The following is a 268,684-nucleotide window of genomic DNA, read 5'->3' on the forward strand; positions in this document are numbered from 1 at the left end:
TTGTAGCGAATGTTACTACAAGTCAACCGACATCAGCGAAAGCGGGAAGGTTTAAAGGCAATCAATCACCTCAATAAAATTTATTATGCTTCAGAGCGCATGCTCTCAAGCTATCACTTTCAACATTTTATTACAAAAATTCTGAAATTATCACATAATAAACCGTAGGCATTGTTGCATTGTGTTATGATTTATTCGCATCATATAACTTCCCGCCATGCAACCACCATTCCAATTTAGTCGATGAAATTTCATTGCAACAATCTGAATAACTATGTAACCAACCATCTCTATTCAGATAATTATGGAAAGGGGAAGCATTTCCATTCATAAACTCGTAAAAATCAAATCTGTGACTCTGCTTTGTTTGACCATTTAATTTATATTGGTTTAAAGTGTCTGAGCTGGAATGAAGCCATACCAGGTCAAATTTATTTCTGTACAAATTGAATGTTGATAAAAATTTTTAAAACCAACAAGTAACGCGTGCTAAGTTCGGCCAAGACGAATCTTGGAACTCTCCACCCATTCTGCTAAAAATGCCATACTTCTGTCACACCAGCAAAAATTAAAGCTTCTAGGAATCGAACAAGTATAATCGGTAGATCGGTTTATATGGGAGCTATATCGGGAAATATTCCGATTTCGACCGAATAGTTGTTGGAAATCATAACAGAACGCCGCCAAATCGGAGAAACATTGCGGCTTGCAAGGGCTCAAGAAGTCAAATCGGTAGATCGGTTTATATGGGAGCTATATCCAAATCCAAACGCTTGCAAATTATTGAATTTTATTATCAAAATGCGTGCTCTATGAAGAAAGTTCATTGCGCGCTTCATTGTGTTCAGAGACGAAGCTCATTTTTGAAGCTACCAATGCATCCAGTCACAGTTTGGTGCGGTTTATGGGCTGGTGGCATCATTGGACCGTACTTCTTCAAAGATAATGCGAATCGTAATGTTACTGTGGATGGTGAGCGCTATAGAAGAAAGTTCACCGCGCGCTAGATAATATCCAACAAGATGGTGCCACATGCCAGAAGCATTGCGAGAGCTCCCAATGCGTACTTCTTTTCTTCAAAGATGATGCGAATCGTAAGGAATCCAACTTTTTTTTCGCCCAAAATGTAATGTGGTTTCAACAAGTCGGTGCCACATGCCACACAACAGGCGTAACAATGGACTTATTGAGAGGCGAGTTGGGTAAACATTTTATTTCACGTTCGGGACCGGTCGATTGGCTCATGTCTATACAGTGTCTATAAAGCTCATGTCAGACAGGCCCGCTTCAATTGACTCATTGGAAGACAACATTGAAGCATTTATTTGTGAGATACCGGCCGAAATGTTGGAAAGAGTATGCCAAAATTGGACTAAGCGGATGGCCCATTTGAGGCGCAGTCACGCAGTCAATTATCAATTATATGGACCGTACTATTGAGTCAAATAAAGATTTCATACATTTTGTTGATTTTTATGTGTTTTGTTTTTTTGAAAAACTTTCCTATAGCTCTTAAAAAATCATGAATGACTAGATTAGTGCACCTCCATCCTATGGTGGTGGGGAGAAAAAATCATTTTTATAGAAAAATTAAAATGGGACAACTCTAAAAAAGATTTTTAATAATTTTGATTTTTACGAATCTTTTGAAAACAAATTTTAAGGATCTTATATCCACCAAAGGGAAGATAAAGAGTATATTCATTTTGTCATTCTGTTTGCAATGCATCGAAATATCCATTTCCGACCCTACAAAGTGTAAATATTCTTGATCGTCGTAAAATTCCTAGACGATTTAACGATGATCGTTTGTTTGTCCGTCCGTCTGTCTTTTGTAATCACGCTACAGACTTCAAAAATTGAGGTATTGAGCTGAAATTTGGCACAGATCCGTATATTTTCTACACGCAGGTTAAGTCCTTGAAAAGGCCTACTTGGACCATATTTGAATATAGCTACCATATCGACCGATCTGTCGATTTAGGGTCTTAGGCCCATTTTTGTTATTTATTATCCCATTTCGCTAGAATTTAAAACAGTGAGCTGTTTAAGACTACTAACATCTGACCCAAATATGGTCCATATCGGGCTATATTTAGCTGCCATATACACCGATCTGCCGATTAAGGGTCTTAAGCTCATAGCAGCTGCATTTTTTACCCCATTTCGCTGAAACTTGAAATAGTGAGTTATTATAAGCCTCCCAGACGGCAATCCCATGGCAGCCGGTTGTACGCACCGGATTGACCCGATGGAATCCTTAATCAGCAAGGGCTGATGCCCTTGTGCACATGTTCGTCCTTTTTTCGTCATGGCAGAGGCACGTCTCATGGTGCCTTCTGCGCACGCTTCTGGTCCGTGCCGGGATTGAAAAGAACGCCAGATCCTTGTTCTGTTCGGTTTGCCAGAACCGTCTTCATCAACGGTCGGTGTCGGTGAAGTGTAACCGGTGCATGTAGTGGGTACACTCCAGATATTGCTCTGGCCTCACGTCACTACGGGAGTTTAGTCGCACTGAATATGTTGCAAGGTGTAGGGCGAACATTGACAGCAGTGGGTCACAAGCGTCGCCGTTGTCGCCTTCGGCGTCCTCGTCGTTGGGCCATGTGAGCCCCCGACCTCTCCCGTGCGGCAATATACGCAACAGCAGCATCCCAGCCCTAATATTGCCAGGCCAGTGCCGGGAAGAGTATCATGTTGGCAAATGCATTGCAACGATCACCGTGGGAAGATCGACGAGATTGTGGATTGTATGAGTCGGTAGAACATATTGGTTGCGGCGATCCAGGATACAAAGCTGACCAACACCTGCAGCTTGTACAGTTGTCACGGATACAATGTGCTACTCAAGGATCGCTTAAGGAATGTAGGTGGGGGATTGGCCTTCGTGATACACCATCCCGTGCAGTATAGACCCATCTCGCCTGCGGTCAGTCCGGTACTGCCATGATGAATCTATACAACGCGTAAATACCGCCCGTTGGTAGCTGTCACTCAGTTAATGGCCAAGCCTACAAGCCCGACATAAGTGGGCTACTGTCTGGCCATAATCGTCTGTTTCTAGGGGACTTTAATGCGCATCACACTTCATGGCATTCGCCCCTAGGTAACGACCAGCGTGGCATAGCTTTGGCAGAGCAGATTAAAAGCTCCACGTTTTGCACGGTCAATGAGGATGCTCCCACTAGGATTACGAGGAGATGCAGCAGATCGCCAGACTTTTCCATTGCATCCTCTGATCTCCTGAGTGACGTATCCTGGCAAGCCGTCATCTCTTTGGGGTCAGACCACCTCCCCATAATTATCACCATCGACTGACCACCCGATTTTATAACCTCTGAGCGCCGAACATTTATCAATCAGAAGAAGGCCGATTGGACTGGCTTCAGAGAGTACACCAATCGCCGCTTCAGTGTACTGACACCCCCCTCGAATCTGGTCGTTGTCGCAAGGAAATTCCGAGACATCATTAACGCAGCAGCCGCTGGCTTTATACCAGCCGGTCAATTAACCCAAATGCGGCCCCATTTCCCGGCGCAGGCAGTGGTACTCGCAGACGAGCGTGATGGGATTCGTTGCACGGACCCCACTTACCCCAGAATCAGCGAGCTGAATCTGGAAATAAACAGGGTAGTCAACGAACATAAGCGGAATTTGTGGCTGGAACACTTGGAGCAATGTAACTTAGGTACCGGTTTAGGCAAGCTGAGGTCTACTGTTAAGTCACTCTCGAACCCCGGTAAACGGGATGACAGGACCTCAGTCACTTTTGGCGACGTAACTGTGACTGATACGAAGAGATGCGCCAGGTTGTTCAACAGTCAATTTATTGTGCTTCCCGAGAGTGACAGGTTTAAGAGGAGAGCCATTCACCGTATCCGTGGTCTCCGAGCCCATGGACAGCCATCACAATTTACCGTGGACAAAGTTACGAATGTCATCTGTGGCGCAAAATCATCTAAGGCGTTGGGCCTCGACGGAATCTCTACACTGATGCTGAAGAATCTGGATCTGCATGGAGTCGAGTGGCCGCCTCAATTCCTACAGAGCAAGAATTGATGCCAACGTGCGGTATGTATGCCCCGATTATGACCCGGGACCACACGACACACGTCACCTGTTTAACTGCCCAGCCAGACCCACCCGTCCCGGGCCCATATCCCTCTGGACGCACCCCATTTAATAACAGAATCAAGCATAAGATAGGATTTTGGGCCAAATTTCAGCCAAATCGGGCGAAAATTTAGGCTTCTAAGAGCTGAAGAATTCACATCAGGGGATCGGTTTATATGGGGACTATATCTGTTTAAAGACCGATTTGAATCATACTTGGCATGGATGTTGGAAGTCACAACTTATGTCTTTGTCCCAAATGTCAGCCAAATGAGATTAAAATTGAGCCTTCTAAGGCCTCAAGAAGTCAAATCCGGGGATCGGTTGTATCTGTTTATAGACCGATTCGGATCATACTTGGCATGGATGTTGGAAGTCATAATACAAGCCTTTGTTCCATATTTTAGCCAAATCGGATGAATATTGAGGCTTCTAAGGGCTGGAGAAGTCAAATCGGGGCATCGGTTTATATGGGAGCTATATCTGTTTATAGACCGATTCGGATCATACTGGACAACGGTTTTGGAAGTCATAATACAAGTCTTTGTTCCAAATTTCAGCAAAATGGGATTAAAATTGAGTCTACTAAGGCCTCAAGAAGTCAAATCGGGGCATCGGTTTATATGGGGCCTATATACAAATCTGAACCGATATGACCCATTTGCAATCCTCAGCGACCTACATCAGAAAGAAGTATCTGTGCAAAATTTCATGCTGCTAGCTTTACGCGTTCTACTGCTATCGTGATTTCGACAGAAGGACGGACGGACGGACATGGCTAGTTCAGAATGTCGGGGCTATCCAGAATATATATACTTTATGGGGTCGCAGATAAATATTTCGAGGTGTTACGAACGGAATGACTAGATTAGTATACTCCCATCCTATGGTGGTGGATAAAAAAATGTATTGTTTGATGTGTTCCAAATGGAGTTCCAAGTGGCCAACTCTTCGGCTTGTAGAACATTTGGTAGGTTTTTGTTGGGTTTCGTAGGATTTTTCTTAAATTTTGGTAGGAAATAATTTTCTTGAGGGGCAACAGTGGTTATAAACCTCCCGTCACCTGACCAGAATACGATATGTATCCACATTTCGAATGGGGTACCTAGGGGGGCTGCCCCACCCTTAAACCTACCAAACATAGACCAATCACGACAATATAGGACTCAAATGAAAGGTATTTAGGATACGAAAGCGTATCTGATATTCAATTGTCGGACCAAGTGCTAGGGGGACCACCCCAAGCCCCAAAACACCCTTAAATCGTACAAATTTACCGACCATGGCAATATGGGACTCAAATGAAAGGTATTTGCGAGTAGAATACGAATCTGATATCCAAATGTGGGACCCCACGTTTCTGGGGATACACCCCTTCCCCAAAACACTCCCCAAACTGGACTTATTTACTGACCATGGGAATATGGGGCTTAAATAAAAGGTATTTGAATGTAGAATACGAATCTCATATCCAAATATGGGACCAAGTGTTTGGGAGGCCGCCTCTTCCCAAAAACATCCCCAAAGGGGACAAATTTACGACCATAGCAATATGGGGCTCAAATGAAAGGTCTTTGGGAGTAATGCACGAATTTGATATCAATATTCGGGAAAAGTGTCTATGGGGCCACGCCACCCCCACAACACCTCCCAAATAGTAAGTATTTTCTGACTATTGCAATAAGAGGCTCAAATAAGAGGGTTTTTAAAGTGGAGCACGAATCCGATATATATTTTCAAGGCCAACACACTGAGTCTATCCCCCAAAACCCCCCCAAGCCGATCATGTTTGCCGACTATGGAAATATGGGGCTCAAATTAAAGGTATTTAGGAGTAAACCACGTATCTGATATCAACATTTAGGGGCCAACTGTCTAGCGGACGTCCCACCACCGTAACAACCCCCACATATTTGCTCACCAAGACAATTTGGGTCTTAAAGAGAGGGGAACTACATATTCATAGTTTCGAGGGCCAAAACTCAAACCGTACATATTTGCTGACTTTTGCAATAAAGAGTTTAAATGAGATTAGAAAACGAATTTGATATCCAATTTTGAGGCCAATGGCAATAAGGGGTTCAAATAAATGCTATATAGATATATGAGAATAGAGCACGTTGCTGATATATTTCCGGGTTTAGTGTTTGGGGGACCACCCCAATTCCCAAAACACCCCTAAATTGGGCATATTTACCGATCATGTCAATGTGGAGGTTTAATGAAAGGTTTTGAGGGGTAGAGCAAGAATTGATACTCATTTTCGGGACCAATTTTCTGAGGGTCTACCCCCCGAATTTGATTGCCTATTTTGGGGCCATGTGTTTGGGGAACGCCGCATCCTGTAAACTCCTCTTAAACCAATGGCAATATGGGGTTTACATAAATGGTACTTGAGAGAAGAGCACGATGCTGATATTTTTTCAGGACCAAGTATCAAGGGGACCACCTCTCCCACGAAAACACCACTAAATCAGACATTATGAGAATATCGGACTGAAATGAATTATTTTAAGGATGGAGTACACCTTACATCCAAACTTAAATTCGTAGACCAATAAAGATCATAACTCTTAGTCAAGTTAGCATTGTATTTAATGGTATGTGGGATCTTTAATTGTCGAAAATAAATATTCCAAGTAAACTTTTGTTCCATATAAAGTAAAAGAAGGCGCAGCGGAGCGGGCCCGGGTCAGCTAGTATGGATATAACTATGGATATGGTGTTGAAGTTATAATAAAACAGGATGATGAATATATCCTTGATAGTGGATCTTCACGGCCAAATATAATGTGTTTTTACTTGTTTTAATTGAATTATATAATAAATAGTTTTACTAGATTTTTTTTTTTGTGTATAGATTTCGTTTCTGTATCACATTTACTTTGAGTATCGTATTATCATTATTATTTTCAAAACTTAAAATCATAATTTTTATGACTATAAAAATTGTGTTAACAAAACGCACCAAAAATATTTCCCCAAAGCCAAATATGCTCTCTATCAAAATACACCCAATTTGATTATGTTTTTTAGGATTACTTAATATTGGCAATAAATTTTCGTTGCTGTTCAGGCATTCGTGAGACTTTCTTTGTGGGAAAGTGTTATACGACTTTAGTTTATTGTTTATTTCAAAATAGACCACTCCATCTGAATGAATGAAAGAATGCATGAATGAAAAAGTGGAACAGGTAACAGATGGTGTCATGGGATTAAATAATGCCCTCAAGGGAAATCCAACATCATGCATAGATCAGACACGCCAACATGCATTTGATTTTCATATAAAACATCGTCAACATTTTAATCTCATAATAGGTAATTTTCAAAAATCTTTTGAGAAATAAAACCTCACATTTTCATGGAATAATTTGTCAAAATTTCAATTTTAATAAAAAGAAGTAAAAATTAACAAGTAAGAGCGTGCTAAGTTCGGCCTGGCCGAATCTTATATATTCTCCACCATGGATCGCATCTGTCGAGTTCTTTGCGCAGTATCTCTTTTTAGGCAAACAAAGAATAATGAATATTGACGGAGGAGGAGCTATATCAAGTTATAGTCCGATTCGGGGCTCAAGAACCAAAATCGGGAGATCGGTTTATATGGGAGCTGTGTCAAGCTATAGATCGATTCAGACCATGTTGCACACGTATGTTGAAGGCCATAGGAGAAGCCGTTGTACAAAATCTGTGCCAAATCGGATAAGAATTGCGCTCTCCAGAGGCTCAAGAACTCTAGATCCCAGATCGGTTTATATGGCAGATATATCAGAGTATGGACCGATTTGGACCATACTTCACACAGTTGTTGGAAGTGATATCAAAACACTATGTGCAAAATTTCAGCCAAATCGGATAGGAATTGCGCCTTCTAAAAGCTCAAGAGATCAAGACCCAAGATCGGTTTATATAGCAGCTATATCAGGTTATGGACCGATTGGAACCATACTTTACACAGTTGTTGGAAGTGATATCAAAACACTATGTGCAGAATTTCAGTCAAATTGGATGAGAATTGCGCCCTCTAGAGGCTCAAGAAGTCAAGACCCAAGTTCGGTTTATATGGCAGCTATATCAGGTTATGGACCGATTTGGACCGATTTGATATCAAAACACTATGTGCAGAATTTCAGTTAAATCGGATGAGAATTGCGCCCTCTAGAGGCCCAAGAAGTCAAGACCCTAGATCAGTTTATATGGCAGCTATATCAAAACATGGACCGAGTTGGTTCATATACAATCCCAACCGACCTACACTAATAAGAAGTATTTTTGCAAAATTTCAAGCGGCTAGCTCTACTCCTTCAAAAGTTAGCGTGCTTTCGACGGACGGACGGACATGGCTAATTCGACTTAAAATGTCACGACGATCAAGAATATATATACTTTATGGGGTCCTAGACGCATATTTCGAGGTGTTACAAACAAAGAAAACAAAAAAGAAAGTTCATCGCGCGCTTCTTCCATTTTATGAACGAAGCTCATTTTTGGCTCAATGGGTAGGTGAATAAGCAGAATTGTTGATTTTGGAGTGAAGATCAGCCAGAAGCATTGCGAGATCTACCATTTCAATGCATCCAGAAAAAGTCACAGTTTGGTGCGGTTTATAGGCTGGTGGCATCATTGGAACGTTCTTCTTCAAAGATAATACGAATCGTAATGTTACTGTGGATGGTGAGCGCTATAGAAGAACGTTCAAAGCGCGCTAGATGATATCCAACAAGATGGTGCCACATGCCAGAAGCATTACGAGAGCTCCCAATGCATCCAGAATAAGTCACAGATTGGTGCGGTTTACAGGCTGGTGGCATCATTGGAACGTACTTCTTCAAAGATGATGCGAATCGTAATGAAACCAAGTTTTTTTTGCCCAAAATGTGGGAGCTTGACATGTATGACATGTGGTTTTAACAAGTCGATGTCACATGTCACACATCACGCGTAACAATGGACTTAATGAGAGACGAGTTCGGTGAACATTTTATTTCACGTTCGGCACCGGTCAATTGGCCGCCTAGATCGTGCGATTTAACGACTGTAGACTATTTCTTGTGGGGCTATGTTAAAGCTCATGTCTATACAGACAAGCCCGCTTCAATTAACGCATTGGAAGACAACATTGAAGCATTTTTTCGTGGGATTCCCGCTATGAGCACTCCAAGACTGCTCCTGACCAGTGTTGCCACTCAAGAATATTATTTCCTACCAAAATTTAAGAAAAATCCTAGCAAATCCGACCAAAGCCAAAAATGCGGTACATGTTTCTATACACACCACCGAAGTGTTGGCTATTTAGCTATTCCATTGCAGCACATCAAATTATACATTTCCAACCATACAATATATACATACTAGATCGTCGTTTGTTGAAATCACTCTATTGCCTAAAGTTCAAAGATGGCCCATATCTTTATATAGCACCACTGATACCGATCTTCCGATAAGAAATCTCGAGTTCATGAATGTCGTATATTTTTGATCCAATTTCAATGAACAACTGTGCCGAGTTTGGATAAACCCATCTCTCGATTTAAGAGTTGGTTCCCAGAAATTCCACCCATTTTCGCCTTTACCGTACGTTGCATAAACCTCTCAACATCTGAGTATGAACCAGATCTGAATATATTTGTATGCAATTGTCAGTAGCACTATTTTCCGATTGAAGGCATTGAACAGGTGAATTTTGAACGCACAAAGACATTAACACCAAGACATTAACACCATTTACTGTCAATATCAGAACTTACGCTTTTTTTTCTAAAATTTAAAACAGTGAGACGGCATGTACTAAAATCCATGGTTATATTCTGCACTCTTAACGATTTTGAAAAACAACAACTTTTGCCGAAAAAACGACGCCGAAATTTTGTTAATTTTCCTACAATAATTTGTTATGAATTTCAACGTACAAATTTGTTGTTGAAAGGCACTCTTTGCAAGCCAACATATAACAACAACAATATGTATATAAGGAAGACAAAAGACCATTTAATCAACCACCACATGTGCTTTGCTGCACAGCTTCGGAGTGGTGGTGTTTTTATTTTCTTTCGCGCTGCTTGTCTTGCTTCTCTCTCACTCTTTCTCTCTACTAAACCAATTTGTTACTTTTGCCACCGTGTGATATAAACTCATGATTTCATGTTCGGTAGTCTTGCACGCATCTTCTAGCCTACCAACATCACGATATTTATAGTGAAATAACTCAATAAGCATTATTTTTTCAGTAATTAACTTGGTATTTATGTGTTGGAAAAACCCACCAAAAAATGAGGCCAGCCTACCAACCTACCGAGAGAATAAAAACCTACCAATTTTGGTAGGAACCTACCAAAAACGGCAACACTGCTCATGACCGTACCTTCCTGGTTGTTATTGCCCTGATGGCCATTTTACTCGACGCGTTAGCACCACACCACCTCACGCATTCCGTGATCGCCCGGATCTCCGCCTGCAGGTCCGTTTTATGGTTAGGCAGTCTAAATAGATCTGAGTTCTTGGGTTCTTAATGTAGACCCCCAGGCCCACTCTGTCTCTCTAGCTTTGATCCATCTGTGTAGCATGATCTTCAAGATGGCAATACCAGAGTATCGTCAATCCAAAACTGTGCCGCTGGCAGCAATGCCTCGCACTCTACATCAAGTGTAGTCTCAGGTATCCGATCGGAAAGCTCTTCCATTCCTTCCAGATTTCCTATCGTCGCCGTGATTATACCGTGATGGTATGAACTGGTCCTATCCTCTATCTATTCTCCCATCGCTTAAGTCTCATAGCCGCAGTGGCTGCCTCACACTTAATCTGTATGGCAATGGGTCGGTATTTAAAATAGTCTCCAGTGCTCTAGTGGGCGTGGTCTTCATAGCTCTACCTTTGCCAAGGCAACATGTTCTCTGAATCACTTGTATTATTCAAACGTTGCACTTTTCCCGCATCGCAGTAAGTAAGTATTGGTCTAATCACGCTCCTGTAGAGCCAGTGGACTGTCCTTGGATTCTGGCTTCATTATGCATCTACGCTCCGTCTACATGGTGCCCAACATCTGTGAGCCTTCTCGGTACGCTCCTGAATGTTACATTTCCAAATCAGTTTCCTTTCCAAAATTACTCCTAAGTATTTTAAATTTACCCGTTGAGTGGAGGGGACGTGTTTTTATTTCGCTCCTCAAAGGAAAAAAACATATCCGTATCTCGGAATAGGTACTGCCTATTACGAAAAAAATTTTAAAGCCCTTTGGAGTAGACTAGAAATGGACTCCAACGACTCAATATCTGCGGTGGTGGCGTCAGACCGTAGCATGTTGTCCTCCCCTCCTATAGGTGTAGTCGAGAGAAATGCTTCAAGCGCACAACTAGTCGTCAGACTAATTAATGAGGAAGAAACCGATAAACCAGAGGGATGCACAGTTCTTGTTTTTGACTCGGATTCAGACAGCGACGGTGTCAATGAAACAGTCATCGCAGCCGAATCGAGAGATGAGGGCATCAGGATGACGGCAGAGGTGAGCGATGGCTTTGCTAAGCTCACAAGCAGACCGAGAAAGCGATCCGGTGCACGACGAAGGAGACAGAGGAGTATGTGTGCAGGATGCTGGAAGGGATAGAACTGACATTCCAAGCACTTCTACGGAAGCTGGAAAAAGAATCAGATCTCCGGAAGAGCCTTAACACTGATAAAATGCTGAAAAAGAAAAAGAGCTCCCCGCTTTCAAGTACTCTGGGAAAACCAAGCCAGCTATCTCGCAATGGAGACTCCAGACAGTGTCCTGCGGAGGTAGACAAAGTCGGAACAGGAACGAAGGAAGCGCGCACGGCCCCTGAGTCTTAATGGAGGGCTGTGACTTCCAAACTGAGACCACAGCCATCACAAAAGGGGAACATGGTCGCTGAGAACGGTAATGAGCCGCTCTCTTACGCCAGAGTGGCAAGGAAGCACAACAGAGATGAGCTGACTTATGCAGTTATCAATATCGGCTGTGCATCCGGTAGGATTCCATCGATCCCAATTGGAGGATCTGGTTAACGATGGGATTTTCGAACATGTGTGCAACTCTGTAGAGGGTCCACCCACACAAATGATGAGCTGGGAGTATAGAGGGGACATCTTTACGCTGCCTTTTGCGTCGGCCGAATGTATTGATACCGTCAAACAGCTCGTCAGAGGACGCTGGGAATGCGCAAAGCTCGACCAGGTGAGAGAGATGGATATCTCCCAGCTCACAAAGGCGATGGTCTTCATCAAGGGACGGGGCAGTAAATTTGCGACGGAACGCATGTTGGGATTCTTTGGCAAGCAAAACCAAGGTTTGGTCGCAGAGAAGTGGGAGGTCTTCCACAGGAAGGAGAAGGAGGAAGGAACTCTCCTAATGGTTGGCATTGACCAAGTCTCCGTGACGAATTTGGCTAAGACTAAAGGCATGGCCCATAACGAGAGCAAGGCCGTCTTTTTCAAGATTGGGAAGACTGGGATAGGCAGAAATTCTCATTTGAGACATCATTATGTAGATCTACCTTAAGGTAGATCTACATGATCTAGAGCATGAGGATCAGCGCTACATGAGAGAACCTCTAGATCAAGCGGCATATCGAGCAGATCTAAACAAAATGCATGCAGACACGGTATCAGATGTGGTAAATGGCTACCGGGTGAATGTAGTCCTTGGAGAACTACCGCCTCCCATTGCACCCGAAGAAATTGACGTCCCCCGGCAAACCAGATTAGTTCTGGCGCAATTATTGTACGTTCCGGCAGATGCAGCCTCCTCAACTCCTACAGAGCAAGGATTGATGCCGACGTGCAAGATGTATGTCCCGATTGTAACCAGGGACCGCACGATACACGTCACCTGTTTAACTGCCCAGCCAGACCCATTTGACTCAGGCCCAGATCCCTGTGGACGCACCCCATCTTAGTCGCAGAGTTCATGGGCCTTGACACGCAACAGAATCAAACAGACGAAAGATTGAACAACAAGTAAAACCGTGCTAAGTTCGGCCGGGCCGAATCGTATATACCCTCCACCATGGATCGCATTTGTCGAGTTCTTTTCCGGGCATCTCTTCTTTGGGAAAAAAGGATATAAGAAAAGATTTCCTCTGCTTAGAGCGATATCAAGATATGGTCCGGTTTGGACCACAATTAAATTATATGTTGGAGGCCTGTGTAAAATGTCAGCCAATTCGAATAAGAATTGCCCCCTTTGGGGCCTCAAGAAGTAAAATAGAGAGATCGATTTATATGGGAGCTGTATCGGGCTATAGACCGATTCAGACCATAACAAACACGTATGTTGATGGTCATGAGAGAATCCGTCGTACAAAATTTCAGGCAAATCGGATAATAATTGCGACCTCTAGAGGCTCAAGAAGTCAAGATCCCAGATCGGTTTATATGACAGCTATATCAGGTTATGAACCGATTTGAACCATACTTGGCACAGTTGTTGGATATCATAACAAAACACGCCGTGCCAAAATTCATTCAAATCGGATAACAATTGCGCCCTCTAGAGGCTCAAGAAGTCAAAACCCAAGATCGGTTTATATGACAGCTATATCAAAACATGGACCGATATGGCCCATTTACAATACCAACCGACCTACACTAATAAGAAGTATTTGTGCAAAATTTCAAGCGGCTAGCTTTACTCCTTCGGAAGTTAGCGTGCTTTCGATAGACAGACGGACGGACGGACATGGCTAGATTGACATAAAATGTCACGACGATCAAGAATATATATACTTTATGGGGTCTCAGACGAATATTTCGAGTAGTTACAAACAGAATGACGAAATTAGTATACCCCCATCTTATGGTGGAGGGTATAACAACACAGTTGTCGGAAGTGATACCAAAACACTACGTGCAAAATTTCAGCCAAATCGGATAAGAATTGCGCCCTCTGGACGCTCAAGAAGTCAAGATCCAAGATGGGTTTATATGGCAGCTATATCAAAACATGGACCGATTTTGCCCATTTACGATCCCAAACGACCTTCACCATTAAGAAGTATTTGTCAAGCGCCTAGCTTTACTCCTTCGAAAGCAAGCGTCTGTCGACAGAAGGACGAACGGACATGGCTATATCGACTTAAAATGTCATGATGATCAATAACATATATACTTTATGGGATCTTAGATGCATATTTCGACGTGTTACAAACGGAATGACGAAATTAGTATGCCCCCCATCCTATGGTGGAGGGTATAACAATGTTTGAATGTGACTTATATTGCTCCCCAACTGTCCTTTGATGACGTAATCATAGTAATTGAGTAAAAGTAACGTCTCTATTATCATTGAATTAAATATCCAAATCCGGCCCAGCACATTTGGGGGAAAAAGTGAATGTCTTGACTTCATTATTGCCATATACCACCACCAAAAAATTCAGTGCTGCTGCTGTTGCTTGCCATTGAGATGCAATTATTGAAAAACCCAAAATGAACTTTACTTGAACTTCATTCGTTAAAACATAATAGCGAATACATTAAAGCCTCCATCATTCGATAGAATACCAACGGAAGTACAGAGGAAAATTAGCGGTAAGTAAAACACCACAACTGTGGTGGCATTATGAGGAAGAGGCCGAACAGAGTAGTTGTTTATTTACTTGCACACAGCCAGCAGATATAATCAATGGGCTAGTTTTAATGGTGCAGTCAATGAACTACGACGCCCCATTAACATTTTCAATAGAGAAAGGCTGTGTTTGGTAATTGGAAACAAAAGAACTGCTTGGAGTTTGGTTATGGTTTAAAATCTTTATTCACGCTGTTTATTTTATTATTTCACAATATATATGTTGTTGCACTATATATATGCATGTTTGAAAGTACTTATATGTGTTTTGAATTATTTTAAGGACATTTACGATATAAGGTAATCTAGAAATACCTACTCACTCGCCTAGCGCTCGTCCATGTGTACCTCAACTTAACACAATGGTAATATGAAATCAAATAGTTTCTTAATGGGATGGACATTTTGGGAGGGTTTTAAGGTTAGGGGAACTATACAATAAAATAAGTTTCTAAGGACTCAAAAATGTTCATGATGGCTGGACATAACTCAAATGGGGATGTGGGTGGTACAAGTCATGATTCCTTACATAGGCATCAATTACATTGGACAATCTCTGTTGGTGCCACAACTGTTGTCTTTGTTGATTGTTTGATCTTTACTCTTTGGTTTCAGCCTCACTGGTCTCCTTCGTTGCGGCTGCAGTCTTTGCAACATTTGCTGTTGATCGTTGTGCTCGTTGTGGCTTGACTTTGGTTGCACCGGCTGGGGCAACACTTTTCTCGTTGGTGGCGGCGGATGTGGTTTCCTCCTTTCCGTTGTCTTTTTTTGACTCTTCTTGCTCTTCGGCTTCGGCGGCTTCATCGTCCTTTTCCTCGTCTTCCTTCTTGCCATTGACTTGTTCTTTGTTTTTATGTTTTTCGCTATGTGGATTAGGTAAAATGAGATTTTTTTTTGCTAACTTCACTCTTTGACAAATGGCATTTACCTTTCAATGTCTATGTTGAGCACAGAATCATTCTCCTCATCCTCATCGCGTTCTTCGGGCTCCACATGTCTCAACAAATCGCCCAAATCCTTATCAACATCCTCCCATAGCTTCTCATCTGCGGCTTGAGCTTCGTCATTCCCTTCATGTTCCTCATGTTCTTCACCAGCCTTGGGTTTCTCCGCTTCGTTGTCGCCAGCGTCTTGTTCCTCCTCGACTTTTTTATCTTCCTCGACGGCTTCCTTCTTTTCAGTTTCGGTTTTATTTCGCTCCTTGGCTTCCTTGCGTTTCTGGGCATTTTTCTCCTCTTCCTTGTGTCGCAGATAGGCCTTTAGGTGGGATCTTTGCAGACAATGTTTCTTGGAATATTCCTCCAGTGTAGATTTTTCTGTCGAGGCATGCAGGTCACACAGCTCACAATAGAAAGCGTTGACCTCCTTCACAAACTCTGCCCCACGGGGTGCACGTTCTTTATCCTCGTTATCCTCCTCAGAGTCGTCATTTGCTTCATTTAGAAGGGCTTCCACATCGGCATCCATTTCTTCATCGATTTCGCCCACCGAGTCAACGGTCATGAACTTGTTCAGGTCAATCTCACGCATTTCCTCATCGCCACTATTATCCGAATCGGAATCCTGTTTGCGGGCCTTGTTCTACGAAAAATTGAATACAGGAAGTTTTGTTTTAAAGGGACTGGGCCATGGGACTTTTTCGTGCGTTTTCTTACCCTTATGTGTTCCAATGAACAACGATGTGTCTCATAGAGTATGGGACTCTTGAAAGCCAAATGACATGTCGAGCAGTATGGCATTAGGAATTTTTTCATTATCTTATGATGTTCCGACAGCTGATGCTTGGCCTTGGGCTGGCGATAGTGCAAGCGGCACAGATGACAGAATTTCGATTCATAGGTCTCTGTCGACTTGTCCTCAATCTCTTTTTGTGCGGCACGTTGACGGGCACGCAGCTGCAATAGATGATCGCGCTGTCGCACTGCAATTTGACGCAAAGCAGCCCGGTGAACGCGTGAAGTCAAGTGATACGAATACTCCTGAAAAAGACAAACGGCAATAGAGTTTTCAAAGTTATTTGGCAATAGTTGGCTGTCGGCTGGCGGCCGGCCTCTCACCTTGAATGTTACACATTTCATGTGACAGTGTATGCAAGTCAATTTGATAAAACGCGACAGATTACCACCTCGGCGGGAGGGGCTGTCACGACGTGAAGAACGCACCTTGCGATCTTTGCCATCGTCATCGGCAGCTTCGTCATCACTGCGCGAACTCTTTTTGGATTTGCGTTCCTTGTCATCTTTGCTGTCCTTTTTGCTGGACGAGGTGGACTTCTTGCTAGTGCTGGCTGCTGACTTGTCCTTCTTCGAAGAACTTTCCTTACTTTTCTTACCTTCTTTCTTATCACCAGAACCAGAACCATCGCCTTCGCCAGTTTTCTCTGCAGCTGTGGACTCATCGCCTTCGCCCTTCTCGCCAGTACCAGCATCCTCTTCACCCTCTACATGTTCCTTGTCATCGGCCTGAGATTTGCCCTCCTCGTCCTGCTCTTCGTCGTCGTTGTCCTCTTCGTCTTCGTCGTCGCCTGCCTTTTTCTTGCCATCGCCTGCCCCGTCGTCGTCGTCCTCATGCTCCTCCTCCTCGTCCTCAGCATTCGATTTATCTGCAGATTTTGTGGTGCGTTTCGATTTGCTGCGCTTCGGCTTTTTCTCATCGCCGCCCTCTTTATCCTCATCATTGTTCTCATCGTCGTCATCGCTGTCCTTTTGCTTGGATTTCTTCTTGTCATCATCCTCCTCATCGCTGGACGCCGAAGCCGATTTCTTGCCACCCTTCGATGAACGGCGGGGACTCTTCGAAGATCGTCGATCAAAACGACGACGCCTAAGTGAGCTATGGATGATGATGATGATGGTGATTATTGGTTTGATTTGTGTATGTTGTGGAGTATCATTCGTTTGGGCGAAAGATAACAATCACAAGGAGGAGGAAAAATATATGTGGTAGATTTAGATCAATTAATCGATTTTTTTTTTCTTTTGTTTGAGGGAGGCTGAGGTTTAGATCAAAATATTTATAGAGTGTCTAGAAATTATAAATAATGCATGGGCGAGATCAATTGCTGTCATCTTCTTCGTCAAAGCAAGCGGCTTTCCTTTTCAGCCATTTTTTTTTTTCTATATTCAATTTTGAGAAGTTTTGGTTCTTTTGCTCTGGTCGAGGGCATCAACAACACTCGCACACAACAACATCTACCTAAAGTCTCACCGAAGAAGTCGTCACACGTTTCCTTTCGGGACTTAGGCTTTTGTGTTCGGAAAAGAGCCACAACTATTTGGCGTGAATCGTGAAGAAGTAGTTGAATGCAAAATCGAACGGCGGCAATTGTCTCAAACTATTATCCCCATAGAATTTCTCACACATGTATATGATTGCCTGATTCGGCATCAGTCACTAGTCATTGAGTAATTGAGCCACCCCTCTTAAAAGGTTTTTGTTTTTTTTTTTTGAATTTTTGAATTTTTGTTTTTGTTTCAATTCTATTTACCTCGTTAGACGTGCGATTTTCAATAGACGTGCACGATCTTTCTGTTGGGCATACATGAGCTTGCGGCGCATTATTCTCAAATCGTTGGATTCGCGGCGTATTATACGACCGGAACCGCCGCCTCCACGAACAGTGCGCACGCCCACTCGACTGCTGGATCCTCGCATGCGTGAGACAAAGCTGCTGCGAACCGGTGCTCTTTTCGATGGCGGTCCCATATCGGAGCGGTGCCTGGACTTTGAGTCATCACGATTGTTGTGTCTCGAGGAGTTGCCACCTCTATAGCTAGAGGACGAGCTAGTCGATGTTACCACCGGTGGTGGGGGTGGCGGAGGTGTGCGATTACCTCTTCCCGTGGATGATGACGTACGTCTATAGTCCTACATTGGCGATGATGAGAACAGATTTGTAGAGGAGAATTTATAGCTATTTTGGGCAATGATTGTTTGTTTGTTTGATTGATTGATTGTTTCTATAGATTGTAAGCTATTGCTATCGCTATCGATTTGATTCGATTCATTCGCTTTCAACATTCTGCAGAATATCTATGTTTATATAGTACAGATGCATACACAACAACAAAGAATACTGTCTGTTCGCCTTTGTATGGCTCTCAAGTGTGACAGACCAAACAGCGCAAAAGAGGCGCAACGCTCTCATCAACTGATTTGAGTCGGATTTTTAGTTGGCAGAGATGTGAGAGATAACAACGACAACAATGTCACAACACACAAGAGGGTAAGTTGATATTGGGGAGAGAGGAGCTTCATAGAGCCGTTCTATGTTACTTTTTACATCAGCGGAGCAGAGTAGAGCAGAGTAGAGTGAGTGAATGAGTGAGTTTTATAAGATGTTCTGAATCTCTATGGGAGATATGCATTACGAATTACAAGTACAAGCTGTGTGGTCTCTTCCTTATATACTCAAAGCAATCTCGTATCGTAAGTCTATATACAAAAATACACAATGGTTGGTTAAGGTAAGGTAATTTTGTCATTCAAGCAAATGTCTTTGTGTCTCTTTTTATGCCTCCTCCTCTTCTTCTTCTTCTTCTTGTCTATACTCATAAATCAAATACTAGAGAGTTCAACCTCGAGATTCTGTTGCAAACGCCGCCAGCCACACACACCATGGCCAGCCACAGGGCTTTGGGCTTTCTTCAAAAAATTACAGCACTGCAGCTATGATATCGTTTCAATGGCATATATTGGGGCGTTCTTAAAGGCTTTATTTTTTTTCTTACTTTTGTTTATCTGTCTGACTTTGATGGTTATCGATTTATTTGTGTGTTAATTAGTTATGATTACTACTACACGCCTTTAAGGAGACGCAATTCTCACTGGGCACAGTTTTTACATTTGTCAGTACAGTGCTATGCCTTTAAAACATTTTCGTGGTTACACATTCCTATGCTGGTTGCAGTGGAAGAGTGAGTACTAGCAGTAGTGGTGATATATCAGTCATGGTGGCAGTGTTAGTAGCAGTTGTACTCATGGCACTGAATCCACGCACATGGAGGAAGGTAAGTGGTTTCATAGAAGGTTTCTTCTCATTTGGATTTGTATTTTTCGAAACTCAACTGCATTTTTCTTTCTAAATAAAACTCTACAGGGTATCGTTTTTTTTTTTTGTTATAACAAATATACATAAAATATAGTTGAATTATTATATGAAAAAAATTTTTTGTTTGTTGTATATAGCGTAGATATTTTAGGTTTTTTTTTTGAGAAATTAAAGAAAATATTTTCATTATTATTATGTTGAGATTTTTTTTTTTGATTTTTTGCTTGAATCTTTTCTTTTAAATGGTCACGAAAAGGGCCAACAAGCAATTATTTTTTTTACTTACGTCTTGACGAGATCTTTTATGGTCCGAGGAACGATCGCGAGAGGAGTCCTAAAACAAAACGAAAAAATTTGTTAGTTTTAAAACAAGTTAAAGCGTGCAAAGTTCGGCCAAGCCGAATCTTAGGAATCCACCATCATGGAAAAATTACACAAAATACACTTAGTTGAGCTTTTAGGAGCCGTACAAGGCTAATCGAGATATCGGTTTGTATGGGAGCCATATCAGGTTATAGGCCGATTTGGACAGTACTTGGCACAGTTGTTGGTTGTAGTAATGGAATGCTACGCCCCAAATTTTAACCACATCGGATAACAATTGTGGCTTACAGGGGATAAAGATGTCAAATCGCGAGATTAGTTTACATGAGAGCTATGTTAGATTATAGACCGATTTGGCCCATGCATGGCACGAGCGTTGGAAGTCGTAACAGAACACTATGCGCAAAATTTCAACCGATTCGGACGACTTGTAGGCGATTAAGAATTCAAGTCGAAGGACTACTTTATATGGGAACCTTATCCAAAACTGACCGGGAAAAGTAGACTTTACAGGGTGCACCCTGGATTATTTTTACATTTTGCTTCGCTACGGGAGTATAGTCACACTGAATATGTTGCAAGGTGCTGTGTGAACATAGACAGCAGTGGGTCACAAGCCTCGTCAACGGACTATGTGATTCCCCCGACCTCTTGCGTGCGTATACTGGCGCACGGCAGTATCCCAGCCCCAACAGCAGCATCCCAGTCCCAATATTGCCAGGCCAGTGCCGGAAGTGTATCATTTTTGCATTTGAAATGCAACGGTCTCCGAGGCAAGATCGACGAGATAGTGGATTTTATGAGTCGGCAGAACATATTGGTCGCAATGATTCAGTAGACAATGCTAACCAACACCTGCAGCTTGCACAGTTCTCACGGATATAAGGGGGCTACATAAGGATCGCTTAAGGAATGGATGTGGGAGATTGGCCTTCGCGATACACCATTCCGTGCAGTATAGACCCATCTCACCTGCACGAGATTACAGGCTAACATATTGTACAATGGTTTCACTGTAACCGGTGCATGGAGTGGGTAGATTTCCGATCATGCTCTGGCCTCACATCACTACGGGAGTACAGTCATTCTGAATATGTTGCAAGGTGCTGTGCGAACATAGCCAGCAGTGGGTCACAAGCGTCGTCTTCGTCGCCTTCTGCGTCCTCGTCGTCGGACTATGAGACCCACCGACCTCTCCCGTACGACAATATACACAACAGCAGCATCCCAGTTCGAATATTGCCAGGCCAGTGCCGGGAAATGTATCATTTTTGCAACTAAAACTGCAACGGTATCCGTGGCAAGATCGATGAGATTGTGATATGAGTCGGAAGATCATATTGGTCGCAGCGATCCAGGAGCCAAACTGACCGACACCTGCAGCTTGCACCGTTGTCACGGATACAATGTGCTACGTAAGGATCGCTTAAAGAATGCAGGTGGGGGATTGGCCTTCGTGATACACCATTCCGTGCAGTATAGACCCATCACGCCTGCGCCTGGCGCTTGTGACCCCTACATGGAGTTGTTGTTGTAGCCACATGTCTATATGTGGAGGTGGCGATCCTCGTCTAGCTCCTATAGGTGAGCAAGCTCGTTCCGGACCAATCGCCGCCGAAACATGAAGGCCAATGGTTATTTAAAGGCGCCAATAACTCGCCTTGTTATATCGATCTTCATAGGCATTCAGTATTTAAGCAAGAGCCAGTGCCGCCCGGCCTCTCACTGAGGCTCTCCACTCGATACCGCTGATTGGCCGCGACAGCAATTGCAGCTACTCCGTATGGAGCATTCCACTATCCGCAACCTGTGGACGCGCCCGGTAGCTCGCAGCTAAGCTTCGTGACGATTATGGTCAGATAGTAGCCCACTTATGTCGGGCTTGTAAGCGGTATATACACATTGTATAGTTCTATTTCACCATGTAGGGACACAAACTGGAACTTTGCGCTCCGATCTTTGTGGTGTTCATTGCTGTCACGAGAAGCTTAGCTGCGAGCTGCCGGGCGCGTCCACAGGTTGGGAATAGTAAAATGCTCCATACGGAGTAGCTGCAACGGCAGTCGCGGACAATCAGCGGCATCGAGCAGAGAGTCTCAGTGAGAGGTCGGGCAGCACCGGCTCTTGCACAAATACTCAGCGCCTATGATGTTCTACAGGACAAGGCGGTATAATGGCGCCATTAAATAATAAATGGCCACGCTGTTCCCGGGGTGATCGGTCCTTTGGACCGGAATGAGCTTGCTTACCCACAGGAGCTGGACGAGGATCGCCATATCCACATGAAAATGTGGATACAACCACAACATCGTGGGCAAAGTTACGAATGTCATCCGTGGCGCCAAATCATTCAAGGCGTTAGAACCCGACGAAATTCTGCACTTATGCTGAAGAATCTGGATCAACCTAGAGTTGAGTACCTTACAACTGTCCTCGACCTGTCTTTGAACACTCTTATAGTTCCCTATGTCTGGAAAATGGGCTGTGATCCCGCTACTGAAGCTTGCAAAGGACCCGAGTTTAGGGAAGTCGTACAGACCGATCTTCCTTCCCTCACCAGTAGCAACGACGCTTGAGGCATTATTTCCATTCGCCGAACATCAGCATGGTTTTCGAAGACTTCATAGCACAACGTCTGCTTTGCATGGCATCACCGCACACATTTGCCGTGCCTTCAATCAGACCAGGCCATATGATAGGACGTTATTCGTGCCACTGAACCTATCGATAACATTTGACACGGTCAGCCATGCCAAACGATTTGACAACATGGCCAACACGTCCATCCAGCCAGGACTGAAACACTGGGTCATAATTTATTTGTGTTGTCGCCAGTCGTTTTGTGGAATTTAGGGATAAGAAATCGAAACCCCGTAGAGTGAAGTAGGGAGTTCCCCAAGGCGGGATGATATCTCCGGCACTGTTTAACACCTACCTATCCTCTATTTTATACCTAGAAGTGGCATAGGGATCACAGCATATACGGACGATACACTTGCGATAGGTTAAACCTTTACCTCAACGAATTTGGCTCTTCTTTCGCTGAATGAGATCTGAGGATATCTGCCCCCAAATCTACAGCCACATTGTTCACTAAATACACTCATGAGGTGGTCTCAACTCCTATAGAGCAAGGATTGATGCAGACGTACAAGATGCATGTCCCGATTGTGACCAGGGATCACACGATACATGTCACCTGTTTAACTGCTCAGCCAAACACACTCGACTCAGACCCAGATCCCTCTGGACGCACCCCATCTTAATCGCAGAGTTCCTGGATCTTGACACTCAACAGAATCAAGCAGACGAAAGATAGAACATAACAAACTGCTACCAGAACAACAACACGAGGTGGCCCCGGCACGGGATAGCTGTGAGCACCGCACAGGCTGGAACTTTGAGGTCCGATCTGTATGGTGTTCATCGCTTTCACAAGAACCTTAGCTGCGAGCTACCGGGCGCGTCCATATTTTACAAAGTCTAACGACGAGGACGCAGAAGGTGACCACGACGAAGCTTGTGACCCACTGCTGTCTACATTCGACTAGCACCTTGCAACATATTCAGTATGACTATACTCCCATATTGATGTAAGGCCAGAGCAAGTTCGGAAGTGTGCCCACTCCGACACCGACCGATGTTGGAGTCAGTTCTGGCAAACCGACCAGAAGCCTGCGCAAAAGGCACTCCGGCATATGCCTCTCCCATGATGAAAAAAGGACGAACACGTACACTGGGGCGGCAGCCCTTACCGATGATGATTCCATCGGGTCAATCCGGTGCGTACAACCGGCTGCCATGGGATTGGCTTAAGTTTATGTCCATAGTGGCATGGGGCGTATTAATACCCACACCCCATTTTCAACCTAAGCTACTGGCTTTTGGACTCGTTTAGAGTTTTTCGAGCAGTGGCCTTCGCAGCCCCGAAGTCACTGAAGGCGATGTCTATGCGAGGCGGCGGCCTATTGGACTGACGCTGTATACGTAACGACGATTAATGCTATAGCTTCGGGCCACCTAAATCTAAATCTAAATCTAAATTCGATACTGGCTAGAAGATGGAAAAAGCTTATTCATGCAGCCAAGCTCCCCCAAATTCCCGAGCCTTCAAATAATGGCGCTGAACAAGACTCATGACAGAGCTAGGCAGGAATTCATGGCTGATAAGCGCGAATCGTGCTACGAAATCTGAGAGCCCTGTCCTGTACAAATACTTGGTCGGGTGGAAGCAATAAACGGGCGAGTGCGACGTGGACTGGTCCTGAGAATTACCGAAAGCCAAAAGCCTTGTGTCCTGGCTGGACTCATATCAGCGAAGTCATTGACGTCGCGACGGACACACTTTTGTGTCACTTCCCCCAAATTGCGAGAAAACACAAAATAATGGGTGAATACATCTTTCCGTACCTGGATTCCTTCCAGACACTTGGTTATCTAGTCATTCTAGAGTTCTCTAGAGTTGACTAGCTGTATCAAACTTTTAAAAAAGAAATTACCCCGGCCTGCCTGGTTTCCTACTTTTTTGCTGGGGTTCATATCTATCTTCGTTCCCCCATCTTCTTTTTCCCTTCTATCTTTTTCTAGGGCGAACTCAATGGGACTAAGGAATCAGAGTGAAGCGGCTAACAATTGAGGTTGCAGTCGCCATCCTACCTAAGTTAATCTAGTGACGGTTGAGCACATTTTGTGTCACTGCCCTGCAAATTCATTAGAATGTTGCTAGAAATTTATTTCCGTTGTTCAAAAATTTCAGCGTTGGATATCCCTTAATTCTGGTGACATTTGTGGGATGTTTAGACCAGTAGAACATCTTTACGAAGAAGCCAAGCAGCATGACGTTCAGGCTGGACAAAAAACGAGGTCCCTTATCATCGAGCTAAAACCAAAATAGGACAGCAAAAGTAGACAGCAATCATTGTGATGCTCACAGCTATCCCGGCACCACACCACACAGGCTGGAACATTGAGGTCCAATATGTGTGATGTTCATTGCTGTCACGAGAAGCTTACCCGTGAGCTTCCGGTTGCGGATAGTGGAATGCTCCATATGGAGTAGCTGCAACGACAGTCGCGGACAATCGGCGGTATCGAGTGGAGAGTCTCAGTGAGAGGCCGGGCAGCAACGGCTCCTGCACAATACTGAGTGACTACGATGCTCGATATGACAAGGCGAGTTATTGGCGCCTTTAAATAACCAATGTCACCATGTTCCCGCGGAGGCCACCGTAGCGCAGAGGTTAGCATTTTCGCCTATGACGCTGAACGCCTGGATTCAAATCCAAAATTTCCAGCGGTGGTTTTCCCCTCTAATGCTGGCAACATTTGTGAGGTACTATGCCATGTAAAACTTCTCTCCAAAGAGGTGTCGCACTGCGGCACGCCGTTCGGACTCGGCTATAAAAAGGAGACCCCTTATCATTGAGCTTAAACTTGAATCGGACTGCACTCATTGAGAGATGTTTGCCTTAGTGGAATGTGGAATTGCATCTTGCACCATTTACCCGCGGCGATCGTTCGTATAGACCGGAACGAGCTTGCTCATCTACAGGAGCTTGACGAGGATCGCCACCTCCGCATGAAAATGTGCCTACAACAACATCAAACAATCATTGATACGAGAGAAGTGTACCCTGTGCTTTAATGCAAAGCTCGTGGCCGAATTTGCCATGCTGAAATTAAGACCATCTCGAACTTAGAGGCTTGGCTTTGAAAAGATCCTATCATTGAGCTGAAAACTTTAATTGGGCGACACTGAATGAGCATTACCGTTAAAGGTTTTTAGAGGAACAAAAACCCACATCAAAAAAAAAAAACAAGCAAATATATAAATGACATCACCATTAGCCATTAATCCTAAAATACATTTGCCACAGCGGTATCATATCTACGTGAAATTATTTCTTCTTTACATAACTGAACAGTGAGAAATATGATAAAAATTTAGGCAGTATGCGCTACCAACATACATAGTCAAATATAGGTAAGGGTTGCTATTCTGAAGCTACCGAATTGCTCTTTGAATAAGCAGTAAGTACAATTTTCATTCCTTGTTAATGGAAAATCTCTCCTGGCTAGAAACTTTTATCAAACTCTTCTTTGGCACACAAAAAAACTTGTTCAAACTTACTGTATTATAGCTACGCTTATGTCCGGAGTCATGACGACTGCTGGTACTGGAATTATTAAAACGATCTCTGCGAGAATCATAGCGACTGCCACTACTTGAGTTGTAACGACCACCACCTCCACTGCCATAACGATCGGACGAACGTCCACTGGATGATTGCATTCGACTACTGCTGTAATTTGATGAACGATACGAAGAGCCTCGATTACTTGAGCTGCCACCTCCGCGGCTTCCATAACCTCTGCTAAAACCGCGAGCCATTTCTGGAAAAAAAAAATAATTACACATATCACTTTTTTATCACACTGGCTTTAAAAAAAAATTAAGTTCTATAAACTGCATCGCCCCCCTCCACTAAAAATGTCATTGATTTGCCAAATGAACGACAGCAAGGAGCCGCATTCTATAAGTGTCAAAGGTTGTGTACACCCAAAACCACAACTTTGAAAAATGCTTTTAAGTATTTTCCCTTCCTTTCACAATCCAAAAACAGAAAATATTTCATACATTTCAATGCAATATCTATAACTTATTGCATTAATATAAAAAAGTACCGAATTTGCATATACATATGTGCTTATTTCACCCCAATTGGTGTGTATCTATTGGCCGGCGTCTTTTTTTCTAACTTGTTATTATCCAATCAATTAACTATTTGTATTCGAATCTAAAATGTAATACAATCAAATTACCTCTCTTGTAGTTATTTATAAAACTTTTAACAAAGCTATGCTTGTATTTATTGGTATATTTTTAATTTCTTTATTGCAAAGCACGCGAAGTTTGTTCTTCACTAATTATTAAGAAATAGAATTTTTCTGCATTGGCAACTCGAGAAAATTCCACTAAAAATGGCGGCATTTGGAGTCACAAAGCAAAACACAATTGAAGCGACGGCCAATCATCAAATGCCATATGACCACTTTGAGATGTAGACTTAACACGTTGAGATTTGACGCACAATCCACTTAATGCCAGTCTGAGGGGTGATCACCGCAATCTTTGTGGTTGTTCAAATAAAAAGTGTTTTTTTAAGAGTTATAGGAAAGTTTTTCAAAAAAAAAAAAACACATAAAATTCAGAATAAGGCATGAAATCTTTATTTGAATCGATAGTACGGTCTATATAATTAAATATTTGAGGATTATATAATGCAAATGTTGACCGTAACTGCGCCTCAAATGGTTCATCCGCTTAGTCAAATTTTGGCATACTCTTTCCAACATTTTGTATCTCGTTATCTCACGAATAAATGCTTCTATGTTGTCTTCCAATGCATCAATTGAAGCGGGCTTGTCTGCATAGACATCATGACATAATTACCAGGTAGTGTACCGTAAACAGCTGAGTGCAATTTTTCTCGCAAAGTGCACCATCGGTCAACTAGTTTTAGTTGTGTGTGTTTTCTATTCATATAAAAACCATAAGGCACGCAAACAACGAAAAATGACGCGAACTAGTAACATACACAATGTCAGAGTTGCATTTATCACCCTTTCGGGTCGACGTAGTACGAGTTAAGGGAGTGGGAGACAAAGGCGCATGCAACACTGTGGATCAGCGAAACGGTCGGTAGGACAGTGAAAATCGAATGGGTAGGTCCAGATCGTGAGAAGACGAGGAAGTAAGCAGGAGGTCAGTAGAGCTCATTTATGTTAAATTGATGCTGCAAGTGATAGCATGTGTAGGGCGTGCAGGGAAGATGATGAAACGTTGGAGTATTTCCTATGTCATTGCCCGGCTTGCGCGGGTACTTAGGTGGGGACACAATACCAGACATGAACCAACTCAGGGGAGTGGTATGGAAAACAATTAAGGATTTTGTAAGTAGCACGGAATTCCTAACTAAGATTTTCTTTTTCAAGGTTACTTTTTTAGTATTAAGAGCGCACAACAAGCTGATTGCTGGCTTAGGATTTTGTCCATAGTCGACAAAAAACCAGTGGTAACCAGAAGCCAAAGAAGTATGATTAAACCCTTTCCTGCAGAGTTTCCCCTGTAATGCGTTTATAATTCGACCTTTAGGCGGCATATCAACACAATTCGCCAATTGAAATGAATCCTCATTTCCACTAATACGCCATATATTGGGTTGCCCAAAAAGTAATTGCGGATTTTTTAAAAGAAAGTAAATGCATTTTTAATAAAACTTAGAATGAACTTTAATCAAATATACTTTTTTTACACTTTTTTTCTAAAGCAAGCTAAAAGTAACAGCTGATAACTGACAGAAGAAAGAATGCAATTACAGAGTCACAAGCTGTGGAAACATTTTCACATCCGATACGAAAGCGTACTCGATGACGGATGTGTTAATTAAGCCCCAGGTATAAAGGTTGGGACACACCTATCACTTCCAGGATTGATTTCTACCCTCATAACGGCAAATATAGGAAAGCTAGGTCCATACTCAACATCATAGTTTGCCATGATGGCAAACAAAACCCTGTAATCTTGATCCCATAATTTCTGGTCAAATGTTAAAGTCAAAATAGAATGAGTGCGTTGAGCTTTGTTTTTGAGCATCGCGTTGCAACAATGCAACTCTACGCCCAACTTCCACAAAAGCAACGCGGAAAAGTTAAAAAATGTTAAACTTTAACGCGTGAACGCAAGTTATATTCATTTACAGACAGTGGCAGTTGCCCAACAACAAAATATTGAGTGCACTATCTGTCAAAATTGGTGATTAGTGCAACTCTGATTTTGTGTATGCTACTAGTTCGCGCCGCTTTTCGTTTTTTGTGTGTGTTATGGTACTTAATAATAATGCACACACACACACACAACCAAAACTCTTGACAGATAGTGCACTGTACTAGTGCGAGAAAAAATTGTATTCAGCTTTTTACGGAACACTACCTGGTTGTTGTAGTTGTTGTAGCAGTTTGTTGTGTTCCATCTTTCGTCTACTTCATTCTGTTGAGTATCAAGACCCAGGAACTCTGCGACTAAAATGGGGTGCGTCCCCAGGGATTTGAGTCGAGTGGGTCTGGTCGGCCAGTTAAACAGGTGTTGTGTATCGTGCGGTCCCTGGTTACAATCGGGATATATATCTTACACGTCGGCATCAATCCTTGCTATGTAGGAACGCAATTGAGCCAAAACTACTCTGATTTGCCGGGGGAGGTAAATTTCTTCGGGTGCAATGGGAAGCGTCGTTCTCCAAGAAAAACATTCACCGGTGTCTGCTTGACCGCATCTCCTACCGTGTCTGTTTGACATGCCGCTTGATCTAGAGGTTCTCTCTTGTAGCGCTGAACCTCACTCTGTAGATCTACCTTAAGGCTTCTGGGCGGTGATTATCTATCCACAAGATGACGATTTGGATGGTCTCTGTGATAACAGCCCAAAAGGCATTGTAGTTATGTTTTCGCATTGGTAGGATCTTTGTCTCCTGAAGGAGGTGGTCCACATGAGAACTGAGTAGACAGCCTGTCGCAGTAATTATGCCATGCGTGAACGCGAGCGTCATTCGGTGTTGCCATACGAGAAGTACTTATTTTAGTCGTTAAAGTTAAAAATTATTATTATCATTTGTTTGCACAGTTGCATTTTTCTTCGCGACGCGCAACGTTCTCATTCTGTTTTGGCCTTTATCGCTTAATGTTCAGTGATCCCTAGGTACAGATCTCTGTCGTTGGACTACTACCTTGTGTTTAAATATTCAAATTCATATTTTGACAAATGAAATGTTGTATGCTTTCAAGTAGGTCGGGCCTTTCTTTGACATCATATCCGATGTTGCCATACTGCGATAATTGGACTCGTTTTTTGTTGTTGATGTTTTCTTTTGAATGACATTCCCAATAACTCAAAGAAAAATATTGTAGACGGATTAGCAAAGAAAAATATAGTGAAAAATACATTGATTCTGCCTAAAAAAAATCGTGTAATTTGTTTATTCTCAGCGCAAATAAACAACATTTACAATTGTATAGCTTTGAACAATAAAAGAATACTGACATTTTGCAACGGAAGTAGATTTTTTTACGAAAACCATAAACTTTTTTAACTATAGACAAAGAAACTGAAGCAGGCAAAAACTTGCAAGAGGACTAACCATCATCATCATCATCATCAGAAGGAGAAAATACAAGAATTCAGAGAAAAAATCGCAATAAGTACCATAAAAGTGACAAAGTAAAAGTGAAAAGTGATTTTGTTCAAAAGTCCAAGGCAAAGTAAAAAAAAAGAAAAACATCGAAAAAATTGACAAGGTGTTCATCATCGAACAGACAGACACACAAACAAGAATCCAATTGGGAAAAGTGTAGACGGAGCGAGCGACACCCACCTTTGAATACATTTTACGTATCGCTGCGGAAGGACCTTGTTACTTTGTTCGAGTGCGTACGTGCATGTGTATTGTTGCCCTGTGCAAAAGACATTCCTTTGGGTGTTGTTCTATTGCCGGGTTCAGACTTTGCCAATTTTGGACAATTTCTTTTTTTTTCTTCGAAGAAAAGAAGAAGCCAAAGTTTTACATTGGTGCGTGCGTGCGTGCGTGTGCGTGTGTGATAGATAGAATCTAAGCCGAATTTGCAAGGCTATCGAAAGAAACATGGCCAATACCCTGGAGGAGCAACAAAGTCTGCGTGAATGTGAGAATTACATTCAATCCCATGGCATACAGCGTGTGCTTAAGGATTGCATTGTGCAATTGTGTGTCAGCCGGCCCGACAATCCCATACAATTTCTTCGACAGTATTTTCAAAAACTAGAAAAGGTAAGTGATTGCGTTCCCCCCACCCTACTCACTCCATCTATGCTACACATGTTTTCTACACAATCAAAGCATTTAATTGTTTTTAATTGTTATGTCATTTAGAATTTTGCTTTTGCGTATCTACCGCTTTGTAACAAGGGCAGTTTGAGAATTTGTCGTTGGTGAGATTCACAGACTTTACTTGAAAAATAGTCTGATGTCTATGGGACCAAGGGTTTGTGGTGCTGCCAAAACTCGAAGCTCCACACACCCCCAAACATTGTGGTTCCGCAAACGAGACATACTTATGGCGTTGCATTATGGTAATGAATGGAAACGTCTTTGGCTGGTTATAGACACTTGCGACAAATGTTGTCTGCCTGATCAAAATACGTTTCAGCAGGCGGAAATCCAAACTATCGTGGCAATAGAGATCGATTAACGCCTGCACCATATGTGGTAGGCTCGGCACGCGTCATAGGGTGAAGAGCCACAATGAGGTGTTCATAGTTATCCCTAGCACCAAATCTTTTGAGCAGAGAAGCTCATTTGAGAGTCATCGGCCACGTCCACAGGGTTGGCATCAGACACTCGAACCTTTAAATAACCATCATGTTCTCACAGCCCGGCAAGAGACGACTGTGGGCATCCCATGGGTTGGAACTCTGAACTCCGATTTGTGTGGTTGTTGCAGCAGTTTGTTGTGTTCTATCTTTCGACTGCTTGATTCTGCCAAGACCCAGGAACTCTGCGACTAAGATGGTGGGCTCTGGGTCTGAGTCGAGTGGTTCTGGCTGGGCAGTTAAACTGGTGACGTGTATCGTCTAGTCCCTGGTTACAATCGGGACATACATCTTGCATGTCGGCATCAATCCTTGTTGTTGTTGTATCAGTGTGTGGTACACCGAGGCGGCAGTCCGTGCCGATGAGGGTTCCATCAGGTCAATCCGGTATGTACAACTGGCTGCCATGGGATTGTGCATCAATCCTTGCTCTGTAGTAGTTGAGGCGGCTGCATCTGCCGGAACGTATTTGAGCCAGAATTACTCTGGTTTGCCGTTCTCTAAGGATTACATTCACCCGGTAGCCATTTACCGTATCTGTTAGGCCTGCTTGATATGCCGCTTGATCTAGAGGTTCTCCCTTGCAGCGCTGATCCTCATGCTCTAGGTCATATAGATCTACCTAAAGGTTTCTGGGCGGTGGATATCTATCCACAAGATGATGATTTAGATGGTCTCTGCGATAACAGCCCAAAAGGTATTGCTTAGACAGGATGTAGTTATGTCTTCGCACTGGTAGGATCTTTGTCTCCCCATGGAGGTATTCCACATATCAACTGAGAAGACAGTCCGTCGCAGTTGGGAGGGCGGCATTCTGACAGATCTGAATATTATTCCACTGCGTGTCACAAAGTTGACGAGACTACACTGGCGCTGCCTAACTTACCACAGACCGGTCAATTGCTTTGTACATGGTCACCAAGGTTTCTTTGTCTGCAGCACTTGGGGTGCAACGGCACCGGTTTCACCTCACCGACACCGACCGATGATGGAGGCAGTTCTGGCAAACCGAACAGAACCAGGGTCCGGGGTTTTTTTCAATCACGGGATGTGCCTCTCTCATGACAAAAAAGGTTCGAACACGTATACTGAGGCGGCATCCTTGCCGAAGAAGGATTCCATCGGGTCAATCCGGTGCGTACAACCGGCTGCCTTGGGACTGACTGTTGTTGGTGTAGCAGTGTGTTGACAACGAGGCGGGAGCCCTTGCCGATGAAGGATTCCATCGGGTCAATCCGGTACGTATAACCGGCTGCCATGGGTTCATCGTCATTTGAAGAAGATTAGCTGCGAGCTACCGAGCGCATCCACAGGTTTCGGATAATGGAGTGCTTCGTATACGGACTAGCTGCAATCGCAGATGCGGACAATTAGCGATTTTGAGGGGAGAGTCTCAGTGGGAGGCCGGGCGGCACCGGCTCTTGCTTAAATACTAAGTGCCTATGATGCTCGATATGACAAGGCGAGATATTAGCGCCCTAAACTAAACCCCGCGGCGGTCTGTGCTTTGAACTAAAACGAGCTTGCTCATCCACAGAAGATTCGACGAGCATCGCCACTTCCTTGGAAATGTGGCTACAACAACAACAACAATGTGTCTGTATTTGCTCGTCACTGATTTAAAGTACCTTGCTCAAGTCTTTCTTCTAAACCTAATTTAGCGATGATCAGAGAAGGAGTACTCCATGGAGTCCCTCCATTCCTAAACCTCATGATTAAATTTTCCGAAAATATTGTCACATCTAAAACTTTCTCCCTACTCCTGGTTAACAAAGGTACCGGTATTACCAAGTGTTACTAGCTGAACTGAGCCCGCTCCGCTGCGCCTTCATTTTTAAATAAATAGGAAAAAATTTCCCTTGATTATTTTATTTCTGCTTTTTAAGGCTTTTAGTGAAATATGAAAAAATTCCAAATGCCTCTATTGAATCCTCAAAAAACTCTTGCGGAGGATCTTTTGTCCTTTAATTTTGGATGTTAGGTGGATTACTTTCCTTTAAACCGTTTGAGGAATTTTTGGGGGTCGATTTTAAATTGAATCTCCTTTCCCCATGGTTGGTGTATTTACCTATTTGCAGAATTTTGAAAGAAGGGCGTCGTTACAGACATTGGCTCACAGGTTGTGCCCCATATTTCGATGGTTCGTGAATATTTTCTTGTTTGGGGGTGGATGGAGCGGCCTTAGATACTTGGGCCCAAAAGGCTACATTAGATTCGTGCTTGAGTCCCAAATAAGGTTGTCAAAACCGAAATCGAAACCCCGTTAACCGGTTTCAATTGTCTCCACCGAAATCGGGTTTTAGAAAAATGGTCAGAAACCGAAAAAACCGGTTTTTTGATTTTGGGTTCACCGGTTTTTTTTATTTACCATTATTCAAATATTTCGCTAAATAAGTGTTGCGCTGGAGGCCTCCATCGTAGCGCAGAGGTTACGCCTGGGTTCGATTCCTGGCTAGAACATGAGAAAAAATTTTTCAGCGGTGGTTAGCCCCTCCTAATGTTGGCGTTATTTGTGCGTTACTTTGCTATTTAAAACCTTCTTTGCAAAGAGGTTTCGCACTGCGGCACGCCGTTCGGGCTCGGCTATAACAAGGAGGCCCCTAATCATTGATCTTAAATTTGAATCGGACAGCACTCAGTGATATGTGAGAAGTTTGCCTCCGTTCCTCAATGAAATGGTCATGGGCAAATTTGCATTTGCAAGGGTTGCGCTACATGTAAGACGCGCCACGTTTCGATGGTATTCAGTTTTTAAAATATTATTTTAAGATAATAAAAAAAAAATTGTTAAGTGAAAACCCGGTTTTGCAAAATATCAATATTTTTAGTTAAACCGAAAACCGGTTTTCAAAAAGTCACCAATTTCCGACAACCCTAGTCCCTAGGTCGGTTAAAATGTCCTGTTTGGGAATCATTTGGGGGATAGACGGCCCCTTTGATCACCGTGCTCTACTCTCAAATACTTTTCATTTGAACCTCATATAGCCATGGTCGGTAAATATGCCCGGTTTGGGGGTGTTTTGGGGGTGGGCGGCACTTAGACACTTAACCCTGAAAATGGATATTAGATTCCTACTCTACTCTCAAATTCCTTTTATTTTTAGACCCATATTGACCTGTTCGGTAAAATATTCATTTTGAGGGTGGCTTGGGGATAGGGCGGTCACACAACATTTAACCCTGAAAATAGATACAAGGTTCGTGCTCTACTCTAAAATACCTTTTCTTTAAGCCCCAAATTGCCATGGTTAGTAAATAAGTTCTTTGGGGAGTTGTTTTTGGGTGGACCCCCAGAGCCTTGAACCTGCAAAAATATAAGATTTGTGCTCTACTCTTAAATATCCATATTGCCATGGTCAGTAAAAAGTCTTGTTTGGGGGGCGTTTTTGGGGTTGGAGGTCCACGCCGCGCCAATCCTGGCCTTGCAAATAGATTCAAGATTCGTACTCTACACGTGAATACCTTTTATTTGAGCCCCATATTGTCATGGTCACGAAATAAGTCCTGTTAGTGGGGCGTTTTGGGGCTGTGGTACACCCCCAGAGACATGGCTTTGCAAATAAAACGCATTTTGTAAGACGAAATTTTGTACTCTTTCTTCCAAACATCGTATGTGTCTAAAATTGTTCACCAAAGTCACCAGTATTATAATCTGTTTAAATTTATTGGGTTAGTGTTGTTGGATTCCCAAAGACGGCTCCCCTTGGGCACCGCACCTCAAATTTGGGTACCAAATTTTTACAATATTTGTTTGTTTCTCATTCGAGACGAGCTCAATGATGGGAGGTTGCAAATGGAAAACGAAAGCCAAATATAGTAACACACACCAATCACTTTGGGACGCGTTTCGTCTTTTGGTTAGAAGACTTTTCAACCATATTAGGTGTGATGGCTTCAAGGACCGAGCCACGGTATGCAGTATTTGAATCGTATTAATTGCGAAAACGCATCTATGATACAATTAGCACATTAACCACGCTCGACCTGTCTATTAGCAGTACTTTTTCCCAATGCATGTGATTTTGTGTAATGACAAACTTTTTTTTCTGTGGCAATTACACTTCTTCCGTAATACACATGATTCTGTGCATCTGTTGGAAGTTGTATTAAACGCTAGAAGCTTTCAATACAACGCTAGAAGCTTAGGGTACTATAAGATAGCAAACGAAATTTCGCTTGAATCGTACCAACCATATCCGAGATCTGCTGTTTTTCAAAATTAGGTAAAGGGAGAGAGTTTGTCCTCCTTGAGACATCGAAAAATGAATTACCCTATCTTCACCACGGGACCATTCTGCACCATCTATGAAAGTATCAAGAAAGTTTCACGGAACATATAAACAAACCAACATAAATTAATTTTTTTACCCTACACCACCACTGTGGAACAGGGTATTATAACTTAGTTTTATTGTGACACCCAGCAGGAAAAGAGAAAGATCCATTGGTAAGTATACCGATCGACTCAGAATCACTTTTTGATTCGATTTAGCTATGTCCGTCTGTCTGTCCGTCTCTTCGTGTTAATTTGTGTACAAAGTACGGGTGACAATTTTCGTCCGATCTTCTTCAAATTTTATGTAGGAATTGGAAAACATCTGTTCAGATTTGGATATAGCTCCCATATATATGTTCGTCTGATATGGACTAATATCGTATGTAGTTGGTGGGTCGGTGCCAGACTCTGCCCCAAATGTGTATACCAGATTCGTGGTCAACTCCCAAAGATCTTTCATGTGATACCCATTTCATGACGTTAGACATTCATGCCCGTTTCGGGGGTTTTTGGGGTTGGGGAAGCCCTGTGTACACCTTGGACCAAATTCTTATAACAAATGTGTATTCAACTTCCAAACACCATTCATTTGATACCCATATTATTATTGAGACGTTTTGGGAGGTGGGACGCCTCAGACACCAAGGAATAAATTCTGATGTCAGATTTGGATTATACTTTTTAATACCATTCATTTGATACCCATATTGCCCAAAGCGGTAAAAGTGTCCTATTGTGTGGTGTTTTTAGGGGTGGGGGACCCCCCCAACACTTATCGTGACTTTTTTATGCCAAGTTCCTACCCTACGTTTAAATACCTTTCATTTGATACCCATATTGTCCTAATTGGTAAACATGTCCGTTTGGGATAGGGCGTCCCCCCAGGTAATATGACCCCAAAATTGTATGCCAATTTCGTGTTTTTGGGGTTCCATAAGGTGGCATACAAAGTTTCGCTTAAATCGATGCATACATTTACGAGATTGGCGTTTTTGAATATGGGGGTAAGGGGGAGGGTCCGCCCCCTCTTCGGATAACTAAAAATGTAGTACCCTATTTTCAGCGGGGGCACAAATTCTACTATCTGTGAAAATTTCATAAAAATCGTTTTAGCTTTTTGTTTTGGAGTCTATACGGAACAGACAAACAAATAAATAAACAAAGCGCAAAGGGGAAACCACACCTCATAAACTCCTCCTAAACCACACCTATATGCCGACTATATGTAGCTCAAATGAGAGATCTAATATCCAAACTCTAATGGGTGGACCCTCCCCTTACCCTATTTTCAAAAACGCCAGGTTTCGGAGATGGGTGGGCCGATTTAATCGAAATTTAGATTGTTTATTATAACTCAAGAACAGAAATTTGGTATCCTTATTTAGGGTGGAATAACTAGAGGGCCGAGCCACCTCCAAAGCCCGCCAACTAAAATATAAACCAATAATGACAATATGGGGCTCAAACGAATGGTATTTGAGACTAAAGCATGTATCTGATATATCTCACCTTCAAAAATACTCCATATCTCCATATCTTATTTACCGACCATAGTAGCAGTATGAAGCTTAAATGAAAGCTATTCAGGAGTAGAGCACCAATGTGATATCAACATTGGCGCTAAATATCTGAGGGTCATACCAGCCAGTAAAGGGCTCAGATAAAATAAAATAGTGAAAGAAGGCGCAGCGGAGCGGGCCCTGTCCAGCTAGTGTACATATAAGCTTAGCTCGTTAGTATACAAGAATTCTGTCGGTGCTTGGCCCCGACACTCAAACCACAAAATGTGGTGAGAGTGCGAACTCCTATTACTACCTCATTTCCTGTTTGTTTTGCCATCCTCACCAATCGTTGCAGCTCCGACGTGGGTGGCCATGTCGCAGAGTGAAAGAAGTCGCAGCGCAGCGGATCCTGTCTAGCTAGAGTACATATAAGATTAAGTCGTTAGTATACAAGAATTCAGTCAGGGATTGGCCCCGCTTTTTATTGTAGGTACTGGCCCATAAAATGTGGTGAGAGTGCGAACACCTATTAGTACCTCATTTCCCGTTTGTTTTGCCATCCTCACCAGTCGTTGCAGCTCCGACGTGGGTGGCGGTGTAGCAGAGTCGATAGGAAAATAAAGTAATGCCAGATATGATCAACCGTCTCCCTGTCTCATCATTGTTCCATCCGACTTTGACAACTCTGGTGAAGAATAGCTCAGGTCCTTGGCCGAGTTCCAGTGTTAGCATAGAATAATTGGTTTTTGATATGGTTGAGTCTAGAAGCTTGGTATGTGTAGTCGTCTCGCCCCGCGGAGGTTTACCAGGATGGCCTCAATCATTGATCCTCCACTCCATGGGCTTCTTGGGAGTGGATGATGGTCTGTGTTCTGTTTAGATCCCTGTTCTGTTAAGGCTGCATTGAGTTTCCTGTCACTGCACTGTCTGCTGTTTCAATATTAGGATCTTTGCCTATGTTAGTCTTCCGAATCTTGAGAAAGTCGGTGATGGCACCATTGACCATTGTCGGCTCCCTATTCGTTAGGCTGTACTGATTCTTCTGTCCCTGCACTGCCTGATGTTTCAATATTAGGACCTTTGCCTATCTTAATCTTGCCAATATTGAGAAAGTCGGTGATGGTCTCGTTATCGGCCCCCTGCTCTTCAGTCAGTTTTAAGTCTCGTGTCATTGCTTTGTCTGATGTCTCAATATGGGGTTTTTTTTGCCAATCCTAGTCTTCCCAATCTTGAAGAAGACAGCATTGGTCCCGTAGAACGTCATGCCTTTAGTCTTAGCCAAACTTATAACGGAGACTGTACAATGATCACCACAAGGAGAGTTCCTTCCTTCTTCCTCCTTGTGGAAGACCTCCCACTTCTCTGCAACCAAACCTTGGTTTTGCTTGTCCAAGAATCCCAACATGCGTTCCGTCGCAAGTTTACTGCCCCATCCTATGATGAAGATCGTCGCCTTTGTGAGCTAGGGCATGTCCATCTTCCCCACCAGGTTGCGCCCTTCCAGGGAGCTTTTTGACGGTATCAATACATTCCGCCGACGCAAAACGCAGCGTAAAGATGTCCCCTCTCTACTGGCAGCTCATTATTTGTATGGACCCTCTACTGAAGTCCACAATGTTTGAAAATCCGCTCGTTAACCAGATCCTCCACATGGGACCGATGATTTGGTGGAATCCTACCGGATGCACTGCCGATATTGATGACTGCACAAATCAGCTCATCTCTGTTGTGCTTCCTTGCCACTCTGGTGTAAGAGGGCGGCTCCTTACAATTCTCAGCTACCATCTTTCCCTTCCGTGATAGCTTTGGCCTCCTTTTGGAATTCACAGTTCTCCATGAAAATTCAGGGGCCGTGTGCGCTTCCTTCGTTACTGTTCCGACTTTGTCTCCCTGCGCAGGACACTGTCGGGAGTCTCCATTGCGGGAGGGCTAGCTTGGTTTACCAGAGTACTTGAAAGCGGGGAGCTCTTCTTTTTCAGTGTTTTAGCAGTTTTATGGTCTTCGGGAGATCTGATTCTCTTTCATGTTTCCTTAGAAGTGTCTACAATGTCAGTTCTATCCCTACCAGCCGGTGCATACTTCTCGGGCTCCTTCATCGTGCACCGGATTGCTTTCTTGGTCTTCTTGTGAGTTTAGCAACGCCCTCGCTCACTACTGCCGTCATCCCGCTGATCTCATATTTCGATTCGGCTGCAATGCCTGCAATCATTGACACTGTCGATGTCTGAATCCGAATCGAAAATAGCATCTATACTTAAAGGCTGGGGATGAACTGCGCATGCCTCTGGGTTTTTTCGTCTCTTCCTCATTCGTTAGTTCGACGACTGGTTATAGGCTTCAAGGCACTTACATCTATTGGAGGCTAGGACAACATGCAACAGTCTGATGCCACCACCGCAGAAGTGGGTCTTTGGAGTCGATTTTGAGCCCAGTTCGGAAAGGCTTTAACATTTTTGCGAAATAGGTGATACCTATTCCGAGGTACAGATATTTATGGATTTGGTGGTGGCATTTACGATTCAAATTCATCCCGACCGAACTTAAACCTCTCTCACTTATTACACCCTCCACTATAGGATGGGGGTATACTAATTTCGTCATTCTATTTGTAACTCCTCGAAATATTGACATTTTAAGTCGATCTAGCCATGTCCGTGCGTCTGTCTGTCGAAAGCACGCTAACTTTCGAAGGAGCAAAGCTACGAGCTTGCAATTTTGCAGAAATATATCCTATTAGTGTAGGTCGGTTGGGTTTATAAATGGGTCATATCGGTCCATGTTTTGACATAGCTGCCATATTAACCGATTTTGGATCTTGACTTCTTGAGCCTCTGGAAAGCGAAAATCTTATCTGATTTGGCTGAAATTTGGCATGACGTGTTTCGGTATGACTTCCAACAAGTGTGCTAAGTATGGTGGAAATCGGTCCATAATCTGATATAGCTGTCATATAAACCGACCCGTGGTCTTGACTTCTTGAGCCTCTAGAGGGCGCAATTCCTAACCGATTTGGCTGAAATTTGGCATGACGTGTTTTGTTATGACTTCCAACAAGTGTGTTAAGTATGGTGGAAATCGGTCCATAATGTGATATAGCTGTCATATAAACCGATCTGGGATTTTGACTTCTTTAGCCTCTAGAGGGCGTAATTATTATCCAATTTGGCTGAAAGTTTGAACAACGCTGATAGGTGATACCTATTCCGAGGTACAGATATTTATGGATTTGGTGGTGGCATTTACGATTCAAATTCATCCCGACCGAACTTAAACCTCTCTCACTTATTACACCCTCCACTATAGGATGGGGGTATACTAATTTCGTCATTCTGTTTGTAACTCCTCGAAATATTGACATTTTAAGTCGATCTAGCCATGTCCGTGCGTCTGTCTGTCGAAAGCACGCTAACTTTCGAAGGAGCAAAGCTACGAGCTTGCAATTTTGCAGAAATATATCCTAATAGTGTAGGTCGGTTGGGTTTATAAATGGGTCATATCGGTCCATGTTTTGACATAGCTGCCATATTAACCGATTTTGGATCTTGACTTCTTGAGCCTCTGGAAAGCGAAAATCTTATCTGATTTGGCTGAAATTTGGTGTGACGTGTTTTGTTATGACTTCCAACAACTGTACTTAGTATGGTTCAAATCGGTCCATAACCTGGTATAGCTGTCATATAAACCGATCTGGGATCTTGACTTCTTGAGGGCGCAATTATTATCCAATTTGGCTGAAATTTTGAACAACGCTGAAAAAATCTCCAACGTACGTGTCAAATGTAGTTCGAAACGGTCTATAGCCGGATACAGCTCTCATATAAACCGATCTCCCTATTTTACTTATTGAGCCTCAAGAGGGCGCAATTCCTATCCGATTTGGCTGAAATTTGGCATGACGTTTTTCGGTATGACTTCCAAAAAGTGTGCTAAGTATGGTTTAAATCGGTTCATAACCTGATATAGCTGTCATATAAACCGATCTGGGATCTTGACTTCTTTAGCCTCTAGAGGGCGTAATTATTATCCAATTTGGCTGAAAGTTTGAACAACGCTGAAAAAATCTCCAACGTACGTGTAAAATGTAGTTCGAAATGGTCTATAGCCGTTACAGCTCTCATATAAACCGATCTCCCTATTTTACTTATTGAACCTCAAGAGGGCGCAATTCCTATCCGATTTGGCTGAAAGTTTGAACAACGCTGAAAAAATCTCCAACGTACGTGTCAAATGTGGTTCGAAACGGTCTATAGCCGCATACAGCTCTCATATAAACCGATCTCTCTTTTTTACTTATTGAGCCTCTAGAGGGCGCTGATTTGGCTGAAATTTGGTGTGACGTGTTTTGTTATGACTTCCAACAACTGTACTTAGTATGGTTCAAATCGGTCCATAACCTGGTATAGCTGTCATATAAACCGATCTGGGATTTTGATTTCTTGAGCCTCTAGAGGGCGCAATTATTATCCGATTTGGCTGGCGATTTTACAACGGTTTCTCCCATGACCTTCAACATACGTTTCAAATAGGGTCTGAATCGGTCTTTAGCCTGAAACACCACAACAGAGATACCGGGAAAAGAACTCGACAAATTTGATCCATGGTGGAGGGTATATAAGATTCGGCCCGGCCGAAATTAGAACGCTTTTACTTGTTTTAAATAATGACTCACCTGTTGCCACTGGGTAGTACTCATATGGCAGACTAAGGGACATAGTACAACCTACTATTGTGTCTTTTGATATCATAGCCAAAGGACGACTGATTGGTTTTTGATTTGCCAAAGGATTAAAACTGCAAGCATGTTGTTCTTGTTTTAGAAATTGCCATTATTTGACAAATCTGCTCTATATTGCCCAGAGGTTTTATTACGTGTCTATGACTAATTTTTCGAAAAAGAAACAAAGAATAATGGAAATAAGAGTGTTTGCCAGATAAGGCATGACATCAAAAACGCAAACAAAGTATCGGGACATATAAAGGAAAGTGCATTCTACTTGGCTTATCCATAGGGCAGTTTTGTTGGTTGTCCTGATCCTTGAAACCCAAACAAAAAAAAATGGAACAGTGTGGCGCAAAAGAAGGCAAAAAAGAAATTACAACCAACTACCTTATGAGAACCGTGTCACTATTTATTCTCTGAGAAGATGAGTACTTTTATTTGTCAAACACTGTATAAATCACATGCATATGGATGAAGGAATAAACGAGTGAGCAAAATACGTTCAATATCAGCTAAATATTTACAATCAAACGACCGGACAAACAAAAGAGCAAACCCAGAAGATAGAGTCATTCATAATAGTCGAGTTTTAACATACCAATATCTGTGAAATATCCGTGTTTTTTGCAATAAAACTGGCTGAACCGGGCCCGCTCTGCTGCGCCTTCTTTTACTTTATGTGGACCAAAACTATCCTTTGATGTTGGATTTAGAGTTTGAGGAACCATGGGTGTGTGGAGATATGGTTCGTGGACTAAGAATTCTGGGATTTAAACTTCTCAAGGGTATGGGGAATGGGAGATACAGAGCCTGTATAGAGTAGTCTAAATGTTTTTCTTCTTCCGTCGCTAAGCACTGAAGATTTAGTAGTAGCCAGCCTTGAAATAAAAAAGTCTCAATACTGGCTGGCTTCCCTGTATATGGCACACGATTCAGAAATGCCGCCTTCAAACCTTAAGTCGCTGGTTGAAGACGCTTCTGTAGGTAAGAAGAGCCTCATTGTAGGAAGTGATGATAATGCACATCACCAGATATGGGATGTCAACGAAAGGGGTGAGCTGCTTATTGAATATATTATAAATTGCAATCTGGGGATTTGTAATAAAGGGGATAAACCGACCTTTATAACCAGGAACAGGCAGGAGGTACTAATGGATGAATATGCGACTGGGTTGTGTTGGATGACCACAGCTTCTCTGATCATCGTTATATTCGTTTCAGCCTTGGAGAAAATACTGCAGAAGTGGTCCCTCGACTAAACAGAAGAAAGGCGGATTGGGATAAATTTCGGCACAAATTCTGCACGTCTATTCCTTTTAAGCCAGAAAACGAAGGCCCTGAATGACTGGCTTGTGTCAGCATGTCCTAGTGTCAAGCCAAGGGACAAACAGCGACCGCCATGGTGGACCCCAGATCTGGTTGGTCTAAGGAAGGACTGCGAAAACTCTTCAACAGACCAAAAGGCCCAAGAGCCACACGAGTGGGCTACCGAAAGTTGTCAATATAAGGCTGGACTAAGAAAATAAAAGGGCCAGCTGAGAAAGGCTCACAATAAATCCCGGGTAGAATTCTGCAGCTCCGTGGAGTATACATCTGAGGCCTCTAAGCTAAGGAAGATTCTGTCCTCGAGACCTATTACGGTGGGGTATATTCAGAAGTCAGAGAATGCATGGACAATGTCTAGTGAGGAAACAATAGAACTACTCGTTGATGCACATTTCCCAGGGAATTCTCCAACGGACAACATGGCGCCAATAAAGTAAATCCATCGTCAATTATGAAGAAGCTGGAGTTTCTCGGCATCAACACTACCGTAAGAAAGTTTATTAATAACCAAAAAATGTATTACGGCAGGTTTCGGATCTGTGGATCTTAAAAGATGGGTCAGTAGAGGAACTCCTCAAGGAGGTATACTCTTGTCTCTGGAAGAAAATAGTGTAAAAGTGGTCAGCGTATGCTGATGACGTGGCAATTGCGGTTAGGGGAAAGTTTTCCAGCACTCTTAGAGATATACTTTACGGAGCTCTACGTGCAGCAGCAAAGTGGGCTACCGAAAGTTGTCTATGTATAAATACGTGCAAGAAAGAAGTAGTTCTTTTTAGCCGGAGATACAAGATGCCTACGGGGGAACCTGTCTTCTCGGGAGGAGAAAATGTTCCATTTACAGAAAGTGCAAAATACCTGGGTGTTTGGTTGGACAGGAAATAGAACTTCAAATCCAACATTTTGGAAAAGGCAAGAAACGCCAACCTTGCCCTATACACCTGCAAGAGAGCCATTGGCAAAAGTTGGGGGTTTTGACAGTGTATCATGCATTGGGTACATACTGCAGTTATCAGACCTATAATGCTATATGGTATTGTGGTCTGGTGGACGGCGCTTCAAAAATTCACCTACTGCTCAATACTTAACCGGATCCAAGGAATGGCTTGTTTGTGCATCACAGCCGCACTGAGGACGACACCATCTGATGCACTGCATTTAATGCTACATCTTATGCCTCTGGACATTGTGGCTACCCAAATTGCGGCCGCCACTGCCTTGATGTTAAGAAGCTTTCTCATTGGTCATGTGGCGGCCACTGTCACTGCGATATCCTCGATACAATATCCGATGTTCCAGGCAGTGCGGATTGCACCCTCCCTGAGCCGCTCTTCCTGATAGAACCGATTGGAAGTACAATATCCCTGGTAACAGAAGTTAAATAGACTTTCTATACGGATGGTTCCAAACTAAACGACCAGGTGGGCTTTGGGGTGTACTCCAAAGATCTGGAACTGGTGATATTGAAAAGGTTACCCGACCACTGCAGTGTGTATCGAGCGGAGATCCTCGCAGTTAAGGAAGTGGTGGAATGGCTAAGATATAAATCAATAGGACGATCGGCATAAATATCTTCTCAGACAGCCAGGCAGCCATTAAATCCCTGGAGAACGTATTTCTGAACACAAAAACCGCCCTCGACTGTCGCAGATCTCTCAACGAGATGGCTGAACAGTTCAAAATTCACCTATTCTGGGTGCCGGGCCACAGAGAGATATCCCAGGGAATTGTAAAGCGCACGAGCGAGAATAGGAACTACCCTACACATACCAAGGATACTGAAATCTGTGGGTATGCCTCTAGCGACATGTAAGCTAAGTTTTCAGGACCAGGCCCGAAGAACAACGAATGATAGATGGTCACAAAGAGGGGGCTGTGAGCATTCCAAAACTATGTGGCCTAATCTAGACCTGAAGAGGTCTACCGCTTTGTTGTCATTGGCTAGAACAGACGTCTCAGTCATTGTGTCCTTCACGACAGGTTACTGTCTAATCGGAAAACATGCTGACAGATTGAAGTTTGCCAACAACAACTTTTGCAGAAGCTGTGAGGACATCAAAGAAGAAGAGACTATAGAGCACCTTCTGCGTGTGTGTCCCGCACTAGCAGTCAGAAGGAGTTCCACTTTAGGTTCTCATTTTTTTGAGAACCTGTCTGATTTAACGGATGGGAACATTTGCAAGTTATTGGGCTTTTTAAAGCGATCTGGATGGTTCAACGGTAGGAACTAGAAGGCATCTTCCTCCTTCTGTTTCTGTGGTATCACAATGGACGAAAACGTCTGAGTCATGGCAGATTGCCACTTAAACCTTACCTAACCTAGAGTTTGAGATCCCGGTGAAAATAGGGTGCAACATTTTTGGATATCCGAAGGGGGGGGGGGGGTGCGTACCCTCCCCCTTACCCTCATTTTCAAAAACGCCAAATAACGGAGATGGGTGCACCAATTTAAGGGAAATTTTGTATGCCACCTTATGGTACCCCAAAAGAAACGAAATTGGCACAACATTTTGGAGTCAATTAACCTGGGGAACGGCCTATCCTAAAATCCACCCGAACGGACATGTCTATCGATCGGGACAATATGGCAAATGTCAAACTAAGTGTCGAGGGGGTTCCTCACTCCCAAAAACACCACCCAACAGGACACTTTTACCGCTTTGGGCCATATGGATTTCAAATGATAGGTATTTAAAATACAAATCTGACATAAAAATTTGTTCCTTGGTGTCGGAGGGGCCCACCCCCCAAAACCCCCATCAGCACATATTTATCGATTGCGACAATATGGGACTCAAATGAAAACTATTTGGGAGTTAAATACGAATATGGTATTTAAAGTTAGGTGCAAGTACTTAGGAGGCCGCCCCAGGTCCAAAACCATCCCAAAAGTAGCGCCCAAAATCAAAAGTGAACCGATCGGGACAATATAGGACTTAAATAAAAGGTATTTTGAGAGTAGAGCATGAATATGATATTTAAAATTAGGTCCAAGTACCTAGCGTGCCGTCCAAAGCCCAAATTCCGATCCAAAGCCCAAGTGGACCGATCGGGACAATATGGGACTCAAGTGAAAGGTTTCCGGGAGTAGAATACGAATATAGTGTCAAAATTGGATCCAATTAATAAGGGCGTCGCACCAAGAGTACCGCCAAAATAAAGTGGACCGATCGGGACAATATAGGACCCCAATGAAAGGAATTCGAGAGTGGAGTATGAATATGATATTAAAAATTGAATCCAAGTATCTAGGGAGCCATCCCAAGTGAACCGATCGGGACCATATGCTACTCCAATGAAAGGTATTCGAGAGTAGGGAAGAAATATGATTATCGAATATTAAAATTGCGTGTAATTACCAAGGGGGCCGCCCAGAACCAGACCATCATGGCAATATGAGACTCAAATGAAAGGTTTTCGGGAGTAGATTACGGTGCTAATGAAGGCGCAGCAGAGTGGGCTAGTAACAATATAAATGCCTTCATCTGAATCCCATATTATCTTCATAGGTCTATGAATTCGCTCGAAGATTGATGGGTCATTTAAGTTTGGATGTTAGATGTACTCTATACTTAAAAGACTTTATTTGAGCCCGATAGAAGTGGATATCAATTTCGTGCTCTACTCCCCGATATCGTTCATGTGAGCCAAACATTGACATGGTCGGTAAATATGTCCGATTTAGGAGTGTTTTGGGAAGTAGGGTGGACCCCCAAAAACTCGGCCCAGAAAGTATATCAGCATCGTGCTCTACTCTTAAATATTATTTATTTGAAACCCATATTGCCGTTGGCCTCAAAATTGGATATCAAATCCGTTTTCTAATCTCAAAGTCCGGTTTGGGGTATGGGGCCAAATAACTATCAATATCGAACTGTACTCTCTTTGGAACCTTAATTGTCATGGTGAGCAAATACGTCCTATTTGGGCGTTGTTATGGTGTTGGGACGTCCCCCAGACAGTTTGTCCCCAATGTTGATATAAGATCGTGATCTACTCCCTTTCATTTGAGTCCCATATTTCCGTCCGGTTTGGGGGGTGGGGTGGCCACTCAGAGACTTGGCCTGAAAATATATATCAGATTCGGGTTCTTCTATAAAATAAATGGTGATTTTTTAGCTATTATCATTTTGGCAACACTGGTTTAAACAGCTTACGCACAATTCGTGTTTCGCTTCACCGTCAAAAATTTTCAGTTTGGTCTATAATTTAACCATAAATCATCTTACAAACCAACAACGCTAGCAAATTATGGAATTTTATTATCAAAATGCATGCTCTGTTAAGATTGTTCAGAAAGTTCAAATTGTGTTGAGCGACGAAGCTCATTTTTGGCTCAATTGGTACATAAATAAGCAGAATTGTCGATTTTGGAGTGAAGATCAGCCAGAAGCACTGCAAGAGCTACCAATCCATGCTAAACAAGTAAAAAGGCGTTAAGTTCTGCCGGGCCGAACTGTGGATACCCACCACCTCGGGTATATATGTAAACCACCTTTCATCAAAATTCGGTGAAAATTTCATACCTTATACTCATATACCTCATACCGATCTGAACTATATACGACACTTATGCCGAACATAAGTCACTGTGTCAAATTTCAGTGAAACCGTATTATAAATGCGCCTTATATGGGGCCAAGACTTTATATATCAAGATATAGTCCGATGTAGCCCATCTTCGAAAAAAGAATCTGTGCAAAATTTCAGCTCAATGTCTCTATTTTTAAAGACTGTAGCGTGATTTCAATAAACAGACGGACAGACGGACGGACATGTCTAGATCGTCTTAGATTTTTACGCTGATCAAGAATATATATACTTTATAGGGTCGGAAATGGATATTTCGATGTGTTGCAAACGGAATGACAAAACTGAATATACCCCCATCCTTCGGTGGTGGGTATAAAAAAGTCACAGTTTGGTGCGGTTTATGGGCTGGTGGCATCATTGGACCGTACTTCTTCAAAGATGGTGCGAACTGTAACGTAACAGTGAATGATGAGCGCTACAGTGAAGTGATATCCATCTTTGTTTTTGCCCAAAATGCAAGAGTTTGACTTGCATAAAATGCGGTTTCAAAAGACGGTGCCTCAGGCCAAACATTTTATTTCACGTTCGAGACCGGTCAATTGGCCGTCTAGGTCGTGCGATTTAACCCCTTTGGACTATTTTTGTGGGGCTATGTTAAAGCTCATGTCCACACAGACAAGTCCGCTTCAATTGACGCATTGGAAGACAACATTGAAGCATTTATTCGTGAGATACCGGCTGAAATGTTGGAAAGAGTATGCCAAAATTGGACTAAACGGATAAAGGCGCAGATACGGTCAACATTTGCATGCAATGATCTTCAAACATTAAATTATATAGACCGTACTATCGATTCAAATAAAAATGTCATGCATTATTCTGAATTTGATGTGTTTTTGTTTTTTTTTTGAAAAACTTTCCTATAGCTCTTAAAAAATCAACTTTTAGTATGTTGACCGACACTCATTTTTTAATTTTTTTTATGATGAGCTCCAAAAAATAGTGAAATGCTCTAAAAATTTAAAAATCACACATTTATTATAAGCCACAGGTCATATTTGTTTAGAAAATAAAAACTGCCTATTAATCACTAAGGAGCGAAGCAAACAAGCATAGGTGTAAATGTAAATGAATTTTTATGTATATATGAGTGTGTGCACATCCATATGTATGTATGTTCTCATCTTTGACATACTGACAAGGTGCTAAAAGCAGGTAAATGTTTGCATTGTGAAAAGGCCTTTGGAGAAAACAAAATTAAATTTGATATGCCTTTTTGTCAACATTTGGTTAGAAATTTTGTCAAAATTTGATTTTCATAAAAAACTAGCCGAACCGAGCCTGATCCGCTGCGCCTTCTTTCACTCTCTAATACCATTTTAGGGTGGGGACATTTCGCCCCGAATGTGGATATTGAATTCGTGTCACTGTAGCATATGACGCTGAACGCCTGCGTTCAAATTCTGGCGAGAACATCGGACAAAATTTAAAACGGTGATTGTCCCCTCTTAATGCTGGCGACATTTGCGAGGTACCATGCCATGCATGGCCATGCAAAAAAAACTCCGCAAAGAGATGCCGCACTGCGGTTCAGACCCGCTATAAAAAGGTCCCTTATCATTGAGTTTAAACTTGAATCGAAAAGCACCCATTTATGTGTGAGAAGTTTGACCCTGCTGGATTTCTGAACAAGTATTTTGACCCCACTGCCTTTCTTTTGAGTCCTATATTACCGTATTGGTATTTATTTTCGGATTAGGGGGTATTTCGCCGACGGGGTGGCCACCCAGACACTTGGCTCTTAAAGTGAATATCAACTTTCATTAGATTTTATATGAGCTCCATATTGACATGATTGGTAAATAAGTTCTGTTTGAAGGTGTCCGAAAATGAGTATCTATTTACCGAAAATCAATCAATTTCTACCCCAAATAGCTTTTATATAAGTTACATATTACCATGATCGGTAAATACTTCCGATTAGGTAGGTATTTTGGGGTGGGGCGTATCTCCAAACACATGGCTCTTCAATTGGATATCAAATTCGTTTTTTTTCTCTCAAGCACCTTTCGCTTGAGCTCTATATTGTTGTGATTGGACTATATATCCATTTGGCGGGTCTTGGGGGGCCCCAGACACCCGACCAAAATAATAGAAACCATGTTTTTTGTTATTGATCTGGAAAATTAGGCTAAACAGAATGTGTTTTTTAGGGGAGGGATGACACCTCAGATCATATATGAATATCAAATTCGTGCTGCAATCTCAAATTCCTTTAATTTGAGCCCTATATTGCCATGGTCGATAAATATGAACCATTTAGAGGGTATTTTAGGGCTGGGGCGGCCACCGGCACTTTGCCCTGAAAATAGATATCAAATTCGTTTTTTACTCCCAAAAACCTTTGATTTCAGCTCCATATTACCATAGTCGGAAATTAAGTTCAGTTTAGGGGCTGCTTTAGGGCCTACCCCCCAAACACTTGTCTCCAAAATTTAATATCAAAAACCTTTTCTATTCTCAAATATCTTGCATTTGGGTCCCATATTGTCATTATGGGTCAATTAACCTATTTGAGGTAATTTTAGGAGAAAGAACGTCACCTAGACTTGAACGCAAATTTTAATGCCATTTTCGTTATCTACTCTCAAGTGCCTTTAATTTTAGTCTCATATCGTCATGGTTGGCTAATAAGCCCATTTGGGGGTATTTGGGGGTCCCATTACTTGGACCTAATTTTTTATGCCATATTTGTAATCTACTGCCGAATATTGACATGAACGTCGAATATCTCTGTTCAAAGGAGTTTTGGGGTTGCGGCGCCCCGCTGGGTACTTGGACCCAAATTTTAATACGATATTTGTTTTTCAGTCTCCATTACCTTTCATTTAATACCCATATTGTGTCTATCGGTCGACTTTTAATTTTGTGTAGCGTTTTCGGCATTAGCGGGAGTGTCCGCTCCCATTCGATATTAAAAAAATTATGTAGTCTATGTTTCCTTCTAGGCAAACCTATACAATCTGTGGAAATTTTAAGAAAATCGGTTCAGCCGTTTTTTGATTCTATGGAACAAACAAAACAACCGAGTGCCATATAGTCATGATTGGTTCATATGCCCTTTAAGGGGGTTTTTGGGTGTGGTATGCCAGATTCGATTTTGTATGCCAGATTCGTAATCTACTCCCGATCACCTTTCATTTGAGCCCCATATTGACATGTACGTACATTATGTCTGTTTGTCGGAGTTTTGGGGTTGGGGGGGGCCTGATGGGTACTTAGACTTAAATTTTAATACCATATCCGTATTCTTCTTTGCAATACCTTTCATTTGATACCCATATTGTCCCGATCGGTCCAATTTTGATTTTGGGTGGTGTTTTTTGGGACAAGGGGGAGGGTCCGTCCCCCTTCCGATATCAAAAGTTTTATTGACCATGTTTCCTTCTAGATCATCCTATCTGTGAAAATTTGAAAAAGTTATCGGTTCAGTCGTTTTTGATTCTATATACGAAACAAACACACAAACCGACAAACAAGCAAACAAACCGAGAAACAAACAAAAACAAATTGATTTTCATGTATAAGATTTTGTCGAAATTTGATTTTCATAGGAAATTTTGTCAAAATTTGATTTTCATAGGAAATTTTGTCAAAATTTGATTTTCATAGAACTAAACTTTTGCTTACTTTTATTGGCTAGGGCAGAACAATTGTCCCATAAGCCCAACTTAGAATATCCCCGGTGTTCTGCGCTTCTTCTAAAATCTCTCTTCGATCCTGCTTTCACCACTTAGTCTTTCCATCTGACTTTCGGTCGTCCCGTTTTGCGTGTATCACAATACATGCCTTCAAAAGACTTTTTCGCAGGAGCTTCTTCATTCATTCTGACAACATGAGCTAGCCAACGCAACCGTTGTGTTTTGATACGTTTAACTATGCTTATGTCGTCGTAGAGTTCGTGGTTCTTACGACCCTAACATTTAATAACAATGCAGACTGGTCCATAAATTTTACAAAGAATATTTCTCTCAAACACTCCAAGTACCCATGCTTCGGAGCCATATAACAGCAAGGGTAGTATCAGTGTCTTGTATAGCGAATCTGCGTCTGTCGAGAGGTGGCCTAAGCTGCTTGCTTAAACCAAAGTAGCATCCGTTTCCCAGTATTATTCTTCGCCTTACTTCAAAACTGATGTCATTCGTTTCGGTTACGGCGGTGCCGATGTAGATAAAGTTGCTGACTATCTCAAAGTTGTGGTTCCCAACTTTCTCCATTTTCTTTATCTGCTCGGTTGTACAAGGCGTTTTGGGAGTTGATGCCATCCATTTTGTCTTATCTCCATTTACTGCCAGACCCATTTCCACTGACTCTCTTTCGATGCCTCAAAGGCAGCAGTTACTACTCCCGGTGACCGACCTTGTAATGTCGATGTCGTCGGCATAGGCGAGTAGCATGTGCTCTCTTGTGATAAGTGTGCCATATCTATTCACATCTGCTTTTCGTATTATCTTCTCCAGCAGGATATTAAAGAGATCAGACGATAGGCTGTCTACTTGTCTGAAACCTCGTTTGGTATTAAATGGATCCGAAAGATTGTTTTCTCTTCTTATTAATTTTGGAGGGATATCAAACTCAGACATGGCTTGAAATACGTTTTAACATATAGGGCTGTCGAAAGCGGCTTTGTATTCAACAAAGAGATGGTAGGTGTTGATTTGTTGACTGTGAATATCTGGTCAATGGCGGATTTACCAATTCTAAAGCCGCATTGATAGGGTCCAATTATCTCAATGACTTTAGGTTTTAATCTTTCACACAATATGTTCAAGAGTATCTTGCGATGGGGAGGAGACTTGTTCCTCTGTAGTTGGCACATTCCGTCTGGTCTCCTTTCTTGTGTACAGGGCATAGTATGCTGAGGTTACAATCAAAAAGTATGGTTTTCTATCAGATTGCGAATACTAGCTGATGCATATGCCTTGTCGCTTCCGCAGAACTATTTACAGCGTGCAACCTATCGGCTCTTGCTGCCTTGTTAATCTCCAGTCGGGTCACTGCTACTTGCAATTCATTCAACATTCTATTTCTTCATCAGGGACTGGTCCTGCGGTATCCTCTTTGCCGACATCGTCGGACACTTACGGCTGGAAAAATGTTGGTCGTACGACACAATGATAGTGTCATGAGTTTCTTGTGGGAGGCTTCTGATGCCCAAGTACGGATTTCGCGGCATTTTTCATGGAGCGGACAATGGATTGCAACTGCGCCGTTGTGTCATCAGGACAAGGAGTGCTTTCAGCAAACAGTTGGACCAGACGAGTGGAGTATGCCGTTGCCATCTGTTGCATTTGCAGCTTTTCCATGTCCAGCTTTCGTGCAATGTCAGATCAATCTCGGCATGCCCAAACGGGTACGAAGCTTTGCTGCAACAAGCTAATGATCCGAGTCTATTTTCGTTCCTCGGATCCATTGTGAATGTCTTCCATGTAGCACAACGGGATCAATTTGGTTCCCTACTTCTTGATCTGGGGACATCCATGTGGCTTTGTGCATTTTTATACCCACACCATAGGATGGGGGTATACTAATCTAGTCATTCCGTTTGTAACACCTCGAAATATTGATCTAGGACCCCATTCTTGATCATATCGAAATCTTGAGTCATTCTAGCCATGTCCGTCCGTCCGTCAGTCTGTCAAATTCACGATAGCGGTCGAAAGCGTTAAGCTAGCCGCTTGAAATTTTGCATAGTTAATTAATATTGATGTAGGTCGTTGGGGATTGCAAATGGGTCACATCGGTTCAGATTTGGATATAGCTCCCATATAAATCGATCTCTCGATTTGACTTTGAGCCCCTGGAAGCCGCAATTTTTGTCCGATTTAAGTGAAATTTTGCACATAGGTATGTTCAGGTCTGTTACGACCTCTAACAACTGTACCGAGTACCGTCCAAATCGGTGTATAACCTGGTATAGCTCCCATAAAAACCGATCTCCTGATTTGACTTCTTGAGCCCCTGGAAGCCACAATTTGATCTGATCTGATTTGGCTGAACTTTTGCACTTAGTATTCTGTTATGACTTATGACAACTAAGCCGAGTACCGTTGAAATCGGTCAAGAACCTGTTATAACTCCCATTTAAACCGACCTCCCGATTTGACTCCTGCAGCCTCTGGAAGTCTCAACTTTCATCTGATTTGGCCGAAATTTTGCAAATTCTGTTCTTTATGATTTCCAACAACTGCACCAAATGAGGTTTAAATCGGTCTATAACCTGATATAGCTCCCATATAAACCGATTTCCCGATTTGACTTTTTGAGCCCCTGGAAGCCGATAGTTTTATCCGATTTGGCTAAAATTTTGGACATAGTGTTCTGTTATGACACTAAGTATGGTGCGAATTGGTCTATAACCAGATATAACTCCCATATTTTGGCAGAATCTATGGTGGTGGGTTCCCAAGATTCGGGCCGGCCAAACTTAGCACGCTTTTACTTGTTATGTTTAAATATGGTGCTGCTAACACAAGGCGCTCGTTGAAAATATTCTTGATCTGCTCGTCCTGCTCGTCTTCCTTTGGGTTGTCCCAAATAATTCTGATGTTGAAGAATTTGGCTTTTATGCGGATTGTGGCTAGCCTCCTATCCACTAGAGTAAAGTAAAATTTCGATTTTCATAGAAAATTTCGATTTTCATAGAAAATTTTGATTTTCATCGAAAATTTCGATTTTCATAGAAAATTTCGATTTTCATCGAAAATTTTGATTCTCAAAGAAAATTTCGATTTTCATAGAAAATTTCGATTTTCGTAGAAAATATCGATTTTCATAGAAATATTCTATTCATATAAAGTTTGATTTCATAAAAAATTTCGATTTTCATAGAAAATACCGATTTTTATAGAAATACTCGATTTCATAAAAAATTTCGATTCTCATAGAAAATTTCGATTTTCATAGAAAATTCTGATTTCCATAGAAAATTTAGATTTTCATAGAAAATTTCGATTTTCATAGAAAATTTCGATTTCCATAGAAAATTTCGATTTTCATAGAAAATTTCGATTTTCATAGAAAATTTCGATTTTCATAGAAAATTTCGATTTTCATAGAAAATTTCGATTTTCATAGAAAATTTCGATTTTCATAGAAAATTTCGATTTTCATAGAAAATTTCGATTTTCATAAAAAATTTAGATTTTCATAGAAAATATCGATTTTCATAGAAAATATCGATTTTCATAGAAATATTCTATTCATATAAAGTTTGATTTCATAAAAAATTTCGATTTTCATAGAAATTTTCGATTTTCATAGAAATTTCCGATTTTCATAGAAATTTTCGATTTTCATAAAAAATTTCGATTTTAAAGAAAATTGTGATTTTCATAAAAAATTTCAATTTTCATAGAAATTTTCGATATTCATAGAAATTTTCGATTTTCATAGAAATTTTCGATTTTCATAAAAATTTCGATTTTAAAAGAAAATTGTGATTTTCATAAAAAATTTAGATTTTCATAGAAATTTCGATTTTCATAAAAAATTAGATTTTTGTAAAAAATATCGATATTCAAATAAATTTTGATTTTCATAGAAAGTTTCTATTTTCATAGAAAATTTCGATTTTCATAGATAATTTCGATTTTCATAGAAAATTTCGATTTTCATAGAAAGTTTCGATTTTCACAAAAAATTTCGATTTTCATAGAAAATTTCCATTTTCATACAAAATATCGATTTTCATAAAAAAAAATTCGTCAAAATTGTAGTTTTACAGACAATATCGTCGACATTTTGTTAAAGTTAGATATTCGATTTTTTTTTCATAAAAAAATGTTCTTTAAACATAATTTTTATAGAAAATTTCTTTAAAATCTAATTTTTCATAAAAAAATTTCTTCTTTGACATTTTTATTTGGGCCTTTGGAAGGTTTTGCATTACAAGGCCTTTTCCATTTCCAACATTGTTGGTTGGGTATTCGCCCTCTTCTTTAGATGTAGTCTTTGATGGTAAGTGCCCATGTAAATTTGTACATCTCAGTGGGTATGGCCATATCTATGTCCATATTTGTCAGAATGAATGACTGACTGACTGATTGATAGAATATCGAGTCGCTCATACACTCCCACAAACACACACACACACACAGACAGCCAAACACCTTTCTAATAGTAGTGAAGGAAGTAATAATTAAGTTGGGTTACTTGATGACGTTGACAATGTCGTTACTGTTGAAGTGTTGAGTAAAATGAAGTACGATAGCAGCCTGTTGAGCCATTTGCAAGCTGCTGTTTTGCCATGCAAATTTATCTAAAGCTTCAGTTTTGTTTTCATCCTGGCGAAGAACGAAAGTGCGGTTACTTATAGTGTGGTTTATTGCTCGGTCAACTTTGAAAACGTTTGCAGTATCACGTACGCTGGTCATTTCCAAAAAAAAAAAAGATCTAGATCGTTTCGTCGGTATATATTGAGTTTTTTTTTTCAAACGGTAACGCGTATAATCTAAAGTCTGAGGAAAATTGTCTCGATTTGTATGTTAGCATGGGCAACTCCTTCAGTGTGGGTAGTTTACAGGATGCGGTAGTGGAACGTTTCAGAGCCATCTCTGCCACAAGTGATGCTAATGGTGGCATACGTATGCGTTCTTTTTCCGATGGCGGTCACATGGATCCCAGAATGTTACACTGCCACGTTCAATTCGATGAGCATCGCTACAGCTTGGATGCCATGCATAGATTGCGCTATATGCGTACATCTTGTGCAACCATACCGGAAGAGGATATTGTAAGTGGTGTGCTTTTCTTAAGGTTTTGTGGTTTTGTTGAATGTTTGTGCGTGCATTGGCTTCTTGTGAATTCATTTAAACGCTTATCGGACTAATAATATTATAAAGTTGATTGTTTGACAAACTTGACTATTTCACTACTATTGATAAACTTAAAAACAAAAATCATTTGAAATGTTTGAATACTCCAGCAACTTTTTCATAACTGGACTCATCCATATTGAAGTACACAATGGCATTATAGATGGACAAGTAAAGTTTAAATGGAAACATTAAAAATTAGTTAATGTTAAAGAAGGGTCTATTTAGACATGTTAGTCCTTGGTGCAACCACATGACAAGAGAACGAAGATGCCTTTTAGTTCCTACCATTATGCCATTTACACTTTGATGGTATGCATTGACATTGAAGAGACTTGAGGCTTGGTTGAACGGGTTCTTAGAAATTGGATAAACCACATGCTAAGGAACAGTTTGTTGTTGTAGGCAAGGCTTGGTTGAAAGGGCCCTTAGAGATTGAATAAACCACATGCTGAGGAATGGGTTGTTGTTGTATGCAAGGCGGCAGTGTTTACTAATGAAAGACTCCATTGGCTCAGTCCGGAACGTATAACCGGCTGCCATGGTATTGAAGCAATACGTCTCATAACAAAGTGGCACAGGGCAGGCTACCCCACTCCAGTGGGCGACCACCATGAAAAACCTGACGGAAGAGGGATTTGAACCGGTCTGGTAAGCAGACATTGTTATAATACTTCTAAGGAGTAGGAATTCGAATCAGCTATGTAGAAGTGCCGAAAGGGCCTTGGAAATGGCATATGACTGGCTAGAATTAGAGGTCTCAATGTCAACCCAGAGAAGACTGAAATCTGCCTGGTTACGAGGAAGACGAAGCTGGGCAAATTTGACGCACCATGCTTCCTTAATGGAATGATTTAGATATCTGACAAGGTCAAATACTTAGGAGTGATCTTGGACATGAAACTGAATTGGAAGTGTCACATTCAGTAGCGTACCGAGAAGGCTCATAGATGTTGGGCGCTATGTAGACGGGTGTAGGCTCGAAAAAGGGCCTGAATCCGAGGATAGTCCACTGGTTCTACAGGAGCGTGATTAGACTATTAATTACTTACGCCTCAGTAGTTTGGTGGACTGGGATGAAGAAAAAGTGCATCAATAGGTTCAGAAAACATGTCGCCTTGGCCTAATAGGGCACTGGATATAATTCTAGATATCCGGCTCATGGACTGATTAACTATGAGGCAGCCACGGCTGAGACTTAAGGCGATGGGAGAATGTATAGAGGATAGGACCAGGTCATAGCATCGAGGTACAATCGAGGCAACGATAGGAAATCTGGAAGGAATGGAACAGGTTTACGATCGTATACCTGAGGCAACATTTGAGGTTGAGTGCGAGGCACTGCCGCCAGCGGCACAGTATTGGATTGACGGAACCCTGGTATTGCCAGGGAAGGAAGATCATGCTACACAGATGGCTCAAAGCTTGAGGACAGAGTGGGCCTGAGGGTTTAAATTGAGAACCCAGGGACTGAGATCTGTTTTAGACTGCCTGACCATAATACGGTCCTACAGGTGTGGATCCAGGCGATCACGGAATACATGGGGTAGTGTGGTGTTAACGCGAGGACATCGAGTGTGTACATCTTTAGGGACAGTAAACTAGCCATCAGGGCAACAATAACCATGACGGCAAAGTCACGAACAGTTGTGGAGTGTAAGAAGGAGATTAATGACTCCTCTGGGGATGATACGATCCGCATCGTTTGGGTGCCGGGCCATAGCGTAGTAAGGGGGAATGAAAGAACAGACGATTTGGCTGTGATGGCCAGAGAACTGCAGCCAAAAAACTTGGTTAACCCGAAGTCTTTCGAGGCGATGTAGTCCGAGTGAAAGACGTGGGAACCGGTCGGTAAGAAAATCGAAATAAGAAACTAGTAAAAAATATACCGTGTGGGAGCGGGTGGAGATATCTCCTTGAAATTTGAAATGGGTAGCCGCGGAGATTGTGTGCAAAATTTCAAGACCCTATGTTGACAGGCTTTTGGAAGGCGTCTATATTAGGTTATGAACCGATTTTCACCATACTTAGCACTGATGTTGAAGCCATACTAACCTGCGACCCCATAAAGTGCATATATTCTGGATCGTGTCGACATTCTGATTCGATCTAGCCATGTCCGTCTATCTAGCCAGTACAGTCCAAATCGGTCTATAACCTTATACAATATAACCGATCTTTCGATTATACTTTTTGAGTCCTTACAAGCCGCCATTTTTGTCCGATTTGGCTGAAATTTTGCATGCGGTGTTTTGTTGCGACTTCAAACAACTGTGTTTAGTACAGTCCAAATCGGTCTAGAATCTGCTATAGCTCCCATATAAACTGATCTCCCGATTTGACTTCTTGAGTCCTTACAAGCCGCAAATTTTGTCCGATTTGGCTGAAATTTCGCATGCGGTGTTCTGTTACGACTTCCAACAACTGTGTTAAGTACAGTCCAAATCGGCCTAAAAACTGATATAGCTCTCATATAAACCGATCTCCCGATTTGACTTCTTGAGTCCTTACAAGCGGCAATTTTTGTCCGATTTGGCTGAAATTTTGCATGCGGTGTTCTGTTGCTACTTTTAACAACTGTATTGAGTACAGTCCAAATCGGTCTATAACCTGATATAGCTCCCGCATAAACCGATCTCCCTATTTGGCTTAAATTTTGCATGCGGTGTTCTGTTACCACTTCCAACAACTGTGCCAAATGCGGCCCAAATCAGTTTATAACCTGATATAGCTCCCATGTAAACCGGTCTCTCGATCATCCTTGTTCGGTTCCTAGGAGCTTTAATGTTTGCCGGTTTGACGCAAGTATAGTGTGTAGAATAAAATCGGTTCAAATTTGGACATAGTTCTTATGGGGATCATAAGGGAAAAAAGTAGAGGGTATGCGTTTATTTTTTTTGTAGACTCTAACCTCCAACCTATGGTGGAGGGTATAGCAAGAAAATGAGGATTTCTCGGCTCATGTTAGCTCACTGCCTTTAAAGGGTGCTAAGGTCAGCTACAAAAGGTCGCAACACGCGAAGCCATTGTCCACAATTGCGATAAGTTAAAAACCCACAGAACTTTTACTTGGTATCTCTTATTCCTTATAAAAATCTGAAAAAGTATATATATGTGTGTGTGTGTGTGTGTGTTTGCCCATCATTGCTGTGGGGTATAACAATGTTAGGCCTTTCTTTACAAGGCCTTTTATATATGAATGTTGTCCGCTTTTAAATCCTGTTCTGCCCATGCTGTAACTTCTCTAGACGAATCTCTGTGAACTGTTAACAACAACTCAATGGTTATGACCATAATCATGTTCATATTTGTCAGAACAACTGACTGGTGATGGACTAACGAAGTACAGACAACACACGTGTATACATGAAAATATCGAAAATAAATTTGTTCTATAGGTGGGCTTGGTCATAATTGTGTTGAGCTCCTCGATGACGATGGCTGTGGCATTGTTCCCACTGCCACACTGTTGTTGGTGACAACAACAAAGCCTCACCATCAGCATTTCAGCAGAAGCCTGTTGAACATATGCATGCTGTCCTCGCTTGGTATGAAGAGATATCTGACAATTCAGTTTCATTTTTATCCTGGTGGTGAGCGGAAGTGTAACTTTGTGTATTAGCCTAAAACACGTGAAACTAAACAAAATAAAAATAGGATTTTCAGCTAATAAACATTGTGAGCCGAAAACAAATTTAATTAAATTTTTTAAAAAAGTTTGGAAAAAAAAAATTGTATGAAAGTTTGTGAATTCCTCTGAAATTTGTTGTTTAACTGTTCAATTAAAGCTTAACGCATATTTGCTGCGGCCATACAACACCCCAAGAGACAGTATAGCTTTGGGTGCTTTTTGGGGAATTTTTTTTGAATTGAATTTACCACAATGGGTAACTCCTTCAGTGTTGATAGCATACAGGATGCGGTTGTGGAACATTTCAGAGCCGTTTCGGCCACCACTGATACAAATGGTGTCATACGCATTCGTTCATTCTCCGATGGTGGTCAAATGGATCCCAGAATATCCCATCGTCACATACATATCGATGAGCATCGCTACAGTTTGGATTCCAGGCAAATGTTTCGAAATATGCGCCCATCATGTGCAACGATACCGGAAGAGGATATTGTAAGTGGCAAATATTTTACAGCTGAATGAAAATATCAAAATATACCTTGAATTATATGACCAACTTCATGAGTTGGCATAAAAGTAGTTTTTTTATATCTCATCAATTGTGTCTTATACCTCGAAAAAATGTTGCCTTTTGTCCAGCAATTAAATAGTAATTAAATTTCCTTTAAAAAAATCTTTCTTACACGGAAGCTCCTGACAGACACTATATTGAGTTCCATTTTATGCTTTCACATTTGTGTTGCTATGAATATGTTTTTTAACAAAAATGAAGGCTTCCGCCATAAGCGGTAATTGAATTAATATGTAAAACCTTTTCTACATGCAAGCGTATTAATTAGTCCTCAGGCAAGAGAAAAAGCAGCGGATGCAATATGTAAAAAAATGTAAAATTTCTCATGAACATTCCATTAAGGAACAGGGCATATTTGTCTCATATTAATGAGTGCAGTCCGATTAAAGTTCAGAGAAGATGCCTAGCAAATGTAGGCGGGAAACCATCGCTGAAAATTTTTCTAATGCTCACGCCGAAATTTCGACCCAGGCGTTCGGCGTCAAAGGCGGACATACTAACCTCTTAAGTAGCCTTTGAGTGGAGCGGAGGTGTTTTCATTTTGTTCCTCAAAGAAAAGTATCCGTATCTCGGAATAGCTGCTACCTATTACGAACAAGTAAGGAAAGGCAAAAGTCTGGTGGAGCGGCTATATAATACCCTACACCTGCCCTATAAATGGAAATTGGAACCTATATCTTATTCTGAACCGGAGTTAGTGTCTCTGGAATGGAATATATATGAGAGCTATATCCAAATCTGAGGAGGCCACCGTAGCGCAGAGCTTAGCATGTCCGCTTATGACACTGAACGTGTGGGTTCGAATCCTGGCGAGACCATCAGAAAAAAATTTCAGCGGCGGTTTTCCATTCCTAATGCTGGCAACATTTGTGAGGTACTATGCCATGTAAAACTTCTCTCCAAAGAGGTGTCGCACTGCGGCATGCCGTTCGGACTCGGCTATAAAAAGGAGGCCCCTTATCATTGAGCTTAAACTTGAATCGTACTCCACCCATTGATATGAGAGAAGTTTGCCCCTGTTCCTTAGTGGATTGTTAATGGGCAAAATTTGCATTTGCATATCCAAATCTGAACCAAATTATTGCAATATTAATCCAAATCGGACGAATATATATATGAGTGCTATATCCAAATTTGAACCGATTATTTTCATTTTCAATAGGCTTCGTCTCTTGGCTATAAAAAATAAATTTGAAGATTATTGAATGAAAATTACGACAGACGGACGGACAGACAGACGAACAGACAGACAGACGGACAAACAGACGGATAAACAGACAGACGGACAGACAGACGGACAGACAGACGGACAGACAGACGGACAGACAGACGGACAGACAGACGGACAGACAGACGGACAGACAGACAGACAAACGGAAAGACAGACGGACAGACAGACGGACAGACAGTCGGACAGACAGACGGACAGACAGTCGGACAGACAGACGGACATACAGACGGACAGACAGACGACGGACAGACGCACAGACAGACGGATAAACGGACAGACAGACAAAAAGACGGACAGACAGACAAACGGACATACAGACAAACAGACGGACAGACAGACAAACGGACAGACAGACAGACGGACAGACGGACAGACAGACGGACAGACAGACAGACGGACAGACAGCGGACAGACAGACGGACAGAAGGACGGACAGACAGATGGACAGACAGACGGACAGACAGCGGACGGACAGGCAGACGGACAGACAGATGGACAGACAGACGCACAGACAGACAGACGGACAGACAGACGAACAGTCAGACAGACAGACGGACAGGCAGACGGGCAGGCAGACGGACAAACAGACGGACAAACAGACGTACAGGCAGACGGACAAACAGACGGACAGAAGTACGGACTGCCAGATGGACAGACAGACGGACAGACAGCGGACAGACAGACGAACAGAAGGACGGACAGACACATGGACAGACAGACGCACAGGCAGACGGACAGACAGACGGACAAACGGACAGACAGACGGATATACAGACAAACGGACAGACAGATGGACAGAAGGACGGACAGACAGATGGACAGACAGACGCACAGACAGACGGACAGACAGACGGACAAACGGACAGACAGTCGGATATACAGACAAACGGACAGAGAGACGGACAGACAGACGGACGGACGGACGGACATACAGACGGGTAGACATAAAGACGGGCAGACAGACGGACCGACAGACATAGCTAAATCGAATCAGAAAGTGATTCTGTATCGATCGGTATACTTATCAATGGGTCTAGCACTCTTCTTTCTGGGTGTTAAAAACAAATGCACTTAGTTATAATACCCTGTACCGCAGTAGTGGTGTAAAAATGCAAATTTTGCCTATGAACATTCCATTAAGGAACAGGGACAAACTTCTCACATATCAGCGAGTGCAGTCCGATTCAATTTTAAGCTCAATGATAAGGGGCCTCCTTTTTATAGCCGAGTCCGAACGGCGTGCCGCAGTGCGACACCTCTTTGGAGAGAAGTTTTACATGGCATAGTACCTCACAAATGTTGCCAGCATTAGGAGGGGAATACCACCGCTGAAAATTTTTTCTGATGATCTCGCCAGGATTCGAACCCAGGCGTTCAGCGTCATAGGCTGACATGCTAACCTCTGCGCTAAGGTGGCCTCCACAGTAGTGGTGTAGGGTATACAAATTATGAAGCCTTTCAGGAGTAGGCTCAAAATGGACTCCCAAAGACCCAATAGCTTCGGTGGTGGCGTCAGGCCGTAGCATGTTGTCCTCCCCTCCTATGGGTGTGTAATGCTTTAAGTGTACAACTAGTCGTCAGCATAACAAATGAGGCAAAGACGGATAAATCAGAGGGATGCACAGTTCGCCCCCACCCTTAAAGGTGGTGGATTCAGACAACGACAGAGTCAATGTAACATTCATCACAGCCGAATCGAGAGATGAGGGCAGCGGGATGACGGCAGTAGTGAGCGATGGCTTTGCTAAGCTCACAAGTAGACCGAGAAAGCTATTCAGAGCACGACAAAGGAGATAAAGGAGTCTGCACCGTCACAGCAATCGGGCGAATCGGGCGAAAGTGCAGGATGCTGTTAGGGATAGAACTGACACTTCTAAGGAAGCTGTAAAGAAAATCAAATCTGCCGAAGAGCATAACACTGCTAAAATGCTGAAGAAGAAAAAGAGCTGCCCGCTTTCAAGTACTCTGGGGAAACCAAGCTAGCCCTCCCGCAATGGAGACTCCCAATGGTGTCCTGCGGAGGGAGACAAAGTCGTAACAGGAACGAAGGAAGCGCGCACGGCCTCTGAGTCTTCATGTAGGACTGTGGCTTTCAAAAGGAGGCCACAGCCATCGCTGGGAATGGTAAGGGGCCGCTCTCTTACGCCAGAGTGGCAAGGAAGCACAACAGAGATGAGCTGACTAATGCAGACAACAGGCATGGCGCACCACGGGAGCAAGGCTGTATTTGTTAAGATTGGGACTGGTGACTCAGTACCGCCTAACAAACAGTGGGCTGACGGCGAGACCATCCCTGGTTGTCCAAATAATGGGTAGACTAGGATAAGCAATGATCCTAATATGAAAACATTAGGCAGTGCTGGTGCGAGAGACTCAACACAGCCAAACGGGCAGGGACCCAACGATAAACCATCACCGATTTTCGCAAGATTCAGAAGACTAGGATAGGCAAAGCTCCTAATATTGAAACATCAGGCAGTGCAGTGACAGGAAAGTCAATGCAAAATCAAGAACCGGGAGCCGACGATGAGACCATCACCTACTCCCCAGAAACCCATTTGCTCAAGATTTGGAAGAACAGGATAGGCAAAGACCATAATATTGGAACATCAGGCAATGCAGGGACTGGAATCTCAATACAGCCTAACAAGCAGGGACTCGACGATGGAACCATTACTGACTTTATCAAGATTCGGAAGAATAGGATAGACAAAGAACCTAATACTGTAACTTCAGGGAGTGCAGTGACAGGAAAGTCAATGCAACCTCAAGATAGGGGAGCCGACGATGAGACCATGATCTACTCCCAAGAAGCCCATTTACTCGAGATTTAGAAGACTAGAATAGGCAAAGACCTTCATATTAAAATATTAGGCAGTGCAGGGACGGGAAACTCAACACAGCCTAACGGGGAGGGACCCAGCGATAAACCATCACCGACTTTCGCAAGATTCAGAAGACTAGGATAGGTAAAGCTTCTAATATTGAAAAATCAGGCTGTGCAGTGACAGGAAAGTCAATGCAACCTCAAGAACAGGGAGCGGACGATTAGACCATCACCTACTCCCAAGAAGCCCATTTACTCGAGATTTAGAAGACTAAGATAGGCAAAGATCCTAATTGGAACATCAGGCAGTGCAGGGACGGGAATATCAATACAGCTCATCTCATCCCCCTTACCCTCATTTTCAAAAACGCCAGATCTAGGAGATGTGTGCGGCGATTTAAGCGAAATTTTGTATGCCACCTTATGGTACTCCAAAAACACGAAGTAGGTATAAAATTTTGGGGTCAAATAACCTGGGGGGTCGTCCCATCCCAAAACCCACCCGAACAGACATGTTTACCGATTGGGACAATATGGGTATCCAATGAAAGGTATTTAAGTGTAGAGTGAGAACTTGGCATAAAAATGTTACACTGAGTGTCGGGGGTCCCCCACCCCTAAAAAGACCACCCGACAGAACACTTTTACCGCTTTGGGCAATATGGATTTCAAATGAAAGTACAAATTTAACATAAAAATTTATTCCTTGGTGTGTGAGGGGACTCCCCCCGCCCAAAACCACCCAGCAGTACATATTTACCGATTGGGACAATATAGAACTCAAATGAAAGGTATTTTGGAGTTAAATGCGAATATGGTATTTCAAAGTACTTCAAGGGCCGTACCAGACCCAAAACCGGCCCAAATGTAGCGCGCAAAATCAAAATTGGACCGATCGGGACAATATGGGACTCAAATGAAAGGTATTTGTGAGTAAAGTACGAATATAATATTTAAAATTGGGACCAAGTATCTAGCGAGCCATCCAGGGCCCAAAACCACCCCAAAAATACCATAAAAAATCAAAGTGGGCCGATTGGGCAATATGGCATCCCAATAAAAGGTATTCGAGAGCAGAGTATGAATATGATTTTAAATATTGGAGTCATCCCAAGCCCAAAACCGTTTAAAACCAAAAGTGAAGCGATCGGGACCATATGAGACTCCCCAATAGTTTTTCGAAATGCCGAGGTGACTAACTTTAGGAGCATACCATAAGGCACCCTAGGGCCTTGAAATTTTGCACCCGATCTAGCTAACACCGCAGCTCTAACCATTCCAAATTTCAAAGAGATAGTATCTCTACCGGTTCTCACACGGCATAGTTTTTTTCTAGTTTTTTTTTCGATTTTCTCCCACTGTGCGACGCTCCAATCCATCTTTTCATTGTCTTACTGTTTAACTCGTGGCACATTTTAGCTCACTACCTTTTACAGATGTTAAAGGAGGCCACCGTAGCGCAGAGGTTAGCATACCTGTCTATAACGCTGAACGCTTGGGTTCGAAGCCTGACGAGACCATCAGAAAAAATGTTCAGCGGTGGTTTTTCCCTCCTAATGCTGGCAACATTTGTGACACTATGCCTTCTTCTCTCCAAAGAGGTGTCGCAATGCGGCACGCCGTTCGGACTATGTAAGAAGTTTGCCCGTGTTCCTTAGTGGAATGATAGCTACCCAGGTGACACCGCAGGGACGTTTTTGTTCACATTTGAGATGAAGGAAGACCAAGACAAGCCTGAATTTTGCCAAGTTGAAACCATTCAGAATCGTTGCTTGGTTTCCAACATCCCCAAGCCAGGGTATCGACCAATACTTCATTAAATGATAAAAGGAATGACCAAGTTAGCATAGTCTATCCTATGGTGGTTGGAACGACAAGATGAGTGTTGAACCAGCTTGGCGTATAATTGATACTAAGATCATTTGCATATATCATACGCACTAATGTCCGTCCTTTGTTACATCAAAGGCACAGTATAATCATATTTGTGCCTCACTGGTGTATGTGAATTTATATATATTCTTAGAGTTGCAATTTTTAATACAAAGGGCACCAGAGATCATTCTCTTCAGAGCCATAGTACTTGGACACGATTCTTGATAAGACATTAAATTGGTTAACTAAAGTCGAGGTGGGGGTTAAAAGGGTGGTGGTTGAATGAGCTCAATTACTGTCTCAAAACGATAGTTGGGAGTAGGGGGTTTAGACCAGAGGAGGTCCACTAGGTGCTAACGGTGTTGGCTCAGGTTACTGCGGCGGTGTAAATCTTGAGGGAAAAGCGGATTGTGCTGAGTGAGGCGCTTAATATCATACCCTATCTAACGCAATGGCGCCTACAGTGAGCGTCAAATTAAAGTGTACAAAAGCATTTATTAAAAAAATGACAACGAAAAAAAAAATCCCAACAAAGTATATATGTATATTCTTGATCGTTTTGACAAAGAATGTCCGTCCGTCCGTCCATTCGTCTGTCCGTCCATTCGTCTGTCCGTCCATTCGTCCGATCGTCCATTCGTCCGTCCGTCCATTCGTCCGTCCGTCCATTCGTCCGTCCGTCCATTCGTCCGTCCGTCCATTCATCCGTCCGTCCATTCATCCGTCCGTCCATTCGTTCGTCCGTCCATTCGTCCGTCCGTCCATTCGTCCGTCCGTCCATTCGTCCGTCCGTCCATTCGTCCTTCCGTCCATTCGTCTGTCTGTTGAAAGCACGTTAACTTTCGAAGGAGTAGAGGTAGGTACTTGAAATTTTGCATAAATGCTTCTTATTAGTGGAGGTAGGTTGGGATTGTATATGGGCCAAATCAGTCCATGTTTTGGTATAGTTGCCACATAAACCGATATAGGATCATGACTTCTTAAGCCTCCAGAGGACTCAATTCTAATCCGATTTGGCTGAAATTTTGCACCAATTGTTTTATTTTGACTTTTAACAACTCTACCAAATCGGTTCATAAACTGATATAACTCCCATATAAACCGTTTTCGGATATTGACTTCTTGAGCCGCTAGAGGGCGCAATTATGTTCCCAATTGGCTTAAATTTTACATGCAAGGTTTTGTTCGAACTTCTTACAACTATGTTAATTATGGTCCAAATCGGTTCATAAACTGATATAGCTCCCATATAAACCGTTTTCGGATCTTGACTTCTTGAGCCGCTAGAGGGCGCAATTATTATCCGATTTGGTTAAAATGTTGCATGAAGTGTTTTGGTTTGACCATCAACAACTGCGCCAAGTATGGTTCAAATCGGTTCATAACCTGATATTGCTCCCATATAAACCGATTTCGGATTTTGACTTCGTGACCCTGTACAGGGTGCAATTATTGTCCGATTTGGCGGCAATTTCGCACGAAGTGTTTTGGTTTGACCATCAACAACTGTGCCAGATGTGGTCTAAATCGGTTCATTACCTGATATAGCTCCCATATAAACCGATTTTGGATCTTGACTGCTTGTGTCTCTAGAGGGCGCAATTATCACCCGATTTAGCTGAAATTTTGCATGCAGTGTTTTGTTCGAACTTCTAACTTGTCAAGTGTGGTCCACATAGCTTCATAACCTGATATAGCTCTTGCGAAAGAGCTATATCAGGCTTGCGCCTCTAGAGGGCGAAATTATTATCCGAAATGTTTTGTTTTGACTTCCAATAACTGTGCCAAGTATGGTTGAAATCGGTTCATAACATGATATATCTCCCATATAAACCGATCTTCGATCTTGATTTCTTGAGCCTCCATAGGGATGTCTTCTTGAGCCGCGAGCCGCTAGAGAACGCAACTTTTACCCGATTTGGCTGAAATTTTGCATCAAGTGGTTTGATTTGGCCATCAACAACAATGCCAAGTGTGGTCAAAATCGGTTTATAACAACTGCGTCAAGTATGGTCCAAATCTTTAAAGAGATATTGGCCGAAGAAATTGAGAAACGCGATCCATTGTGGAGGGTATAAAAGATTCGTCCTGGCCGAACTTAGCACCCTTTTACTTGTTTTTACTTCATAAAAACATGTAAATAAATTTTTGCACCAAACAATATTTGTAGACAGCAAATTTAATAAGAATGCCAAGTTTTAAATCATCTTTGGCCAAAAAGGGGATTTTGTTGATTTTTGTGAAAAAAAGCTGGGCAGAGTTTATTTTCGGTTTTTTTAAGGATACAAAAGATATCTCTATTCGTTTTTTCTTGGAATTTTTCCAGGACACTGCTAAGATTCGCCCAGACCACCTAGGGCCTTGAAATTATGCACATGATCTCGATAACACCTTAGCTCTAACCATTTCAAATTTCAGAGAGTTATCTCTATCTGTTATCAAATGGCCTATTTTTTACTAGATTTATTTTTCGATTCTATCCCACTGTGTGTCGGTCCCCACATACCCTATCACCACTCAATATCACCAGCACCCAAAAGATATAACAGAGAGCGAAAGGTTCGAGGAACGCCAGATTCCCGAGTCCCTCAATCTAAGAGCGATTATTGTTGTCAGAAAAGGAGTTTTCTTTTTCCATTCTCGAATTACATATTTTTTTACTAGGTTTTTTTCGATTTTATCCCACTGTAGGATAGTCTACCAGAGGGGCCCTTCACGCAGATGGTTGACACATGGAACCATCCACGTATGGCTCCAGATTGAATGGGGGCATCGGGGTAGGGTTTCTACACTCAACCAAATTTGTTACTCAAGCCAGCAAAATTGTTTGCTTAAACAGCAGTTTTTGTCTGCTGAAAATGGGAAAGCAGACATTACTGCTGTTTTAGCAAACATAGGGCTGCTGTATTAGCAAACATTTCGGTCAGCTCAATCAGCCAGTAACAGACTTTTCAGCAGTAAGCCTGCTGCTCTGAAATTGCAGAACTACTGCTACAATATCAGCAAAATTAACTTCTAATATTCAGCAGACAGTGTTTGCTATTTTCAGCAAACTTTTTTCTATGAGTGTAGGAATAAGGGAGTTATATGTGCTTCAGGACGGCTTTAGCATTTTACAGGCTAAGGTCTTTGCGATACTGTGGAATCTTGGAATGATTCCGCTGGGGCGCCTCTCACGTTGACTGTCGCACTGCCCAATCTCATGCAAAACTGAGACTGGGTAGTATGCAAAGACCATCTTCGAACTATGAAGAGTACTATCAGGAGCTTGCTGAAGACTGATGATCATGCTAGAGAAAAAATATTTTCCTAACCAAAAAGATTCGAGCCAAAGGTATCAAACTTAAAGAAGCCAAATTTTGAAAATATTTTAAGGAAACATTTCTTTTGTTTTAGTATTGTTTACTTAATATTAAAGAATTTTAACTTAAATGTTATTTTAATATATCTTAACTTTACGTGTAATTATGACAGCAAATTGAGGCATATATAAATGCTTAAATTTTAAAAATAAAAATGCCAAATAATATTCCTGAAAAAAAGGAATTTGAGGGTCGTATGTGAAGTGAAATGAAAATCTGCCAGTGAGTGAAATTGTGAGCAGATTGTTTAGGTTGCCTGGTCACGATTCAAATTAATAAACCTTCAATAGCAATACTCAGATTTGATTATGGGAGCCACATGAAGTCTGTTCTATGCTTGAAAATCTACAAACTTGCTATACACCGCCCGTGGTGTTGCATTCAGGCCGTTTTTTTTGAGTATTATCTCGCCTTTCGAAATGATGGTACTGTCTATTCTCATCTCTGCATGTAGTTTGCAATAAAAGTTTTAGACGTGTCCTTGAATAGCTATCACGTATTTCCAATGTCGCCCATGAAATTGCATATCGATCACAGGAATATCAGATTCACAGGAATTTCGCGTATCCGCATAGAAACCATAGCAATTTTCATTTGTTAGCCTTCAAAGAATTTTGTTATGATGGTTCTATTAAATTCACAAAAATGAAATTCCCTCTCATTTTTAGGAATATGCTAAAATGGTTTTTGCTTTTTTACACATGAACTTCTTACAGCTTTAAGTATATGCGTTTTATTTAAAAAAATTATATATGAATTTGCATCATCAACCCTTAGTACGCCATAGGTTTTGAGAAAAGGTATTAAAGACTCGTCTGACTATTTTTAGAATGTGAAGAAAACAAAAAAAAAAAAAAATAACTTGAGTTCGTTCCTCTGTGTACGATGTGTTGGAGGGCGTATTAAAACATGGCCGACATACCCCCTCCTCATTTGAAGTTTTCACATATCATTAGACAACAGACATTAGCGTTTAATTTCATTTTCCATTAACAAAGTTAATGTTGTGTCCTCGTTTATTGATTACCTTTCATTTTGGTAAACTCAAGGACATGACCTAAAATTTTTTTTGGCAATAATTTGTGTAGGCTTGTGCCACCATCAATACCGCAAGTTAAAGGGAATTGGCATTGGTTTTTTTTTTTAACAAGTTGTCTATCAGCAATTTCTATAGAATTTTGATTTAAATTTGAAGCTAGAAAGTGCCTATCACCCATGGAAGAATGATTTTGTGCACATAATTTGTAAACTAATATGGCAAAATGATTTTATGAAGGATTTAACTAACCAAGTGCTATAAGCACTCTAAAATTTTCACCAAATTATTTGTTTTCTAGATTTTAAACGGGACATGTGTTACCCAGCTTCATATAAAGAATACAACAGCAAAGAATACCAGAACAAAAACTCAATATTTGTCAAAGTCAATAACATCCGATATGGGATAAAAGAAATATAGGAATGGAAGGACAGAAAAACTGAGAGACGGCCAGAACGACAGACGAAAAATCGAGCAGACACAGAGACAGACAGACGTAAAGACACACAAATAGCCTAAAAGACAGTTAGAACAGGCAAAAAGGCCGGGCCGAACTTTGGATACCCTCTTTCGCCACAATCTGGTGAAAATTGGATAACTTATGCACCCAAATTCGGCACGGACATTGAGTGGTCTAATAAATATAAGTCACTTGAATTTTATATTTAAAATTTCAGTGAAATCGGATAAAAAATAAAGTTTTTATGGGCTTCAGACCCTTTATCGGAAGATCGGTGTATATGGTAGCTATATCTAAATATTGTCCGATACAAACCATATTTGGGACGGACGTCGGGAGACCTAAAACTAGCCACTGTTTCAAATTTCAACGAAATCGGGCAATAAATAGAGCTTTTATGGGCTTCAGACACTTTATCGACAGTTCGGTCAATATGGCAGCTATATCTGAATATAGTCCAATCTGAACAATATTTTGGTTCTGTGTTGGTAAGACTATTCACTGGTTCAAATTTCAGCGAAATCAGATAAAAAATAAAGCATTTACGGCCTTCAGACCCCTTATCGGGAGATCGGTCTATATGGCAGCTATATCTAAATATGGACCGATCTAATTCATATTTAGGTCAGATATCGGGAGGCTTAAAATAACTCACTGTTGCAAATTTCAGAGAAATCGGATAAAAAATAAAGCATTTATGGCCCTCAGACCCCTTATCGGGAGATCGGTCTATATGGCAGCTATATCTAAATATGATCCGATCTGAACTATATTTGGGTCAGATGTCGGGAGGCTTAAAATAGCCCATTGTTTTAAATTTCACCGAAATCGGGTAATAAATAAAGCTTTTATGGGCTTCAGACCCTTTATCGGGAGATCGGTCTATATAGCAGCTTTATCTAAATATGTAAAGATCTAATTCATATTTAGGTCAGATACCGGGAGGCTTACAATAACTCACTGTTGAAAATTTCAGGAAAATCGGGTAATAAATATAGCTTTTATGGGCTTCAGACCCTTTATCGGGAGATCGGTCTATATGGTAGCTATATCTAAATATAGTCTGATCTGAATCATATTTGGGTCAGATGTCGGGAGGCTTAAAATAACCCACTATTGCAAATTTCGAAATCGGTCTATATGACAGCTATATCTAAATATGGTCAGATATCGGGAGGCTTAAAATAACTCACTGTTGCAAATTTCAGTGAAATCGGGTAATAAATAAAGCTTTTATGGTCTTCAGTCCCTTTATCGGAAGATCGGTCTAATGGTGGCTATATCTAAATATTGTCCGATCTGAACCATATTGGGGTTAGTTGTCGCAAAGCCTTAAACTACTCCTTGTTTCAAATTTCAGCAAAATCGGATAAAAAATTAAGCTTTTATGGTCATTAGACCCTTTATCGACAGATCGGTTTATATAGCAGCTATATCCAAATTTGGTCCCATTTGGCCCGTTTAAGAACTTAACCAGCGTGCATCAAAAAGACGTATCTGTGCCAAATTTCAGCTCAATATCTCAATTTTTGAAGGCTCTAGAGTGATTACAACAGACGAACGGACAGACGGACAGACACACGGACATCGTTAAATCGTCTTAGAATTTTACGAAGATCCGAAATATGTATACTTTGTAGGGTCGAAAATTGATATTTCGATCAATTTTTATACCCACCTCTATCCTACGGTGGTAGGTATAAAAACCGACAGAAAGACAGACAGGCAGAAAAACAAAAAGACAGGCAGAAAACCAGTAGAGGATGGCAAAAGTCGGACGGTGCTGACTTCATAATACCCTACACCTTCACTATATGTACAAAGTGAGAGCTATATCTAATTATGAACCAATTTTGATGAATTTCGAGCAAATATGTTCAAACTGTAATAAATACGGTGGACAAATGACAACATTATTGCAAATCTGGGATCTATATTTGAATCTGAACCGATTTCTAGCAAACTTCTTATATATTGTGGTAGTCGTCGTTGCAATATTTCTCTTAATCGGACGAACATATACAAGGGAGCTATATATAAATCTGAACCGATTTCTAGCAAACTTCCTAGATATTGTGGTAGTCGTCGGGGAAAGCGTTGTACAAAATGTTGGCAAGATTGGTCAATAAATGCGCTTGCTGCGGCTCTAGGAGAGAAAATCGGTCTATGTATATATATGAGACCTATATCTAAATTTGAACCGATTTCCACATAATTTTGTAGATATTGTGGAAGTCGCCGAGGAAAGCGTTGTACAAAATGTTGGCAGGATTGGTCAATAAATGCGCTTGCAGTGGCTCTAAGAGAGAAATCCGGGCGATATATATATATATGAGAGCTATATCTAAATCTGAACCGATTTCTATGAACCGATGATATTCACCAGTTATATCGAGAGTTATTCGAAAATCTTTCCTGCCGAATTTCTAGAGTATCGGTTGAAAAATGAGCACTTTATTGCGATTTTTCTCCAAATCGGACGAACATGTACATGGAAGCTATATCTAAATCTGAACCGATTTCTAGCAAACTTCTCAGATATTGTGGCAGTTAACGTGGAAAGCGTTGTACAAAGTTTTGGCAAGATTGGTCAATAAATGCGCTTGCAGTGGCTCTAAGAGAGAAAATCGGGCGATATATATATATGAGAGCTATATCTAATTTTGAACCGATTTCTATGAAATTCACCAGTTATATCGAGAGTTATTAGAAAATCTTTCCTGTCGAATTTCTAGAGAATCGGTTGAAAATGAGCACTTTATTGCGATTTTTCTCGAAATCGGACGAACATATACATGGAAGCTATATCTAAATCTAAACCGATTTCTAGCAAACTTCTCAGATATTGTGGTAGTTAACGTGGAAAGCGTTGTACAAAGTTTTGGCAAGATTGGTCAATAAATGCGCTTGCAGCGACCATAGAAGTGAAAATCGGGCGATATATATATGTGGCAGCTATATCTAAATCTAAACCGATTTCTATGAAATTCACCAGTTATATTGAGAGTTATTAAAAAATCTTTCCTGCCGAATTTCTAGAGAATCGATTGAAAAATGAGCACTTTATTGCGATTTTTCTCGAAATCGGACGAACATATACATGGAAGCTATATCTAAATCTGAACCGATTTCTAGCAAACTTCTCAGATATTGTGGTAGTAAACGAAGAAAGCGTTGTACAAAGTTTTGGCAAGATTGGTCAATAAATGAGCTTGCAGTGGCTCTAGGAGTGAAAATCGGGCGATATATATATAGATATGAGAGCTATATCTAAATCTGAACCGATTTCTATGAAATTCACCAGTAATATCGAAAGTCATTAGAAAATCCTTCCCGTCAAATTTCGAGAGAATCGGTTAACAAATGACCATTTTATTGCATTATAACAGCAAATCGGACGAACATATATATGAAAGCTATATCTACATCAGAACCGATTTTTTCCAATTTCAATAGATTTCGCCTGGATTGGATGAAAACTGCGACCTGTAGTTTGTACACAAATTACCATGGACAGATGGACGGACAGACAGACAGACGGACATAGCTAAATCGAATCAGAAAGTGATTCTGAGTCGATCGGTATGCTTATCAATGGGTCTATATCTCTTTCTTATGGGTGTTACAAACAAATGCACATGGGAGCTACATCAGATTAAAGACCGATTCGGACCGTACTTGGCACAGTTGTTGGAAGTCGTAACAGAACAGAACGTTTCAGGGGATCCAGGCGAGAAATCGAGAGATCGGCTTTTATGAGAGCTATGTCAGGCTATAGACCGATTTCAACCGTACATGGCACAGTTTTGGAAGTCGTAACAGAACACTACATACTGAATTTGAGCCAAGTCGGACAAAGATCGGGTTATATGGGATATAGACCGACTTCAACCATACTTGGCACAGTTGTTGAAAGTCATAACAGAACACTAAATACAAAATTTGAGCCAAATCGAACAAAACTTACGGACTGCAGGGGCTCAAAATGTCAAATCGGGAGATCCGGTTATATGGGTGCTTTATCAGGTTGTAGATCAATTTCAACCGTACTTGGCACATTTTCCTTTGTAGCAGAACTCTACATGCAAATTTCAGTCCAATCTGATAACAATTGCGGCTTCTAGGAGCTAATATATCAAAGATATAAGTCCAATTCTAGGCATCAGGTTATAGACCGATTTGGACCATAATTGGCACAGTTATTGGAAGTCAAAACAAAGCGCTAAATGCCAAATTAGGTAATAAATGCCCTCTGTAGTGGCTCAAGAAGCTAATTCGTTAGATCGGGTTGTATCCGTTGTAACCGTATTTGGCAAAGTTGTTGGAAGACGTAACAGAACACTTAATGCACAATTTTAGCCAAATCGGACAAAAATTGCGGTTTCCAAGGGCTCAAGGTGTTATAGACCGATTTCAACCGTACTTGGTACAGTTATTAAAAGTCGCACAGTGGAAGAAATTCGATAAAAAAGGAATGAAGTATGCGGTGTGAGAACGGGTAGAGATATCTATTTGAAATTTAAAATATGGTGTTAGGAAATTCATGTGTAAAATTTCAAAGCCCTAGGTGGTCCGCGCACCTTTTGACAGGCCCCTATTGTTGGTCACCTCGGAACTGCTAAAAATTTTTGGGGCTGCCAAATCGTCATTTGTGGTCCAATTTTCAAAATTCTTTCTTTTCTGGATAGTGCTCAAAAATCCCTACAAAAAAGTCCACTTGAAGTATGTAATATCTTCATTGGTTTTGGAGACATAGAACTTTTAATTTTTTGTTGCAATTTTGACTGAGATCACTCCTCTACTTTGGAATATAGCTAAATTGCAAATTTGCAAATTTTGCCCATGAACATTCCAGTAAGGAACAGGGTCTAACTTCTCACATATCAATGAGTGCAGTCCGATAAGGGGCCTCCTGTTTATAGCCGAGTCCGAACGGCGAGCCGCAGTGCGACACCTCTTTTGGAGAGAAGTTTTACATGGCATAGAACCTCACAAATGTTGCCAGCATTAAGAGGGAAAACGACCGCTGAAAACCACCAGACGTCAAGCGTCATAGGCGGACGTGCTAACCTCTGCGCTACGGTGGTCTAGCTATAGCCATTTACGATATATTATTGTCTCTGGAAGAAAAAGCTATAAAAGTCATTGCGTATGCTGATGACGTGGCAATTGCGGTTAGGGGAAGTTTCCCAGCACTCTAAGAGTTATACATGAGGAAGCTCTAGGTGCAACAGCAAAGTGAGCTACCGAAAGTGGTCTAGGTGTAATTTCGTGCAAGACAGAAGTAGTTATTTTCAGCAGGAGATACAAGTTGCCTACAGTGGAACCTGTTTCTTTCGGAGGAGAGAATGTTTCATTTACAGAAAGCGCAAAATACCAGGGTGTTTTGCTGGACAGGAAATTGAATTTCAAATCCAACAATTTATAAAGCAATAAAGGCAACTCTTGCCCTTTACACCTCCATGAGAGCCATTGGCAAAGTTAAGGGTTTGGACCACGCGTCATTCATTGGGTATATACTGCAGTTGTCAGACTTATAAAGCTATATGGTGTTGTGGTCTGGTGGACGGCGCTTCAAAAGTCCACCCACTGTTCAATACTCAACCGGATCCAAAGGATGGTTTGTTTGTGCATCACACTGCCGCTCTGAGGACGACACCATTTGATGCAATGGATTTAGTGTTACATCTAATGCCTCTGGACATTGTGGTCAGACAAATTGCTGCGACCACTGCCGGAAGGCTAAGGGAGCTTTCTCTTTGGTCATGTGGCGGCTACGGACACTGTGTCATCCTTGATACAATGTCCGATGTCATGTAGGGTTACCTGAGCCGCTTTTTGATAAAAAGTATTGTACGACTATTCCTGATAGAACTGATTGGAACTACGATATCCTTGGCAGGGCTGTGGAGTTTAGCTCTCGGCTCCGACCCCGAGTCGGTGTCTAAGCCGGAGTCGGAGTATTAAGCTGGAGTCGGAGAGCGATTCGAGCATTCCAAAACCATGTGGCCTAATCTAAACTTGAAGAGGTCTACCGCTTTGTTGTCACTGGCTAGAACAGACGTCTCAGTCATTGTGTCCGTCATGACAGGTCACTGTCTAATCGGAAAACCAGCAACGACTTTTGCAGAAGCTGTGAGGACATCGAAGAAGAAGAAGAGACTATAGAACACCTTCTGTGTGTGTGTCCCGCATTAGCAGTCTGAAGGAGTTCCACTTTAGGTTCTCATTTCTTTGAGAAACTGTCTGATGTAGGGGATGTGAACATTCGGGCGCCTTTTGGCCCACCTCATTTCAAAAGAATTGTTCGGGTTGCCAAATCTTCATTTGTGGTTTGGTTTTAAAAATTCTTCTTTCTGACTTCTTGAGCTTCTTGAACTACTAGTCTTGGCGCAATTATTATCCGATTTGGCCGTAATTTTGCACTATTTTGTCTTGCCAAGAGTGCTCTAAATCAGTTCATAATCTGATGTAGCTTTCATATAAACCTATATCCCGATTATACTTCTTGAGCCTACAGAGGGCGCAATTACTATTCGATTTGGCTAAAACTTTGCAAGAAGTGTTTTCTTTTGACCTCAAACAACTGTGCCAGGTATGGTCCAAATCGGTTCACAACCTGATATAGCTGCCATATAAATCGATCTGGGATCTTGACTTCTTGAGCTTCTAGAGGACACAATTCTTGTCCGATTTGGCTGAAACTTAGCATGAAGTGTTTGGTTTTAACTTCCACCAACTGTGCCCAGTATGGCCGAAATCGGTTCATAACCTTATATAGCTCCCATATAAATATATAACCCGATTGTACTTCTTAAACTTCTAGAGGTCAAAATCGGTTCATAACTTAATATATCTGCCATATAAACCGATCTCGTGTCTTGACTTATTAAATCTCTAGAAATTTAGCATGAAGTGCTTTGTTTTAGCTTCTAACAATTGTGCCAAGTATGGGTCAAATCAGTTCATAACCCGATGTAGCTCCCATATAAACCTATATCCCGATTATACTTCTTGAGCTTTTAGAGGGCGCGATTTTTAACAGATTTGGCTGAAATTTTGTACAACGACTTCTTCTATGATCTTAAACATACGTGCCAAATGTGGCCCGATTCAGTCCATAACCTTATATAGCTCCCATATAAACCAATCTCCCGATTTAAGTTCTTGAGCCTCTAAAGGTCGCAATTCTTATCCGAGTTGGCTGAAATTTTGCACAAACACTTCTCCAGCATCCAAACCAAATCGGTGTATAACCCGATATAGCTGCAATAGAATGACTAGCTTTATCCATTCTCCTTTGTTTGCCTATAAGAAGATACCGGGCAAAGAACTTGACAAATGCGATCCATGATGGAGGGTATATAAGATTCGGCCCGGCCAAATTTATTGGGTTGCCTAAAAAGCAATTGCGGATTTTTTAAAAGAAAGTAAATGCATTTTTAATAAAACTTAGAATGAACTTTAATCAAATATATAATTGCCATTTTGTTCGATAACCTTTTGCCATCTTCCTGGCAAATTTAGTATTCCACGCTCATAGAACTTCTGGCCTTTATCTGCAAAAAACTGAACCAAGTGCGATTTTATAGCCTCATCATTGTCGAAAGTTTTACCATTTAAGGAGTTCTGCAAAGATCGAAATAAATGGTAGTCTGACGGTGCAAGGTCAGGGCTATATGGTGGATGCATCGAAAGTTCCCAGCCAAGCTCACTCAGTTTTTGGCGAGTGACCAAAGATGTGTGCGGTCTAGCGTTGTCCTGGTGGAATATGACACCTTGACGATTGACCAATTCTGGTCGCTTCTGCTTGATGGCTGTATTCAATTTGTCCAATTGTTGACAGTAAACATCCGAATTAATAGTTTGGTTTCTTGGAAGCAGCTCAAAATATACCACACCCTTCCAATCCCACCAAACAGACAGCATAACCTTATTTTGGTCGATATCAGCCTTTGAAGTGGTTTGAGCTGGTTCACCATGCTTGGACCATGATCGTTTTCGACTAACGTTGTTGTAAACAATCCATTTTTCATCTCCAGTTATGATTCATTGCGTTTAAGGTGCATATCACAAGCGTTGATTCGGTTTGTTAAATGAATTTCTTTCAATACATGTGGTACCCATATTAAAATTGACGCCAAACAAACAAATGTAAACAAAATTTCGCGCACTTTTTTTCTAAAGCAAGCTAAAAGTAACAGCTGACAGAAGAAAGAATGCAATTACAGAGTCACAAGCCGTTGAAAAAATTTGTCAACACCGACTATATTACTACTATATTACCGACAATTACTTTTTGGGCAACCCAATAGCACGCTTATACTTGCTATTTACCCATGCCTAGCATAAGCACAACAAAAAGTTTGCATTTTCAGCATTCGAAGTGTTTCGTTATTCCTTAATGTTTTTGTTTACAAACATAAATAAATCAACTCCCATTTTGGTCGCCCTATTGCCGTCCATTCATTTCAATGTGTTTTTCATGTTTAGGATGGTCACCTTAAAACACAAAACTTTTGGTAAACATAATTCTCTCAGGGAAAATAAAGCTTTTATGAGTAAAAAAAAAAAAATAGAAAAAAAATTATACACAACGTTGTGATGAGAGGGCAAGCTTTCGAGTAACGTTTAAAATAAATGGCAGTTTTGAACTTGGAAAAGCAGGCACACATGCACACACACACACACAACCATACCCATACCTATTCATAACGATAAATGTTAACGGCTTAAAATAGGGTTTCCACATGTCTATGAATAAAACGCTAAAATAAATAAAAAAATTAATAAATATAAAAAAATAAATAAAAAAAAAATAAAAAAAATTTAAAAACAAGTAAAAGCGTGCTAAGTTCGGCCGCGCTGAATCCTGTATACCCTCCACCATGTATCGCATTTGCCTAGTTCTTTTCCCGGTATCTCTTTTTAGGCAAAGGATAAAAGAAAATAATTACTTTGCTATTGGAGCTATATCAAGTTATGGTCCGATTCGGACCATAATCGAATTGAATGTTGCAGACCATAGAAGAAGTAGGGACAAAAGAAGATCGATTTATATGGGAGCTGTATCAGGCTATAGATCGATTCAGATAATGTTTGATACGCATGTTGAAGATCATGGCAGAAGCCGTTGTACAAAATTTCCGCCAAATCGGATAATAATTGCGCCCTCTAGAGTCTTAAGAAGTCAAGATCCCAGATCGGTTTATATGGCAGCTATGTCAGGTGATGGACCGATTTGAACCACATTTGGCGTAGTTGTTAGAAGTCATTACAAAACACGTCATGCAAAACTTCAGCCAAATCGTATAAGAATTGCGCCCTCTAGTGGCGCAAGAAATCAAGAACCAAGATCGGTTTATATGGCAGCTATGTCAGGTTATGAACCGATTTGAACCATATTAAGCACAGTTGTTAGAAGTCATTACAAAACACGTCATGCAAAACTTCAGCGAAATCGGATAAGAATTGCGCCCATTAGTGGCTCAAGAAGTCAAGATCCCAGATCGGTTTATATGGCAACTATATCATATTAGTGACCGATTTGAATCTTACATGGCATAGTTTCTGGAAATTCTAACAAAACACCTCATGCAAAATTTCAGCCAAATCGGATAAGAATTGCGCCCTCTAGTGGCTCAAGAGGTCAAGATATGGCAGCTATATCAAAACATGGACCGATATGGTCTATTTACAATCCCAACCGACCTACACTAATAAGATGTATTTGTGCAAAATTCCAAGCGGCTAGCTTCACTCCTTCGAAAGTTAGCGTGCTTCGACAGACAGACGGTCGGACATGTCTAAACCGACTTAAAAAAGTGCCATGACGATTAGGAATATATATACTTTATGGGGTCTTAGACGAAGGAGTTACAAACAGAATGACGAAATTAGTATACCCCCATCCTATGGTTGAGTGTATATAAAATCATCCGTATGTATTGGGTTGCCCAAAAAGTAATTGCGGAATTTTCATATAGTCGGCGTTGACAAATTTTTTCACAGCTTGTGACTCTGTAATTGCATTCTTTCTTCTGTCAGTTATCAGCTGATACTTTTAGCTTGCTTTAGAAAAAAAGTGTAAAAAAAGTATATTTGATTAAAGTTCATTCTAAGTTTTATTAAAAATGCATTTACTTTATTTTAAAAAATCCGCAATTACTTTTTGGGCAACCCAATAATATGGGCTGCTGCCTTAAAAATCCCCTGTTCCTTAAAGGAATGTTCATGGGAAATTTCCTATTAGTAATCTTAAAAAGTCTTGGAGACCACCATTGGGCAGAGGTTAACATGTTCACCTATGACGATGAACGCCTGGGTTCGAACCCTGGCAAGTCCATCAAAAAAAAATGTCAGTTGTGGTTTTCCCCTACATTTGTGAGGTACTATGCCATAAAAAAACTTTTCTCCAAATAGGTGTCTCACTAAGGCACGCCTTTCGGACTCGGTTATAAAAAGGAGGCACCTTATCATTGAGCTTAAAAACCTTAATCGGACTGCACTCATTGATGTGTGAGAAGTTTGCCTCTGTTCCTTAGCGGAATATTCATGGGCAAAATTTATGTTGCAAAAAATCTTGAAAAAGTCACCGTAGGCCAGAGGTTAGCATGTCCGCCTATAATGTCGAACGCCTGGATTTCAATACTGGCGTAAACATAAGAAATTTTTTCAGCGCTGGTTATCTCCTTACTAATGCTGACTACATTTGTGAGGCATCCTGCCATGTTAAAACCTTTCTACCAAGTGGTGTTGCTCTGCGGCACGCCGTTCGGACTCGGCAACAAAAAGGAGGCCCCTTATCATTTAGATGAAACATTAATCGGACTGCATTCATTGTTATGAGAGGAGTGTCCCCTGTTCCTTAATGGAATGTTCGTGGGAAAAAACCAAATCTTGAAAAATAAACAAGAAAATTAAGATTCTATTCTGAATTCATTTTGCTACGATTTTATTAAATTTTGTCTCTTCAGTTTTACACAATAAAATAAATGTATACACATTTTACTCAATATTAACGTATTCTATTTTTTTTTGTTTTTAGGTAAGTTTGATTCAATCAAGATATGATGTATAAATGAGTAAGTAATTAAAACCGTGAACATATGGCAGCTATATCAAAATATAGTGCGATCTGAACCATATCTAAGTCGCATATCGGGAGGCTTTGATTAACTCGCTATTTCAAGTTTTCGCGAAATCAGACAATAATTACGGCTTTTATGGGCCTAAGATCCCAAATCGGCAAACGGTCTATATGGCAGCTATATTTAAATATTGTCCAATCTGCACCATATTTAGGTCTGACGACGAAAGCCTTTAAACAACTCACTGTTTCATATAAATCGATCTGCCCTTACGGCTTTTAATCGGTCTATATGACTGCTATATCTAAATATGATCCGATCTGAACCATATTTGAGTCGGATGTCGGGAGGCTCAAAACAACTCGCTGTTTCTAATTTTATCGAAATCGGATAATAACTGCGCATGTTACGGGCTAACGACCCTAAACCGTCATATCGATCTATATGGCAGCTATATGTAAATATGGATATCGGGGCCCCTGGTACAACTCCCTGCTTAAAATTTCAGCGAAATCGGACAAAAAATTTAGCTCTTTCAGACTTAAGACCCTAAATCGCCATATTGGTCTATATGGCAGCTATATCTACATATAGCCCGATTGGAACTATATTTAAGTCGGATGTCGGGAAAGAAGTCAATACCTCAAATTTAATCAAAATCTGATACTAATTGCAGCTTTTATGGGCTCAAGGCCCTTAATCGGCAGATAGTTCTATATGGGAGCTAAATCTATAGACGCAAAAGCCGGGCAATGACATAGAAAATGCTCCCGAGAGCATGATACCGAGAGCTATACCGACAGCCGTCCTACCGACCCTTTCGCTGTTTCACAGGGTTGCATGCGCATTTGTCGCCCACGTTCTTAACTCGTACTGCGTCGACCCGAAAGGCTTCGGCATAACCAAGTTTATTGACGACAATTGTCTGGCCTTCACTGCCAAATCGTCTGCTTTCTCATTCCCAGTTACTCTGCTATGGCCCGGCACCTAAACGATGCGGATCGTACCATCCTCAAAAAAAGGCGTTAATCTTCTTCTTACATTCCGACACTGTTCGTGACCTTAACGTCCTGGTTGTTTTTGTCCTTATGTCCTATTTACTGTCCGTAAAGATGATCATACTCGACCTCCACACCACCTCACGCATTCCGTGATCGCCTGGTTCTGCGCACGATCGTATTATGGTCAGGCAGTCTAAAACAGATCTCAGTTCCTGGGTTCTCAATGTAGACCCCAGGCCCACTTTGTCCTCTAGCTGTGATCCATTCGTTTAACAGGTGGCAATGCTAGGGTTCCGTCAATTCAAGACTGAGCCGTTGGAAGCAGTGCCTTGTACTCGAACTCAAGTGTCGTCTCAGGTATCCTATCGGAAACCTCTTCCATTCCTTCCAGGTTTCCTATCCTCACCTTGATTATACCGCAATGGCATGAGCTGTTCCCTTCCTCTATCCATTCTCCTATCGCCTAAAGTCTCATGGCCGCAATGGCTGCCTCACATTTACTCTGTGTGTCTATGGGTCGGATATCTACAATAGAATGGTCTCCATTGCCCTATTAGGAGTGGTCCCCATCGCTGCGCCTATGCCAAGACAACATGTTCTCTGAACTTGTTGTATAATCCTAACGTTGCACTTTTTCTCCATGGCAGTCCACCAAACTACTGAGACGTTAGTAAGTATTGGTCCAATCACACTCCTATAGAGACAGTGGACTATCGTCGGATGCAGGCCCCATTTCGAGTCTACGGCCCGTTTTCCCAAGCCCCAACATTTGTGAGCCTCCTCAGTACGCTCCTGAATGTGAAACTTCCATTTCAGTTTCCTGTTCAACATCACACCTAAGTATTTAACCTTGTCAGATATCGAAATTGTCTTATTGAGGAAACGTGGTTCATTAAATTGGCCCACCTTCGTCTTCCTCGTGTACAGGCATATTTCAGTCTTCTCCGAGTCTAGCCCAGTCATATGCCATATGCAAGACCCTTTGGGCCCTTCTGCATAGCTCGTTCGAATCCTTGCCCCTTAGAAGTGTTATAACATCGTCTGCGTACGGACGGGTTAGCATCCGTAATAGGTCGTCTATGGTGGTCACCCATGGGCGTGGTGATAAAATGTCCCCCTGTGTCGTGCGTTGTGCCACCTTCTCCCTTATATTTATGCCATGGGACATACAATTTATCCACCTGTTCCTTAGCATATGGTCTATCCAGTCTCTGAGCATCGGGTCCATCCGGTACTGGTGTAAGGATTGGATCAGTGTGTCGGTCCGCACATTATTAAAAGCCCCTCGGATGTCAATGCATACCGGCAGTGTGTACGTTTTGGCCATCGAAGGATTCTTCTATTTAATGCACAACCTCGTGCAGGGGCAACTGTTCATCGAATAACCGTCGGCTTCTGTTGTTGTTGTAGCCACATGTATATATGTGAAGGTGGCGATCCTCCTCTAGTTCCTATAGGTGAGCAAGCTCGTTCCGATCAAAAGCACCGATCGCCGCGGGAATATCATGGCCATTGGTTATTTAAAGGCGCCAACAACTCTCCTTGTGATATCGATCATCATAGGCACTCAGTAGTTATGCAAGAGCCGGCGCCACCCGGCCTCTCACTGAGACTCTTTGCTTCATACCGCCGATTGTCCGCGACTGCAATTGCAGCTACTCCGTATGCAGCATTCCACTATCCGCAACCTGTGGACGCGCTCGGAAGCTCGCATCTAAGCTTTTCGTGATAACAATGAACACCACACAGATCGGAGCTCAATGTTACAGCCTGTGTGGTACTCATAGTTATACAGTGCCCGACTCATACTTAACCCGTCGGCTCCTGCTGCCTTGTTGTTCTTCAGACTGGCCACTGCTACTTGTTCCTCATTCTATAATCAGGGATTGGTTCTGCGGTATCCTTTTCGCCGCCATCGTCGTCCATATCCTCAGCACGCTATCTGTGCCAGTTACCAGATTTCCAAAGCCATCGGTATGATCTTTAATTCATTGGTAGAATTTCCGGACTTCATTCTCACTCCTGTACATCTCAATTCGCTCATATTCATGTCTTTCCATTTTCCTTTTTCTTTTTGCGGAATAGACGTTTCTCCTCTCCGCTTTTCTCCCGATACCTCTCCTGCATCTGGCGCGTTGCTACTGATTGCAAGGTTGCTCTGTAAGCCAAGAGGCTTCAGTAGAATCTCGACATTGTTGGGCGTACCATGGATTTCTTGGGGAGGCTTCCGGTACCCAAGTACGGATTTCGCGGCATGGGGCAATAGTTTGCCACCGCGCTATTATATCATCGGAATAAGGAGTGCTTTCATCAAGCAGTTGCGTCAGTCGAGTGTTGTGTTTGCAGCTTTTCAATGTCCAGCTTCCGTGCAGTGTCAGATGGTACTTTCCTCGCCATGTTCAAACCGGTGCGAATCTTTGCTGCAACAAGGTAATGATCCGAATCTACATTCGCTCCACGGATCGATCGTACATCTAACAGCAGATCGTACATCTAACAGAAATCTATCAGCCTCAACCCATTACTGGAAGTTATCTCGTGGAGGCTAAACTTTCCGACTGTTGGACCAAGAATGACTTCCTTCCCTATCTTCGCATTAAAATCTCCCAAAACGATTTTAATATCATGGGCGGGGCAGCGGTCATACTATTTACTATTCCTTTGTATCTCATAGTAGTTCCTATAGTTTTCCGGGGGCGGGTTACTGGCGCAGCGCCCCAACCTCATGGGTTTTGTGGGATTGCACATGTATTCCTTGTTGTGGCGAGCCGCTTGTTCCAAGATCCGACGCTCGCCTCCAACCGCCCCTAACCTGGGAACAGACACTAATGATGGTCATTGATCTAACTAATGATCGCCTTGTCATCTCGAGTTTCATTGGCACTCAGTATTTAATTAAGAGCCAGTGCCACCTGACTCCTCACTCAGACTCTCTTGCCCGAAAATCTCTGACTGCCCGTGGCCGCATTTGCAGCTACTCCGCATAAAAGCGGAGCTTTCCACAATCCGCAATCTATGGAGGCGCCCGGTAGCTTTCAGCTAAGCTTCTCGTGATAACGATGGACACCACGCAAGTCGGAGCTCAAAGTTTCAGCCTGTGTGGTGCTCATAGTTATCCCGTGTCGGTCGGTGGTTTGCTGGGTTATCTCTAATTACTTACACCTTTTGAGGTTTAAACATGTGCGCGAAATTTTTTACAATCCGGATTCCAAGCTCAAAGCGGAACTACAGCATTGGTAAATCGTTGTCACTAAGGCTAAAGGTATTGTATTTTTTTTTTAAATCAAAGACCAGACCTTTCAAAATTCTTTTGCAAAGATACTAAGATTCCCACATATTTCGAAATGTGGCATATCTGCTCATAAACAAGAGTAATATAGAGAAAATCTTTCTCTTACATTTTGAAACTCTCTTCATTCAATATTACTCTCTCTCTCTTTCTCCCTCTCTCTCGTATTCTTTTTGTATACAATGTCTCTTTCTCAGTAGGGGGGCTTAAGTGAGATTTTGCAAAATAGAAATAAGATTGTGCACATGTGTGTGTGTGAGTATGTATGTGCGAGTGTAAAAGTGATACAAATAAATGATGGTGAAGGTCATTGTGTCGTCACAAGTGCCGTTTCCTTCTTCTTCTTCTTCTTCATCATCATCATAATCACAGGCACAAACACTTACAAACAGTTGTGATACCTTTTTTTTGCTATGTGGCAAGGGGGTAAATGGGTAGAAGCCCAAAATCCATGCATGCTCCCTGTTATAAACTGTAGACAGCGGGCGTACCAGAAATGAACATGAACAGCAAAAACCCAGTGTTTGTTGTTGGTAAAGATTTCTACTGCTGGCTTTGCTTCTTCAACGTTAGCTGTGTGAATGTTTTTTTTAGCATATTTCGTTTCTGTTATGGAGGGGCTTAGGGGGAGGCAGGCAGCCAATGACGATGACAATAGGGGCTGCCACCGCAAGTCGGCCAGTTTGTCTTCGAGTTGTGTGCTGTAGCCACACAGCTACCCCAACTCTCTACTCACCCAATGTGCGCCTCCCTCGCACTTTCTTTGCTTAGGGCTTTTGGGTGGAAAATGGGCCTTAGATGGGAAGTTTGGTAGGTCGGTAGGAGCAGAGCATGGTTTGGTTTCGTTTGGTTGGCAGCAGAGTATTTTGGCATCATCAGGCGCCACAACTGCTGGGTAACTTAGTTAGCAATCATCATCGGTTTAGTTGCCAATCAAATTCCAACGATACAAGACTTGTATTTTGTGCTGTCGCCCGACTTTATACATCGTGTGTGTTGTCCGTGGTCTATATTGCAGTCTTGAAGAGAGATAGAGAGTGCGTTCGTGTGTAACTGTGTGTGTGTGTGTTTGCGCGTTGGTCTAGCAATAATTGTTGTGTTTGCAAAGTGCATTTTTGTGTCGGTGTGTGTTTTCGCTTTCGATTTCGCCTGATTGCCTGCCTGCAGTCTGCCTGTATTTGTTTTGTGTTTTTGCGGTGCTGTTACAATGCAAGTGAGTACAGCATTTGAATGAGTTTGTGTATGTGTGTGTGTGTGTGTGTATGAGTATGTTTTTTATTTGCCCCCGGTGTTTTTGCTACCAAAGCGGGAATTATCGAATCGAAGGCAAAAAAGGTAAAATCGGTCACCAGAACAGCAGCAATAGCAAAGAGTACGTGTCTCCCGGCAAGTTATACAATCATTTTCGTTTTCAAATGTTGTTCCCATGTAACGCAACGTGCTACACCGCTCCAACTATGGTCTATACTACCAGCACCAGTCACCACCAACAGCTTATTAGGGGGTTTTCCTTACTAGCCGCCTGCCTGCCTGCCTGCCTGGTTGACTAGCTGGCTGGTTGGTTGGCTATGCCATTATTCTTTTTTTATTTGTTTGTGTACAAGAATTGTGTCGCCAAATCATTTGAGCCGTTGCACTACCTTTTCACACTGTTCGATTGTTCGTTCTGCTGTTTGTTTTCATCGTCGTACAATATTTTTCGTTTGTTTTTCTGTTGTTTTAGCAGCAACAACGGTTGTTGTTGTCCTGCTGCCGCTACTGCTGCTGTTGCTATTCGATAATGATTGATTGTTTACTTTTGTTACAATGCACAGGGTGGCGTATGAATAATCCGGGTGAAGAATTTTTGAATTTGAAATATGGACCAAATGCACAGATTTGAATAAATTTCTTGTAGAGATTCTAAAACAGTTGGTTTTGAAACGTGTCCAGTGAAAACTCCTCTGTGAAATGGAGGTTAGCGTGATTGTGTTTCATGAAGAGAACGCTGTATGACGTCATAGTTATTATAAAAATGGCAACAAAGGAATCCTTCTTTATATTCATAAATTGTGCGCAATAGTCAGCAATAAATATGAAAAGTGTATAGAAAGAAAGTTAAAGAAATCAACATTTGTAAATAAAATTTTGAATTTCGTTCCTTTTTATAAAAAAGCTGTAATGCTTTTAATAAAAATAGTAAAATATAAAATAAAAAACAAAATGAAAAATGAATTATTATAAATAATATAAACTAGAAAAATATTAAAAAGCTAAAATATTTAAAATAGAAATATATAGAAAAATAAATATATGAAAGTATTTTTTTTTTATATAATTTTTTTTTAATTTGAATTTTTTCATATATTTTTTATGTCTATTTTTATATATATAAAAAAATAAAATCAAATAATTAATACGAAAAAATTAAGTAAAAACAAATATATTAAAAAAATTAAATTAAAAAACTAAAAAAAAATTATATTAAATATTAAAGAACAAAAATTAAAATAAATATACAAAAAAATTAAAATTAAAAAAAATCGGTCTATACGGCAGCTATATCTAAATATAGTCTGATCTGAACTATATTTAGGTCAGATGTCGGTAGGCTTAAAATAACCCACTGTTTTAAAGTACAGCGAAATCGAGTAATAAATAAAGCTTTTATGGGCTTCAGACCCTTTATCGGGAGATCAGTCTACTTGGCAACTATATCCAAATATAGTCCCATCTAAAAGATACTTAGGTCGGATGTCGGCAGGCTTAAAATACCTAATTGTTTCAAATTTCAGCGAAATCGGATAAAAAATAAAGCTTTTATGGGCCTCAGACCCTTTATCGGGAGATCGGTCTATATGGCAGCTATATCTAAATACAGTCCGATCTAAACCATATTTAAGTCGGATGTCGGGAAGCGTAAAACTACTCACTGTTTCAAATTTCAGCGAAATCGGTTAAAAAATAAAGCTTTTATGGGCTTTAGACCCTTTATTGGGAGATCGGTCTATATGTCAGCTATATCCATATATAGTCCAATCTAAAACACATTAAGGTCGGATGTCGGCAGGCTTAAAATAACTCACTGTTTGAAATTTCAGCGAAATCGGGTAATAAATAAGGCTTTTATGGGCTTCAGACCCTCTAGCGGGAGATCGGTCTATATAGCAGCTATATCCAAATATGGTCCTATCTGAACCATACTTGAGCCAGATGTCGGGAAGCGTAACACTACTCACTGTTTCAAATTTCAGCGAAATCGGTTAAAAATAAAGCTATTAAGGGCTTAGACCCTTTACCGGGAGATCGGTCTATACGGCAGCTATATTTTCACATAGTCCGATCTGGACCATATTTGGGTCGGATGTCGGAAGGCTCAAAATAACTCCATGTTTAAAATTTCACGGAAATCGGGTAATAAATAAAGCTTTTAGGGATCTTAGACCCTCAACCGGCAGATCGGTCTATATAGCAGCTATTTCAAAAAATGGTCCGATTTGGTCCGTTCAAGAACTTAACCAGCATGCATAGAAAAGACGTATCTGTGCCAAATTTCAGCTAAATATCTTTAATTTGTGCTACCGTAGCGCAGAGGTTAGCATGTCCGCCTATGGCGCTGAACGCCTGGGTTCGAATCCTGACGAGACCATCAGAGAAAATTTTCAGCGGTGGTTTTCCCCTCCTAATGCTGGCAACATTTGTAAGGTACTATGCCATGTAAAATTTCTCTCCAAAGAGCTGTCGCCCTGCGGCACGCCGTTCGGACTCGGCTATAAAAAGGAGGCCCCTTATCATTGAGGTGAAACTTGAATCGGACTGTACTCATTGATATGTGAGAAGTTTGCCCCTGTTCCTTAGTGGAATGTTCATGGGCAAAATCTGTATGTATCTCAATTTTTGAGGCTGTAGAGTGATTAGATTAGAGTGACAGACGGACAGACACACGGACATCGTTAAATCGTCTTAGAATTTTGCGTCGATCCGAAATATATATATTTTGAAGGGTCGGAAATTGATATTTCGATGTGTGGCAAACGGAATGACTGGTGGGTATAATAATACATTTCTTGCACTCTCCACCATAGGATGGGGGGCATACTAATTTCGTCATTCCGTTTGTATCACCTCGAAATATGCGTCCAAGACCCCATAAAGTATATATATTCATGATCGTCATGACATTTTAAGTCGATCTAGACAGGTCCGTCTGTCCGTTCATCCGTCCGTCTGGCGAAATCACGCTAACTTTTGAAGGAGTAAAGCCAGCCGCTTGGAATTTTGCACAAATACTTCTTATTAGTGTAGGTCGGTTGGGATTGTAAATGGACCAAATTGGTCCATGTTTTGATATAGCTGCCATATAAACCGATCTTGGGTCTTGACTTCTTGAGCTTCTAGAGGGCGCAGTTCTTATCCAATTTGGCTGAAATTTAGCATGAAGTGTTCTGGTATGACTCTCAATAACTCTGCTAAGTATGGTCTATATTCTGATATAGCCGCCATATACACCGATCTCCCGATTAGACTTCTTGAGCCTTTAGAGGGCGCAATTCCTATCCGATTTGGCTGAAATTTTGAGTGACGTGTTTCGTTATGACTTCCAACAACTATGCTAAGTGTGGTTCAAATAGGTTCATAACCTGATATAGCTTCTATATAAACCGATCTTGCGTCTTGAGTTTTGACTTCTTGAGCTTCTAGAGGGCGCTGTTCTTATCCGATTTGATGGCAATTTTACATGTGGCGTTTTGGTATCACTTCCGACAACTGTGCTACGTATGGTCTAAATCGGTTGATAATCTGATATAGCTGCCATATAAACTTAGCTTGAGTCTTGACTTCTTGAGCTTCTAGAGGGCGCAGTTCTTATCCAATTTGGCTGAAATTTAGCATGAAGTGTTCTGCTATGACTCTCAATAACTCTGCTAAGTATGGTCTATATCCTGATATAGCCGCCATATAAACCGATCTCCCGATTAGACTTCTTGAGCCTTTAGAGGGCGCAATTCCTATCCGATTTGGCTGAAAATTTGAGTGACGTGTTTTGTTATGACTTCCAACAACTGTGCTAAGTATGGTCTAAATCGGTTGATAATCTGATATAGCTGTCATATAAACCAATCTTCGGTCCTGACTTCTTGAGCTTCTAGAGGGCGCAATTCTTATCCGATTTGATGGAAATTTTGCACGTGACGTTTTGGTATCACTTCCGACAACTGGGCTAAGTATGATCTAAATCGGTTGATAATCTGATATAGCTGCCATATAAACCGACCTTGGATTTTGACTTCTAGAGGGCGCAATTCTTATCCGATTTGGCTGAAATTTTGCGTAAAGTGTTCTGGTATGACTCTCAATAACTGTGCTAAGTATGGTCTTAATTAGTCCATAACCTGATATAGCCGCCATATAAACCGATCTCCCGATTAGAATTTTGTAGCCTCTAGAGGGCGCAATTCCTATCCAATATGGTTGCAATTTTGCATATGTTGTTTTGGTACGATTTTCAACAATTGTTCTAGGTATGATCAAAATCGGTATATAACCTGATATAGCTGCCATATAAACCGGTCTTCCATTTTGACTTTTTGAGCCACTGGAGGGCGCAATTATTACTCGATTTGTCTGAAATTTTGGAGGTGGTGCTTTTTTTATTTTATTTTCTGAATTTTGTAATTTAAAGCCCTATAAGAGCCCATTTCTATGACTGGCGTTTTCCTACTTGTTTTTTTTTTTTTTTTAATTTTAATTCGAGAATGTGATCTTGTCGAGAAGGTGGTCTTGCAGCGTGTATTCTTGGCATAGAATTGTACGCCGACTGAAATTGAGGGATATTGTGAAGTAGTTTAAGGTAGGATCTAAACTGAGTCAAATAGGAAAACATTTTGTATCAAATTGTTACCCATGTATAATTGACTTCATGTTTGGATTCTGGCCAATGCATTGTATTCACTCTTGGGCTTTTAATACCGCAGGTTAAGGCTGTAATGGCTCGCCAGTAAAAGCTAGACCTTGTATAAAAGCATTAGCATTAGATTAACTCTTTTAAAATCTCTTTTCTTGTTATTGAAACTAAAGTTTGGGATGTCAGAATTTCATATCTTATCAACTTTTTACCATCTGACTCGCATTTATAGCAAACCCCCGTATGTTTACGTTCTGCTGCTAACGCTGTGCTGTTATGCGATGGTTGTTTATATACGGCAGCGTTGGTCACGCTTTTAATAATACCACCCTATATTTGCTTACATGCGCCATATGGCAGACCGCACAAAGTACCTACACTACACCATCCATCCATCCATCCATACACGTACAAAACAATGCGCCAACATGAAGTGTGATGCTATATTAATTTACAGTATAATAAAATATTGATATTTTCTCTAGCTATTATTATTGTTATGAATTTTATTATAGTAGAAAAATAATGTTCACACTTCATGGCTTTTGCGATGGAAATTGGAAACAATTAATTTTCCCTTGAGCAGCAAAATGTCTAATGATTAGCAATGATGAACATTTTTTGTCCCTTCAAGCTATTGTCCAAGTTTGGTTTTTCTTCATGCAATCATCCATCAAGTTGGGGGGGGTTTTTTTTTGAGAGAGAACTCCTGGCTTTTAGAATTGCGCAAAGCTACTTTGGTTTATTTTTGGTCACTTCTGGCCTCACAAGTCATTATTAATCATCGTAATCAGTGGGAAGTTTGCCACTGTTCCTTAATGTTCATGGGCATGGGCAAATTTGCATTTGCAATCAGTGGGGGTGGCTTCTTTGGCCAAGGTGTAAACATGCCAACGTGCTTTTGTTCATCAAATGTTTACTTTTGCTCTTCTCTTTCAGTCAGAATGTATTTGGAAATCAAAATGAACCGAAAGCAATATCTATTAATTATATTTTGTTTATATTTGCCAAAAAAGCGTCAGGCAATAAATTTCACCCCAATTATAAGATTCAATTAAGTGGGCATTTGGTGTGGATTTTTGTTTTGTTCCGGGTAGCACAAAAATGTTGTGTTAAATATTGCCCGAATATTTTGGGGATCAGATATAATTACGTTTATTGCCACTAGATCGATCGAGTGTGTTAGTTATAGCGTTGAGAAGTGAGAATGATTAATTCGAGCCATTTTTAAGCAAAGTTGGTAGCGTGGTCGTTGGTTTGCGGTTTTTCACTCCACAATAACACAATGAACTCGAAATTTTCTGAGTGCATTTGTTTAGCCTAATCTGACCATTATTACTTGCAAAGCTCACAGAAAAAAACCACCAGTTTTTCTTTGAGTCCCAAATGCAAAATGTTTTAAGCAGGGCTGCGGAGTCTAGGCCTCGACTCCGACCCCGAGTCTAATTAAGGCAATCGTGAACATTAACGAACAGGGCACGTTAGTTTTTCCTCTTACAAAACCAGGGGCTGCGGAGTCGAAGTCGGAGTCGGACTATTGAGCCCGAGTCGGAGTTTGATTCCGAGTTGAGCATGCTTGCCCCGACTCCGAACCGCTCTTCGACTCCGGGTTAATACTCCGACTTTGACACCACTCGACTTCGCAGCCCTGGCTCTGAGAGAGAAAAAACTAACGGGCCCTGTTCGTTGATGAGCAAGATCGCCTAAATAAGAGAAGAACCGCTAGCTAACGTAGAGAGCCTCCTGCCGAAAGCAAGCACTTTGTCCTTCGTTTTCCTAACGATTCTAAGCCAGAGATTCTTATCAATCCGGCAGACACCTTACCTCAGATTCTTACCAAACGAACCATCGTCGCCGCACTGGGCATCCCTACTACCAAGTTCAGTAGTTCTACAAATTACACTTATACCATTTTATTCGCTGCGTGTGAGAGAGAGAGAGAGAAAGACGAAGAAAGTAGGGAGCTAATCATATCCAATTTGCCATTATAAATGTGCATCCCTCTGAGCAGCACTGGTTCGTAGAGATGGCAAGATATCGGTGGCACTATCGATATTTTATTTTTTGTCTAAATATCGATTGATATTTTTCATAGCGATAATATCGGCAATGTTAAATTTTTTGCAAAATAATAAGCGAAATTTTACACAAATACTTCTTATTAGTCTAGGTCGGTTGGGATTGTATATATATAAATATGTCATTTATTTACAACTAGCCGAACTGGGCCCGCTCCGCTGCGCCTTCTATAACTTTCTAATGTCTTTTTTGGGGTGGGACACTTCGCCCTGAATGTGGATATCGAATTCGTGTTACTGTAGCCCATGTCCGCCTGGCGAACACATCGAAAACAATTTTAAGTGATGGTTATCCCCTCTTAATGCTAGCGGAATTTGCGAGGTACTAAGCCATACATGGTCATGTAAATTCTCCCCAAAGAGGTGTCGCATTGTGGCAGGCCATTCGGATTTGGCTTCGAAAAAAGGTCCTTTATCATTGAGTTTAAACTTGAATCGGTAAGCACTCATTGATGTGTGAGAAATTTGCCCCTGCTCGGTTTATGAACAAAATTTTACTCTACTCCCAAATGTCTTTCTTTTAAGTCCTATATTACCGTATTGGTAAATATTTCCGGTTTAGGGGGTATTTGGGGGGTAGTTACTCCGATATCTGGTGTTTTTTGAAAACGAGAAGTGCTTTTTAGGGGAGATATTTCGACTCAAACAAATTCATGTTCTACTCCCGAATTCCTTTAATTTTAGCCCCATATTGCCATGGTCGGTAAGTATGAACTGTTTGAAGGGTGTTTGGAGGGGCTGGGGCGGCCACCGGCACTTTGCCCTGAATATAGATACCAAATTCGTTCTTTACTCCCAAATACCGTCGAATTGAGCTCCATATTGCCATAGTCGGAAATGAAGTTCAGTTTAGGGGGTGATTTAGGGTGCACCCGCAAAGACTTTGCTCCAAAATTAAATATGAAATTCGTTTTCTACCCTCAAATACCTTTCATTTGAGTCCCATATTGCCATAATGGGTCAAATTACCTATTCAAAGTATTTTTGTTTTCCTCCACAAAAACCTACACAATCTGTGAAAATTTTAAGAAAATCGGTTCTGCCGTTTTTGATTCTACGGAACAAACAAACCGAGTCTCATATAGTCATGGTGGGTCGTATGCCCATTTGGGGTGTTTTTGGGGGGTGGGGTGACCCCCTACACTACGATATGTTTTTGTATGTCAGATTCGTAATCTACTCCGGAATACCTTTCATTTGAGCCCCATAGTGATATGGACATTCAATTTGTCTGCTTTTAAAAGTTTTGGGGTTAGGGCGACTTCCTGGGTACTTCGACCCAATTTTTAGCACCATACTCGTATTCTACTCTTCAATACCTTTAATTTGATATCCATATTGTCCTGATCGGTGCACTTTTGATTTTGGGTGGTGTTTTTGGGGTATCGGAGCAAGTACGGTCCAAATCATTAGATAATCAGATATAGCTCCCATATAAACTGATCTCCCGATTTGACTTCTTGAGCCCCTGGAAGCCGCAATTTTTGTCCGATTTGGCTCAAAATTTGCATATGGTGTTCTATTATGACTTTCAATAAATGTGCCAAGTAAGGTCCAAATCGGTTTATAACCTGATGTAGCTCCCATATCAACCAGTCTCTCGATTATCTTTGTTCGGTTCGTAGAAGCTTTAATTTTTGCTGGTTTGCCCTACAACTCAATTTAGTTGGTATAAATTTTTAGCAGAATCCATGGTGGTGGGTTTCCAAGATTCGGCCCGATTCCAAGATTAGTTCGCTTTTACTTGTTTGAAATGGCATAGCTACTCACAAATGTCGCTAGCATTAGGAGGGAATTGTAACCGCTGACAATTTTTTTTAATGTTCTCGCCAGCATTCGAACCCAGCCGCTCAGCATCATAGGCGAACATGCTTACCATAGCGCTACGAAAAAAAAAAAAACAGAAATTGGACTACAAATGAAGATTTAGCGTCCCGATTAATTTGTCCGAATGTCCAGGACCTTACATGTATCGCCCGGACCCCCTAAGGCCTTGAAATTCAAAATCAAAGAGATAACTCTCTTAACCGTTGTTAAATGGCAGATTTTTTACTGGTGTTTTTCGGTTCTATCCCACCGTGCGATATTTGTATGAAAGTCTATGAAAACTTCTTTACAAACTGCTCAGCTATACAAAAGAGTTCCCCATAAATCCGAAATCGGTTTATATGGGAGCAATATCCGGTTAAAAACCGATTATTATTTCGATCATACTTGGCACAGTCATTGATGGTCAAACCAAAAGTCTTCATGCAAATTTTCTGCCAAATGGGATAATAATTGCGTCCTTTAGCGACTCAAGATGTCAAGATCTGAAATCGGTTTATATGGGACCTATATAAGGTTATGAACCGGCGCAGTTGTTTGAAGTTAAAATAAAACACTTGCTGCAAAATTTCATCCAAATCGTATATGAATTGCGCTTTCTAGAGGTCCAAAAAGTCAAGATCCGATATCAGTTTATATGGCAGCTATACCAAAACATGGACCGATTTGGTCCATTTACAAACCTAACCGACCTGCACTAAAAATTGGAAAATTTCAAGCACCTAGCTTTACTCTTTCGAAAGTTACAAACACGCGACAGACAAACAGACAGACGGATGGACAGACGGACGGACATGGCTAAATCAACTCAGAATGTCAGCGTTGGCCTGACAAGTGTCGCCCGGACCACCTAAGGCCTTGAAATTGTGCACATTGCTCTAGCTATTCAAAATTTCAAAGAGTCATCTCTAAACGTTTTCAAATGGCAGATTTTTTACACTGTGCGACATTTAAAGTCTATGAAAACTTCTCTATTCAGCTATACAAAGGAGTTCCGCAATCATTGAGCTAAAACTTGAATCGGACAGCACTCATTAGGTTAGGTTAGGTGGGAAGGAGGGTGCGCATATTAATCCGCCCCATGCCACCTAAGCCAGTAATCGGCTTGTTGTGCGCTCTCATTAGCACTCCCTAGAAGAGAGAAGAGAATATGGATGGAATCTACCAAGACCCGTTCTTTCATCAAGTTATACTGGAGCTTTTCATTGATATCTTTCAACGTTCTACATGTTCCAAATTTCCCCAAAAGCCTTTCCTTCTTTCCCTTGATTCTTTCCCAATTTTGATTGATTTCTCCTTAAGGCTCCGAAATAAAATGAAAGCCAGAAATCAAATCCTTTTTATCCCCCTTGTTTTGCCTCGTTATTCATTACAAATTCGATTGACTTCTCATTAAGGCTCCTAAATAAAATGAAAGCCAGAAATCAAATCCTTTTTGAAAGAAAAGCCAAAATAACTTCCATAAAGTTTTCCAAGTGGTTCCAACAACTTAAACGTGCCATCATGCTTCACTGCAATGAGTTAGCAACGTACAATAACACCCTAATGACAATCATTGTGAAACTGATCTTAGACAAACGGGGAAAATTGGGCCAATACACTCAAACACCATTTCGATAAAAGGCTGGTCTCCCTTCCTTGTTCCCTCAGCAAACCAGTTCGTTACTAATAATAACCATTAGCAATACCTATATTTTTTATATCATTGGAGGAAAGAAAGAGAGAGAGAGAGAGAGAGGAAGGGAGAGAGAAAAAAAAGGCTAAAATATAAATATAAGGCTATAAGGAAAATATGGCCATCATATTTATACTTGCAAATATAAACAATTCCTTTTCCAATGAACACAGACAGACACATTAGCAGACTTATCCTGCCTGAAACTTCAGCCATCGACCGACGCCACCATTGCGGCCATCATCGTTGTGAACTTGAACAAAACCGAATACTAAACACTGTAAAGTGCTCTGGTTGGTATTACATTTCGTTTAACTTTCGTATGCTGTGGTACTATGTGGTCGTCGAAGACATTTCTATGGTATATTTTAAGAGCTTAAAAGCAACCATTTTTGGTAATGTAATCCTCCGCCTCACCATAAACTAACATCACGCATGACGTAGTCGTTTGTTCTGTTTTTGAGGGTTAGGAAGTGGGGACTACAATACCTTGGAATATAAATAAAAAGGGGCACAAATGATGCAGAAATTTTGCAAATAAAGAAAAATTAAACGATTTGCAAAGAAAAATCTCCTATCATTGAGCTCGTCTCGATAGAGAAACAAACGAAAATTATGAAAATTAAGGATATTCGCCCTATTAGGGCAAAAAAAACTAGGAAATGAAAGAACACGGCAGAGCTCGGCCGTGATTCGAACCTGGGCACATGGAGCAACAGCGAGACCCGTTTCCGTTGTCTAGCATTTGAAGCCATCAATACAACTTCCAACAGATGCACAGAATCATGTGCATACCATGGGAGTAGTGTAATTGTAGCAGACAAAAAATCTGTCCTTACACCAAAACACATGCATTGGGAAAGGTACAACTAATGGACAGGGTTGTCGTGCTTGGTTAATGTGGTGTTTGTATCATACCGGCGTTTTCGCAATAAATACGATACAAATGCAAAATACCAATGTACGGCTCTTGAAGCCATCACTCCTAATATGGTTGAAAAGTCTTCTCACCAAAAACGAAAGGCATTCCATAGTGATTGGTGTGTGTTGCGATCTCTAGCTTTTCTTTTCCATTTGCAAAGAAAAATCTGCGATGATTGAAAATTTAATTTTTCGTTTGATAAAACCCATGACTATAGGATAGGGGTATACTAATTTAGTCATTCCGTTTTTACCACCTCGAAATATTCATCTGACAGCCCTTAAAGTATTGGGTTGCCCAAAAAGTAATTGCGGATTTTTTAAAAGAAAGTAAATGCATTTTTAATAAAACTTAGAATGAACTTTAATCAAATATACTTTTTTACACTTTTTTTTCTAAAGCAAGCTAAAAGTAGCAGCTGATAACTGACGGAAGAAAGAATGCAATTACAGAGTCACAAGCTGTAAAAAAAATTGTCAACGCCGACTATATGAAAAATCCGCAATTACTTTTTGGGCAACCCAATATATATGCTTGATCGCCTCGACGTTCTGAGTCGATCTAGCCATGTCCGTTATATGGACCGTACATTCGATTCAAATAAAGATGTCATGCATTTTTCTGAATTTTATGTGCTTTTATACCCACCACCGAAGGATGGGGGTATATTCATCTTGTCAATCCATGTGCAACACATCGAAATATCCATTCCCCACCCTATAAAGTATATATATTCTTGATCGTCGTGATCCAGCCATGTCCGTCCGTCTGTCGGTAGAAATCACGCTACACTCTTTAAAACTAGAGATATTGAGCTGAAACTTTGCACAGTTTCTTCTTTTGTCCATAAGCAGTTTAAGTTAAAAGATGGGCTATATCGGACTATATCTTTATATAGACCCCATATAGACCGATCCGCCGATTTAGGGTCTGAGGCCCATAAAAGCCACATTTATTATCCGATATAAGGTTATGGGCCCATAAATGGCGCATCTATTGTCCGATTTTGCTGAAAATTGAGACAGTGAGTTGTGTTAAGCCAGTCGATGTGCTTCTTCAATTTGGCCCCGATCGGAACAGATTTGGATATATAAAGGCGCATTTATTGTCCGATGTCGCCGAAATTTGGGACAATGAGTTGTGTTAGGCCCTTCGACATCTATCTTCAATTTGGCCTAGATGGGCCCAGACTCGGATATAGCTGGCATATAGACCGATATATCGATTAAAGGTTTTGGACCCGTAAATGGCGCATTTATGATCCGATGTCGGGACATTAAGTTGTGTAGGGCCCTTCGACATCTTTCTGCAATTTGGCCTAGATTCGGATATAGCTGTTAATAGACCGAGATTCGGATATAGCTGGCATATAGACCGAGATTCGGATATAGCTGGCATATAGACCGATCTCTCGATTAAAGGTTTTGGACCCATAAATGGCGCATTTATAATCCGATGTCGCCAAAATTTTGGATAATGAGTTGAGTTAGGCCCCTTGACATATAGCTGGGATATAGACCGATATCTCGATTAAAGGTTTTGGACCCATAAATGGCGCATTTATAATCCGATGTCGCCTAAATTTGGGATAATGAGTTGTGTTAGGCCCCTCGAAATCTTTCTGCAATTTGGCCTATATCGGCCCAGATTAAGATATAGCTGGCATATAGACCGATCTCTCGATTAAAGGTCTTGGGCCCATTAAGGGCGTATTTATTGTCAGATGTCTCCGAAATTTGGTACAGTAAGTTGTGTTGGGCCCTTCGACATCTTTGTGCAATTGGACCCATTAAGGGCGTATTTATTGTCAGATGTCTCCGAAATTTGGGACAATGAGTTGTGTAAGGCCCCTCGAAATCTTTCCGCAATTTGGCCTAGATCGGCCCACACTGAGATATAGCTGGCATATAGACCGATCTCTCGATTAAAGTTCTTGGGCCCATAAATGGCGCATTTATTGTCCGATTTCGCCTAAACTTGGCACAGTGAGTTGTCTTAGGCCCATCGACATCCTTCTACAATTTGGCCCAGATCGGTTCAGATTTGGATATAGCTGGCATATAGGCCCAACTTAACGTCTTTTACTTGTTTTTTTTTTTTAACTTTCCTATAGCTCTTAAAAGATCACCCCTTATTTAAGGGCCAAGTGCCTGGGTGGTCACCTCACTCCAAAAACACATCCCAAACCGGACATATTTATCAACTACAATATAGGAGTCCAAAGAAAAGTATAAGGGAGTAGAGCAAAAATTTGCTCTCAACAGGGGCAATCTTTTCACATAACAATGAGTGCTGTCCGATTCAAGTTTAAGCTCAATGATAAGGAACTTCTTTTTTATAGCCGAGTCCCAACGGCGTCCCGCAGTGTGACACCTCTCTGGGGATAAGTTTTTACATTACTTCTATGCATGGCATAGTACCTCACAAATGTCGCCAACATTATGATGGATATCACTTAAAATTTTTCCAATGTTCTCGCCAGGATTTGAATCCGAACAATGAGTGCAGTCCGATTCAAGTTTAAGCTCAATGATAAGGGGCCTCCTTTTTATAGCCGAGTCCGAACGGCGTGCCGCAGTGCGACACCTCTTTGGAGAGAAGTTTAACATGGCATAGTACCTCACAAATGTTGCCAGCATTAGGAGGGGAAAACTACCGCTGAAAATTTTTTCTGATGGTCTCGCCAGGATTCGAACCCAGGCGTTCAGCGTCAAAGGCGGACATGCTAATCTCTGTTACAATATAGGGCTCAAATAAAAGGTATAAGAGCGTTCAAGAAGGCACTGCGGAGCGGGCCCGGTTCGACGAGTATGGACATAAACCTAAGCCAGTAATCGGGTTGTTGTGCGCTCTTAATAATGTTTAAATTAGTGCGTTGCCAAAGTTGTATTTAACCGTCATTGGCCACACACCCGCACCCCTTTAGTGACCTACCTCTTTTAGCATACTCTTTCTCTCGCACCTTGTAGTCACCTCTCACACTCTCACCATTAATACTTTCACCTAAGTCTTCGCTCTCAACGATGAACGGATGCTTATGTAAAAAGCAACAACAATTTGCTGTGTTTGTGTTTCTGCTTCTTCTTCTTTTGTTGAAAATGAATTCCTCAATTGCATGGCTTTGCTTTTAAGAAAATTATTTTTCATATATATATTGCACATCTCTGAAAAAATGTCTTTGAATTGATGGCAATTTCATTAAATTCTTTTTTATAAACCCCTTGCCCGTTTAATAATATAAGAGTCTCTTAAACTGCAATTTAAGATAAAACATTTCATAATATCAAGTAAAAAGGAATTTTTTCCTTAAAATGCAGGAAAATTGTGCACTTTCAAAACTAAGTTTTTTTCTCTTTAATTCAAATCTTTATTCTTAGGTCAGATTGAAAACGGATGCCCCTATTAATCCGCCCCATTTCACTATGGACATACACCCAAGACAGTTGTGCGCTCTAAAAATCTTGGAATGTTAGTCCTGACGATGTGCATGAACAATGTAGACATGGACAATGTCTATTGAGGAAACACTAGAACTACTCGTAGATACACATTTCCCGAGAAATTCTTCAACGGACAATGTGGCGCCAGAAGAGGTTGTCACTGGTATGCATTCGTCGGAGGCTATTAGGGAAATTATGTCGGAGCCGAAAATCCTTTAGGCGATAAGAAGTTTCGGCTCCTTAAAGTCGCCAGGCCCTGATGATGTATCACCGGTTGAATTTCAAGCTGTGTCTGATAGACTGGTTCCGTGGCTTAAGGAAATATACTCTGCTTGTATCAGAATGTCATATATACCTGTGGGATGGAAAGAAAGCAGCAAAAACCCTACCATCCTTTATGCTGAAGACTCTTGAGAGGTTGATAGAAACATATATTAGCACAAAGATCCCTGGAGATAGTAAAGGCAAATCCACTGAAACAGCCCTTCACGACCTAGTCGGCTACATAAAGGGGTTCTCTCGCTGTCAAGGAATATACAATGGTAGCATTTCTTGACATTGAAGATGCTTTCAATAATGTAAAACCGACGTCAATCAAGAAGGAGTTGGAGTTTCTAGGCATCAACTCTACCATAAAAAAGTTTATTAATAACTTTCTTACTAAAAGATGCATTACTGCGGGCTTGGGATCTGTGGATCTAAAAAGATGGGTCAGCAGAGGAACTCCTCAAGGAGGTGTACTGTCTCCTCTATATTATTGGATTGTCTCCTCTATATTATTGGTCTCTGGAAAAAATGTGTCAAAGTGGTGCCGTATGCAGATGACGTGGCAATTGCGGTTAGGGGAAAGTTTCCCGGCACTCTAAGATATATACTTCAGGAAGCTCTTCGCGCAACAGCAAAGTGGGCTACCGAATGTGGTCTAGGTATAAATCCGTGCAAGACAAAAGTAGGTCTTTCCAGCAGGAGATACAAGGTACCTACAGTGACACTTGTCTCCTTGGGTGGAGAGAATGTTCCATTTACAGAAAGCGCAAAATACCTTGGTGTTTGGCTGGACAGGAAATTGAACTTCAAATCCAACATTTTGGAAAGGGTCAGAAAGGCCACTCTTGCCCTATACACCTGCAAGAGAGCCCTAGGCAAAAGTTGAGGGTTTAGACCATGTGTTAGGCAATGGGTTTATACTGCAATTGTCAGACCTATTATGCTATATGGTGTTGCGGTCCGGTGGACGGCGATTCAAAAGTCCACCTACTGCTCAATACTTAACCGGATACAAAGGATGACTTGTTTGTGCATCACAGCCGCACTGAAGACAACACCATCTGATGCACTGAATTTAATGCTAAATCGTATGCCTCTGTACAATGTGGCTACCCAAATTGCAGCGGCCACTGTCGTGAGGTTAATGGAGCTTTCTCATTGGCCATGTGGCGACTAAGGACACTGTATTATCCTTGATACAATATCCGATTTTCCAGGCACTGCGTATTGCACCCTACCTGAGCCGCTTTTTGGTAAAAAGTACTGTACTACTATTCCTGATAGAACCGATTGGAACTACGATATCCCTGGTAACAGAAGTTACATAGACTTCTCTACGAATGGTTCCAAACTAAACGACCAGGTGGGCTTTGGGGTGTACTCTAAATATCTGGAATTGGTCTTCTCGAAAAGGTTAGCCGACCGCTGCAGTGGTCGGCGCAGAGGTTAGCATGCCCGCCTATGACGCTGAACGCCTGGGTTCGAATCCTGGCGAGACCATCAGAAAAAATTTTCAGCTGTGGTTATCCCCTCCGAATGCAGGCAACATTTGTGAGGTGCTATGCCATGTAAAACTTCTCTTCAAAGAGGTGTCGCACTGCGACACGCCGTTCAAACTCGTCTATAAAAAGGAGGTCCCTTATCAATGAGCTTAAACTTGAATCGGACTGCACTCGTTGATATGAGAGAAGTTTTCCCCTGTTCCTTAGTGGGATGTTCATGGGCAAAATTTGCATTGCACAAAGAGGGGGCTGTGAGCATTCCAAAACTATGTGGCCTAATCTAGACTTGAAGAGGTCTACTGCTTTGCTGTCATTGGCTGGAAGAGACATCTCAGTCATTGTGCCCGTCATGACAGGTCACTGTCTAATCGGAAAACATGCTGACTGACTGAAGGTTGCCAGCAACGACTTTTGCAGAAGCCGTAGGGACATAGAGGGAGAAGAGACTATAGAACACCTTCTGTGTGTGTGTCCCGCACTAACGGGTTCTCATTTCTTTGAGAACCTGTCTGATTTAGCGGATGTGAACATTTGCAAGTTATTGGGCTTTTTAAAGCGATCTGGATGGTTCAACGGTAGGAATTAGAAGGCATCTTCCTTCTTCTGTTCCTGTGGAATAACAATGGACAGAGACGTCTAAGTGAGTCTGATGGCAGACTGCCACTTAAACCTAACCTAACCTAACCTAGTTCTGACGATGAGGAATATAAGATTTCCAAGTGTTTTTAGCGAAATGACTATGCTTCCTATAAGATGTATAGGTTAATTTTTTCTCCATTTCATGTCTATTTTTCCATTCAATGTCTATTTTTTTAATCTTTCCCTTTCTTCTTTAATCTCATAAAGTGCCATCTGTTTGCTTATGGCTGTTTTGTTTTACGAGTATTTTCACCATAAACATTGAACTTTATTAAGTCTCGTTAACATCTACTTCAATTGGTGGTATTGAATTACTTGTAGTCAACCCTAATGTCAAAGGACACTGGCGTCTAGCGATGGCCTGCCTTAAAAAACCAAATTTAAATGTATTTGGGTCAGTCGTAAATCACAAATCTAGAATGGTAAAAAACATGAAATGATGACTTTTGTTATTTCTTTCTTGTAGCCCACAAACATGTATGGAAATAAATGGAAAAAAATGCATATAAAACGATGCGATAAAATCGCGCCATTCATCAAACCAGTGTTAACAGCGGAAGCTGGACTTTGTGGTTGTTTCATTTTGTTTTTATTGAATGTGTGGCGACACATAACTTGATGGCGCTGGGTGAAGTGCTCATCCCCCCAAAAGAACTGCTGTTGAAAACTTGTTGAAGGCCATTGAAATGAAGATAGAGATCTTATATCAGAGTACAAAAGAAAAATCAACATTGCTGCACCTTTTTTTTCAAGGTTAACAGCGAATTGAATTTTGGTTTAAGTGCCGGTGTGCACCAGAGAACGATGGATTTTTAACGCCTGACTCTCGATTACCCTGTCCGATTTTAATGACATTTCATATTCTCATTATTTGGATCATTTACGAAGGTTGCCTCTTATATTTCGGGATTAGAGAACACAAAAAGAAATATTAATCATCGAAAATCGTTTTATTGTTTTTCAAAATATTCCGCATTAAGATCTATACAATTTTGCATGTGTTTAAACCAATTGTCGAAACACTTTTGCCACTCTGATTGAGGTATCTCCAAAACATGCATTCTCAACGCATCAAATTCTTGTTCGGGTGTCGAAAACCCGTTGACCTTTCATTTTATTCTTTACATACGAGAATAAAAAGAAGTCATGCGGTGCCAAGTCAGAACTATACGGCGGACTCATCAAATCGATGTTTTGAGTGCTCAAAAATACAGTTGCTTCGTATATTTGGAGCGTTTCGTTTGACCAGTCGACATGGCGTTCAATGCTATATTGAATGTAAGCTAGTCCCACTAATGCCTAAGGTTGTCTCAATCTAACAATAGGTCACATGATGATCTTGCAATATCGCAGCATCAATGGTTTTTGGCACAACGACTGATTTTGGACGGCCTTCACGAAATTCGTCTTGAAGTGAACTACGACCTCGGTTGAATTCACCATACCATCGATAAACACTGGTCCTTGATGGAGCTTCACCGCCAAAAATTGAATTTGAAGTTCATCGATGCACTGTTGTTGAGTTAATCCACGTCGAAAGTTATGAAAAATAATTGCACGAAAATATTCATGATTTAATTCCATTCTCCAGGAACGAAGGAAGCGCGGAGGACGGCCCCTGAGTCTTCATGGAGGACTGTGACTGAGGCCACAGCCATCACCGAAGGGGATGATGGTCACTGAGAATGGTAAGGAGCCGCCCTCTTACGCCAGAGTGGCAAGGAAGCACATCCGGTGTGCATCCGGTAGGATCCCACCAGATTATCGGTCCCAAGTGGAGGATCTGGTTCAGGAGCGGATTTTCGAAAATGTGTGGAACTCTGTAGAAGGTCCACCATACAAGTGATGACCTGCGAGTAAGGAGGGGACATATGTACGCTGCGTTTTTTAGTCGGCGGAATGTATTGATGCCGTCAAACAGCTCGTCAGAGGTATTCACACTCCCTGGGAGGGTATATAGCTCGAGCTGGTGCGAAAGATGGATATCGCCCAGCTCACAAAGGCTACGACGGTTTTCATCAACGGAATGCATGTTGGGATTCTTGGGCAAGCAAAACGAAGGTTTGGTCTCAGAGAAGTTGGAGGTCTTCCACAAGAAGGAGAACGCATGTTGGGATTTTTGGGCAAGCAAAACCAAGGTTTGGTCGCAGCCAACTGATAAGCCTTCCACAGGGAGGAGAAGGAGGAAGGAACTCTCCTTGTGGTTGGCATTGATCAAGTCTCCGTGGCGAGTTTGGCTAAGACTAAAGGCATGGCGCACTACGGGAGCAAAGCTGTCTTTTTCAAGATTGGTAAGACTGGGATAGGCAGAAATTCTCATTTTGAGACATCAGGCCGTGCAGTGGCAGGTGACTCAATACCGCCTAACGAACAGGGGGTTAAAACGAGACAATCACGGTCTCTCTCAATATTGGAATGACTGGGAAAAGATCAAGATCCTAATACTAAAATATCAGGCAGTGCCGGGGTGAGAGACCCAACACAGCTTAACAAACAGGGACCCCACGACTGACCCATCTCCGACTTCAGGATTCAGAATACTGGGATAGGTCAAAATCCTAATATTGAAGATCTCAAGATCTCAATGCAACCCAACGAACAGGAAGCCGATGATGGTACTACCATCACCTACTCTTAAAAAGTCCATTGACTTAAGATTTGGAAAACTAAGATAGGCAAAGATCCTAGTATTGAAACATCAGGCAGTACAGGGAAATGGAAGACCAATACAGCCTAACGAACAGGAACCGACGATGGAACCATTGCAAATCGCAAATTTTGCCCATGTATATATCACTAAGGAACAGGGGCAAACTTCTCACATATCTGATGGTCTCGCCAGGATGGAAGCATAACCGACTCTTTAAAGAGTCGGAAGACTAGGATAGGCAAAGAACCTAATACGATGACATCAGGCAGTGCGTGACAGGAAAGTCAATGCAGTCTAAAGAACAGGGAGCAGACGATGAGATCATCACCTACTCTCAAGATGACCATTTACCAATGCTTGAGGCTATCCAGATAAACCTCTATCGGAGCGAGACTGCTACACACGCTCTGTTGGAGAAAATCAGCAAGGGCAAGATTCATATTGCCCTAATTCAGGAGCCATGGACGACCCGGAACAAAGTTTTTGGACTGAACCATATCATCTACCAATTATTCTATGCTAACACTGGTACTCGGCCGAGGTTTTCAACGTCGGTTGCAACAGTGGTGAGATAGGGAGACGGTGGAGCATAACTGGCATCACTTTATCTGCCTTTCGACTCTCCGACACCGCCACCCACGGCGGAGCTGCGACGGCTGGTTAGGAAAGTAAAACAGACAGAAAACGAGGTTCTAATATGGGGTGCGGTGCAAACTCTCACCACATTTCGTGGGTAGTACCAATACTAATGAGCGGGGCCAAGCCCTGGCAGAGTTCTTGAATACTAACGACCTAATAAAACTTAATATTGGTAACACAGCTACCTTTGTTAATAGGACGGGAAATGTTCGGAAAACCTAATCGATGAGGTTCAGGATTGGAGGGTCTCCATGGTACACTCTTTCTCTGACCCCTCCTAGTGCGTGCGACATTTTTCAGTTATTTGCCTTAGGAAATCAGTGGTGTAGTCTTCTTTAATGAGTGGTACAGCTCTGCGGACTGCATGATATAGAGAAGTATACCCACTGTTTCTTACTGAAAGGTTCCGAGCTTTGTATGAAATTTATTCAATACTTTGATTTTTTAATTTTTCATATAAAACCTAATTTTCCACTTTCGCCAGATATTTATTTACCTTAAATTTCCACACAAATTTTCAAGCTATTTTGTTTTCCACTCGCCTATTAAACAAAATTGTCATCCAAATATCCGTCAATTGAAAATATCATCAGTTAAAGTTAATGATTTTCCTGCAGTTAGGTAGGTTGGTAGGTAGGTGGTGGGCAATGCTTCAAGTCAATCAATTGCTTGAGGAAATTATTTTTTAATTAAATTTCATTGGTAAAACATCAACGATTGCAGATGCATATCGTTATGAAGGTGAATGGGGCAGAGGATGGAAATATTTTTTACATTAAATAAACAAAATATAATCTCCACCATGAAGCGCATTTGTTCTTCAAATGACTTTTTTTCAATAAGGAGACCGCTTTATATAGGGCTGTACGAAGATATGGACCGATATAGAGCGTACTTGTTATGGCTGTTAGAAGTCTAGGCAAAATAAAATGCGTAAAATTGCAGCTTATTCTGATAATAATTGCGCCCTCTAGAGGCTCATGAAATCAATTCGGGAGATCGGTATGTGGTTATAGACAGATTTGAATCATACTTGACAAGATTATTGTTAAGTTTAGACAAATTGCCACTTAACAATATATTATTGTCTCTGGAAGAAAAAGGTGTAAAAGTGATCGCATATTCTGATGACGGGGCTGTTGAGGTGAAAGGAAGATTTTCGGCAGCCTTAGAGTTATACTTTGGGAAGCCCTACTTACGACAACGAAGTGGGCTAACGAAAGTGGTCTAGCGTAAATCCTTCCAAGACGAAAGTTTTTTCTTCAGCAGTAAATGCAAGCAACCCACAGTGGCACTCGTCTCCTTGGGAGGAGAGAATGTTCTGTTTACTGAAAGCGGACAGGAAATTGAACTTCAAATCCAATATTTTGGAAAGACCAAGAAGGGCAACTCTTGCCCTATACACTTGTGAAAACCATTGGTAAAAGTTGGGGCCAAAACTGAGTGTTATGCACTAGGCATAAACGGCAGTTGTCAAACCTATAATGCTATATGGTGTTGTAGTCTCGTGGACAGCGCTTCAAAAGTCCACCATTGGTTCATTACATAGTCGAAGTCAAAGGATGGCTTGTTTATGCATCAGAGTCGCACTGAGGGAATTTAATGCTACGAAACCACCCGAATCAACAACATCGCTCTCCGCTGAACCCGTTCAAGTAGTTCCAAGAATGACTTTGGAGCTCCTGCTTATATATGAGAGTTACTCCATCTTCGGCCTGATGTAGGTAGTATAGATTTAAGGAGATCCGAAGAGGTGAAATACATCTTGCACCGCTTAAGAATGCCCAAATGCTTCTTGCGACACTTCGAATACGCGTTTTGACCAACGAACATCACGCAGTATCTTCATGCCCAGAACATCAAGAGCATCTGACTGCTTAAATTCTAAACCGTCGATAGATATTGGCGATTGTAGTGGGTCAGTGAATCGCTTATGAGAAAAGAAACAACACTGCGTCTTCTGTGCGTTGTTAAAGTCTACTCTGTTCATTCTTCCCCACGCGGTAATGGCCAACAAATCCTGGGGGAGCGTCTCATCCATAATGCGGCTCCTGTCCTCAATTTCTTGAGGACTGGACCTATGGTCGAATGAATATAAATGACACCGACTAATGTCATCGGCAAATGAGTAGACTGAAATCGAAGTCTTACCCAAGGGGAAAGAACAGAAGTCTTACCCAAGGGGCACACCTGCGGTAAATGTATACTCATCGGATGAAGACCCATCTACAACCACTCGTATAGTGTGATCTCCGAGAAAGCTCGTTATAAAGCGAACGAAGTTATTATCGACTCCAAAAGCGACTAGCTTTGATAAAAGTGAACCGTGCCCAGACTCTATCAAATACCTTGGAGATATCCAGAGCCACGACCTTGCAAATACAAATTTGCCCATGAACATTCCATTAAGAAACTGGGGCAAACTTCTCACAAATCACTGAGTGCTGTCCGGTTCAATTTGTAGCTTAATGATAAGGGACCTCCTTTTAAAAGCCGAGTCAGATCGGCACCTCTTTGGGTAGAAGTTTTAACATGGCATAGTACCTCACAAATGTCGCCTGCATTTGGAGGGGATAACCGCCGCTGAAAAATTTTCTGATGTGCCTGGCAAGATTCGTACCCTGCCGTTCAGCATCATAGGCTGACATGCTAACCTCAGCGCTACGGTGGCCTCCGACCTTACTCTCAGCAAACTGGTGGATAGAGCGACTCCAACGTTTTGACAGAAATGCCATTAGGTCTCCCGTGGAGCGATTTCTGCGGAACCCAAACAGTCTATCGCTAAGAAGGCCATTGGTTTCAAGGTATCTCACAAGATGGTGGTTAACCACACTCCATAACCTTGGAGAGAGCGGATCATATCGCAATTTGTCGGTAATTCGCAAGGTTGTTCGCCTCACCCTTTTTGGGGATGGTCTGAACCTTCGCAACCTTTCAACGCGTCGGAAAATTCCCGCTTGTTAAGCAAGGTTGAAAAGGTTACGTAGTGAACAAGCAAGCGTCAAAGAACACTTACAAAGGACAAGAGTTGATATACCATCCGGGCCTGGAGATGTATTAACATCGGGATCATCATATCACAATTGGCCGGTTATTCGCAAGATTGTTCGCCTCACCCTTTTTAGGGATGATCTGAACGTTCGCAACCTTTCAACGCGTCGGGAAAATTGCCCCTTGTTAAGCAAGGTTGAAAGGTTGCGTTGTGAACGAGCAAACGTCGAAGAACACTTACAAAGGGCAAGTGTTGATATACCATCCGGGCCTGGAGATGTATTAACATCGAGATCCGCAAGGATCCTTTTGACTCCACCTATTCGAAAGAATATCGAACTAGACACACTTTCACGGGGGAACGGTTGATTGCAATACTGCAGGGAATTGCAGCAATGTTTATCCGATTTGGCTGAAATTTTGCACATAGTATTCTGTTACGACTTTCAACAACAGTGCCAAGTAGGTTCCGAATCGGTCTACAACCTGATATGGCTCCCATATAAACCGATTTCCCGATTTGAGATTTTGAGCCTTTAGAGGGCGCAATTCCTATCCGATATGGCTGAAATTCGGCACATAGTGTTCTTTTAGGATTTCCAACAACTGTACACAGTGCGGTACAAATCAATTTATAATCTTATATAGCTCCCATATAAACCGATCTCCTGATTTGAAATCTTGAGCCCCTGGAATCCACAATTGTTATCTGATTTGGCTGAAATTCAGAATATAGTTTGTGTAGGTTGGTCTGAAAGGAAACATAAGCTATATAATTTTTTGATATCGGGAGGGGGGGGGGGGGGGGCGGACCCTCCCCTTACCCCAAAAGTACTAACCAAAAATAAAAGTGGGCCGAGCGGGACAATATGAGATTCAAATAAAAGGTATTCAAGAGTAGAATACGAATTTCATACCAAGTCCAAGTACCTGGGGGGGCCGTCCCAGCCACAATACCCCTTAAAATAGGTTTATTTGACAATCTTCGCAATATGGGACTCAAATGAAAGGTATTCGGGTGTAGATTACGAATATGGTCAGGAAGTAGGAATAGGCTTTATAATTTATTAATAACGGAAGTGAGCGGACCCTCCACCGTTACCCCAAAAAACCAACCAAAATCAAAAGTGGATCTATAGGGACAATATGGGTATCAAAAGAAAAGTATGTGGGAGTAGATAACGAATCTGGCATACAAATTCATGTATAGGGGGTCACCCCACCCCCACCAAAAACGCCCAAAGTGGGCATACAAGCCAATCATGGATATATGGGACTCGGTTTGTTTGTTCCGTATAGACTGAAAAACGGCAGAATCGATTTTCTCGAAATTATCGCATATTGTGTAGGTTGATCTGGAAGAAAACTTAAGCTATGCAATTTTTCGATATCGAAAGGGGGACGGAACCTCCCCCTTATGTCAAAAACACAGCCCAAAATCAAAAGTAGGCCGATCAGGACAATATAGGTATCAAATGAAAGGTATTGGAGAGTAGAATACGAATATGGTATTAAAATTTAAGTCTAAGTACCCATCGGGCCGCCCCAACCCCAAAACTCCCCAAACAGATATATTGAACGCTCATTTCAATGTGGGGCTCAAATGAAAGGTATGCGGGAGTAGATTTCGAATCTGGCATACAAAATCATATTGAAGTATAGGGGTTAACGCCACCCCTCAAAAACGCCATTAGACCCATTATGACTATATGATACTTGGTTAAACCGATTTTCTTTAAATTTTCATAGATTATATACGTTTGTCTGGAAGGAAACATAGGCTTTAAAATTTTTGATATCGGGTAGAGGCGGACCCTCCTCCTTACCCCAAAAACGCCACCCATATCCGAAAGTGGTCCGATGGACACAATAAGGGTATCAAATGAGAGGTATTGGAGACCAGAAAACGAATATGGTATTAAAATCTGGGTCCAAGTACCAAGCGGACCCCCTCCAACCCCAAAACTCCTCTAAATAGATATATTCGAAGTTCACGTCAATATGGGACTCAAATGAAAAGTATTAGGCAGTAGATTACAAATGTGGCATAAAACATTAGGTCCAATAAATGGGAGGTCGTCCACCCTCAAATACCCCCAAATGGGCATATTAGCCAACCATGGCTATATGGGACTCAAATGAAAGGTATTAGGGAGTAGACTACGAATATGACATTAAAATTTGCGCTAAGTCTAGGTGCGCTTTTCCTCCTAAAGAAACGTCAAATGTGTTATTTGACCCATTATGACAATATGGGCTCAAATGAAAGGTATTTGAGAGTAGAAAACGAATTTGATATCCAATTTTGGAGCCAAGTGTTTAGAAAAGAAAAAACGTCAAATGGGTTATTTGACCCATTATGACAATATGGGTTCAGATGAAAGGTATTTGAGAGTAGAAAATGAATTTGATAACCAATTTTGGAGCCAAGTGTTTTGGGGCACGGCCTAAAGCAACCCCATAAATTGAACTTCATTTCTGAATTTGATATCAGTGCACAGTAATATCAACCCCAAAACACCCTCCAAACGATTCATATTTACCGGCCATGGCAATATGGGGCTCAACTTAAACGGATTTGGAAGTGCCACACGAATTTTATATGCATATTTGAGTCGAAATGTCTGAGGTGCCATCCCTTCGCTAATGAGAACATTACCACCAGTAAACGGAGAAGTAGCAAATTCTCTCAATGAGTGCTTTCCGATTCAAGTTTAAACTCAATGATAAGGGACCTTTTTTATAGCCGAGTCCAAACGGCGTCCCGCAGTGCGACACCTTTTTGGGGAAAAATTTTTAAATGACCATGCATGGCATTGTACCTCGCAAATGTCGCCAACATTAAGGGGGGATAAACACCGCTTTGTCCGATGTTCTCGCCAGGATTCGAACGCGTTCAGCGTCATAGGCTACATTGACACGAATTCGATATCCGTAAGTAGGGCGAAGTACCGCAGCCTAAAAAAATATTAGAGAGTCAAAGAAGGCGCAGCGGAGCGGGCCCGGTTCGGCTGGTAGCTCCCATATAAACCGATCTTCCGGTTTGAAATCTTGATATGGCTCCCATATGAACCGATTTCGATCTAGAGGGCGCAATTCCTATCCGATATGGCTGAAATTTGGCACATTGTGTTCTTTTAGGACTTTCAACAACCATGCTAAGTACGGGACAAATCGGTCTATAATCTTATATAGCTCCCATATAAACCGGTTTCCCGATTTGAGTTCTTGGGCCTCTAGTGGGCGCAACTCCTATCCTATTCGGCTGAAATTCGGCGCATAGTGTTCTTTTATGACTTCCAACAACCATGCTCAGTATGGTACAAATCGGTCTATAATCTTATGTAGCTCCCATATAAACCAATTTCCCGATTTCAGATCTTTAGCCTCTAGAGGGCGTAGTTCTTACCCAATTTGGCTGAAATTCGGCACTAAGTGTTCTTTTAAAACTTCAAACAACCAACAACAACAAATCGGTCTATAATTTTATATAGCTCCCATATAAACCGATCTCGCGATTTGAAATCTATAGCCCCATTAAGCCGCAATTATTATCCGATTTGGCTGAAATTTTACACATAGAGCTCTGTTACGACTTCCAACAACCGTGCTAAGGTACGGTCCAAATCGGTCTACAACCTGATATGGCTCCCATATAAACCGATTTTCCGATTTGAAATCTTGAGCCCCCGTAAGCCGCAATTGTTATCCGATTTGGCTGAACATAGGGTTCCGTTACGACTTCCAACAACCGTGCTAAGGTACGGTCCAAATCGGTCTACAATCTAATATGACTCTCATATAAACCGATCTCCCGATTTGAGATATTAATCCCCTGGATGCTGCCAAGTACGTTCCAAATCCGTCTATAACTTGATGATCTCCAGAATGGTCTTCTATGTCCCCAAGAAGATTGAACTTTTGGCTGATTTGTTAGAAATTTTTAACGTACCGTACACATGTGCCAATCAATAAAATTTATTTTTGTAAATTTGTAGTATAATCCATGGTGGTGGATTCACAATAAACGGCTCGACCGAACTTTACACGTTTTTACTTTTTTTTCAAATATTCCGATGAAAAGTTCCAAAAAAATGGAAATTTCCTAAATTATTAAAAAAAACTTTCTGTGGATTTTTTTTTCATATATAAAAAACCTTTTCCATTCTTGCCTTTTTTTATCTGCTTTGTACTTCAAGCTGTTTGGTATTTAGAGGTTACATAAATGAACCTCTGCAATGTGTGATTAATTTTAGTTTGTTGTTATTTTTTGTAATTTTTTGCTCGTTATTTAAAAATGTTTTATAAACATCTGTTGTGGTTTTGTTAAAAAAAAAGAAAAAAATTGTTCCCTCTCATATTAAAGGGAAGCTCAAAAAAATCTGCACCATTGTTTTGGGCTTGTATACCGCTGTGCCAAACGGCAGCAGTGTCCCCAACACTTCAACATCAACAACACCGCAGACAACTTTGTCCTTTGAGTGGCCTGTGTGTCAAGTTGTGATATAACACTGACCAGAGAAAGTTTGTGGAGGGTCCACAAGCATCCTTACCCCCCAGCAACATCGTTTCTTCCCTCTTGCATTGTTTACAAAAGAATGGGCCATTCAGGCCCAATGGCCATGTGATTTAAATTTATTTAATTAACACTTCTGTTCGACAGACAAGGACACACTTAATTCTAATTTTATCACTGCATTTGTGAGAGTTTGTGGACTCCCAAGCTGGCCCTTGTTTTTGCCACTGCCACTGCCACTACCAACACCAACACTCTGTCCATACAAATGAGTGATGTGTTGAAGCTTTCGACTACTACTGTAAGTAGTCCCATTGGAGCCATATAATTCATAATAACTCTGATGTTGCTTGCATAAAAACTATGTTGGTGTTGGTATGCGTGCGTGTTTCCCTTTTGCACGAGCCTTTAAAGCAGTTTCTGTCATTTGTCCTTTGAGTATATGTCGAGACTTGGCAGTGAGTGATTTACGAGACGACATTGAAATTTCGAAGAAAATCAGCATTCATTATAAACGCCTCAAATAGGGATTATTCCTTGTACCATGTTAGATGATATGAGAATATTTTACCAGGGGGAAGGACTCCCGGTGAGTGAGGGGTTTCAAAACATGAATGTTGATTGTCAAATGAGTGGTGCTGGCATGGATGGTGCATTTTCGAATGATGACATCCTGCCTTTGTTGGCATTTTCTTGGGTGTGCTGAAGCTTGATAATTGACAGCATCGCAGTAATTTCATCTAATTATGGCATTTCAAAGAACATGAAAGGTATTATAATGGAATGTTGAGAAGATAATAGGCTGTAGTTGACAATGGGGCTAGAGGATACCAGAGTTGTTGGAAGGACTATGCTAAACTTGTTTTATTACCCACTTTAAAGATTTGCATAACTAAATTGACAGAATTTTAGTTTTTAAATATTTAGTTTTTTAGTTTGTACTAGCTCCGCTGCTCCTTTTTTCACTCCCTTATTTTATCTGATCTCTATACTGGCACGGTCTGGAAATAAATCCTGTTTAGGATTGCTGTACGGTCCAATGTGCATATTATATTGGAGATCTACTCCCAAATACCTTTCATTTGAGTCTTATATTGCTATGGTCGGTAAATATGCCCGGTATGTTGGGCCCCCATATATCAAATTCGTGCTCTAGTTTCAAAGACCTTTAATTTGAACCCCATTTTGTCATTATTGGTTTATAATTCCATTTCACGTGATTTAGAGGTGGCGTGGCCCCCTATATATACCACCCTAAATAAGGATACCAAATTACTGATTTGAGTTATTATAAAAAAACTTAATTTCGCTTAAATCGGCCCACCCACCTCCGAGATCTGGCGTTTTTGAAAATAGGGTAAGGGGAGGGTCCGCCTCTTAAAGTTTGGATGTTAGATCTACTTCATTCCCTCATTTTAGCTACAAATTTCTAAAGTTGTTATATATGAGTGGTTTAGGGGCAGTTTATGAGGTAAGGCGTCCCTGAAACACTTGGCCTCAAAACAGATATCAGGGAGGCCACCCACGCACTTAGCTTTGAAAAAATGCCAGCATCGTGCTCTACTCTCAAATTTCTTTTATTTGAGCCCCAATTGCGATTGGTTTAGGGGGAGTTTATGGGGTGGGACGACCCCAAAACACTTGAACTCAAAATTGGATATCAAATTCGTTTTCTATTACCTACTATTTATTGCCTATTATTTATTGCTATATAGGGCAGGGAATAAATTTTTATAACAGCCTATCATTCGATATCCATATTCTCCCAATCGGTAAATTTTTCCTGCCTGGGAGTTTTGGGGGATGGAGAGGTTCCTCTGACACCGAGGAATGAATTTGAATATCAGATTTGTACTCTACTCTTAAATACCTTTCATTTGATACCCATATTGTCCCAATCAATAAACATGTCCGTTTGGGTAGGTTTTTGGGATGGGGCGTCCCCCCAGATTATTTGACGCCAACAATTTACACCAATTTCGTGTTTTTTGGGGTACAATAAGGTGGCATGCAAAATTTCGCTTAAATCGGTGCACCCATATCCAAGATCTGGCGTTTTTAAAAAATAGGTAAGGGGGAGGGTCCGCCCACTTTTCGGAAATAAAAAAAAAACGTAATACCCTATTATCGCCGGTGGCTCAAACTCTACCATATGTGAAAATTTCATGAAAATCGGTTCAGGTGTTTTTGAGAAAAAATAATAGATGAAGGAAGTAATGATCGAAATATTGATCTGAGACCAAACAAAGTAGATAAATTCTTCATCGTCTTGACGTTCTTAGTCGATTTAGCCCTGTCTGTCCGTCTGCCGAAAGCACCCTTACTTTTGAAGGAATCAAGCTATGTGCTTGAAATTTTGCACGAATACTTCCTATTAGTGCAGGTTGGTTGGGATTGTGTCTTGACTTCTTGAGCCACTAGAGGGCGCAATTCTCATCCGATTGGGCTGAAATTTAGCATAAAATGTTTTGCTATGACTTTCAACAACTGTGCAATTATGGTCCAAATCGGTTGATAACTTGATATAGCTCACATATAAACTGACCTTGGATCTTGACTTCTTGAGCTGCTGCAAGAAGTCATCCGATTTGGATGAAATTTTGTATGAGGTGTTTTCTTATGGTCTAAATCGGTTCAAAATTTGACCGGATAAATCATATGCTAAGCAATAGGTGGATGAATTGCGGGTCCCATGACATAAATATATGAGATAAAGTGGCACAGGACACACCACAGGGGGGGGGGGGGGGGGGGGGGGCATTTTATCGTCACCCCTTTGGGTGACCACCATAGCTAACCTATTACGGATGGTGACTGAGGAGGGATTTAAACCTTCTTAAAACACATCTTAGGGATAAGGGCCCGAACCAACGTTGGGTTAGACCCAGGGGTCTCAATGATAACCCAGAGGTCTGTTCATGAGGAAGACGAAGGTGGGCCAATTTGACGCACCACGTTTCCTCAATAAAACTATTTCGATATCTGACAAGGTCAAATACTTAGGAGTAATCTTGGATAGGAAACTAATTGAAAGTGTAACATTCAAGAGCGTACTGAGAAGACTCCGAGGTTAGTCCACTGGCTCTACAGGAGCGTGATTATAACAATACTTACTTACGTCTCAGTAGTTTGGTGGACAGTTATGTCGAAGAAGTGTAACATAAGGGCCATACAACAGGTTCAGAGAACATAGGCATAGGCGGAGCGATGAGGACCACGCCCACTATGGCACTGGAGACTATTCTTGATATCCCACACATTGACATGCAGATTAAGTGTGAGCCAGCCACTGCGGTTATGCGACTTAAAGCGATGGGAGAATGGATTGAGCATAGGAACCGCTAATATCATTGCGGTAAAATTGAGGCGACAATAGGAAACCTGGAAGGAAGGGAAGAGATATCCGATTGGATACCTGAGACGACACTTGAGGTCGAGTGCGAGGCACTGCTGCCAGCGACACAGTCTTGGATTGACGGAACCCTAGGAAGATCATGTATGGATTACAGCTAGAGGACAGAGTGGTCCTGGGGGTTTACATTGAGAATCCAGGCACTGAGATCTGTTTTAGACTGCCTGACCATAATACGATCCTGCAGGCGGAGATGCGGGCGATCACGGAATGCGTGAAGTGGTGTTGTGCTAAGGCGAGGACATCGAGTGTGAACATCTTTACCGATAGTAAAATTGCCATCAGGGCAATAACAATCAGGACGTTAAGGTCGCGAACAGTCTTGCAGTGTAATTAGGAGATTAACGCCTTGTCTGTGGATGGCACGATTCACATCGTTTGGGTGCCGGGCCATAGCGGAGTAAGGGCGTAAGAAAGGGCAGACGAAGAAGGTGATTAACAGTGTAAGAAGGAGATTAACGCCTTGTCTGTGGATGGCACGATTCGCATCGTTTGGGTGCCGGGCCATAGCGGAGTAAGAAAGAGCAGACTATCGGGCAGTGAAGGCCAGAGGACTTCCGTCAGTAAACTCGGTTAACCCGAAGCCTTTCGGGTCTACGCACAGTCTGAGTTAAGGGCGTGTGCTACGAATGCGCATTTAACACTGTGAAACAGCGAAACGGTCGGTAGGACCACGAAAATCCTATACGGAGATCGAGATTGTAAGAAGTAAGTAAGTGAAAGAAAGGAGGTCAGTACGGCTTTCCATGTCATAACGGGACACATAGGACTACGAGTTCACTTTTGCAAAATCGGTGCGGCAAGTGATAGCATGTGTAGGTCATGCGGGGAAGATGATGAAAGGTTGAAGCATTTCCTAAGTCATTGCCTTTTTTTCGCGGCCAACAGACACCGGTACTTAGGTGGGGGACACAATACCAGACATCAATCAACTTAGGGGTATGGAAAATAAGTAAGGCTTTTGTAAGTACCGTGGAATTTCTAACTTCAAATTTTCTTTGCAAATGCAAATTTTGCCCATGAACATTCCACTAAGGAACAGGGGTAAACTTCTCACATATCAATGAGTGCAGTCCGATTCAATTTTAAGCTCAATAATCAGTGGCCTCCTTTTTTATAGCCGGGTCCGAACGGCGGGCCGCAGTGCGACACCTCTTTGGAGAGAAGTTTTACATGGCATAGTACCTCACAAATGTTGCCAGCATTAGGAGGGGAAAACCACCGCTGAACATTTTTTTTGATGGTCTCGCCAGGATTCGACATCACATCCCCACACACCTTCACCAAAACAAAATAATGATACTCTTTCTCTCGCATCAGTTTCTTCTCTTACTCTCACTTATCTCATGCAACCACATTATGTCATTTCTTATTTTAATTACTTTGCTTTTCGGAAAATTTATTTTCATATATATTCTTCACATGTATGGAAAAATATTTTTCGATTGATGGCAATTTCATTAAAATCCATTCAGACGTTTGGCCGCGATATAAATACCACAAACTCCAAATAAATACCAAAACCCTTGCCAATCTAAAAATATATGTATATTATAGTAATTAATTATTTTGATCGTATGTTTATTTAAAAAATGTATGTTTTCATCACAATGCCAGTAATATCTAAAACAAATATCTAATTTTCCTATATACATTTTTTCCAAATGCCCCTGTCCAAAAATGAAAACAGACAAACAAATCTTTTGCTTTCGCCATGCAAACATTTACTTTTAAGTCTACAATTTAACACTTTGGAAATTTTCAAGATTAACACCTTTGATTTCACACTTTAAATTGTCATAGAATCGTTGCTTATCTACGCCTCCCTCTTAGTTATGGAACATAGAGGCATAAATATTTGGAGAACACCATGTTTTTAGCCAAATGTCTCAGTGATTAACATGCAAGTGTTAACAGATTCTATCTCTATCTGTGTCTAGTCAATGTACGAACCTGCATGGGTTGATTGCTCCTCTATGCCATACGGAGAAGTATCATAGCGACCATATGGCGGTTCGATGGAAACAAAATATAAACCATAAATTAAGTCGTCAAATGAAGCAAAGACATTTACGATTTGCTTTGATTAACCAAGTGAATGCTAAGAAAATATCGCTACCACATTGTATGGCATACAAAAGTAAATAGAAGTGCGTATTTGTGCCAAACGTTTTGGGCGAATTTAATCGAACAAGTTATTTAAGATAAATAAACATAGTATTCTTCAATATCGGAATAATAATCAAATTGTTTGATCAAATTTCAGAATAATAATCAAACATTTCACTAAAATGTTTGCATTGTATTGGTGTGGGTGAACAGTGTTTTGCATTGAGAAGAAAAAGCCTATCAAAATGGGCTCCATATTTTCATACTCTACAGCACCACAGTGGCACAGGGTATTATAACTTTGTGCATTTGTTTCCGCAACGCTAAGAGCTCGACCCATCGATAAGTATACCGATCGGCTTAGAATCAATTCCTGATACGATTTACCTATGTCCGTCTGTCCGTCCGTCTGTCTGTCTGTCTGTTTGTCCATGTATTCTTGTAATCAAGTTACAGGTCGCATATGTTGTCCGATTTTCATAAAATTTTGCACAAATCCCTTTTTTGGTCCAAGGACGAACGCTATTGATTTTGAAAAAAATCGGTTCAGATTTAGATATAACTCCCATATATATATTTCATCCGATGTGGCCTTTTAAAGCTGTAGAAGCCACAATTTTAGTGTGATCTTTATCAAATTTGGTATCAGATGTTTTTTTTTTGACATCCCAATATGTGTGCAAAATTTCATCAAAACCGGTTCAGATTTAGATGCAGCTTCTATATATATCTTTCATCCGATTTGACCTATTAAGGCTGTAGAAGCCACAATTTTAGTCCAATCCTTACGAAATTTAGCACGAGATGTTTCGTGTGACGTCTTAATACGTGTGCAAAATTTCATTAAAATCGGGTCCGATTTAGATATAGCTTCCATATATATCTTTCATCCGATTTGGCCTATTGAGGCTGTAAAAGCCACAGTTTTTGTCCGATGTTTACCAAATTGAGCATGAAACACTTCTTTTGACGTCTCAATATGTGTGCAATATTTCATTAGAATCGGATCAAATTTACATATAGCTTCCATATATATCTTTCATCCGATTTGACCTATTGACCATATATAAACATTTTTTCCACTAGCCGAACGCAGAATAGCGTTCCCGAACGCTGAATAGCGCCTCGATCTTCTGCGCCCATTTTAAAATCTCTGACAACAAGTTTCATGGTGTCTTCCACCACTTGATTTTTCCATCGGTCTTTTGATCGTCCCGGTTTGCCTTTAAAAGGCTGATTTGCTGGAGCTTCTTCATCCATTCTGATAACTTGATCTAGCCAACGCAGCCGTTGTATTTTGATACGTATAACTAAACAATCTTCGTCATACAACTGGTGGTTCAAACGACGCCCATATTCTCCATAAACGCAAACTGGTTCATATATTTTACGAAGAATCTTTCTCTCAAACACTCCAAGCACTCCTTCGTCTGCTCTCGGGTAGTATCAGTGTCTTTTATAGTGTAACCTTCGTCTGTCGAGAGGTGGCCTTGTTTCTAAACTACCTACATAGTCCAAAGTAGCAGCTGTTTGCCAGTATTATTTTTCGCTTTATCTCAAAACTGGTGTCATTCGTTTCGGTCATGGCGGTGCCGAGGTAGATAAAGTTACTGACCATCTCAAAGTTGTGGTTGCCAACTTTCTCCAGTTTCTGTATCTGTTCAAGGCGTTTTGGGAGTTGATGCCATCCATTTTGTCTTATCTCCATTTACTGCCAGACCCATTTTCACTGACTATCATTCGATTTTTTCAAAGGCTGCAGTTACTACCTCCAGTGACCGACCCGTGATATCCATGTCGTCGGCATAGAAGAGTAGCATGTTTTGTCTTGTGATTAGTGTGCCCTAGCTGTTCACATCTGCATCTCGTATAATCTTCTCCAGCAGGATATAAAAGAGATCACATGATAGGCTGTCTCCTTGTCTGAAACCTATTGTAGTTTGATATTAAATGGTTCCGAGAGATTATTTCCTATTCTCACTGAGGAACGTGTATCAGCAAGTGTCATCCTGCAGTAATTTTGCAAGGATACCAAACTCAGACATGGCTTAAAATACCTTTGAACATAATGGGGTAACGAAAGCGGCTTTGTAGTCAACAAAAAGATGGTAGGTGTTGATTTGTCCTTCTCGGAGATTTGGCGCAGTGTGAACATTTGATCCAGCGTGCATTTACCAGGTCTAAAGTCGCATTGATAGGGCCCAATTATCTCCAGGATTTGGCTCAGTGTGAATATGTGGTCCAGCGTGGATTTACCAGGTCTAAAGTCGCATTGATAGAGCCCAATTATCTCATTGACTTTAGGTTTTAATCTTTCACACAGTACGCTCGAGAGTATTTTGTATGCGATGAGGGAGGAGACTGTATTTGGGACATTCCTTCTTGTCTCCTTTCTGGTGTACGGTTCATAGTATGCTGAGGTTCGAATCATCGGGTATATGTTCTTCTAGCCAGATTGCGCAGACAAGCTGATCCATACGCCTTATCAGCGTATCGCTTCTGGTCTTAAATAGTTCAGCGGGTAATCCGTCGGCTCCTGCTGCCTTGTTGTTCTTCACTTGGGTCACTGCTACATGGACCTCATTCTGACTAGGAGGTAAACGTTCTTTACCACCATCATTGATTGATTGGTTCTGCGGTATCCTCTGCGCCGCCAGCGTCGGACACCAGCAGTTGGGGAAAATGTTCTTTCCATACCCTCAGCACACTTATTGTAACAGTTACCAGATTTCCTTCTTTTTATCTGCAGGAGGATGTGCCTGCACCAAATCTATCGATTTGATGTTTAATTCTTTGGCAGAATTTGCGGACTTCATTCTGACTCCTGTACATCTGAATTCGTTCACACTTTCGTCTTTCCATTTCCTTTTTCTTTCTGCGGAATAGACGTTTTTCTTTTCTCCTTTTCTTCCGATACCTCTCCTTCATACGTTGCTACTGATTGCAGAGTTGCTCTGCATGCCGCATTTTTGGTTTCAGTAGCTTCTCGACACTCTTGGTTGTACCATGGGTTTCTTGGGGGAGGCTTCCGGTACCCAAGTACGGGTTTCGCGACATTTTCCAAGGAGAGGGCAATGGATTGCCACTGCGCCGTTATATAATCGGGACAAGGATTGCTTTCATCAAGCAGTTGGGAGTATGTCGTTGCCATCTCTTGAGTTTGCAGCTTTTCAATGTCCAGCGACAGAGCAGTGTCAGATCGTACTTTCCTCTCCATGTTCAAGCGGCTGCGAACCTTTGCGCAATAAGGTGAAGATACGAATCGGTGTTCGCTGGGGTTCGAATCCTGGCGAGACCATCAGAAAGAATTTTCAGCGATCATTTTCCCCTCCTAATGCTGGCAACATTTGTGAGGTACTATGCCATATAAAACTTCGCTCCAAAGAGGTGTCGCACTGCGGCACGCCGTTCGGACTCGGCTTTTAAAAGGAGGCCCCCTATCATTGAGCTTAAACTTGAATCGGACTGCACTCGTTGATATGTGAGAAGTTTGCCCCTGTTCTTTGGGGGAATGTTCATGGGCAAAATTTGCATTTTACTTACTATTTATGTAGGATTGGGGATCGTACTGTGCCAAGTACGGTCCAAATGGTCTATAACCTGATATAGCTCCCATATAAACCGATCTGCCGGTGTGGAAGCCGCAATATTTGTCGGAATTGGGTGAAATTTTGTAAGCACGGTCCAAGTCGGTCTATAACCTGACATTGCTCCCATATAAACCGGTCTCCCGATTTGACTTCGTGAGCCCTTGGAAGCCGCAATTTTTGTCCGCTTTGGTTGAAATGTTCTGACTTCCAATAACTGTGCCAAATCGGTCTATAACCTGATATAGCAACCACGTAAACCTGTCTCTCGATCATCCTTGTTCGGTTCCTGAAAGCTTTAATTTTTGCTGGTTTGACAGAAGTTTGCTATGTCTGTGGAAAGCATCATCATGACATTTCAAGTCGATCTGTCGAAAGCACTCTAACTTTCGAATGAGTAAAGTTAGATGCTTGAAATTCTGCACAATTACTTCCTACTAGTAAAGGTCGGTTGGGATTGTAAATGGGCCATATCGTTCCATGTTTTTATATAGATGCCATAGAAACCGATCTTGGGTCTTGACTTCTTGCGCCACTAGAGGGCGCAATTCTCACCTGATTTGGCTGAAATTTTGCATGAAGTGTTATGTTATGACTTCCAACAACTGTGCTAAGTATGTTTCAAATCAGTTCACAACCTTATATAGCTGCCATACAAACTGATCATGGGTCTTGACTTTTTGCGCCACTAGAGGGCGCAATTCTCATCCGATTTGGCTGAAATTTTGCATGAAATGTTATGTTATTGGTTGCAACTACTGTGCTTAGTCGGTTTATAACCTGATATGGCTGTCATATATACCGACCTTGGATCTTAACTTCTTGAGCTACTAGAGGGCGCAGTTCTTATTCGATTTGGCTGAAATTTTCCATGAAGTGTTATGTTATGACTTCCAACAACTGTGTTAAGTATGTTTTAAATCATTTCACAAGCTGATATAGCTGCCCTATAAACCGATCTTGGGTCTTGACATTTTGCGCCACTAGAGGGCGCAGTTCTTATCCGATTTGGATGAAATTTTGCATAAAGTGTTATGTTATGACTTCCAATAACTCTGTTAAGTATGGCTCAAATCGGTATATAATCTGATTTAGCTGCCATATAAACCGATCTTGGATCTTGACTTCTTGAGAATCTTGAGGGCACTATTCTTATCCGATTTTGCTGAAATTTTGTACAACGGCTTCTCCCACAACCTTCAACATACGTGTCCAACATGGTCTTAATCGATCTATAGCCTGATGCAGCTCCCATATATGCTTCTTGAGCCGCTACAAGGCGCAATTCTTATCCGAATAGACTGAAATATTACCCAATGACTTCTACTATGGTCTTCAACATTCAATTGACTTATGGTCCGAATCGGACTAGAACTTGTCATATCCCCAATAGCATAACAATTCTTATCCATTATTCTAAAGAACTTGACAATTCATGCCATGGTGAAGGGTATAAAAGATTCATTCCGGCCGAACTTAGCACGCCCTTACTTGTTTTATATAAGACAAGATGTGGTTGTTTTAACTATTTGCACTTTTCTATTCCCCAATTCCAGAAATTTTGCACAGTGACTTCTCCTATGACCTTCAACCTACGTATCGAATATGATCTGAATCGGTGCATAACCTGATACAGCTCCCACATAAACCGATTTCTTGAGTTTACTCCTAGAGGGCGCTGTTGTTATTAGATTTGGCTGAAATTTTGCACAGCGACTTTTTCTTTGACCATCAACATACGTGCCAAATATGAATTGAATTGATCCATAACCTGATATAGCTCCCATATAAACCGATCTTCCGATTATACTTATTGGGCCTCTAGAGGGCGTAACTCCTGTCCGATTTGGCTGAAATTTTGCACAGCGACTTTTTCTTTGACCTTTAACCCAAGTCCCAAAATATGATCGGAATCATTCTATAACCTGATATGGCTTCTATATAAACTGATCCCCCGATTTTACTTCCTGAGCCCTTATAGGGCGCACTTTTTAATCGATTTGGTCGAAATTTGTCAAAAATAGCATACTTTTTGGGCCTCTAGAGGGCGTAGCTCATGTCCGAGTTGGTTGAAATTTTGCAATGCGACTTCTTCTGTGACCTTTAACATACGGAATCGGTCTATAACCTAATATGGCTTCTATTGGGTTGCCCAAAAAGTAATTGCGGATTTTTTAAAAGAAAGTAAATGCATTTTTAATAAAACTTAGAATGAACTTTAATCAAATATACTTTTTTTACACTTTTTTTCTAAAGCAAGCTAAAAGTAACAGCTGATAACTGACAGAAGAAAGAATGCAATTACAGAGTCACAAGCTGTGAAAAAATTTGTCAACACCGACTATATGAAAAAGCCGCAATTACTTTTTGGGCAACCCAATATATAAGGTGATCTCCCGATTTTGCTTCCTGAGCCCTAATAGGGCGCACTTCTTATCCGATTTGGTTGAAATTTGTCACAATAGCATTTAGCATTGGTCTCCAACATGGTGGAGGGTATATAAAATTCGGTACCGGCCGAACTAAACCACTTTAAATAATATACCAAAAAAAAACTGTTTTTGAAGTTTTTACCCACTGTGCTCTATGGTCATGGCTTTAAGTATTATTGTTATGTTTATTGCTTGCCATCAATATATCAATTTTTAAGATTGTTTGTTGGATGAATGGATGGCATATGGAATTGATGCCCGCTAGAGTGTCCATCACGATGATGATGATGAGCTCTTGTCCTGGCCCTCTTTCCCCAAAATCACCTTAGGTTAGGTCGGTCCAGTTCAGTCCCATCTCATCTCATCTCATCTATTCCGAGAATGGCATTGTGACCATCAATTGTTTGTTTTGAGTGGATGATTGCTCTGAGTGTGTGTGTGTGTGTGTGTGTGGCCACTATATGCCATAGTGGTTTTTTAATGGGATTTTCTTCCGTTATTCAGCATTTTGCTTGTTGTGCTCAGAATCTTTCATATGGTCTAATCGCTTGAGTGGTCGCAGTAAGCAAATATCTCTCGCAAAGAAAATCAAAATTTTCTATTCCCCCACTCGCAGCTGAGATGTTACTTGGAAATGTTTAAATTTCAAATTATTTCATTAATGGATTTTGTTTTCGTTAAAATTTTTTTTTTTTTTTTCGCTCATATTTGTTGTGGTAGTTTTTAGTGTTAATTTTTCTGTGCCTCCGATAGAAAGTGTTTTTGAGCGGTTGTTGTGCTATACTCAGTGTGGTGCCCAGGCATATGTCCAAAAAAGAATTTCATAGAAAAAAAAATTCTTAATAAAAATTCAAAATTTTTTCATACACAACAAAATTGTTGAAAAATTAAAGTTTTGGCTATAACCCACCAAAAGGGGAAGAATAGAAAAAAAAAAACAAAACAAATTTGTTTTCAGAGAATCTATTTGTTTTTTCCCTTTTTTGAGCTGTGCAAATTCAATTCTCATCGCGTTTTCTACAGCCAGTATTTGATAAGAATGTCAAATTCGTTGTCACTCAAATTGGTAAGTCAACTCAAGTGAGATTGAAATGCAGATAAAATGCCAATCAATATGCCACCAAAGAAATACAAAAATTACTCGCACAGGTAGGTAAAGAGCTGCACACAGCGGCTCAAGGTGAAATGTACTGCATTGGCTCCAAAAAAAAAACTGTTTGATTACATTTTAATTTAGTCCAATTTTTTTTTTATTATTTATTAAGCATGGTCGTAGTAATTGAAATTGTCTTAGGGGGGAAGAAGAAGCAAAAACAAGTAACGAAAGTCAAAATCGTGCGGTGCCCACTATAGCTACTTTATAAAGACAGTAGCGTGATTTCAACAGACAGACGGCTAGATCGTCTTAGATTTTTACGCTTATTAAGAATATTTTGGGTTGCCCAAAAAGTAATTGCGGATTTTTCATATAGTCGGCGTTGACAAATTTTTTCACAGCTTGTGACTATGTAATTGCATTCTTTCTTCTGTCAGTTATCAGCTGTTACTTTTAGCTTGCTTTAGAAAAAAAGAGTTTGAAAAAATTATATTTGATTAAAGTTCATTCTAAGTTTTATTAAAAATGCATTTACTTTCTTTTAAAAAATCCGCAATTACTTTTTGGGCAACCCAATATATACTTTATAGGGTTGGAAATTGATATTTTGTGGTGTTGCAAACGGAATGACAAAATGAATATACCCCCATCCTTCGGTGGTGGGTGTAAAAACAGACAAAAAAAAAAAAAAATAGACAGAAAGACGGACAGGCAGAAAAACAGACAGCCAGAAAGACAGAAATACAGAACGACTGACTTTTACTAAAGTTGGCAGAGTGAAATGCCTTGGAGTCCTAATACACGACCGCTTCAAATTCAATCAGCTCATGGAATACGCTGTTAATAAGGGATCGATTGTGAACAGCGCATTTTCCACAATTATGCCAAACATAGGCGGCGTGAGACAGAGCCGAAGAGTGCTACTCGCAAGTGTCGTAAATTCTTGTCTACTGTATGGAGCCCCTGCTTGGGACCGAAGCTAAAGACGTCTTCAAGATCCCACATGACATACATAGCTCGACGAAACTCTCAGAGTGTGCAGTTTTTTTTTAATGCAATCAACCAACACGCAGGGGATGTCCCCTATATATGCAAGGCATTGCGTTGGAGAGGGTAGTTAAGGATTGGGGGGGGGGGGAAAGAGGGAGTGGTGTTTATTGACACTTGCTTTGAACTTCTGACTGTCGTAAGTAGCGGGAAATACATCCGCCGGAAGTCGATTCCACATACGAATCGTCCCTGCGAAAAAAGAATTCTCTCGGTAGTGCATGGTCCCATCAGCTGGCCAATCGATTACAAACTGGTGCGCGCTTCTAGAACCCCTTGCATTTCCGACAAGCAACGTCAAATCGGGAATCAGAAGACTAATCTCCGAAGAACACACACCGCGGAAGAATCGATAGAACAGCACCACACAACCCAGCACATGGTCCCATCAGCTGGCCAATCGATTACAAACCGGTGCGCGCTTCTAGAAAATCTTGTATTTCTGACAAACAACCTCAAGTCAGGAATCAGAAGCCTGATGTCCGAAGAACACACACCGCGGAAGAATCGATAGAACAGCACCACACAACCAACATGTTGGAAACAATAGAGTTGGATACTCTACCAATCAACTCCAGCGCCCGCCTCAGGACACTGTCAAGGATGATTTTGGAGCTGCGGCCCATATATGCGAGTTTTATTCCATCTTCGTACTACTACTACGTACATAGTGTAGAGTTTAATAAGACCAGAGGGGGTGAAATATTTCTTAGACCGCTTAAGAAAGCCCAAGCATTTAAATGCTTCCTTCGACACTTCGAATACATGTTTTGACCAACGGACATCATATTATATCTTCACGCCCATAACATCAAGAGCCTCGGACTGCTTGATATCTACAACGGCGATAGCTATTGACGAGTGTAAAGTGTCAGTAAATCGTTTGTGGGACAACAAACAGCATTGCGTTTTGCGTGCATTTATATCTACTCTGTTCATTCGACCCCACTCGGAAATGGCCAGCAAATCCTGGCAGAGTGTGACATCCATAATCCACCTACTGTCTTGAATCTCTCAAAGACTAGGCCTATGATCGAATGATAATGAATGTCATGTCATGAATGCTGTCATCCGCGAACGAGTAGATCTGATTCGAAGTCAGACTCAGTAGATTGTCAATGAAAATAAGAGAGGGCGAGAGGACAGAGCCTTGTGGTACTCCTGCGGTCAATCTACATTCGCCAGCTGAGAAACTATCTGCAAGAACTCATACAGTTCGATCTCTGAGAAAACTCGATATGAATCGGGCGAAGTTATTACCGACACCAAAAGCGACAAGCTTTGAAAGTAGTGCACCGTGGCAGACCCTATCAAATGCCTTGGAGATATCCAGAGCCACGATGCTACTCCCACCGAACTGATGAATAGAGCGATTTCAATGTTCAGACAGAAATGCCATTAGGTCACCTGTGGAGCGATTTCTGTGGAACCCATATTGCCGATCGCTGAGAAGACCATTGGACTCTAAGTATCTCATAAGACGGTAATTGACCATGTACTTCATAAGCTTGGAAAGCGCAGAGCATAATGCTATTGGTAGTTAATTCGCAAGATCGGTTGCCTCACCCTTCTTGGGGTTAGGCTGCATGTTTGTAATCTTGCAACACAACCATCACAAGCGACGCAGCACACGTGGTAGCAGGGATGATTCCCTTTGATATGCTTGCTAGGAAACATTCTGCTATATACAGCAGAGTACTCAAGGACGGAAGCACGCCAAGAAAGGCCATTTGTAGATCTGAGAGAGTAACAACGATGGTTAACTGACAGAGGCGATGGGATAATTCCCCAAATGGCCGTTGGTCTTTAATAACTAGCTGGACAGGGCCCGCTCCGCTGCGCCTTCTTTCACTCTCTCTTATTTTATCTGAGCTTTTAACTGCCACGGTCAGGAAAGTCCTGTTTGGGGGTGCTAGTATGGCCTTTCAGATATTTCGAGATCATATTGGTTCTTTACGCCTAAATATCTTTCATTAGAGCCTGATATGTTATGGTTGGTAAATATGTACGGTGTGAGGGTATTGTCATACCCTCATATATCAGATTCGTGCTCTAGTCTCCCCTCAAATAGGGGGAGTTTAGGTGTATTGCACGAGACACCTAGGAATACATTTTTGTGTCAGATTTGTAATCTACTTTAAAATACTTTCCATTTGATACCCATATTGCCCAAAGCGGTAAGGGTGTCCTGTTGGGTGGTGTTTTGGGGGGGTGGGGACCCCCCTCACTTATGGTGACATATTAATGCCAAGTTTGTACTCTACTTTCAAATACCTTTCATTTCATACCCATATTGTCCCATTCGGTAAACATGTCCGTTTGGTTGATTTTGGGATGGGGCGTCCCCCCAGTTTATTTGACCACAAAATTGTATACCATTGTCGTGTTTTTAGGGTGCCATTAGGTGGCATGCAAAATTTCGCTTTAATTGGTGCACCCATCTGGCGGTTTTGAAAATAGAGGTAGCGGGGAGGGTCTTTCATAAATAAACAGCTATAGGCAGATCATATAGTAACCGTCATGCTAGAATCGAAGGAAGAATCAATTGGAACGCAATAGGCGCGTATATAGGGGTAGTTCGCAAAAGATTGAATGAGGAAAATATTGCCCACATTTGATAGCTCTTACGCATTCTCCTCACTTGTCACCATAATTGTGTGAGGGGAAAACTACCGCTGAAAAATTTTCTGGTTTGAACCTAGGCGTTCGGAGTCATAGGCGGACATGCTAACCTCTGATCCACTGTGGCATCCAATAACTGCGCCTCGGAGGCCCATTCATTACCTCATCAAATAGTACTTCGCCTGCCGAAAATTCTCCTTTTCTGGCATATCCGCCCGCCTTTTAATTTCCCATATCCGGTAAACCATGTCAGCGCTATATAATGAGCTTGCGGTTTATTCAGGCATTCTTAACTTACCGCCGCGCACATTGAGTTATTGTTTGACCTCGAATCCAAGGCCTTGAGCCACATAAATGCAGAGTTTCGAAGGCCAGAGTTTTCCAAGGCCTTGAGCCACATAAATGCAGAGGTTCGAAGGCATTAAACCACATCCCAGGATTTTATTAGCGGCTATCATAATGCCACAGACTTTAACCTGAAAGACCTTTACATTCTGGGCGACGTAAGACTTTAACCTGAAAGACCTTTACATTGTGGGCGACGTAACGTTGTTAAGTGCCTCGAAGTAGACCCCCAATACTTTCGTTAATTTCACCTTCTGTACCACTAATTGAGAGGCTAAGTCCTCTTCCAAAAATTTTAAGAACATTTTGTACTGCTTAGAAAAATATATTAGAAATTGCGCCTTTTTCCCTTTAGGAACGCTTCAAATCGGTCTATAACCTCTTATAGCCCCCATACAAAACGAACTCCCGATTTGACTTCTGGAGCCCTTACAAGCCGCAATTTTTGTCCGATTTGGCTGAAATTTTGCATGCGGTGTTCCGTTACGGCTTCCAACAACTGTGCCAAGTACGGTCCAAATCGGTCTATAACCTGATGTAGCTTCCATATAAACCGATCTCCCGATTTGACTTCTTCAGCACCTAGAAGCCGCAAAGTGGGCTCCCAAGATACGGCCCGGCCGAACTTATCACGCCTTAACTTGTTTTTTTTTCTTATATCAATTCAAACTCTAAATATCGTTTTCCCCCCGTAGGTATCTACATGCCTTAGTTAGACATTTGAAAACTCAATTCTACATAAACATGAAAAATATTTGAATTATTTAATACGAAAAGTTGTTACTTTAGTTTGTTGTTATTGTTGCTGCTGCTGTTCGACAAATTTATTTGGCATGACAGCTTGTTGTGACAATTTGACAATTACTGCACTTTAGAAAAAATCAACACAACTGAAATTCGTGAGTTTAGTATTTTTGATTGAGACAACACTGTTATTTGAGGGGTATGTGGATAAGGGTTGCCATGTAAAGTTTTTTTTTTAAATTTTTTTTCTGAAAAAAAAAAAAAAAATTTAATTTACAAAAAAAAAATATTTCTTAATATATGAACCAAATTGTTCTAGGATGGGGGTATACTAATTTCGTCATTCCGTTTGTAATACCTCGTAATATGCGTCTAAAGTATATATATTCTAGATTGTCATGACATTTTATGTCGATCTAGCCATGTCCGTCTGTCCGTCTGTCGAAAGCGCGCTTTTTCTTTCGAGAGAGAAAGCTAGGCACTTGAAATTTTAAACAAATACTTCTAATCAGTGTATTTCGGTGGGGATTGTAAGTGGGCCAATGTTTTTATATAGCTGCCATATAAACCGTTCTTGGGTCTTGACTTTTGGAGCCACTAGAGGGCGCAATTCTTTTCCGATTTGGCTGAAATTTTGCATGAAGGCTGAAATTTTGCATGAAGGATTTTGTTATGACTTCCAGCAACTGTGCTAAGTATGGTTTGAAACGGTCTACAACCTGATATAGCTGCCATGTCAACTAATCTTGGATCTTGACTTCTTGAGACACTAGAGGGCGCAACTCTTTCCCGATTTGGCTAAAATTTAGCATGAAGTGTTTTGTTATGATTTCCAACAACTGTGCTAAGTATGGTTCAAGTCGGTATATAATCTGATATAGCTGCAATATAAACACCGATCTTGGATCTTGACTTCGTGCGCCACTAGAGGGCGCAATTCTTCTCCGATTTGGCTAAAATTTAGTATGAAGTGTTTGTTATGATATCCAACAACTGTGCTAAGTATGGTTCAAGTCGGTATATAATCTGATATAGCTGCCATATAAACCGATTTTGGATCTTGACTTCTTGAGCCACTAGAGGGCGCAGTTCTCTTCCCATTTGACTGAAATTTTGCATAAAATGTTTGGTTATGACTTCCAGCAACTGTGCTAAGCATGGTTTGAAACGGTCTACAACCTGATATAGCTGCCATATAAACCGATCTGGGATCTTGACTTCTTGGGCCACTAGAGGGCGCAGCTCTCTTCCCATTTGGCTGAAATTTTGCATAAAGTGTTTGGTCACGACTTCCAGCAACTGTGCTAAGTATGGTTTGAAACGGTCTACAACCTGATATAGCTGCCATATAAACCGATCTGGGATCTTGACTTCTTGGGCCTCTAGAGGGCGCAATTCTTTTCCGCTTTAGCTGAAATTTGGCATGAAGTGTTTGGTTGTGATTACCAAAAACTGTGCTAAGTATAGTTTTAAACGGTCTACAACTTGATATAGCTGCCATATAAACACCGATCTTGGATCTTGACTTCGTGAGCCACTAGAGGGCGCAACTCTTCTCCGATTTGGCTAAAATATAGCATGAAGTGTTTTGTTATGACTTCCAGCAACTGTGCTAAGTATGGTTTGAAACGGTCTACAAATTGATATAGCTGCCATATAAACCGATCTGGGATCTTGACTTCTTGGGCCTCTAGAGGGCGCAATTCTTTTCCGCTTTAGCTGAAATTTGGCATGAAGTGTTTGGTTGTGACTTCCAACAAATGCGCCAAGTATAGTTTTAAACGGTCTACAACTTGATATAGCTGCCATATAAACCGATCTTGGATCTTGACTTTTTGAGCCACTAGAGGGCGCAGTTCTCTTCCCATTTGGCTGAAATTTTGCATAAAGTGTTTGGTTATGACTTCCAACAACTGTGCTAAGTATGGTTTTAAACGGTCTACAAATTGATATAGCTGCCATATAAACCGATCTTGGATCTTGACTTTTTGAGCCACTAGAGGGCGCAGTTCTCTTCCCATTTGGCCGAAATTTTGCATAAAGTGTTTGGTTTAACTTCCATCAACTGTGCTAAGTATGGTTTGAAACGGTCTACAAATTGATATAGCTGCCATATAAACCTATCTTGGATCTTGACTTTTTGAGGCACTAGAGGGCGCAGTTCTAATCCCATTTGGCTGAAATTTTACATAAGGTGCTTTGTTATGACTTCCAGCAACTGCTCTAAGTATGGTTCAAGTCGGTATATAATCTGACATAGCTGCCATATAAACCGATCTGGGATCTTGACCGCTTAGGCCTCTAGAGGGCGCAATTCTTATTCGATTTGACTGGAATATTGTACAACGGCTTCTGAATCGATCTATAGCCTGATGCAGCTCCCATATAAACCAATCTCCCGATTATGCTTCTTTAGACCCAATTGCAGCTCAATTTTTATCCCAATGGACTGAAATTTACCCAATGGCTTCTACTGTGGTCTTCAAGATAATCCACGTCGAAAAATGTTCACCCCAGGATTCTGGGAGGAGAAGTTATCATTTTCGTCATCTCCGACCACATTGCCCTCAATTTTGAAATGAAGTTTTTATGTTTTCCCCATTTCAATATAAAACCCACCAAAGCCCTATGATTTCAGTCAATCAGTCAGTGCTTAAATTGACTGTCCATTGATTTCCATTAAACACTGAATTGCCTTTTGTAAGACACGCATACGATCTATGGTATTGAGCATACAATGTTGTAAGGACGCATTCAAATCTGTTCTTTCTTAATTTTGTTTTTCTATGTGTCATCTTGGTTGAATTCCTCCATTTGATCAGCCTAAACCCGGGTCATCAATTCTATTTGGTGTGAGTGATTTAAATGATGCCACGCTTAAGTGTTTGCAGCCATAAATGTAAATCAATTTACACTTTGTCTGCTAGCAGGCCATATATTCAGAGGAGATACTGCACGGGCGAGAAGCTGAATAGGCCAATAAATAAAATAAAAAATATTTTGCCAGACATTGTCATTGTATCATTGCATGAATTGCAAATCTTACTGGCTGCTGTCAAATGTTGTACATACTTAGTTTGAGTGTGGATTCTGGCCAAATTAGTTTAGAACAAAAATCAAGAAAAAACATGCGGGCCGAATCTTGGGAACCCAACACCATGGACTCTGCTAAAATATGGAAGCCATATCTAGTTATAGACCGAATTAGACCATAGTTGGCGCAGTTGTTCAGATTCATAACAGAACCTTATATGCCAAATTTCAGCGAAATCGAATGAAAATTGAGGCTTCAAGCGGCTCAAGAAGTCAAATCGGGAGATGGGTTTATATGGGAGCTACATCAGGTTCTTGACCGATTTAAACCGTACTTGGCCCAGTTGTTGGGAGTCATTTGAGAAGACTATGTCCAAAATTTTAGACAAATCGGATGAAAATTGCGGCTTCTAGGGGCTCAGGAGGTCAAATCGGGAGATCGGTTTATATGAGAGCTATATCAGGTTATAGGCCGATATGGACCGTACTTAGCACAGTTGTTGGGAGTCATAACAGAACACTATGTGCAAAATTTTAGACAAATCGGATGAAAATTGCCGCTTCTAGGGGCTCAAGAAGTCAAATCGGGAGATCGGTTTATATGAAAGCTATATCAAGTTATTGACCGATTTGGACCGCATTGCTCTTAATTGTTGGGGGTCATAACAGAACACTATGTGCAACATTTCAGCCAAATCGGACGAAAATTGTGGCTTCCAGGGGCTCAGAAGCCTTGCAGGAGGCAAGGGTGGTGTTTATATCCAAACCCCGCAAGGCAAGTTATGCGACACCTAAGGCCTAAAGACCCGTAAGCCTTATGTCCTTTCTACTCAAAACCATGGAATGTATTGTGGACACCATGATAAAGAGTAGGACGTTCAGCGAACTGCTCAAATACAAACAGCATGCTTATGTTAAGGGAAGGTCGGTGGAGACTGCCCTTCACGAGGTTTATGCACAACCTCGTGAAGGGCAGTCTCCACCGAAGAATAGAAGAATCCTTCGATGCCAAAACGTCCAGCCAGGCATTATACATTGACATCGAGGGAGCTTTTAACAATGTGCGGACCGACACACTGATCCATACCTAAAAACCAGTACCGGGTGGACCCGGTCCTTAGAGACTGGATGAACCATATGCTAAGGAACAGGTGGATAAATTGTGTGTTCCATGGCATAAATATAAGGAAGAAAGTGGCACAGGGCACGCCACAAGGGGCATTTTATCGGCACTCATATGGGTGACCATCATAAATGACCTATTACGGATGCTGACTGAGGACTGAGGGATTTGAACCCGTCTGCTACGCAGATGATGTTATGACACTTCTAAGGGGTAAGCACCCGAACGAGCTATGCAGAAGGGCCGAACGGGTCTTGCATATGGCATATGACTGGGCTAGATCGAGAGGTCTCAATGTTAACCCAGAAAAGACTGAAATAACCCTGTTCACGGGGAAGACGAAGGTGGGCCAATTTAAGGCACCAAGTTTCCTCAATAAGACGATTTCGATTCGGATAAGGTCACATACTAAGGTGTGAATTGGAAGTGCCACATTCAGGAGTGTACTGAGAAGGCTCACAGATGTTGGGCACTATGTAGACGGACCGTAGGCTCAAAATGGGGCCTGAATCCGAGGATAGTCCACTAGCTCTACAGGAGCGTGATTAGACCAATACTTACTTACGCCTCAGTAGTTTGGTGGACTGCTATAGAGAAAGAGTGCAACATAGGGACCACACAACAGGTTCAGAGAACATATTGTCTTGTCATAGGCGGAGCGACTATTCTAGATATCCAACTTAATTGACATACAGATTAAGTGTGAGGCAGCCACTGCGGCTATGAGACTTAAAGCGATGGGAGAATGGATTGGGGATGGGAGCAGCTCATACCAGCGCGCTATAATCGAGGCGACGATAGGAAACCCGGAAGGAAGGGAAGAGGTTTCCGATCGAATACCTGAGACGACACTTGAGGTAGAGTGCGAGGCACTGCTGCCATCGGCACAGTCTTGGATTAACGGAACCCTAGCATTGCCATCTGGAAGATCATGTTACACGGATGGATCAAAGCTAGAGGACAGAGTGGGTCTGGGGGTGTACATTGAGAACCCAGGGACTGCACCTGTTTTAAACTACCTGACCATAATAACTGTAGGCGGAGATCCGGGCAATCACGGAATGCGTGAAGTGGTGTGGTGCTAACTCGACGTCCTCGAGTGTAAACATCTTTACCGACAGTAAAATTGCCATAAGGGCCGTAACAACCAGGACGGTAAGGTCACGAACTGTCTTGCAGTGTAAGAAGGACATTAACGCCTTCTCTGAGAATGACAAAATCCGCATTGTTTGGTTGCCGGGCCATAACGCAGTAAGGGGAAATGAAAGGGCATACGATTTGGCGGTGAAGGCCAGAGGACTGCCGTCAATAAACTTGGTTAACCCCAAAGCCTTTCGGGTTGACGCAGTCCGAGTTAAGGGAGTGGGCGACGAATGCGCATGCAACATTGTGGAACAGCGAAACGGTCGGTAGGATGGCGAAAATCCTATGAGGGGATCCAGATCGTGAGAAGACGAGGCTATTACTGAAAGGAAGCAAGAAGGAGGTCAGTATAGCTATTGGTATCATAACGGGATACATAGGACTGTGAGCTCAAAATTGCAAATTTTGCCCATGAACATTCCACTAAGGAACAGGGGCAAACTTCTCACATATCAATGGGTGCAGTCCGATTCAAGTTTAAGCTCAATGATAAGGAGCCTCCTTTTTATATCCGAGTCCGAACGGCGTGTCGCAGTGCGACACCTCTTTGGTGAGAAGTTTTACATGGCATAGTACCTCACAAATGTTGCCACCATTAGGAGGGGAAAACCACCGCTGAAAATTATTTTTTATGATGCTCTCGCCAGGATTCGAACCCAGGCGTTCAGCGTCAAAGGCGGACATGCTAACCTCTGCGCTACGGTGGCCCCCAGGACTATGAGCTCACTTGTGTAAAATCGGTGTGGCAAGTGATAGCATGTGTATGGAAGTTGGAGCATTTCCTTTGTCATTGCACTTAGGTAGAGACACAATACCAGACATGTACCAATTTAGGGGAGTGGCATGGAAAACAATTAAGGATTTTGTAAGTAGCACGGAATTCCTAACTTAAAATTTTCTTTTTAGAGTTTACTTTATAGTTTTTAGAGCGCACAACAAGCCGATTACTGGCTTAGGTGTATGTTCAAAGTGACATGGGGCGGATTAATATCTGCACCCTCTTTTCAACCTAATCTAACTAGCACCCCAGTGATCCTTTTCGCTATCCCCTTTTTAGTGTGGGACTCTAGGTAGTCACTCAGTTTGCAAATTGCAAATTTTGCCCATGAACATTTAACTAAGGAACAGGGGCAAACTTCTCACATATCAATGGGTGCGGTCCGATTCAAGTTTTAAGCTCAATGATAAGGGGCTTCCTTTTTATAGCCGAGTGCGAACGTCATGCCGCATTGCGAAACCTTTTTGGTAAGAAGTTTTACATGGCATAGTACCTCATAAATGTTTCCAGCATTAGGAGAGGAAAACCACCGTTGAAAATTTTTTCTGATGGTCTCGCCAGGATTCGAATCCAGGCGTTCAGCGTCATGCTAACCTCTGCGCTACGTCGGCCTTCAGTCAGTTTACTTGTTTTATACTTTGGAATAAATCCTCGATTTGCTCACTTTGACTTCTTCATTTTTTATTTTCCTCATGAGCTTGACGTTGCTCGTTTCTTTCTCTCTCTTGATATCTTCCTGTGTAAAGCTACACCATCTTGGTAGCATTAGGACTTTTGATACCCAACTATGGATTTCGCAATACTTTTCGTAGTACGGGCAGTACTTTAATATGGTTTAGTAACATTATGGAAAGAAGGGGAACTGCTTTCCTCTTAATATCTTTAAAGAACGTTCCATATGGGTCTAAGTTTTAGAGTTTATATATCCAAACATCCCATTTTGTTTAACTTGACATACATATTTCCCCTCCAATGACTTCTAACCCCATACATGTCACATTTTCCCAGGCAGCATCCACCATCCTCATAATGTTGGTTTTTATCACCATGTACTTCCACATGACTTGAGTTCCTCTCCATTCAGCGCTACTAAATACTAACAATGCGCTTTGATTTGAACTGTGCGTGGTTTTTGTTTCAACTTCGCACAAGTGTTTCACAACAATTTATGCCTCATTTATTCCTGTCTCAAAGTATTTTATTTTACATTTTAAACTAATGGCGCTCTCTGTATTGATTTGAATTGATTTGAGCAAAATGGAAACGAATCGAGTAAAAAAAAATCTTCATAAATTAAGGCTGGTGTATTGCGTCAAAACATTGCAATTCTCGAGGTTATGACGCGAGGTTTTACGCTCCATTCTTTGGTTTGGTTTTCTCTAAAAATGTTTGAGATGTGTATCAAAGCGGTTTGTTGTTGTCTCTGTTGTTGTTTTATATCAACATGTCAATGTAGTTTTAATGAAGACTATTTATGTATGTATTTGCATAGCATCGCACATCATGTGTTGTACAGCATCCGGTTAAGGTATAGAGCTGCTGCAGATATCGTTATTTGTGAACTGTCATGGCGAACACAATGACCGAAACCTCTGTTCTAGCTAATGACAAAAAAGCGGTACAGTGTCTCAAATGTAGATTGGACCATTAGTCATTCATGCAGAGGTTTCTGACCCTTGTCCCCTAACTAGCCAGTTTGTACAAACAAGTTGATGCATTTGTCTTATCAGTGTGTTGTCTCCGCTCTTAAATAGTTAAGCTGGCAACCCATCGGCTCCTTGCGCCTTATTATTTGTTATCCTCATTATTGGTAAGCACTCGATACCGTCATTGGGCATTGGTTTTGAGGCACCCTCGTCACCTCAACAATACCAAAACAATAATTTTGGGAAAAAGTTCTCTTCGTATTCTCTGCTCACTCTTCGTATGGGCATTCCATTTTAAAAAGGGGTTTTCTACTCACTATAGAAACAAAAACTCATTGGTCTAAAGCTAAAAAAAATCCAACATTTGTTGACGTTTGATTTTCTTAGAAACTAGGTCGAAAGTAGATTTTCATTGGAAATTTCGTGCAAATATTGTTATTATTGAAAACTTCATCAACATTGAACAACAAGAGAATTATTTTCAATGTTGGGTTTTCATAGAAAATTTTGTCGACTTTTATTATCATAGATTTTTTTCTTTTTCCTGGTGTTTATTCACTTTTCATGTTTTTCTTAAGAAGTGTCGGACTTGGTATTGGTAGCAATAATGTATGTATAATCAAAAATATTGAACGAACGTATGCTTTTTTATTGGTTTATATGTACACTAGGGAGGGTAGATTTTTTTTTCCTTTCAATCGTATAGCGCAAACTACATAGAATTCTAAGAAACTTCTTTGAAGAAACCATAAATCTAAAATAAAATCCCAATCCGTAACTTTTCCAAGAAAAAATAAACGCTAGAAGTCGAGAGGTGCCGATTAGGATTTGATTTTAGACCCATGTTTTTTTCGGAGAATTTTCTTAGAATTTTATGTAGATAACGTTTTTTTTTGCATCCCTACTAATCAACCCACCCTGATGTACACTCTCATATTACGTAAAGAATTGCCCTCCCCCATTAAATGTGTAGATTGTTGGTAGGTGTTAATAAGAATTTTATAATAATTTTTGATTTTCAAAATTCAGAAAGTCAACTGAAAAGCAAAGGAACACAACAACCTAAGTAGAAATAAGAAAAAAAAAAAAAATACAAAAATAAACTAAAACAAGTAAAAAGGCAGCCGGGCTGAACTTTGAATACCCACCCCCTAGGGTATATATGTAAACTCCCTTTCGTCACAATCCAGTGAAACTGGATAGCTTATGCACTCAAATTCGCCACAGACATTGAGTGGTCTAATAAATATAAGTCACTGTTCATTTTTGTAGAACAAAATGTTGGTCTGTTTTGGCAGCTATACCCAAATATAAACAGATTTGAACCATAAGGGACAGGGATGTCGACTAGTCTAACATTTTCAGACAATAAATATGCTTTTTATGGAATTAAGACGCAAAAATAGAAGGTCGGTCTATATGACAGCTAAATCTGGGTAGTTTGATCTGATTCATATCTGAGTCGGATGTCGGAAGGCTTAAACCAACACTCTATTTCACATTTTGACGAAATCGGGTAATAAATAAAGCTTTTATAGGCTTTAGACCCTTAATCGGCATATCGGTCTATATAACAGCTATATATTAATATCGTCCGATTTTTTTAATACATGGGTCAGATGTTGGGGCGCTTAAAACAACTCACCGTTTCAAATTTCAGCGAAATCGGATAAAAAATAAGGCTTCTATGGGCTTCAGACCCCTCATCGGCAGATCGGTCTATATGGCAACCATATCCAAATATAGTCCGATCTGAACCATATTTAGGTTGGATGTTGGGAGGCCGAAAAACAACTCACTTTTTCAAATTTCAACGAAATCGGGTAATGAAACAAGCTTTTATGGGCATTAGACCGTTTGTCGGCAGATCGGTCTATATAGCAGCTGTATCCAAATATAGTCCCATCTAATCTATATTGAGGTCAGATGTTGGGAGGCTTAAAATAACTCCCTGTTCCAAATATCAGCGAAGTCGGATATAAAATAAAGTTTTTATGGGCTTCAGACCCATTATCGGGAAATCGGTCTATATGGCAGCTATATCCAAATATAGTGCGATCTGAACCATACTTGCGTCGATTATCGGGAGGCCGAAAAACAACTCACTTGTTCAAATTTCAACGAAATCGGACAATAAAACAAGCTTTTATGGGCCTTAGACCCCTTATCGGCAGATCGGTCTATATGGCAGCTATATCCAAATATAGTCCGATCTAAAACATATTTCGGTAAGATGTCGGGACGCCTAAAACTACTCACTGTTCAAAATATCAGCGAAGTCGGTTATAAAATAAAGTTTTTATGGGCTTCAGACCCTTATGGGCAGATCGGTATATATGGCAGCTATATCCAAATATAGTCCGATCTAAATCCTATTTGGGTAAGATGTTGGCACGCCTAAAACTACTCACTGTTTTAAATTTCAGCGAAATCGCAAAAAAAATAAAGCATTTATGGGCATTAGACCTTATATCGGCAAATCGGTCTATATGGCAGCTATATCTTAATATAGTGCGACCTGAACCATATTTGGGTCAAATGTCGGGCGGCTTAAAACAACCCGCTGTTTCAATTTTCAGCGAAATCGGATAAAAAAATAAAGCTTTTATAGGCTTCAGACCCTTTATCGGGAGATCGGTCTATATAGCAACTATATCCAAATATAGTCTGACCTGATCCATATTTAGGTTGAATGTCGGGAGGCCTAAAATTACTCCCCGTTTCAAATTTCAGCGAAATCGGGTAATAAAAAAGAGCTTTTATATATATAGTAGCTATATCTAAATATAGTCCATTCAGATGTGGGGAGGCCTAAAACTACTCACTGTTTAAATTTCGGCGATAGCGGATAAAAAATAAAGTTTTCTTGGGCTTTAGACCTCTTACCGGCAGATCGGTCTATATAGCAGCTATGTCCAAATATAGTCCCATCTAATCCATATTTAGGTCAGATGTTGGGAGGCTGAAAATAACTCCCTGTTCCAAATTTCAGCGAAATCAGATAAAAAGTAAAGCTTTTATAGACTTTAGACTCCTTACATAGGCATCCCAACTTCCGACCTAAATATGGTTCAGATCGGACTATATTTAGATATAACTGCTCGATCTTGGGTTTTGACTTCTTTAGCTGTTGTTGGTATTACTACCAACAAATGTGCCCGGGTATGGTCTTAATCAGTTGATAACCTGATATAGCTGCCATATAAGCCGATCTTGGGTCTTGACTTCTTGAGCTTCTAGAGGGCGCAATTCTTATCCGATTTGGCTGAAATTTTGCACGAAGTGTTCTTGTATGACTTCCAACCTCTGTGCCAAGTATGGTCCAAATCAGTCCATAACCTAATATGGCCCCCATATAAACCGATCGCCCGATTAGACTTCTTGAGCCTTTAGAGGGCGCAATTCTTATCCGATTTGGTTGAGATTTTACATGAGATGCTTCGATATGACTTCCAACAACTGTTATGGTTCATATGGTTCAAATCGGTCCATAACCTGATATAGCTGCCATATAAGCCGATCTTGGGTCTTGACTTCTTGAGCTTCTAGAGGGCGCAATTATTATCCGATTTGGCCGAAATTTTGCATGAAGTGTTTTATTTTGACTTGCAACAAATGTGTTAAGTATGGCATAATTCAGTCTATATCTCTGATATAGAGCCATAAAAAGCCCATCTCACGATTAGACTTCTTGGGCTTTTAAAGGTATCAATTCGTATCCAGGTATCAATTTCGTATGACTTTCAACCACTGTCCCAAGTACGGTCTAAATCGGTTTATAACCTGATATAGCTGCCAAATAAAAGGGATATCCCAGTTTGACTTTTTTAGCCTCTAGAGGGCGCAATTAATACTCGATTTACCTGCAATTTGGTGGTGGTGTTTTTATATGAATGGTGATTGTCTATTTGAAAATGTCATTCAAAGAATTTGACAAATGCGATCCATGGTGGAGGGTATATAAGATTCGGCCCGGCCGAACTTAGCAAGCTTTTACTTGTTTTTAGTTTACGTTGCTTTTGAAATGTTCACTCCCGTGCATTTATAAGCCAAAATATTCTTATGGTGAATGTTTCCAAATTAAGATTTTTTTTTATGCAAAAAAATTATTGCCAACGATATACACGATCCTTGTGACACTTTAAACTGACCAAGTTATGCTTATCTAATTTACTATATTTTCCCCATCTCTCTCAAAAAATCTATCATTTTCACTATTCAACAAGAAATATTTTTGGATGCTGATTGTGCAGACATACATATATATTTTTTTCTTATTCTACCAAGCAAAAGAAAAATTTTTAGTAGAAAACTTATATTAAAATGGAAAATATTGTATTAAATAATTTTAGAATTTACTTTCGCATTATGACAACTTGTTGTGTTGTTGGCAATGTATGGCACAAAAAAAACTCATATTTGATCAGCTAAGCGAGAGAGCATCTGCTAAATAAACAAATCAAGCAAAAATGTTTTGACATAGAAATTCAAAAATGTAGTTTCCTGTTTGCCTATTCTTAGTGCTAAACTAAGAAACAAATTCTATTTGGCAGACTTTTTTTTGTTTTTATAAGGGTTAAATCACAAAACGGCCAGCGAATATTTGAAACGACAAGTAGAAACAGCAGTCTTTTCTGCTTTCCCATTGCCAGCAGACAAACATTTTTTGCCATTTTGAATAACAAATTTTGTTGAGTGTACCTTTTAAATTTCCAATAAAACATTTCTTTTGTTAAAATCTCTGTCTTGGCCTCTTGGGCCTATGTTTGGTGTGGTCTCATACCACTTTACATCTTTGCGACAGTTAAGTGTCGCTATTTTAACATTTGGCCTGCACTCATAGGCAGTGTTAACATCTATCCACAAACACATTGTAGTTGCTGTATTTATTATGTCAGTGTGTTTGCGTGTGGGTGTGTGTGAGATGACGTACTCAATTTCCTTATAATGACCGTGCAGGTTGTAATTGTTTTTGGTGTTTGTTTACTTACATTTCAACTTTTGCCTCTAATTACCAACACTTAGGCATGTACAGGCCTCTTTCTACCTACTCTCTCTCTCTCTCTCTCTCTCTCCCTCTGCTATAATTCACCTTCTCTGGCTTGTAGTGTAGAGAACAGCTGTTTGTTTGATGTACTCTTTGTTATAACTGCGGCAATAAACGAATGCCTTAACACTGACAGAAGTTTATTGTAAAACCTTCGTAACTTTTATTGCTGCTGCTGCTGCTATTGTTTCTTTTGTTGTTGGTGCTGTTGTTGTTTTACATTTATACCCCCCATTTATTAATAAATAAATTTTCTCATGACTTGTTATTTTTGCACAAAACAAATGGCGGAAAACTATTTGTTACGTTTCATGATAATCTTATAAAGACAATGGGGTTGCCAGCGTGGTGCAATAAAGGAGTAAATAAAAATAAGTAAACATGTGCTAACTACGGCCGGGCCGAATCTTGGGAACCCACCACCATGGATTCTGCAAACAAATTTCCACAAATGAACTCAGTTGAAGATATGTGCGTATTTTACGTACCAAGTTGCTAAAAATCAGGCACAAAATCAAGTTTTTAGAGGCCGTAGAAGACTAATAGGGTAATTGGTTTATATGGGAGCTATATCAGGCTATTGACTGCTTATCAAAACACTCTATGCAAAATTTCCGCCAAATCGGATAACAATTGCGGCTTTCAGGACCTCAAGAAATCAAATCAGGAGATCGGTTTATATTGGAGCTACATCAGGCTATTCACAAATTTGCACCGTACTTGGCACAGTTGTTGGCAGTTGGAAGTAAAAGCTCAAGAATTCAAGACCCAAAATAGGTTTATATGGCAGCTATATCAAAAAATGGACCAATTTGGCCCATTTACAATTCCAACTGACCTACACTAATAAGAGGTATTTGTGCATAACTTCAAGTGCCTAGCTATACTCCTTCGAAAGTTAGCGTGCTTTCGACAGACGGACGGACATGGCCACATCGTCTCGACGTTCTGAGTCGATCTAGCCATGTCCCTCCGTCGTCGAAATCACGATAGCGGTCGAACAGCAAAGCTAGCCACTTGAAATTTTGCACAGACACTTAATATTGATGTAGGTCATTGGGGATTGCAAATGTCCCATATCGGTTCAGATTTAAATATAGCTCCCATATAAACCGATATAGTTTCCATATAAATTTCAACGTTGGGGGGTCCGTTTTTACTATTCCTTTGTTTCTCATAGTAGTTCATAGTTTTCCGGAGGCTTGTTACTGGCCCAGCGACCCAACCGCATGGGTTTTGTGGGATTGCACATGTATCCCTCGTTGTGGCGAGCCGCTTGCTTTAAGATCCGACGCTCGCCTCCAGCCGCTCTTAACCAGGGAACATGATTAAGATTACCAGAGCGGCGAAACGGCTTCCTGGAAGCTTTTCTGCGAACAGGTCGATAGCGTTAATGAAGCCGCCAAGATAAAAAAGTTTCTCTCAAAAACCCATGTCCAAACTGAAACTTTAGTAGATGACATGGGAGTGCGAGCAGAGACAACGCAGGACATGTTGAGGCTTTTGATGAAAACCCATTTTCCTCAGGATACGAAGGGACTCACGGAGACACCGGAATCTTGGAATAATGACGTTGATCGAAGGTTTATAATAACGCAATTTACGATAAAGGAATCCTTGAGGAGCTTCAAACCATTTAAGTCACCCGAACCTGATGGAATATTTCCGGCGTTACTGCAGAGAGATGCAGAGTATCTGGCGCCTCATCTGGCCAAAATGTTCACAGCGTGCCTATAACTTTCATATACTTCGAAAGCCTGGCAGGAGGCAAGGGTGGTATTTATACACAAGCCCGGCAAGGCAAGTTATGCGACACCAAAGGCCTACAGACCTATAAGCCTTACTACTCCTTTCTACTCAAAACCATGGAACGTATTGTGGACACCATGATAAAGAGTATGACATTCAGCGAACTGCTCACATACAAATAGAATGCCTATGTCAAGGGAAGGTCGGTGGAGACTGCCCTGCACTAGGTTGTGCATAAAATAAATAGAAGAATCCTTCGATGCCAAAACGTACACACTGGCGGTATGCATTGACATCGAGGAGGCTTTTAACAATGTGCGGACCGACACACTGATCCAATCCTTAGACCAGTAACGGGTGGACCCGGTCCTTAGAGACTGGATAAACCATATGCTAAGGAACAGGTGGATAAATTGTTATAACACTTCTAAGGGTAAGGATCCGAACGAGTTATGCAGAAGGGCCCAAAGGGTCTTGCATATGGCATATGACTGGGCTAGACCCAGAGGTCTCAATGTTAACCCAGAGAAGACTGAAATATGCCGGTTCACGAGGAAGACAATGGTGGATCAATTAAATGCACCACGTTTCCTCAATAAGACGATTTCGATATCTGACAAGGTCAAATACTTTGAAGTGATCATGGACAGGAATCTGAATTGGAAGTGTCACATTCAGGAGCGTACTGAGAAGTCTCACAAATGTTGGGCACTATGTAGACGGGCTGTGGGCTCGAAATGAGGCCTGAATCTGAATATAGTCCACTGGCTCTACATGAGCGTAATTAGACTAATACTTACTTACGCCTCAGTAGTTTGGTGGACTGCTATGGAGAAAAAGTGCAACATAAGGACCATACAACAGGTTCAGAGAACATGTTGTCTTGGCATAGGTGGAGCGATGAGGACTACGCCCACTAAGGCACTGGAGACTATTCTAGATATCCGACCCGTTGACATACAGATTAAGTGTGAGGCAGCCACTGCGGCTATGAGACTTAAGGCGATTGAGGATGGGAGCAGCTCATACCATCTGGTTATAATTGAGGGGACGATAGGAAACCTGGAAGAAAGGGAAGAAGTTTCTGTTCGAATACCTGAGATGAACCTTGAAGTCAAGTGCGAGGCACTGCTGCCATCGGCACAGTTTTAAATTGACGGAACCCTAGTATTGCCATCTGGAAGATCATGTTACACGGATGGATCAAAGCTAGAGGACAGAGTGGGCCTGGGGGTTTACATTGGGAACCCAGGGACTGAGATCTGTTTTAGACTGCCTGACCATAATACGGTCCTGCAGGCGGAGATCCGGGCGATTACGGAATGCGTGAAGTGGTGTGGTGCTAAGGCGAGGACGTCGAGTGTGAACATCTTTAGCGACAGTAAAATTGCCATAAGGGCGATAACAACCAGGACGGTAAGGTCACGAACAGTCTTGCAGTGTAAGAAGGAGATTAACGCCTTCTCTAAGGATGGCAAAATCTGCATCGTTTGGTTGCCGGGCCATAACGGAGTAAGGGGAAATGAAAGGGCAGACGATTTGGCGGTGAAGGCCAGAGGACTGCCGTCAATAAACTTGGTTAACCCGAAGCCTTTCCGGTCGACGCAGTCCGAGTTAAGGGCGTGGGCGACGAATGCGCACCCTAAGGACCTTGCCAAGAGGCGGCCAGAAATTTTGCACATGACATCAATAACACCTCAGCTCTAACTAATTCAAATTTCAAAGATTTTTCTCTATCCGTTCTCATATGTCATATTTTTTTAATTTTTTTTGTTTTATTCTATCCCACTGTGCTCGATCTGTCATAATTTTACTCTACTTTAACTAATTTCGCTTTAATCGCCTCTGCAACCTTGACTATACTCAATAACTGTAAAGACCACTTTAGAACTGTCATCTTCCTTTCATGGTAACCCTAGACGTATGAGTTAAAATAGACGTTAATAATCATCATACGTACGTGTGCATAAAGGTGCCATCACACTATGTGTTCTTGTCTTGCGACAAGTCAAGTTTTGCTATTGTTGAAGTTGCACACATAGTGTGCTATGAATGAAACTATCACATGAAAATCACTTTTCACAATAGCATTGTTATTTTTATACCCTCCACCATAGGATTGGGGTATACTAATTTCGTCATTCTCTTTGTAATACCTCGAAATATGCGTCTAAGACCCCATAGTGTATATATATTTTTGATCGTCATGTCATTTTAAGTCGATCTAGCCATGTCCGTTCGTCCGTCTGTCTGTCGAAAGCACGTTAACTTTCGAAGGAGTAAAGCTGGGCGCTTAAAACTTTGCAGAAGTACTTTTCATTAGTGTAGGTCGGTTGGGATTGTAAATGGGCCATATCGGTCCATGTTTTGATATAGCTGTCATATAAACCGATCTTGGGTCTTGACTTCTTGAGCCTCTAGAGGGCGCAATTCTCGTCCGATTTGACTGAAATTTTGCATGTAGTGTTTTGGTATCACTTCCAACAACTGTGCTAAGTATTGTCAAAATCATTTCATAACTTGTTATAGCTGCCATATAAATCGATCTGGGGTCTTGACTTCTTGAGCCCCTAGAGGGCGCAATTCTCATCCGATTTGGCTGTAGTTTTGCACTTGGTGTTTTGGTGTTACTTCCAACAACTGTGCTAAGTATAATTCAAATCGGTTCATAACCTGGTACAGCTGCCATATAAACCGATCTTGGATCTTGAGTTCTTGAGCCACTAGAGGGCGCAATTCTCATCCGATTTGGCTGAAATTTTGCATGAGGTGTTTTGTTATGACTTCCAATAACTGTGCTAAGCATGGCGCAAATTTGTACACAACCTGATATTGTTGCCATATAAACCGATCTTGGTCTTGACTTCTTTAGATTTGGCAGAAATTTTGTACAACGGCTTCTCCCGTAACCTTCAACATTCGTGTCCAATATGGTCTGAACCGATCTATAGCTTGAGACAGCTCCCATATAAACCGATCTCCTGATTTTGCTTCTTGAGCCCCTTCACGGCGCATTTCTTATCCAAATGAACTGAAATATTACACAATGACTTCTACAATGTTCAGCACTCAATTCATCTATGGTCCGAATCGGACTATAACTTGATATAGCTCCAATAGCAAAACAGTTCTTATTCATTATTCTTTGTTTGCCTAATATGAGAAAGAACTCGACAAATGTGATCCATGGTGGAGGGTATATAAGACTCAGCCCGGCCGAACGTAGCACGCTCTTACTTGTTTCGATTAGAGTGGTGCTCTATTTCTTCTGACAACAAAACATAAAGAAATCAGTTGTTTTTCTATCAGTTGAACGAAAACAATCAACTTTATGATTTAAACAAGTTCGGCCGGGCCGAATCTTATATACCCTCCACAATGGATCGCATTTTTCGAGTTCTTTTCCCGGCATCTCTTCTTAGGCAAAAAAGGATATACGAAAAGATTTGCTCTGCTATTAGAGCGATATCAATATATGATCCGGTTTGGACCACAATTAAATTATATGTTGTAGACCTGTGTAAAATGTCAGCCAATTCGGATAAGAATTGCGCCCTTTAGGGGCTCAAGAAGTAAAATAGAGAGATCGATTTATATGGGAGCTGTATCGGGCTATAGACCGATTCAGACCATTATAAACACGTATGTTGATGGACATGAGCGAATCCGTCGTACAAAATTCAGGCAAATCGGATAATAATTGCGACCTCTAGAGGCTCAAGAAGTCAAGATCCCAGATCGGTTTATATGGCAGCTATATCAGGTTATGGACCGATTTGAACCATACTTGGCACAGTTGTTGGATATCATAGCAAAATAATACGTGCAAAAATTCATTCCAATAGGAGAAGAATTGCGCCCTCTAGAGGCTCAAGAAGTCAAGACCCAAGATCGGTTTATATGACAGCTATATCAGGTTATGGACCGATTTGAACCATACTTGGCACAGTTGTTGGATATCATAACAAAACACGTCGTGCAAAATTTCATTCCAATCGGATAAGAATTGCGCACTTTAGAGGCTCAAGAAGTCAAGACCCAAGATCGGTTTATATGGCAGCTATACCAAAACATGGACCGATATAGCCCATTTACAATACCAACCGACCTACACTAATAAGAAGTATTTATGCAAAATTTCGAGCGGCTAGCTTTACTCCTTCGGAAGTTAGCGTGCTTTCGACAGACAGACGGACGGACGGACAGACGGACGGACATGGCTAGATCGACATTAAAATTCGCGACGATCAAGAATATATATACTTTATGGGGTCTCAGACGAATATTTCGAGTAGTTACAAACAGAATGACGAAATTAGTATACCCCCATCCTATGGTGGAGGGTATAACAACTTTCTCACAACTTTAATAATTTTTACCCATATAAAAATTAGCTTTTGCTTACATTTTTAAATTATGTCATAGGAATATGGCATACTAGTGTGATAGCAAATGTGATGAATCGTATGTAAATTGTCAGTTTTGACATACATAATGGAAAATTAATGATACATAAAAATTGACATGTCATAGTAAGACAAGAACATATAGTCTGATAACACCCTAAGTGTTAACTTGTACATGTATGTGATGAGTATTACACACACATGTCTTGGAAGTTTTCTTTCAACCAATGACACTCAATGGCTAAGTTTAGTTTGCAACTAGTGTTCATCCTACACACACTCGCACACATATATACGAAAGCATTTGTTAGTTGCACCATGAGAGAGAGAGAGAGAGGAGGTGGAGCGCTCAAACATATATCAAACATTAGTCAAGTACACAATACAAAAACTAGCAAACTAGGCGCATCGCTATAACATGAATTGTATGGATCGGCAGTACAGCAGTAGTTCAGTTGTAGTAGCAGCGCAGCGCATTAGTGGTAATTAAGAGCTACAACCGTCAACATCGACAACATTGACAGCGTGCGCTCTACTAAGACGGTTTCGGTACCGGTGTGCGTGTGTGTGTGTGTGTTATGTGTAGGTTTGATGCAAACGAAAGCATTCACAGCGGAAGTGTGTAGCAATTTAACAATAAATTGTCAACGGTCATCATAGGAATTACCTCTTCTTGCAATTACTCACTGAGGATTGGACTAATCTTAAAGACAAAATGCGTGTGTGTGTGTCTGTTTGGTGTGTGACGAAGGCAGGGTGCATTTAAGTAGCCTACATAAAAAAATTTTGCCAGTGGGTTGGCTTATATTAGAGTGGCAGTCTTCTGTTTAACAAACCCACTCAGAAATATTGCCAATAATTTTGTGCATTTTTTTTTTAATTGATTGTTTCAAAAAGTTTTATTTTATTTATAAAAACACAATTTTTATTTTCGTGTTGATGCCATTTGTATGATTCTTCTATTGTTAGATCACATGGTGTATTTTTTTTCCAATTTATTTTTTTTTTCAAACGCATAAATTATGTTTGCTTCTCTGCGCTTTAGACAAAATGCCATTGTTGGAGCACTAAACACGTTAATTATAGAATGAGCTGTTTAAATGAGCTGTATTAAAAAAAAGTTCAGCAAATGTAGGGTTTTTGTCGTTTCATATAGTGGAAACGTGGGATATGTGGTTAATTAAATCTTTCAAATTTAAAAATATTAATTAATTGAATTAAATAATGTGATGAAGTTAAATAAAAACCAAAAATATGGAAATTATAAAAAAAACAATTATTAAAATTGAAAGTAAAAGTTGAATAATTGTAGAGATTTTTTATTAAAAAGCAATTAAAACAAGTAAAAGCGTGCTAAGTTCGGACGTGCCCAACTTTGGATACCCACCAATATGAATAAATTTATCATCATCTTTTATAACAACTCCATTACAATATCCACTGTCATATGCAAAACGTGGCTGGTCATATTTGATTGAGGTCCTGAGAACTCTTATACAAGTCACATTTTCAACGAAATCGGGCAACAAAACCGTTTTTTATGGGACTAAGGCCCTCAATTGGAAGATCGCTATATATGGTAGCTATATTTAAATATAGTGTGATCTGCACCATATGCTGATGGGATGGCAAGATGCTAAATACAAGTCACTGTGTCAAATTCCAGCGAAATCTGGTTTAAAATGCGTTTTTAATGGGCTTAAGACTCTTGATCGGCAGCTATGTTGGAATATAGTCCGATCTGAACCATATTTGGGTCGGACGTTGGGAGGCTTCGAGCAGCTCCCATTTCAAATTTCAGCAAAATCAGCTAATAATTGCGCCTTTTATGGGCTTAAGACCCTTGATAGGTACATCGGTCTATATGGCAGCTATATCCAAATATAGTCTGATCTGATCCATATTTACGTAGGATGTCGGGAGGCATAAAAAAAACTAACCATTTCAAATTTCAGCGAAATCGGACAGTATTTGCGGCTTTTATGGGCTCAAGCCCCCTAGTCGGCAGATTGGTCTATATGGCAGCTATATCTAAATATAGTCCGATCTGAACCATATTTGGGTCAGATGTCGAGAGGCTTAGAACAACTAATCATTTAAAATGTCAGTGAAATCGGATAATAATTGCGCCTTTTATGCGCTTAAGACCCTTAATCGGCAGGTCGGTCTATATGGCAGCTTTATCTAAGTATGGTCCGATCTCGACCATATTTGGATCGGATAACGGGAGGCCCAGAAAAGCTCAATATTTCAACCGACTGGGTAATAAATGCAGCTTTTATGGGCTTCAGACCCTAAATCGGCAGTTCGGCAGCTATATTTAAATATAGTCCGATCTGAGCCGTATTTGGGTCGGGCGTCGGGAGGCTTACATCAAATCAATGTTTTAAATTTCAATGAAATAATAAATGCAGCTTTTGTGGGCCTAACACCCTTAACTGGCAGATCGGTCTATATAGCAGCTATATCTAAATATGGTCCGATTTGGTCCGTCCAAGAACTTAACCTGCGTGCAGCAAAAATACGTATCTGTGACAAATTTCAGCTCGGACGGACAGACACACGGACATCGTTAAATCACCTTAGAATTTTACGATCCGAAATATATATCTACTTTAGAGGGTCTCAGACGAATATTTTGAGGTGTTGCAAACGGAATGACTAGAAGTACCCACCACCCCCATCCTATGGTGGTGGGTATAAAAAGTAAAAACGCGTACATTTCGATCAGCCCAATCTTTGCTTACCCAACACGATGAATATATTTCAAACTCCATATAATTATAAACTACTAATTACTTTCGGAGGCCATCGTGGCGCAGAGGTTTGCATGTTCGCCTTTGACGCAGAACGCCGAACGCCTTGGGTCACGCCCCAGCGTGGTCTTCAGAAAAAAAATGTTCAGCGGTGGTTATCCCCTTATTAATTCTGGCTTCACTTGTGAGGTATCCTGCCATGTTCGGACTCGACACAAAAAAAGGGAGACCCCTTATCGTTGAGCTTAAACTTTAATGCGACTGCACTCATTGATATGAGAGGGAAATTTAGTCTTGGAATTTGTTTACTCTCCAAAGTTGAGTCGAGCTTAATGATCATAAGAATTATGTTAAGCAGAAAGATTTGAAAAGTTACTGCCTAATCAACAGATCCTTGGACATAAACATGGCAGCTACTGGTATACTTCCTGTACATCTGCAAGAGATCCATTGGCAAGAGTTGGGCGTTTAGACCGCGCGTCATGCATTGGGATACTGCAGTTGTCAGACCTATAACGCTATATGGTGTTGTGGTCTGGTGGACGGCGCTTAAAAAGTCCACCCACTGCTCAATACTTAACCGGATCCAAAGGATGACTTGTTTGTGCTTCACAGTCGCACTGAGAACGACACCATCTGATGCACTGAATTTAATGCTACATCTAATACCTCTGGACATTGTGGCTGACCTAGCTGATGTGAACATTTGCAAGTTGTTGGTCTTTCTTAAGCGATGTGGATGGTTCGCTCCTTCTCCTTCTCTCTGTCTAAAGGCAGACTGCCACTTAAACCTAACGTAACCTTACCTTGTTGCTGTTGTAGCCATATTTTCCTGTGGGAGGTGGTGATCCTCGTCAAGCTCCTGTAGGTGAGCAAGCTCTTTCCGGTCCAAAGAACCGATCGCCGCAGGAACAGGGTGACCATTGGTTATTTAAAGGCCCCATTAACTCGCCTTGTCATTGCGAGCATCATAGGCACTTAGTGTTTGTGCAAGAGCCGGTGCCGCCCGACCTCTCACTGAGATTCTCCGCTCGATACCGCTGAATTGCCCGCGACTGCAGTTACAGCTACTCTGTATGGAACATTCCACTATTCACAACCTTTGAACGCGCCCGGTAGCTCACAGCTAAGCTTCTCGTGACAGCAATGAATACCATACAGATCGGACCCCAATCTTCCGGCCCGGGTGGTGCTTACAGCTATCCCGTGCTGGGACCTTCCCCATAGAGTTAAGGTTGGAGCGAATATTTCAGGTTCAGATTCCTAAAACATTTTGCTCAAAACTTTTGTGGATGTTGTAAACTTTTAATGGGTGTGGGGTGGTTTTAGGAAAATCACCTTCTAAAATTCGTGTTTACTTGCCGTATTTCTGCAACTAGAAGTGGGTCTTCCGTTAAAGGACATTCTTTATAGGCTTGGGCTTGTAAGTCGCTCTAGCTATGTCCACCCGTTTGTCTATCGAAATTGCGATAGCGTTGTTTTTAGTGGATTTAATGTGGACATATCTCTTCGATGGTCATGTGGCGTCGATTTGACTGTTTTGAATCCCTAGGAGTCTTGATTTTGGCCGATGTCGCTGAAATTGGATAAGGGAAGTTCGTTAAAGCCCTTTAACGCTAAATAAATAGATATAGCCCTCCTACAAACGTATGCCCCGATTTTGTGTGTCATGATCTCTGGCTTTCTTTTTCCATTGCAACAATCTTAGATCATAAAGCTCGTCTTGGAAGTGAAACAAACGAAAAATGGTGAATAAAATTACCTTCGAACTAAAAGGCAAAAAACTTGAAAAAAAAAATGTGGTAGAGACCGGCCGGGATTCGAAAACACACGGAGCGATAGCGAGAAAGGTTGCGGTCTTCTTGCGTTCGAAGCCATCAATACAACTTTACAATCCCATGGCAGCCGGTTGTATGTACCGGATTGACCCGATGAATTCCTTCATCGGCAAGGGCTGCCGCCTCAGTGTGCCACACACTGCTACTACAACAACAACAATACTACTTTCAAAAGACGCTGCAGACATTTTTGACCGCCAAACTATTATCTTCTGAGAATCTTCTAGATGAAGGTTATGTTCGCGAACAAGCTCGTAGACAATTCCCCAGTCGTGAGAAGTTGTGTCCTCAAGACGAATCTTCTGGAAGAAAGTTCCGCGAATCTTCCACATGAGTTACTAAAGAGTAAGTCAAAAGAGTCTTGGAAGATCTTAAAATCGCGCAAGAATCGTGTAGAAGAGTAACAAATGAGCGTTGTCGAAGATTTATAAAAAACTCTTCTGGAAGAGTCGCGCATTACTCTCCTGGACGAGTAACAAATAAGTGTTTTGGAATATTCATTTAATATGGGTCCAAAAGAGCTGAGCCTTATTCGGTGGGAAGATCTAAAAATGCTTATCATGATTAGTTGTTCATCAAAAACATAACAACTACGAAAAAACTTCATTTTTTTGTATTAGTCGTCATATAAACCAAGTGAGAATTCGGTTTGGTGTTGTGAAAGATGTCCCTTCAAAGCAAAACATCGAAGAACATAATTCAATACAAGTCCTAAACGAGCACCAGGCATGAAAATAAAAACAATCGCGAAAAGTTAACTCAGGCGTTTTATACATGAATCTTCTGGACGATTATAATGCAATGTGTTGCGCAATAATCGTCGCGAAGAATTGCTAAAACTTTCGCATACGCAATGGATTGCGGGATTCATACGGAAGAACAATTGCGTAAAAATCTTTCAGAAGATTGTTTTTTTTTATGTTTGTAGGGGATGCACAAATCGCATGTGTATACCATGGAGGCCATGTAGTCGTATGGAAAATAGGTCTCTCAAAACACGTGCAGTGGTAGAGAACAGCTGGTGTGAAAGGTGTCCAACTTGTGTTTGTGTCGTGCTTACATCGTAGAGAGGTTTTAGCGGTATATTCGCTATAAGTACGACCAGCCAATGTATGGCCCTTCACAGGGCGTCCCATAGTGGTTGGTGTGTTGTGATCTCTGGCTTTCCTTTTCCAATGCAAAAAAAAAATGGTTGATCATTAAGCTCGTCTCGCACGAGAACCAGACGAAAAATCATAAAATAAAATGATTTTCGCCCTAAACGGCCGAAAAAACAAAAACTTGAAAATTATCGAAATATTTTGTATTATTTATAGTTTCAGTTGCGTTAAGATCACTGACCACGAGTGCCCTTAATTTTAAATATAAATCTTAAAATAAAATTCTAAATGGTGACGCTCATGAGCTGCTAAACATCCAAAGAGGGCCAATAACTGAGAATGTAAGATTCTCTGTCCGCAAAAGCATTTGTAGAAAATGTTATTTAATTTTTAATAACTCATAGGCGATATTAATTTGTTGTTGCGAATGTGAGTTTGTGTTTCTCCATCTACTTACGCCACTTTTCATATATCCATCCAACTATACATTTCTAAATTAAGATGAGAATATTTATAAATACCTATATTATATTGAAATATAAGGGTGCAACGAATAAAATGAGGTTTTGAGACATTTTTAGAGTAGAAAACACCCAACGTCAAAAGTTGGTTTAACCAGTTATGCAGAGATGCTGTTAGATCGAAAGTGGTGTCATTCAGGAACTGACGCTTAGATAAAAATGCCAATACTGAACTGGTGCGCAAGCAGGCAAGAGCTTCGTGTGGCAATGTGCTTACAGCGCCTGCGTACTAAGATTCTTGCTTCTACACGAGGAAGTAAGAGCTTTTGGTCGTTCGTGCAAAAGGGTAAAGGGTAGTTCTTCATCTATTCCAACTCTTGTTTAGGACAATCAAACCTTCACTGACCCGATTGATAAGGCTAACCTGTTGACTGACAATATTTGCAGGGAACTCTTCCCTGCCGGATAACAATCAACCACTCCCCTCAATCGAAAATGTATCTGGCGTCATGCCCCAAATATTTTTTCAAACTCGTGTAGTTAAAAGGGTTCTTGAAAATCTAGACGTAAATAAATCCCCGGGCCCAGATGGCATATCAACACTTGTCTTGCGCAAGTGTTCTTCGACGCTTGCTTGTCCATTAGGCAACCTTTTCATCCTTACCTACCGTGCGGGAGTCTTCCTGGTGCGTTGGAAGTTTGCGAACGTTCAGCCAATACCCAAGAAGGGTGAGGCAAATAACCCCGCGAATTAACGGCCAATTGCGATATGCTCCGCTCTCTCTAAGGTCATGGAGAGCATGGTTAATCACCAGAGTCTAATGGCCTTCTCAGCGACCAACAGTATGGGTTCCTCAGAAATCGCTATACGGGCGACCCCATGGCACTTCTGTCGGAACGTTGGAGTCGCTCAATCCACCAGTTTGGTGAGAGTAAGGTTGTTGCTCTGGATATCTCCAAGGCATTTGATTTGGGTCTGACACAGTGCACTACTATCAAAGCTTGTCGCATTTGGTGTCGGTAATGGCTTCATTCGATTTATTTCGAGCTTTCTCAGAGATCGTACTTTATGAGTCGTTATAGATGGGTCCTCATTCAATGAGCGCAAATCGACCGCAGGTTAACCGCAGGGCTCTGTTTTTTCCGCTTCTCTTTTTCTAAGTTTTCATCTACGATCTGTTGGGTCAGACATCGAATCCGATCTACTCATTTGCGGATGAGAGTAGTCTCTGTCATTCGTACTCATTCGACCAAAGGCCGAGTCTTCGAGAGATTGAGGACAAGAGGCGGATTATGGAGGCGGGTTGTGGGGTCGAATGAATCGAGTAGATTTTAAAGAAGACTCAGTGCTGCTTGTTGTCCCACAAACGATTCGCTGACCCATTACGATCATCTGTGTCTATCAACGGTGTAGATGTTGAGTAATTAGAAGCTCTTGATGTTCTGGGCATGAAAATACAAAGTGATGTCCGTTGGGCTTAACATGTATTTGAAGTGTCGAAAGAAGCATTCAAGTGTTTAGGCTTCCTTAAACGGTTTAAGAATTTCTTCACTCCGTCTGATCTTCTTAACATCTACACCACTTTCATAAGGCCGAAAATGGAGTACAAATGGGCTGGAGCTTCAAAACCATGCCTGGAGCTACTGGACCATGTACAGAGGAGAGCGATGGCGTTGATTTGGGACAGTGGGGTATCCAACTCTTTTGCCTCCCTTCATCATCGTCGCAATGTGGGTTGTTTGGCGCTGTTCTATCGGTACTTTCATGGTGTGTGTTTGTCTGATAGTGATCTTCTTATTCCTGATGTAATGTATGTCAGGGATACTAGACATTCGAGGAACTCACACCCGTTTGTAAACGATTGGCCAGCGGACCGAACAATGCATTATAGAGAGAATTTTTTTTCGCCCGAACCATTCCTGTGTGGAATCGACTTCCGGCTAATCGGATAAAGCGAAGCTACATTCTAGGGACTCAAGACGTCAAATCGAAGGACCACCTTATAAGGGACATGTATGAAAATCTGAACTTTGAACCTCTTTGGAGAGAAGTTATACATGGCTTAGTACCTCAAAAATGTTGCCAACATTAGAAGGGGAAAACCACTGCTGAAAATTTGATTCGGACCCAGGCGTTCAGCGTCATAGGCGGACATGCTAACCTCTGCGCTACGGTGGCCTCCTTTTCTCAAATACCATTTTTTTAAACCCCATATTGCTATTGGTTTAAGAGGAGTTTAATGGGATGAGGTGTCCCCCAAACACTTGGCTCCAAAATTGGTTTTCAAATTCGTTTTCTAATCTTAAAAACTTTTCATTCGGTCCAAATATTGCCATGGTCGAAAAATTTGTTCTCTTTGGGAGGTGTTTTGGGGCGGTGCCACATTTGGATTTCAGATTCGTATCCGAAATTTTGGATACAAAATGTTTGTTTTTAGCTTACTATAAAAGAGCACACAAATTTTCGCTTAAATCGTACCACTCATATCCGAGATGGGGTGTATCTGAAAATTAGGGACATTTTAAGTCGATCTGGTTATTTCCGTCAATCCGCCTGTCGAAAGCACGCAAACTTTCGAAGAAGTAGATCTAGGCGCATGAAATTTTGAATAATTTCGACTTATTAATGTAGGTCGGTTGCGATTGTAAATGGGCCAAATGGGTCCACATTTAGATATAGTTCCCTTAATATACTTCTCTCGAATATACCTCTTGAGCCACTAGAGGACCTTTCCTATGACCTCCGACAGGTGTACTAAATATGGTTCCAATCGGTCCAAAACCGATCTGCCGAATATACTTATTGATCCACCAGAGGGCTCAATTCTTATCCGTTCTTTGCCTATTACATCCAATAGATGTGCCAAGTAGGGTTTCAAACGGTCCAAAACTTGACATAGCTCCCATATAAACCGATCTCCCAAATATACTTCTTGATCCACTAGAGGTCTCAATTCTTATCCGGTTTTGCTGAAATTTTGCACGATGACTTTGCCTATGACCCCAAGTATGGTTTCAATCGGTTCGGAACCTGATATAGCTCCCATAGAAACCGATCTCCTGAACATGCTTCTTAAGCCTATAGGGGATGCAATTCTTATACGATTTGGCTAAAGAAGAACCTTTCCTATGACCTCCAATAGATGTACCGAAATTGGTTCCAATCGGTCCAAAACCTGATATAGCTCCCATATAAACCGATTCCCCTAATATACTTCTGAAGCCTTTAGAGGACGCAATTCTTATCCGATTTGGGTGAAATATTGCACGCACAAGAACCTTTCCTATGACCTCCAACAGATGTACCAAGCAGGCATGGGTTCAATCGGTTCAAAACCTGATATAGCTCCCACATAAACCGATCTCCCGAATATTCTTCTTGAGCCACTAGAGGGCGCAATTCTTATGCGATTTCGCTGAAATATTGCACGAGGACTATACCTATAACCCCCTTAGATATACCAAGCATGGTTTCAATCGGTTCAAAACCTGATATGGCTACTGTGGTATTGGGTATTATAACTTAGTGCAGTTGTTTGTAACAACCAAAAGGAAGAAAGATAGACCCATTGATAAGTATACCGATTGACTCAGAATCACTTTCTGATTCGATTTAGCTATGTTCGTCTGTCTGTCTGCCCGTCTGTCCATGTTAATTTGTGTACAAACTACAGATCGCAATTTTCATCCGATCGTCTGCAAATTTGGTATGGGCATGTTTTTCGGCCTAGATTGTCATTTGTTAACCGATTCTCTTCTCTTTCAACTGCGCTAAGTATGGTTCAAATTGGTCCATATTTTGATATAGCTGTCATATAAACCGATCTTGGGTCTTGATTCCTTGAGCCTCTAGAGGGCGCAATTCTCATCCGATTTGAAATTGTGTACGTGGTGTTTTGGTATAACTTCCAACAACTGTGCTAAGTATTGTTCAAATCGGTTCATAATCTGGTATAGCTGCCATATATAAACCGATCTTGGGTCTTGACTTCTTGAGCCTCTAGGTGGCGCAATTGTTATCCGATTTGCCTGAAATTTGGCACATAGTGTTTCATTTCCCACAACTAGTATGGCGCAAATCGGAACACAACCTGATATAGCTGCCATATAAATCGATCTGGGATCTCGAGTTCTTGAGCCTCTAGTTTTATATTTTTTTTTTGGTTTTTTTTTCTTTTAATTTTTTTTTTAATTTTTAGTTTTCTTTGTTTTTATTTTAATATTATTTATTTATTTTTTTTTTGTTTTTATTTTGTTTTTGTTTTTTTTTATTTATTTGTTTTCTTTAGTTTTTTTATTTTTATACCCTCCACCATAAGATGGGGGGTATACTAATTTCGTCATTCTGATTGTAACTACTCGAAATATTCGTCTGAGACCCCATAAAGTATATATATTCTTGATCGTCGTGAAATTTTATGTCCATCTAGCCATGTCCGTCCGTCTGTCCGTCCGTCCGTCCGTCTGTCTGTCGAAAGCACGCTAACTTCCGAAGGAGTAAAGCTAGCCGCTTGAAATTTTGCACAAATACTTCTTATTAGTGTAGGTCGGTTGGTATTGCAAATGGGCCATATCGGTCCATGTTTTGATATAGCTGCCATATAAACCGATCTTGGGTCTTGACTTCTTGAGCCTCTAGAGTGCGCAATTCTTATCCGATTGGAATGAAATTTTGCACGGCGTGTTTTGTTATTATATCCAACAACTGTGTCAAGTATGGTTCAAATCGGTCCACAACCTTATATAGCTGCCATATAAACCGATCTTGGGTCTTGACTTCTAGAGCCTCTAGAATGCGCAATTCTTATCCGATTGGGACGAAATTTTGCACGACGTGTTTTGTTATGATATCCAACAACTGTGCCAAGTATGGTTCAAATCGGTTTATAACCTGATATAGCTGCCATATAAACCGATCTTGGGTCTTGACTTCTTGAGCCTCTAGAGGGCGCAATTCTTATCCAATTTGAATGAATATTGGCACGTAGTATTTTGTTATGATATCCAACAACTGTGCCAAATATGGTTCAAATCGGTTTATAACCTGATATAGCTGTCATATAAACAGATCTGGGGACTTGACTTCTTAAGCTTTTAGAGGGCGCAATTCTTATCCGAATTGGCTGAAATTTCGCAAGACGTTTTTTATTGTTACTTTCAACCACTGTGTCAAATAAAATGCAAGTCGGTTCACAACCTGATTTAGCTGCCATATAAACCGACCTGGGATCTTGACTTCTTGAGCCTCTAAAGGTAGCAATTATTATCCGATTTGCCTGAAATTCTGTACGACGTATTCTCTCATGACCATTAACATACGTGTTTATTTTGGTCTGAATCGGTCTATAGCCCGATACAGCTCCCATATAAATCGATCTCTCTATTTTACTTCTTTAACCCACAAAGAGCGCAATTCTTATTCGAATTGGCTGACATTTTACACAGGTCTCCAACATATAATTTAATTGTGGTCCAAACCGGACCATATCTTGATATCGCTCTAATAGTAGAGCAAATCTTTTCTTATATCCTTTATTTTGCCTAAGAAGAAATGCCGGGAAAAGAACTCGACAAATGCGATCCATGGTGGAGGGTATATAAGATTCGGCCCGGCCGAACTTAGCACGCTTTTACTTGTTTATTTTATTTTTTTGTTTTAATTTTTTTTTAATTTTTTTTATTTATTGTTTAATTTTTTTTTTATTTGCTTTTCTTTATTTTTTTATTTGTTTTTTTTATTTTTTTTTATTTATTGTTTTATTATTTTTTTTTTTAATTTTGTTTTTGTTTTTTTTTATTTTTTTTTTTTTGTTTTTTTATTTTATTTTTTTTATTTTATTTTTTTGTTTTAATTTTTTTTTTTTAATTTTTTTTATTTTTATTTTTTTTTATATATTTTTTGAGCTACCACCCCTTTGTCTCTTATGCCTGTATATGCGTGTGTTTGTTTGTGTGTGAGCAAAAAATTTTCATTTAGTTTTCTCGATGTCTAATAAATACAAAATTTATTTTTGCTTTTCTGTTAACAATTTCTCGGACATATTTTTTGTGTGACATTGGTTTTGTCATTGCTATGGTTTTTGTATTTAGCTCGATTTTAGATAAAGTGGCCGGCCGATTTTTCAGTTGACATTGGTGACGCGTTCGCAAAACATACGATTCTCAAAGGAAACGTAAAACAAAGTGATTCTAGTGAATATTTAAAAATAAAAGGAAAAATTCTATGAAAAGAGTGTATAAACGCACAAAAATATAGAAAAGTATTCCAAAATATTCAAAAACACAAAATTAAAATATTGAATACACCATACAAAAAAAAGGATCCTAAAATTATCAATCAAAAAAAAAAAAAAAAAAAAAATTGCCATATATAAAGTTGAAAAGGTCTTCCAGTGTCGAAAGTCATAACAAATTACAGAGTGTCACTTAAAAAAGTTCAAAAACTTCAACATTAATTTACTTCACAAAAAAAAAAAAGTTCATCGTCTAACACGTAGCTGAATTTTTGGATAACTCACATACACATACATACATACATATTTAACAATGTCACAGGTTTGTTACGAAATACTTTTACATTCATTTTGCGTATTTTTGCATATGTATAGTATAGAGTGATATATTTCAGTGGGAAACATATTTCAGTGGGTAAGTTCTCGGAAAAGGTTTACTGGTTTCGTCTGTGGGTGTTTGTGCAGCTTTGAAGCCATACATATGTATGGCAGCAAAAACGCATCTCAATAGTGTGTGTTCTCAAATTGGTGCAAAAAAGAAATTGGTTCCATCTTCACAATACGTGAAAAGAACTACCCACAGTTATATGAGCTGTCGGCCAAATCAACTTAGACCACAACTAATAATTCTAAATATTAGCAGATAATCCTGATATCTCAGTGAATTGAAGAGCAGACTTGTAAGACCAGGAACTACAATACTTGAAACACTCTAAGAGTACTTTGAATATGTGCAAGGCCCGAAAAACAATATGCCATGGTTGATCTCAAATTAGGGTTTTGTGAAAGCTCTACAATTATGCGGAATGTTCATCAGAGTAAGGCTTCTGAAGGCTATGCTGACGAAGAAGCATTGGATTCCGAAGACATGGATGACAATGTCAAAAGGATTATGAGAGCAATCGTCGGAACTTTCGAAGATAGTTGTAAGCTTCGATAAAGAAAACCCCTCGATTACCGTAGAAATTTGCAACATTGTGAAAAAGATCCCTTTAATAATATGAGGACCGATACACTGATCCAGTCCTTTCACCAGTACCGGGTGGATCGGGTTCGCAGAGACTGAATGCTAAAGAACATGTCGATCCATTATGGGTCTCATGATATAGGAACAAAGTATAATATGGCACAGGGGGCATTTGATTGCCATTGCCATGAGTGAACACCACGAATGGACTACGGCTGATCTCCATTGAATAGGGATTTGAATCAGTCTGTTACGCAGGCGATATACTTCTAAGTGGTAGGTGTCCGAATCAGCTATGCAGAATGGTCCCGTTCTGTACTCCAATAAATTCGCCGTACTTCTGCAATAAATTCGCCAGTGCGTTTACTGCACCCTCTCTAAAAAGTCTCTCGCAGATCATGGTCCTTTTTTCGTTTGCGAGGGTCGTCGGGGAGTCCGTTTTTACTATTATTTTGTTTCTCCGGGTAATCCTTATAATTTTCCGGGGACGGACTACTAGCCCAGCGCCCCAGGCCACATGGATTATATGCGATCGCTTATGCATCCCTCAATGTCGCGATCCGCTTGCTCCAAAATCCGACGCTCGTCTTTAGTTTCCCTAAACTGGGAATGAAAGGGCAGACGATTTGGCAGTAAAGGTCAGAGGACTGCCGTCAATAAACTTGGCTAACCCGAAACCTATCGGGTCGACACAGTCCGAGTTAAGGGCGTGGGCTACGAACACTGTGGAACAGCGAAACAACCGGTAGGACGGCGAAAATCCTATGGGGTGATCCGGATCGTGAGAGCACGAGGCTATTGCTGAAAGAAAGTAAGAAGGTGGTCATTATAGCTTTTGGTATCATTACGGTACACATAGGACTACGAACTTAATTATGCAAAATCAGTTCGGCAAGTGATAGCATGTGTAGGGCATGTGGAAAAGACGATGAGACGTTGGAGCATTTCCTTTGTCATTGCCCGGCTTTCGCGGCTAAAGACACCGGTACTTAGGTGGAGACGCAATATCAGACATGAACCAACTTAGGGGAGTGGTATTGAAAACAATTAAGGATTTTGTAAGTAGCACGAAATTCCTAACGTAAAATTTTCTTTTTCCAATTACTGCCTTAGCCAATTACTGACTTAGGTGTATGTCCATAGTGGCATGGGGCGAATTAATATCAGCACCCTCTTTTCAACCTAACCTAACCATTGTTGTGTAGATTGTCCCTCGTCCAACATATTATCGGTGCAGGTGTATCATCGATGCACAAGTGTTGAATGCTCCGCACAAGCTGGATTATTACAGGAATGGCAATAGACCCCTTGTTGTACGCTGCCGTCCGTACTCAGAACGGCATCAGAACTGTGCAGCTCCTTCTGTCGGTCTTGATGATAACTAAAAAGAGCAAAACTATGTTGATATTCTGCTTTTGAATATAAGCGGTGAAGCGGGTGCGACCTCTGTTTGGGATTAACTGCTCACCAACGGTCACTGCATCATGCGGAGTGTAAGCTGCTGTCAAGTGAAACTGAAAAATTTGCCAAATATCATCAATAGTCGCAGTTTTGCTGTTGATAAGTCGCTGCTGCAGTTCGTACGATCTCATGGCAATGCAGTTTTGTATATTGCATAGCGCGGTGGGGCCCATAACTTTTCAAGAGGTTCACTATTCGATTTAGTGAGTCCAAGCATCGAACTCATTCAAAGTGATTGGTTTCCATTCCTTTGTGGTAGTTGGATTTACCAAATTCCATGCAGCTATCACTTCCCTGCTTTTCCGATTTGATTCACGTATTATGATATACGCCATGTCTTGGGTGATGAGCGAGTGGAATATGGTAAAGGGATCATATGTGGTTCCTACTGGTCCCGGAAAGCAAGCCAAAAGACAGTGCATTTATTAACGATTTCCTGAAATTTCAGTACAACAACTAAACTATTGCTCGGAACGCTTTGAAATTTTTTTTTTAAACGATTCTAGATAAAATTTTCTTGAAATACATGTAGGTGTCGGTTATACTTCCAATTTTGAAAAATTAATTGAAAAACTTTTCACTCAAAAAAAAAAAAATTTCATGTTCAATTAAAAAAATTATGGAAATTTTCAATTATTTTTTTAATTGATCAAATTAAAAAAAGTGCATGACTTTTTTGAAAGTTCCAATTTCGATATGTTGATTCTAGATAAAATTTCCTTGGAATACATGTGGGGATCGGTTATACTTCCCATGGACCATCAAGCAGTAATTCCAGTTTGAAAATTAACAGGGGACCCTAGGGACCTTCTCACCTGCCGGAGGTGAGTTGAGTCCTTTCCCCATTACCGGGTGAACCAAGTTCTTAATGCAATTAATCGATCCAATTAACTTTTTAATTGAAACTGCTTCAATTATGAAAATGATAACATCAGTCATCGTTTTGAAAAATTAATTGAATTAGTTTTCAATTAAAAAATAAATTGCATTGGTCGTCCCGGTTTGCGTGGCACGATCCGCAACGTTTGGATGTCCGGCCATAGCGGAGTCAGGAGGAACAAAAGAGCAGACGAATTGGCCCTAGGAGACCAAAGGACTTTACTTTTAGGACTTTAATAGGCAATGACAGAACATTCGTCTCATGGGCCGAACTTTGAAAGCGTTCTTCCAAAATCTCTGTCACCATGTTTGGAGATGTCTTGGTCGTCCCGGTTTGCGTGGAACACCATGATCGCCTTGAAAAGACTTCTTTACTGGAGCTTCTTCATTCATTCTGACAACATGACCTAGCCAACGCAACCGCTCTTATAGTTCGTGGTTCATACGACGCCGATACTCTTCATCAATGCAAATTGGTCCATTAGTCTTACGAAGAATACTTCACTCAAACACTCCAAGCACTGTCTCGTCTGCTCTCACAAGTGCCCATGCCGCAGAACCATAACACAACACGCGTTGTATTAGTGTCTTGTATTGTGCATTTCTTCGTCTGTCGAGAGGCGTCCTTGTATCTAAACTGTTTGCCGGTATTATTTTTCGCTTTGTTTCAAAACTGGTGTCATTCACTTCGGTTAAGGCGGTGCCGAGGAAGCAAAGGTTGCTGACTATCTCAAAGTTGTGGTTTCCAACTTTCCCCATTTTATTTATTTGCGTGCTAAGTTCGGCCAGGTCGAATCTTATATACCCACCACCATTGATCGCATTTGTCGAGTTTTATGCGCGGTATTTCTTTTTAGACAAACATAGAATATTGAATAAGAACTGTTATCCTATTGGAGCTATATCAAGTTATAGTTCGATTCGGACCATAAATGAATGCTGAACATTGTAGAAGTCATTGTGTAATATTTCAGTTCATTCGGATAAGAATTACGCCTTTTAGGGGCTCAAGAAGCAAAATCGGTAGATAGGTTTATATGAGAGCTGTATCAAGCTATTGATCGATTCAGACCATATTAGACACGTATGTTGAAGGTCATGAGAGAAGCCGCTGTACAAAATTTCAGCCAAATCGGATGAGAATTGCGACCTCTAGAGGTTCAAGAAGTCAAGATCCCAGATCGGTTTATATGGCAGCTGTATCAGGTTCTATACCGATTCACGCCATACTTAGCACAGTTATAGCAAGTCAATTTCAACCAAATTGGATGAGAATTGCGCCCTCTAGAGGCTCAAGATGTCAAGACCCAAGATTGGTTTATATGACAGCTATACCAGATTATAAACCGATTTGAATCATACATCATCACAGTTGTTGAAAGTGATACCAAAACACTACATGCAAAATTTCAGTTAAATCCGACCAGAATTGCGCCCTCTACAGGCTAAAGAAGTCAAGGTCCAAGATCTGTTTATATGGCAGCTATATCAAAACATGGACCGATTTGAACCATACTTAGCGTAGTTGTTGGAAGTGCTACCGAAACACTACGTGCAAAAATTCAGTTAAATCGGACGAGAATCGGGCCCTCTATAGGCTCAAGAAGTCAAGACCCAAGATCGGTTTATATGGCAGCTATACCAGGTTATGGACCGATGTAAACCATACTTAGCTTAGTTGTTGGAAGTGATACCAAAACACTACGTGCAAAATTTCCTCCAAATCGGATAAGAATTGCGCCCTCTAGAGGTTGAAGAAGTCAAGACCCAAGATCCGTTTATATGGCAGCTATATCAAAACTTGGACCGATTTGGCCCATTTACAATACCAACCGACCTACACTAGTAAAAAGTATTTGTGCAAAATTTCAAGCGGCTAGCTTTACTCCTTCAAAAGTTTGCGTGGACAGACAGACGGACGGACGGACATGGCTAGATCGACTTAAAATGACATGACGATCGAAAATATAACTTTATGGGGTCTTAGACGCATATTTGAAGGTGTTACAAACAGAATGACGAACTTAGTATACCCCCATCCTATGGTGGAGGGTATAAAAATCACATTTAAAATGTGTAAAAAACATTGAAGACTTCATTCAGTAAAGCCTAGTCTTATTTAAATTTTTTTTTTATTCTGAACTTTAAGAACTTATTACGCAGTATGTCTTTCCAAAAGGACATTTGTGACATCACGAAGGATGCTTACTTCATGACGTTTCGTAGATGTTTTTGTTATTCGTTCTCAATTGTCATTATTCTGGGAGAAAAGTTTTCTCTATTCTTCGTTTAACAACAATTCAATTAATTTTACTTTTCTCAAGCTCTATGCCATCTTAAAGGCAGACATCGTCATTGACAAAGTGACCTCCATGCAATGCCACCAAGTGGCACATCCATATGGGATGGATGGACCCGACCTACCTCAAATGGGAACACAACAACATTTGCACTTTGATTTATGGGCCTCAATAAGAGGGTAATCAATTTAAGAATAGACGGAAAAGGTTAACTTGACTCAACTCAAGTCCTTATGACATTCTATCATCATCATTTGCCTGATGGAAATGATAGCCGCCGTAAAGGCTAAATTGTCTATTTTCCGTTTGTCAGTCAACAATAAAATCCAACTAGGTGGACCAAGTGAAAAGTTTTCTGTTATTTATGGCCTACATAAGTTTTTGTCAAAGTTCAACTACAGCCCTGCAAAGTTAAGAAAGACTTCAGTACTCTTTCCCCCTTATGCAGGCAATTTGGTTTTTTAAAAGTGCTGAACAATCATCATTTTGATTTATGCTACACCTTATGGCCTTTTTGCCATTAAAGCAAGGCGAAATAAGTTGATTAATTAAGCCATTTCATGGAATGCCTTCCAACATGCATGTGTTTATTGACATGCTACACTCACGCCTTGCTGTTATGATATTTACACGCACGCACACACCTACAATGTACACAAGTGGCTGCATGAGTGTGTGTGTGTGCACACTTTCATTTATTCACTAACCATTAAATGTATGCAGAATGTTAAGAGAATCCTTCACGGTTTACCGAATTATAGTGTGAGTGTGTAAAGTGTGGCACTCATTTGAATTTTGGTACTTGGGAATGCAGGAAATTCTTGAGCCATTATTTCTTTCAATGCATTATTTAATTAAGGAATCTGTGATTTTAACATATGAATATTTAATTTTTAATTAATAAATAAATTATTATGAATAATTACGTTTATATGTATTAGGAAATCTAGGTAACCAGTCAAATTCTATTACCAAAAAAAAAAACACATTTTCTCTGCCTATCTTAAAAAAAGAGTTTTTTTCTTGTATTTCCATTTGTAATAAAAACAGAGAACCTTGCTGTCTAGAGCCGGATAGTAACCAATTGTATTAGTAATTATAAGACAATATAAGAGATACCTGTACAGATGCAGATGGACCGTACTATTAGGTTAGGTTGAAAAGAGGGTGCGAATATTCATCCGGCCCATGCCACTATGGACATACACCTAACCCCGTAAACGGCTTGTTGTGCGTCCTTATACCTAAAAAGTAACCTCGAAGAAGAACATTTTAAGCAAGGAATTCCGTGGTACTTACAAAATCCTTAATTGTTTTCCATACCACTCACCTGAGTTGGTTTATGTCTGATATTGTGTCTCCACCGTGAAAGCCGAGCAATGACAAAGGAAATGCTCCAACGTCTCATCATCTTCCCCGCATGCCCTCCCTATACATGATATCACTTGCCGCACTGATTTTCCATAAGAGAGCTTCTTGGTTTATGTCTGGTATTGTACCCTCACCTAAATACCGATGTCTTTTAGCCGCGAAAGCCGGACAATGACATAGGAGATGTCATCATCTTCCGTACATGCTTGCCGCATCGATCTTGCATAAGTGAACTCTTGGTCCCGTTATGATACCAAAAGCTTTACTGGCCTCCTTCCTACTTCTCTTCAGTAATAGCCTTGTCCTCTCACGATCTGGATCCCCCCATAGGATTTTCGCCGTCCTACCGACTGTTTCGCTATGCCACAGTGTAACATCCTACGTTCTCCAGCTCACGCCCTTAACTTGGACTGCGTCGACTCGAAAGATTTCGGATTAACCAAGTTTATTGACGGCAGTTCTCTGGCTTTCATTGCCAAATCCTCCGCCCTTTGACTACCCCCTACTCCGTTATGGCCCGGCACCCAAACGATTGGGATTGTACCATCCTCAGAGAAAGCGTAAGTTAATCTCCTTCTCAGACTGCAAGACTGTTCGTGACCTTACCGTCCTGGTTATTATTGTCCTTATGGCCAGTTTACTGTCCTTAAAGATGTTCACACTCTGCCTCCTCGCGTTAGCTCCACACCACTTCACGCATTCCGTGATCGCCTGGATATCCGCCTGCAGGACCGTATTATTGGCAGGCAGTCTAAAACAGATCTCAGTCCCTGGGTTCTCAATGTAGGATTCCAGGTCCACTCTGTCCTCCAGCTTTGATCCATCCGTGTGACATGATCTTTCAAATGGCAATACTAGGGTTCCATCAATTCAAGACTGTGCCGATGGCAACAGTGCCTCGCAGTCGACCTCAAGTGTCGGCTCAGGTATCCGATGGGAAACCTCTTCCATTCCTTCCAAGTGTCCTATCGTCAATTATACCGCGATGGTATGAGCTGCTCCTATCCTCAATCCAAGCTCACATCGCTTTAAGTCCCATAGCCGCAGTGGCTGCCTTACACTTAATCTGTATGCCAATGGGTCGGTTATCTAGAATAGTCTACAGTGTCCTAGTGGGCGTGGTCCTCATCGCTCCGCCTATGCCAAGACAACATGTTCTCTGAACCTGTTGTATGGTCCATACGCCATTCTCTTACCTTCTCAATTTCTTTCCCTTCAGATTTCCATTCGGTTTCCCTTCAGGTTCCCCAAAGGTTCGCCTTGAATGGTTAAAAAACACTTTCACCAAAATCCTTTTAAATAGCTTGTGAATGTAGGTATATGTAGCTGACAGCTGTTGTATTTAATTTATTTTCTTTGTTAATGTTAACAGCGGGAAGTGAATTGTTTGCATTCTCGAAAAAAATGAACCGCAGTTTTGGTTCCGCAATTAAAACGTTTTCAACTTTGTGCGTTATAGCCGTGGGGGACATATCCTTGTGCATCAAAACTTAAATTCATGCAGTGGATGGATTTAAGTTCATGTCGGCAATGGCTTATTTACAACACCGCATTTGCCATCAATAAATAATGCATTGAGAAGATAAAAGGTCTAACTTGTAATATTACAAAACATTGAAATAACCAAAAACAGTTTATACAGCATAACATGTGACTGGGGCTTAATAAAAAATCGCAATAGCCTGGCAATGAATGAATGGAAATGTTCCAACGTCTCATCATCTTCCCCACATGCCCTACATATGCTATCACTTGCCGCACCGATTTTTCATAAGTGAGCTCGCAGCTCTATGTGTCCCGTTTCAGTAATAGCCTCGTATTCTCACGATCTGGATCCCCTCATAGGATTTTCGCTGTCCTACCGACCGTTTCGCTGTTCCACAGTATTCCATGCGCATTCATCGCCCACTCCCTTAACTCGGACTGCATCGACCCGAAAGGCTTCGGGTTAACCAAGTTTATTGACGGCAGTCCTCTGGCCTTCACCGCCAAATCGTCTGCTTTTTCATTTCCTCTTACTCCGTAATGGTCCGGCACCCAAATAATGCGGATTTTGCCATCCTCAGAGAAGGCTTTATTCTCCTTCTTACACTGCCAGACTGTTCGTGAACCTACCGTACTGGTTGTTATTACCCTTATGGCCAGTTTACTGTCGTAAAGATGTTCACAGTCGATCTCCTCGCGTTAGCTCCACACCACTTCACGCATTCCATGATCGCCCGGATCTCCGCCTGCAGGACCGTATTATGGTCAGGTAGTCTAAAACAGATCTCAGTCCCTGGATTCTCAATGTAAACCCCCAGGCCCACTCTGTCCTCTAGCTTTGATCCATCAATGTAACATGATCTTCCAGAAGGCAATACTAAGCTTGCGTCAATCCAAGACTTCGCCGCTGGCAGCTGCGCCCCGCACTCTAACTCAAGTGTCATCTCAGGTATTCGATCGGAAACCTCTTCCCTTCCTTCCAGATTTCCTATAGTCGCCTCGATTATACCGCGATGGTATGAGCTGCTCCCATCCTCAATACATGCTCACATCGCCATAAGTCCCATAGGCAGTGGCTGCCTCACACTTAATCTGTATGTCAATGGGTCGTATATCTGGAATAGTCTCCAGTGCCCTAGTGGGCGTGGTCCACATCGCTCCGCCTATGCCAAGGCAACATGTACTCTGAACTTGTTGTATGGTTCTTATGTTGCACTTTTTCTCCAAAGCAGTCCACCAAACTACTGAGGCGTAAGTAAGTATTGGTCTAATCACGCTCCTGTAGAGCCAGTGGACTATCCTCGGATTCAGGCCCCATTTCGAGCCTACGGCCCGTCTGCACAGTACCCAACATCTGTGAACCTTCTCAGTACGCTCCTGAATGTGACACTTGGAATTCAGTTACCTGTCCAAGATCACACCTAAGTATTTAACCTTGTCAGTTATCGAAATCGTGGTGCGTTAAATTGGCCCACCTTCGTCGTCCTTGTTAATGGGCATATATCAGTCTTCTCTGGGTTAACATTGAGACCTCTGGGTCTAGCCCAGTCATATGCCATGTGCAAGACCCTTTCGGCCCTTCTCGTTTGGATCCTTACAAACAAACAAGTAAAAGCGTGCTATGTTCGGACGGGCCTAAGATTCGGCCCGCCCGATGGATCACATTTGTCGAGTGCTTTTCCCGACATCTCTTCTTAGGCAAAAAAGGATAAAAGAAAAGATTTGCTCTGCTATAAGAGCGATATCAAGATATGGTCCGGTTCGGAGAACAATTAAATTATATGTTGGAGACCTGTGTAAAATGTCAGCCAATTCGAATAAGAATTGCGCCCTTAGGGGTCGCAGGAAGTAAAATATAAATCGGAAGCAAATAATAATCGATTTATATGGGAGCTGTATCATGCAATAGACCGATTCAGACCGTAATAAACACATATGTTGATGGTCATGAGAGGATCCGTCGTAGAAAATTTCATTCAAATCGGATAAGAATTGCACCCTCCAGAGGCTCAAGAAGTCAAGACACAAGATCGATTTATATGGCAGCTATATCAGGTTATGGACCGATTTGAACCATACTTGGCACAGTTGCTGGATATCATAGCAAAGCACGTTGTGCAAAATTTCATTCCAATCGGATAAGAACTGCGCCCTCTAGGGGCTCAAGAAGTCAAGACCCAAGATCGGTTTATATGGCAGCTATATCAGGTTATGAACCGATTTGAACCATACTTGGCACAGTTGATGGATATCATAACAAAATACTTCGTGCAAATTTTCATTCAAATCGATTAATAATTGCCCCCTCTAGAGGCTCAAGAAGTCAAGACCCTATATCGGTTTATATGGCAGCTATATCAAAACATGGACCGATATGGCCCATTTACAATCCCAACCGACCTACACTAAAAAGAAGTATTTGTGCAAAATTTCAATCGGCTAGCTTTTCTTCTTCGAAAGTTTGCGTGCTTTCGGCAGACAGACGGACGGACATGGCTAGATCGACATAAAATGTTACGTCGACCAAGAATATAATACTTTATGGGGTCTCAGACGAATAATAGTTTCAAACAGAATGACAAAATTAATATACCCCCATCCTATGGTGGAGAGTATAAAAAGAAAGTATACATAAAACATAGATATGAGCCCATCAAATATTGCACAATACTGCAAAACACTCCTCTACTTCTTTAAACTGCCCAACAACTATTTCGTTCATTGAGTGCTTAGTATAGCCACACAATGAGCTTCTTTGACTGAGCAAAATCACTCATAACCGGCAATCTTTTTAATTTTCACTTCTACGTTGAAATACAATAAGTGACACTCTTTATCTCTCACCATTTGTCTCTCTTACTCTCACTGCTAATACTACCACATATGGCCTTGCATTCACATCCATAACGAATGCTGTAAAAAAAAAACCAACAACAATTTACTGTGTGTGCACTCAAAGCCGACTCTTTAGAAATTGGCTGATCAACATGCCGACTAGGGCCACGCACATCACGCCCCACCACACCACCCTCCTCATCAAAATAGTGTTACTCTTTCTCTCTCAACATTTGTTTGTCTTGTTCTCACCACTAATACTCCCACATATGGCTTTGCATTCACATCGTCATGGGTGTGAATGCTTTAGAAATAAACCAACAACAATTTGCTGTGTTTATGCCTCTTCTTCTTCTTTTATTGAAAATTAATTCCTAATATTCAAGGCTTTTCTTTAAGGAAAATTAATTTTCTTATATATTGGTCGCTTCTCTGGAAATAAATCTTTTGATTGATGGCAATTTCATTGAAATCCATTCAGCCGTTTGACTGAATGTACCACAAAATCGCCTTTACAAAACCCTTGGCCGTTTAATAATATATATGAATATGTTTATATATCCTTTGATAAAACCCTTCAAATGTTTTCTTTTTTAGCTATGACAGTTTTTGTTCTCAACGTTTTTATTTGAGGCCTCATATTCACAATATCATGTACAAACTCATCCACGCTGCCACTCAAAAACGATGGCAAAACTTTTTAATCGTTTTTTGTTTTATCAACTTTTGGTTAAATTTTAACAATTTGTGGGTTGTTGCAAATTTGCCTAAGAGTGTGAGTGGGAGTGTGTTGTGTTTATCTTCAATGGTTCTTTCTCTAACTACTGGTGAAGTTTTTTTTCTACTGCAACAGCTCAAATAGCCTAAGGTACATTTTCTTACAGTGTTAATAGAGGGGTGAGCGTGAAAAGTTGAAAAACATTTTGCCAGTTTGTAAAATATTTAATATTGTTTAAACGATAAAAAGGGGCTGAAAATATGCACCATAGAGTTGTTTGAGGATATGGAAACCAAAAAAATATTTCTCAAGAAAACCAAAGATATAACTGTTTGATAAATGATATAAAAATGTAAGTTTAAATGGAATTTTTTTTAGAGAAATTTAGTAAATTCCTTGCCAAAAAACAAAGACTCGATATACTGTAGCAGCTTTATGGATTTATTAAAGTTAATGGGAGTTGATTTATTTTTATACCATTCACCATAAGATGCAAATGCAAATTTGTGCTTGAACAAGCGTCTCACATATCAATGACTGCTGTCCGATTGAATTTTAAGCTTAATGATAAGGGGCCTCCTTGTTATAGCCGAGTCCGAATGGCGTGCCGCAGTACGACACCTTTTTTGGGGAGATATTTTACATGACATAGTGCCTCAAAAATGTCGCCAGCATTAGGAGGGGATAACCACGGCTGAACAGTTTTTTCTGATGTTTTCATCAGGATTCGATACCAGGCGTTCAGCGTCATAGGCGTTTATGCTAACTTCCGCGCTATGGTGGCCTCTGTAGATTCGTTTTCTACTCCCAAATACCTTTCATTTGAGCCCCATATTGTTTTTTTTTTTTTTTTTTTTGGAAAGGGGCGGTCTCCCAAACACTGGGGGCACATTTGAATACCAAATTCGTATTCTACCCTCAAGTACCTTTTATTTGAGACCCATATTGCCATGGTCAGTAAATAAGTCCTATTTGGGGGTGTTTTGGGGAAGGGATGGACCGCCAGAAACTTGATCGCACATTTGAATATCAGATTCGTATTCTTCTTGCAAATACCTTTCATTTCAGTCCCATATTAACATGGTCGGTAAATATGTCCGATTTAGGAGTGTTTTGGGAGTTGGGGTGGTCCCCCAAACACTTGGTCCGACAATTGGATATCCGATGAGTGTTCTAATCTTAAATACCTTTCATTTGAGACCCATATTGTCGGGATTGGTCTTTATATATATTTGGTAGGTTTTGGGGGTGGGGCGGCCCCCTAGGTGCCCCATCCCGAATTTAGATACCAAATTTATGTTTTTAAGTTACTATAAGGGGACACACCAAATTTCGCTTAAATCGCATCACCCATCTCTGGCGTTTTTGAAAATTTGAGTAAGGGGGAGGGTCCGCCCCCCCTCGACAGTTTGATAATAGAAAAATATTGTGGTAAATAAAAGAAAATTATCTAAAGAAGGTTCCATACACTTTCGACAAACAGGCCCAATGTAATTTAGAATGCTATTAACTTATATATCGATCGTTTTCGTCAAATTTGACAGTCGACTTCGACTTTTGTGATACAAAAAAATGTTCACGAATTTTCGTCTTCAACTGCCGTAATACCATTTCGTAAAAATTTCGACATTCGACTATGCCATCTCCAACCGGAATAAGGGGGATTGATTTTCATAAAAATGTTCATAGAAAATTTGCATTTATAACTTGACCACATTGTTCTTTTATAAAAAAAAAATTTTATAGATTTTTTTCTTAAATTCCATAATAGAAAATGGTGCTCTGAATTTGGACTCACTTTAAAGTTTTCCACTTCGTTAAAATTTTACTAGTTAGCCCTTTTCGAATCTCAACATTTCGTACACGCACACCTCTCAATTTATCATGTGGTGTTTATGCTTCTCAAGGGTGTTATTTTTCAAATGTTTGCATGTATATGGTAGTGTGTACTGACTGCAATGTATAAAATGTTTGATGGTTATATTTATCATATACCAACTTGTACATGTGTATGTACACATGTATGTAAATGCTTGCATATATGCCTGAGTGTTTGTTTGTTGTGGCCGTACACATTTAAAGGTCGTTCATAATGGCAGTGAAAGAATCTTTAGGCTTTTTCTCAAACATGTTAGCTCTGACACACTCTTGCATACATCACACACACATCTACACACACTATGGTAGGTTGTCGTGTTGTTGTTTCGCTGTGTTTTTTTGTTTGAAATGTTTTCCCTTTCGCTCTCTTTCTCTCGCTCTGTGTGATGTGATGTGTAAATATTTACATCCATTCGAAGGTAATCATCATTTGTGTGATATTCGTTTGTGACATTTTAAATACCAAAAATTATTTCAATAATCCCAATTGGCCATGTATTCAGACCATAATCAACGAAACATTTTGCTCTGTCTTCCTTTTGGTCTTGGGATTTTGCATATTGTCTAGCTTTTAATTGAATAATACCATACCAAATAACTCTTGAAATGTTAGCCAACAGTGTGGTGTGGTTAAAACATTTGATGGGATTCTAGGATCTCGTTTCGAGACAAGACCGTCAACAACATGATTGGTCAAATGGATTTAGGTATTCTTCGTACCCACCACTAGTGAGTAAATTGTTGAGTACATTTCTCAGTTCGACAGAGATGTCGATACATTTCAGATGTTTTTCCACTAACATTTGGTTAAAATTTAAAAATCTAACATTTCAATTATTTAAAATGTTAAATGGCCTTAGGAACGTTCGCTTATTTTTGATTTTATATTTAAAGTTGTGAAAAAAAAATTGTATAACTAACCGTAGTATTGATTTTGACCACCCAAAATCAACACCTTTCAAAATCCATTATTACGGACATATGACATAAATAATTAACCTCAATTGTTATTTATATCCAAATCACCATTCAATGACAATGACATTAAGGCCTTGTGAGAGTATCAAAATTTGTGAACTTCCCCCAAAACTCATGTCAAGAAGGTAATCAGTCAAACCAGCTATTGTTTACTTTGGCATTTGTTTTTTTTATGCTCTTTTGGGACACTTTGTATCCCATCTCAAAAGCCCATTTCCCTTGAAACACCTAATCCATGTGTACTTGAGACCCAAATCAAATGCAGAAGAAATTATCTCCCTATCCAATGTGGGCGAAATCTTGGTGGCTGTGTAATCAACTTTTCGAAAAAAAAAACAAAAACATTTTGATTTTAAGTCAAAACATATCCAAAACCCATGGCAACATACTACACAGATTTGCACGCACAAGAGTCAACATCATTGAAACTTCCACATTTGGATGTGAATTGACTCAATGGTAATTTAAAAAAAAAAACAACTACAACAACGAACAAGAAGTGGCAGTAGATAACTGCGCTGTTGTTGTTGTTGTAGCTGTTTGGCTGTGACGAAAAAGGAACCACCAGTTAATGATGACGATGACGACAGCAAGTCATTCAATCGACGCCACTCAGTTTAAACGCGTATTTCTTTTGAGATTGTGCTCACATGACACATGAGACAATCTTAATGGCCATATATACAACTGTCCTTACGAGGGGAGTACGCTAATACAGAGTGTGTGTGAATTTAAGTGAAAAATAAAAAAAAAAAACAAAAAAAAAAAACAAGTAAAAGCTTGTTAGGTTCGGCCGGGCCGAATCTTGGGAACCCTTCTCGGCCAGGCCGAAAAGGTTTCCCAAGATTCGGCCAGGCCGAGAAGGGTTCTCAAGATTTGGCCCGGCCGAACCTAGCAAGTTTTTACTTGTTTTTCTTTTTGTTTAATTTATTTATTTTGTCGGCCTGGCCGAATCTTGGGAACCCTTTTCGGCCTGGCCGAATCTTGGGAACCCTTTTCGGCCTGGCCGAATCTTGGGAACCCTTCTCGGCCTGACCGAATTTTGGGAACCATTTAGTCGAAGGGCATAATTTTATGCTACATACCAAACTTTTGTCAAACCAGCAAAAATTAAAGCTTTTAGGAACCGCACCAGGATGACCGAGAGACGAATTTACATGGGAGCTATCTCAGGTTATGGACTGATTTGGACCGTACTTGGTACAGCTGTTGGAAGTCATAACAGAACATCGCATGCAAAATTTCAGCCAAATCGGACAAAAATTGTGGCTTGTAAGGGCTCAGGAAGTCAAATTGGGAGATCCAATTGAAAAATGTCAGCCAAATCGGTTGAAAATTGAGGCTTCTAGGGGCTCAAGAAGTCAAATCGGGAGATCGGTTTATATGGGAGCTATATCAGGTTATAGGACGCTTCGGACCGTACTTGGCACATTTGTTGGCAGTCATAAAAAAACACTACATGTAAATTTTCAGTTCAAATCAAAGTTCCAACAACTATGCCAAGTACGGTCCAAATCGGTCAAGAACCTGATATGGCTCCCATATAAACCGATCTCCCGATTTGACTTCGAGCCCCTAGAAGCCTCAATTATCAACCGATTTGGCTGACATTTTTCAATTGGTATTCTGTTATGACTCCCAACAACGGAACCCAGTACGGTCCAAATCGGTCTATAACCTGATATAGCTCCCATATAAACCGATCTGCCGATTTGACTTCTTGAGCCCTTAGAAGCCGCAATTTTCATCCGATTTGACTGAAATTGAGTATGTAGTGTTTTTTTTTTATGACTCCCAACGACTGTGCCAAGTACGGCTCAAATCGGTCTATAACCTGATATAGCTCCCATATAAAACGATCTCCGGATTTGATTTCTTGAGCCCCTGGAAGCCGCAATTTTCATCCGATTTTGCTGAAATTTTGTACATGGTGTTCTGTTATGATTTTCAACAACTGTGCCAAGTATGGTGCAAATCGGTCTTTAACCTAATATAGCTTCCATATAAACCGATCTCCCGATTTGACTTCTGGAGCCCCTAGAAGCCTCAATTTTCATCCGATTTGGCTGACATTTTTCAAGTGGTATTCTGTTATGACTCCCAACAACGGAACCCAATACGGTCCAAATCGGTCTATTACTTGATATAGCTCCCATATAAACCGATCTCCCGATTGGGTGCCTAGTACGGTCCAAATCGGTATTTAACCTAATATAGCTTCCATATAAACCGATCTTCCGATTTGACTTCTGGAGCCCCTAGAAGCCTCAATTTTCATCCGATTTGGCTGACATTTTTCAAGTGGTATTCTGTTATGACTCCCAACAACGGAACCCAATACGGTCCAAATCGGTCCATAACCTGATATAGCTCCCATATAAACCGATCTCCCGATTTGACTTCTTGAGCCCTTACAAGCCGCAATTTTCATCGGATTTGACTGAAATTGAGTAGGTAGTGTTTTTTTATGACTTCCAACAACTGTGCCAAGTACGGTCCGAATCGGTCTATAACCTGATATAGCTTCCCCTGGAGTGTTCTGCTATCAAAAACACTTTGACTGCCATGGTGGATCTCATTTTCTGATACGCCATGTATTTTCATCAGCACCTTAGTCAAATTGATTAAGGTGCTCTACATACACAACGACTATTGAGTACGGTGTAGAGCACGCTTTTGTTCTTGAACAGGTCTCAATAAGTCCCTTCGCCCTTAGACCAGGCGCAGTTAGAGAGCAAAAAGACTAATTTTCCACTATTCCGGCACCGCTTAGCCTGGCACGGGATAGTTGTGAGCACCACACTGACTGGAACATTGAACTCCAATTTGTGTGATGTTCACGAAGAGGTTGCGGATATTGTAATGCAACGGCAGTGGCGCACAATTAGCGGTATCGAGCGCAATTTTCATCCGATTTCGTTGAAATTTTCTACATGGTGCTCTGTTATGACTCCCAACAACTGTGCTAAGTACGGTTGAAATTGGTCAAGAACCTGATATAGCTCCCATATAAACCGATCTCCCGATTTGACTTCTTGAGCCATTACAAGCAGCGATTTTTTCCCAATTTGGCTGAAATTTTGCATATAGTGTTCTGTTATGACTCTCAACAACTGCGCCAAGTACGGTCCAAATCGATCAAGAACCCGATATAAACCGATGTCCCGATTTGACTTATTGAGCCCCTGGAAGCCTCAGTTTTTGTCCGATTTGAGTGAAACTGACTTCCAACAACTGTGCCAAGTTCGGTCCGAATCGGTCTATAACCTGATATAGCTCCCATATAAACCGATCTCCCGATTTGACTTCTTGAGCCCCTGGAAGCCGCAACTTTCATCCGATTTAGCTGAAATTTTGTGTGCGATGTTCTGTTACGATTTTCAACAACTGTGCCAATTACGGTCCAAATCGGTCTATAACCTGACGTAGAAAATTTCGCTTAAATCGGTGCACCTTGCCATAAAATTCTCCCCCACCAAACTTTTCGCCCTCATAATTGGCTATTTTCAAGCCACCTGCTTCCTTTAGTGGTTGTTTCTTTGTTTTTATAAGAAACCAAGCAAAATCAAGTTCTATTTATTCTACTTACAATTGTTGCGTTTAATGATGATAAGATAAAGAAAATGTAATTACTTGCTGAATAGGGCACTGCCTCCACGATTATCATTGCCCTGTGTTAGATTAAGAATTTTTTCTATTTTAGGTAGTAAAGATAATGGCGAAGTTATTTGTGTCATTTATTCCACTCTATTAATTTTCCAATTGTGTGTCGTTGCATTGCAATCGTCAGAGATAAACGGTTTGCTTCTTCTATGAGCTATAACAACACCTTATTGCTGTTATCAAAATGACGACAACAAACAACTTGAACAATTAAAGACATTTCGTATAGACAATTATTTTCTGTTTTTTCATTTCTCATTTTCCATGGCATATTCAAAACTTCAAATACCGCATAATAAAACTAAAACCGTTGGAGGGGTGCAGACAAATGCCAACAAAAATTATTTAAAATTACAAAAATGTACCCATTGGGCATATTTTTAGAATTGCGGCTTCTTGACTTTACCTACGACTTTTTTTCGGGGGGCATTTAGCTTTTGTGCTGTGTGTGTTTTTGTTGTTGTTTTGGTTTCAGAATAAATGCATAGCTGATTAGAACATTTGCAATTCATGGCTTTCTTTTCACTTAGCGGAAGATTCTCTGCCAGTTGGATTTTATGCAAATGAAATCAAAATCCTACGTCAAGGTTTCTGTCGCAACCCATGTTGGGCGCCAGCCATTACAAACATCTTTTATGTAGTTCGCATTGCCTTATTGGAATTTGTTTGTGTGTGTGTGTGGTGTACACCAATTTACATAAAAAAGTCCCTATTTCCTTTTTTTATGGATCCCTTTTTTTAGTGCCGGCAATTGTGCCTTCTTCAAGTAAGCGATTATAAATGCCTATACAACATTAATGTGGTGTATGTTAGTTATCTATGTGGCTTAATACAGAGGGTGACAAAAAAAAGTTCACCTGTCTTGAATTCGGCCGGGTCGAATCTTATATACCCTCCACCATGTATAGCATTTGTCGAGTTCTCTTCCCGGTATCCCTTTTTAGGAAAACAAATCCCTTTTTAGGAAGACAAGAATTGCTATGCTATTGGAGCTTTGCCAAGTTATGGTTCGATTCAGACCATAATTGAAATGAATATTGGAGACTATAACGTCATTGTATAAAATTTCAGCCAATTCGAATAAGAATTGCACCCTTTAGGTGTTCATGGGAGCTGTATAAAACTATAGACCGATTCAGACCATATATGACACGCATGTTGAAGGACTTTGGAGAAGCCGTTGTACAAAGTTTCAGCTAAATCAGATAATAATTACGCCCTCTAGTGGCTCAAGAAGTCAAAATCCCAGATCGGTTTATATGGCAATAGACCGATTTGAACCATACTTAGGACAGTTATTGAAAGTCATAACGAAACAAGTCATACCGAATTTCAGCCAAATCGGATAAGTATTATGTATTATCAGTTTATGGACCGATTTGAACCATACTTAGCACAGTTTTTGGAAAATTTCTGTCAAATCGGATAAGAATTGTGCCCTCCAGTAGCTCAAGAAGTCAAGATCCCAGTTCGGTTTATATGTCAGCTATATCAGGTTATGGACCGATTTGAACCATACTTAGCATAGTTGTTGGAAGTCATAACACATCAGGCTAATTTTCAGCCAAATCGGGTAATAATTACGCCCTCTAGTGACTCAAGAAGTCAAGATCCCACATCGGTTTATATGGCAGCTATATCAGGTTATGGACCGATTTGAACCATAGGTTAGGTTAGGTTAAAGTGGCAGTCTGCCATCAGACTCACTTAGACGTTTTCGTCCTTTGTGATACCACAGGAACAGAAGCAGGAAGTTGCATTCTAGTTCCTACCGTTGAACCATCCAGATCGCTTTAAAAAGCCCAATAACTTGCGAATGTTCACATATGCCAAATCAGAAAGGTTTTCAAAGAAATGAGAATCTAAAGTGGAACTCCTTCTGACTGTTAGTGCGGGACGCACACACAGAAGGTGTTCTATAGTCTCTCCTTTTTCTTCGATGTCTTCACAGCTTCTGCAAAAGTCGTGGCAAGTTTCAGTCTGTCAGCATATTATCCGATTAGACAGTGACCTGTCATGACGGACACAATGACTGAGACGTCTGTTCTAGCCAATGACAGCAAAGCAGTAGACCTCTTCATGTCTAGATGAGGCCACATAGTTTCGGAATGCTCACAGCCCCCTCTTTGTGACCATCTATCATTCGTTGCCCTTTTGGCCTGGTCCTGAAAACTTAGCTTACATGGCGCTAGAGGCATATCCACAGATTTCAGTGTCCCTGGAGTGTGTAGGGTAGTTCCTAGTCTCGCAAGCCCGTCTGCTTTATAATTCCCTGGGATATCTCTGTGGCCCGGCAGTGACCGGGACCGACACACTGATCCAATCCTTAGACCAGTACCGGGTGGACCCGGTCCTTAGAGACTGGATAAACCATATGCTAAGGAACACGTGGATAAATTGTGTGTCCCATGACATAAATATAAGGGAGAAAGTGGCACAAGGCACGCCCCAGGGGGGCATTTTATTGCCACTCATATGGTTGACCACCATAGATGACCTATTACGGATGCTGACTGAGGGATTTGAATCCGTCTGCTACGCCGACGATGTTATAATACTTCGTAGAGGTAAGGATCGGAACCAGCTATGCAGAAGGGCCGAAAGGGTCTTGCATATGGCATATGACTGGGCTAGACCCAGAGGTCTCAATGTTAGTCCAGAGAAAACTGAAATATGCCTGCTCACGAGGAAGACGAAGGTGGGCCAATTTAAGGCATCACGTTTCCGCAATAAGACGATTTCGATATCTGACAAGGTCAAATACTTAGGTGTGAATTGGAAGTGTCACATTCAGGAGCGTACTGAGAAGGCTCACAGATGTTGGATACAGTATGTACGTTTTCATATTCGTTACCTACTCCAAAATATTTTTCATTTGATTGCCATATTGACATGCCTATTTGGGGCCCCCTAGGTTTTAATATCATATTCCTACCGAATATATATATTTTTTTTTGAGTATTGTCCCGATCGGTGGACTTTTGATTTTGGCCTATACTTTTCCGTTGGTTTTGGGCTCGGGCGACCCCCTAGGTACTTGAACTCAATTTTTCAATATCATATTCCTACTCTACTCCGGATTACCTTTTATTTGAGTCCCATATTGTCTCGAACTGTTCACTTTTGAATTTTGGCGGTACTTTCGGTGCGGTTTTTAGACTCGGGCGGCCACCTGGGTACTTGAACCTAATTTTTAATATTTGAATCCCATATTGTCCCGATAGGTCACTTTTGATTTTGGGCGGTCTTGGGCTCAGAGCCGCCACTTGGGTAGCTGAACCTGATTTTTATAGCAATTTTTTGCAAACTTTTTATTCCTTTACAGAATTTTCTAAACATTTTGAACTAGCATTGTACATACTTATTTTTTAAGCTCGCTGTATTTATTAGCATTATGCAAATGCAAAGGTATTTCAAGCCACCATGGGTTTCTCGTTTATATTCTTCGCTTTCATATCATCCAAAGTGGCGATGGAAACGGTGCCAATGATTGATAATAGGATTAGCTTAGTTCTTGTAAACTCCCGGCGTCCATACTTTCGCGATGTTAGTTCATGTATGCATTAACTTGGTAATTTATTGGCTTTTAAGTCATAACCAGGGATTTTCCCTTTTATTGCCAAAGAATAGTCTATTGGAAGTCATATTGGCAGCATATGTTGAGTTATTGCGCTTCATTTGATTGCTATGCTATACTCTGCAGTAGAATTATGAGGGATATGAATAAATTTGAGTGGCCAGAAGAAAAACGAAAACAATATGGGATAGATACTTGGTGTAATACGGCGTTTATCTTTCTATCTACATACATAAAAATTAATTTGTGTTTGTTTGTTTGTGGGTTTGTAAATTTGTTCTTCCGTATAGACTCAAAAACAGCTAAACCGATTTTTTTGAAATTTTCACAGATTGTGGGGAGTGGTTTGGAAGAAGCAATGGGCTAAATAATTTTTCGGTATCACAAGGGGGGGGCGGACCCTCCCCTTGTCCCAAAAGTACCACCCACAATTAAAAGTTGACCGATCGGGACAATATGGAACTCTAATGAAAGGTATTCGGGAGTGGAATACAAATTCGATATCAAAAGTTGGGGCCTAGTACCTAGGGGGTTGCCCCTACCCCAAAACCCCTTCTAATGGGCATATTGGACGATAATGACAATATGGGACTCAATTGAAAGCTATTCGGGAGTAGATTACGAATAGGGTCTAGAAAGAGCAATGGGCGATATAATTTTTTGATATCGGAAGGGTTTTGGACCGTACCCCGTTACCCCAAAAACACCACCCAAAATCAAAATTGACCGATCGGGACAACATGGGTATCAAAGGAAAGGTATTGAAGAGTAATTTACGACCAGGGGGCCATCCCATCCCCAAAACTCACTCAAACGGACATATTAGACGCACATATCAATATGGGATTCAAATGAAAGGTATTCGGGAGTAGATTACAAGTATGACATAAAAAATGGGGTCCAAGTAATTGGGGGTCGTCCCACATGGCCATATCGGTCAATAAATGACCATTTTATTGCTGTATTACTGCATATCGGACGAACATATATATGGGAGTTATATCCAAATTTGAACCGATTTCTACAAAATTCACCAGTTATATTGGGAATCATAAGAAAATCCTTCCTGCCAAATTTTGAGAGAATCGGTTAACAAATGACCATTTTATTGCATTATTACTGCAAATTGGACGAACATATATATGAAAGCTATATCCAAATCTGAACCGATTTTTTCCTATTTCAATAGGCTTCGCCTCTAGGCCGAAAAACATGACCATACCAAATTTGAAGACGATCGGATGAAAATTGCGACAGTTTTTAGAAGTCATAGCGGAACATTTCGTGCAAAATTTCATACAAATCGGACAAAAATGACGGCTTCGAGAAGCTCTAGAAGTCAAATCGGGAAATCGGTTTATATGGGCGCTATATCAGGTTATAGACCGATTTAGATCGTACTTGGCACAGTTGTTGGAAGTCATAACCAAACACTTCGTGAAATTTTTCAGCCAAATCGGACAAAAATTGCGACTTCCAGGGGCTCAAGAAGTCAACTCTGGAGATCGGTTTATATGGGAGCTATTTCTAAATCTGGACCAATATGGCTTATTTGCAATCTCCAACGACCTACATCCATATTTAGTAGATATGCAAAATTTCAAGCGGCTGGCTTTACGCGTTTGACCGCTATCGTGATTTGGACAGACGGACGGACAAACATGGCTAGATCGACTCAAAAAGTCGAGTGTTGTTTGTGTTCTGGCCAAGAATGCGTCCTTCGAATTGCGCAAAAATATAATGGGCATTTTCGATATGAATGAAGTCAGTACTAGGCTTAAGAACAAGAAACATTCTTTTCGCTTGATGTAAGCAAAGCGGGCCGGGCTCAAAAATGAATTTTGTTGAACGATTGAACCGATTTTCTTGAAATTTTCACAGATGGTGCCTAATGATCACGTGGTGAAAATAGGGTACTATATTTTTGATATCTGAAGGGGGAGCGGACCCTCCCCCTTACCCAAATTTTGAGAAACGCCAGGTCTCGGAGATGGGTGGTGCGACTTATAGTAGCCTAAAAACAGAAATTTGGTATTCAAATTTCGGATGGGGTACCTAGGGGGGGCGCCTCTGCCCCAAAACCTACCAAATATATATATAGACCAATCACGACAATATGGGACTCAAGTGAAAGGTATTCAAGATTAGAAAAAATTGTTAGACCAAGTGAGTGGGGAACCACCCCAAACACCAAAACACTCCTAAATCGGACATATTTACCGGCCATGACAATATGGGACTTAAGTGAAAGGTATTTGCGAGTAGAATACGAATCTGATATCCAAATGTGGGACCAAGTTTCTGGGGGCCTACCCCCTCCCTAAAACATCCTCCAAACAGGACTTTTTTTACTGACCATGGCAATATGGGACTCAAGTAAAAGGTATTTAAGTGAATAATACGAATCTGAAAACCTAGTGTTTGGGGGGGGGGGGGGGGGAGGGGAGCACCCCTCCCCAAAGAGGACAAAGCCCCATAGCAATATGGGGCTCAAATGAAAGGGCTTTGGGAGTAAAGCTCGAATCTGATATCAATTTTCGGGACAAAGTATCTCTGGGGCCACCCCACCCTACAACACCAACCATATAGTAGGTATTTGCTGACCATTGCAATATGGGGCTTAAATAAGAGGTATTTTGGAGTAGAGCACGAAGGGGCGCCCGTCCCCGATCAATGTGGGCCCATGTATTTGGCGTACCGCCCCTTCCCCAAAACACCCGCCCAAAGAGGAAAATTTTTCCGACCATGGCAATATGTGCTCAAATGAAAGCTACAATATTTGAGTTTAAAAAACGAATTTGATAACCAATTTTGGGGCCAAGTGTTTAGGGAACTCACACTTCATCCCATAAACTCCCCTTAAACCAAAGGCAATATAGGGTTTAAATAAATGGTATTTGAGAGAAGAACACGATGTTGATATTTTTTTCAGGGCCAAGTGTCTGGGGGACCACCTCACCCCCGAAAACACACCTAAATCCGAAATCATGAGAATATCGGGCTCAAATAAAGTCTTTTAAGAATGGAGTGCAAACTTAAATGACCCAAAACCCTCCGACCGAATTCGTAGACATATAAATATCATATGGGATCATATGGGATAAATATCATATGGGCGTTTATATTGTTACACTGTTAGTCAAGCGATATACATTTACTATTTTCGTAGCATGGTATTCACTAAAAACTCTATAATTGTCGAAAATAAATATTCAAAGAATAATTTTGTTCCATATAAAGTAAAAAAGGCGCAGCGGAGCGTGACCGGTTCAGCTTGTCATTTATAATATCAGCCATACACTAGGAAAATTTTTACGAGACAATTCTATAAAGAAAATCTGTCAAATAATCCTAATTTAAAGCTGCATGAAATGTAAGTGCCTCACCACTCTTTTCCTATATGTCGTCTTAAACTTAAATCCTTGTCTTCTTCAATTGACCTTTCCAAATGTGGCAACATATTGTGCAGTTTGGCCTGTATTGCAATGTCTTTAAATGCGCCGATTTAAGTCTCTTCCTTACGCATCACTGTCTTCCACCATCAAACAAGACAAGAATACCAATGAAGAGAATTTTACAACGAAAAGACATTCACGCCAACTGTATTTGCATGGCGTACACAGACCGTTAAAACAAAACAACAACAAAACTTTCACTATTGCAATGTTGACTTTCCGGTCGATTTTTAAACAAAGTTCAGGGTCTTGTTGCTGTTGGTGTGTTTGGCTTTGGCATTTTAAAGAAGCTTATAAAAGGAGAATAACCAACACAACAACAGAGAATCATTCCTTCTCTTTTCATTTTTAATTTTCATTTTCATTAGTCCCATTAAGCTGGTAAGGGGATAACAAACATGGAGGAGTTTTTGGCCGAAAAGGCCAGTTTTCTCCATTCAAATGCAGGCTAGAATAATTGAGAAAAGTTTTAATGGCCATGTTAAAGGGAGACAATTAAACTTGAAGCATTTGGCGGACGACTGACTTTTCTATGTAAAATGGCTTAATTGTGATATTTTAATGTCTTTATTTTGTTAAGGAATATCTAGAGAGAGATATACAATAATGAAACAAGTAAAAAGGCGCTAAGTTCGGCCGGGCCGAACTTTGGATACCCACCACCTCGGGTATATGTGTAAACCACCTTTCATCAAAATTCAGTGAAAATTGCATACCTTATGTCCTATAGCAGTTATATCGAAATATGATCCGACTTGGACGAAATACTAAAAAGTACAAGTCATTGTTCAATTGTGTATAACAAAATAGTGGTCTTCTTAGTAGCTATATCTAAAAACAAACTGATCTGAACCATATACAACGTGGATATGGCAGCTATATCCAAATCTTGATCGATCTGAGTGAAATTGAAGGATGATGTTGAAGGGCCCAACACAACTCACTGTCCCAAATTGCGGCGACATCGGACAATAAATGCGCTTTTTCTGGCCCCAAAACCTAAAACCGAGAGATCGGTCTATATGGCAGCTATATCCAAATCTTGACCGATCTTTGCCATAATGCAGAACTATGTCAAGGGATTTAACCTAACTCAATGTCCCAAATTTCGGCGGCATAGGACAATAAATGCGCCATTTATGGGCCTAAGACCCTAAATCGGAGGATCGGTCTATATGACAGCTATATCTAAATCTGGACCGATCTCAGCCAAAATGACGAAGGATGTCGAGTGGTCTAACATAACTCACTGTCCCAAATTTCAGCGACATCGGATAAAAAATGTGGCTTTAATGGGCCTAAGACCCTAAATCGGAGGATCGGTTTATATGGCAGCTATATCCAAATCTGGACCGATCTGGGCTAAATTGACGAAGGATGTCGAGGTGTCTAACATAACTCACTGTCCCAAATTTCAGCGACATCGGATAAAAAATGTGGCTTTAATGGGCCTAAGACCCTAAATCGGAGGATCGGTTTATATGGCAGCTATATCCAAATCTGGACCGATCTGGGCTAAATTGACGAAGGATGTCGAGGTGTCTAACATAACTCACTGTCCCAAATTTCAGCGACATCGGATAAAAAATGTGCCTTTAATGGGCCTAAGACCCTAAATCGGAGGATCGGTCTATATGGCAGCTATATCCAAATCTGGACCGATCTGGGCCAAATTGACGAAGGATGTCGAGGGGTCTAACATAACTCACTGTCCCAAATTTCAGCGACATCGGATAAAAAATGTGGCTTTAATGGGCCTAAGACCCTAAATCGGAGGATCGGTCTATATGGCAGCTATATCCAAATCTGAACCGATCTGGACCAAATTGACGAAGGATGTCGAAGGGCCTAACACAACTTACTGTCGCAAATTTCAGCAAAATCGGACAATAAATGTGGCTTTTATGGGCCAAAGACCCTAGATCGGCGGATCGGTCTATATGGGGGCTATATCAAGATATAGTCCGATATAGCAAATCTTCGAACTTAACCTGCTTATGAACAAAAAAGAATCTGTACAAAGTATCAACGCAATATCTCTATTTTTAAAGACTGTAGCGTGATTTAAACAGACAGACGGACGGACATGTCTAGATCGTCTTAGATTTTTACGCTGATCAAGAATATATATACTTTATAGGGTCGGAAATGGATATTTCGATGTGTTGCAAACGAAATGACAAAATCGGTGGTGGGTATAAAAATGGTTTAGAGAAATTTTCTCTGGCTTAATTTTCCAATTAACACATTTTAACATTCCATTACACAAAAGTATTTTATATGCCTTCAAATATGTAAGAATAACAAAACAAAAACTCGCAAACTTCAGCCGGGTCGAATCTTACATACCTACCACCTTCAAAAATTCAGGCAAATCAGATAATATTGCGCCCTCTAGAGGCTCAAGAAGTCAATTGGCGAAATTGGTTTCTATGGATGCTAATTACAACCATGCCATACTTGAAATCATCAGTAGAACATTACGTGCAAAATATCTGTCGAATCGGGCGATGATTGCGCCTTCTAGAAGCTCAAGAATTCAAATCTGAAGATTGGTTTATATGGCGGCAGTATCAAGTAATGGACCGATTGGGATCATACCTGACCCATTTGTTGCAAGACATTACAAAACGCCATGAGCAAAATTTCAGTCCAATCGTATAAGAAATGCATGCTTTAACGCATTTTCCTTTCCAACAATCTTCGAAAAAAGACAACTATCTTCGGAAACCCCCTTTATTGCAGTCGTAATCCGGTTGGCATTGTCCTCAATGTCTTCTATGCTTGGGCAATCTAAAGTATCTAAGCCAAGTTTTCCTCTGAGTAGTCTTTCGAATTTTGGGCAGTTAGTTTTCACCTTATTCCGGAAGCCTAGCGGATTCGTCACTGACTGTATTTTGAACCTGATGTAACGATAGTGCGAAAAGGTGGTCTCAATGTAAGCCTTTAATCCTGAACCTCTTCGATTAAAATTCCCGAAAATTTGTCACAACTAAAACCCCTAATAAAATCTGAAATAGGGGCAGAGCCCCTACCTTCTACAACCGGATCAGGGAACAGGTTATAGATATAACGCTTGTGACGAATTGTGACTCAGTGAAGGTTTTGGACTGGAACGTTTCCATCTTTGGAACACTATAGGATATGGAGGCCACCGTAGTGCAGAGGTTAGCATGTCCGCCTATGACGCTGAACGCCTGGGTTCGAATCTGGCGAGACTAGAAATAATTTTCAACGGTCGTTTTCCCCTCCTAATGCTGGCAACATTTGTGCCATGCAAAACTTCTCTCCAAAGAGGTGTCGCACTGCGCCACGCCGTTCGGACTCGGCTATAAAAAGGAGGCCCCTTACCATTGAGCCAAAAAAACTTGAATCGGACTGCACTCATTGATATGTGAGAAGTTTGCCCCTGTTCCTTAGTGGAATGTTCATGGACAAAATTTGCAAATAGGATATGTTTTCAGGTCGAGCACGAGAGGGGAAGAGCAAATCATACAGAAACCCGAGGAGGATCGACTGCGAGAGGTTCAAGGAACAGATGCAGAAACTGAGCACCCTAGGGGTCCTCTGGAGGACCCAAGGGAAATGGAGGCCTTAGTAAATCTTGTCATGCCTGAATGAGGAGTTTGAGAAGGCATGTCCCGAACGAGTACTGCCACGTACAATCCGTCATGGAGGTCACCGGAGCTGCAGACGCTCAGGAGGGAGAGTATAAAGTTTTTTAATAAGTCCATGAGAACACAGCAGAGGGCTGGGACAAGTATCGTGGCCCCCTTGGCAGGTTCAAAAAGGAGAGGAGGAAGGCGAAGAGGAGTTCTTGGGCGAAATTCTGTGGGGAATTGGAAAGCACTAGTGAGACATCTAGGTTACGAAAAGTTCTCGCGAAGGATTCCATCAGGCCAAGCTCCCTGAGGAGGGAAGATGGGACTTACACCGACGGTGGCCAGGAGACGGTGGAACTTTTGATGGAGGCACAGTTCCAAGGTGGCTAGGAAGAGGTCGGCGATGAAGATATCGCAAAACCTACATATGAGGCCTTAACGGATGACCTCATGAGGGACATCGTTGACGAGGGGTAGATAGTGAGGGCATTCAACACTTTTCGGTCATTAAAGTTGGCCGGAACTGACGAAATTATCCCTGGCTTAGTGGTACCCTGCTCTGGCTTAAAAGGGTTTTCCGAGCGAGCCTGGCATGGTCCTTCAAACCAAAGGCATGTAGGGAGGTCATGGTGGTCTTTATCTCAAAGGCGGAAAGAATAAACACAGTACGACAAGGAATTATAGGCCTATTAGTCTGTCATCGTTTTGGCTGAAAACACTGGAAATACTGATTGACCTGAAGTTGAGAGGGGGACTGAAGCCGGAAAGCTTCAGTGGAGCATACCTCAAAGGCAGGTCGGTGGAGACGGCCCTTCACGAGGTGGTACATAAAGTCGAGTACACTTTGGCGACCTTCGTGGATATTGAGGGGGCCTTCAATAATGAGGAGATAGCATCGATAGTTGCCGCACTGAACCGCACGGAGATTCACCCCATTATCTCCCAGCGGACCAAAAATATGCTTTACGGCAGGATTATTAATGCTTACGTGGGAGATAGTGTGGTCAGGGGGCGGGTGACCAGAGGAACGCCTCAAAGAAGGATGTTTTCGACGATTCTATGGATTCGTGATTAATGAAATCCTGGTGGATCTCGGTGGGGATGACACAAGGATAATCGCTTATGCGGACGACGTCGTGCTGCTGATACGAGGCTGGTTTCTATCGACGATCAGCGAGTTTTGTTGTCGCGATGTGCTACCAGAAATGGGTTGAGGACCAACCCGGGGAAGATGGAGGTGTTGCTTTTCACGCGATACCGTAGTTCTAACTCCCGACCTACGATGGGATCACCCTGCGGCTGTCGAAGGAGGGAAAGTACCTTGGCACAGTCCTCAATTAGAAACTGTCCTGGAAGAGGAATACCGAGGACCCCAGCACGGGATAGTTGTCAACACCACACATGCTGGGACATTGAGGTCCAATCTGTGTGGTGTTCATTGTTGTCACGAGAAGCTTAGCTGCGAGCAAACGGGCGCGTCCACAGGTTGCGGATACAGGAATGCTCCATACGGAGTAGCTGCAATGACAGGCGGTCATCGCCGGGCTCTTATACAAATACTGAGTGCCTATGATGCTCCATATGACAAGGCGAATTATTGGAGCCTTTGAATAACCAATGGCCACCCTGTTCCCGCAGCGATGGGTCTTTTGGACCGGAACGAGCTTGCTCACCTACAGGAGCTTGACGAGGATTGCCACCTCTACATGAAAATGTTGCTACAACAACAACACCGAGGAAAGAGGCCGTCAAGCACTGTGCGCTTTTTACTCCTACAGGAGGATGTTCGGTAGAAAGTGGGGGGGTAACCCCCAAGATGATTTATTGGATGAATACGGCCATCGTGAAACCAGTACTGACCTATGGAGCACTGGTATGATTTACGGCTGTAGAAAATAGAACACGTGCGAGGGAGTTCGAGAAGATCCAGAAACTAGCCTGTGTCGGAAACGTAGGGGGATGTTCGGTAGAAAGTAGGGAGGTAACCCCCCGACTACCTGATACAAGTGCCGACTGGAGTAAGGGCATTCGCGATTCGTTTTCCTGTTAAGGGTGAATCAAGAGCGAATGCTCTACTTGAGGAGAATGAGACCTCGATCTACACTGATTGCTCCAAGATGGAGTCAGGGACTGGATTGGGAGTCTACTTTGACGGTTCGATTCTGGGTGCTATGAATGCAGACTAAGGAGAATCTCCAACTACCTGGCACCAGTGCCGACTGGGGTGAGGGCATTCGCGATTAGTTTTCCTGGGTGGGAATGAATGAAGAGCGAATGCTGTACTTGAGGAGGATGAGACCTCGATCTACACCGATGGCTCCAAGATGGAGTCCGGGACTGGATTGGGGATCTACGTTGGCGCACTCAATATTGGTATGTCTCTGAGACTGCCGGATGAGTATACGTTCTTTCAGGCAGAGGTCTGTGCCCTAACAGTAGCCGCGAGAGAAATTCTCGCCCTCAAAACACAGGATTTATATGGACAGTATGGCGGCGTTCAAGGACTTGGGTTTGTGGATGGTAAGGTCGAGATGCATGGCGGATTGTTTGGAGTCCCTGTATAGACTCCGAGACCACGATGTGACGCTGACATGAGGTGAATTCAAAGAATGAGAGGTCGGACGAGTGCGCTAGGGGGCCTAGCGCCGGGCGGTCCAACCACCTGCCTTGCCTACGTTCCATTTGTCGATGAGTACCTTAACAGGTGTCATAACCGGACACTGTGCGATAGGCCACATGGCGGCTACCGCTCAATGACCTACATAAACCATTGAGCGGTATTCCCATGCGGCCTATCGCACAGTGTCCTCGATGAGGATTAGGAGGAGACCAACGAGCATTTGCTGTGTTCATGTCCGGATCTGCAGGGACATAGGCTCTCCTTTCTGGGGAGCCGTTTCTACTGCGATCTGGGTGAACTTGCGAACGTTCCTCGGGTAGATCTCCTGAGATTTGTTGATGGAACAGGATAGTTTCGACGGGGGGTGCCATAAACTCCGGCATAGGTACATTCATGTTTTCGTGGGGATGGACGTTCTTTACCCCTTCTCGGGTTCTTCATTTCTCCTGATTTTCTTTCATTCGTCTATAACCTCTTGTCAGAGGTCTCACATCTTCTTTTTCTTCCCTTTCTTTCTAGGATAACACAATGGGCCAAACTGGCCTCCGAGTGAACTCACCTTTGGCGGGCAACCACTCAACCTAAAACCTCGCTCATAATTCTATTAACAAAAGTGCCACGGCTTGACGCCACTTATTAAAGTTGGTACTACACCACGAAATGTGGTGAGAGTTCGGATCGCCCTCTTTGGGAACCGACTTTCAGTGGGGTCGCATTTTATTTATGTAATTGAATGGGATATCTTGTTTTATACAAAATCGCCATTTCATTTGGTTAATGGTATTTTTATACAAAATTATTATTGTGTGGTACAAATATCCTTCCGCTGATCCTTCGTCAAAAATGTCCGAAAAATATTTAATTATTTCTATGAGTTTTAAACGCAATGACGATGGTATTGCACTACCATTCCATGGTGGCGGAGATAAAAATAGCATTTGAATGGTATAATATTGGTATTATGGTATGCAAACCATTGCGAGTCCAGCGTCTAGTTCAAAAGCTCATTACTGAATGACCAAATCATATGCCCCTTATTCCGTGGTATGATATGTAAATGATGCTACACATAATTAGATTCAATTTTATGCGTGGCAGCAGACAATGACATCAAGGCCTAGCTAGTGAATGGAGGGACATATGCGAAGGATAATTGAATTTTTGTTGAAGTAAATTTACACTGAAGTAAATTTACATAAATTCCTAATTACGCATGACGCAAAAGGTCAATTATACTCGCTAGTGTTTCTGTTTTGTCACCAAAGGTGCAAATATATGCTTTGGTATGAAGTATCGATAGGGAATATTTTAACCTCATATAGATGTCACACAATTTTTCCAGCCTTTTATGAATTCTAGTTTAAAATCTGTACTCCTTTTTTTTTTGAAATTCCCATCCCTGCAAAGCAACTTCTTTTAAACTTTTGTAAACAATTTTTTTTTTTCTTATCATTTTAGGAACAAGTAAAACTTGATTCCACCAAACAGGTGACCAGTCCTGATGATTGTGAAGATCTCAGTCCAATGCCACAAACAGCTGCACCACCAGTACGACGACGTGGTGGCATCTCTGCCGAACCAGTAAGTGAAGAAGATGCCACCAGCTATGTGAAAAAGGTGGTGCCCAAAGACTACAAAACAATGGCCGCCCTGTCCAAGGCCATTGCCAAAAATGTTCTCTTCTCACATTTGGATGAAAACGAACGGTCCGATATATTTGATGCCATGTTCCCTGTTGCCCATTTAATGGGTGAAAATATTATACAACAAGGTGATGAGGGTGATAACTTTTATGTGATCGATCAAGGAGAAGTTGAGGTAAGTGTCATTTTATCACCCCCTCAGTAATGAGAGCAAAATTAAAATCTTTCTCTTTTGTCATTTCATAGGTTTTTGTCAATTCGGAAATGGTTACCACTATCGGTGATGGTGGCAGTTTCGGTGAACTGGCTCTTATTTATGGCACACCCAGAGCTGCCACAGTTCGTGCCAAAACCGATGTCAAACTTTGGGGTATCGATCGTGATTCATATCGTCGCATTTTGATGGGTTCCACTATACGCAAACGCAAAATGTATGAAGAATTCCTATCGCGTGTTTCAATTTTGGGTAAGTAATACAAGCTGAAGAACTTTTTTGCTGTGTTCTTTAAATTGGTCCATCTATCGATGCTTTTAATGTAAGAATGGTTGCTATTTCTGATCAAAGTGGGGCCCTGAAGCCATGTTAGTCAAATAGGATAGCTCAGTTGCTAGACGCTTTATGCAGAGGCCTTATATGCATTGCATTCGCCTTAGAAGTATGTTGAAGGGGGAAAGAGATACAGAAACACAGAGAGAGCTTACACCCAAGTGAGGTCCAACATAGCAAAACTGTCAGAAAAACGGAAATCAATGGACTCGACATAAATTAAGGAAAAAGAGGGCAACTAGGCGGGTCGGGGACAAACTCACCGCTGAGAGTATAAATCATGCCAGCTAATTTTAACCTCTACAGAACTCCAGGATACCAAGAGGACTAAGAGCCTGAAGAAGATCCAGGCACAGGAAAAGATATTCAACCATCGTTCTGTATCTTCTACTCACGATTGCGGGGCAAATACAAATTTTGTCCATGAACATTCCACTAAGAAACAGCAGTAAACATCTCACAAATCAATGAATGTAGTCCAATTCAAGTTAAAGTTCAATGATAAGAGGCCTCCTTTTTATAGCCGAGTCCGAACGGCGTGCCGCAGTGCGACACCTCTTTTGGACAGAAGTTTTACATGGCATAGTAGCTCACAAATGATGCCAGCATTAGTAGGGGTAAACCACCGCTGAAAATTTTTCTGATGGACTCGACGGGATTTGAACCCAGGCGTTCAGCGTCAAAGGCGGACATGCTTACCTCTTCGCTACGGTGGCAATTGCGGGGTAGTGCCACAAATAGTTGGAAGCCCCCATAGCGTAGAAGATAGTATGTCTGCCTATGACGCTCAACGCGTGGGTTCGAATCCTGGTGAGGCAATGAGAATAATTTTTCAGCGGAGGTTTTCCCTTGCTAATGCTGGCAACATTTGTGAGGTACTATGCCAGGTAAAAACTTCTGTCCAAAAGGGTGTCGCACTGCGGCAAGCCGTTCGGACTCGGCTATAAAATGGAGGCCCCTTATCATTGAGCTTAATTTCAAATGGACTAAACTCATTGATATGTGAGAAGTTTGCCCTTGTTTCTAGGTGGAATGTCCATGGGCAATATTTGCCACAAATAGTCTCCTCCTTATCGCCATACACACTGCAAAAGCCTTTCTCTCGAGCTTCCTAGGCACTCAGTATTTGTGCAAAAGCCGGTGCCATCCGACCTCTCACTGCGACTCTCCGCTCAATACCGTACATACCGGATTGGCCGGTACGTACAACCGGCTGCCATGAGATTGCTATGGGAATTATGGGGAGGTGCACTGATCCCAAAGAAATTACGTCTTGCCAGGATACGTCACACAGGAGATCAGGGGATGCAATGGGAATGTCTGGCGAGTTACTCCACCTCCTTGTAATCCTAGTGGGGGCATCCTTATTCACCGTGCTAAACGTGGAGCCTTTAATATGCTCTGCCAAAGCTATCGCCCTATCGTCGTAACCTAGTGGAGAATGCCATGAAACGTGATGGGCATTAAAGTCTCATTGAACCAGACGATTATTGTCGGACAGTAGTCCACTTATGCCGGGCTTATAAGCTTGGCCATTAATTGGGTCACAACTACCAACGGGCGGTATGTACACGTTGTATAGCTTCATCCTGGCAGTACCGGACCTGATCATGCACTCGCCAGGCGCAGGCGAGATGGGTCTATACTGCACGGGATGGTGTATAACGAAGGCCAATCCCCTACCTCTATTCCTTAAGCGATCCCTACGTAGCACATTGTATCCGTGACAACTGTGCAGACACAGGTGTTGGTCAGCTTTGTCTTCTGGATCGCTGCAACCAATATGTTCTTCCGACTCATCAAATTCGCTATCTTGTCGATCTTGTCCCGCAGACCATTGCAATTCAATAGCAAGAAAGATACACTTCCCGGCACTGGCCTGGCAATATTGGGTCTGGGATGCTGCTGTTGCGTATATTGGGGGAGAGGTCGGGGGTCACAGAGTTCGTCAAAGAGGACGCATGTGACAGCACCTTGCAACATATTCAGTGTGACTATATTCCAGGTCAGAGCAAGATCGGAAATGTACCCACTCCATGCAACGGTTACACCACGCAGACACACGACCGTTGATGGGGGCGGTTCTGGCAAACCAAACAGAACCAGGTTCCGGGGTTCTTTTCAATCCCAACACGAATTAGAAGCGTACGTAGAAGGCACTCCGGGATGCACCTCTCTCATGACGAAAAAAGGACGAACACGTACACTGAGGCGGCAGCCCTTGCCGATGAGGACTCCATGGTCAATCCGGTGCGTACAACCGGCTCTCTCTTGTGGACGGTTTCAATGTTGATCGCGCAAATTAGGTGATGGCTTGTGCTGTGGGCTGGCTGGTTGGCGAAGGACCCCCGGCCTAGTATTTCATGCAACGCACTGAAGCCGACGCAATCGTCTGATTGATAAACGTCCGGCGCTCAAAGGTTATGTAGTCAGGTGGTCGGTCGATGGTGAGTTGTTGCTTTTGTTGAAGCAGTTTATTGTGTTCTATCTTTCGTCTGCTTGATTCTGTTGGGTGTCAAGACCCAGGAACTCTGCGACTAAAATGGGGTGCGTCCACAGGGATCTGAGTCGAGTGGGTCTGGTCGGCCAGTAAAACAGGTGTCATACATGTCGGACATACATCTTGCACGTCGGCATCATTCTTGCTCTGTAGCAGTTGAGGCGGCTGCATCTGCCGGAACGTAATTGTTGTTGTCCTAGCAGTGTGTTGTACATTGAGGCGTCAGATTTTGCCGATGAAAGACTCCAGTTGTACGTAACGAGTTGGCCGGTACGTACAACCGGCTGCCATGGGATTGCTATGAGAATTAAGGGGAGTTGCTCTGATCCCAAAGAAATGATGGCTTGTCACGATACGTAACTCAGAAGAACAGGGGGGGATCGCCGCTTCAGTGAACTGACACCCTCCTTGAATGTGCTAGTTGCCGAGTCGAAATTCCGAGACATGAATAACGCAGCAGCCGCCCGCTTTATACCAGCCGGTCGAATATCCCAAATGCGGCCCAATTTCCTGTCGCAGGCAATGGTACTCGCAGACGAACATGATGGTATTCGTTGCACGGACCCCACCAACCCCAGAAACTACTAGCTGAATCTAAAATAAACATGGTAGCCAAGGAACATAAGCGGAATTTGTGGCTGGAACACTTGTAGCAATGGGATGACAGGACCTCAGTCACTTTTGGCGACGTAATTGTGTCTGATTCTTAGAGATGCGCCAGGTTATTCAACCGTCAATTTATTGTGCGTCCCGAGAGTGACAGGGTTAGAAGGAGAGCCATTCATCGTATCCGTGGTTTCCAAACCGATGGACAGTCATCACAATTTACCGTCAATCTCATGGCAGCCAGTTGTACGTACGATGGAGTTCTTTATCGGTTAAGGCTGCAGCCTCAGAGTATAGCACACTGCTACAACAACAATAACAACAATTTACGAATGTCATCCGTGGCGCCAAATCATCCAAGACGTTGGACGCCAACCGAATCTCTACACTGATGCTGAAGAATCTGAATCTACCTGTAGTCGAGTACCTTACGATTGTCCTCAACCTGTCTTTGAACACTCTTATAGCACCCGATGTTTGGAAGGTGGACAGAGTGATACCGCTATTGAAGCCTGGAAAGCACTCGAGTTAGGGGAGTTGCACAGACCGATCTCCCTTCTCTCACAAGTAGCCAAGACGCTGGAGGGACAACTCTTCCCAATCCTCGTTGAAGAATTTTCAATCGCCAAGCATCAGCACGGATTTCGAAGACTGCTAAGCACAACAACTTCTTTGCCTGCCATCACCGCACACATTAGCCGTGGCTTCAATCAGCCCAGACCATGTGATAGGACGGTCCTCGTGGCACTGGACCTATTGAAGGCATTCGACACGATCAGCTATGCCAAACTATTTGAAGACATCGCAATATGTCCCTCCAGCCAGGCCTGAAAAGCTGGGTCGTGAATTACCTGTGTGGTCGCCAGTCATTTATGGAATTTAGAGACACGAAGTCGAAGGACCGTAGATATCACCCCAAGTGGGGTGATATCTCCGGTACTGTGTAACCTCTACATATCCTCCATTTCATGCCCTCCAGACGGCATAGAGATAGTATCATATGCGGACGATTGAGCGGATGGATGAGCAGTTAGTAGACTGCATCAAAAAGGTCGGTGAGCTGAAGATGGCTACACCATGAAGTCTTGGAACTGGTCGAGTGGGTGGGTGTCAAGTTCTGATGTTTTGAAAGTTTTAACATGGTGTTGCTGTTATTCCTTGTGACTAACATACTGTATACCGTGTGTGTGAATGTTTCGTTGGCACTTCTGTTTAGGTTCAGACTTGCGCTGAGTCTTTTTGGGTTATGCCACCTAATTTCTGACTGTTTCTGACGTGTTGCTACGGTATGGTGCTTGCATCATCTCATTAGGTGACCAGTCCGGAACTGTCTGGAGTTCAACTTGTTGGACTACGTGGTCGAACCAGAGTCGTTAATCTGGTACCACGGGAGTCAGGAATCCCTGAAACTTCGGTTCCAACCTGACTATTGGTGAGGCCCCAGTTGGGAGCAACGTGATGTCTGTGGTTTAACACCTAAAATTGCAGGAAGGGCATTTCGATGTGGAGTTGCATGTACTCAACCGGGTGCCGTGACCCATAGAACGGAAAGAGTTTGGATAGTGCTCTGCTCCTAACCAAGGGGGAGGACACGTCCAGACAATGTGAACTCGAATTTGTACTCATGCTAGCTTCGGCTATGTATGGGGGCGTTGGCCAAGTTTGCATTGGTGGAGAGTATCGAAGTCGTATGAACCACGAAATGTATGAGCTGCATGACGATAACAATGTTAAACGTTTAAAAATACAACGGTTGCATTGGCTAGGTCATGTTGTCAGAATGGAAAGATCAGGTGGTGAAATAGATCTCAAAACTTGGTGTCAGTGATTTTACAAGAAGCTCACAAGATCGAGGCGCTTGGAACGCTATTCGAAGTTCGACCAATGGAACCAATATTCTGTCATAGCCAATTGGAGTACAGTAAGTGCCTCAAGTGGAGGCCACCGTGGCGCAGAGGTTTGCATGTCCGCCTGTAACTCCGAACGGCTGGGTTCAAATCCCGGCGTGAACATCAGATAAAGTAGTAGTAGTAGTAGTAAGTGCCTCAAGTGGTGCAGAAGCGTAGATTTGTTGCCTTCAGTAGTACACTCTGCCCATTTTTCAGAGTTCGAGATCTATAAAAGTGTCCAGAAAGAAATGTAGCCCCTTGGTCAGGTACTCGACTCTCGTAATGTCTAAGTTCTAGGGAATCTGTGTAGATATTTTGTCAGAGTTTAGCTCCTAGGACAATTAGGCGCTGCGGACAACATTTTTATAATGGCTGTGTATCGCTTAAACGGTCAGCGGGATGCTCAATTATATGACGGTGGGAGATTTCTTGGGATCATTTGCTGCTACTTCGCCAAAAATAACTTCTATTATTCCTTCTGCCGGGAATCGACAGAGACTTGACGTTAGACCAAAGTTTACCAGCACATGCCCTTAAGTTACAGTGCTTCAAATGCTCTAGCCATAAATTCTTTTCCCATGCTCAAATATTTCATATATTTTTAATTTTATTTTTTTTTGCAGAGAGTTTGGATAAATGGGAACGTTTGACCGTAGCCGATGCTTTGGAAACAGTCACATTTGAAGATGGTGAAACAATTGTCAAACAGGGTGAGGCTGGTGATGACTTCTATATAATTGTCGAAGGCTGTGCTGTAGTTTTACAAATACGTGCTGAGGTAAGTTCAATTGTTTTATGAAAATTAGAATCGAAATAAATAGGCTGAACGACTGGGTTCGAATCCTGGCGAGAACATTAGAAAGAAATTTCAGGGGTGGTTATCCGCTTCTAATGTTGGCGATATTTGCGAAATACTATGGCGTGTTAAAACTTCTTCTTTAAAAGGTGTCGAACTGCTACACGCCCTTCAGAATCGGCTTTATATACAACATCCCTTGTACTTGAGCCTAAACCTGAATCGGCCAGTACTCATTGGTATTATGAGAAGTTTTGCCCTGTTTCCTAAATGGAATGCCCATGAGCGAATTTGCATATCTTTTAAGCTCACAGTAAGCTTTATTTTATGCAATTTTTATTGCAATTTAGAGGCGAAATAATTTCCAATTTTGTCGGTTCTTACGTCTTGAGGGAAGTCTCGTTTCTTATCCAACTTCGATTAATATGCTGGTTTGTGACCTCAACTATCCGCATCAAAATTATTGGGTTGCCCAAAAAGTAATTGCGGATTTTTGACTTTGTGATTCTGTAATTGCATTCTTTCTTCTGTCAGTTATCAGCTGTTACTTTTAGCTTGCTTTAGAAAAAAAGTGTAAAAAAGTATATTTGATTAAAGTTCATTCTAAGATTTATTAAAAATGCATTTACTTTCTTTTAAAAAATCCGCAATTACTTTTTGGGCAACCCAATAGATATGTAGAAGCACGTTCCCCCAGCTACAGGGTCTATGTATCGGAACGACCCTGCTCTCTAAAGGGAGAATAGTTTGGAGTTGTCTATTGGGAGTCATAACTGGGTCCTTTTGGCATCATGCTTGGAAATCTCATACATTAAAGAAGCCTTCGTGGGAATGATTATAAGAATGGGAATGAAACTATGAAACGCTTGATTTGTTCATATGCTTGATTTGTATCATAACTCGTATATAAAGGCAGTCCTTTTTCGATCTGGGAGACTGAGCAAATGTACAACTTAAATGTCTCCTCAATCACATGTGAGACAGGGTGAAATGCGACGAATAAGATACACAACAAAATCCGTTGTTCCAGTATAGTGTATGGGCGCCCAAGATGATGTTAAAGCCTGCCTAATGCGATGCATGATCTAGACTCTATTTGAGCCTGTTGTACGCACCGCATTGACCCCATGGAATCCTTCATCGGTAAGGGCTGCCGCCACAGTGTACGTTTTTTCGTCATGGGAGAGGCACATCCCGGAGTGCCTTCTCCGCACGCTTTTGGTTCGTGCAGGGATTGAAAAGAACCCCGGACCATGGTTCTGTTTGGTTTGCCAGAACCGCCTCCATCATCGGTTGGTATCGGTGAGGTGTAGCCAGTGCATGGAGTGGGTACATTTCCGATCTTGCTCTGGCCTCACTTCACTACGGGAGTATAGTCATACTGGATATGTTGTAAGGTGCTGTGCGAACATAGCCAGCAGTTGGTCACAAGCGTCATCGTCGTCGCTTTCTGCGTCCTCGTCGTCGGACTATGTGACCCCCCCGACCTCTCCCGTGCGGCAATATACGCAACAGCAGCATCCCAGCTCCAATATTGCCAGGCCAGTGCCAGAAAATGTATCATTTTTGCAATTAAGCTGCAACGGTCTCCGTGGCAAGATCGATGAGATTTTGGATTTCATGAGTCGGAAAAATATATTGGCCGCAGCGATCCAGGAGACAAAGCTGACCAACACCTGCAGCTTGCACAGTTGTCACGGATACAATGCGCTTCGTAAGGATCGATCAAGGAATGGATGTAGGGGATTGGCCTTTGTGATACACCATTCCTGCGCCTGGCGTTGGTGACCCCCACATGGAGTGCATGGGGATAACAGTCAGGTCCGGTACTGCCGATATAGAGCTACATACCGCCGGTTGGTAACTGTGTCTCAATTAATGGCCAAGCTTACAACATAAGTGGGTTACTATCTGGCCATAATCGTCTGGTTCTAGGGAACTTTAATGAACATCACACTTCATGGCATTCTCCCCTAGGTAACGGCCGGCGTGGAATGGCTTTGGCAGAGCAGATTAAAGGCTGAGGATACCCCCACTATGATTGCGAGGAGGTGTAGCAGCTCGCCAGACATCTCCATTGAATCCCCTGATCTCTTGAGTAACGTATCCTGGCATGTCGTCATTTCTTTGTGATCAGACCACCTCCCCATATTACCCACCATCAATCGACCACCCGATTTCATAACCTCTGAGCGCCGAACGTCTTCGAAATCCATGTTGATGCTCAAGCGTCTTTGCTACTGGTGAGAGAGGGTACATCGGTCTGTAAGACTCCCCCAAACTCTGGTCCTTTCCAGGCTTCAGTAGCAGGAAAACTCTGCCCATTTTCCAGAAACCTGGAACTTTAAGAGTGTTCAATGACAGGTTGAGGACATTGGTAAGGTACTCAACTCCAGGTTGATCCATATTCTTCAGCATCAGTGTAGAGATTCCGTCGGGGCCCAACGCCTTGGATGATTTAGCGCCACGGATGACATTCGTAACTTCGCTCACGGTAAATTGTGATGGCTGTCCATCGGTTCGGAGACCACGGATACAACAAATGGCTCTCCTCCTTGCCCTGTCACTCTCGGAATGCACAATAAATTGACGGTTGACCAACCTGGCGCATCTCTTTGGATCAGTTACGGTTAGGTCGCGAAAAGTGACTGAGATCCTGTCATCCCGTCTACCTGGGTTCGAGAGTGATTTAACAGTAGACCACAGATTGCCTAATCCGGTGCCTAAGTTACATTGCTCCCAGTGTTCCAGCCACAAATTCCGCTTATGTTCGTTGACTACCCTGTTTATTTTCAGATACAGCTCACGGATTCTGGAATTAGAGGGGTCCATACAACGTATCCTATCACGCTCTTCAGCGAGTACCACTATCTACGCCGGGAAATTAGACCGCACTTGGGGTATTCGACCGGCTGGTATAAAGCGAGCGGCTGCTGCGTTAATGATGTCTCGGAATTTCCTCTCGGCAACTAGCACATTTGAGGGGGGTGTCAGTTCACTGAAACGGCGATTGGTGTACTCTCTGAAGTCAGGCCAATCGGCCTTCTTTTGATTGATAAACATTCGGCGCTCAGAGGTTATGAAATCGGGTGGTCGATCGATGGTGGGAAATATGGGGAGGTGGTCTGATCACAAAGAAATGACGGCTTGCCAGGATACATAACTCAGAAGATGAGGGGATGCAATGGAGATGTCTGGCGAGCTGCTGCACCTCCTCGCAATCCGCTCTGCCAAAGCCATTCCATGCCGGCCGTTACCTAGGGGAGAATGCCATGAAGTGTGATGCCCATTAAAGTTCCCTAGAACCAGACGATTATGGCCAGATAGTAACCCACTTATGGTGTAAGCTTGGCCATTAATTGAGACACAGCTACCAACCTGTTCCTGTGGTATCACAATGGACGAAAACGTCTAAGTGAGTTTGATGGCAGACTGCCACTTAAACCTAACCTTGATGAAAATTTAGCACACATACTGGGACGTCAAATAAAACTCCTCATGCTAAATTTGGTAAAGATTGAACCAAAATTGTGACTTCTACAGCCTTAAAAGGCCATATCGGTTGAAAGATATATATGAGAGCTATATATAAATCTGAACCGAATTTTTTTTAGTGTTCGTCTTTGGGCCAGAAAAATTTAGTGTCAATCGGACAATAAATGCGACCTGTACCTTGCTCACAAGAATACATGGACAGACAGACAGACAGACGGACATAGCTTAATCGAGTCAGGAAGTGATTCTAAACCGATCGGTATACTCATCGATGGGTCTAGCTCTTCTTCTTCTTAGCGTTGCAAACAAATTCACAAAGTTGTAATGCCCTGTACCACAGTGGTGGTGGTGTAGGGTATAAAAAATTTAATTTTAAAATTTTCCCCTATTTTTTTTTCCTTCATAATTTTACAGCAAGGAGATGAACCTGCCGAAGTTGGTCGTTTGGGCCCAAGTGATTACTTTGGTGAAATTGCACTGCTGCTGGATAGACCCCGTGCTGCTACCGTCGTTGCCAGAGGACCCTTGAAATGTGTAAAACTAGACAGAGCGAGGTAAAATGTTTTGCTTTGATGAGCATTTCAACAGTTTTTTTTTTTAAACATTTCTTCTCTCCAACAGATTTGAACGTGTTTTGGGCCCATGTGCAGATATTTTGAAACGCAACATTACCCAATACAACAGCTTTGTTTCATTGTCCGTTTAAATGCAACACTAAATCACACACTCACACATACAAAACAGATTTCAAAAACAAAAGAAAAAAAAAATCATGCAAAAAAAAAAACTCAAAACTAATTTATTTGAAAATAAACCGGGAAAGAAAACCACCCAAAAAAAGAAGAAGAAATTTTAAACCCCTCCCAAAAATAAATCAAACAAATAAAGAAAAATAAAATAAAAACATATATATTTGTAAAAGATGTAAACAAACAAGAAAAAAAAAACAAACACCCCTTTGTAAAATACACTGCAAAAAAAATGGATTTTCAATGGATGAAAGTAAAAAATCAGAAAAACATGAATTGCATAGAGAAAAAATTTACAAAAAAAAAAAACAAAAACAAAAACAAAATAATGCAAAAAAATTACACATGTACATTCTTCTTTCATACTTAACCACATAGTCAAGGTATATAAATACATACATAAAAAAAAAAAAACATTATTATGTGCATACGTACATCTCTTTTTTCAAATAAGACTTTGAAACTAGACACAAGGAAATGTCAATAATTTAAACAAAATAACTATTCTAGTGTAACTCTTTTTTGGATGTAAAAAAAAAAAACTAACAAAAATAAAACATTATGGACAAAATAACAAAAAGGCACCTTGAGCGTGTTGCAGATACTTTTTGTTCTTGGCAACTGTATGCGATGGAGTATGTAATCAGTGAGCAATGCATTGTTTGCTGCATTGTGATTTTGGATGTTGTGCCATCTTCATCTTCATTTCCAGCTTCAAAGGATATATATACAAAGGAAATAATGCCCCTTTGAAATGTTTCTTCAAATAAGGTTTCGAAAATCTTTCGAAAGGAAACCACTAAAGAACTGAAGATTCTTCAAATAAACCCTTAAGAGATATACATTTACTTACTCACATATATGTACATCATTTACACCTACACAACATGCTACTCATGTGTCATTAAGACAATTGTATTCAGTTATTACAAAAAACTCAAAAAAAAAAAATCAATGCCGAAAAGGATTTTTTAAGGATATCCTTCTTATGCACTCTCTTCTTGGCGAATGATATCAAGAAAAATTGATTTCTTTGTGGTTTGGGTGATCAGTGACAATGAGCAAAATTATTTTTTTTTTCTTATTTTTTTTTTTTTAAATTTAACCCAATACGAGAAAAAATTCAAAAAATCAAAATGGCAAAATCTCAAAAAAAAAAAAATTGTCTGCATGAGGAACTCCCACCACACCTCTCATGCGCTGTTAGTCATTATCTCTAACTTGTATATCCATTCTGATTATGTATTAAGGTTCCCTAGATCTATCTCCATTGCTACGTTGAGGTTATTAAGGAAATGATGAACTAAAGTCCTTAAACAACGCTCTACTAGTGCCTGGCAGAAACAGAAATCCCGTGTAACCGAAGGATAGTCTTGGCAAATTTCTAATTTTCTAGTTGTTGTTGTTGTAGCAGTTTATTGTGTTCTATCTTTCGTCTGCTTGATTCTGTTGAGTGTCAAGACTCAGGAACTCCACAGGGATCTGGGTCTGAGTCGAGTGGGTATGGCCGGGCAGTTAAACAGGTGGCGTGTATCGTGCGGTCCCTGGTTACAATCGGGACATACATCTTGCACGTCGGCATCAATCCTAATCAATCCTAATTTTCTAGTGACCAGAGCTAGTTTAAGTTATTGTACTAGTCAGACTTATGTTAGGTAGACTTGGTCTGCTTAATCTATTAAAGAAAAATCAAATTCTTGCGCTTCGTTTGTTTGTCTGAACCGATTTTCATGAAATTTTCACAGATGGTAGAGTTTGACCGCCGGTTGATATTCGAAACAGGGGGGGGGGGACCCTCTCCCTTCTCCAAATTTTCTTAAAAGCCAGCTCTCGAAAATGGGTACACCGATTTAAGCAACATTTTGTATGCTGCCTTATAGTAATCCAGATACACAAAATTGGTACACAACTTTGGGGTCAAATAATCGGATGGGGGGGACACCCCACCCAAACGGACAGGTTTGCCGATTGCAACAATCTGGGTAGGGGGGCGGACCCTTCCCCTTACCCTAATTTTCTAAAACGCCAGATCTCGGAGATGGGTACACCGATTTAAGCAACATTTTGTATGCCGCCCGCCTGATGGTAACCCAGATACACAAAATTGGTACACAACTTTCGGTTCAAATAATCTGGGGGGACGACGCCCCACCCAAAAACCCATCCAAACGGACAGGTTTGCCGATTGCGACAATCTGGATATCAAATAAAAGGTATTTAAGAGTAGAATACGAATTTGGCATAAAAATGCCATCCTCAGTATCGTAGGGGGTCCCCCACCCATAAAAACACCACCCAACGGGACACTTTTTCCGCTTTGGGCAATATGGGAATCAAATGAGAGGTATTTAAGAGTAGAGTATGTACATGGCATTAAAATGCCACCTTAAGTGTCCGGGGGGGAGGGGGGTGGTTCCCCATCTCTAAAACTAGGTTCGCCACCTCCATAAACATCACCCAACAGGACACTTTTTACCGCTTTCGGCAATATGAGTATCAAATGAAAGGTATTTAAGTTTAGGGTACGAACTTGGTATACAAATTTCGCCCAAAGTGTCGGGGGGGGTTCACCACCCCCATAAACACCACCCAACAGGACTCTTACCGCTTTAGAGAATATGGGTATCAAATGAGAGATATTTAATAGTAGTGTACGAACTTGGCATACAAATTTCACCCTTAGCATCAGAGGCTCCCCATCCCCAAAAACCCCCCAACAGAACTCTTACCGCTTTGAAGAATATGGGTATCAAATGAAAGGTATTAAAAGTAGAGTACAAATCTGACATTAAAATATATTCCTTGGTGTCGGAGGGGCCTGTCCACCCCCCCAAAACTCCCGAGTAGGACATATTTACCAATTGGGACAATATGGATATCCAATGAAAGGTATTTAAAATTATAGTAAAAAGCTGATATAAAAGTGTATTCCTTGGTGTCGGAGGGGCCTCCCCACCCCCCCCCCCCCCCCCAAAACTCCCGGGCAGGACATATTTACCGATTGGGACAATATGGATATCCAATGAAAGGTATTTAAAATTATAGTAAAAAGCTGATATAAAAGTGTATTCCTTGGTGTCGGAGGGTCCTCCCCACACCCCCAAAACTTCCCAGCAGGACATAATAACCGATTGGGACAATATGGATATCAAATGGAAGGTATTTAAAATTATAGTAAAAATCTGATATAAAAGTTTATTCCTTGGTGTCTGATGCGTAGATAGGCAATACAAAATAAAAATTAATTACTGTGGATCTGAATGAGACCCGTAGCCCTGAATATCTTGATCGCCAACTTCAAAATGCTTGACATTATGGGGCTTAAACAAAACCGTGCTTTCGGGATCCGCCCTTCAACTCTTTTTAAAACAGCCGTGTTTGCCTACTATGGAATTAAGGGGCTCAAATAATAGGTATTCGATAGTATTTAACGATTTAGATAACCGATTTTGGGGTCAAGTGTTTGAGAGTCGTCTCTGCCCATAAACTTTCCCTAAACGATGGCAATTGGGGCACAAATATCGCTAAGTGCTTGAGTAGCCGCCCCACCCAAATGTTTGGGAGTCGTCTCACCCCAAAAACTTCCCCTAAGCCAATTTCGGATATCAGCACGATGCTGATATTTTTTTAAGGGCTAAGTGCGTGGGTGGCCGCCCCACCCCACATACCCCACCAACTGGACATATTTGTGGACTATGGCAAAAAGGGGCTCCAATCTGATATCTGTTTTATGGCCAAGTGGTTTAGGGACGCCTCACCTCATAAACTCCCCCTAAACCACACACATATATGTAGGTCGAATGTAGTTTTTGGAAAGAGAGTATGAATCCGATATCCACTTTCGGGGCAAAGGGTTTGGCTACGCCAATCCACTACCAAACCCAAGGAAATGAAACAAATCTAACATTCCAACTTTGATGGGCGGACCCTCCCCTTACCGTACTTACAAAAACGCCAGATCTGGGAAATAGGTAGGCGATTCAAGCGAAATTTTATAGAAATTTGGTATTCTTATTTACGGTGGGATATCTAAGGCGGACGCGCCATCTACAAAGCCCACCATATGGAAATATGAACCAATAATGACAATATGGGATATAGTTACCGACCATTGGGAGTAGAATAATAAACTTACTTGATGACGACGCCCTCACTAGGATAACAAGGAGGTGTAGCAGCTTGCCAGATATTTTTCTTTGCATCCCCTGAACTCTTGAGTGACGTAACCTGGCAAGCCGTCATTTCTTTGTGATCAGACCACATCCCCATAATTCTTACCATCGATCGACCACCCAACTTCATAACCTCTGAGCGCCGAACGTTAATCAATCAAAAAAAAGTCGGATTGGGTCGGCTTCAGATAGTACACCAATCGCAGTTTCAGTGAACTGACATCCCCCTCAAATGTGCTAGTTGCCGAGAGGAAATTCTGAAACATCATTATCGCAGCGGCCCAATTTCCTGGCGCCGGCAGTGGCACTCGCAGACAAGCGTAATGGGTTTTGTTGTACGGACCCCACTTAACCCAGAATCAGGGAGCGGAATCTGAAAATAAACAGGGTAGTCAACGAACATAAGCGGAATTTGTGGCTGGAATACTTGGAGCAATGTAACTTAGGTACCGGTTTAGGCAATCTGTGTCTAGTGTTAAATCACTCTCGAACACAGGTAGACGGGACGACAGGACCTCAGTCACTTTTAGCGACGTAACGGTGACTGATCCGAAGTGGTACGCCAGGTTGTTGAACCGTCAATTAATAGTGCATCCCGAGAGTGACAGGGCTAGGAGAGGAGCCATTCGTTGTATCCGTGGTCTCCGAGCCGAAGACCAGCCATCACAATTTACCGTAGACGAACTTACGAATGTCATCCGTGGCACCAAATCATCCTAGACGTTGGGCCCCGGCGGAATCTCTACACTGATGCTGAAGAATATGGATCAACCTGGAGTCGAGTATCTTAAGACTGTCCTCAACCTGTCTTTGAACACCCTCACCCGATGTCTGGAAGATGGGCAGAGTGATCCCGCTACTCAAGCCTGGAAAGGATCCGAATAAGGGGATCTCAGCAGTAGCCAAGACGCTTGAGGGACTACTCCTGCCGAGCCTCGTAGGAGAATTTCCACTCGCCGAGCATCAGCATGGATTTCGAGAAGTGTATAGCACAACAACCGCTCTGCATGGCATCACCGCACACATTCGCTGTGGCTTCAATCTGCCCAGGTCATGTGATAGGACGGTGCTCGTGGCACTGAACCTATCGAAGGCATTCGAGGACATCGCCAATACATCCCTCCAGCCAGGCCCGAAAAGCTGGGTCACGAATTATCTGTGTGGTCGCCAGTGATTTGTGGAATTTAGAGATAAGAAATCGAAACACCGTAGAGTGAAACAGGGAGTTCCCCAAGGCGGGGTGATATCTCCGGCACTGTTTAACTTTTACCTATCCTACATTTCACCACCTCCAGACGGCGTAGAGATCGTATCATATGATGATGATTGATTGATGATCATGGCATCAAGTACCAAAACCATTTATCACATCTGCGATAGGTTCAACGTACTTTGAAGAAGAAGAAGAAATTTGAAGATATCTGTCACCAAATCTTCAGTGACATTGCTTACTACAAATACGCATGAGGTGCATAGGAAGCTGATTGTGATGGTCAACGGAGTGACAATTCCGACCATCAAGTGCCCCAAAACATACTTGGTGTCACATTTGACCGCTCTTCGCTCCGCTCTTCAAAAGTAGAAACAAGGTCCTCAAGTCTGCACTTGCAGCACTTGGGGTGCTAACAAAGAAACCTTGTCGACCACGTACAAAGCAATTGGCTGCTCTGTGGTAAGTTATCCAGCGCCCGTGTGGTCTTGTCCACTGTGTGACATAAAGTGGAGTCTGTCAGAATGGCGCCCTTCGAACTGCGTGAACCATATGGGTTCACGTTTTGGAATAGGACCCATATAGACCGAACCTCCGATTTAACTTTCCGAGATCACCAAGCGCCGTGAAATTTTGTACATGATCTCGATAACACCTCAGCTTTAACCGTTTCAAATTTCGAAGAGTTATCACCATCCGTTCTAATATGGCATATTTTGTACTAGTTTTTTTTGGTTTAATCCCACGGTGCGTCACCTGGTTAACTGTCCAGCCAGACCCAGATTCCTCCGGACACATCTCACCTTAGTGACAGAGTTCTTGGATCTCAATCTAAATATTCAACAGAACCAAGCAGACGAAAGATAGAACACAACACACTGCTACAACAACAACAACTTCTTATGCTTAATTTCCACATACGTCTTGTAGCCACACAAATTGTTGCTTATCCAACATTTCAGTCTTGGCTGGAGAAATATGTTTCCGAGGTCTTCAATGAGACTGGCCTGGCTGATGGTATCAAAAGCTTTCTCTGTATCAAATGCCACGAGGGCAGTCCTAAGGCACGGCTTGACTTGGCAAAAAAATTTCCAACACCTTAACTTTCTATCGCGCCACGGTAGCCGAGTTGGTAGCGGTCTTGGATTGCCAGTGCGGGGGCTGTGGGTTCGATTTCCACCAGAGACCTGGTATCACAATGGACTAAAAGTGTGCATGTGTGGCTGTAAAGGACTGCCACTCTTACCTAACCTAACTTAACCATCTATGGGTGTCGCTTAAAATGTTTTCTTTTTTTGGCTGAAGGCTTATAACCTACCTAACTTAGGCGTTGATATGCTAAACAGACCCAATACGTTCGATAATATTTTGTATGCAATGGGAAGGAACCCTGTTCTTCTATAGTTGGCAGATGCAGTTAAGTCCTCCGTTTATGTACTGGTCATGTTCTTATGCATATGCCTTATTCGTATCTCGCATGCGGCCTTAAAAAACTCAGCTGGCAACCCATCGGCTTCTGCTGCCTGCTCATGTTTAAGCCAGTGTGATATTTTGACCCCATTGGTATTCGAATATCCTATTCTTCATTTCAGCCATTCCGCTTAAGCAAAACATATTGCCAGAACCACTTACATTTTGCTACTTGTTTCATTTGGTAATTCATTATTAGCAGATGGTGTCCCTATATGAAGTCAGTTGTTTGCGATGAGTTGGCAAATGAATCGAATGATAGTATTTTAGAGCATACTTTATCTGTTTGGCTTGGAAGCACCTATTCTGCCATTGCGGGTCTATATGACTGGCTGGGCATTTAAACAAGTGACGTGCGTCGTGTGGTCCCCGGCCAAAATAGGGACATACATCCTGTACGTAGGTTTCAATCCATGCTCTGTACAAGTGGAGGCGGCTACATTTGCCGTACCTTATTCTCCAGGTGCAATGGGAGGCGGCCGTTCTCCAAGGACTATATTCACCCGATAGCTATTTACCGCATATGCTACCGTGTCTGCATGAATGTTGTCTAGACCCGCTTGATCTATAGTTTCTCTCTTGTAGCGCTGAACCTCACGCTCTAGATCATGTAGATCTACCTTAAGGCGTCTGGGCGGTGGATATCTATCCACAAGATGATGATTTGGATGGTCTCTGCAATAACATCCCAAAAGGTATTGCTTAGACAGCATGTAGTTATGTCTTCGCACGGGTAGGATCTTTGTCTCCTGTGCGGCGGTGGTCCACATGAGAACTGAGGAGGCAGCCCGTTGCAGTTCGCAGTGCGGAATTGTGACAGATCTGAATAAAATTCCACTGCGTGACACATAGCGGACGGTACCACACTGGTGCTGCATAACTTCGAAGTTTCAATCGAAGGGTACCATCCCGTGACAGCCGGTTGTACGCACCGCATTGACCCGATGGAATCCTCATGGGCAAGGACTGCCGCCTCAGTTTACGTGGTCGTCCTTTTTCCGTCATGGGAGAGGTACATTCCGAAGTGCCTTCTAGGGATTGAAGAGAACCCCGTACCCTGGTTCTCTTCGGTTTGCCTAAACCGCCTCCACCATCGGTCGGTATCGGTGCGGTGTAACCCGTGCATAGAGTAAGTACGTTTCCCATCCTGCACTGGCCTTACGTCACTACGGAAAGTTAACTTGTTTCTAGAGCCTGCAGTTAAACATTTTAGACACCAGTGCGTATACGTAATGTGTATGCATGAAAAAATTAGTAACACTCATACGCAATATTATGACGGCCCTTAGACTTAAATACTCAGCGAACCAAATGTCTGATGTCAGACAAATCTAAACCAATTCTGAAGTCTACCGACAAGATCTTAGCGTGTTCGCTTTGAATTCGGTTCATCATTCTGAGGGAATTGTTGTTTCGACAGTTTTGAAAGAATTCTGAACCAAGTCTAGCCCTCTTTTCGTATCGTTTTTTTTTTTTAATTTTTCTTCCAACAGTTCGGAAGTAACTCTGAACTATTTATATTTCTGCACTATTTATTCCAGCAGTTCCGAAAGCGTTCTAAAAGAGTTTAAGAAAAATTCTACCAAACGCGACCAAAACCTACCAAATGTTTTACAAGCTAAAAATGTAGTATATATTTTTATACCCACCACCGAGATGTAGCCATTTTGCCATCCAAATTTTCATCAATGCTACAAAGTACTAGATCGGCGTTATTCATATAGGATCTAGACATATCCGTCCATCTTTTTGTCGAAATCACTCTATAGCCTTGCGTTCAAAGATGGCCTATATTAGCACCCTTTATACCAATCATCCCATAAGAAATCTTAAGTTCAGAAAGTCGTAGTTTTGTCCCGATTTCAATGAAAAACCTCTCCGAGTTTGGATGAAGCGATCTCCCGATTTGAATGTTGGAGTCCAAAAATTCGCTTTACTACCCACATTCGCTGTTACAGTGAGTTGCATGGACACCTCAACATCTGAGTATGGTCTAGAGCTGACCATATTTGTATGTAGCTGCCACATAACCCTGATTTCCGATAGACAAAAGAAAAAATGTTAATCCCTTAATTAGTTTTCGAGATATAACACTTGAAATCGAACTAAAATACCTAAAAATTTAGTTTTTTTGAAAATCGAAAAAGGTCAACTTTGAACTGCCGTATCTCCTAAACTAAAAATCTGACATTTTTGGATAGCATTTTTTAAGTCTTTGGAGTACTTTACACAAGATAGGTTTTTTCAAAATTTTGTAGGCGCACATGAAAATTTTGATTTTTGTCACTTGTTTTCTCTGTCCGCGCCATAGTGCGACGTGTTGGATGTTTTTGTCTATTTTTGTGCTAGCTTTTTTGCATATTTTTGTTAGAGACCACCGTAACTCAGAAGTTGGCATGTTCGTCTAGGACATTGAGTGACTGGGAGAACATCAGCCTGAAGAGATCGTCAGCAAAACTTTTCAATCCCCCTCCTACTTCTTGCGACATTTGGGAGGTACTATACTAGGTGCCATGTAAAGTCTTCTGTCCAAAGAGGTGTTGGCGAAACGTTCGGCGTGTCTATGAGCAAATTTGCAATTTGAACCGTCACATATGAATTCTATAAAAATTCGATAAGAATTCGCTAAGACAATTCAGAATGTACATCCGAATTCGGTAAGACAAAACACAATCGTATTCAAAAGGATAGAAACTTAACGGTACCCAAATTCTCGAAGCAGCAACTTGTTTTTAGAACCTGCAGTATTTTGATTTTCGTTGTAATTTTCAGACACCAGTGCGTATACGCAATGTGTATGCATGAAAAAAAAATTAATAACACTCATACGCAATATTATGGTGGGCCTTAAAGTAAAATACCCAGCGAAAAAAATGTCAGACAAATCTGAGTAAATTCTTAAGTCTTTCGGCAAGATATTACCGAGTTGTTCCGAATTCTGTTCGACATTCTGAGGGAATTTTTGTTCCGACAGTTTTGGAAGAATTCTGAAAGAAGTCTGACCGTCGTATGGTTTGATTTAGTTTTCCTTCTGACTGTTCGGAAGGAATTCTGAGAAATTCGGTTTGTCTTTAGGAATTTTTGTTCCGACAGTTCCGAGAGAACATTAGCAAAACTTTTTAGTCCCCCTCCTACTTCTGGCGACATTTGTGAGTTACTATGCCATGTAAAAATTTCTTCCCAAATAGGTGTCGGCGCGTCGTTGGGAGTGTTTAAGAGCAAAATTACAATTTGAACCCTCACATTCGAATCCCTCAAAAGCTCGGTTGGCATTCAATAAGACAATTCAGAATGTACATTTAAAAATTCGTTGAGAAATCGGTAAGACAAGTCGGAAAACACAACCGCATTCATTAAGACTCAACATCAGATCATCGGTCAGAAGTCTTAATGACTACTATAAATTCCCTTCCGAATTTCCCATAGTTTTGGTTCAGAATTCTGTAAGCATTCTGATAGAAATATCAAATTTTCCGCCTATGGCGCTGAACGCTTGTGTTCGAATCCTAGCAAGAACTACGTTTGTTTTTTTTTTGCGTTATTCCTTTCTTTTTAATTGAAATATGTTTCTTTACTTCCTTCTAAAGCACCAATTGAAAAGTCCTGTGTGCATGAATAAATATTTGAAACGTCTTAAATACATTTTAATTAAAATGTTCACATCAATTCGATGTGCTAGCCTTCAGAATTATAAAAAAAATTTTAAAATTTAATAAAAACTTGAAAATTAAAAAAATTTGGCAGAGCTCGGCCAGGATTCGAGCCTGGGCAAACGGAGCAATAGGGAGAGCCGTTGCCGTTGTCATACGTTCGAACCCATCAAAACAACATCGAACAGATGGCATGTGCATACCATGGAAGTAGTTTAATTGTCACAAAAAAAAGTTTGTCATTACACAAAAACACATGCACTGGGAAAAAGTACAGCTAATAGACAGGGTTCTCAAGCGTGGTTAATGTGGTAATTGTATCATGGAGGCGTTTTCGCAATTAATACGATTCAAATACAACATACCAACGCAAGGCCCTTAAAGCCATCACGCCAAATATGGTTCAAAAGTCTTCTAACGAAATGCATTCCATAGTGGTTGATGTGGCTCTGGCTTTCCTTTTTCACTTGCAAAGAAAATCTCCGATCATTGAGCTCGTCTCGAAAGAAAAACAAACAAAATTTATAAAAAAAAATTATCTCACTTATATGTATTCCAAAATGTTCTCACTTCAAATTCGCTACTTAGGCGTATGATTTATAATCATCAACCAATTAAAATTACTCATACGCAAAATTACCAATGAACCAACAGTAAAAAATAAATAAAAAAAATCATTTTAAATTCATAATGGCTGCACACATAAGAGAGTCGCACATGTGTGGAAAGATCTTTGGAAATTCTTTAATAATTATAAAATATCAAAGCCATATCAATTCGTTTACTCTTTCAAATTACAATTTTCCTCAATTACTGCACACATGGAAATGTCATACACCTGCAGAGAGATTTTTAGAGGTTCTTTTATTATTTCAAGCTAAGAGATTCATATCAATTCGTTTACTCATAAAACTTCAGTTTTTACCAATCACTGCACACATGAAAATATCATGCACTAGCAGAAGGAGTTTTAGGCATTATTTTGCCATTTGAAATTTATAGGTTCATATCAATTCCTATGCTCATTCAAACTTCAGTTTCCCAAAAAAATATTTGCTCATACAGCAACAAAGTGACCTATGGCCACTTTAAGTGACCAATGGCCACTCTGTTACCGCGGCGATAGGTCCGGAACGAGCTTGCTCACCTGCAAGAGCTCGACGAGGATCGCCATCTCTACATGAAAATATGGTTACAACAACAACTATATGGGCATCCTAAACATAAGCCACACAAAACATATATTTTCAAAAATCATTTTTTAAAAAGTTCAAGCATAACATCTGCTAATCGCTTTTAAAAGAAATTTCCTTTGGTTTCTCATACCTTCAACTCTAGTTCGGATTGCAACATCTGCAATTTATTTCAAATATCATAATGGCAAAAGGTTGCCATAATAATTGAAAAACATATAAAAAAAAGTACATATAACATCTTAATAGTGCTGGCGCCTCTAAGTAAATATATACTAACAAACTAACAACAACAACAACAAAAAATACAACTATTTTTATTACAACTCATAAATGTATCATTTAACGAAAACAAACTGGGGTCTAGCCAATAAACATCATTAAATAGGAAATCTTGTTGAAAGGCACTCAACAACAGCTCATCGTAACCCCCACTATACCTTATACAGAATAACACATTGTATGTATATTTATATGAGTATTTTTTATTACCCGCCGGCGGGTTCCCTGCACATACAACTATAACTCAAAACCAGAAAAACCCAAACAAACAAAAAACAATTCAGAAATAAAATCAAAAACTCAAAGTATACCACCAATGATTGGAGTTGCAAAAGCATAAAAGAGGGTAAAATCAAAAACTTCTTTAAACCGGTTTATAACAGCATGTGGTATACTTTCTGTAATTTTTCCCTTAATTCCATTAATATCCCCCTCCCCCTTATTATCCTTGGATTTAAGTAAAAAAAACTACAACACAAAAAAACATATGTTTTCATTTTAGATAAAAACAAAATCCAGGACCACCCCCAAACTATTCATCAGTCTGATACACACGATGCAAATCTTTTTAACTAATATCTACTTATTAATAAAACAACAACAACAAAAAATAAAGAAAGAATATGAATTAAAAAAATAAAACAACTACAAAAAAAACATATTTTTATTTAAAGAACTTAAGTTTAGATTTTGTTTTAATAATTTTCAATAAAATTGAACTTGAATTCGAATTTCTAATTGTGCTTATATTGTAATAATGGATTATAAAAATGGTCAAATAAAACAAGAACTGAAAACTGATAAAAGTGATGCTTTCTATTCTGTGGTTGGGGTACAATTGGTCATAAGGAAGAGAGTTTGGAAAACTATTTGGCTCCAGAGATGAACTGAAAGTACTAAAACAAGATGACAAGGTTGTGGCGAAAGGATGGAAATATAGCGCCAGAAGGATGTCCACTGGCCTAACACAAATCACTATCCCAAATTTTGGCAAAATCGGACAATAAATGCGCCTTTAATGGGCCCAATACCTTAAATCGAGAGATCGGTCTATATGCCAGCTATATCCAAATCTGGACCGATCTCAGCCAAATTGAAGAAGGATGTCGACTGGCCTAACACAACTCACTATCCCAAATTTCAGCAAAATCGGACAATAAATGCGCCTTTAATGGGCCCAATACCTTAAATCGAGAGATCGGTCTTTATGGCAGCTATATCCAAATTTGGACCGATCTGAGCCAAATTAAAGAAGAAGAATGTCGACTGGCCTAACACAACTCACTATCCCAAATTTCAACAAAATTGGATAATAAATGTGCATTTTATGGGGCTAAGACTATAAATAGAGAGATCGTTCTATATGACGGCTATATCCAAATCTGGACAGATCTGGGCCAAATTGCAGAAATATGTCGAATGGCCTAATACAGCTCACTGTCCCAAATTTCGGCGACATCGGACAATAAATTCGCCTTTTATGGGCCCAAACCCTTAAATCGAGAGATCGGTCTATATGGCAGCTATATCCAAATTTGGACCGATCTCCGTCAAATTGAGGATGGAAATCGAAGGCTCAAACACAACTCACTGTCCCAAATTTCGGTGAAATCGGAAAATAAATGCACATTTTATGGGCCAAAAACCTTATATCGAGAGATCGGTCTATATGGGAGCTATATCCAAAATTGGACCGATCTAGGCCAAATTGAGGATGGAAATCGAAGGCCCTAACACATTTTACTATCCCAAATTTCGGCGACATCGAACAATAAATGTGCCTTTTATGGGCCCAATACCTCAAATCGAGAGATCGGTCTATATGGCAGCTATATCCAAATCTGGATTGATCCGAGCCAAATTGTAGAAGGATGTCGAAGAGCCTATCAATAAATGCGTCTTTTATATAGAGATTTTGAGCTGAAACTTTGCACAGAATATTTTTTTGTCCATAAGCAGGTTAAGTTCGAAGATGGGCTATATCGGACTATATCTTGATATAGCCCACATATAGACCGATCCGCCGATTTAGGGTTTTTGGCCAATAAAAGCCACATGTAATATTCGATTTTGCTGAAATTTGGGACAGTCAGTTGTGTTAGGCCCTTCGACATCCTCCGTCAATTTGGCTCAGATCCTCAGATTTAGGGTCTTAGGCCCATAAAGGCAACATTTATTATCCGATTTTGCTGAAATTTTGGACAATGAGTTGTCTTAGGCCCTTCGACATCCTTCATCAATTTGGCTGAGATCGGTTCACATTTGGATATAGCTGACATATAGACCGATCATCCGATTTAGGGTCATAGGCCCATAAAAGCCACATTTATTATCCGATTTTGCTGAAATTTGGGACAGTGCGTTGTCTTAGACCCTCCGACGTCCTCCATCAATTTGGCTCAGATCGGTCCAGATTTGGATATAGCTGCCATATAGACCGATCCTCCAATTTAGGGTCTTGAGCCCTTAAAAGGCGGATTTATTGTCCGATTTCGCCGAAATTTGGGACAGGGAGTTGTGTTAGACCCTTCAACGTTCTTCTTCAATTTGGCTCAGATCGGTCCAGATTTGGATATAGCTGCGATATAGACCGATCTCTCGATTTAAGGTATTGGGCCCATAAAAGGCGGATTTATTGTCCGATGTCGCCGAAATTTGGGACAGTGAGTTAAGTTAAGCCCCTTGACATACTTCTACATTATCGCACAGATCGGTCCAGATTTGGATATAGCTGCGATATAGACCGATCTCTTGGTTTTAGGTTTTGGGGCCATAGAAAGTGCATTTATTGTCCGATGTTGCCGAAATTTGGGACAAAGAATTAAGTTAAGCCCCTCCACATATATCTGCTATGGGACATAAGGTATGAGTTTTGCACCGGATTTTGACGAAAGGTGGTTTACATATATACCCGAGGTGGTGGGTATCCAAAGTTCGGCCCGGCCGAACTTAACGCCTTTTTTCTTGTTAAACATTGTAACGTGATATCAACAGACAGACGGACGGAAATGGCCAGATCGTCTTAGATTTTTACGCTGATCAAGAATATATATACTTTATAGGGTCCATTTATTTCGATGTATTGCAAACGGAATGACACAATGAGTATACCCCCATCCTTTGGTGGTGGTCATAAAAACGAAACACAAAATGTTCAAATATAGTCCAATATGGAACTTTATTGAGATGGTTTTTTTTTTTGACAAGAGGCCCAAAATAAATCCCTATTCAAGTTTCAACGAAGTCGAGTAAAAATTCCACATTTTATGAGGTCAAGAAACTGAATGCAGAAATCGGTCTATATAATAACCAAATATGATCCAATCTAAACCATTTTGTGCCCAGATGCCCAAATTGTTTTGGATATATCCTCCCATAGACATATTTTTCAATTTGACTTAAGGAGCTTGGGAATTTGATCGACATTTGATTTTTATACCCTCCACCATAGGATGGGGGTATACTAATTTCGTCATTCTGATTGTAACACCTCGAAATATGCGTCTCAGACCTCATATAGTATATATATTCTTAGTCGTCATGATATTCTAAGTCGATCTAGCCATGTCCGTCCGTCTGCACGTCCGTCGAAAGCACGCTAAATTCCGAAGGAGTAAAGCTAGGCGCTTGAAATTTTGCACAAATACATTTTATTAGTGCAGATCGGTTGGGATTGTAAATGGGCTAAATCGGTTGACGTTTTGATATCGCTGCCATATAAACCGATCTTGTGTCTTGACTTCCTGAGCCTCTAGAGGGCGCAATTCTCGTCCGATTTGACTGAAATTTTGCACAAGGTGTTTTGGTATTACTTTCAATAACTGTTCTAAATATGGTTTAAATCAGTTCATAACCTGATATAGCTGCCATATTAACCGATCTGGGGTCTTGACTTCATCAGCTGTTAGAGAGCACAATTCTTATTCGATTTGCCTGTAATTTTGCATGAGGTGTTTTATTATGGCTTTCAACAACTATGCTTAGTATTGCGCAAATCGGTACATAATCTGGTTTAGCTGCCATATAAACCGATCTTGGGTTTTGACTTCTTGAGCCTCTAGAAGGCGTAATTCTCGTCCGATTTGAATGAAATTTTGCACAAGGTGTTTTGGTATTACTTCCAATAACTGTGCTAAATATGGTTCAAATCGGTTCATAACCTGATATAGCTGCAATATTAACCGATCTGGGGTCTTGACTTCTTTAGCCTTTAGAGGGCGCAATTCTCTTCCGATTTGAATGAAATTTTGCACAAGGTGTTTTGGTATTACTTCCAATAACCAATGTGCTAAATATGGTTTAAATCGGTTCATAACCTGATATAGCTGTCATATTAACCGATCTGGGGTCTTGACTTCTTCAGCTGTTAGAGGGAGCAATTCTTATTCGATTTGCCTGTAATTTTGCATGATGTGTTTTGTTATGACTTTCAACAACCATGCTTAGTATGGCGCAAATCGGTACATAATCTGGTATAGCTGCCATATAAACCGATCTTGGGTCTTGACTTCTTGAGCCTCTAGAGGGCGCAATTTTCGTTCGATTTGACGGAAATTTTGCATGTGGAGTTTTGGTACTGCTTCCAACAACTGTGCTTAGCATGACGCAAATCGGTAAAAAACCTGGTATAGCTGCCATTTAAACCGATCTTGGGTCTTGACTTCTTGAGCCTCTAGAGGACGTAATTCTCATCCGATTTGGCACAAATTTTGTACAACAACTTCTTTCATGACCTTCAACATACGTGCCTAATACAATCTGAATCGATCCATAGCTTGATACAGCTCCCTTATAAACCTATCTCCCGATTTGCGCCCTACAAGGCACAATTCTTATCCGAATGGACTGAAACATTACACAATGTTCACACAATATCTACAATGTTCAGCATTCAATTCATTTATGGTCCGAATCAGACTATAACTTGATATAGCTCCACTAACATAACAGTTCTTATTCATTATTCTTTGTTTGCCTTAAAAGAGATGCCGCGCAAAGAACTCGACAAATGCGATCCATGGTGGAGGGTATATAAGATTCGGTCCGACCGAACTTAGCACACTTTTACTTGTTATAACAATTTTTTTCGTCATTATAGTTAAAATAACAAAAACTTACATTCCATGAATTATATAGAACTACATTACAAGTTAGGTTTCGTGTAAAATATTTTTATTGCATTTTTCGTTTAAAAACACGAGAGCGAGTGTAATCTTTCATTTAAATACCAGTCAGTGCAAACGAACTGCACGTAGTTCAGCAGAAAAAAACTTTTTTATAATATATATAAAAGTATATACATATATTCAAATTATAATTGCAGAGATATTGAAAAGTCATAAAGCTTCGCGATAACGTTGAATTCCTTACAGTTCGTGCTAAAAATGTTGAAAAAGATAAACTCAATGGCGCCGATTTTTGTAGGCATTAAAATTGAAACAAATAACTTCATAGGCAAAGAAATTGTTTTTTTAAGGAACAGCCAATTATTTTATATCCAATAGAAGGCAAACTAATTTCTTATAGATATTGCTTTTTTGTTTACTAACACTGTGTGGCATAGCTTTTTCGTGTCAAGGCTGAAATATTAAAAATTATATGAAGTAGTCATAAAGCCATCAAGTTTGAAAAGGGGGTGCAGATAATTATCCACCCCATGCCACTATGGACATACACCTGAGCCAGTAATCGGCTTGTTGTGCGCTCTAAAAACTATTGACTTACCTCTTAAAAAAAAAATTTTAAGTTAGGAATTCCGTGCTACTTACAAAATCCCTAATTGTTTTCCATGCCTCTCCCCAAAGTTGGTTCATGTCTGGTATAGTGTCCCCATGCCACTATGGACATACACCTAAGCCAGTAATAGGCTTGTTGTGCACTCTAAATACAAAAAAAGTCATCTATAAAAAGAAAATCTAAGTTAGGAATTGCATGCTACTTACAAAATCCTTAATTGTTTTCAATACCACTCCCCTAAGTTGGTTCATGTCTGGTATTGTGTCCCCATCTAAGTGCCGGTATATGTTAGACGCGAAAGCCGGGCAATGACAAAGGAAATGCTTGAACGCCTCAAAATCTTCCCCGTATGCCCTACACCGGCTATAACTTGCCGCACCGATTTTACACAAGTGAGCTCATAGTCTTATGTGTCCCGTTATGATACCATTAATAGCCTCGTCTTCTCACGATCTGGATCCCCCCCCATAGGATTTTCGCCGTCCTACCGACCGTTTCGCTGTTCCACAGGGTTGCATGCGCATTCGTCGCCCACTCCCTTAACTCGGACTGCGTCGACCCGAAAGGCTCCGGGTTAACCAAGTTTATTGACGGCAGTCCTCTGGCCTTCACCGCCAAATCGTCTGTCCTTTCATTTCCCCTTCGTTACGGCCCAGCCCCCAAACAATGCGGATTTTGCCATCCTCACAGAAGGCGTTAATCTACTTCTTACACTGCAAGACTGTTCGTGACCTTACCGCCCTGCTTGTTTTACTGTCGGTAAAAATGTTCACACTCGACGTCCTCGCGTTAGCACCACACCATTTCACGCATTCCGTGATCGCCCGGACCTCCGCCTGCAGGAGCGTATTATGGTCAGGCTGTATAAAACAGATCTCAGTCTCTGGGTTCTCAATGTAAACCCCCAGGCCCATTCTGTCCTCTTGCTTTGATCCATCCGTGTAACATGATCTTCAAATGGCAATACTAGGGTTCCGTCAATCCAAGACTGTGCCAATGGCAGCAGTGCCTCGCATTTGACCCCAAGGTTCATCTCAGGTAACCGATCGGAAACCTCTTCCCTTCCTTCCAGGTTTCCTATCGTCGCCTCGATTATACCACGATGAGCTGCTCCCATCCTCAATCAATTCTCCCATCGCCTTAAGTCTCATAGCCGCAGTGGCTGCCTCACACTTAATCTGTATGTCAATGGGTCGGATATATGGGTCCTCATCGCTCCACCTATGCTATGAACCTGAACTTGCTGTTTGGTTCTTATGTTGCACATTTTCTGCATAGCAGTACTGAGGCGTAAGTAAGTATTGGTCTAATCACGCTCCTGTAGAGCCAGTGGAATCGGGCCCCATTTCGAGCCTACGGTGCGTCTGTATAATGCCCAACATCTGCGAGTCTTATCAGCTACTTAATGTGACACTTGCAATTCAGTTTCCTGTTCAAGATCACACCTTAGTATTTGACTTTGTCAGATATCGAAATCGTCCTATTGAGGAAATATGGTGCGTTAAATTGGCCCACCTTCGTCTTCCTCGTGAACAGGCATATTTCAGTCTTCTCTGGGTTAACATTGAGACCTCTAGGTCTAGCTCAGTCATATGCCATATGCAAGACCCTTTCGGACCTTCTGCATAGCTCTTTCGGATCCTTATCCCTTCGAAGTATTATAACGTCATCTGCGTAGCAGACGAGTTCAAATCCCTCCTCAGTCAGCATCCGTAATAAGTCATTTATGGTGGTCACCCATAGGAGTGGCGATAAAATTCCCCCCTGTGGCGTGCCTTGTGCCACTTGCTCCCTTATATTCATGCCATGGGACACACAACTTATCCACCTGTTCCTTAGCATATGGTTTATCCAGTCTCTAAGGACCGGGTTCACCCGGTACTGGTCTAACTGGTGTCGGTCCGCACATTGTTAAAAGCCCCCTTGATGTCAATGCATACCGCCAGGGTACTTTTTGGCACCGAAGGATTTTACAACCTCGTGCAGGGCAGGGCTTGGCATATGCATGCTGTTTGTATTTGAGCAGTTCGCTGGATGTCCTACTCTTTTTCATGGTGTCCACAATACATTCCATGGTTTTGAGTAGAAAGGACGTAAGGCTTATGGGTCTGTAGGGTTTTGGTGTCGCATAACTTGCCTTGCCGGGCTTGGGTGTAAACACCACCCTTGCCTCCAGCCAGGCTTTCGGAGTATATGAGTCTATATATAAGTCCTAGGTACGTTGTGAAAATTTTGGCCAGAGGAGACGCCAGATAGTCTGCCTCTTTCTGTAGTAACGTCGGAAATATTCCATCAGGTCCGGGTGACTTAAATGGTTTGATGCTCCTCAAGGATTCCTTTACCATAACTTCCGTTATTATAAACCTTCAATCAACGTCATTATTTCAACATTCCGGTGTCTCCGTGAGTTCCTCCGTATGCTGTGGAAAATGGGTTTTCATCAAAAGCCTCAACATGTCCTGCGTTTTCTCTGTTCTCACTCCCATGTCGTCTATCAGGTTATGGACCGATTCGAACCATTCTTTGCACAGTTGTTAAAAGTCGTAAAGAAACACTTTGTGAAAATTTTAGCGAAATCGGATAGAATTTGCGCCCTCTACAAGCTCAAGAAGTCATGACTCCAGATCGGTTTATATGACAGCTATATCAGTTTATGCATCGATTTCACCTGTACTTGCCACAGTTGTTGGAAATTATGACGAAACACGTCGTGCAAAATTTTAGTCAAATCGTATAATAATTGCGCCCTATAGAGGTTCAAGAAGTGAAGATCCCCAATCGGTTTATATAAGCAGCTATATCAGGTTATGGACCGATTTTAACCATTCTTTGCACAGTTGTTAACAGTCATAAAGAAACACGTTGTGCAAAATTTTAGCGAAATCGGATAGGATTTGCGCCGCCTACAAGCTCAAGAAGTCAATACCCCAGATCGGTTTACATGACAGCTATATCAGGTTATGCATCGATTTCACCCGTACTTGGCACAGTTGTTGGAAGTCATGACGAAACACGTCGTGTAAAATTTTAGTCAAATCGGATTGGAATTGCGCCCTCTAGAGGCTCAAGTTTATATGACAGCTATACCAGGTTATGGACCGATTTGAACCATTCATTGCACAGTTGTTAAAAGTCATAAAAAAAACACCTCTTGCAAAATTTCAGCCAAATCAGATAAAAAATGCGCCCTGTAGTGGCTCAAGAAGTCAAGATCCATGATCGGTTTATATGGCAGCTATATCAAATCATGGACCGATATGGTTCATTTACAATCCCAACCGACCTACACCTTTAAGAAGTATTTGTGCAAAATTTCAAGCGACTAGCTTTACTCCTTCGAAAGTTAGCGTGCTTTCGACAGACGGACGGACATGGCTATATCGACATAAAAAGTCATGTCGATCCAGAATATATATACTTTATGAGATCTGAGACGAATATTTCAAGGAGTTACAAACAGAATGACGAAATTAGTATACCCCCATCCTATGGTGGAGGGTATAAAAAAAATGGTTAAAACCCGACTCCCCTATCATGGACGACCCATGCAAACGAAAAAAGGACCATGATATGCGAACCTGCGACTGGAATGTCCGCACTCTCTATAGAGAAAGTGCAGTAACACGCTGCCGGATGTAAAGGGTGATTTTTTTGAGGTTAGGATTTTCATGCATTAGTATTTGACAGATCACGTGGGATTTCAGACATGGTGTCAAAGAGAAAGATGCTCAGTATGCTTTGACATTTCATCATGAATAGACTTACTAACGAGCAACGCTTGCAAATCATTGAATTTTATTACCAAAATCAGTGTTCGGTTCGAAATGTGTTCATTCACCGTTCAGCGATGAGGCTCATTTCTGGTTGAATGGCTACGTAAATAAGCAAAATTGCCGCATTTGGAGTGAAGAGCAACCAGAAGCCGTTCAAGAACTGCCCATGCATCCCGAAAAATGCACTGTTTGGTGTAGTTTGTACGCTGGTGGAATCATTGGACCGTATTTTTTCAAAGATGCTGTTGGACGCAACGTTACGGTGAATGAACACATTTCGAACCGAACACTGATTTTGGTAATAAAATTCAATGATTTGCAAGCGTTGGTCGTTAGTAAGTCTATTCATGATGAAATGTCAAAGCATACTGAGCATCTTTCTCTTTGACACCATGTCTGAAATCCCACGTGATCTGTCAAATACTAATGCATGAAAATCCTAACCTCAAAAAAATCACCCTTTAGATTGGTCAATAAGCGCATTTATTGACCAATCTTCCCAAAATTTTGTACAACGCTTTCCTCGACGATTTCCACAATGTCTATAAAGTTTGCTCGAAATCGGTTCTGATTTAAACATAACTCTCATATATATATTCTCGTCCGATTTGCGGATGTATTGGAGAATTACAAGGCAGATATTACCGCCTTACAGGGAGTGCGATGGATGGGGAAAGGCTTCACAACAAAACCAATCGATGACGCACTACACGATAGCTGCCATGACACGAGGCATGAATTTGGCTATGGATTTATAGTTAGTCGGGAACTGAAACACCCAGTCTCCAGGTTTACACCGGTGGATGAGAGGCTAGCCACAATTCATATAAAGGTCAAACTCTTCAACATGAGCTTTATTTCTGGCCCGACGCAAGACAATGACGAGCATATCAAAGATATTTTCTACGAGCATCTGTAGAGAATACGACCGCTACGCCGTCTATTATATTAAAATTGAAGATAGGGAAGGAAAATATCTTGTGACACTCGAACCGAAAATAATTCAGATCAGACCATATTTGGATATAGCTGCCATATAGGCCGATCTCCAAATATATGGTCTTGGGCCCCTAATGGGTGCATTTATTATCCGATGTCGCTGAAATTTAGAACAGAAATTTGTGTTATGGTCCTCAACACACTTGCAAAATATGGTCCAGATCGGATTTTTCTATATAGCTGGCGTAAAGACCGATTTGTGATTAAAAGTAGAAAGAATGGACCAAATTGTTCTTAATACCCGATATCAACGAAATTTGAAACTGTGATTTGTTTTTGACACCTCAAAACCCTTGCCCGATATAGTCTAGATCGGCACGTAATGTGACATTGATGTATAAATGTATTAAGATTTCTCGAATAAAATTCTTGCGTTATAAATTTAGCTTTTTTTAATCGAATTTAAACCTGGCCCATCTTAACGTGTTTTTACCTACTTATAATCGGGGATTTGGAGTGGAATGAAGTGACCGAAAATGGGCCGATCCGCCCCCTTTTTCCCAAATATATTAAATCCGTAATATTTTCCCCAAGTCGTTTAATTTAAATTCTATATTTTCCAAACGACCCAGAATTCCGTCTTGGGGAGTTTCTATGGGTGTCCCCAAATTTGGATATGGCCTTCGTATTTACTTCCAAAAGCCTTTTATTTGCGACCCAACATGGTTTTATTGGTGTCCACTGTACTTCCAAAGACAATAAATTTGAGTCCAATATTGTCCCAGTCGTCCAATATTTCTCTTTGGTGGTTTGCTCGAGAACCGCCTCCATCATCGGTCGGTACGGTGAGGTGAGGTGTAATCGGTACATGGAGTGGGTACATTTCTGATCTTGCTTTGGCACTGAATATGTTGCAAGCTGCTGTGCGAACATAGACAGCAGTGGGTCACAAGCGTCCTTGTCCTCGGACTAAGTGACCTTCCGACCTCTCCCGTGCGGCTATATATGCAACAGCAGCATCCCAGCCCCAATATTGCCATGCCAGTCCCGGGAAGTGTATCATTATACCCTACACCACTACTGTGGTACAGGGTATTATAACTTAGTGAATAAGTTTGTAACATCCAAAAGGAAAAGAGATAGACCCATTGATAAGTATACCGATCGACTCAAAATCACTTTCTGATTCGATTTAGCTATGTCCGTCTGTCTGTCTGTCCGTCTGTCCATGTTAATTTGTGTACAAACTACAGGTCGCAATTATCATACGATCGTCTTCAAATTTGGTATGGTCATGTTTTTCGGCCTAGAGACAAAGCCTATTGAAATTTGAATAAAAATCGGTTCAGATTTGGATATAGTACCCATATATATGTTCACCCGATTTTAATAAAATGGTCATTTGTTAACCGATGTTCTCGAAAATTGGCAGGAAGGATTTTCTCTTAACTCTCGACATTAAAGGCGAGTTTCATAGAAATCGGTTCAGATTTGCAAATAGGTCCCATCTATATGGTCGTCTGATTTGCTGTAATAATACAATAAAATGTTTATTTGTTACCCGATTCTCTCGAAATTTGGCAGGAGGGATTTTCTAATGACTCTCGACATTACTAGTGAATTTCATGGAAATCGGTTCAGATATAGATATAGCTCTCATATATATATATATCGCCCGATTTTCACTCCTAGAGCCACTGCAAGCGCATTTATTGACCAATCTTCCCAAAATTTTGTACAACGCTTTCCTCGACGATTTCCACAATGTCTATAAAGTTTGCTCGAAATCGGTTCAGATTTACACATAGCTCTCATATATATATTCTCGTCCGATTTGGAGTAATATTTCAATCAAATGGTCATTTGTCGATCGATTCTCTCGAAATGTGGCAGGAAGGATTTTCTCTTGCTTCTCGACATTATAGATGAATTTCATAGAAATCGGTTCAGATTTAGATAAAGCTGTCATATATGTATATAGTCCGATTTTCACTTCTAGAGCCACTGCAATTTTGGGTAATTTGCAATAATGTTGACATTTGTGAACCGTAGTTCTTACAGTTTGAACCTATTTGCTCGAAATGTGATATGGATTGTTTAATAACCCATCTGAACCTGAATTCGGCGAGGTCCATCAAAATTGGTTCAGAATTAGAAATAGCTCCCACTTTGTACCTATAGGGTAGGTGTTGGGTATTTTAAAATCGGGACCGCCCTACTTTTGCCTTTCCTTACTTTCAATTGAACTGCAACGGTCTTCGAGGCGAGATAGTGGATTTTATGAGGTTGCATTGGTTGCAGCGATCCAGAGACAAAGCTGACCAACACCTGCAGCTTGCACCGTTGTCACGGATACAATGTGCTACGTAAGGATCGCTTAAGGAGTGGAGGTGGGTGATTGGCCTTCGTGATACACCATTCCGTGCGAGATAGAACTATACAACGTGTACATGCCGTCGTTTTGTGGCTGTATCCCAATTAATGGCCAGACTTACAAGCCCAACATAAGTGGCCATAATCGTCTGGTTCTGGGAGACTTTAATGCGCATCACGTTTCATGGCATTCTCCCCTAGGTAACGTCCAGCGAGGCATAGCTTTGACAGAGCAGATTAAAGGCTCCACATATTGCACGGTGAATGAGGATGCCCCCCTACCATTGCGGGCAGGTGTAGCAGCTCGCCAGTTATTTCCATTGCATCTCCTGAGTGACGTAATCTGGCAAGCCGTCATTTCTTTGGTATCAGACCACCTCCCCATAATTTTCACCATCGATCGACCACCCCATAACCTCTAGGCGCCGAACGTTTATCAATCAAAAGAAGGCCGATTGGTTCGGCTTCAGAGAGCATACCAATCGCCGCTTCAGTGAACTGACACCCCCCTCAAATTTGTTAGTTGCCTAGAAGAAATTCCGAGATATCATTAACACAGCAGCCGCTCGCTTTATACCAAACTTCTCACAGATCAATGGGTGCAGTGCGTTTCCAAGTTTAAGCTCAATGATAAGGGGCCTCCTTTTTATAACCGAGTGAAAAAACGGCATGCGGCAGTGCGACACCTCTTTGGAGAGAAGTTTTACCTGGCATAGTACCTCACATACGTTGCCAGCATTAGGAGGGGAAACCAGCGGTGCCATTTTTTTCTGATAGTCTCGCCAGCATTCAAACCCAAGCGTTCAAACCCAACCTCTGCGCTACGGTGACCTCCCGCCGTTCGAATACCCCAAGTGCTGACCAATTTCCCGGCATTGGCAGTGATACTTGCAGACGAGAGTGATGGGATTCGTTGCACGGACCCCACTAACCCCAGAATCAGGGAGCGGAATCTGGAAATAAACAGGGTAGTCAAGCCCACTTATTAACCAACTTTCTACCAAATTTGCACGGATTTTGGTAGATTTAAGAAAATTTTAATTTCATTTTGAAGATTTAGCCTGCATGTGAGGGTCTTTAGCCTGTTTTTTTTTTTTTTTTTTTTTTTTTAATTTAACCACTGTATGGCAACACTATGCTATTTAAGCTTTAAATAAAACTCGCCTATTATATGGAAATACATTCAGAGAGGAAACAATCAATGAATGATATGCAGATTTTTTCCATTTTGTTTTGTTTAAAACCGGCGAGGTAGGTGCGCGAGAACATAGAGCACAAACGATTTGCAATGCGGGCGAGCACGTATGCCAAGAAATACTCAAACATCTGATAAAGTAGAACACGCCGATGCTTTACACTTTTGTTTTCAGTTGTATCGCAGAGTTACTGAAAGCCAGACGCCCAACATTGAACGACGCTTCAAATGTGAAAAACCCCCATATCACTTTTAAATGTTTATTAACTTTTGTCGTGTCGTGTGACCAAAATAAACTCTCGTCGACAACTAGAAACAAAAACAAAACCAAGCAACCAACATACGTTTCAGATATCAAAGAAGTATTGAAAGCCAAAAAAAAAAGAAAAAATAATTGAATTAAAAAAAAATTTACACCAAAATAAACAACAACATTGTGTCAATAAAAATAAAAATTAAAACCGGATAAAAAGTAACGAGAAACTGAAATTAGTTGTTGGGAGCGAAAAGCGCGTTAAGTAAATAGTCGCATTTAATAATAAACGCCATAAAGTAAAGAAGGAAAAAAACATTTTTCTGGCAAAATGTTTGATACCATCAGTTATATTCCAACCATATTGGCCTATATCTTTATATCACTGCTGGTGACCATACTGGGCTTTATTGTCATCTATGTCAGCCATAAAATCTATGTGACCATCTATGACAATTTGCCAGTGGCCCCATTGTCGCCGTCATCATCAACCAAGATCACACAGAAAATCAAGACCATGAGCCAGCCCAGTGCCTTGGTGTGTGGACCAATGGGAAGAAAATCGAAAACAGGTTAAACCAAAAGATTTCAGAACACACACTTCAAAAAAAAATGTCTAAAATCTATAAAAAAAAATTTATAGAAATCTTAAGGTAGAGGAGAACACCTGCTCAGTAGTCTTTAGTCATATACATTGTAGTATGTAGTTGTATAATTAGGGTTAATTTAGTTTTTTTGTTTTAAGAGTTAACAGCTGTGGTTTATTCGAGCTAAGCCTATGTTAATATCAAAATGTTATTCAGAAAAAATCATTTGAAAGGGGGGGTATTAATTCAAAATAATTATGGCTCATAAATACCAAGAGTTACTATCTGCTACTGTGGCTGGTGCTCTGTAACTGACGTCATAGGTAGTTGAAATATTTGTTTTCTAATTCCAAACGAATGTTTATAGCGTTAAAGGAACCCTGTTGCATTCCAAATACATCTTTAAATTCATCTGGAAAAAATTATAAACAAAAACATTTAAAATTCCACACAATATACCGGTCATACAACTCGCTTATAAGTCGTCCACGAAAACCCTCTTTCGATTGAGAAAATGAACAAAAAAAAAGTTTAAATTATAAATAACCAAAGTATTTATTATAAATCTAATCCAATTACGTCTAAATCAATAATCCAGTTATTTAATCAAAACTTGATGGGACGATTTTCTAAATTTATGAAAAGAAATTCAATATGCAAGGGGAATATTATTCACACATGCAAATAAGCCTGAAACTTGATCATGACTAAAGAGTCATAAAAAATTTCAAATCAAAACAAAAAAGAATTCAAAGCGTGCTAAGTTTGGCCAGGTTGAATCTTATATACCCTCCACCATGGATCGCATTTGTCAAGTTATGTGCCCGGTATCTCTATATAGGCAAATAAAGAATAATGGATACAAATTGCCATGCTATTGGAGCCATATCAGGTTATAGACCGATTTGGATCATAATTTGAAGTAAATAGAACTCATTGTGATCAAATTTCAGCCAAATCGTATTAGAATTGCGACCCATAGGTACTAAAGATGTATAATCGGAAGATTCGTTTTGTATGGCAGCTATATCAGGTTATAGACCGATTCAGACCATATTTGACACGCATGTTGAAGGTCATGGTACAAAATGTCATTCAAATCTGATAAACGCTGTCCACAGGCTCAAGATATCTAATAGGGAAATCGGTTTATTTGGAAGCTTTATCAGGTTATGAACCGATTTAATAATTGCTGCAAGTCGTAACCACTTCAAATTTTCAAAATTTCAAAATTTTAGCCAAATCGCAGCTGAAACAAGTTATGAACCAATTTCCATTATACTAAGCACAGTAGCTGGAAGTAATAGAAGAAGTCAATGTGCAAAATTTCAGCCAAATCGGATAAGAATTGCGCCCCATAGAATCTCAAGAAGTCATATCGGGAGATCGATTTATATGGGAGCTGCTATACCAGGTTATAGACCAGGTTATAGATTCAGACCATATTTGGCACGGATGTTGAAGGCCATAGGAGAGATGGTTGTACACCATTTCAGCCAAATCGAATAATAATTGCGAACCCTTTTTGGGGGATAAACAGGAGATCGGTTTATATGGGAGCTATATCAGGTTATGCTGGAAGTCATAAAAAAACACCTCAAACAAAACTTCAGCCAAATCGAATAAGAGTGACGCCATCTAGAGGCTCAAGAAGTCAAGGTCCAAGATCGGTTTACATGATGGCTATATCAAAACATGGACCAATATGGCCCATTTGCAATCTCAACTGATCTACACTAATAGGAAGTTCTTGTGCAAACTTTCAAGTGCCTAGCTTTATTCATACGAAAGTTAGCTTGCCAGATGGATAGAAAGACAGATATGGCTAAAACGAAAGATCAAGAATATTTATTATTTATTGGGTCTCAGATGAATATCTCGATGTGTTACATACTGTATAACGAAATTAGTATACCGCCTATCCCATGAGGGAGGGTATAGCATGTAAAAACGCATTAAGTAAGGCCGTCACTACGGTAAAAATTTTGAATTTATGAAATCTTAGGAGCTATATGGAAATATGGTCCGAACTGGACCAAACTCGCTAGTGACGTCGAGGGTGCCAATACAATTCACTGTCCTAGACCATAAAACGGGTGATAAGTCTATATAATAAATGTAAATTCAGGGAATTCGGGTAATATCAGGTTTATTATGCGCCTTTTATGGCCGGCCCCTGGACTAAAATCGGCAGATCAGTATATATGATAGCTATATCCAAATATTGACTAATCGGGACTATTTAGGGCACGGATGTCGAAGAGCTTTATACAACTCGTTATGATAAATTTCAGCGAAATCGGACAATAAATGCGCCTTTTGTGGGCCCAGGAACTTTAATCGGGAGATCGGTATATATGACAGCTATATCCAAATATTGACTAATCGGGACTATTTAGAGCACGGATGTCGAAGACCGTAACACAACTCGTTGTGCCAAATTTCAGCGAAAACGGGTAATAAATGCGCCTTTTGTTCCTTCAAAACTTTAAATAGGGAGATCGGTATATATGACAGCTATATACAAATATAGGCCGATCTGGACCTTACTCGATTCGATGGTCGAGGGATTAAATACAACTCATTGCGCAAATTTCCACGAAATCGGGTAATAAATGCGCCTTTTGTGGGCCCAGGAACCTTAATCAGGAGATCGGTATATATGACAGCTATATGCAAATATTGACTAATTCATTGTGCAAAATTTCAGCGAAATCGAATAATAAACGCATCTTTTGTGCGCTCAAGACCTGAAATCGGGAGATCGGTTTTTATGACAGTTATAACTAAATATAGCCCAATCTGGACTATATTCGGTAGGATGATCGAGGGATTTAATACAACTCATTGCACAAAATTTCCACGAAATCGGGTAATAAATGCGCCTTTTGTGGGCCAGGAACCTAAATCGGGAGATCGATATATATGACAGCTATATCTAAATATAGCCCAATCTGGACCTTACTCGATACGATAGACGAGGGATTTAATACAACTCATTGTGCCAAAGTTCAGCGAAATCGGATAATAAATGCGCTTTTTGTGCGCTCAATACCTAAAATCGGAAGATCGGTATATATGACAGCTATATCCAATTATTGACTAATCGGGACTATTTAGAGCACGGATGTCGAAGAGCTTTACACAACTCGTTGTGCTAAATTTCAGCAAAATCGAGCAATAAATGCGCCTTTTGTGGGCCCAGGAACATAAATCGGGAGATCGGTATATATGATATATCGCGGATTTCGAAAAGCTTAACACAACTCGTTGTGACAAATTTCAGCGAAATCCAGCAATAAATGTGCCTTTTGTGGATCAGGAACCTAAATCGGGAGATCGGTATATATGACAGCAATATCCAATTATTGACTAATCGGGACCATATAGAACACGAATATCGAAGAGCTGTACACACCTCATTGTGCCAAATTTCAGCGAAATCGGGCAATAAATGCGCCTTTTGTAAGCTCAAAACCTTAAACCGGGAGATCGGTATATATGACAGCTAGCTATATACAAATATAGACCGATCTGGACCTTAATCGGTACGATGGTCGACAATGAATAAATACAAATCATTGTGTCAAATTTCAGCGAATTCCGATAATAAATGCTCCTTTTGTGTGCTCAAGACCTTAAATTGGGCGTTCGGTATATATGACAGCTATATACAAGTAAAGCCCGATCTGGACTCTACTCGGTACGAAAGTCGAGGGTCCAAACACAACTTATTGTGCCAAATTTCAGCCAAATTAGATAATAAATGTGGTTTTTGTCGGCCTAAGATTTAATGGGGGGCTATATTAAGCTACAGACCTGGATTATGTTCGGCACAGATGTCGGTGATCTTAACACAAATCATTGTGCCAAATTTCATCGAAATCGGATATCTTATGACTTTCAACATCCATCGGCCTAAACCTGATATTGCTCCCATATAAATCGATCTCCAGATTTGACTTCTTGAGCCCCTGGAAGCCTCAAGTTTTATCCGATTTGGCTGAAACTTTGCATGTAGTGTTCTGTTATGACTTACAACTACCGTGTCAAGTACGGTCCAAATTGGTCTATAACCTGATATAGCCCCCATATAAATTGACCTCCCCATTTGACTTCTTGAGCCCCTGAAAGCAAAAATTTTTATCCGATTTGGCTGAAACTTTGCAAGTAGTGTTCTGTTATGATTTAGAACTACCGTGTCAAGTGTGGTCCAAAATGGTCTATAACCTGATATAGCTCCCATATAAACCGATCCCCCGATTTGACTTCTTGAGCCACTGGAAGCCACTATTTTTGTCCGATATGGCTGAAATTTTGCACATAGTCTTCTGTTATGACTTCCAACAACTTTGCCAAGTACGGTCCAAATCGGTCTAAAACCTAATATAGCTCCCATATAAACAGATCACCCGATTTGACTTCTTGAGCCCCTGGAAGCCGCAAATTTTATCGGATCTACATGAAATTTTGCACATTGTGCTCCGCTATGACTTCCAACAACTTTGCCAAGTACGGTCCAAATTGATCTATAATCTTATATAGCTCCCATGTTAACCGGTTTCTCGATTATCCTTGTTCCATTCCAAGAAACTTAAATTTTAGCTGGTTTGACAGAAGTTTGGTATGTCAAATAAAATTGTGAACTTCAACAAAATTTTTTTTTTGAAAGAATTCATGGTGGTGGGTTCCCAAGATTCAGCCCTGCCGAACTTAGCCCGAGTTAATTAATAACAACTTCACTAGTTGGTTGTCAGAACTGGAGTCATTTTCTTTATTCAAATTTTTTCACAAGTACCAATAACTTAACAATAGAAATTACAGAATAGCTTAGCTTAACAAAAATGACTGTGAGAAAACTATTGCTAAAGATGCAGTTGAATGACTGTGTCAGCTTGTATGTATGTATGTAAAATGACTGTGAGAAAACTGTTGCAAAAAGATGCACCTGGATGACTGTGTGAGCTTTTACGTATGTATGTATGTTTGTGTGTTCTTAAATGTAGCAACCAGGTGTTGAAATGGAATGAAATGAAATGAAGTGACCTACATGTTCTTATATGAAATTTATTTGGAAATATTATAACGTAGGTGGATTAGGAAATGTTATTAAGGTTGGGATTGTGCTATCGTAACTCCTCCCTCCCTAAAATGAAGTGAGGGCCATAAGGGCTTGGGGCAATTTGTGGCCGGAACTTCATTAATTCGTTGCTCTAATGAATAAATAATTGAAGTTGATTTCTTCAAGATAATGATGATAACTAGTATGATAGTTAGAACAGTTAGTGAGCTGAATGCTGTATATGTCAATTTAAAATTTTTTGTAGAGCTTTTTTCCAAATTTTGTATTAATTCTGTGTTTTGAAATCTATATTCGTTTAATTTGGGAATTGTTATTTCTTCTTGTTTCGAAAGAATAACAATGTTGTTATTAAAGCTGGGTGGCATTTCAAATAGCTTGCCGTTGTCCCAGAAAATGTCGTTCTCATTGTTATACCATATATCATTGATGGCAATTTTACAATTTGTAAAATAGATTAATGATGAAGAATTTATTGTGTAGGTTTGAGTGAGGTTATTGCAATGTGTATATATTTGTTGTGTTGGGGGGTTTACAAGTATCAAATAATCATTCTCTGGACGTATAATGTCTATTTTTTGTCCTATATCTTTTAAATGGCATGATGCTGTTTGGTTTTTATACATGATATCCTTTATACAATTCGTATTTATATGTGATTTTAATGCGTTATTTTCATTACAGTAAAATTCCTTTTCTATTTCTTTACATCTAATTTTAATCATAACAAGTTCATTTTTATTTGCTAGTACATATTTTTCGCTTATGATTTCTAAAGTCTTATTAAATGGTATTGGTATAACATGGAAAAAATCAAAGACACTGTTGCACAAAATAGGGATTTTTATATTAAATATTATGTTCGTGTTGTTATAATACGCATTCAGTTCTAATAGTTCGTATAAGTGTTCTGAGGATTGTATATGTGTTGCATTGTATAAGGTCTTATAAATTGCAGTTAGCTCTAATGGGTCTAGAATCAATTTAGGAATAATATTTAACTTAGATAGTACTAGTGCTTCAGCCACATTGTTAAGGTGTTGAGTTAGTATGTCAATATTGTAGTTTAGTTGGTTTAGTTGTTGAATTTGCATTAGAGTATTTATTGTTGGGTTGAGGGAGTTTTGGGTCTGATCTTGAATATTTCTTATTGACTTTGTTATAGCTATTTGTTCATTGTTGATGTAATTAGTAATATTTTCGAATCTGGTTATCATGTTGGTGTTTAAAATTAGTTGTTGGGTAAGTGTGTTATTAATACGGTTATTACTTGTTAGTAAGTTGTCTATATCCTTGTTCAATCTCTCGGCATCTTCATTATCCATATTTCCCGTTATTACTTTAATAGCAGATCCCAAAACATTTACAAGTCCTCTTTTTTGCCTATATTTCGGTGTTAATATATGTAGTTTCGTTGATAATTCTTTTAATTTCAATTTAGTAGTTTTTAGTGCAGTTTCCGAAAATTTGGTTGTGTTAAAGTGATCTATTGTCTTCTCTAATTGTATTAAGTTATTAGCGTAGGCTTCCAGGTTTACTATATGTATTAAATGATTGTAGTCTGTTATAATTTTGCCTCTTCCCAGTTTCAGAGGAATGATGCCTTGTCCTTCTCCCACATTGACTATTCTTATATGAGCTTGCGTCCAAGCTAATCTAAAAAGAAAATTAGGTATAGTTTTTACGTTTCCTTTTTATTTTGGATTTATGTAACTTTTGATTATTGGAAGTAAGTAGGGTTACTTTTCCGTCCTGTTTTACTAAGCGTTTCGAGAACCTCGGGGTTATTTTATTGCGTCTACATTCTTTTCTGTAAATATTTTCGTCTTGAATAAAATTGTCAGGTGTGTCTCTATTGACGTTTAATTTGTCGATTCTTTTCTCTGTATCCTTTGACAACTTTTCTTTTACCATTGTGTATAGATGATTCTGAAAATCTTGTAACCTTCGTAGGTAATCGTGTTCGGTGTTATAAGTTAAATTCTTTTCGAAACTTTGAGTCCTACCATAAAATAGTTCAAAAGGGGTCAATTTAGTCGATGAGTGAATGGAGTTGTTATATGTCATTATGACTTCTGCTAGAATTTCGTCGTGGTCCAATGGGAGTTCGGAATTTTTATATTTCTGTAAGATGATCCTGTATGTTTCCGTTATTGTCGAATGCAGTCTTTCTACCGGGGAATTACCAGTGCTTTGTTGAAACGATGTATAATGAATTTCTATGTTGTTCATTTTGCAAAAATCTTTTATAATAGAGGCGCTGAATTCTGTGCCTTGATCGCAGATGATTTTTCGGGGTATGCCGTGCAGGCTAGTAAAGTGTTTTATACTCTTTAAAATGGATAGACTATTTCTTGAATCTAAGGAGTATGCTGCTGCGTATTTCGAAAACTTATCTATGAACGTCAAGATATTTCGCTTATTTATGCAGTAGACATCTATGTGGATTATATCCAAAGGGCTACTCGGAGTTTCGGGTTTTTCAAATTTCGGCTTCGGTGGTCTTCTATCATATTTAAGTGTTTGACAAGTCTCACAAAGGTTTATGTAACTTGCAATTTTGTTTTTCATATATGGGAAAAAGTATTCCCGTTTAAGGTGTTCGTATGATTCTTGTATGCCCCTATGGTTGTGATTGACGTGGTACTCACTAATAAGTCTATCCTGTTCGGCGATGTCTTTAATATCGGTTAGCATGACTTTACATCTCACTAGTTTGAAAAGTTTGTTATTGGAGAAAAATTTTGAATATGTGCTTTGAAGTATCCTAAAATTCTCGTCGTCAGACATTATAGCACATAGCTTCTTCGAAGGTATGTGTTGTCTGAAGATCTCTGTCATGGTAGTCTCGTTATATTCCGGTCTACTAATTGTCTTCCTCATCTTATTCTTGAATATAGTCTCCAGCACCATGGCAGGTGCCCTGTCACGTATTTGGAGTATAATTTGGATGTTGAACTCGTTAATGGGTCGCTCCGATATGGGGATCCCATCGTCAAAATTCTCGTCCGCAGAATGAATCGTCGATCCATCCGTAACATTTTCAAGTAAATTGATGCCAATTTCGCTGGTCTTCGAAATCTCACAATTGTCTATCTTGATGCGGCTCAACGCATCAGCGTTTGTATTAAGTTTCCCTTTCTTATATGCTATCTCATAATCAAATTCCTCTAGTTTCAACCTCCACCTAACTAGTTTCGAATTCGGCTCTTTCAGACTCATAATCCAGGTCAGTGGCCTGTGGTCTGTTATAATCTTGAATTTTCGGCCGAATAGGTAGGGCCGAAAATACTTCGTCGCCCAGACAATGGCCAACAGTTCCTTTTCTATAGTGGAATAGTTAAGTTCAGTGTCGGTCAATGTCCTGCTAGCATAGCATATCGGTTTGTCCGCCCCAATTGTTCCTTGGGAAAGAATCGCTCCAAGAGCAAAGTCGCTAGCATCCGTAGTGAGATTGAAAGGTTTTGAAAAATCTGGGTATTGAAGAATCGGGTCATTAGTTAAAAGGTCCTTGCAGGTCTCAAATGCCTTTACATACCGTTCGTCGAAACGTATTCTCCGACCTTTCTTCAGACATTCAGTAAAAGGTTTCGTAATATTCGAAAAATTCTGAATAAATTTCCGGTAGTATCCCAATAACCCTAAAAAGGACTTGATCTCCCTTTGTGTTTTGGGGATAGGAAATTTTCGTATAGCCTTAATTTTTTCGGGATTTGGCTTAATACCCTCTGTGGAAACAATATGTCCCAAAAATGCACACTCTTTGCATAGGAACTCGGATTTATCTAACTGAATTTTCAAGTTTGACTCTCTGAGTCGCTCGAAAACTTTCTTCAAATTCTCCGTGTGTTCTTGCAATGAGGTAGAGTAAACAATTATGTCGTCCAAGTAGACTAAGCAAACTGTTCCAATTAGGTCCTTCAAGACATTATCCATGACCCGTTGGAATGTTGATGGGGCATTCTTCAAGCCAAAGGGCATTCGTACGAATTCAAAATGACCTCCATCAACAGAAAATGCCGTTTTACAAACATCTCTTGGGTCCATTTCAATCTGGTGGAAGCCGCTTGCCAGGTCAAGTGTCGAAAAATACATGCTTCTTCCCAATTTATCCAATATATCCGTAATATTGGGTATTGGATATTTGTCGCATATAGTTTTTTCGTTTAACTTCCTATAATCGATCACAAGTCTCCATTTCTGGATGCCACTGGCGTCCTTCTTTTTAGGGACTATCCACACGGGAGCACTCCAGGGGGAGAAACTCGGTTTAATAATACCCTGTCGTAGCATCTTATCGATTTGACATCTTACTTCTTCCTTATGTATATAAGGATATCTATAAGATTTAGTGAATATTGGTATGTCATCCGACGTCTTTACTCGGTGTTTGATTTGGTTAGAGAAGGTAAGGGTTTCGCCTTCCTTGAAGAATATATCTTCGAAATTTTTGCCGAGGTTTATTAAAGCCTTCCTTTCCTCAACATTTAGATGGTTCATCCGAATGGATTTCCATACGTTATTAGTGAGGTTCGGGGTTCCCGCATCTATATTGAAGTTGTTAACTTCAATGAAATCCGCCTTCGCATATGGGATTGTCTTTATCGGTTGTTCAATGCATAGAATTTTTTCCTTGTCCGAGTTGTTCACAATTTCGACGAAACTGTGCCATTCTCTCGAGAAGTAAATACCTTCAGAAATAAATAAGTCGGGTTCCAAAAACGTTTTTCTCATAAAAAAGTCGCCGTTTTTGGTATCTACTGGGCATTTAATGACAAGTTTCGAACATGGCGGAATATGGAATTTCCCTGATGAAAAGTTTGGTCTAAATTTAAATGGGATTTCGATAGAGTTGGTGATCAGGGATTTCCTACCAAAATCTACTTTAGCTTTCAACCTATTTAAAATATCTACTCCAATTAATCCATCGAAATAATTGTGAAATTTGAACACGTAAAATTCTATTTCACCTTCGGTTCTGAATTCTAAAAACATTGGTAATTTAATTTTCCTATCCAAGGTGTGACTGACGAGGGACGTTGTCATAATAATAGGAGCACAAGTCTCACATTCGTTTGGATTAACAATTTCTGGGTTTATGAATGATGCCGAAGCACCTGTATCGATTAAAAATTTTAATGGTCTATCGAAAGGAGAGGATATCTCAATGAAGGGTAAGGTCTGTCCGTGTACATTTACGTCTAAGTATCCAGTTGGTCCTGCGAGGCTCTCGACTGAAAATTTTCCGAGTCGTCAATCTCGTTGTCGAAATGACTTTCCTCAACGCTATGCCCTAAAGGTTCTATAGGTTCTTGACTATAGTCATTTCCCTGGATACAAGCAATGTCTTCTTGGTAGTAATCATCTAAATATGTGTACGGTGGGTTCGAAAAATTTATATTATGCAAATTCTGTGGCTGGGTCATATTTCTACGGACTTGTGTACTCGTAGGTCTTCTCAGGTGAGTGTAGCCCGAACTAATGTCCATGGGTTCCGGGGGTGGTAATATGTTTTGCCGATTTCTCTGAGTATTCAAGTTATTGGGGTTGTTGGAAGTCTGTATGTTCTGTCCGTCAGGAGAGTAATTCCGTTGGGCAAAGGGGATAGAGGGTCTATTTTGTCCGAAAATATTTGCCCTATTAGTTTGAGGATTCGGACTAAATCTTGGTTGATTCTGATTTCCAGGAATGCTAAATGTGAAAGGTGTCATGGGATAAGTCTGCCTTGCAACCTGTGGGATGAAACCATTTCTAAATCTTGAATTATATGGTTGTGTGGGGAAAAAATTTCTATTGTCCTGTCGTGGCAGAAAATTTGTGTAATTTGACTGTTTCTTTACATAGAACATATTCTGTTCGTTTATGCAAAATGAAAGTGCCTCTGCCATCGTATTAGGTCTCATGGATCTAATACTCGAACCTAAAGGCTCCTTTAGTCCTGACAGGAAGGTGTTTAAACACATTTCCGCAAATAGTTTCTGTTTCGCCTCTATCACACTTGAATTTGTCTCGTGAATCATAATATTATTGTTTATGGTTGATAGAATCTCTATGATTGAACTATAAAACTCCTGAACGGTTTGATTTGTCTGTCGTAGATTGTGCAAGTCTCGGATTAATGAAGTCTCATTTCGTTTATCGGAGTAGTGAAGTATTAGGTTGGATTTAATATTTTCCCATATTAATGGTGTGCCATAAATATTTAGTATCTCATTTGCTGGTCCCACTATCTTATTTCGAATTGCCCTAAGAATAATTTTGGCGTAGTTCGTACCGTCAATCTCGACAAGTAGGCCTAGAATTTCTTCAACATTAGTAAGAAATTCGTGTAAGCATCTTGGATTTCCATCAAAAACGGGGAGGTCTTTGACTATGTCTGGAATCTTCAGGGAATCAAGGATTAATGAGGGTCTTGTTTGTCCTGATGACTGAACATTGGTATTTTCAAGATGGTTAGTTGGGGGTAGGTTATTTAAGGACATTTCTACGTGTTCTGGTATTGGTACAAGGTGTCTGAATATTTTTGAATATGGTTTTGAACGGTTTGCTTTTCTCATATATTTAATATTTATTTATGTTTATGTGTGCTTAATAATTAGATTATATCTATTTACCCTATTATTACTAGAAGTAGTTCCATGTCCAGCGTTGTTGTTGATGTTGTAGTGGCTGTTTTGTTGTTCGAGTTGTTAAGGGTGCTGCTGCTCTGACTATTGGTACTTTTGCTGTTATGCGAAGCGGAGATATGCGAGGGTGGTGTAGGTTCTATGGACTTCTTCAGATTCAAAGGTTGCAATTCGGGACGTTTATGATGTTCCGCCTTAAGGGAGGTAGACGAAATATTCAATTCGTTGATTTTAGCAGAGAAATTATTTGGGCGATCTTCCTAAGGAGATTTATTGTCACTGGTGACTCTCGAAGGAGAGGTAGTGGTGTTTTACTTGTGTTTTATTTGAATCACTGCTTGATTGTTAAAAAAAATTTTTTGACAGTTTCTATAATTATTTTCCTTTGTTTTTATTTCTTTTCCTTTGTTGGTTATTGAGTAGTTTGATATTCTCGTTGTCTTTTCTTTTAATGTGTCACTTATAAGCTGGTTTTTTATAGATTGAATGTTTTTTAATACTTTACTATTCGTTTTGTCTTTTGTTTTATTTTTTCACTTATTAATTTTTTGATAAATATAGAATCTTTTTTTTTTTGTGTTATTATAATTCACTTAGCACTAATATTTATTTTTCTATTATATTCCGTAATAGATTTGCTTCCTTCTATTATATGCTTTAATAGATTTTGAAAGCGGGAGCGAAGTTGATATGCACTCAACTTTTTTTCGACTGCGCCAGTTAATTAATAACAACTTCACTAGTTGGTTGTCAGAACGGGAGTCATTTTCTTTATTCAAATTTTTTCACAAGTACCAATAACTTAACAATAGAAATTACAGAATAGCTTAGCTTAACAAAAATGACTGTGAGAAAACTATTGCTAAAGATGCAGTTGAATGACTGTGTCAGCTTGTATGTATGTATGTAAAATGACTGTGAGAAAACTGTTGCAAAAAGATGCACCTGGATGACTGTGTGAGCTTTTACGTATGTATGTATGTTTGTGTGTTCTTAAATGTAGCAACCAGGTGTTGAAATGGAATGAAATGAAATGAAGTGACCTACATGTTCTTATATGAAATTTATTTGGAAATATTATAACGTAGGTGGATTAGGAAATGTTATTAAGGTTGGGATTGTGCTATCGTAACTCCCGCTTTTACTTGTTTTATTTAATTTTTTATAATATTTCCCTGTTCCACATGAAAATTTATTGATCGGCTATAATATGCAAACATAATTCTGGAAACTTAGATGCATGGGTTGCAGCGGTCCCTTAAACGCTTTGAATTTCAAATGATTTTTTCTGATTCGATAATAAGAATAAAACATGTATTTATATCCACGAATGTACTTAAATAACAATAATCCTTACTTATATCCTGCAATACGCATGTATATAGCCTTACGAATTATAGTTACTTTGGAACCCTGTTATCTGGCCTATATGGTATTCAAGATCGGTTACTCTGCATTGTGTTCTTTACCTCCACCAATGAGTTCAACTGGGCCCTCAAGTCGTCAGTGTTTGAGCACTTCACAGGTTATTGTTCACGACCCATGTACATGGGTTGATCACCACAATGACAGATGGATGCTAAAATACTATGACAATTTGTCCGCAATTCCCATTTGTCATGGCATGCGAAATCAGCAAATATGCGAAATGCAGTGGTTGGGCACCGGCAAACAATAACACTGTGCTTCCAATGTAGACTTATAAAAAATGATACGCCATTTGGGGACATTCAAGCAAATACAAAAACACAAAAAGGAGGGCAAAAAGATTTGTGGAATTTATGTCAAAATTATGTTGTATACAAGAGCAAAAAAATATATATGAGAGTCTTAGAAGAGACAACTATTCGTATGATTATGGTGCACAGAAAAAAATAAGCTTTAAAATGTTTATTTGCAATGAGAAGAAAATTTAGAAAAAATTTAATTTTAGAATTTTTGTAACGTTTTTGAATCAATTACAGTACCATAGACTTAGTTTGCATACCAAAAAAAAAGGCCTGTAAAGTATTAACCCATTAACGACGAATGGGTAGAAAAAGACCCAAGAATAGAGCTGTCTTAGAAAAATTCCAGCTCGAGTTAGGAAAAAGATATCCTAATGAAATTTAGATTGGCGTAAAGTAGATGAATGAAATTTGTTTAAAAATAATGTTCCCTCCCCATAAGGTCATGTTTTGCAGGAAAATTGGCTTGTCCAAAGTTGACAACTTTTTTATATCCAAAAAAAAAATCAAACAAAAATTTTCTCAAAATTCAAAGGAGTGAGATTTCAATATTAAAACAAGTAAAAAGACGTTAAATTCGGCCGGGCAGAACATTGGATACCCACCACCTAGGGTATATATTTAGACCATCTTTCATCACAATCCGGCGAAAAATGTATAACTTATACCTCCATAGCATTTATATCGAAATATGGTCCGATTTGGACCAAATTCAGCACGGACATTGAGTAGTCTAATAGGAGGAAGGATAACGAGTGGCCTAACACAACGTCTTGTCCCATATTTCAGCAAAATCGGATAATAGATGTGGCGGTCCAAATCGGTCTATAACATGATATAGCTCCCATATAAACCGATCTCCGATTTGACTTCTTAAGCCCTTACAAGCCGCAATTTTTATCCGATTTGGCTGACATTTTACATGTAATGTTCTGTTATAACTTCCAACAACTGTGCCAAGTGCGGTCGAAATCGGTCAAGAACCCGATATAGCTCCCATATAAACGGATCTACCGATTTGACTTCTTGAGACCCTGAGCCCCGCAATTTTTGTCCGATTTGACTGAAATTTTGCATGTAGTGTTCTGTTATCACTTCCAACAACTGTGTAAAGTTCGGTCGAAATCAATCAAGAACCTGATATAGTTCCCATATAAACCGATGTCCCGATTTGACTTTTTGAGCCCCTGAGCCCCGCAATTTTTGTCCGATTTTACTGAGATTTTGCATGTGGTGTTCTGATATGACTTCCAACAACTGTGCCAAGTACGGTCCAAATCGGTCTATAACCTGATATAGCTGCCATATAAACCGATCTCCCGATTTGACTTCTTGAGCCTTTGAGCCCCGCAATTTTTATCAGATTTGCCTGAAATTTTGCATGCGGTGCTCTATTACAACTTCCAATAACTGTGCCAAATACGACCCAAATCAGTCTATAAACTGATATAGCTCCCGTATAAACCGACCTCCCGATTTGACTTCTTGAGCCCTAACAAGCCGCAATTTTTGTCCGATTTGGCTGAAATTTTGCATGTGGTGTTCTGTTACGACTTCCAAAAACTGTACCAAATCGTTCTTTAATCTGCTAAAGCTCCCATATAAACCGGTCTCCGGATCATCCTTATCCGGTTCCTAGAAGCTAGAATCTGTATGTAATGTCCTTCAAACAGATTTATTTTGCATAAATTTTTATCAGAATCCATGGTGGTGGGTTCCAAAGATTCGGCCCAGCCGAACTTAGCACGCTTTTACTTGTTTTAAATTTTTTTCAAAAATTAAAATTTTCCTTTCCAAGCATTTAAAAAAAAAATTTTTAAAAAGTTACTAAATTCTTTTTATGTTTTTTTTTAACAATTTTTTTTTAATCATTTAAAAAATATACTACGTCAATATAAATGCTCTTAATAATGAATATATAAAATTCCATCAAAATTGGACAAGGTAATCGAGGCTCAGGCGTTAATGGGTTAATCCTTCAAATTAGCCCATGTATGTGGGGATTTTATCCTATATTTGTACATGCAGACAAACAAACGTTTCCATATTGTCTCAGAATATCAAAACCATCTGAAAATTTATCAGGCTAACTAAGTCTCAGTTTAATACTTTGATTTATGTGGTTGTCGTAATTACCTTAATGGATATTTTGCTCTTAATTTCTTCTCAGTGTAAAGTCCAAAAGACAAAAGCCAGTATATAAAGAAAACCCACCCAGACAAAAACAAATTAAAAATACATCAAAAAATAAATAAAAACCATTAAGGAAAGGCAAAAGTCGGGCGTAGTCGACCATAAAATATCCTACACCACCGAGTCAACATACATAGTACTTTCAATATATGAAACCTATGTTGAAATCTAGTCAGACTTTAATTTTGCATACCCATTGAAAAACTGATTAGAAACTTGTAAGATTTTTTTTCGATAGGACTTAAATGGTCGCTACTATCGGAGATATATCTAAATCTGGACCGACTTTAGTGAAATTAAGCACACGTGCTAGGACGTTAACTAAAACACATTGCGTTTTATAAAGTTTAGGCCACAATTGTGACGACTGCAGCCTTAATAGGTCAAATCGGATGAAAGATATATATGGAAGCTATATCTAAATCTGAACCGATTTTGATGAAATTTTGCACACATCTTGGGACGTCAGAAAAATCACTTCATGCCAAATTTTGTAAAGATCGGACCAAAATTGTGACGACTACAGCCTTAATAGGTCAAATCGGATGAAAGATATATATGGAAGCTATATCTAAATCTGAACAGATTTTGATGAAATTTTGCACACATCTTGGGACGTCAAAAAAATCACTTCATGCCAAATTTGGTAAAGATAGGACCAAAATTGTGGCTTTCACAGCTTTAAAAGGCCACATCGGATGAAATATATATATATGGAAGCTATATCTTAATCTGGACCGATTTTTTTCAAAATAGCAATAGCGTTCGTCCTTGGACCAAGAAAGAGACTTGTGCAAAATTTTATGAAAATCGGACTACAAATGCGACCTGCACCTTGATTACTAGAATACATGGACAGACAGACATACGGACGGACAGACGGACATAGCTAAATCCAATCAGGAAGTGATTCTAAGCCGATGGGTATAGTTATAGATGGGTCTAATTCTTCTCCTTCTTAGCGTTGCAAACAAATGCACAAAGTTAAAATACCCTCTACCACAGTGGTGGTGTAGGGTATACACAAAAGAACAAAATTATCATATAGTACAAATATTTAAGATATACCATTGCACCCAACCTGAGTGATAAGATATGCAAATACATGCAAACATACATGCACAAAAAAATCCCAATTGTACATATAGACATACATACATATAAAAGTTAACATACAAACAAATCAACAAACATTTTGTTTATCAATCATATAGGCATGGAAGTGTAAAGACCCACGCATTTAAAAACAATCTCACCTTCTCTTTGTCACTGTAGGTCAGATAAAAATTATTATTTTAATTAAATAAGTATTTCGATAAATTATAACCGCACACACGATCAATACCACGCCCACTCCTATCATATGCCCCTGCCTAGTGCATGCTAAGTATGGTGGTATTTTGTGTCTTCCGGTATTGATGGATTTTTCAAATAAGGCGGCATGTGGGAAGACATGACGTCACAGTGGTGGCTGTATTCTTATGCATTTTTTTTATTCTTATATCCCATTGTTATGATTGTTACTGTTGTTTTGTTTTAAAAATGACACTTCATATATAAGCAAATTTACCTATTTATAAAAATAAACATGCAATAAATACTATATTCCAAAAGTGTTTTTCTTTATTCCTGTAACAAAGGCAAAGTAATGTTATCCGAGTAAAATTTTTTTTAGAGAAAACCATGTAAGAAGAGTTAAAAATCCGGCGAAGCCGACTACATAATACCCTACATCTTCCCTAGAATAATTAATTCTGACGATACGGCTGTATGACGACGATAGCATTGTAATACGTATCAAACTACAGGTCATGTTGTCAGAATGGATGAAGAAGCTCCAGCAAAGAAGTCTTTTTGGAAGGCAAACACGATGGTACACACAAACCGGGAAGACCAAAAGCCCGATCAATCCCATGGCAGCCGGTTGTACGTACAGCACACTGCTACAACAACAACCAAAAGTCCGTTGGAAAGATCATGTGGTGGGAGACAACTCGAAACTTGCTGTTAGAGATTTTAGAATAAGCGCAGACGATCGAGGCGCTTGGAACGCTACGTTCTACGTTAGGTTAGTGGAACAAATGTTCTGTCATAGCCCATTAAAGTATCTGCATCTGAAACGACGGAAGCCACCGTAGCGCAGAGGTTAACATGTCCGCCTATGACGCTGAACGCCTGGGTTCGAATCCTGACGGGACCATCAGAAAAAAATTTTCATCGGTGGTTTTCCCCTCCTAATGCTGGCAACATTTGTGAGGTACTATGCCATGTAAAACTTCTCTCCAAAGAGGTTTCGCACTGCGGCATGCCGTTTAGACTCGGCTATAAAAAGGAGGCCCCTTATCATTGAGCTTAAACTTGAATCGGACTGCACTCATTGATATGTGAGAAGTTTGCCCCTGTTCCTTAGTGGAATGTTCATGGGCAAAATTTGCATTTGCATTTGCATCTGAAACGACGTTGGTGAAAATTTACACAGGTGTGTGTTTAGATCGCTAACAAAACAATAGAAGCAAAATTGCGTACAGATCGCTTGAAAATTCTTGTTACTACGGCCTTATAAGCATGAATCGGGCGATACATATATATGGGTGCTATACCAAAATCTGTAGCGACTTTGATGAAATCTCACAAAAATGTTCAGAAGTTCCTAGAGCCATCTTACTATTGTTTGCCCTAGTTTCTCCAGGTGAGCGCAGCCTTTTGGCTGACTGCAGTGCAGTTTCCGAATCTAGACATGTAGTCTTTGGGGGTAGGCTGTGCAATGAATTACCTTGCCCAATTTAGAGAGTCTCTCTCCCTATTAGTGAGAGTCTTAGGATCATTCGCTCCAAGCCTCTCAATAAACCTGAAAGCGATGCGTCTTCTATTATTCCAACCTCTTAAAGAGCATAATGGTTTGCTGGCCTAAAAAATAGGTTCAGCCTTGTCCTTGAGACTCAAACCAGGTGTCTTCGTCAAAAGCCCCTGTTGACCAGTCGTCTGTCGGCTAGTGGAGCCGCGCCACCAGTCGAGGTTTCAGTAGCAGACAACATGCTACGGCCTGTTCCACCACCGCAGCTGTTGGGTCTTTGGAGTCCATTCTAAGCCTACTCCCGGGCTCCAGATCTGCCGCTTCACTGGAAAACGGACGCAGGTCATCAATGAATACCTCTAACGCAGCTATCCTTGAGTGACTTAAATTTTTCTTCAAAAATAATAACCTATTACGAGTTACAGGAAAATTCTTGCGGAGTGAAATGACAAATACGTCCGCTCCACTCAACGCTTCAAACAACAGCGAAATCGGTTTTCAAGACCCTTAATCGGCAGATCCGTCTATATGGCTGCTACATCGAACTGTAGTCTAATCTGAACCATATTTGAATCGGATGTCGGGCGGCTTAGAACGACTTACCATCTCAGCGAAATAAGATAATAAATGCGCCTGTTACGGGCTTAAGACCCTAAACCGGCATATCGGTCTATATGGTAGCTATATGTTAATATGGTCCGATATGGGCCATACTCAGTTTGAATATCGGGGTCCTAGCACAACTTTTTGTTTCAAATTTTTGTGAAATCGGACAAAAAGAGAGGGTTTTACGGGCTTAAGGCCCTAAATCGCCAGATCGGTCTATATATAAATATAGTCCGATTTGGCCCATTCAAGAACTTAACCTGCGTATAAAAGAAATACTAGTCTGTGCAAAAGTTCAACTTAATATCTCAATTTTTAAAGACTGAAAAGTGATAACAACTGACGGACACACGGACGGACAGACAGACACACGGACATCGTTAAATCGTCTTAGAATTTTACAACAATCAGAAATATTTATTACTTTGTAGGATCGGAAATGGATATTTCGATATGTTATCCTTATGTTTATTTTCAGAAATGCCAGATCTCGGAGATGGGTGGTGCGATTTAAATTTTGTGTGCTCTCATGTAGTACCCTAAAAGTAAAAATTTGGTATCCAAACTTCGGATGGGGTACCTAGGGGGGGCCGCCCCACCCTAAAACCTACCAAACATATATTTAGACCAATGACGACAATATGGGACTCAAATGAAAGGAATTTAGGATAAGAAACGTATCTGATATCCAATTGTCGGACCAAGTGTTAGGGGGACCACCCAACCCCCAAAACACCCCTAAATCGGACATATTTACCGACCATGGCGATATGGGGCTCAAAGGAAAGGTATTTGCGAGTAGAATACGAATCCAATATCCAAATGTAGGATCACGTTTCTGGAAGTCCACCCCTTCTCCAAAACACCCCCCAAACAGGACTTATTTACTGACCATGGGATTATGGGGATTAAATAAAAGGTATTTGGGTGTAGAATTTGAATCTGATATTCAAATATGGGATCAAGTTTTTGGGGGACCACCTCTCCCCCCAAAAACATCCCCCAAAGGGGACAAATTTACGACCATAGCAATATGGGGCTCAAATGAAAGGTCTTTGGGTGTAAAGCACGAACTCACTGAGTGGCCGCCCATCCCCCAAAACACCCCCCAAGCCGGTCATGTTTGCCGACTATGGAAATATGGGTCTCAAATTAAAGGTATGTGGGAGTAGGCCACGTATCTGATATCAAAATTAGGGACCAACTGTCTAGGGGGCGTCCCACCACCATAACAACCCCCAAAATAGGACGTATTTGCTCACCAAGACAATTGGGTCTTAAAGAGAGTGAAACTAATTATTTGCTGACTTTTGCAGTAAGGAGTTTAAATGAGATTAGAAAAAGAATTTGATATCCAAATTTTGAGTCCAATGGGGTTCAAATAAATGATATATAGATATATGAGAATAGAGCACGTTGCTAATATATTTTCCGGGCTTAGTGTGGGGGGGACAATCCCAAAAACACCCCTAAATCGGTCATATTTATCGACCATGCCAATGTGGAGCTTAAATGAAAGGTATTGGTGGTAGAGCAAGAATTGATACCCACTTTCGGGACCAATTTTCTGGGAGTCTACCCCTTTCCCAAAATACCCCACAAACAGTAATTTTTTACTGACCATCGCCATATGGACCTCAAATAAAGGTATTTGGGAGTAGAATACGAATTTGATATCCAAATGTATTTAGGGCGTCACCCCTTCCCCAAAACACCCCCCATAGGGTAAACATTTTTCCACCATGCCAATATGTGGCTCAAATGAAAGGTATTTGAGTTTAGAAAAGGAATTTGATAACCTATTTTGTGGCCATAACCTATTTTGTGGGGGACGCCTCATCGTGTAAACTTCCCTAAACCAATGGCAATATGGGATTTAAATAAATAGTAATTGAAAGAAGAGCACGATGCTGATATTTTTTCAGGGCCAAGTGTCTGGGGGTGGTCCCCCCTCACCCGTAAATCAGAGATCATGAGAATATCGGGCTGAAATAAAGTATTTGAAGAATGGAGTACACCTTACATCCGAACTTAAATTGGTAGACCAAATAAAGATCATATGGGATTCAGATAAAGGCACTTATATTGTTAAACTGTTTGTCAAGCGATATACCATTTTCGTAGCATGGTATTTCACTAAAAGCTCTTCAATTGTCGAAAATAAATATTCCAAGGAAACTTTTGTTCCATATAAAGTAAAAGAAGGCGCAGCGGAGCGGGCCCGGATCAGCTAATATCCAAATAAAGCCCGATCTGAACCATATACGACACAGATATCGAAAAGCCTAACATAAGTCACTGTGTCAAATTTCAGCGAAATTGGATTATATTGGGTTGCCCAAAAAGTAATTGCGGATTTTTCATATAGTCGGCATTGACAAATTTTTTCACAGCTTGTGACTCTGTAATTGCATTCTTTCTTCTGGCAGTTATCAGCTGTTACTTTTAGCTTGCTTTAGAAAAAAAGTGTAAAAAAAGTATATTTGATTAAAGTTCATTCTAAGCTTTACTAAAAATGCATTTACTTTCTTTTAAAAAATCCGCAATTACTTTTTGGGCAACCCAATAAATGCGCCTTTATGGGGTCAAGACCAAGATCTGAACCTATCTGGACCAAATTGATGAAGGATGTCGAAGGGCCTTACACAACGCACTGACCCAAATTTCGGCGTAATCGGACAATAAATGCGCCTTTTATGGCCCAAGACATTAAATCGTACGATCGGTCTATATAGCAGCTATATCCAAACATGGACCGATCTAGGCCAAATTGCGGAAATATGTCGAGGGTCATAACACAACTTACAGTCCCAAATTTCGGTGACCTCAGACAATAAATGCGCGTTTTATAGGCCCAAAACCTTAAATCAAAAGATCGGTCTATATGGCAGCTATATCCAATGTAGACCGATCTGAGCCAAATTGAAGAAGGATGTCGAAAGCCCTAACTTAACTCTTTGTTACAAATTTCGGCGACATTGGGACAATAAATGCACTTTTTATGAATTAACATGCGCACCCCCTTTGAAATCATACCCCCTTACCATCAAACTAATGCATTCGGCTTATCCACCTAGTCTCTGATCTTAAACAGCTCAACTGGTAACCCATTGACTAATCTTGCAGCTCAACTGGTAACCCATCGACTAATCTTGCCTTATTATTCTAGGTTGCCTTGGTTTATTGCCTTTCTGACCTTATTCCGACTAGGCGATGGGCGTATCCAAGTGTCTGCTGTGTTATTCTTTGGCAACATTTTCAGAATCATTGTTACAGCATATATTTCATTAAAAAATGAAGTAGCAAGAATATTTTATACACATAACAATAAACTTAATTTTTCTGTTTGCTCACTTAATTAGGAGTTGATCATGCAATTTATCTGTCAGCCATACATGTAATTTTTATAAAACATCTATAAGTAGCAAGTTAAAACAATTCAATTGGTTTTTCAGCGAACCATTACGTTCGCATTTGCTCCATCTAACAAAAAAGTTTTACAATACCGCTTAAATACCATCTAGAGACTACAATAATTACATATATTGACATTGAAAAATTGACACCCTGACATTGATTAAATGAAAATTAAGATCATGTATACCCAGAAAAAAAAATAATTAATGTACTACACTGTAATTTATTTCACTGTGAGAAACCGAGTGGCGGGAAAACATGCAGCTAGTCTAGAAGATGCAAGAGGAAACTATTGGGTTGCCCAAAAAGTAATTGCGGATTTTTCATGTAGTCGGCGTTGACAAATTTTTTCACAGCTTGTGACTCTGTAATTGCATTCTTTCTTCTGCCAGTTATCAGCTGTTACTTTTAGCTTGCTTTAGAAAAAAAGTGTAAAAAAAGTATATTTGATTAAAGTTCATTCTAAGTTTTATTAAAAATGCATTTACTTTCTTTTAAAAAATCCGCAATTACTTTTTGGGCAACCCAATATATGCTATCAATAGACCACATTCACTTTAGGTTCTGATTTAAAGCAGATTGTCATCAGAACAACTTCAATCCATGAACTTTTTAAATCGATGCCGCTATAAATAATCCTATTGTAGTATATATTGCTATGTATCTTGACTGAAAAGCTTTTGCTTAGTGAAAGCTCCAACTTTAGATGTAAGTCCACACAAAAAGAATTAAATGTTTGGAATATTTTTACGACAAACAAAATGCTTTTACTACGAAGTTGTTTTCTTTTAATGTAACTGTAAAACGTTTCGCTTCAACAAACAAATGGTAGCCACAAACATAGCATTATGGTAGCCACAAACATAGCATTATTGAACGTAACTAACTTTGTTTATTGTAAACCCTTTAGCAGCTTCGCTTACGGTAAAAAGACCATTCTTTTGTTGTAAAACCAAAAACTCTTTAATGGCAAAAAAAGTTTCGATTACCGCAAATGAAACAACAATTATGCTCTTGTCTTTCCCCTACTAGAGAGAAAGGGTGAGTAGTTGAGCCTTAAGTCACGTGATAGGAAAAAATTCTCATAATATTGCAACTAACGGTGTACATATACAAAAAATAATCCCAAGCAAGTCCATCGGCTTGCAAAATATCGCAATTGGCTGCTCGTCTCTGTTAAAAACACATTCTCATATACAACATTTTACTAATAACTTCTACTAATCTAGTCATTCCGTTTGTAACACCTCAAAAGGTTGCTCTATATCTATTCTTAGTCGTCTCGACATTCTGAGTCGAACTAGCCATGTCCCTCCGTACGTCTGTCGAAATCACGATAGTGGTCGAACGCGTAGAGCTTGAAATTTTGCACAGATACTTAATATTGATGTAGGTTGTTGTTGTCACATTTTCATGTGGAGCATGAGCTGCTGTGAGTGAACAAGCTCGTTCCGTTCCAAAAGACCGATCGCCGCGGGAACAGGGTGACCATTGGTTATTTAAAGGCGCCAAAAACCCGCCTTGTAATATCGAGCATCGAGCCGGTGCCGCCCGGCCTCTCACTGAGCATTCCACTATCCGCAACATGTGTTATATATCTCCCATAGAAACCAATCACCCAATTTGACTTCTTGAATCCCTGGAGCCCGGTAGCTCGCAGCTAAGCTTCTCTCGTGACAGCAATGAACACCACACAGATCGTACCTCAATGTTGCAGCCTGTGTGGTGCTCACAGCTATCCGCTACGGGTTGATGCAGGTCGTTGGGGATTGCAACTAGGTCATATCGGTTCAGATTTAGATATAGCCCCCATATAAACCGATCCTCCGATTTGACTTCTTGAACCGCTGGAAGCCTCAATTTTTATCCGATTTGACTGAATTTTGCACATAGTGTTCTGTTATGACTTCCAACAACTGTTCCAAGTACGGTCTAAATCGGTCTACAACCTGATATAGCTCCCATATAAACCGATCTCCCTAGCTGATTTCCTGAGCCCCTGGAAGCCGCAATTTTCATCCAATTTGGCTGAAACTTTATATATGGTGTTTTGGCATGACTCTCATGACTGCCAAGTACGGTTCAAATCGGTCTATAACCAGATATAGCTCCCATATTTTAGCAAAAGCCATGGTGGTGGGTATCCAAAGTTTAGCACGGCCGAACTTAAGGAGTTTTTACTTTTTCCTTTATTTTTACTAAGCAAAGAGCAGTCAGTATGATGAGCAGCTCGGTCAAGTGCGGATGGTAAACTCGGAAAGCGACAGTTTTAAAAATTTCGCCTTAGCTACTAAAATCATTAGAACAACAGACAAATGGTTGCCAGGTGCAAGATAACACATCAAGAATGTCCAAGAACATACCTTGTTTGGTTATTTACGCGATAAGGAAATATCCATACCAAAGTAGGTTTTTAAATGTGCAAAAACAACAACTACCATAATTAAATTTTGGTACATATATATATAAGCATGAAAATAAAATTAAGCAAAGGAAAACTACTCGGATCTTAAAGGAAGCGGCTCGCGACAATGGGGGATACATGTGCCATCCCACAAAACCCATGCGATTGGGGCGCTGGATCCCAGAAAACAATAAAATTAACTATGAGAAACAAAGGAATAGTAAAAACGGACCCCCCCTAACGTTGACCACCCACGCAAACGAAAAAAGGACCATGATTTGCGGATCTGCACCTGGAATGTTCGCACTCTCTACAGAGAAGGTGCAGTATACGTGCTAGCGGATGTATTAGAGATGTACAAGGCACATATTACCGCCTTACAGGAAGTGCGATGGACTGGGATAGGTGTCACAACAACACCAAACAGTGACGAACTATACTTTAGCTACCATAACACGAGGCATGAATTTCGCTGTAGATTTGTGGTTAGTCGGAGACTGAAACACCTTGTCTCAAGCTTACTTCGGTGGATGAAAGGCTAGCCATAATCCGCATAAAAGCCAAATTTTTCAATATCAGCCTCATTTGTGTCCATGCCCCGACGGAAGACAAGGAAGAGCAGACCAAGGATATTTTCTATGAGCGCCTAGAGAGAGAATATGACCGCTGCCCCGCCCATGATATTAAAATCGTTCTGGGAGATTTTAATACGAAGATAGTCATAAGTCGGAAAGTTAAGCCTCCACGTGATAATGTCCGGTAATGGGTTGAGGGTGATAGATTTCGCCGCGGCAAGAAATATGGCAGTTCACAAAGCCACGTGACTGTCACCCGATCGAACACGAGGAACCAAACTGATCACGTTGTAATAAATGAAAGGCATTCATCCAGCGTGTAGTGCATGTGGCATTCATGGATCCGTGGAGTGAATACAAATTAGGATCTGTTGCAGCAAAGGATTGCACCTGTTTAAAGATGGCGATGAAAGTACGATCTGACACTGCACGGAAGCTGAACATTGAAAAGCTGTAAACACAACAGATGACAACGGCATACTCCACTCGACTGACCCAACTGCTTGATGAAAACATTCCTTGTTCCGTTGATATATAGGCGCAGTGGCAAACTATTGCCCACTCTATGCAAAATGCCGCGATCCGTACTTGGGTACCGGAAGCTTCCCTCAAGAATCCCATGGTACAACCAAAAGTGTCGAGATGCTACTGAAGCCTAGAATGCGGCATATAAAGCAACCCTGCAATCTGTAGCAACGCGCCAGATGAAGGAGAGATATCGGGAGAGAGGAGTAACATCCATTTCGCAGAAAGAAAAAGGAAATGGAAAGACGGGAGTGTGGGCGAATTGAGATGTAGAGGAGTCAAAATGAAGTCTGGAAATTTTACCAAAGAATTAAACATCAAACTGATGGCTTTGGTGCAGGCACATCCTCCTGCAGAGACAAAGAAGGAAATTTGGTAACTGACAAAGATGGCGTGCTGAGGACATGGAAAGAACGTTTTACCCAGCTGTTAATGTCCGACGTTGGCGGCGAAGAGGATACCGCAGAAAAAATCTCTGATGATGGTATAGAATGTTTACCTCCTAGGCAGAATGAGGTCCAAGTAGCAGTGACTCGACTGAAAAACAACAAGGCAGCGGGAGCTTACAGTTTACCCGCTGAACTATTTAAGACCGAAGGCGACAAGCTGATAAGGCGTATGCATCAGCTTGTCGTCGCAATCTGGCTAGAAGCACGCATACTCGATAATTGGAACCTCAGCATATTATGTCCCGTACATAAGAAAGGAGGCAAGACGGAATGTGCCAACTACAGAGGAATAAGTCTCCTCCCCATCGCATACAGATACTCTCGAGCTTACTATGTTGAAGATTAAAACCTAAAGTCAATGAGATAATTGGGTCCTATCAATGCGGCTTTAGACCTGGTAAATCCACCCTAGACTAGATATTCACACTGAGCCAAATCCTGAAAAAGACCCGAGAAGGACAAATCAACACCTACCATCTCTTTGTTGACTACAAAGCCGCCTTCGATACTCCTTTACATTCAAAGGTATTTCAAGCCATGTCTGAGTTTGGTAGCCCTGCAAAATTAATAAGACTGCAGGATGACAGTAAGTAGAGAAAGCAATTTCTCGGATCCATTTAATACCAAACGAGGTTTCAGACAAGGAGCCTATCGTGTGATCTCTTTAATATTCTGTTGGAGATGATTATACGAGATGCAGTTGTGAATAGATATGACACACTAATCAGAAGAGAACACATGCTTCTCACCCATGCCGAAGACATCGACATCATAGGTCGGTCCCCGGAAGTAGTAACTGCAGCCTTTGAAAGAATCGAAAGAGAGTCAGTGAAAATGGGTCTGGCAGTAAATGGAAATAAGAAGAAATGGATGGTTTCAACTCCTTAAACGCCAGATAAAGAAAATGGAGAAATTTGGAAACCACAACTTTGAGATAGTCAGCAACTTTATCCACCTCGGCACCGCCGTAACCGAAACGAATGACACCAGCTTTGAGATAAAGCGAAGAATAATACTGGCAAACGGATGCTACTTTGGACTAAGTAAGCAGTTTAGAAACAAGGCCACCTCTCGACAGACGAAGATTATACTATACAAGACAGTGATACTACCCGTGTTGTTATATGGTTCTGAAGCATGGGTACTTGTGAAAGCAGATGAGGCAGTGCATGGAGTATTTGAGAGAAAAATTCTTCGTACAGCGCCTGCGTTTGCTAGGTCATGTTGTCAGAATGGATGAAAAAGCTCCAGCAAGTCTTTTGAAGACAAACACGCAAACCGGAACAACCAAAAGCCCGATGGAAAGATCAAGTGGTGGGAGACACCTCGAAACATGGTGTCAAAGATTTTAGAATGAGCGCAGAAGATCAAGGCGCTTGGAACGCTATTCTACGTTCGGCTAGTGGAACAAATGTTTTGTCATAGCCAATTAAAGTAAAGTAAAGAAAAAAAAGTCCCGAATAACATGTTCTATATAAAACAAGAATACCATGTATTGTCAGGGTAAACAAGTAAAAGCATGCTATGTTCGGCCGGGCCGAATCTTATATAACGTCCACCATTGATCGCATTTGTCGAGATCTTTTCCCGGTATCTTTTTTGCTATGCTTATTGAATTGAATGTTGAAGACCATAGTGGAAGTCATTGTGTAAAATTTTAGCCAAACCAAATAAGAATTGCGACCTTTACGGTTTAAAAAAGTAAAATAGGGAGATCGGTTTATAGGGGAGCTGTATCAGGCTGTAGACCAATTCAGACATATTTGTTGAAGGTCATGGGAGAAGCCGTTGTACAAAATTTCATCCAAATCAGATAATAATTGCGCCCTCTAGAGGGTGAAGAAGTCAAGATCCCAGATCGGTTTATACGACAGCTATGTCAGGTTATAAACCGATTTCAACCATATTTGACACAGTTGTCGGAAGTCATAAGAAAAAACACGTCATGCTAAATTTCAAGATCCCAGATCGGTTTATATGGCAGCTATATCAGGTTATGAACCGATTTGAACCATATTCGACACAGTTGATGAAAGTCAAAACAAAACACCTCATGCAAAATTTCAACCAAATCGGATAAGAATTGCGCCCTCTAGAGGCTCAAAAAGTCAAGATCACAGGTCGGTTTATATGGCTACTGTATTAGGTTAAGGACCGATTTGAACCTGGCTTGGCACAGTGTTTGGAAGTCATAACGAAACACCGCGTGCAAAATTTCAACCAAATCGGATAAGAATTGCGCCCTCTAGAGGCTCAAAAGGCAAGATTACAGGTCGCTTTATATGGCTACTGTATCAGGTTAAGGACCGATTTGAACCTGGCTTGGCACAGTGTTTGGAAGTCATAACGAAACATATCATGCAAAATTTCAACCCAATCGGATAAGAATTTCGCCCTCTACAGGCTCTAGAAGTCAAGATCCAAGATCGGTTTATATGACAACTATATCAGGTTAATGACGGATTTGAACCGTACTTGGCATAGTTTTTTGAAATTATAACAAAACACCTAATGCAAAATTTCAGCTAAATCGGATAAGAATTGCGCCCTCCAGTGGCTCAAGAAGTCAAGATCCAAGATCGGTTTATATGGCAGCAATATCAAAACATGGACCGATATGGTCCATTTACAATATCAACCGACCTACACTAATAAGAAGAATTTTTGCAAAATTTCAAGCGGCTAGCTTTACTCCTTCGAAAGTTAGCGTGCTTTCGACAGGCAGACGGACGGACATGGCTAGATTGACTTAAAATGTCTTGACGATCAAGAATATATATACTTTATGGGGTCTTAGAGGCATATTTCGAGGTGTTACAATCAGAATGACGAAATTAGTATACCTGCACCCTATGGTGGAGGGTATAAAAACGTTATATTTATCTGTCACAAATTCTTACAAGAATATAACGCAAAGGACATGTACATTCATCGTAAACAAAGTCCAACATTTTTCACAAAAGAAGTTTACTTGTCGAAAATTTCCTTTATGTGAAACGAATTATTTTTTTGCATGTAGGTAAATTGAAAAATAAACCAAATGAAATAAAATAAAAACTTTTCAAACAGCAACTACAAAAAAAAAACTGCATACATTGAGTTGCGTGTATAAATATGCCACTTAATCGCTTGAATGCATTCCGATGCATGCATACCATGCAATGGAAATACGCGAAGGGCCGGTGTTGCTGAACTTTGTCAATTACAATGCCATTTTAGTTTCATGGATGCAAAATAAATGAATAGTAAATATAGCAAGAACCCCCCAAAACCAGTGACATTTACTTTTTTGTTTAGCATTTTGAGTGATTTTTTTCACTAACCTATGATTCTATCATCAATTAGTATGAAAATAAATTCACCGCTGTTTATTTGAAAGTACTTTCTATGGTAAAACGAACCCCCACCATGTTGTAGGGTTGAATAGCCACGGTTTAGTATGAGGGTATAAATTGCTTAGCGAGGAATGCGAATGCGGTGTGATGTCGTCATATCACAAACGGAAATGTGTGATTATTTGCATATCAATGGCGAAAGAAATTCTAAGCAAATATTAGCCATTGACGAAGAGACTTTCCATATTTCTGGATTAATTTCTAATGAATAACCTGCCAGTAGTTTATAAGATAGATACATATGCAAAATGCACATTTTGCCCATAAACATTCAATGCAGTCTAACGAAGAAGTCCATTTACTGGAGGACTAATGAATGAGGTCATCCCGATAAACGTCCAACGGAGCGAGACAGCTACTCACGCTCTGATGGAGGAAAAAATGAGCTGGACTAAACCATATCAACTACCAATTATTATATGCTAACACTGGTACTCATAAAAATTAAAATTATATATTTTCCCCAGAGTTGTCAACGTCGGATGCAACAGTGATGATTGGCATAGCCAATTGAAGTATGTAAGTACTGCTCCAACTTCCCACAATCTTCCCTTCAGTAATAGCCTCGTCTTATCATTATTCGGGATTAGGATTTTCGCTATCCTACGATGCGGAATATTAAGTAATAAAAAATTTAAATTTCTGAATTCATTCACTTTTGCTCGATATAACCACCTTTTTTCTTGACTATTGCTCTGAGTCAGTCAAAAAACAAGCTGCACAAATGTGCTGAATTTTCGAACATCGTATTCTCAATTCTGTTCGTGTTGAAATGAGCAATTCGTAAACTCCCAAAATTTTGTTATTTACATAATCGGGACTTATTTACTGGAATTTGGGTCTACGAACGGCCATCTGAAGTAATTTTCCATCTCAAGTGAAGGTATGGGCAGCTCTGACAAATGGCCGTTCTCCAATAGTTTTCGTCGAGCCTGGTGTCAAAGTAAATTCGACTTAGTATCGGGAAAACAATTCAGAAGCTGCTTTGTAGCCCTAGGAACATAAACATTTCAGTCGTAGACCATGGACGTTCTTACAAGACTCGGCACTGTTTAGGCCATTATAAAAGGGCCCTAAAAACTCTATACTATTTTGAGGGTTTGTTCTACCAATACCATTACCAAACCTTGCACCTAAGATTGTTCTCCATATATGTGGGGGCCCTTAGTCTTCTTTTAGAGTCATATTTAAAAGGCCCTTAATTCAGAGACTGACCAATGTGGCGTATGACTTATGGCTTATGTGGGCATACTCATCGAATAGTAATCATACAAACCCATGAGCAATAACTTAAATAGCGAAGTTATTTTATATCGTTAGTACTATGTCAGTGTCTTTCGTCAAATCATGGATGCGAAATCGGCACCTAAAGATGGATTCAGCAAATGGGGAAAACCGAAACATCCACGGAAAGATTAAAGGAAGAAAACCATATCAAAACTTGGTGTTAAAGAAGTAGAGTGCAAAAAAAAGTTAGGCCTGAGAACTCGAAACCTTTTTGGGGGTTTGTTCTACTGACCCAATACTACCATCATTCTAATTTAGAATTTTCCCCACTCCAGATTGACTGTTGTGACTAGACTGACCAATGTGGCGTATGACTTATGGCTTATATGGGCATAATTATAAAACAGTAATCATACGAACCCATGGGCAATAACTTAAATAGGGAAGTTATTTTATATGGTTGGTGCTGTGTCATTATTTCCCGTCAAAACATGGATGCGAAATCGGCACCTAAAGATGGATTCTGCAAATTGGGAAAACCGAAACTTCTAATGAAGGATCAAGGGATAAAAACCATTTCAAAACTTGGTGTTAAAGAAGTAGAGTACAAAAAAGTTTGTCGTGAGAACTCTTTACCTTTTTAGGGGTTTGTTCTACTGACCTAATACCATAATTCTAATTTAGAATTTTCCCCACTCCAGATTGACTGTTGTGACTAGACTGACCAATGTGGCGTATGACGTATGGATTATGTGGGCATAATTTTCGAATAGTAATCATACGAACCCATGGGCAATAACTTAAATAGGGAAGTTATTTTATATGGTTGATGCTGTGTCATTATTTCCCGTCAAAACATGGATGCGAAATCGGCACCTAAAGATGGATTCAGCAAATTGGGAAAACCGAAACATCTAATGAAGGATCAAGGGATAAAAACCATTTCAAAACTTGGTGTTAAAGAAGTAGAGTGCAAAAAAAGTTTGGCCTGAGAACTCTAAACCTTTTTGGGGGTTTGTTCTACTGACCCACTACTACCATCATTCTAATTTGGAATTTTCCACACTCCAGATTGGCTGTTGTGACAAGACTGACCAATGTGGCGTATGATGTATGGTTTATGTGGGCATAATTATAGAATAGTAATCATACGAACCCATGGGCAATAACTTAAATATCGAAGTTATTTTATATGGTTAGTGCTGTGTCAGTATTTCTTGTCAAAATATAGGTGCGAAATCGGCACCTAAAGATGGATTCAGCAAATTGGGAAAACCGAAACTTCCAAGGAAAGATCAAAGGAAGAAAACCATATGAAAACTTGGTGTTAAAGAAGTAGAGTACAAACACCAAAGCGTTTTCTACTTTAGTCGTGCATTTTTTTGGGAGGATTAACCTTTGGTGGTAATATTATTTTAAAAACAGCACCTCCCCCCAATCGGTAGATACTGATACTGCTGATACTGACAAACAAGAAAAAAATTTATATTTTAATGTATCTCTTCTTCTTTTTCCTCCAATAGTGATGACGTCATCAATGTCGAATATTTTTGTTTAAAATTTTTTTGTATGCATATGCTTGAAAAACATTTTCATCAAAATTGCACATACTTATGCATATAGATACAAACAAAGGAACTCATCTATAGCAACATAAAATCTTCCGAAAAGCATGTTTATCTCATAAATTGTCCACGCGGAAACTCTTGTCTTAATTTTTGTTCTTTTGTATATATATATATATGTCTATATATTCATATATAGCACCTGGAACAACTGCTTGCATATATTTTATTTGTTCTTATTGCGCAGTAGAAACTTATATTCGAATATGTTGCAAGTCAAAGATTTTTCTCAGATTTTCTACAAATCTTTTTCGGAAATACTACTTAAACTTTTTTCACCATTATATAGGTATGAAGAATAAATGAAATTTATATATTTGTCAGCTCCAAATTCCTTGATCCCCTGCTGAGTTTTAAGCCATTAGCCAGTTAAGGTCG

General features: G+C 40.9%; 3 protein-coding genes across 7 annotated transcripts; 2 read left to right on the forward strand and 1 right to left on the reverse strand.

Moving 5' to 3' along the window:
- Window positions 1–14,857: 14,857 nt before the first annotated feature.
- LOC106088609 (glutamic acid-rich protein) lies at window positions 14,858–27,018 on the reverse strand. 2 transcript variants are annotated; one of them, XM_013254202.2, is made up of 8 exons: window positions 26,892–27,018; window positions 26,200–26,462; window positions 20,032–20,079; window positions 18,183–18,562; window positions 16,753–17,527; window positions 16,351–16,674; window positions 15,624–16,276; window positions 14,858–15,558 (listed from the first exon to the last, which is right to left on the reverse strand). In XM_013254202.2, exons 2-8 carry the CDS (start codon window positions 26,458–26,460, stop codon window positions 15,294–15,296), a joined length of 2,706 nt encoding a protein of 901 aa, XP_013109656.1. In that variant the 5' UTR covers window positions 26,461–26,462; window positions 26,892–27,018; the 3' UTR covers window positions 14,858–15,293. The 2 variants fall into 2 exon arrangements, with proteins under 2 accessions (XP_013109656.1, XP_013109657.1); XM_013254203.2 differs by lacking the exon at window positions 26,892–27,018 and having other exon boundaries at window positions 18,183–19,787; window positions 26,200–26,240.
- A 3,007-nt stretch (window positions 27,019–30,025) lies between these two features.
- LOC106088605 (cAMP-dependent protein kinase type I regulatory subunit) lies at window positions 30,026–208,964 on the forward strand. 4 transcript variants are annotated; one of them, XM_013254195.2, is made up of 6 exons: window positions 30,026–30,928; window positions 198,064–198,423; window positions 198,495–198,714; window positions 204,414–204,568; window positions 208,496–208,635; window positions 208,703–208,964. In XM_013254195.2, the coding sequence occupies exons 1-6, from the start codon at window positions 30,764–30,766 to the stop codon at window positions 208,785–208,787; spliced, it is 1,125 nt and encodes a 374-aa protein (XP_013109649.1). In that variant the 5' UTR covers window positions 30,026–30,763; the 3' UTR covers window positions 208,788–208,964. The 4 variants fall into 4 exon arrangements, with proteins under 4 accessions (XP_013109649.1, XP_013109652.1, XP_013109650.1 ...); XM_013254198.2 differs by lacking the exon at window positions 30,026–30,928 and adding an exon at window positions 88,018–88,292; XM_013254196.2 differs by lacking the exon at window positions 30,026–30,928 and adding an exon at window positions 128,495–128,715.
- Window positions 208,965–234,957: 25,993 nt separating this feature from the next.
- LOC106088603 (uncharacterized) lies at window positions 234,958–252,894 on the forward strand. The gene is made up of 2 exons (XM_059361017.1): window positions 234,958–235,648; window positions 248,755–252,894. The coding sequence occupies exons 1-2, from the start codon at window positions 235,408–235,410 to the stop codon at window positions 249,045–249,047; spliced, it is 534 nt and encodes a 177-aa protein (XP_059217000.1). The 5' UTR covers window positions 234,958–235,407; the 3' UTR covers window positions 249,048–252,894.
- Window positions 252,895–268,684: the final 15,790 nt, after the last annotated feature.

This window comes from Stomoxys calcitrans, chromosome 1, assembly GCF_963082655.1.
Source record: "Stomoxys calcitrans chromosome 1, idStoCalc2.1, whole genome shotgun sequence".
NCBI classification, from domain to species: Eukaryota; Metazoa; Arthropoda; class Insecta; order Diptera; family Muscidae; genus Stomoxys; species Stomoxys calcitrans.

Bases quoted from the DNA above. Each gene is read 5' to 3' on its own strand.
- LOC106088605 (XM_013254195.2), top strand. From the start codon at position 30,764: ATGGCCAATACCCTGGAGGAGCAACAAAGTCTGCGTGAATGTGAGAAT. The intron at 198,424-198,494 runs GTAAGTGTCATT...GTCATTTCATAG, and splicing joins TCGATCAAGGAGAAGTTGAG to GTTTTTGTCAATTCGGAAAT. The intron at 204,569-208,495 runs GTAAGTTCAATT...ATAATTTTACAG, and splicing joins TTTTACAAATACGTGCTGAG to CAAGGAGATGAACCTGCCGA.
- LOC106088603 (XM_059361017.1), top strand. From the start codon at position 235,408: ATGTTTGATACCATCAGTTATATTCCAACCATATTGGCCTATATCTTT. The intron at 235,649-248,754 runs GTTAAACCAAAA...GCATGTATATAG, and splicing joins GGGAAGAAAATCGAAAACAG to CCTTACGAATTATAGTTACT.
- LOC106088609 (XM_013254202.2), bottom strand. From the start codon at position 26,460: ATGGCTCGCGGTTTTAGCAGAGGTTATGGAAGCCGCGGAGGTGGCAGC. The intron at 17,528-18,182 runs GTAAATAGAATT...CATCATCCATAG, and splicing joins AAAATCGCACGTCTAACGAG to CTCACTTAGGCGTCGTCGTT. The intron at 16,277-16,350 runs GTAAGAAAACGC...AATTTTTCGTAG, and splicing joins GTTCATTGGAACACATAAGG to AACAAGGCCCGCAAACAGGA.